Genomic DNA, 288,358 nt, shown 5'->3' with positions numbered 1-288,358 from the left:
TTTACTACAAACAAATAAAACATTATCGTAAATTACAAAAACATTTTATATTTTATCGAACTATCCCTACGTTTAATAATGTATGTAAAGGCCGGCAAAGCACCTGTAACACTTCTAGTGTTACAAGTGTTTATGGGCGGTGGTGACCACTTAACATCAGGTGGCCCACCTGCCCCTTTGCTTGCTCTGTTAAAAAAAATAATGTACTTATAGTTGATAAACGTATAAATTAATATTTTAACTTGACTTGACTTAAGTTCTTGTGTAGCTGGGGCAGACGGCTTCCAAAGTTGACATTTTAACTGTATTAATTTAATTGAGAATTCTTTCTCATTAAATTATCTTTTATTACCTATAAATAATAATTAATAAACTCGCAAATATATTTTATACTTTACGTATATACGTAACAAGGCGCTAGATACTGCAGCTGTAACGATTCCCTTGAGATTATGATGTCGGAAAGAGTACCGTTAAAAATATTACACTTTTAAACGTGACAACTAATTTCCTACATTGCTTCCGATTTATAGCGCCATAGTATAAGATACCTTTATTTTTTATAAATTAAAAATTTGCTATTTAAGTTGTTCAAGAATAAATGTTATAGCAAGGATTTTGCAAAAAGCATTTGCTTTTTATATAAAATAATGATAATAGTAAGCGACATAATAATTGTATGTCTTTATAATATTTCGCATTCGTTAAAGCTCAGCTACACTTCTAGCTACATTTAAATTAAAAGTAAATATAAAAAAATCTTTACAAAAAATTAAGCTCAGTAAATTCTTGGTTTGCACTATAATGTCACAAATATTAATGTTATAAAAAGAAGTCCAATTTCGCATCACTCTTATAGTTTAACAATCTCATAACACAGAACTTACCTCATAATTTCATCACGGACAATGTAATGAAATTCAATAGACTATAAATCTAAAACCATCAACTGAATCTTCTCGTAATCCTCGTTAGGAAATGAACATTTAGGTAAGCTTAGTAAGTTAGTGATAACAAGGTACCTGTAAGTTGGACGCTATCACGGGTTCAACTTCGACAGGCCAATTTACATACCTCCGATAGTCCACAAACTATTTATCGTTTGAGACTACTTTACAAACTTTTGTATATAAATTTTGTATGGTAAATCGTTGTCGAGATTTTGATCGGTTTTCAGAAGCGTATATACGTGTAAGTATAAACTTTGCTGTTGAACTTCCATTAAGCAGTATAATTGTATTATTGTATATGCGATTATTTAATATATTTAAAACTTGCAATGTTACGATACACAGTTGAAATTATTAGGCAAAATTCATTTAAATAGAAGAAAAAAATGTTTAACCTGCTACAATATATAAAATAAACCATCTGTTTATAGTAGGTAATAATTAAAAAGGTCGGGAAGAAACAATTATTTCAAAACACCGTAAAACAATTTACTAGTATTTTTGTAGCACATTTCGCAACTTCAAAGGAATTGTTATTTTGTAAAATAGGAACCAATTTATTTTATATTGGCTTTTAATAAACACCGACCGTCAGCGGTTAGTTAACTTCATTTAGACAGTGTGCCAAGTTCTTCGATAATAATATGAAACTGGAGCTTAGCTCACTTTAAAGGCTTTTGGTTCGTGCGCTTCAGGGGTTGGGGATGCAGTCTTATATTTAAGAAACTTTACCCTATAGATGTTTATACTGCCAATATAATAATTATACGTGATCCTTCAGTATAAGTTTATATAAGTCAGGCGTTTTTAGGACTATTTTCCAGCTACATTTTTCATTTACCTCATGTTTTTACGACAAAAATGGCCTTACTTCCTGCGTTCCTTATGCTAAGAGTCGTTGAATCGGTCGAGATGTTTGGAATGTAGCCGGAAAGGAATCATACACATTTTCATGCAAATGAAGCAAAAAAAGGAACCTATATTATTTAACTAATTTTTCCTTTTAGAAATCACACTATTAAATTCCAAAAGTAAAACTAATAAAAATATGATTTAAGAATCTAGACCTACATTTTATACATTTCTTTAACAACGGTTAAACGCTGGCCACATTCCTCTATTAAATGGTGATAATAAATCTAGAAAATATGTTCTTCTATTTGAGGACGAAGATATTTTTCTACGACGTAAAGTAAATGTTTACAGACTTACAAACACGAGTTGTTAGATAATGCTTTCAAAAGGTTCTTCTAATGGTTACTTAGCACCGCTATTTTAAAGAAGATAGATTTTAACGCTTTTACAAATTTCTACCCAATATTTAGAAGTTGAACATAAGCCAGGATTTCGGGCAGTTGTTGACATTTTTGTTAGTGTATTTTGGTAACCTTGCGTTGTATTTTTTATTAAAAGGGTTCTTTGTAATAACTGGAGGGCTTGTGTTAATAGTGAGTGTAGAAACAGTCGGTGTATTTTCTCATGTGAAATTAGTATTTACGAAAAAAATGAAATGATACTCTATATATAATAACTGCTGAAGGATAGACTATCTTTTAAAGAAATCAAAAGATTCTTCACTTTTTTGTCATTTTTTGTCACTTTTAGAAAACATAAAAAAATATTAGACAGTGCCTTATCGTGAAATATCAAAGACGCTGATCGACTTATAAATTATTCAGACCGATAAAAACTGAAAGTAAACGCTCAGCATCGATTTGGCGTCGTGCTTTAGTAACACGTTGGGTTTACGAGTTGGTCAAATAATGTCTTGGAAAGTTATTATCTTTTGACTTCCACTATATGTTATATGTTATATGGAATGTGTGATATACCTTCTGCTTTTACATGTACTATAAACAGTAGTATTAGCATACTGTATTTTACTATACTACGTACATATACATAATCTATTATTGCAAAATAATATGACACGTATATCGCAGTAATATTTATTCCTAAATGAAGTTTTTTCTTGTTGGTATTTTTATCTACAAACAACATACCATTAGCTTCGCTATATTGACAACGCGTCTAAAAATACTTGCACTAATAATAATTGCAACTCTAAATAGAGGTCAGAACTTTAAAGATCTAAGAAACAGCAAGAATGGGTAGTTAGAAAAACAAAACCACCAGTTTTCTGTGTTTTCAGCTAGTTTTTGTCCAGTATTACGTGAGAATGCAATGTTCGTGGAGCAAGTTCCGTTTCCGCTTAGTTGACAAATTATGTTCTTTGTAAACTTGCATTTTACTTACAATGTCTCTATCTAGCTTTCAGTTTCTTGTAATGCTGTTAAAGATGCTTTTTGTGAGCAACGTCGCAAGTTTCGCATTTACATAATTACCTCGGGGAAACTATAAGCATAAGATTAAAAGCGAACAAGCAAACGAGTCTTAAAAGACCTCTTATTAAAGGTCTCCAATCGGTTCATATATTTGGAAGCTATACGTAGACACACATTTACACATACACAATATATCCAAGTCTACCATTTATGTCAAAAAAAATCCAAGATAAAGTAGCAGGTAAGCATATCAAAACTTTACCACTTTAATAAAGTAGTATGATAAGCAGCCTTGCAATGAGACCGTCATATTTCCACGCCCAACTAATGCAAGTTCAAAATAAATAAAACCCACATAACCGCGCAACTATCAAAAGCTTTATTAAAAATCAAATATTCATGAAATTTATCTCGCTGTAAGTAGCGTGGACGTGTCATACATACATAAGTACTGCAGAATATACTATGAATATACTGCAATGCACCTGGTGCGAACGGTTGGTACACGGTTCCGAATTTCGAGTGTTTTATAGAAGCCAAAATGTATTGTATGCCATTGTCTTTAGTGCTATTGTATGTAATGTTATCTCTTTCTATTGAGTAGAGAATGTAGATAAAATGATGCGTGGTGCGTGGATGGATAATGCTGTGCCTCCAGTGAATAAGGGAATAACTCAAAAACAGCACTTTTCAGGAGAGACAAAAAACTATATATCAATACTAAATCTTTATTAATTCAAAATTTTAAGCTTGTATGTGTAAGATATGATGTTAGACTATATTTTTACATATGAACACAGATTGTAACAACCCCATAAATATACTTTTTTCGTGTTTTTTTGTAGTTGTGGCCTTATGAACGAGTACTTCATGGAATAACTCAATGTATTCACATAATTTTTTTTTTACTCTTTGCAATATAACGACTTATGCCCTTATGCACTATGTTCATAATCGCACAACACGACTTATATTATTGCCAGTTTTGGTTTTATAGAAATGATGTGACTTATTATGCTTGAAATTTGTGTACTTTATGATTCAATTGAGGCATTTTAGTGGAAAAACTATGCACGTAGCTTGAAAAACGAATGCAATCAACGGGTTTTTTTTATCGTTATTAGATAATAAAAACAAAGCAACATTTAGGTATTTATGCATTTAACCCTAGAAGTCCAATCTACGTAAATTTGACGTATGAACTCTTCTATATTTACCATCGAATCGCTGCAAAATCCAGAACCAACTTATTAGCCGTCGAGACCCAGCAGTACATAGTTGGCTCATCCAGGTAAATTCCGCCATTTGGTTGTAAAGAGGATGTTGTGCGTCATTTTGACGTATAATTGGGCTTTTCGTAACTTTTAAGGTTGTTTCAAATTTTTATTTTGTGATTTATTTGAATAATTTTTTTCCAAGTCACGTTTCACATGATATCTATAGTATTATACTATAGATTGAGTATAAAATGGGATCCAGACAACTTTTATACTAGGACGAAAAACCTTCAATTTTAGTAAATGACGATTATGCTCCTCCGCTGGATTTGGACTTCAAGCAAGGGGATTGGGTGGCTGAAGATGTTGTCCGGAGTAAAACCGAATATGTTATGGGGTTTTGTTACCCATGTATAATGAAAGTCGTAGATTGTAAAATAAACGTTTAATCGATCTTTCAATAATACAGTACTATGTTGTTAATGCTATACAATGTTTCACCAGTCACCACAATGAGTCTAGTCTGTACAGGTTAGCAGGAGACAATCATTGAGTATTGGTATTAAATACGTATCAACTGCGTATTGCGTTTTGCGTATTAACTATTGTCCTAGTGAAAATTAATCGTCGAATCAATTTAAAATTCGATCAAGTGCGTTCCGTTTCGTAAAATATATATAATAAGAGTAGCAACGCCACAATGTCATGGTGGTATACATTGAGGATACAAGCACTATAAAGAGATAAGAGAAGCCCGAAAACCATATTCCTGTATGTTCAGTTAATACAGGAAAAGTTATAGGTGGTCAGTGGCGATTTTTTACGGCATGATATAGAATTTTAACAATGTCTATATCATATAATATCAAAATAATGTAGATAAATAAATAAAATACAATGAGCCGCAAAGATTTTATGAAAAAATTAAGCACAGATTTGAAGGTGCCTTGGATGCAAATACGACTTGTGGCACGCACTTTGAAGAGACTCTACGTGACAATAGCCCAATTTTTTCAAAATATGTGGTACCAGAGTATCCATAAAATGTTTAGGACCAAAGAAGTATCGATATTGCGGATTTTTTTCCTATAAAAAAGGCAAATTACCAAAGCACAGTGGCTAAAACGCTATATGCGGAGAAAACAATATTCATAATTATTGTCAAGACTGGTTATGAATACTTTTTTTATGCGACTATTATAGACTATAATATTATTGTCTTGATTATTGTAGTTAGATAATTTTTTAAAAAAAAGATTAAAAACGAGTTATTTTTTACAAACTTACCCAATTATATATAATTGAAACTTATATTTTCTTCTTATAAGAAGAAATTAGAAAATATAAGTTTAACATTTTTGTTGGCTTTTTTAGATGACTCAATTATCGTTCTGTATTTATATAAACAAAGAGTTTAATATCATTAAATGCACTTAATGTGTTAACTGTATTTTTAATATCTATTGCAAAAAATAGTTAATTTCCATAGAAATATATTAGTATCCCAAGTTAACTGATAAATACCTTTTTTAAAAAATATAAAGATTTGTTGTTGGATATTTATTGAAAAAAACGATTTAAAAATAATAAGGAATAGGTATAGTGTGTTGTTTCCGTGCAGTATTCAATTAATAGACCAATAGCAACACGGCATTAATGCCAAACTGTCTCATGTCGTCACTTGAACCAATGACACTAAAAGAGTTGTTCCTTTATGCTCATGTTAGAAAAATGACACAAATGCGTTTATACTAAAATAGTGTTTAGGACTGATGGAACAAAATGAATTAAGTCTTTATTCAAAAAGTATAACTACACATACGTCTTTGTGTTCGTGGGAACTTTTGACTCGAGACGAATAGTTCCTTTGCGATTGCCTAAAATGATGGATAAGGTAACTTATACCGTTAATCACACCCTACTTATACCGTTTGGGTCATTCGAAAAAATGGGTTAGGACGCAGCTAGAGATATGACCTTTTGATATGTTGTGTATTTTGACGAGCTGAATCCAATGGTGCAATAAAAACCAAAGGGAATAACTCGTCTTACTCCCTTATTCACTGGAGGCACAGATTATGGATGCGCGTTGAATATGATTTTTGATTCGTCACGAAAATAATTTTATGTGGATCCGAAAATTTAAGGTATCATTTCTTTATTTTTAGATTATTTTAATTATTAGGTAATAGGTATATTAACCTTGCCCAAATACCCAATTTAATGTTTCTAAGTTTGTTTTAAACGCCGCGGCCGTCTTGTATTACTGCAACAAAAATTAGAATTAAATCCCAAAAAATGTACTGCTCCACCGCTCTTCTGCTTTAAATTACCCTGACAGTACCTGAAACGGAACTTTTTTACCTACGTTAATTGGTGAATTTCTCGCCTGTTGTGTAAATTAATGTTATCAACGAATAAATGCTTGCATTGTCTGTGCAAATTGAGCATTAATGCAAACCAGACGGCTTAAATGTTAATTTCGGGGTACTTTTTGCTTGTTCCGCACGCAACAATAAATTCAAGAGAGGAATTATCACGGCATCGCAGTCCCGGTATATTGAGTGCCAAATGTACATACGTCATGATTTTGAGCTCACCGTGATTCGCGGAATGGTGGATATATTTCAATTTAATGGTGAAGGGTTGTCATTTTTGTACGCACATGGGTTTGGGAAGTAGGGGATAAATGATATGTATGATAGATTTTAATAGTTGTGCCTGTTACAGTTATTAGAAATCAAATAAGTATTCATGAAATGATTTCATCGCGTGTAAACATGTACGATTGAAAAATAAAACCTCTAGGGTGCATTAAAAGTTAGAACGTTTAGTTTACTCACTTCCTATAGATACGTTTTCTACATAAAGATAAACATAAAATTATCCTTATTTTTAAAATTATTTTACCAGTTGAAAGTAACATTATTCCCTAATGATAAACCTAAGTAATATCACCGTTAATTCTGAGCGAAGTCAGGGGAATAGCTAAATACATTTGCATATTATAATAACAATGTACAAATAGTTTTGACTTAAATGACCATAGTTTCTGCTAACTTGAAAGTACATTTACAGACTATTGAGGATCGTTTCAGTTCGCCTTGCTTTATAACCCAGTTATCTCAATTTCACAGAAACCTCCTGTATTTTGTATATAATTATTATTCTGTTAATTTATACATTGAGAGCCATTTTATAAATTCTATGAAGAACTTCCACATTATATACCGCGTTAAATATGTACGGATGTAAGAAAATATAGTTATAAGTTATTTTTTATAAAATAATAGGTAATATTAGGTAATTATGAGTTTTTATAAATATTTGCAAGCACAGTAAATAATGCATTTGATCGTCATTCGTGAGCCTCAATTACAATTTAATCGACGTTTTAAATTTAAAACCCTTACAATTCCAAATCTTCTACTTACAAAGTCTAAATTTTCTATGAAATATACAAAACAACAAAGAATATAAACATTGAATTCATTTATCGAAGAAATATCATAAAAATACTTGGTATTTGGTGCTGACAGAAATGTAACGTCAATCTTCTGCAGACAGTCCTTAACACGTACGCTATGTGACGTAGCTTCGAGATGTCAAGATGAAATTGAAAATAAGCTCCACTTTTTTTATGTCGTCAATATTTTTAATAAACTGTTTGCAATTTCTTTGTAGTTGATGTGGGGAATTGAGAATGTGACATTTGTTAATTACAAACGATATGGCAATTGCGTATGCCCATAATTAATAATTCACTGTGATTGATGTTTTAAATGTCGAATTTAAAAGGAGTGATCTTATTTTTCAATTCATAAACAAAGACAGTTTATACTAGGTTTTTGTGACCTCTACTAAAATTGCAAACATATGATTCCACCTCAATATATTTCATCTTTCCTTTTATGAGTTACTAAAAAATAACTTTTACCCAAGCGTATTCCCATCAAACAGAATATGATAAATCGAGCTAGAAAGTTAAATTAATCCTTATTATAATTTAATAGTTTCAATGGTTTACTTAAGCGTTTGCAATGGAAAGCTTTGCGCCTTGAAAACAAACTTTTACCTCCCTTTGAAGGTGTTAATCGCTTCAGTGAATACTATTTATGTAACTAGAGACGTAAAGTTGACTTCATGTAATAAATTAAATCCGATCTTCATTTTCCAACGTCAATATTTAAATTTCTTACATAGAGCTGTGGACTATATTTCCGCGTATAGTCCTAGTTGGCAATCTTTCTCTTCATACATTTCTATCACCTTATTCCAACCCTTCAAATCTTCAAGATCTACATCCTTTCTAATAATCATCAATAAAAAAAAAAAATAACATCTACAAAATATAATGACAGTGTTTGCTTTGAATTGAAACTTTTTATTTCGAAAATATTTAACAAAATCTAATAAACTCCTGGAAATAATTATGATTTGAGATACTAAATTTTAATTTACGTTGGAATAAAACCGAGAAGATGAATCAAATCGCTCCTAAAACCTCATCCAATTTCGTTACTTTACAACCACGTTATCCTTAAGTGCTTTGTAATTCACGAAGAAATTATCCTTTTTATTAAAATTGTTTATGAAACATCCTTTTTTGTAGGTTAATTACAAAATATCACGTTTTTTTCGTTTAGATGATCGTGCAAATTCGTCTGTTTATAGAGGAATATTATTTTCCATATTTGCAACATTTATCATTGATGGACTATACAAGGACTAGGTAGACTTTTGATAACTTATCAGTCGTAGTATGATTTTAAATAGCCTTCCTGTACCTATTATCATATAATATACCCGTTATATTTGAACACACCGTTTCGCCTAGATTCACTTGAAGTAACCAAAGAATAAAAAAATCAACACATCTTATGATACTCGGCAAAGATGTAGATTTTGTAATTGGTCGAATAGTTTTTGAGTTAAATCGTAATAAAAAAAACATACAATCAAAGTTACCCTTCTGATCTCCTGTATAATATGAGTAAAGAGAGAAAGCAACAATAATTATTATAATGTTTAACTATACTCCACCATTACATACCATAATATTAATACATAAATAAAGGACATCTTCAAAAAATCTATCAAAAAATCCAGCCTGTAAGATTCTCAGAAATGCTCTAAGTGGCGAATTTATTTGACCGGTTTATTTTACTTCATTGAACTGACGACCTAAACTATTCCCAATCTCCATATTTATAAAGCTGTTTTCTTTTAATATTATGTTTGGTCCAACGATTTTTATTGTTGTACATAAATATTTTTCATGATAGAATAATATATTTGTTATTTGCTGCTTTTATTTGGAAATTCAAACTCAAACTCAAACATTTATTTATACAATTAGACTTCTTATAAAAGCACATTTTTGAATCGTCATAACATTTTTTTACATTTACCACCGATTAGGAAAGCAGTTTCCATGGAGTCAAGTTAGTAAAAACCTACACATATTTTCATGCTTTTTATTTTTATCAAACTATAACAATATTGATAATATATTTTTAAATAGTTACTAACACAGTGGCAACAACGTCATATACTGTTGTATGTACCTAATGATAAAAGTTGTAAAGACAAATCGTTTTGTAGTTGAAAACACAGGGCAATTGGTAGAGCGAAGTTTTTACTTTTTACCCACGTCTACAGGTGCAACCGCGTTTCACAGAAAAATATAGCATAAGACATGTACCTTTAAAGTAACCAAGTATGACGCTGAATCATCAAAATAATAATATTTATGTAATGTATGGCCCACACTGATTTCACTAAATACGTACACGCATTCACACACGCCTGAGAATTCTTATGAGTAATGTGGGATATTTATCATGGCATGACACATCTGCTTTTTTCCTTTTAGATGTCTAAATAAATCACCTACCTACCACCGAAGAGTGAACTCTCACATAAGTGGTACATGGAATAGATAAATAAAAATATGAATATAATATGCCAACCTTTATCATCATTAAGTAATAAGTAGTAAAAATTACTATACGGTCCACATATTTGTCTTCAACGGCGCCAACACTTAAACCAAAAGCGCTTATTTCTAACTTCAATTTTTCTTTTTTAATTCAGCGCTTTATAAAGACGTTATCTGTTTTTACAGTTGATAAACTTTTAACACAAAATAATTGTTATATTTTATTATGAAGATAAGTTTTAATTTGTACCAACGACGAGTTTTGAGAAATGTTAATATCTCAACATCTCTAAAGTTTTTGGAAAACATAAAGTTGAGAATTTAATATTCGCTTTGAACCACAAAGGGACTGAAATTATTTTAAACTCTTAAAATTGATCTTACTGTTGGATGCATATTTATTATAAATCCTTAAATATTAATATTCGCTAATTGTAGAATTATTATTTACCCTAAAACCGTAATTAATAATTTTAGAATATGCTAGCTATAGGATGGCTTAAACTATACGGTTACCGTTGCAAAATTATTTATTAAGTAGATAAGTGCTCTCTTGTTTATATATAATATGTGTACCTACATTTTAGGCTTTTATTTATTTGTTGATGAAAAAATATAAATACATACTTACCCTAAATAATGTTAACGGTAATTTGTAAGGTGTAAAATGTAGGTAAATAGGCGATACAAAGTTTACGAATAGCTCCTTTATAAATCAAACTTATCTTTTATGAGTGCACTCTTAAGGGGCTCTTAAAAGGTAGGTTTTGAATTGCGACAAAGATCTTTTATAGAACATAAACGTGAAGCCATTGATATATTTCTATAGAATATTGAGCACAAGCGTTGGATGTTGGGTAATATTATTACAGAAACACGGTCTTGCTAAAATAAAAGTCAGAGGAATACAAATTGTCTTTTTAACTTGGTTTTATTGCCGACACGTATATACTAAGGTGAAATTTATCACCAGTATGACAGTCCATTATGTCGGCAACAAAAGATCAGATCAAATTATATATTTTTGAAGCATTTTCCTCATTGCATGGGACATAATTGGGGTGGAATGGAATACTTAAATTGCATTAAAAAGGTTGACTAATCCAATTGTACATTTTTCCATGATATTCGAAATTTTTAACCTTTATTATTTTTATTTATTCATCTAAATTATAATTGAGAAAAACACAGGTAATAGGTATCTATAATTTTATTTAAAACTGAATAGAAGCGAAATTAGAATAAGCTTTCATTAGCCGTTTATTACCGGGAAAAAAATCTTTTATATTCATTATATTGTTATTTAATATTTTACATTCGATGATGAATCAATAAAAAAAAATCAGTAACTTCTTTGCATAAAAAATACCTACGTAATCCATATTGATTTTAGGATAACAAACTTCCAATTCCCCCTTAAAACTGCATTCCCCCTTAAAATGGCTCTGAAAATGTGATTGCATCGGTTATAAAAGTGTACCAATAAAGTGTTTTATAACTGTGAAAAAGTATTGTGTTTCAAGTTAAATATAACCATTGGGTCGTAACCGCACGAAGCGGTTCGAGGCGTCAATATCTCTGAGGCTCTCAGAATAATTGCCTTGAAAATTGCTCGTCGGATGTACGATGTATGAGCATTGGTGTCCTGTTTCACCACTAATTCACAATTCACATGCTTTGTCCTAGCACTAAATTGCTCAAATTATTATCGTATTTGTGTGACAGTTTCAGTGCTTAGTTGCGCTATGGCACAGATTAGATAAGTACTAGACTACGGTGTGAATAAACTCGGAAACGATAGCCTCGCCGCGTAGACGAATAAAAATATTTAGAATTTTAGTCTCTATTATTATGTTTAGCTTTTCGCTCGCGTAGTCATAAGAAAACCCAAATATTTTCCATTCCCATCGATTTAGTAGTATAGCCGTGAAAAAGAGACAAATATATACTTACTGACAGAGCTAATTTAGAATTTCTAATATTAAAATATAGTATTATATTAATATTGTACGGATAATAGGGAAGTATTTTTAGGATCAAAAGAAACTTCCGCATTTATCTTATCACTAGCCGCTCGCATCGTCTTCGCTCAGACGGGCAAAGGGTTGAAGAATCAACCGAGATAAGAAAGGAAAAGCCTTCATGTTTATCATGGTTGCAAATTTTGTAGCAAATTTTAAGCAAATTAACGAGCTGTCTATGAGAAATTGAGTAATAAACATTTAAATACTAGCTGTATCCCGCGGTTCTACGCGCATTACTCCGCTTCTGTTAGTCTTAGCGTGATGATATTATATAGCCTTTGCCTTCCTCAATAAATGGGTTATCTAACACCGAAATAATTTTTCAAATCGGACCAGTAGTTCCTGAGATTAGCGCGTCAATCAAACAAACAAACTCCAGATTTATAATATTAAAAGTAGGTATAGATATAATAATATCTCAGTAATAAGAAGCAACATTGAATGTAATAAATGTATACTGACCTTATTCCGAATTATTATTACGAAACTTTATCTGCCTTTTAACCCATTGACCACCGTAAGGCCCGATCGGGGCGCGACACAATAGATTTTCTATTGTGTCTGTGATTCCGAGGACTGATGGATTAATGATCGGGTCTTCGATCGTAATAATACTAAGTATTCTTTATTCGCTCGTGGATCCACAAAACTGTTACATTGTTATTTTATAGATACTACGTAGTTGACATTATTTTAATTGTAAAAAATGTTATTTATTTCTCATTGCCGATGTTGTTACTTAAAAAGAAATGGTTTTTTTCTAATTAGGATAAGATTTGTTTTGATCCTCTGTTTACCGTCTCAAGCATTATTAAACCGTAGTTTCTTCGATTTATATAAAAATAATTATTTACTTAAGGTTTCTGAGAATTCTATTTGTATGAGTGATAAAAATATAAGAAAAAATGTAGCGTATTTTTTTATTATTCTTGCCTTTTAACGTTGTTACGAAAAGTTAAAAACTCATGCTAAGACTTCGTGTTCGGAATATCTTAACTAGTTATAAAAATATATTCGGCTTTTTCTGTCTTCAAATTATTTAAATTCGGGTAATGTAAATTTTATCTTAACAGTACAGAGCAGGAATTTGGGTAATAAGTTCGTAGAGCATCATATTTAGATTAATTCAATATAATAAAATAATATAATATTATTCATCCCTAAGTTAAGTACAGCTGCATTAAAAGCTTGTTAAATTTGCAATGAAAAAAATAACGTTTGAAGGTCATTTAAATCCTTTCATATCCTTGTTTCTATTCCGAAATTAACACAATACACTTTCGCTTTAGGTATTATTTTGCTTTTACCATAAATATTTTTATCGTTGGCTAAAGCCCACCTGTTGTAAAAGTTGGGTCAGTCGTCTGAAAGCGTGGCGTAACAACTGTTGTCTTATAACAGCTGCTACCGACTTTTTATCCGTCAACTGAAGCATAGAGGCTAACTGAAATATATCTTGCGTAACTGTAGATAGTAGATAGACTAAAACATAGGTTGTTTACCGTCAGTTGTCTTCTTTATAAACGTCTTATATGGCCCAAAGTTCAAGTAATATTAGTTTAAGATCGTATCTGTTTTTTTAGGATTCACAATAAATAAAAGACAGTTAAAAATACTGTGATAATCATATTGAAAATAATATTATACCTTTTGGCTATGCAATGTCCAAATAGGTTTCTAAAGACAAAATGACTGGCTCAGCTTTGAATTTATTTACAACAAAATGTCTGCTACATATTATATAATTACAACGAGTTCAGGCTGTTTCCTCAAGCAGCATTATTGAGGTACACGCTGCCATATTACCGCCCCTTATGTCGTCAGGAAAAAGAAATATACTTGACATTCAATACAAGTATCTGTGCAAAAGCTACCCAGCAAAATCTTATATAATCAAAAGAGGTCCCATTTCTGCTGGCAATGTGTTTGACCTCAATAAGGCATCCGTTATTTACATTTTGAACTATTCTACGAGCCTTCGCCGTCAGTTTTCACATGATATAGCGGAATCGATATCTACTTTCGGAGTTTTATTTATATGATCGTAGGGCTATAGCTTTAGCAATACCTATTTATAAGGAGGTTTCGTTTGGCATTTATACGAGAAAGACAAACAAATATTGTAATGACATGCAATGATTTTGTCTAGTTTTTATTTTTACGTATTATTAATTATTTGGGGTCGATACGTTCGGGTATAATAATAATTATAATTGAACATCTGATAGAAAGGGCCATTCAGCTAAAATATTAAGTTAGCGAATTCTCTATCTCGCAGTTCGTACCAATGTCCAATATATACCTACAAAGAAAACTCACTAAATGGTCACTATAAAATATTTCTAAACTGTTTTCGTAATAAAATACAATAAAATATAAACTGTCCCATTGCACTCCTAGGAAGATTAAGTGAAGACATACAGGTAAATTTAAAACGTTATTTACACGCTCTCGCTGACCTGGTTAATACCTAAATACCAGGATAATGCAACGTAATACCACCTTACTAAGCTCAACGCGTTTATTTAAGCTTATTATGTGCACGAACACAAAAATGTCCAGTAAAATACCTACGTAAGTGTACAATGTTTCACATTTTTGTGGCGACCCTACGAGGCCCTCTTAATTACTTTAGCTGACAATTTTCCGGGGAATAATGACTTCGCCCTAACCTTTCTTATTACTCGTCTATGTTAGTCTATGTTAGTGATAATAAAGACAAATCCTGCCTTATGATGATGTAATGAAAATCGTACTTTAATAACGCATCGTTTATTTTATACCCATGCCCTTGGGACAGTTAAATTTAATTAAAAGGATTTGTAGCACGTCGCGCTCCTCTTGGATTTTATTAAATTGTCCCTGATTAATTGAATTTATCATTTCGTTCATTTAATTAAACATACATATTATGTGAACTTGTTAACTATGAAATATATTAAAAAGATTAAGGTTATCCTGGATTCGATTAAAATGGGAACAGTTAATTTATTTATAAACTTTTTAAATATATTTCTTGCTCTACTAAAATCTGCCTATGCTTTATCATCCAGTATTTTTTCTAAATTGAGTTTCCTAGAACATTTCTAGATCTTCATATCTGTTTTACAGCCATAGGGAAATTAATTACGGACTTCAACAACTTAAATTCGAGAAACAAATCGAATTATATTTTATACTGAATCACATTTATTCTTATAGTTCTCATCCAATGAACTATAAGAGTAACAAATTCTATTTTAAATTCAGTATCTAACATTAAGTGTATAAGCATTTTTGCATCATATAGTTCACGACATTGCATTTTCTTCACAAGGATACAGCGCACAACTAAACGAGATTATCTCTTTCAAGTCACACGGGAGCAATCAAGAAAAACGGTTGAACTTCCAGTATCATCTGAGAAAGCTATTTAAGAGCGCGTCATAAAAATGCAACTGTATTTATTTAGAAAAATCTCCGTGCATCGAATGAAATGAGGAACCGAAACGCTGCGCTCAATCTAGACTAGTGCTTTTGATTTACTAGATATCCTTGTCCTGTAGGTATATTGAATAAAGTTGAATGCCATGTTTACGACATGCAGAAGGAATATTGAATACTTTGCATGTATATATATCCACGGTCAAATGTTTTACTGAATAACATATTCGTGTTTACTTTTTAAAACTAGAAAGTAGATACTATAAGCTCAAAAACGTTGTTCACATAAATATAGGTATATTAAGAAGAGCTGGAACGTCAACACATTTACACATTGCACATGTTAGGCCGGGAGATACTGACACAAAATTTCGGGCCATTTGTAACAGGATGGCGGTCTAGAGGGGTCTTAGTACGCAATGACAAAAAGAAAAATGATGGTCAGAACGCCGGTACCGGCGGACTAGTCGCGTGGGCGTTAGTCACACTCGTCGGATAAATAGCGAAAGTCCAACGATTTGTAACACAAAAATTTTAGAATTTACCGATAGCCCTTAAAAAAGATGTAGGCGGTAGTGTCATGCCATACAGTTACGATGTGACTTACAGTCCGCCATACCGACGTGAATGCGTTGATTTTAAAAAAAACAATTCAACCATTTGTACCGGGCTCACTTTTGCACCATCGTCGTGCAGCCATTTACTAAAATTGCCATGCCATACTTTTCGGACGATTCCAAATGGTCGCCATACCGCGGAAAAGTCAAACGATTTGTAAATCGTTTGACTTTCGCTATTTATCCGACGAGTTCGACTAACGCCCACGCGACTAGTCCGCCGGTACCAGCGTTCTGAGATCTGACCATCATTTTTCTTTTAGTCATTGCGTAATAAGACCTCTGTAGAACCGCCATTCTGTTACAAATGACCCGAAATTTTGTGTCAGTATCTCCCGGCCTATGTATGTGTCATATTTTGCAATTGTTTATAAATACAGGGTGATGTAATTGGTGTAGTACGAATATCTAAAAATCTATGAAGAATTTTGTGATACAGTAAATGGAAGAATTATAGACTATTTTACAGTATTTAATAAAATCATTTAATTTTTTGTTCATTTTCATTAGAAATGACAATTTTTCTCACCAAGGTGGAAATTTGGATGATAAGGATCTTGTTAGAAAAATATAAATTTTGACTAAAATCGGCATTTTTTTTTTTCAAAAATCAAATAACTAATTAATAATCAGAGTTATCACATTATTAAAAAAAATAAGCCAAACTATACACAATTTTTACCTACTTGATGCAATCCTCAAAGATCTCAACCCAATAGAGTTACTATGGGGCATAATTAAAGGGAAAGTAGCATCACAAAATGTGAACTTTAACTTGAAAACTGTGGAAGAATTATTTAGAAAGGAAGCAAATGCTATTAGTCTGGATATGTTTAGTGACGTTTGGAGAAAGACGCGAGAACATGAGGAAAAATATATTCAATTAGAACCAAAAGTAGATAATTACACTGACTCATTTATAATAAGTAATAACTAATAACATTAAGAAATTCCGACAACGAAAAATCGAGTTCTTCGAGCGATGAAAGTTACAGTGAAGTAGAAGATTACGATTATGATTAAATAGATTCTTCTTCTTCTCTATAGATACTGCTTTCTGAATTGGTGGTAAATGTTAAAACTGTTAAACTGTTATGACGATTCAAAAGTGCTTCTAGAAGAAGTCTAATTGTATAAATGTTTGAGTTTGAGTTTAAAACCAAACGTGTGAAAATTATACAATAAACATGTAACACATAATATTTGTTAGCGCGTATTGGTAGGTATTACGTACTTACTACAAATATAATATTTCTTAGATATCTTTACTCAACCAAAGTCAGGAATTTAATTATTATTTGATAATTGAATGATTATTAATACTTTTATCCAATTGATTATTATTAGAATAAATAATTAAGTTCATCAATTGATTTACTTTTAAATTATAATTTTACAGGTAAATTCTGAGAGCTTTCATAAGTAATTATATTTGCATATACATATCTACAACGCACCCATTTTACAATTCAAGTCTAAAATGAAACTAGAGTCGCATTTATTTTTGAACATACTGTAAGTGAAATTGCATAAGTGTGAGTACTGTGAACATGCCAGCTTTCCCTAATTGACCGATACTACAGTTTCACTGTTTATGTACCTATTTTCATAGCATTTGTTCAAAAATAAATCGTATATAAAAACTTAAACATTAATCCGAATTTTTCACATCAATCTCGTAACGAGTTATTGATTGAGCATATCAACAGATCAAGGTAACCCGCACAATGGTGGCCACATTTCCTTTCATTCGGAGCTATAAATTTCATTTGTTTCAATTGCCCTTTCATATCATTCTTTCGTTCGGAACAACAATAGGTCGCAACGAGCTGTAATACACCATTCTTTGCTCGCTCTTGTATTTTTGACATCCGTGGCAATTTACTCTTTGCAGACCGCTTACGGAAAACCTATTGCAATTTCTGAGTGTATATTGAATGACCGTATTTTCTGAAGACGTTTGTAAATAGGTGCTAAACATAGTAATTTATTAATTCATTTGTTCATTAGGAACACAAACCATGCAGGAAAATTAATGAAAAGCCTGGTTAGCTCTCACTATCTATATTTCTTATTTATTTAAACATAAAACCGAGAGTTGCTAACTTATGCAACCATGCTCAAATGGACTTCTGTGTCCGTAATTTATGAAGATCAATATTTTCTCCACCCAATTACAAGTTATGTAATTGACTTTACAATGTAGTTGTTTAATCCACGTATACCAAATAATGGAACTTTACTGCACCAAACTGTCCGTCTAACCCAAGCAAGATCCTTTATAAGAACCGGCGTCCTAACCTAAAAGTAAATTCTTGTTAAAGACGTCGATAATCCGCCTCAAATAGACCAAGAACATTGTACTTACACGAAATAGCACTAGTGTTGCGTGATGGAAGAATTCCTATATCTTCCTATTCTATTATTTTGAAACTTTATCTTCAACTTTATCTGTAATTTAGAAATGCACATTGAAATGTATGAGAAATGAGAATACGAACAGTATTCACTGTTACTCGTTCACTACACTGTAAATTACAGATGCTTTTTGAACTTTAAAGTATTGAAAATTTGAAACTTGTTACAAAGGAATTTTGAATAGCTTGTAATTTATAAAGTTCTTATACCGTCAACAAAAAATGAAACTAAATCAAAAGAATTGTTTTAAATGAAGATTGTATTTTTACTACAGGATAACACACGAGAAGACAGTTAAGTTAGATACGACATTCACATTTATAAGTGGCATACCTACGTAGACTAAGAATGAAGGGATTAATAATCGTAGCAAATGTAACAAACCTGTGTATACCACACACTTATATTCCAGTGCTATTGCAAGTACAAAAGGAAGAGATATCAATAAGTTTAACACATATATATGCAAGACTTCAATGAATTATTTAAATAAATTACTATTATAATCCACGTCTCCTACGGTTACAAGTGTAGCATACAAATTGCAAGTGTTTTGTATATTATTAAGTCTCTATCCAAAATCTTTTTCATAAAAAATCTTTCACACTTTATTCTTTACGTTATTTAATACGTGACTCACTCACAGCCTAAACGCGCATTTTCGCATTTCCGGCAAAAATAAATTACATGCTCCAAGTTCATTATTTTCACTAGTACATATCTTCAACACACAGACGCCCGACCCTATTACAGTTTTATTATATGTATACTCGTGAAGCAAGTCACGTTTTGCAATTGACGTCTGACAGCGTCTGCATTAATCTTATTCAATTAATTGAGAAAAGTGGAGCGTATTAAGATGCAAGTGGGACGACTTATAATCCAGGCAGGGTTTAGATCTCGTGTGCCTTGTATTCAAACTAATAGATTTTATACTGTTTACTTAATACCGCTGAGATAGATTGCTTTTTAATACTGAATGTTTAATGTGTTTTCTTGGATTATGGTTACAAAGAACGACTAAAAAGGATCATGTTGTATACGAGATGGGATTTTATATTATTAATAATACGAATATTATTAAACGTAATAGTATCCGTATCTAAAGGAAACAACGGGACCCTATTACTTACGTTTCACCGTCTTTCAATTTGTCGGTTTGCATTACTAAGAGAATATACATTTACTCGAATATAATTTTGCTTAATAACATTGCACGTGTTAAAAGGATTATATTTTAATACACTTCACTCAATTATGTTAATACATTGCATAGAATAAAACATATTTCATTAAACTCATTATGAATTTTACAAACGTTTCACATTAATGAATTTATCGGAGCGCCATTAAAACTTAACGGATTGAAAATTGTGAGCCGATTAATCGGTAAATGAGTTAACAAACCGGAATTAATGTGATACTGTGGTAGTTTAGTAAAATGGATGATCGTACGTATCTCAATACAAAACGATATTTATCTTGTCTTTGTTGGTATTGTACCCGTACATTAGATTCCTACGCAAACACTGTATGTAGATCTTATTGTGACGCTTAGAGAAAATGACATTTCTTAGTATATTCTTGTACGCAAATTTAAAACGAGTTTGAACTACCTCATGAATATCCATACTAATATTATAAATGCGAAAGTAACTCTGTCTGTCTGTCTGTTACTCAATCACGCCTAAACTACTGAACCAATTTTCATGAAATTTGGTATAGAGATATTTTGATACCCGAGAAAGGACATAGGCTACTTTTTATCCCGGGAAAATGATGTAATCCCGGAAATCCCACAGGAACGGGAACTATGCGGGTTTTTCTTTGACTGCGCGGGCGAGGCCGCGGGTGGAAACCTAGTAAGTAAATAAATGAATATAATTCAGGTTTTGGGAACTTTGCGGTGGTTATATTTAATTCTAATTAATACTGGAGTACATGCCCGAATGATAATACCTGCTGGTATTTTCATTTTGTTATTACTTCAATTTCTTTGCTTATAAATATAGGTCATATCAGTAATCAGCTAAGTAACTATATCTTTTCATAATAATTTAAGGTGTGAGCAAAATTTAAAAATGCTCTGCTACTCTATGTTAAACCTACCACATTTTCTTCCCGCCCCAACACTATCCTTAATCATTTAATTATTATGAAAGCGAACGTGTGGCACGTATAAAACGACTCTCTTCAAGCCATGTACAAACAGATACTTCAAAGCAAACTGCTGTATACATCGATGTATCTTTATCACTTCTCTTTGGGTTATGTTTCGTAGAATTTTCGAGAAATACGGCGCTCCCAGCGACTGATAACTCGGATTTGAGACGCGACGTACAAATTGTGATTTTTATTTTGTAAGACGGATGCAAGAGTTTAAATAAAGGAAATGAAATACAATGTTTGCGTTTTACGCTTTTAATATATTTCTTTATGGATTCATTTCTTTTATATCCGCAATAAAAGGAATATGATGAATATCAAGTTAAACTCTTTCAAAGTAAACGCTAAAGGTCCTCTGATTATTTTATATTTGACAACGTCTCTGAACTGTTCAGCTTCTTAGATAAATTCTTCAGTTACAGACGAATAAACCATGCAAATAATAAGACGCTCACTGCATACAATATCGCGTTAACCTTTGTATTTTGTAAGAATGGTTATTTCTTTGGTTATTTCCTTACACGACTCATATGATTAAACGTACGGGATAAGTGCACCCTTGTACCCAGTTAGCATTTAAAACAGCAACCATTAAAGCGCTTGCTAGCGATGCATCGCGCATAACCGCGAATATCTCGCCACGTAGTGTGACGTCACGGGTTGAAAATTGTACCTGGAACGATTTTATTATTATAGCGTTGAGTGGAAGAGACTTTTAGGTGATAAGAAGTAGCGAATTTTTTATCTAGGCTAATTTGTTTGCATAAAAATTACAGTCTCTAATCGTATTCGTATGTAAAATACAGTGCTTAAATGTGCATACCTACATACCTATTTTGACAATAATATATCGATCATTTTGATATCTAAAGTAAAGAAAATCGTTTAAAGCTAAAACAATTTCTTCGTAAAAATATTAAAACACAAACTGAGATAACTTAATCTATTATTTTGTCATTCGATAGAGATTTTCTTATTGCTTAAAGTTAAAGTTGACAAAATATGATTAAAAAGCGATCAATGTTAAATAAATTACAAGTTAATCTATCACTTGTTATTTAAATCAAAATATTCAATCCTTGGAAAACCTTGGAAACTTTTAGGTAAATGTTAGCATGCTGATGTCATGTTGAGATGCTCGATGGCTTTAGATTTGATCGATCATTGAGAGAATCGAAACGAAAACGGAATGGTTTCAACAAATATCCTTGACAATAAATGTAATCTTTACGTATGCTGAGTCTTTTTTTCGTTCGTGTTAAAGAAAAGTGAGTGACACAAGTCACTATGTTTTTAGTATAGGTATTCATAATATACGTCTTTTGCAAGTGTTGAAAATAATATGAAACTTCGAAGACGATCTTTTAAGCAATAAATGATAAGTGTATGTTGAATATAATTATTGTTAAAGTACCTACTTGGTCCGCAAAGGCACACGTTTGCTGTATGATTAGTTGTAAAAATGAATTTTGAATTTCGAAGTTCCAATTCATAAAACTGAAATTAAAAGCTATTTAAAAACAATGTTCATTGCTGCAATTAATATAATTGAAACCTGTTTATACCTTTATTACATAAGAAATTGTATTCATAACCCTCAGAGAATTCATAATAACGCTGAAATAAAGCGTGTTGCATTTAAGGCGTTAATTAAATTATCTAGGGCCATAGAGAATAATGCTTATTCTCAGTATTGGTCTTGCAAATTCGACGCAATTTATTAGCATTATTAGCATGTTCAAAGGAAATAACAAACAGTAATCAAATGCAATTGCCGGCGATCCAACTAGACTATCTTTCAGGTAATGTTGATAGTCTAGATACACGTTGAAGATATAATTGAATTAATGAAAACGTCTTTATTATATTGCGATTATCTTCTATTGTTTGCAACACGTAATAAAGGTCGAAAATGTTATGAATTTATTTTGTTAGTGATTAAAATAATGTTTGTTAAGTTTATTAAATAGACGCAATTATTTTTATGTTCTTAATAAAAAAATAATAAATAATTTATTAATATATTTCATTTAATAACATGAGTTTAAAGTCGTTATTACGATATTCCGAAAGCAATTAAAACAGTTTAAAATTTGTCAAGTTTTATTCATTGAATTTGTAGAAACTAGCTGTAAACACTATAATATGAAACTTTAGTAAGTTATTAAAAAAGTTTTATAGCTTGCAGAAGGCTTCTCCTTGAAGCAGAGTAGCGTCAAGAATAAAATTAGGTTATCTATAATAATATATATAAAAATGAAACCCGTTTTCCTTGGTCACGGCATCACGCGTGAACGGGTGGACCGATTTCGATAATCCTTTTTTTATAATATTCCTTGAAGTACGAAGATGGTTCTTATGGAAAGAAAACATAAAACATGTACCACGGGCAAAGCCGGGGCGGACCGCTAGTATCATATATTTCCATTTAATATGAAAACATTTCCAACTGATATTTACTACATACTATGCATATCTTCTTCATTATGTAGGTGTAGGTTATAAATATATCCAGTAATAACAAGCAAAACGAAAGTAAAAATACTAATTACAAACTAAAAACTTTTTAAATTACCACTACAACTATTTTACCGACCTCGACCTATTTCGTTCTCTTACACCCGGTCTACAATTTTAACAGCTTATGAAGTGACAAGTTCTATAAAACTAAAAAAACAACTCGTCATATTAAATTTGACAAATTTTCGACACAAAACACGTCGAAATATTGTGCTCATTCTCACTAAGAAATTTGACAACGTTTGCCCAGAAAAAAAAAACACGTCGAAACACCGTTCTCCGATATAAACACACTCGCAACTGTACCAAGATTTATTTCCCCGTGTGACAAGCCTGTTTGCCATCAATATGAATCACGATGACACAAACTACAACCATCCTCAATGGTTATACAAGTGTTTTGACCCAAATTACGGCCAACTTGTACTCTTGACTAATGAACGCGTGTAAATAAAATTCTCTGTTCATTGCGATTTATTTTGCACAAAAATAACGATGCTAATTTCGCAAATATAATGTTACTTTCCGTACGTAATTGGAATTCTACGAATTAACACCGATTACAGTTTGTATTAGTTTGTAATTTTTATATAAAGTTAATTTTCCTGTTCGTGCAACAAGCGTTCAAATCCTGTGTGTTTTATCAGTGCAATCTGTACTTTATTGATCTTACCCATGTTCAAGGCTATGTTAATTTCTACTAAAAATAAGAGAAAATAATATTGAATCCAAACGTATTATTTTAATCTAAAAATTCATTATAAGATAAAATTAGGTGCGGTGTTTATTTAATTTTCATATTAAACTGTTACTCAATTCACATTCAAATAGTATAACTAAATATATTTTTATTGCGTATTCACAATTTAACTCATACTGAATTTTGTAAAGAAACAAAGACAACTTAAATTTTGGAGGTTCAAAGATACGCTTGCCACGAAAACTTAGAAGACTGAAATAACGCAAGGAATTTTGGAGAACAACTAACGCTATAATGTAAAGTGCACATTATCAAAGTCGGAAAGTAAAATATAAGGGTATAAATATTCACAGGTTATTAAGAAACTTATTGTGGGTAGAATGCAATGTAGGATACAAATGGCTACTACAATATGTAGCTATCATGAAGCTGTACAGATACGACATGCTATTCCCATTACACATATAGGTGCTTCATATAATTCTAAGAAATTCTGTTTACACGTAACAGAGATATATACTTCATATACTGAGAAATGCTGTTTATAAGTAACAGTTATATAAGAGAGAATACGACACTTGATAAACGCCTGCAGGAATAAATGTTGATTGTATAAAATTATAATTTCTCCGTTATTGTGATGCCACGGTATCGTCGCAATAATTAAATTTTATTTTCATCTGCGAGTTTTACCTGGAGGCACGAGTTTATTTCTTCGTTATGAAGAAAACCAAAGCGACTAAATTCAACGAACAATAGTTATTTGGTATAAAAACCTTAAACATTATGCTTAGTAATCAATGGTAGTACTTAATTATTTATTAAATCTAAACACATAGGGTCTCCCAGTATAAAAGCGACATAATTATTGTAATCCGTTCGCCTTAACTTTACACACAAGCGTCTTTTGACTCGGGCTAAAATAGGAAGTATTCATAGCTCGCAAGTTTTAAAGGACTCAAGTTCCATAGTTATGTGGGGTACTTTATCAAAGCGAATACAATGAACGCTAGAAGGCCATTGTTTTAACCCGGCCCGGTACAAAACTTACCATTTTGTGAAGATTGTGCGACCTAGTGAACGTAGGTATATTGTTATGATGGTTGTGTTTTTCTTAGCTTTTGTAATCTATTTGAGTTTGCGTGTTTGTTTTACTGTGTTTTACTTGTATTCCTATGTATTTGTAGATACGTTAACATTATATTTTATTGTGATAGTTTTATTTTAAATAACAGTTGTACCTACATTGTACAAGGGGATGGTGATGAAACTGAAAATTTTAACGTTGAAATGTTACATATTACATTATCTATCTACGATAATTCGAAACCAAGAAGCTTTCGAAACTAATTCCATATTATTTGCTAACTTCTGTTCTATAGTATTATTATTATTGGAAATTCAAATCAAATTAATGTCACGTCAAACCGCTAAATAAACTTATTATCGCGAGCTAAACCAAATATATTGTGGCTTGATTTGGGTATAGTTTAATAATGATATGTCAGTATTTTACCCATTGCCAACAGGGGTTTCAAAATCTAACTTTAGTTTTAATAATTTTAACTAAAATATACGAATATAACATGTTAATGTAGTACCTACATTTTAGAAATGCGTACAATGAAACAAAAGAAGAAAAGTAAGGTCAAGGATATAATATGTATTATTATGTACATAATGTTACATGTTCATGATTTTATTTCTGTTATTAGATTTGAATTATTTTCAAAAATATTATACTTCTACGTTCCATTCCATTTTATTCATAAGGTAATTTAATGCAACCAAAATATCGTCTTAAGAGCGAGCTTTTTTGTGTTCCCCTAATTTTTTAACTCCAAGCTTATTTATAAATTCGTTAAAAGTTTCATGGTCAGAGAGAATCAATGCGACCTAAAACCATTGAGCCCTATAAATGCGGTCGGCATATAAATTCGTTGGCCGTCGCCTCTAATATGTCAATACTGCCATGTCACACTTCCCGCTTTGGTTTCGGCCAAATAATAGGCGTTCGATCGAAGCGACTTACGATACGTACTTTAGATCCGACGTCCATTGCGCTCTATGTAAGAGATGTATTGACAAATAGACTGGGACATCTAAGAGATAAATCAATGTAGAAATACATTTTCGAATTAACATAACCGCGCAGTAGGATTTAATGCGTGAAAACGAAGGCTTACAAAATTAAATAGATTAGTTTTATATATATCTAAAGTCATTGTACTTAATTCATTTAATAAGGTCGATAGTCTAACAAAACATAATGTATTTAAAATTGTCACTTTGTTAAATGTAACTTTAATTCTTTATAATATTGTTTATTATTTAGTTACAAACTTTTTTGTTCGTCGACTATCTATAAATTCTAACCACAATACAGACAAAAATATAGTGAGGTTAAAATTAACTTTTTAATGCGACAAACAGAAACAGTCCAAGCTCGTTAGTCAAAGGTCTACCAAACCTTTAAGGAATGTTTAACGAAAATTTTAATTACTTGTTCACGATTCTTTAGCGGTATTCGGCGTTGAACATTGGAATTCGTATTTATTCCTTATTTTATCTCCGTAGGATACGGAGAGAAAATGAGGTTATTTTTTTAAGGCTCGATAACATTGTTTCATGTTCCATGTTTTTATTGGATACAATATCAAATGTAATAATGTATATAAATCTTCATACATATTATAATGTGAATGCATGGAAATGATAAAGATTTTTATTCGAGATAGTAAGCGAGTTTAAAAATCAGCAGTAAGAATATTGCGAGATTTAAGATTACATCTAATTTCCTTCTTTGCGTGAAGCTTTTACGTGTGAATTTAATAGGAAGTAAGGTGCATTGGGGTAATTCCGGCCACGGGGTAAATACGTATATGTTAAATTAATACGTAACTATCGATAGATTAAGCAAATATGTATGCTAATAATATCAAACCTATATATCTTCATGCCCTTCCTTCATGATACTTATGATAAAGCGATGCTCTAAAGTGGTATTCACAATTTTCTGAAATTACCCCTCATCCGAAATTCCCCCAATGCACTATAACATTTTCCCTGGAAAATGGCTGAGAATTGTTGTTCTCACGTGGAATTTTACATGACAGTAATAAAATTTATTTAAAAACGTAAACATGTGATTTTTATTAAATTGGGTATACAAAAGTAGGTATTTAAGGAGATACATACGATACGTATTTATCTAACCAGCCAACTTGAAAAAATTAATACCTTCAAACTTCATATTTCACAAATAATAAACCATCAAAATCTATCATTTTATATCGTTCTTCTCCATTTTATACGAGAAAATAAATATTATTCGTACATTTATTAACTCTCTGCGTTTAAAACCCTAATTGGAAACTGTATGTGAAACAAGCAAAGCAATGCTTTTGACATAGTATCGTTTTATTAATTTAAACTTCAATTAATATTCGCGCCAATGCTCGAAGCTTTCAGATTAACACTCTTTTACATATTTCTTAATTAAATTCATAAAACGTGTAATTGAAAATATATTAAACGTGTTAAATTTGTTTGAGTTGGACATATTATATAAATTTGAAATAACCTGACGTTATTCGAAATTATTTACTCACACTATTTAAATAAAATAATTGATGATTAATAATGAGATAAAATCGAGTGGTTTTGTTTTATTATACATATAGTATTTAGACATGAATAGATTAAAAAATGGATTAAAACATTCTAAATTAGATTAATTAAATATAATCTCCTTTTTCCGAAGCCATTTGCTACAATTTACACAAAATGTTTTAAGAATTTCACTACTAATGATCATATTCTTAGAATTTAACATAATGATACAACTTGAAACTTAATATTCTCTATACTTATAGCTACGGTATGGAAGTTATTTTGTACTTTCCCCAAGGGCGGCCATTTGCCCGCACAAGAGCAGGCAAGAAACTCGAGTAACTCTTTTAGAATTGTAAAATTTATGCAATCTTGCCCGCGTGGCCGTATTTGACTTAATAGAATTCTAGTTTTAAACTCAGTTTCTTATTTGGTCGCATTTTCTTGCAAGCGCCTCTAGCGTATAAAAATGAATGTTAAACCTTTTTAAAGGCTACTTTTTACGACTTACATACATCTTTAAATAAAGTTTTTTTATATGTAGTCAGATTACTGGGTTAATTTTTTTAAACAAAAATACCTTATTCTTGTTATTAAAAATGAAATACAAAACTTGGGATTTGAATTGATTGCAAAATATCTCTATATCAAATATTATAACGAAATATTAAAGTTTTAATTTGAATATATTCAGGATCTCAATATAATGTGTTCGTAGTGCTCACTTAGCTCTTTAAGTATATAACCATAAGGTTATTTATGATTCAGGCACGGCAAAGTATAGGAAATTATTTAACGTAATTGTCACACAATCCATACTTCTTAATCTTAATACTATTATAAAGGCGAAAGTTTGTAAGTATGGATGTATGGATGTATGGATGTATGGATGTTTGTTACTCTTTCACGTAAAAACTACTGAACCGATTACAATGAAATTTAGCACACATATAGAGGGTAACTTGGATTAACACATAGGATAGGTTTTATCCCGGAAATACCACGGGAACGGGAACTATGCGGGTTTTCCTTTGAAAACGCGGGCGAAGCCGCGGGCGGAAATCTAGTAATATTATAAATGCGAAAGTAACTCTGTCTGTCTGTTACTCAATCACGCCTGAACTACTGAACCAATTTGCACGAAATTTGGTATAGATATATTTTGATACACGAGAAAGGACATAGTAGAGCAGGCTCCAAGGAGATGTTCGTTTGCAAAAATAGCGGACCTAAATCTGACTTCTGATATACATATATTGTATAGGTCCCAGACATCCTATAGACAGATGTTGCCAACCAGTTTTGTGGTCCCCCTGCCCGCACCCCGGTAATTAAATATGGCATACAAAGAAAAAAATAAAAATTTCCAAAACATGCCGTGTGGGGTATCAAATGAAAGAGCTTATTGAGTAGATCACGAATATATAGCATACTATATACATTTCTTACACTTTCTCTAAGATTTTTTAGAAAATTTACGAAAATGGTCCATTTTTGAGTTAACTTTAAACCACTATAGATTGAAAACTCATGAATATATTTTTTAAATTATTATTTTAAATAATTAAAAATAGTCCATTGTTTATGATTCAATAGTTCGTAATATAATATAAGTGAGCTATGTGGTGGATTTGATGAAAATAACTATATACTATATGAACTTGAAAATATACTCGCCATCTTTGAATGCTCCCCCCACTCCCCCATGCAACTATTTCACTGTACGAAATATTGAATCGTAAACAATGGACTATTGTTAATTATTTAAAATAATAATTTAAAAAATATATTCATGAGTTTTCAATCTATAGTGGTTTAAAGTTAACTCAAAAATGGACCATTTTCGTAAATTTTCTAAAAAATCTTAGAGAAAGTGTAAGAAATGTATATAGTATGCTATATATTCGTGATCTACTCAATAAGTTCTTTCATTTGATACCCCACACGGCATGTTTTGGAAATTTTTATTTTTTTCTTTGTATGCCATATTTAATTACCGGGGTGCGGGCAGGGGGACCACAAAACTGGTTGGCAACATCTGTCTATAGGATGTCTGGGATCTATACAATATATATCAGAAGTCAGATTTAGGTCCGCGATTTTTGCAAACGAAACTCCACTGAGAGTCCGGTCTATAGGATAGGTTTTATCCCGGAAATCCTACGGGAACGGGTTTTTCTCTGAAAACGCGGGCGAAGCCGCGGGCGGAAAGGTAGTACTATATAAATTATTCCATTAATTATATTAAAATATATTCGTTGTGTATGTAGTACCTTTTTGTAACTTTAATAGTCTAGCAACTGCTAGATTTTATCATTAGATGCACTACATTCACGTTTAAATTATAATTATAATAGTGTACCACTAAACCACTGTAAGTTCAGCAATTTTACATGAAAAGTCTAAGTGGCAGTGAAATTACATAATTGCATTCTCGCATATTGCTACGTAGGAGGCATTTTACAAAGCATTTTATTTTCCCTTAATAATAAGTAACTAAATAAAGTTCATCATCATCATCATCACTTCATATACTTTCGCACTACTGGGACACTGACCTCCTATGAAGGTACAGGCCATAATCCACCATGCTGGCCAAGTGCGGGTTGGTAGATAAAATAAAAAACGTTAAACCAAACAAAAATAAATTTCAATGTAGCGCAAATAATACAAACAGAGCCGAAACCTAAAGTCCACTGAGTTAACCTAACCGTGAGATTGGTCTAGAACTTTATCAGAGTTTTAGTGGCCGTTTCTTATCTCACCGGAAAAGAAACTTGTGCCTGTCGGTATAGCATCGTAAAAGTCAACATTTACTGTGCTGTTAACAGTGATAATAAAAAGTATCGGAGTTGGCACCTTCGCCTGGCACGAAAGTTACTTGTTGCTTTTTTAAATGATGAGTTGCCAGTTTAAATTTTATGTATCGTTATCGTTTTAGCAGTTTTGACATTTTCCGTTCAAATACTGCAAACTTCTTTTAACTGATCATGCCTTACTTATATTTCCTATTGTGTTTAGAAATACTAAATAAAATTTAAATGCTTGTGTCTATACCATTTTAAAAAGTTTATAATATTGTGTCCACTTTGAAAAGCTGCTTACTACATATATATTTTATAGCAATTAAGTATTTCACCTCAGAATATCGTATAAAAGTTCCTTATAGTTTTTATCTTACATAATTTTATGTACAAAGCTAAAAAATAAAAAGCAGTAAGATTGTTACTAAAGTAAAGGCTTGAATTGACAGACGCTGTGCCCCAGATGTCTTGGCATCAGTGACCGCTTTCAATCATCCTGTCTATTTATATAACTTCATACATTAATCACACGCCTTTTCCAATCTGGTCTTTATTGCTAGTAAATTTAGAGAAGCTTTTAAGTGCTCAATTTATAGCATTTTAGAAAAGAAAGACTAATTTTAAAGGAGAAAAAGAATTATATTTTTTGGAACACAATTTTTTAATTTCAGCTAGTAGCTTTATTATCACACTTAAACGGACTTTACTTATATAAATGGCAAACATAAAATGGCTTTTTCTAACGAAAACCAATTTGCATAGTACGTGGAGGTGTTTTTTTATTGATAGCATCCCACTTTATAATCGTCCTTATAGCAGTTGATAATAACGAAGTGGGATGTTATTTAATTTTAGATATTATATTGAAAATTCTCAAAGAAATTAATTGATAAATTTGAACTTTTATTAACCAATGATTTAAAAGGCAATAAATAAATTTCGTAGAGTTCGCGAAACATTTCATATTTAATTTATTGATTAAATTACGGCTTACGTATTGTAATAATGTAATTCATGATGCGGATAATGTAATTGAAAATTTCACACAGCGATAATATTAAACCATGAACGCGAGAATGCAAATAGTCCACATCAATATGTCAACAATATCGAAACTTAATTAACTGCCAAGCTGAACTAATAAAACTATTGATGCTATAAAATGCCTCCGCTTAATATAAACTCTTCTCATAATAATGAAATTCTGAATAAACACGGCACAGTGCATCGACTCATCTTCGATATTGAAAAAAAATTATAAAAGTATGTGTGCTCTTTTACTTACATTATTTAAAAGTGCAACATTATTTACAACATTTTAAAGATATCGTAATATACATCGTGAAATTTAATTTCCCGTATAATATATTGTTCGTTATTCTGTTTGTTATATAGATCGTTCGTTTATTGTTAGTATATCGGTTCCAAACTATTTATAATAGCCAGCAAATAACCACGCTATCACGTAGGCACATAACATACTAAAAGATGGCCAATTTAGACGACAAACTTATAGGAAGTTGCTTCGGAGTTATTGATCTCGGTTCCGCTTGAACTAGCTATTCTAGTTTTCAGACAGTGCTATAATAGGCTACATTTTATCTTAGAATAGATGTTTATTATCTTGTTATTCAAGTTTTATTACAAGATATATAATTAAATATGTACTATATTCCTCGTTGGATTCTATGGTATCTTTCTCATGTTTATGACAAGCTAAATTGAAATAAACGTTAATAATATAGATCATTATTGTTCGTTGCTAATCAGCAAGTAACTTTTGTTAGCTATTTCTAAAGCTTTTGTCAATACAAAATGATTTGAGCACTTATTGGGCGTCGTGTATTATTCAGTCGATTGTACCCTCGTAGATAAAGGAGTGACCTTGTCTTGCGCCAGTTGGATTTGAACGTCACAATTGGGGATATAGAACGTAATGAGTCCTTATTACAAAGAGAAGTTATAGATTAATATTTGTATGAGCAATGATTATTGGTCCTACAAATGTACTTAATTATGATTTACGTTTAAACGTGTAAAGTCTTTTAATATATGTATTAGACACAAAGGTTACTGACTGACTGATAATTCAAACTATTGGAAGGATCGAGAAGATAATATATGGCATGTAGATAGCCACGAGGCATGCGCTAAGAACGGATCCAAGGGATAAAAATAGGGAATGAAAGTTATTATATATAAATTTGAATGAAATTTTTGAAGTGAAAACTTCTTTAGCGGCGTTGAGCACTTTTTCTGTAATGGGTATAAAATCTTAAACTCGCGTCAGGACACGTGACCTGATCGAAAAAGCGTAAGACGGATACCATTCCAAAATATCAAACATGCTCAACGTTAATAATCAAGTTTTCACTTCTGCCGGCACTCCCGGAGTGCAACCCGTCTTTTTTTTTTGCCAGGCAAACGATGCTGTACTCAACAGCTAGTTAAATAATGATAATTTTCATAATGTACAATCTAATATTCCTTTACGTAGATACATAAGCTTTGCAGCAACAATTTCGCCTCTATTCTTTCAGTTTATATTAAAAGTAAATATTTTGTTAGCGTGTTGAATGTAAAAGTTAGGACTCGATTCTAGGTCGCATCGATCTAACTGGTTTGGGATTAGCCTCCGATGCTCGCTCAGATTTGAGAGATCACTTCCAGCTTAGCTTACGCTTTGAGATAAACTGGTTGCCACACCCTTACATAATTCTGGATTAATTTTCATGTCAATTAATTTTCATGTCAGTTAATTTTTGATTTAGTGAAATGAACAAAATAATCATGTAAAAAAATTTCATGATTATTTTGTTCATTTCACTAAATCTTCTCGAGTAGGATTGGCAGATTCCTTTCAAATTCACACATTTTGATCACCACGCTCATGCATTAACAGTTGTAAGGATATAGTTGTGGTTGGAATTTAATTTGAATTATAAATAGGTTTTAAGCCAAAAATAAATTTTTCATAATCTTTATACGAGTGTTGTTAATATCTAACATATTTGTACACTTAAATTCCTGATAATTCATATTAATCAAAATATAAAATACATTTTCGAATATTTCTCACGTCTTGTTAATAAATAAGGAATATTGTAATTATTGAAATTGACTCAGATTTATTAGGACTCAGTAATTGGTATCCTTAGATTCCAATTACAACGTGAGAAGGCTGATAGGAAATTAGTTTCGACTCGTTTCATTCATATTGAAAATCTGGTATTGATTTGTGCTAACGAAAATTTATATCATTACTTTATTCACAATGACTACGGACTTCTTACTTATTAAATAGATCAGATGATTAATAAGAAAGTAATCCTACTTTTGTTATTTTAACAGTGTATTCTTGTTTATTTCAGTGTGTTATTCTTTCATGCAAACAGCTTATTCGTTCTGTAAGAAATATGGTACATATTTAGGTTATAGACTAGATATACTATATGAAACTTTTTGTCGTGATGATATTACGCATGTTACGCCGCGGGATCCAGCTAGTTCTCGTAATTAATATCTAATTATATCGTACCTACATCAAAGCTTTAGAGTTGTAACTCCAGCTACATTTGGTTAGAAATATTTACTAGCGTTCATGTACATCGCTGTCATACTAACTTTTAAAAGTATCTAAATGTAATTTGGCGTTAACCTTTCAATAAAACACTTTATATTTCCGTGCCAACTTCTCTGCTTGGCACACTAGTCTTTTTAGTCCAGATGTTCCTCGACATACAACTACATGTATTGAAGAGCATTGAGGCAGATTAAATAACTGTAACTGCGAAATAGTTAAAATGTAACAATTTAATCAAATACATTTTATTTTGAAGCGTTTGCAAATAAAATAGAAATAAAGTTATTATGAATACGCCGTACATTTTATTTGTTACATTTCAATGGTGTATATTTTTGATATCAGGCGTGAAAAGAAAACAAATAGTTTGAAACAACTAACCACAAATTTTCCTGCACGTTTTATTTTATTGATATAAATCATATTGTAGTACGTAACATAAGCGTATTTATTTCGATAATCGATTACACATAACTACGCTCACTCCAGCACTTTCGTACGCTAATGTCTTGAAACAAAGTCAGCAAACAAAGTTATTTAAAACATTGTAAGCCTGTTATTACTCAAGGTAGATAACTAATTCAAGAACAGTTTAATTGGCTTTCCGGTCATCAGTAGATTAGTGTGAATTTTTAAACGTAGCGGCTAGTATTTTGGATTACGAAGTTAATTCTGTGTAACGAGAGGTTCAGAATGACCCATCTGCTTTCGAGACACGCACCATACAAATTACCCTGAAAACGTTGTTACAATACTTAGTTGTTCTAATTATCCAGATATTTATTATGGTTTTTCCCTTCCTTCTTTATCTTGTGTTTTTCCGTAATCAGGATAATGAGGCTTATGTTAACGTATAACATAAAAAGAGAACATCGTTTCAGCATTTGTATGGTTTATCTAAATAATTATTATCGTTATATCAATATTATTAGCTATAGAATTTTCCAATGGTTATATTATTACATCTATTTGTATTATCAAAATATAACATCATATATAGAGTTACAGTACATTTACAAGTAATTTACATTAGAAAGATAATGTTTATCAAAAATAGTAATTTATCTAACAACTACGTACTCCTAATGGTTACAATCCTAAATTATCGAGTACATAAATTATACAAGATAAATATCCTTTGCAGTGGCTTTTAAGATCTCATATAATGTAAAGCTAAAATGGGAAGTGTTTGATGCAGATGTACAGGCCCCCGGGGAACGGAGAGAAATCCGTATAGATTCATTTTATCCCCTGCCGTATGCAGTATTAAAAGTTTCGCTTCCCAAAATAACGGTAAAACTACAATTTTGTATATAGTGTGTGTTTTGCGATAAGTATTAACGAGGTATTGAGGTATTGCTTGCGGTGTGTGCTAGCATGTTCGATATGTAATATTAAACTTATGATTGCAGGAATCTTTGATTGATTTTAATATTTGTGGCTGGTTTATTTATTTACAAATGGAAAGAAGGATAAAATCCATAGGGATAATAAAACACGCCTGTCAATCTTGTACATTATGTTATGAAGCAAATACACGATTATTATTTTTTATTTTTTTATTCTATGAAGCTTAGGACATGATATCTGATTCATTTCAGATTGTTTTTTTTATGAGCTACAGACGAAATATTAAAGGCAATATATAATATTTGTGTCGAGAACCTAGGTATATAGAGGTAAAAGTGGGAATGTGGGAAAAAATATTAGTTATATTTTTATCCAATTCGGTTTATCCATTTATTAGATTACAGCGGTAAAAGTGGGAATGAACAATAATCGAATGTGATCAAATAATATACTCAAGCGGCATATCAAAATATAAAAGAGCAACGTGTTTTATCGAAATCGGTTCATCCGTTTATTACATTTAGGGGTGACAGTTGTTAGATAAATAAACCAAATGGAGCATCAAACGACAGGATATGACGTGTACATAATACATATAGGTATAATTAGATAATATGGTGTACATCAAAATCGGTTCTGCCATTTACTAGGTGTGGAAAGAGAAGGGTTGAAAGTCTGTTAAAGAAGAGGGGGATATGGGAGCGGGAGGATAGCCACACCCTGGAAATTTTGAATTCTACTCAAAGCCACATAGGCCTGGCTCTTGGCAATTTTTTTTCCTAAAGATACCACTTCTTTTGCCACTGTGATCCATTACAATTTGTGCACGGTTACGGCCCAACTTAAAAGATGTCAAGGAGCAACAAACTTATAGATATCAATATGATGTAGGAATGTAATGTAACCGCAATCGCCGGTACAGCCTGAAAATCAGCGCTGCTTTTGTGCAGCATTTTGCTGAGGCTGTCTCCGTTTGCCTAATTGTAAGATTAATTTTATAATGTGTTTGGCTGTGTTTTTTTTTGGCTAAAAAAAACACAGCCAAACACAATAATAATAATAATTTCTTTTCTTTCTTTCTTTTTCTTTCTAATATGGAGGTAGAGGTCAAAAACTCACTTGAAAATATCACATGAAAATAAGAAACCGAAGTTAAAAATTTAAAAATTAAAAAGAAAAACCCAACGCAACGAAGGAAAAGGAATAAATAATAATTTTACAAACTTCCCGACGATCTTTAAAATTAAGTACCATTATAAAAAAAATATAATTGTATATGATATTATGATAATGATGGTATGGCAGCCCCGATGACTTTGTTTTTTTAAAGTGAAACTTTTATTACATCGTCTCAAACTTTTTGGTCTGTGTAGCGCATGTCGCGTGACGGTCGGCTGCCGAGTAGGTATAAAGCAGTGTTCGGAACCGTACGATAATTATTATCGTACAAATACGATAATTTTGTGCCTAAGTTTCACTTTTACCGTGGTTTCATAAAACCACACAACATTTTTATTTTTATAAATATTTAAAATGGTATTTATTTTTAAAGATCTTCGGGAAGTTTGTAAAATTATTTATTCCTTTTTCTATGCACTTTTCTTCGTTGCGTTAGTTTTTTTTTTAATTTAATTTTTATTGCACGGTCTAAACGGTTTAGTTACTACAGGCGTGAGACAGGAAAGATCTGAGCGCTGAGACAAACGTCAAAACGCAAAGGAATAGAATCCGCTATCGATACTAATTATTGTCATAAGCGTATGATGTTTTGCTAAGGATTTGTTCACCTTACCAACGACGACGACGACCACGAACAAAATTTTCATCCAGTCGTAATTTAACAAAATTGTGCTAAACACAATTAAAAATAAATTATTAAAATTTCCTGTCGTTCTGGTGATTGGAATTTTTATTTTTGAGATCAACGAATGAAAAAATAGATTTTTCGTAGAAACGGTGGCTCCTAGAAAACAATGTATTTGAAGTTTTTTATAGATAATTTTACCGTTTCTGTCAAAAACATCCATACAAGGAAGGAAGAAAAATAAATTTGCTCCCTTCCCTCCTGGTGCCTAAAAATAATATGACATAATTTAAAATAAATTTTACGTAGAAAATTAACTAGGCATTTATTTTTTATTTTTTAGCTCAGTTTAGTAATAAATTTTACTAACAGTTCTTTTAATTATTTATGGTAGTACGTGTTTATTCAATAAAAGTTAAGTAGTCACCTACTATGCAGTCACTATTCCACGCGGACGAAGTCGCGGGCACAGCTAGTATATAATATTTGTGTCGAGAAAAAACTTCTTGGTTAAATAAGAATGTTTGTCGGAATCCCAATGAGAACGGTTATCGCTTGATAACAGACCACGCGAAATTACTCTTGGCACAGAATTCATATAGATGTAATAAATACATGATTCGAATATAAATATTTATGCTTAACATAATAATTTCATACGTTGACCCTGGAGATGACATGTAGAATACATTTTTCCCATAGGGTTAAATTGCTGACCCGTTTTCATGAATTAATAATTCAACGCACTCGCTATTATTATACTAAAGTTTTCAAATGAAAGCTCAGCTATGTTGATGTATGTGTGTGTGAAATGAAAACAATTTTATTTTATGCCTCTATTCTACTTGGGTTTATGTTTGTGATTTATAATAAAATGTCTTGTTTTAGTGACCTTTGCCTTTTCTTTTGTATTGTGAGATTATCTTTTACATTTGCATTTTATGTTATGCAAAAAATATTGCTCGAAGTTTGAATGAATAAAAATATTATATAATTTTAATAATTATTTTATTAACCATAGAATCATAGACACCTCCACTACAGACCCCTCGACCTACGCATGTGCCTAACTAAACTATCGCATATTTATTATTTTCGCATAATTTTATATTCTTCGTAAGGAAAATATTCCATTCATAAAATCATCAGTTGAACATTTTGCCTCGAACTGAATTCTCGATAAAAATGGTTTTTATCTTGTTTTTATAGTTTGACTTTCGTGACAGGCGTTAACATTCACACATAATATCGGTATTGAAAAGGAAAAAGATATTTATTTTACCAATTTCCGAATGAATCGGCTTATAGTTTTCCTTTGAAGTTGTATTGTGATTAGAGAAATTACAAAAGATAGAGAGACCAATATGAACTCTATAACTCAGCACTTTTCATGCCGATGCTTCGCAAAAGAATTTTCCATTCGATGATCTTCAGTGAGAAAATGAAAAATTAAGCTCAGTATTAAAAAGGAATTGCCTCGTCGTATGAAAAATATTGCACATTTTGTATATTCAAATCGGAAAAAGCATATTAACGTTCCGTAATCCTCTATTAAGTTTAAAACCACGTTTCGAATGAAGTTTTTGCAAGTTAAAGTTGGTATTTAGTATACAGAATTAGGCTAAGAACTGAACGGGAATAGTCGGGTATTTGAAAGAAGTTCTCTTTAAACAAATTCACTTTTAAATAAGATCTTTGGAACTTGAATTTATGTTGCGTAATAATGTTTTATCATACTAAAGTACTTAGATAATTTGCAGCATTAATATATTATCATGGCAGAAATATAATGTTCATTTAATGTAAGTCTCGTATGAAATGGCAAAATTTTGTATAAATCTCACATTTTGATAATAGTTGGAATAGTTGCGCTGTTCTCTAATGTATCAATTATGAAGGTAATTAAACTGTTCTTTGTTATATTTTCAGGAAAATATTACTTTATTTTACACTATATTACTATATTCTTATTTTTCCTATATTACAATTGATATACGATTTACGACTTACAATGTTTGCGAAATATTTAAAAATTTATGATCGATTTTTGTGCTTCTTGTGTGATTTTTGAGAAAGAAACAGTCAAAATTTTTGCTTACAAACCATAGATTTATATTTCTCTTATTAAAATAGAATCAAAGAATCTATCAAACACTTCAAGCGCATGACGTGTGGTATCAACTTAGTCACTAAATAGTTTTCATAATCTTATACCTTCTTATACCTAGCACATTCTTGAAACTAATGACCTGTATACATACTAAATGGGCCAAAAGAAATCGTTCAGTCACGTTTGCCGTAAACACGGGTTCATTTAACAGATTTACCGTTCGATATACATTCGTACCGCCTTGTTGTTGCATGGTTAATTCTCTGCTGAGGTTTGTTGAATGTTTAATTAGATGAAATTATAATCAATGTAACTGCGTTTTAATTGAAATAAGTCCTTAATAACGCGACAATTATAAACCGGTCAAGGACATGAGTTTACTTCGTTTTGAATTAAAATTTTAATTCATGTATTTAATAATTAATGTTAGTAGGTGAAGTAAATATTATATTTTTAAACGTGTATTATATTTATTAATTAGAGTACCTATCTATGTGTACAATCTAGTCTATATAACAGGGATAATACATAATCCACCACGTTCCTTAAACGGAAAAGTTACAAAGGAGGAAAATGAGAAAATCGAAAGTAAGTAGGTACCACATAAAAACCTATTACGTTGGTCCAATAAAAGAATGTTCTTTCGCGCTTTGTTCCCGATAAATACAACGTGTACTGGGAAAATTAGTATGAAGTTGATACACAATTTTCTTATACATTAATGTGAAAGAAAGGTACAAAAGTCTTCAGTCAAAAAATCCTTGACTGTTTTATTAATCTAGTCCTTAGCGTAAACATAAATATATTAAGAATTTGAATTAATTTAAAATATATTTTGAACTGTTTTGTTGCTAAAATATGGACAGGAAATTAATATTATTTTTTTCTATTATAACGCAAATCTAACATTTTTTAAACATTAATAAGAGTGAGTCCAATTTAGTGGATTGCATCTTTGTACCAATTTTAAACTATAAAGTTTAAAGATGGCAGTAATAATCGTTTGTGGAGCCGATTCGGGAACCACTTGTTTATCGTGATGATAATATCTGAGTGGATAAGGTTTTAACTCCAATAGGAAGTTAGTACTTTTAAAGCGCGGGCTTGTGGGAAGGGATTCATTCATTGACGACGCGGTTGGCGCAGTGGTAAAGTAACTGCCTACTGAGCCGACGGTCCCGGGTTCGATCCCCGGTCAGGGCAAATATTTGAGTGATGAACTTAATTATTTTGTTCTTGGGTCTCGGTGTTATTATCTATATATGTATTTATTAAATATTATATTTATCGTCGCCTAGTACCCACAACACAAGCCTTAATTGAGCTTACTGTGGGACTAGGTCGATTTGTGTAATAATGTCCTATAATATTTATTTATTTATTTATAGTCTATCTTACTTAGTGGTTACGTTAATTTAAATGCCATTGTACATTTGATTATCAAACATTTTACTGCTTTACTCTTAACATTTAGGGGTATGAAAAATAGATGATTTAATAACAATTGGTAGAGCCGTTTTGGAGGAGAATAGGTACGAACATTGTTACACTAGAATTTTATATATTACAAGACAAGATCATTTGTTTAATGGTACCCTTGTGTAATTACATTTTTATGTTGATTACAAAGTTGATTAAAAGTTAAGGAAATTATCTATAATAGTTGAAAATTCTAAAACAATGAAATTATTAGCAATGCTTCACAACTTTGCATGGAATGCGGTAGCGTGTGTAATTTCGATCATAAACCACGAGTTATGTTATTACACATTATTTTACATACGGAATATTTTTACAAGTTTAAATTATTTAGCCTGTTTAAATGATAACTCAGTCATATATATTTTTTTTTAACTTATTTAAATATAAAAGGTTATTTTAACGTCGACATTTAATAAATAAAATGTAAGGAGCGGGAAAGGCAGTTAGTTCTGTTATACTTGTAGAAGGATTTCCATAAATTTGAACCTATTCATAATACAATTATATCCAATTTGATTAATGGTCTTGGTATTAATTAATTCATTTCAGGAAATTAACTTACACATAGCTTCTACAAACTAATGGTTATATAAATATTATGTACTAGATTTCCGCCCGCGGCTTCGCCCGCATTTTCAAAGGAAAACCCGCATAGTTCCCGTTCCCGTGGGATTTCCGGGATAAAACCTATCCTATGTGTTAATCCAAGTTACCCTCTATATGTGTGCTAAATTTCATTGTAATCGGTTCAGTAGTTTTTACGTGAAAGAGTAACAAACATCCATACATCCATACATCCAGACATCCATACATCCATACATCCATACAAACTTTCGCCTTTATAATAGTATTAAGATTAAGATTAAGATTAAGATAAGATTAAGATTAGCCTACTTTTTGATATTTACTTTACTTATAAAATAATATATTTTTTTACCAAACTAAAATTTCTCAAAGTGTAAAATGCAGTTATAAATCAGCTAAAACGAACCGTTGGTCAATATCAAACCTTTGAACGAATTAAATTCAAATTAAAGCGTTAGCTTTATCAAAGGCGGATGTCTAGTTAACCCGTTCAATGCAAACTATAAAACGAAATGAATGTTTACTTATGCGGAGTGAAATCCGCGCGGTGTTGTGACGGAGCGTACAGGTGGTAAATGATGTGGGGCGCGGCGGTGGTATCGAGCGACGGCGCGCGCAAGTTCAGTGCAAGCGGTGTCGCTAACTCGGCCGGTCGCGTCCAGTGTTAAATGCGACTTACGGCCACGCTCCAGGCGGCCGCGCGGCGGTCAACCCGCCACCGCCTCCCGATCCCTCTGGCCCTTCTGACCCCCAACTGTGCACAGGACGTTGCCAGCACGCGCTAACCCGCCGTACCGTGACAACCCGCTAATGAGGGCCTTGCGTTTTTAAATGTTCCTCCTCGTAAATCTCTAACCTATATCAAATTATTCAGTGCATAGTGTGTTAATATGTAATTACGGTCCGTACTAAGTTATTCATAAAACTTGGATCCTTTACCCTATTGGCCGATCCTTGCACGTAACCCTGTCTCGCTTCCTGACTCCGGTCTGCATTTTAATTCCTCATTAAATACCTCAATTATTTTTGGTTTTCAGTTCTTCATGCATAATTATATGACACACTTTTTTACACCTTTTAAGTTTTTAGAATATTGTGGTAAACAAAACATGTGTTAGTGATGTGAAGTGATTTTGAACACGTGACAACTATTGAATGATATATGATCTAATATATTATTATATTATGTATAATCATTATTATCTACTTAATAGATAAATAATTTATACAGTATAACATAGATATTTTAGAACACTCTTTAATTATATGAAGTATTTTAAAACAGGACGTAAAATTAGGCCGGGCGTAGTACGTTAACTTTTAAGTGCTACGAGACTACGTGATAGCAATTTTAAACGAATAATATGATAAATATAATTTATTTCTGCTACCTTATTTATGAAACATTTTACCTAAAGTAAACTAATTAAATTCACTTTACCGTTTGGCAGTTTCCCACAGCAGCGTAGCGCAATAATTCATTGATATTCAAGTCTACGTAGCGGGTCGTAGCATCTGGCCGGATGCAGGCTACGCCGTAGCTTAAGCGAAGCGATGAATAGTGCACTCGAATATTTTCTCTTTTATATTTTTGGATTACACATTTTCAATTCGTTACTTTTTATATGGCAGTCTACTAAAATTATTTTATTTAATTACTTGGTTAATATTAAATATTATAATATACTAGATTATTAAGTTTTCTATGTTCGTACTTCGTATATTTTTTCGGAAAAGTTTCCTTAGTCATTAGTTCGTTGATATACCTATCTTGTTTAATGATTAACTATGAAATGATAATATACAGTTTCGTTTTTAACGAGAAAGATAATCGTCATGAAAAAAAGCTAACGCAAATGAAGCGCATTGCAGCTTCATTTGCGGACCTCGGATTATAAAACATTTTAATACATTATCCCAAAAAAGATTCGTAAAAATAAATAAATCGATAAATGTATCTAAGTATGAAGGCCCAAACAACGCCGCCGTCTAACCCGGTTTCACAAACACCTACTTTCATGATGTTAAAAATTCATTTGGCATTCTTACATGAAACGGACTATTACAGAGGTGAAAACAGCCATACAAATACGTATATCCAGTATAACTGGTGTATTTCATACATTATTCTGTAAGACGAGATTTTTTAAACAAATTTTATACGTAACTTCATTAACAATTCAATCCTTCTGAAATAAAACTAGCGCTCTATTATTATATCGTTCTCTCATTGACATAGTGGGAAAAAATTGATCTACTACTTGCATAGAAACTTGATGGGCTAGATCTAAATAATAATGCAAAACATATTTTTCGATCTTTATCTTATTGTCATGTAGAGTAAGTTACTAGTAATTTAATACTTTATAAACACGATTAAGCTCCTTTACGTCAAAATTAATCAGTAAAAGTTATTCTTTACATAATGTAGAATTCACCCTCATCGTGGCTTTGAGATTAAATTGTCAATATTAGAGAAAGACAGCGGGATTAAAGAAGAAAGAGATAGGAACAAGGACAGATAATTTTAATAAGTTTAACTTGATTGATGACCAACTTTATAACTCACATCTGATTAGAAGGAAATTGAAAGAAAACTTCATTTCCTGAACATCGTATTCATGTCTTCTTACCTGATTCATTTCTTTATAATATATTATAATGTTTCAATAATAATTTACATTTTTCCATATTTCGCTTATAATATATTCTCGCTATCAGATGAATAATTTAAGAATTTGATTTAAGAAATGTTTCGTAATTTTAACTCAGAGTCTTCCTAAAATGAAATTACGGGCTCCGTAAATATTTCACACCTTTACTAAGTGAATTAGAAAGAGCGTCAGTTTTTTCGTAAAGAATAAGCTTCTGCGTAATGATGAGTTTTTAGATATTTTCTACATAAAAGGATTATGCAAATACTACGTTACCGTCAAATGTAAAATATTTTTGCTATCCTTATAAAAAGCAAGGAAAATTGTATCAAGTATTGGAAAAGTATTTTGTATTTAGAGCATGATCCTCTTCTTAGCATATTTTATTTTTCATAAAACTGGAGTAGAGTAACGATTGTAATTATGTTTCGATTGATATTGAAAGATCAGAGCCAACCGTAAGCACTCAGAAAACCAAAAGGGAAATTTGAGTGTATTACTGGCCTTTGAAAGAACTAAGGGATAATTTGTTAAAACTCTGGAACGTATTGTAGATGAGAATGTCTATTGAAACTTAAGACCGGCATGCTCTTGTTGGTTGATATATGATTTACGCTTATCTTAATCGGTAACACGATATATTTATTACTAGCTGTTGCCCGCAGCTTCGCTTGCGTGGAAAATATAAACAAGCTTTCTTTCCCTATTTTATCCCCTTGGGGGTAGAATTGATCAAAATTCTTTCTTAGTGGATGCCTACGTCCTAACATCTACCTGCATGCCTTTCAGCCGGATTCGTTTAGTGGTTTGGGCTGTGCGTTGATAGATCACTATGTCAGTTCGTCAGTCAATCATCTTAGAGTTTTCTATTTATTTAAATTTTATTAAATTGGACCTTTTAAAGCTTTGTCCTGAATGCGACTAACCTCTTCTTATAGAATATTTGTAGCTAATCGCAAATATAAAGACGACATTCATTTACTTTATGGACACGTCACTATGAGTCGATAAGCTTTATTAGCTTTTATTATCACTGCAGGAAGACATAAAATATCATATAAGGGTTCAAGTTTAGGTACTGTGTAGATAATTTATTTAGGAAATCTAAATTGAAAACCTCGTCTAAATTTCATCTCTTTAATTGTCGTAATAAATGAAGCCCATAAAATTATAGCCTTAAATCGACACTTAAATTTTCATATTCCCAATTCTTTGCACTCCATTAGACCAACTTGGCTTTGCTCTCATAGAAACAAACCATTTGAGATATGTCGACCTATTTCGATTTTCCTTATAGTCGTTCTTTAAACAAGATTCCAAGTGTGAAGCGTTTAGACCGTATTAAATGTCAGCTGCTAGCATATGAACACAAGTTCGCTTTTATTGTGTCACATATTATGTCGATGTACGTTAATGGTAACTCTTTATATACTTCTTTTATTGGTCGGTTGATTTCTGTATAAAACTTAACTTTTCACATAGACTCTTGGTTGATATGAAAGTAAGGTTAGAAGTTGTGAATGAATTATTTAGACATGAGCAACGTCCGTGTCGTATAAAAATAGAAAAATTCATTTCTGAAGTTAACTGAATTCAATTTAGAAACAGAGTCTGACATGAGCATCTAAATTATAAACTATAAATTTAAAAATAACCTCTTCTTTTATATATATTTTTCAAATAAAATAAAAATTCATTATAAAAAATATGTCAGCATTCATTCTTAAAATAACAAGGCTACTCCAGTTACTAGTAGTATAATATCATAACATAACTATTATTTATGAAGCTGACAAAAACAGGAATCACATCACTTCAAGATTGTCCCAAACTACACCTCATTAGGAAAGAAAACGAGCGTCCGACGCGCACAATACTTTCATGCCAACTTCCTTTTTCTGGCTTTCTTCTACGAGCCCTGCTCGAGGCGCCTGTTAATGAGAACCCGACAGACACACTTATAGACAAACGCTATATCACATCTTACTGCAAGGACATAGAACACAAAATTGAGTGCACACCAAAGTTTTTACCGCGAATTATATATCAGTTTCTTCTATAACGGGCATCCATTCAGCCGACAATGCCGTTGTACTGATTTAAACTTTCGCAATTTGAAATTTAAATGGAATGTTTTCAACTTTATCCTACATTTTCGGCTTTTATTTTTGGGCTTGTTCTGTGAACGATTTCGTTTTTCTTGATTCAGCTGGAAATAAATTGGTACAAATCATCATTTTAGTTTATTGCTGATTTCTCGATCTATAAACTCGACCTAGATCGAGACCTTCTCATATGAAGTTCAGCTCGATCGGTCAAGATGTGTTGCCTCCAACTTGCGAATTTGATATCAGCTATCGATCATATCTGTTACAAACACAGTGTGATGTCAATTAATAGTGTTTACTTAATTTAGTCTTATAAAATGAAGGCAGTATTTCTATTGTTTATTCTTTATTCCAAACCACCTCTTGTAGGTACGTAAAAGTTATACTCTAACTCACTTTATTGTAATCCGTACAAAATTAAAATATAACGTTTACAAAGTTTAAGAATTATACCCACAAGAGACCGAAAAGTTATATCCAAGAACATTTTTCGATAAATTAAAACGTAGAAAGTTAACTAAGTATAAAGTGTCCGGGTGTAGCTTGCATTAAATCCCCAGTAAGAACGCACCTTGAATAACTAATATCAAATTTAAACTTGAGCGCAATAAATAAAGGAAAATGGCTATAGAAAAAATTACTACACCGAATATTTCCTTAGCGTGCCCAACGGAACCCGAATGAGCTGAAAAAGGCGATAAATTCTTTGATGTATTTTGTAAGTTTTAAAAGCAAAGGTCGCGTGTTTATTTTAATAAGATGTTAGTTAACGTAAAACTTGTGAACACATGTCCAAAACCAAACTGATTTTCAAAAAAATACTCTCAGTCGTAGGTATATGGATTACTTCATTATAAGAAGCAATTTTTCACTCTCAGTAATGGAGTTGATCAATCATCATTATGTGACATACTCGATTGCTCATATTTTAGTAAAATAGTTTGATACTAAGTCCTCTTCAAGGACTCGTAGTGCCATTGACCTAATCGTACATCAATCTGTGTCACACTTAATACAATTTTTTGTGCGATATTTTATTCCATCACCATTTGTATAATTAACTGTCTAGGTACTTCATTTATCTTAGAAATAATGTTTAAATAAAAAATATAAAAATGAAAGTCGTTTTTATACATTGAGCTATGAGCGTTAAGTAACCATATGTTTATCGGTATAAACCGCAGTACATCATCTCAACTTGTTCATAAGATTTATAAGGTAATAAATTATTTATTTCCCTGTCACATCCCCTCATAATCCAAACATATATTCTCGGCATCTTCAAACAGTCTCATGGGATGTGATCACGTAATGGTTACAAATATTACATAGAACATAATTATTGTTGACAGCAAATGCGTTGAAAAATCATAAATTATTTGTGTTTTCTTCTGTTTCATATTGTACATGGCTTAATTTATAAAATTGCTGCGCTGGAAAACAGTCTCTCAGCCGGCGGTCGCTTGGGACAAAGGCTTTTGGGATCTTAAGAACAGTGTTAATCAAAAACAAGCTCTTTGTCAATAGGAATTACTTTGAAATTTCTGTTTCATCATATTTTCAAGCGTCTTCAACAATCCACGGAGCTTTGCTACGTGAATGTATTAATATGTATATGAGTTTGTGTTTATGTTGATCGCAGTGCGGTTTTATAAATGATGTTTGTATTAAATTTATATACAACGCAAGGCATATTTGACGAGAAGCTATTTGCTACTTACTAAAGTGTGATATTTAACGGTTGTAATCTAAAGATTAAATTGCGATTTACATTTTTTGTATATTGCATTTAAAAATAACATGACGGTTAATTGCTAAATTAATGGAAATAGTGGACTATATTTAAACCATTTGTTTAACTACAGCGCTTCATTTATTTAAATGTACTAGATTTCGTGAATGAATTTTAAAATAAACATTATAATGCTAACAAGGCCGCGTTCTATTTGCATAAAGCCAAATGAATTTTTATACGAAATTTCATTCTTTTAAGCGTACGCTCTAAATGTTTGGAAAAACTGAAATTTAATAGACTATTAAAGGAGCTTAATGACGTTTTGGTATATAAAAACAACCAGCTCTGCATTTCTGTGACTGGGACGAGCTATGAGATCGATTTCTTTGCTACTTCGTCTGTAATTAATCACGTGAATCTGGGTCCTTTGTTTTATCTTTATTAGGTTTAACAGCTTTATCTCGCTTTTTCTTGTTGGGAATATATAAAAACCGAATACTTAAAAAACAGTAAGTTGTGAATTATTAATAATTCAATGGCCATTGAATTATTTTATTCAATAACATGTGGTATACTTCATTATTCTTAATTACCTACTACATTATATCTGATTGCTGTTACTTCCTTAAATATCAGTATAATAAAATAAAACTCATACAATAAAGGAAAAAGAGTAATCCCAAATGCAAAATTCACGGAACCAACCTTAACAGTAAAAGATATTACAATAAGAAATAAGGAACAGGAAGTTATTCAGTGAAAAGATTTCTGAAATATGCAGTCTTTGGAAAATTTCGTCAGATGCTTTATGTATATTGTTGTACAAAGTTATGCATGTATTATTCTTTATTCTATACATTTTCAATCATTTGGACGTTTTTATAAATGTGATTTATTTAACGTAAAGAATAATATTTTTATAAAAGACTAGCGGTCCGCCCCGGCTTCGCCCGTGGTACATATTTCGCAATAAAAGATAGCCTATGTTCTTTCTCAGGGTCTAAAGATTATCTGTGCCAAATTTCATCAAAATCGGTCCAGTAGTTTATGCGTGAAAACCATACATACATACATACAAACCTTTCCTCTTTATAATATTAAGTATAGATATTATCATATTTTTATAAAAGAAAATAGAATAATAGGTAGACCATCTTCTCCAAATAATATCTATTGTTGATATAAAAAGGTTTATGCTTTTAAAGTAACCGATATGTTTCGCACAATATGTAAATTCAAGATTCTGGAGAGCATTATCTACAAAGGATTCCATAAAGAACGATCTAAAGGTCGGATAGGTTTACTAAGACCAATGGTTTGACATGTAGGTCGGGTCAATAGGTTTTGAGAACCGATTATTTAAGATAGACATGAATTACCTTTAAGCTAGCGTTTGCTGCTAAAATATGTACCTACCTCTATTTATTGATAATAATTTATCGAAGGTTTTTGTTTTTGATACATTAGTACACTAAATGAGAGATAAGTATAATCAGATAACAGTATATAACATAATGCTATCCAAAAGGGTAATAAATGCTTAATTACGGCAGTAAATAAATAATGGGTAAAAACCAGTATGACATGCAAAAAAAATGTTGAACTGCCATAAATTGCATTCAAAATTGTCTCTATAATTATGATTCAAAAAATATAATATTCGTAATATTCTAACATACCACATTGACTTAAATTAAATATCTTAAAGACAGGTCTCTAAGGAACTATCGAAGTTGAAAAGTATATTGAAAATTCACAGCACAGAAAAGAAAATTCAAGAACAATTCTAATAAGTTATAAGTCGTTTCTCTGAAGGCGCTGCATAGATTGTTCGTGGAAATAACGCTCTTAAGAACTACTATATGAAATAAATTTTAAATATAAGCAAACTTCTGATTTGTAAGTCACAATAACAGTTAGAATTTGTGAAATTATTTTTCAATTCAATAGCTGTAGATACATTACATTGATATGATTAGAAACAATATTTTATTTATGACAAATAGCAATTAAATATTAAAGTTAATTAAATTCAATGATGACCTATAGACTAGAGTAGATAATTTTTGAAACAAAAAAAAATCGCAGTCGGATGAAACCCATTAGAAAAGGAGGGGAAAATGATAAAAATGTAAGGAAAAATAAAATACGGTCAATCCGAGTTCGGGAAGCGAGAGGGGGGAGCTTTTAAGAGAAAAAAATGGTTTCTCTCGATTTCCGACAAAACTACAAGTCCTATAGAAAAAAGTTCAATGGCAAAGTTGTAGGTAATTAAAAGTTCTACAACTTTTGTATTCACAATTTTTTCACATAACCTAAAAATTTAGGTGAAAAATTCAAAAAACCAAGTTTTTGGTCTTTTATTTCTATCTACTTCAAAATTTATTTTTTTTTCTACGAAATTTGGTGGAAACTTACTTTATTATGTCCCAAATACACTGTAATTTATTTGATTGAAAATATTTATTTTTTCGCCTTATTTTGAATTAATACCAAAAAAACAACCTAATTTTCAATCGAAAAGTCACCCGTCAAAATATCAGCTTTTTTCAAAAACTTGGGGTGCCTTTTATTCATTGAAATCTCTACTTTCATATGGTGTAAAAAAATAAACACCACCATAGTAAATTTTCTCAGGAAATGCATACAAACAGTCTGAAAATTAGCTTTTACTAAATCAGGCACACTTCTCGAACTACCTGAAATGTTTTTATCGACATCATTTTGCTTTTGAATATGCTGTAAAATATTAAACTTAGAACAGATAATTATTTTTATTTTGAAATATTACCGAAAAGCCGATACAAGAGAAGATATAGGGTTCAAGAAGTGTGCCTGATTTAGTAAAAGCTAATTTTCAGACTGTTTGTATGCATTTCCTGAGAACATTTACTATGGTGGTGTTTATTTTTTTTTACCCCAGTCTATTATTCTATTTAAAAATACTGTAATCGAATGACATCACTTAATTAGTTATTAATGTTAAAATATGAAAGATTGAAGAAACGGGTGACGTCGTCATTTCTTTCTACTCAAATAAATTACGGTTTTATCCAGTCCTAATTATGGTTTGAAATATTGAGTGTTGGATCGCAGCTTCGTTACATAAATAATCAAATGAAATTATGTAACTCGTGTGGAACCATCTGTTAATTTATTTAAGTACCAAACTTCATCCAGATTCGATCAACCGTTTTTTCTTTCTTTTTTAATTTATTAAACTCGAAATATTTGCTCAATACTGAGATTATATTTTAATGAAGTTGATATTTTGAAAAAATAATCCCTGTTCTAAGCGTGATACAATTTATCTAAAGTTACGCAAAGGAAAGAAAAATAAACACTTTTTCGATATTAATTTGTTACTCTTTATGTATCCAATCTTATTCACATTTGAAAACAAATACGAGGTTAATGCGTGCGCGGGAAATTCAGTACAAATATGTTATGTCAGAAATAGTAGCAGTGTGGGTGAAAGGAAACCGTTGGCATGACTCGGCAGTTGTTATGTCGCTCGATAACCTTTATAGTTATCACACCTTGGGTGAAACAGTTTTGTGTTTATAATTCTGTTTTAACTATAGCGTCAGTATCAAAAATTATGGCTGCAAATGTTATTTTTGTATTAATGATGGAAAATTTTCACTCTCATTCAAATTTTAAAGACTTTGCTTATTATTTCACATGTGAACTACCTATATAGGTAATAAACATATGTTTAGTTTAAGGTTTTCTATTTGTAGACGGATTAATTTAATTTTTTCCTTTTAGATCTTTTGTGTTACGCTTAAAACAGGTTATGTTTAATTTCAAATCAATAAGTTAAAGTTAATTCAGTAAAAGCAAAACAGACATAATAACTAAGTATTAATTAGTAAAAATGAAATAACTAGAACTTATAAAATTACACGAACACGTAATTTAAACACTTTCTCCAGATTAGCTGACCTACTTTCCTTAAAGTAATGGTTCAAAATGTAAATAAAATAAAGACATTATAAATTAATTACTTTCAGTTACCTAATAACTACTTTAAAAAGCCATAAACCTGAACTGGCGAGAAAGGGGTGCGTGTAAAATCATGATTACGATTTGTCACGTGAAACTTACATTCCTCTACAAGAATTAAATATTCATATTACGTGATATTTATCGAGTTACAATGCTTTTTGATGCTTTTTCCTGTATTTCTACAATAATATTCTTAATGACTATGATTTGTTTCTTTATGTGATAGCGAAGAAAACTACGTTTTAACATTGCAGAAAATTTTCATAATACATTAAATCAAGCAATCTTCTACAATTTACGATTGAGGTTGAGATATAAATGAAATTGGAAAAAAATATTTTTCCCATATATTTCTCGTAAAGCTCATTTAAGCAAAACGATAAAATTGAAACTATATAAAAGTACTTTTTATGTATAGCTCATTGATTTCTATATTTAAGTGAACATATTTCGACTTAACTTGCTAAAAATACGATTGTAAAGGATAAATCTATTTTACTGCAAATTTTAAGTAAACGAACACTGCAAAAGATTTTCAAACGATTGGTTATAAAAGGTGCTTGGGAACGGTTGACTTTTAAAAGCTTTGCAGTAAAAATGCAGTTGTATAAAGTTGAATAATGTAAGTGAATAAACAAGTGAGTTTGAATGTGTTTCTAACATTTTTGTTGCAAATTCTCGTCCTATTTACTTTATATATATTTAAACTAGAGGTCCGCCCAAGCTTCGCCCGTGGTGTTCAGTAGTTTAGGCGTGATTGAGTAACAGACAGACAGAGTTACTTTCGCATTTATAATATTAAGTATGGATTCCATTCACGTAATTTTTGACAAATTCTATGATGGCAAATCAAACACTAGTTTAAAAAATATTATATTTAGGAACGATGCTATAACATAGTGTAGAAAATATACATTGGATGTACCGTATATTTCTATTTTCTAAGTGGGTATGTTTCAAGCTATAGGTACTATTTTTGAGTATTTAAGATAAGAGAAGAGTCCTTAGCCTATTGTTTACTTTAAATACTTCTACGATGCAAAATATCAGTATCGTTTGAAAAATTTACCTACAACACAAGCTTGATTCGATAGTTTCTTACGCCTTCAAACGCATACTAAAAAAATCCCGAAATCCCTCTATTTTCGCTTCCCAACTAGTGTCTCACAATCCCATTGTTAGTACATTCTTGAGAGACGTCGCGTCAAGCCGGTCGGGTTCATTAACCGCAGGCTGTTATGAAACAATCCAGAGGCTTCGGAGTGCAACATCTGGCTCCACATTTGAACATTTGCCAAGCGCATTTCTCTTTTCACTGCCGCTCTTGCGTAATAATCTTTCGTTTGTTCGCACGACGCGCTGCGGCCGATGTTGGCACGCGTTTACAGGCTGACATTCTGATTGGTGCTTATTGCGAAGCGATGGAATATTGGCTATGAATCTGTATTCAATAGACGCTTCCATATAAACAATGTTTTGGAGAATTGCTTGCTTGAAAGGTATGCTTCTGATTGGATGAGTTCACGAGTGCTATGTGTCGAAGATTCCTTCTATACGAGTAAAAATCATTAATATATTTTTAACCGACTTCAAAAAAAGGAGGAGGTTCTCAATTTGGCCGGTATATGTCTTTTTTTAATACTTACAGTTTACAGTATACACGTAGTAAGGTTCAATAACAATAAATAAAAGAAATCAACACAGTTTGAAACAAAATAACCCAAAGCAACTATTCATTTTTCTTTTCTAGAATAAAGAATATCAATCCCTTGTTCAAACTTGAAACTTTGCACTATCGGGCTTTGATTCCAACTATGGGCGCATACAAACAACAAAACATCTAAATTCTTCCATTCAAAGTTATCTCTGGTCGGAATAAAGGCATGAATGTTAAATAGAATAGATCAACACAACGACATCGATGTTCAATAAAACTTTCTTCTTTTTCATTGAGTCTACAAATCCAATTAGTGTAAAGCCAAACTTCCAGCTGGTTTTGGCCTGGCTCCAAGCATTTCAATCAGAGATAGCCATTCCAAGAAACTTTATATTCCTTTACCCCATTGCTACTAATTTGACTTTGCAAAGACAGACCTTCCAGGTTGGAAACTTCTTTAAATTAGATTATCGTCCCACTTCCGACAATATTCATTTGACCAAAATCGAAAGGCTAAATCGCAGATATATTGTATTAGGCAATATTTTTGATTAATTAACACCGTATAAAATGAACCAAACGTATTGTTTTGGTTTTCCTTCAGTTTAATCTCGCTCCGTTTACGTCGGCAATAAATTTTATATAATATATCGTATTTATGAATGAATTCAATACATACAATTAAAAAAAATCTATACTGAAGCTTAAAGTTATATCGATAATAATTATTATTATACAACTAGTGTTGTACCAACTTTAGAAATTATGTTTTGTTTACCACTTCTTTTGAATACCTTTGTCAAGCGAAGCGGTGGTATATCTTGGTATCCTTTCTTACCTCCCATCCATCCTTTACCGAATATGCCTTCCACCACTGAGCTATTCTCATGTGGAATCTATAAAGAACCGCTTAGCTGCCTTACACCAAAGCACATTAACTACCAAATTCGAGCAAAAATGTATACAAACTATTAGCGATCTATAGTTCTGTCCGTGTTGATTATTTTCTTCTTTGTAATCCAAATAAGAACATAAATAAAGTGTTGTCTAGTTTACTGTAATATTTAAAGGTGCGCGTTTAGATTGTACGAATATAAAAACATATCGTCAGTGACGCTGAATCAATACATTAAATAAATGCACATTTTACGAAAATTCGGAACGAATTCTATACGTAGTTAATGAGTTTTATTGAGGTATACTTCCCTTCCCCACTGATATGTACATAACAAGTTTATGCGCAAATCAGTGATGATGCTTCATGACCCTAACGACATTTTCATTTACAGAAGTGAAATAATAATATTTAACAAAATATATTTTTGATGTAAATTATCATTCCGTCGAAGTACAAAATATATATACAGTGTTAAAAAAATAAATTAGATTTAAAACAGTGTAAAAAAATAAACTAAACAATATGTGCTGAAACTTAAGTGTTACAATGATCTTAATAAAAACTGTGTGCGGCACAGGACTGTTTTGTGTGAAAAGTGTTAAGTGTAAAAAGATATGGGATGACTCATAGTGAAAGATGTTACATCCAGCCCACTTTTCGATCACAAGATGATGCACGAAATTCACGACAATGCTGGGGCAGGCGCAAGCGGCGTGATGGAGGGAAGCGAGGGCGGAGGGAGTGGGGGTGCCGTGGTCGATATGGACGATTGCGGCTCCCTCTCTCTGCCCCCTGACCTGCCCCCTTATTCAGGCGACTACATTATCAGTGATTATATGGAGAGGCTCGGTACTCGGTTGAATATCCTTGAGACAGAGCTAAAATACGCATGGAGAGCTTTAGATCTTCTGAGCCAAGAATACGTTAGAATGTGGGATCGCTTGGAGAGATTAGAATCATTACTGGCTGATCAACAGGGTGTAATATCTACTCTTCTAGATTTTTATACGTGTCGTACTGTAACATCTAGAGATCCTATGACCAGACTTGAGGTTATAAGAGAGATACTAGGAAATGGGACGATAGAAGATGGAATCGAAGAAGGTTTGGATATAGGCCGAAGTGCCATGCTTTTAGATTCACAAGAAGAAGCCATGGAATCGAATGAAGCGTTTTATCGAAGTTTAAATCAAGCATATAGAGATGATTACGTATGTGATGAAACATCCAGACCTCCTTCTCAACTGGACATGATTTGGGAAGCACCTGAGGAGAGAGAAGATATAGATACAGTACAAAACGTTTCCGGACAAATTTACAGCGCAATTGATTACAAGGATTACTGTGGCATACAAGGTGGACCCAGTATAAGCGACAGAGATTTAGTTCATATATCTACATTAAGTACAATAGATCAAATAACAGTCGATAAATTGCATGAATTAGATAGGTTGACAACTCAATTACATAAAGATTCGAGAGAGTTAAAAGACTTAAAATCTAGAATTATTAGCCCAGAGATAAAGATAAATACAGCTAAACACGAAAGAGATATTGAAGCTAAAGCGCTAGTCGAAGATGGAAATATTATCAACGAGCAATTAAAAAGTGTTTATTCTGGCGGCGATAACTGGGCTATTAATGATATGATGAAGAGTTTTGATGATTTTATGTTAACAACACCGAAAGAAAATATCGTTAAAGATAAATCTCCATCCAGATTGTCATTAGCTGAAAGTAATGCGGACAGAACCTTAGATTATTTACCTCCGACCCTTTCACCCAGACGAAAATTTGTCCCAGAAAGAACAACAACTGAACCTTATACAACTGTAACTGGTCGTTTAGCATATAGCTCAGCAGTAGCAAATGCCGAGATAAATGCTGCTAAGGCATCAAAGTCTCCAAGCGCTCTTTCGAGAGATCGATTCGAATATGGATCCGATTATACAGTGAGTGATCTTGCCAGGTCAAATTATTATCCTTCTAAAGCTCAACAAACAGTTGGCGATACTTATAAATCCATTAAAGACCAACCGCATTCACCTATGTCTATTCATGAAATATATGATGGTGGTGCAGATGACAGAATTGATGTTTCATATGATGACAGAATACGCAAATCACCAAGTCCACCACCACCAGCCCCACCTAATGGGGCAGAAATATTTTCAACTCTCGAAAATAATAACGAGTTATTAACAAAACATCAAGCCTTACTTTCTACAGGCATAAGTACAATACAAGCGGAAAGTATGAGATTAAGTCCCCGATCACCAAAATCCCCCAAGACATCTCCTAAACATTTAAAAAGAGAGAGCGCTAACATAGTGACTGCTAAGTCTGATTCTGGTTTATCATCCATGAGTGGTTGGTCAAGTCTAGAAAAGAGCCCAGGATCTCCGAAAACAGGACGTATTTCTCATACTCATGATGGTCATAAAATAAGAGTTCCATCTCCACAATCTATGCAAAAAAATTATGATGATTCAAAGCCATATTTAGAAACTTTAGTAGATTCATATGTGTATGAAGATAAACAATTAAAAAAAGAATATATTTCTCATAAAGCTGAACATTTAAAAGAATTGCAAAACATGATAGAGTTCAATAAATTACAGGAAAAAGTTGGTAGTGGCTTTCTGAAGAGTGATATCCATTTTTCGATGCCAAATCAAACTGCCCCAGGCAATGTAGGAGAGTATTATTACGGTAATGATGCTCCTTCCATATACTCAGTAGCAGGAAACAGACAACCAATTTTTACTACCGTGTATAGCACGCCTAGAGGAATGCTTTCAGAAGATAGAAGTTTTTCCGATTTAATAGATAGGAACGAAATTTTAGATACAGATTCGAAGCAAGCAATAGATTCATACCCCCCTGAACCTAGCTATCATGCACAAACAGTTGTGAATTCAGCAAATAATGTGAATAAAAAAGCACTAACACGAGCAAATACAATGACTGGATCAGATTCAAATTTTTATCAAAATGGTTATAAAGTGACAAACCACAGAGCCGGCTATCCTCCAGGTAATCTGACGGATGCTTTATCATACTATCCAACATCTAGTAGGTATGACTCACCCAAAAGGACACCATTAGAAGAGCGTATATCATGGCAAGGAGGAAGTCGCTCCCCAACAAGCTCTGTGGAAACATCTAGTCTTAAATCTCATTCGCTTAGCATAGCAGAGAGAAAACAATTTCAAAATCAACTACAACAAGAATATTTTAAACAGCAGCAATATGACCAACGTAATGGAAATGTAGTTTGTGAGGAACAAAATTACGAAAAACAAATTGCGGAGCACAGTAAAATAAGGCCTGATAAATATATGGACTCCAGTGGTATACTTGTTTCAGAGTCTGGCTATTTGTCAATTTCATCTAATTTAAAAATTAAACCACAAGACAAACAAAGTAAAAAACCAAAAAGAACTTCATCGCTAAAATCAGCTATGTCGTCAATGAGCCATTGGTTGCCAGATTTGCATTTACCTAAAAAGCATCGCTCACATTCTTTACCTTCTGGAGTTGACGCAGTAGAACAGCAACAACAACAAGAAAAAACTTTAAAAGAAAGGCTCTTATCTGCGCAACGCCGAAAGAAAAAATATCAATTGGTTGCCTCAATGTCTGGTTTGCTACAAAAGGCAAGAAGAAAACATCAAACCAGTCATCAATCGTTATCGGATCCCGAAACTTCAGAAACGGAGTGGTCTGGAGGGCGATCTAGTGCACAATCAGAAGATAGCGACAGTGTATTTTCTGACTCTATTCATGAAAACAATATGTTCACAAAAGTCCCAACAAAATTAAAACAACGTAAAGTTAATAATCAAGAAATAATACACCAACAACAAATGATACAGGATCTACAGCATCAACAAGCAATGCTGGAAGGTAATGGTAAAGAATGTATATTAGAGGAGAATGAAAGATTTCCATCTAGTAATGGTATACCCCGTGACAAAAGTGATGACATCGATTTTCATTTTGCTCGTGTTAGTCAAATGAATAAAGACAACATTTCGGAAATAGAGAAGCTAGATATCGACACCGATATATCAAACGTAGATCCGTTTGAAGATGAAAAGGAAGATAGTCAATCTCCGACGGCAATATTTGCAACAGTTGGAGACATGAAAAAGGCATCGATAGCCTCGGATGAATCCCAAAGTGAAAATAATAAATCTTATAGCGGGAGTTCTCAAGAATTCGCTGTGTCACGAGCTTTAGGTAAATATCGTCTTCGTAAATCATCATCTGTAACTGATGATTCATCGGACACATCACCGCCTAAAATCGAAACAAGCACACCAAATGAAATAATGGATGAACCAATGAAACAAAATGAGAGGAGACAAAATAGATTGAGTCCGCCTGAAGCGGCAAAGAGCACAGGTATCACAGTATCAGAAGATCATCATGTATATCCTGAGCGTAGTCCTTCGATACAGAGTGCTAGAGGAGTACAGAATAAATTCCAACCCAGACATCAACAAAGTCTTGATATTCCTAATAAACACGACGATGATGATAGTCGAAGTACACATTCTTGGAGAAGTGGATCCCGAGTATCTTCACGGAGACAGAGTACTGAAGACAGTATCGATTCTGAAGATGAATGGTACCGGTATGAACTGCGTAAATTGGAAGAAATGGAAAATCAATCACAACAAGAACTAGAAAAGGAGACTTTTCTATTAGAAGAGCCAGTTATAGAAGAGGAACCGGAAGAAGTTTTGAAAGAAAAGATGTCGTATGTATTGCGAGAACTAAAATTGAAGACCGCACCTATAAAAGTCAAATATGATGAAGCTCCAAAAGAAGAATCGTGGAAAGATATTACAACTTTTCCTGACATGGATGAAAAAATTGAAGAAACCATGTCGCACAAAGAATCTGATGATGATAAATCTTACGCTTCGTCGGGTTCTGGAGAAACTTCTGGGCCTGACAGTCCAGTACAGAGTGGTGACGAATTTGACGACGAGGAAGAAATGCCTCGAGAGCATCAAGAACCTCTACCAATGGAAACTCCACAACAGCAAGACGTTCCAGCGGGAAGTAAATGGAAACTTTTGAAGGCTCTCAAGGACAGAAAAGCAGAAGAAAAAACAACTGAAACACCAGCTGCCACAACACCGTCGACTGAAAAGGACAAAGTTAGCGCAGGTGTAAGTTATTTGATGCAAAAATTTCACGAAATTAGAGTTAAGAGTTAAAGTATTACTAGAACAATAATTTTAAGTGAAAGTTTAAGAACTCGTTTAATGTGCATTGATTAAATTCACCACGAAATATTAATGAATAGTAAAAATTGCTTCAAAGATGCTACAATTCTGTTTTATTATAGGACTATATAGGTAGTTAAAATTTGATTTCAGATACACTATTAGATGGCTTGGCTATAACTTATTTATATATTATCCTAATGCTGAAAATTTTGAATACCGAGGTTGTGAATATTTATCTCTTACCCAACCAATATATATGAGGAAGAACAAAAAGCTGTCAGTATACAATTCTTTGACACTTTTATACATTATATTATTGAATTTTATCTGTACAATTTTATTAATTGTAATCATAGAAGATAGGTGCTCTGTATGAATTAAGTCTCTACTAGACATAATGTTTAATTGACTAATGAAATAATACTGTTTCTAATATGAGGCAATAACTAGATTAACCGCCACAATATATATTGATCGAATAATTGTATTGCTAATATTTTATTGAATTTTATAATGAGTTAAGGTGTTAAATGTATTTGTATCGAGTCGGTTAATTTTGCTTGAAGTTTTTTACCGCTAAGGTTGTAAATTGAAGTTAGTTTACTTGTTAGCTTGATGGTGATTACTTAAGGAGTATATATAATTCAGTGCGAAGCGCTAGTTCTTACATATATTAGCGACATTTAAATATAATTCCAATCGTTTCAGAGGTACAAATCATTCACTACCATATCATGCCATATCGATACAAAAGTATTTACATAAAATTCGCTTCAAACAAATCCTTCAACAAAATTGAATTTAAAATTATAAAAGCGGTGTCTATTTACAATGTTTAGAGAATCGAAAATTTGTCATTCATTAATACATTGTTGAAATAATAAACATCTCATTACTTTTACGTAATTAAGCCTAGGAATTACGATGCTTAATAATGAAAATGTTACGTAGCTCTCGACACTTACGTAAATGTTAAATGTTAGCTGGCACTAAATGTAAAACATTAACTAGGAGAAATTTAGTAATTTCATACTCGATGTTATTTAATATGAATGGTGTAGCAAAATTTACTATAAACGAAGGCTTTTTATGATATGGCCTGCGATGAAATAAGGGACTCACTGTATTCGATCCCGCTTTTGCAGAATATTATGAATCTGTCAAATTCTATACTATGGCTGTTGCTTTGGAAAAAAATAATTTCAAATGTGTTAAAAATTTCGTCTGTTATATGGGTTATTAAATGCAACCTCTTAATTAGTTCATAATAGATTAATAACATCGCGAGTGTATACCAGATTAGATCGTTGTTATTATGATATTAATTCTCCATTTTTATTAATACTATTTTTAATGTTAATTAGAATATATTTCATTCTGATAAATTAATTATTTACCGATTAATACGACACATAAGATCACATTAACATTGTCCAAATCGTTTTATGTGATTAATTTTTAGATAACAAATAGATATTATTGAATTATTCAATTGCTGCCATTTTACTTTGGGAACATTAATTTATTTACTTAGTATTATAGTTGTTCAATAGTAAAAATTAATTTATCAGAATTATTATTGTTATACATTTACTTGTAATTGTATTGTTTTATATTTTATTTAAAATAAAATGTTAGCTTTAGGTTTTTTATGTATTTTTGTTTTTTTATTTATTTATTTATTTTTATTTTTAGAATGGCACCGGCGGATTCAACGAACAAGGTGGACGTGGAAATGGGTATGTCTTAAACTTTATAGCTTCTATTGCATCTCTATTATGGTTCCTATTAATTATAAAAATAACAATTTATTTCACATATTTTAGGCATCCAGGGGATAATCCGTTTTACAGCAATATTGACAGTATGCCGGACATTCGACCAAGGAGAAAATCCATCCCGCTGGTTTCAGAACTTGTGAGTAAAACCTTTTCGTTTCCCGATAACTATCTGTATACATGTCCAAAGGGATTAGTTAATGTCTTTATCTGGCCGGTTTCAATTGACTATCTTAACTCTTGTGAATCAAGTTAAATGGAATTAGGGAACATAAAGGTAGATATTTGAAACTGACCGTTGATGTATATGGCCGCATCGACGTTCGCTTCCTGATGCTTAGTAACATTTGGCGCGTAATAAATGTTTTCTTCTGACGTCATATCTTCTTCAATGTACTCTACGAAAGATTTATGGGATTACATTTCATCATTATATTCATTCTCATATTGTGTGTCATACATTTTTTTGTCACCACTATGTTGTCATACCGTTGTACTCCCATTAATGTTTCGACTCTGTTTATAATGTGTTTATTGTTTAAGACCTTTACGTTACCTTCTTTCTTTTATGTATCAATGTTACCTCTTGTGTGATTTACTGTCCCTTCTAACTCATTACCTGTGTAGGTGGACGTATGTACATGTTTTAGAGGGCCTTACGACACTAAACCCGGAACGTATAAAATGATATAGAGGTCACCTTTTATGATGATTTGTAGATGTACAACAGTGAATATTCCTGGTTAATTAATGATATTGTTGCATTTTATCCCCAACCGTGGACCCGCAGGTTCTCAAGGTATATCTCTCCCAATAAACTTTCTAATTTCTGCATGCAGTTCTGGTATTGACGGCTTTATATATGCAATTATTATTCATAATATCGACATTATGTTGCTTGCTTAACAGCGATACGCATGATGTAGTTTTAAACTGAGTGTTGTGAAATTTCCAAAACTTAATTGGCACTCAATATTATTAAGATAAACATGCACGAGTTTTATACACCTAAAATTGCCATAATATGGTTTTACTTTTTATTTAATTAAGAGTCACTACTTATATAAATTATTATGATAGTAGTAGATACCTATTATAACCTCGACTTCTTACTACAAAGTATGTTATTATAGTTTATACGCACGTTTTATACAAATATAGTATTTAGATGACAGTTATACAACACTTAATTTAATTAAAACACGTTGTTTTTATATTTATCATACTTTTAAAATACAAAATGGTTTCACAAACATTAAAGAGCTTATGAACAGCTTTAGGCATGCGTAGAATAATTGAGATATATAATTATGAGGCGGATTTTTTGTAATATTTTAACATTAATGTATAAAATAATGTGTTATTGTTTAGACCATGGCCGCTACTAAAAGGAATGCCGGTTTGACGTCTGCTGTTCATCGAGCCACATTGAACGACGAAGAGTTGGTAATTATGCTTTTTGATAAGACGACGTTAAGCTTAAAAAAGATAAGTCTTGTCTCCATATACGATGTTATGTTACGAAACTTTATTAAAAATATTTCATTAAATTTTACATTCTTTCTCATTCATGATATTAATTTTGAATTTTGTGATATCAAATGGCAAAAATAATCGAAGTTTCCCTTCGCAACAAACGCTTGGGTGCTAAGCTGCTGCAAAACGGTAGATCAAAAAATCAGCACCCTTTCAATAATATCTTTTACAGAAAATGCATGTGTACAAGAAGACGTTACAAGCGCTAATCTATCCCATATCATCGACGACGCCTCACAACTTCGTCCTCTGGACCGCCACGTCACCAACATATTGCTACGAATGCGAAGGTTTACTCTGGGGCATCGCTAGACAGGGTGTCAGGTGTACAGAATGTGGTGTCAAATGTCACGAAAAGTGTAAAGACCTACTTAACGCCGACTGCTTACAGAGTAAGTATCGCTCGACGCTTTGTATTTTTAGCATTCTAATTGCTGTTTAACTAGGTCACGGTGTAAGTATTGAAACTCGAAATTTACATGTTAAAAGAAGCCTAATTAAATTATAGTTTAATGTGAGCGGCTGATAAATTTGGATGAATAAATTGAGTAATTTAATTACGTGAGTAACGCTTTTAAAATTATAAATAATAATCATGTTTAATATTCAATTTCTTAATTTAATATAACTTTCTCTTTTGTACTTTTAATTATTATTACAGCTATATTACAAAAAAGATTTATATATAATTTTTATATTTGGATAGTTACCAAACTAATAGTCAATGTATTAACGCTTTATTAAGCTTTTTTGTAATAAAGCTACAATTGTTGTATCGATGGATGTTGTACTATTGGGTATGTATGTTGTAATTATAATTATTGATGATCGTTATCTCATTAGTAATTGAATCGTATAAAAAACCAATACATTGATGTAGATAATGTTTGTTGGGAGCTGGAAGCGCTCCCTTATTAAACTCAAGTAGTGTCAAGTCTCACTCAAAGAGGTCACGCTCTGGCTAAGATCTTTGTAGTATAGCTATAGAACATTATCATTTTTCAGACGAAAAAGTGATGACACGGATATATTTGAACGTGGATACAGTTTTAGAACTCATGATGTAAATATAGAATTAGTTATAGATTTGGATAAGATTAGCTATAGAAAGGAATTAATATCGTGTATTTTTGAATTTTAAAAGTAGTTAAATAACAGAAAAAAGGTAAAGTTAGTACTAGTCAGGTTTATCGACATAGTTAAAAAATAGGTGCATGGTAAGGTTGCATGTATGTCGCTGTTTAATGATCAAGCATTCTTCCCAACAAATATGTCATTAGTGAAGTCGTTGAGTCAACGAGAGCAGGAAGAATACGTGAATTGAATGAATTTTAATTAATTCTTGGTGTTTTTATTTTCTATAATTGTTGTGTTTTAAGTTTACTGTGGATCTCTTCCTTTCTCTTTTGTCAGACCTCATATAATAGCATGAGTTTTCCCTTTCAAAATCGGTGTTCGCTTCATCGGTATGCATGGCTATCGATCTACGGTTAACACTGTTTTCAAAATTGTATTCCCTATGATTGATTTAAACATCACATGTGCACAATCATGCAGGCGGACAGTCGGTTTAAAAGTATTCAGATTTCAATCAATCGTTAATACAATTCGACTGCACGCCACCGTCATTTTTGTCTACACTTTAAAAGCATTTACATTTTTATTACAATAGTAGCAACACTCCCCTACACTATCCTCACATTAACATGACATTATAGCTCTAACATGTACACGTGTCATTGTTATATATTATCATGTATATTAGTAATGTTTTTAAAGTGTAGATCATCACGTAGATAGGGAAACCGGCCCCATCCTCCGGGTTACCCCGCCAAGCGCCGACTAACAAAATCCTGAAACGGAGTTTATTTCTCTATACCCTACTTTACATTTCACACTGTGTAAAACACTCTAACTGAATTGGCTAGACGCTTCACACCAGAGCCCTAATAAAATGGACTAAGAACGTGAATGTTTGCAATGTGTGCACGCAATCCACACCCTCTCCACTTTATATTATATGTGGTCTTAGTTTACTTTCAATGTTTTACGTTATAGTTTTCGCGTCTATACTTTTGTTTTACTTCTCTTCTTGTATTATTTAATGTTTTAGATTCTGAAACTAAAATCTATAGCAGAAGATTGTAAATTTGCGACATAACTGATCAGACATGAAATACTTATACAGTGCGAATAAAGGGTATTAAAATTTTGAGTTATATCCTATTGCTATTTTAATTCGCTGTACTGGAAGCAGATAGAAGTGCAAATTGAAATGAAAATAGCTTTGGGATGTTTTTTAATTGAAGGCGCCGTGCTCAGGTTTGCTTCGGCTGGCGCCGCTCAAGGTTTATGACTTGATCAGATCCGACGGTTTGCTAATTGTGCGTTTAGTTTGTCGTAACAAGTTGGAGTCTGGTTGGGTCGTGTCCTGTGAGAGGTCGTTGCAGGCCTGATTGCGGGGCGGGGAGCCCCCCTGGCGCAACCCGCGGTGACGAGAACTGTGTTTGCACCGCCTGAGCAGTGTGTTTCGCAGGGGCGGCTGAGAAGTCTTCGAAACACGGCGCAGAGGATAAAGCCAACTCTATCATCACCGCTATGAAAGAAAGAATGAAACAGCGCGAACGGGACAAGCCAGAAATATTCGAACTCATAAGGTATAAAATTAAATTTCATTTCACATTCAAGAGCTAACCGATAACTATCTCTTTGTGAATTGAACTCAGTTATATAATCTTTCGTTTTATAGATTTGCATCTGCTCTGTTTGGAGAGCTTTATGGTTCGGATTATTGGTAAAATTTACAGTAACTTTTAATTAATTTAGAATTTATACAAGTGAATTCTGAATTTTATTACTGTATTGTCTACTGCCATAACGCTCTCTCGGGATGGTAAATTGACACATTTATGTATGTAACAGACGCGTGTTCAGCATCGAAACAGAGGGGCATTCGGCGCACATGAGTACAGTGAAGCAATCCGTCCTCGATGGCACGTCGAAATGGAGCGCCAAGATCGCCATCACAGGTTGGGAGATGTGTCGTGGTTAACCCTTTCCTCCCCACAGGTGCAGGGGGCGCCAGGAGCGACGATGTTCCAGAACACACACAACACAAGCACGACACTAAATTCTCTTGTCTTTCGTTTCATGTGGCGACCAGGCGGACTTTTAACGTCGATCCCGATACACACATAGACACCCTCGAACAGGCCGAGCAAATTACTATAGAAGGAACTTCGAAATGGTCCTGCAAAATCGCCATCACAGGTTTGCAGTGGTCTTTTGCGGCTGCGAACCGCGTGCTCGCAAGTTTGATCTATTAGACTGAATCTTCGCCTGATTTCTCTCTACCACTATTTATATCTGCTCAAGTTTTTACTGCAACACTCTGATGAAGAGTTGAGCTAAGAATAGCTGCATTCAATATGGATAGCTCGAAACTTTAGCAGATATCAAACACATTCTATGCAACTTTACCTTACTAAACCCATTCACGGTCAATAGTGCACAGCCAAATCACTTTATTGATAAACGTAGCTTAATCTCATTGACATGAGGAAATTCCACGAATCAACACTTCACTTGAAATACGTAACACAATTTTAACAAAATAACGAGTGAATTAACACATTTATCACCTTTTGTTCAATACGTCGATACAATTTACACCAGCAAACGTGCATGAGTCACACGATTTTATGAATTAAATCATTTTGATTAATACTCGACTGAAGTAAGTATTACCCTGTTTAAACTTTAACCTATTTACACACTGTACCAAACGTCCTTAGAAATAAAAAGGTCTATATAAATATACTTCGAATGTTGCAATATAGGTGAATGCGTTTAAAATTAGCGAAATAAAGCATGTATGAAAATGATTCCCAACTTTATAACTTCTTCTATCTTTCTCTTTAATCTACTTCAATTCTTTTTTCGATTCGTGAAAATTCCCACAAGATTAGTTTTCATCCCCGAGCATACTATTTTGACACTGAAAATTTCTCGGCAACGTTTGCATTAGCGTTTATGATGTAGTCGCTATGTTTCAAGTTGTTTTAGATTTCGAGTTTGGGCATTCATAGTTGAAAGTTTTGGTAGATTTGAAGTTTGAGTCTTCTTAACCCCGACCCATCCTTATCACGGGATCACCTGATAGTCATCAAGACAGGTTTACATTGACATTTCAGTTACAAGGTAAGTCATCATTATGTAATAAATACATCAATTGGTAAACATGAGTAAAAGATACAATCGTGTAGATTCACGAAGCGCCTTAAATAACATTGATTTGCGTTATTAAGTAATTGCTTTTATAAATTGCTGCTTACAAAAGCTGCAAAAATGTTTCGTGAAGCCTAAAAATGTCGAATATGCAAAGCTAACAACTGTATTTAAAAGATGAAATATACAATGTTTTTGCTCTTTTTAATTGTTTTTGCGAGGGTTTCTAAACGGGCCCTTTTCTGGGCAGTTATTTGTGCCCAAGGTTTGATCGCTAAGGACAAGAGTGGAACATCAGACCCGTACGTCACGGTTCAAGTCAGCAAAGTGAAGAAGAGGACACGAACTATGCCTCAAGAATTGAATCCTGTCTGGAATGAAAAGTTCTATTTGTAAGTTATAGTTATCTTATATATTTAAGTAGTTTAAATCCTCATACTACCTTGGAAATGCAATTATCCAATTAAATTTAATAACTCAATTAATTACGACTCATTACGTTGCTTAATTAATATTTTCACACCTGTCGTCGTGAATGTTACCTATGTGAATGTTATGGATATTAAAATCATATATTATATTGATCGAATTTGTGTTATCATATTCTACAATATTCAATGTTAATATAATAATGTTTAAAATAACAATAGACAACGCAATATCAAGCATTACTGATACAGATTTTGTATTGTTTTCACTAATAATCAATTACATTATTTTTCTATATATTTCGTCTCTTGTCATCTATATCCCCTTAACGAAATCCGAGAACCAATTTATTATAATTCACTTATATAAAAACAAGTCGTAAATATTATTTCGTTTTCAGCGAATGTCACAATTCTTCAGACCGAATCAAAGTTCGCGTTTGGGACGAGGACAACGACTTGAAATCAAAACTTCGTCAGAAATTGACGAGGGAATCGGATGACTTTCTTGGGCAAACAATTATCGAGGTAAATATAATTGATTAATTTGTATGCTAATGTTTGAATTTCAGATATTTTGTAAGAGGAAAATTAAATCAAGTCAAGTCGTAAATAACGATAAAAGGTTTTTTGTTGAACTTGTTTTAATTACTTGGTAAATATACGACGTGATGTAAAGCAAACTATAATTTATTTTAAACATAATTTAGGCTTATATTATGCTAAAGTTTACCTCTAAACTGGTAATTAATCTATGTAAATAGCCGCTTTACTCCTCGTCAAATTTTGTTAACCGAAGTGAAAGGGGTAGTTTGTAGTTTGCGTAAACGTAATTTTGTCCTTTAATGACTCGCCTGGTAGCTACGTGTTTAGACTACGTGTATACCGGAATATGCAAACGTTTGCAAACCGTAAATTAGGTGTATTGACAATGATGCATTAGGCCATAATTTGGGTATCGTGAGGTGAACATTAAATGGCTTAAAATGAAATAATTTTGGATTATTCCTATGGGTATTGTTAATCTCATTCATTGAATAGTAAACAACCTTAGCGTGTTTTATGATTTTCGATACTACAATATTTTTTAGTAAATTTAATAAACACTTATTTAAATTATTACAATTCGTACTACGGACAAACAATATTTAAGAGGCTGCACATAAGAATCATAAAGCGATTCTAATCAAATAATTTCACAATAGGTTCGGACGTTATCAGGCGAGATGGACGTGTGGTACAATCTGGAGAAGAGGACAGACAAATCTGCTGTCTCTGGAGCCATCAGGCTTCACATCAACGTGGAAATCAAGGGTGAAGAGAAGGTGGCACCTTACCATGTTCAAGTGAGTCGTATAGTAATGTTATTACCTACTTAGAGGCATTTTAATGGTATTAAAGGTAAAGGGGGATTGCTGCTGCGATTAAACGTCTTACATTTTTATACTTATTTATTTGATACTTGCGTAGGAAATTATACTACGTTAAAAATGAAATTGATACAAACAGAATGATTAACTATTGTAATAAAGATCTTGACCTTTTAACCTCCTGGGGCCTGCGGTCATATATATATTACATATACAATAAAAAAATATTTCAACGCCATCTTTTGCGTATATGCGGGAATAATACCTCAAATCGATGTAGTGGTATGTCATCCACTATACTAAACAGTTTTTGGTTTTATAAGTGACAGTGATTTGAAGTATTCTCATTTCGAAGTTGACGGTGGCTGTGGGACGGCAAACACGTGGTCAGTAATCTTACATTTCTAGTGGAACCATTCGTATATTGCAGTATATCTTTGTATATCTAATGATAATAGATATTATTTCTGCCACCGCAATAGTTATTTTGTAAGATAAATCTAAAACTTGTGAAAAATATGAATGTTTTCTTCTATGTCATACTGGTAAGACATTTGGTCTCAATTCTTGCCAAATTGGTATTGGTTACAAGGGCCCCATGTATTACCTATACGACATTCTTTAGTTTATGTTACAGATTTTATTATAATTTTCAAGGATTATAAGATACTGAAAACTACCAACACCCGGATGAGTCAAATATTGACCTATATGATGGACCTATGGAGTTTCTTGCCGGTTCTTCTCCATAGATACTGCTTTCCGAATCGGTGGTAAATGTTAATACTGTTGTGACGATTCCAAATTGCTTTTAGAAGAAGTCTAATTGAATATATAAATGTTTGAGATTAAGGTAATCCCCCAAATGATACAGATGAAGCCGCCCAAATACCAGAAAATGATTCTTCTTCCATTCGTCCAATGAGTATGAGTCATTTCAGAACAGAATCGTCACTATGTATGCCATCTTCAGTTGTTGGCAGACCATCTCGGGGACGCACATGACGTGGACCAAGCATAAGAGGAGGCTGACCGAGAGGATGGATAAGAAATAAGACCTAGGGGTGGACGTTACAATATAAATACACCGCCGCGCCGGTGCAAAATACTTGAACTGGTCATTTCTCACCCTTATAATTACCTATCTTTGAACCAAGGTACAAAAAATAGACACAGAACAATGGATTGAATAATAAATATTTAGATTCAAGTTTAAAAATATATAATAACTAAAAAAACATGTAGTTTTCCTTAATTTTCATAAACTTATTACACTTGGAACTGGGACCCCCTGTAATATATACATGACATAAAGAAAATCCAAGTTTTCCACGAAAGATTTTTTTTACCATTTTTTTCAATATCTATAATTGCATTAGAACAGATACAGCTAATTTTTATTAAAAAAGAAAGAGAAAAAAATCCTGGGTCTCAGGAGGTTAAAACGTTCGTAATAAATTACGTCATAAAAATATAATCCATCATGTTACGGGCAAGTATTTTAGAATAAAAAAAATAGAATTGTTGACTTACTAAAGTATTTAGAAAATGAATAATTTGTTCTTTAATATTATGAACACTTTGTTGTGTGATTATTTTCAGCGTGAGAGCTTACTCTTTGAACGTTGATTGAAATGTTAACATTTTAAATAGGTAAGTACATTGAAAAACTTCTAAAACTTTATTTACATGAAAACAATGTTACAAAACTATAACTAACTAAAACAGCCTCGCTACAATATTAAAACGTTAGCTGCTTAATAAAAATACCTATGTACAGCCAAAATGTAAATACAAGAAAAATAATATAAAGACTCTATTTAGACCATATTATGGGGAAGCAACACGTGGTTATGTTGGCACCATGCCACTGGCCTAGTGCCAACCTGCCGGTAATAACCTTCCCGCATAATTAGTAAATAACCAGCGAACAGCGTGTCTTACCTAAGCGGTGCGATAGCTTGAGTTATTGTGAAACGTCACGATTTACGTTTTTGTATGCTAGGTATGTTATTTTATTGGATAAGCTTCTCGCCTAACTTCGCTAGATAGAAGATAAACATTTATATAAGGATTTAAACTGGGATCTGGATACTGGATTACTGACTTAGGAAAGTTCCGTATAAACCGAACCAATCGTTAATTATTGATTTATAGTACTACAAATTATTATCAGCGAAACAAAACTGAATAGCAATTAAATAAATTGTGATTTTTATTATTTTCTCGTTGTTGTTGACATTATATATGTAGTTTGTATTTAGTGGAACTCAATGCCTAAGTTAATTTATAAACATATTATAATATTACTTTATTTATAAAACATCTGACCAGAACAAAGCAATTTCAAACGGAACACAGTTTGTTGTTTTCGCGCGGAAACAAATCCAATGTTATTAAAACTTACGACCAGCTTACGGCCGAGGTATTAAAAGTTTGCCATGTTAAGAACTGTGGCATACGATGGACTGAAATTCATTCAACAAATAATATCTGTTTTTGAATTAAGAATCCTTATCGATTTTAGAGTGATTTTGACTTGTTTCTGTAATTCTTTAGGAGCACGTTTAACAAGACTAAATTAGTAACAATGTGTTATAATATCTTAAATTAAAGATTCATTCAATATCTAAAATATGTTCGAGACAATTTATTGATATTCATTGTCCAGTTTGTTTAATAGCCAATAACCTGAGAGGTGTTTCAATTTTTTCCATGCGGGACGTTCGTGTTTTTGTAGTTTACACGGAATTTAAAAGAAGAAGTTTTCTTATAAAATATACGACAGTTAAGACACTGAGACATCCTAAAATATGTTCGAGGCAATTTAAGTACTTTTATTCAAAAATTCAAAGAAAATCTAAGTTAAAATAGCCTTACTTTGATGAAATTTTATGTGTATTTGGCGTCGAATTTCTAAAACATACAACAGAGTAAAAAATAAATAAAAAATACACATTAAATGATAGATTTATGCTTAAAAATTTGCAATCAAAAAAATACATATTACATATATGATTTATGAAAGTAATGGAATATTTTAAAGTTCTCTAGAATTTTCGATTATATACGGGAGCGCAAACGCTGTTATGGCAGACCGCGCTCCGCGCTTTAGGGAGTAGGACGTGTTGCGCTGCTCCGTCAGGCACAAAATTACAAAAGTACGTTTTTCCTGCGCGTAGTAGTCGGGAAGCCCACGATACTAGACTAGAATTGGTGGAGTAGACGATACAGAGATAATAAGGTCCTATAATGTTTCCACTTTGAGCGCTTTCAGCCTTTGCTACGATGATGCAAACGATGATCGCGTTCAAACGTAAAAATACTAGCTTTCGTCCAGCGCAATTTTGTATTAGGACTCTTAAAAAAAAATTTGAGTTAGTTCCGTTGTATCTTACAGATTTAATCTAATTCCATATACAATATTTATTTGAATTAAACTTGTTTTAAAAACATAAAGTAAACAACATTACTTTTAATGTAGTTCTATTCTTTAATTTTTTAAGAAAAATGGATGAAATTTAAAATTTGTATGTTTTATGCCCCAAATTACTGCAATCTTTTTAAAAAAATATTCACATACCTAAATCTCTCATTTTACTACAATTTTAATATAACACAACAGTGAATCGTTTTAATAAGTATCGTATATTACAATTTACACGAATCGTTGTTAATATAAATTCAAAGTCTTCATTAAATGTAATAAAATTATTAACTACTAGGTTTCCGCCCGCGGCTTCGCCCGCGCAGTCAAAGAAAAACCCGCATAGTTCCCGCTCCCGTGGGATTTCCGGGATTGCGTCATTTTCCCGGGATAAAAGTAGCCTATGTCCTTTCTCGGGTATCAAAATATCTCCATACCAAATTTCATGAAAATTGGTTCAGTAGTTTAGGCGTGATTGAGTAACAGACAGACAGACAGAGTTACTTTCGCATTTATAATATTAGTATGGATTAGTATATTAGTATTAGTATGGATGTACTTCTTTCTTAGTTATTTATTCCTTTAGAAATTTATAAATTCACTGAAATACGCTTCACAGATATATTTGAACAAACAAGTGAGCGAAGTATTTTAAAACTTTCTAGATTCTAAATTTCTAAGTAGCAAGTATCCAATTTGTCCCAAGGTTTCTAGTATGAGTTGAAAAGTTTCATCCATCGGACTTTACAGCTTTACGTAATGAGTGGAATTGTTAGCTAAGTTAAATAATGTTAAAGTTGTCAGTTGTAACGTACTTTGGTTATTTTCTTTTTCACAACTTATTCAGAGAATCAGCTATCGCGTATTGTATTAATAAATAAAATGTTGAAGATTATTTAATACCAGTTTTTATTATAAATCTGTAAATAAAAATTCAATAATGTTCAAGAAATTAAATTGAATACGGGATTTTGTTAGATATGCACAGATTCAATTTAATTACTGACGTTCTTGATATTATTTTATTGAATGAAGATTAATAAATTTTCTTTATTTTGCAAAAACGTAACGAGTATGTTTGAAAATAAGGTTCTTATATTCCAACGAAATAGAAGACTTAATATTGCTTTTCATTGCGTGTATATTTAGTTGAAAAAATCATTAAACTATTACATAAATGGAATCGCTTATGAGGTTAACGACACAAAACTATCAACAAAGAAAGCTGTCAAGTTAAACAAATTCCTTCGTAAATAACATATACGCTACTATGCTCCTATATATCTCATATAATCGAATTTCATTTGTTCATATAAATGAAACGTTCTTTTAACAGGCAATAAATATTATACAGTAAATTGACTGAATAAATTGTCATAAATCATACAATAAACCTATTAGCTTTATCGTAAAAATAACTCTTACCTTTAATCACAGATAACTAAGCTTTTATTAGACATAGTGATACGTAATTATTTGATTAACTATAAACTGTTTGGACAGTTTTGTGTAAATTATATAAAATCAGCTAGCGTGAATAAGAAACTATGCTATCTCGAACTTTCCGCATCCCTAAGAAAAATAGACAAATCTCGCCTCCATCAAAACTTTTCCACCAAATTCATAAACCAATGTTGTCAATATATAATACAGCATCACATCAATATCGAATGCCTCACGTAACCAATGAAAAGAAATATCTTTTGCGTATAAAGTTTTATTGGTTTGATCGAATTTGTCACCCGTCTCATAAGAATTCGTCGCAAGATGTAGAAACCGCGTGACAAATTTATTGACAATGCGCACATACTACTTCTTTCTGCGGTGTCGCTTTAGTGAGCCTCGGGGTCATATAAAAGGTTCTTGCGTGGTTACTGCTTTTAGATTTTATTGATGTACTTGAACTAATGTATACCGTATGAAAAAGACGTTTTAGCAATGCAATGTGTGATAATCGTTGCAATGTAAATTTAATAAACATTAGTTACCAATCAAGCTTGTGAGCTAAGCTTTTAAGCTTTATTTGCTTTGTTTATTAAATATTTTGCTTTTTAATATCTTGGAATTTTTGTCTATTTAATATTTTCATTATTTATACGACTATATTCCTTTTTTTTCCAAGCTTGATCGATAAATATGTAGTCTTCTATTTTCAATGTAAATATATAAATTTATATTAGTAAATTTTATCTGCAATAACAAAACCGAAAGCTGTCATTTAGTATCACAAAATAGGTTAAAGACCTGTCGATTTTCGTCAATAGCTGATCAAATATACATTGTTGGCCTCAAATCGTGTTCAAGTCAAACAAATTGACGTTAATTTATATAGAATTTTGTTTGTTCACGTAATGGTTAAATGTACGATTAAATCGAAGTTTTTCGTATTGTCATCTCATCTATAAATTCCATATTATAATTTTGGAATATCGTATTAAGTATTTCTTTAAATTATTAGCGGCGAATGTCACTTTTGTAATATTTTTTATCTGTAGCATAAAACAATCCTACGTACATATTTATCATGGTGAACATTGGACCTATTTTATAATATTATATTTTTTTAAAATGAAACACGGTAATAACAGTCATCTATATTATAAAAAAAATAATAAACATACGTGCATACATGCTTACATAATTCAAAAATAGTGTATAATAAACATAATATTTAACAATGAACAATATGCTTTAATCTATACTTATAATAAATCTGTAGAGAGGCCAATTCTGTACATGAAATATATTTAAAAAAAAACTATGAAGGGGTGATAAGGGATCGCTACTGATGCCAAAAATGCAATCAGTAAAATTTTTGTCTGTCTGTCTGTCTGTCTGTCTGTCTGTCTGTATATTCGTTATAGAAACAAAAACTACACGACGGATTTTAACGAAATTTGGCACAATTATTCTTCATACTCCTGGGCAGGTTATAGTAAAAGAATCATGTAAATCGGTGTAGAAACACCAAAGTTATACATGAAATACGCTATAAGTCATCGCGCGTGAATACAGAAAACAGAATCATGCCATAAGGATTATTTTTGTGTGTCAGTTGCCGCGTTCGACGCGCTTCGCGGCGGGAGCTATAAAAAGGCGGCGGGTCCGCACCCGTTTCGCGTTGTCACGTGTGAACGGTTGAACCGATTTCGATAATTCTTTTCTATTATATTCTTTGAAGTACGAGGATGGTTCTTATGTAGAGAAAACGTAAATATGTACCACGGGCGAAGCCGGGGCGGACCGCTAGTGTAAAATAAAAATGCATACTCAGAAACAGGCGACAACTACATATAACATTTCATTTGAATATTGCATGTTTATAGTCTCATTCACCTAATGAATTAGTTTTATAGTTTGTGCACACGTCAAAATATTATGCTGTAAAAACGTTCATGATAAATATTAATAAACGGCTTGTTATTATTTACAGAATTGTTAAAATACCTAAAAATACTAGTTTAAATTGTACCTAGTATTTGAACAAAATATGACGTGTATCGGTATGTACAAAAATGGTGTTTTTAAATACATAAATACGCTACGGGTTATATTGGTTTTTATTTCGTTTAATTAATTTTTATTTTAAGATGAATCATAAAATACTTAAGAGCGTTATTTTATGATACTTCTAGGACATTTTCCGCGACTATTTTTATTCGTAAATACAACATATTATTGCCTATAAAATCGCAAAAATAAAATAAGATAAATCGAAAAGATTAACGCATATACGTACTGTAAGCGTCTAACACTAATCTATGTAATTATCGGATTAATTATAATTCCCGCTAATACCGATATTAACAACACCTACGGGCTTACGTAATTAACAACCATGCCTCCCGGGTGTGCTTAGGTCTTACTGGAATTTACCGCAAATATTAAACTGCCATTGTTAGAATTAACCTCATAAATGTAGGGTTAATGGAGCGTAATTTGTATTGATTTAAAGCAATTATGTATTGTTTTTTATTTTTTTTATGTATTGATTTAAAGCAATTAATTATGCGTGGGGGAGAAACCGAAAACAATATTGAGTTCAGACATAGATTATGTGTAGTACTGATTATAACTTTAAAGTGACCTCTACCTGATAACCGATATTCAAAAGATATTATGTCGAAACTTTTATAAGGAGGCGAAAAATGTAACTACAATTGTAATAAAAATAAAACATTTCTTAAAAGATAGCATACGTATTTGTTAACGGAATATATCCAAAAATTTGGAAAATCCAAAAGTGCACGCCTCATAATTTTTTTTTTAATAAATATTTATTAATTATTATTTTTGTTTATTTAATAACAATTAAACCACATCGAATCAGACCCTGAAAAATGAAAGGGTTCTATTCCTGAGCATACTCAAGCGTAAGAGAAAAAAAAAGACTCGATTAGTAAAGTATTTCGGTCGCTATCGTGTTAACAAGAAAAAGGATCCGCACATACAGACACACGGACGTCCAAGACAGAACTTTTTTAAACTGTTTTTTAACTAGTTTAAATAACAAAAATGACATCAAAAATATCATGAACGTTAAAAATAGTGTTTTTTCTTAATATGTGTGTGTATGTATTATCTTACAAGTGCAATGTATGATACATAAAGACATTTTAAGTTTGAAAAATCAGATGTTTTGCGCGAAGTGACAGTAGTACCCACCTCAACGCTTCGCTTATGAGGCGTGCAATAGCTTAGCTTATTCGTACAATTTTCTACGACGTTATTGGAATTGTTCTTGCTACTTACATTTCTACTATTTCATTATTTACAGATAACATTTAATAACAACAATTAAATTAGACAAGGAATTAAAGTTCAAAATATTTTCTATGATATTACTTAATTGTTAGATTATTTACAGCATTAATTTAATAGCAGGTTTCCATAAAGACCCTTGATTAAAAACATCGCTGTCTAGTAAGTGTAAAATGCAATTAACAGTTGCTTGCGTGTGACATTCTGACCCCTTTACTGGTAATTAAGGTTATAAGAGCCTATAATATCCTCAGCAAGGGGATATACTTGGAAATTTATCGAGAATGTAGGAATAAATATTATGGAGATTATATTGCACAGGTTATTAATGAAAAGAAATAGAGTTTGATAAATTAGTTGTCACATTTCTATTTAAAATGTTTGTTTTAATCCAATTTACTACAACCCGAAATACGCCTGATAGGAATACTTTATTAGGAGTTAATATTCTATTCGTTTTGTAAAATAACGGCCAGATTAATACTAAAAAAATATGAACATTCATATTGTTACTTAGTGTTTCGCTCTAAGAAAGCTCTAAGAAAAGATAAAAGGTTATGATCGATAAACTCCAAATTAAAATAAATAAATTACACTTCATACTAAATTGAAATTTACGTTTCTGTTTCATAATTTAAAAGATGTAAAATTTTATAAAAGCGATTCAACCTAAAACTAATTCAATAGAAAATTTAGCCTTTTGTCACTGCTAGTACCAAGATAAAAAAAATACAGAATTCAAAACTCAATAGAACTCATTACACCCTTTTCCAAAAATGCGGCCTACCCTTAATTCCGAGAAGAATACATACATTAATTGGAAGCGAGACAATCGTTCATTCAGACCATGACTATTACTGTAATTACTGTGACGTCACAAACGGTCCAATATCTGCCCGGGTTAATCGAAACCAATTTATATCTCCTCTAAACTTATCCGTCTATTACACGGTAATGGCGGAGTGCACTTAGCGATTTTGCTTTTTGCCGACGGTTATAGCGTTTTAAATGGCCTTAATGTGTTGCGGTTAAAATTTTGGGGAACTAATTACGCAGTTCAAAGTATGTTATTTATAAAGTTATCCTAGTGGTTGATTAGTGGTGGTCCGATCGATCTACAACGTATTCTTTATTATTTGGATTCTGGAGCTTTAAGAAAATTTGCATTAAAATTCCTATCACATTCGTTTTGTAATTTATGTATCTATAAAGGTTTATTTTTTATTAAGTGTCTTATTAAAAATATAACAATAATTAATATAACTATAGTTAAATTATATCCCAAACTAGCTGTTCCCTGCGGTTTCACCCGCATTGCTCCGCTCCCGTTGGCCTTAGCGTGATGATATATAGCCTTCCTCGATAAATGGGCTATCTAACACCGAAAGAATCTTTCAAATTGGACCGAGTTCCCGAGATTAGCGCGTTCAAACAAACAAACTCTTCAGATTTATAATATTAGTAAAAACGCAAAATAGGTCAAAAATACAAATACTTTCCAATATTATATTTTCCGCAAAACCTTCAAGTTCGAGCAATAAAATAGGATAGGCCTCTAAAGAGCTCACTTAAACTAGACAAAAAGCCAAAAAAATATGAAAAATTACTTTTTACTATCACTTAATTTTATATGACAGCAGCTATATTGCGTGTAAGAGCAAAAACTTGAACCTCTCTTGAGATATATGGAATTTCCTTAGCTTTCACAAACTTGAAGGGAGGAAAAATATTATCTCTCTACGGCCATATAATCTCATCGTAACATGAAATATTAGCGAGATATTTTTAGCTAATGAAAAAATTTATATGTGAAAATGTAATAAAAGTAAATCAAAGCTTTCCTTTACCTAGAAAAATATCTACTAAGTTACATTCAAATCACCAGCAGGTATTTTTACCTTCGAGTACTTTTTTGTATTAGTTAATTGAAATTTATAACAACTTAAGCCAAAAAATTATCCAACAGTATAAGTAACATAGGTATAATTATATGTACCCTATAAAGGAAGAAACTTTTTAATTAAACAAACGATAAAGACATTAAAATAACCATCCATACAGATAAGAAATGGACGTAACATACAATACATACATACGATCTAAGCATACGATACGTCAATTTATCGCTAATAAATTAAATATTATTGTTACGTATTGCCAAAATGACCGCACATATTATTATTTATATAAAAATGAATCGCAAAATGTGTTGGTAAGCGCATAACTCGAGAACGGCTGAACCGATTCCGATAATTCTTTTTTTATTATATTCCTTGAAGTACGAGGATGGTTCTTATGTAGAGAGAACGTAAACATGTACCACGGGCGAAGCCGGGGCGGACGGCTAGTTATTTATATATCATACAAATATGATATACATATAAATCATGGTATAATCCGGTCTTGTTTCTAAGCTGACGTTGGCCTCATACTAAAGTATTAATAGTCAGCTTACTGTTTACTTATTCATAACTAAACGGGAACTTAAGCTTATTTGTTTCATTCAAATAACGTTAAATAAAACCATTTAATCCTCTTAAGTTTGCTCTTGGGGAAAGAAATGACTTTAAATATGCATTCTTCAGTCGTCGTTCCAATGTTATTTATTTATGTTATTTTATTTTTTTAACGACTTAACGGCTTCATAGAAATCTCACATCTTTATTGTATTCAGTCATATTTGTATAATACTGGAACAAAACTGGGTTCAAATTTATATCATTAATCTTATTAATGTCCTATATATTTTTTACGGTTAAATTTAAAACAAGTAAGTACGTAATAAAAACACTCTGTACACAACAACGGAAATTGGGTGTATTAAAGAACCTCCTACATAATCATATGAACATTTTTATGTGATAACATAAACATTATTTCAGGATTAGAAATATTTCTTCACTTTAACGTTTACAAAAGCGAAATTATACCCGTAAAATTAATTTCCTCTTGTAGTTAATTTAAGCTCACATCCATTGTATCAGACTCCTTAAATAGACTGAGACGTTGCGTGTGATTAATCAATGCATTTAAATTGAATTAATTACGCGTGCTTAGACATAGTTATTCAATTACAGTACTCATTAGTTAATAAAGTAATGTAGGGCGATTGTGTGGCTGTTGAATACAAATGTCAAATTTTAGTAGGAAACGGAAGCTACCGAGCGAATCACAGCCAATTAACATGGTAATTATTCATTGGGAGCCACGCACTAATGTTTCCCTTGCTTAATGCTTGCTGTCTGCAAAGGAAAGGTCAATTTATCTAGTCAATTAGATAGTGTTAATGTATGTAAAGTTCAACGTGATTTTAAACGTAGTTGAAGTCTACGGTTATTTTATCATTGGCTTGGCTATTTGACAGAAGATAGTTACAATTGTTGTTGTTACGACATTTGATACTATCCACTAGTATTTAGATAGTAATACAATTTTCAATTAATACTTTATAAATATAAACTCTAGACAATAGTCTCTATCTTGCCTATTTGTAAATTGAATTGAACAATTCAATCGTCGTCGTCGTTGGCCAGTTACATTTTAATTACGAAGTTAAAATTCTATTAATGCAGCAACTTAGTACATATAAGTTAATTTAATTAATTATAATATGAGTTATTTTATTATTGTTATAATTTAGGGCAGCGTCGTTCATGGCTGAAGAGCCCGATTCTGGAGCGACAAGAGCGCCCACAACTCCTGCACTTATATATATGTTGTTGATGATACGATCGTGTGCCTTACAACCCTCATGAACAAGACTACGCCAAGATGTTCGGTTTTGGGCGAGCTTTTCCCAGTCTGGGGGGTTGATCTTGAACGTAGACATGTCACGTTTCACACCGTCTTTAAATTTCAATATCATGCAAACAATAGGTAATCTACCTAAATTACAATCCTACTTAAAATCATAAATTACAAACGTTACTAGACCTAAAACTTGACAGGTATAATTAATAAACCTATATTTAGTGTTGGATCCATTAGATACGTCTCGTCGTCCAATGGATCCAACACTAAATATAGGTTAGATTAATACAATTTGCTTTGATGTTTTCTCTCGAATCGTACGCATTGAGATTAAAATCAAACTGGGTTAGTGTGTCAGTTGATATAATTTTAAAAGCCTCCCCGAGTCCGTATTACACTCCTGGGGTGACACAAAGCAATGTTTATACAAAATAAGGGACATAACTGCGCCTATGTGATTATGTGAGGAAATTATGAAAACAAATGACAGTGTTTTAAAAATCAGTGCTGTGTCAATGGCAAGAATCAAAGAACCAATAACATTACATATTTACCGAGGCTTGAGTAAATGTAAACAGAAACTAGTAAATATGTATGTCTAATTACCTAATTAGAAGTCTTTGCCCTTTTTGCCCTAAAACACTATGTTATTACATATAACCGTAACTTTGCCGTTAACCTAACCCTTTTTGTCTTAAAATACTACCTTATTATAACGGGATCATGTACGTATATATTTTATTTTTAGAATAGTCCATTCTATTTGGGTTGAATAAAACATCTATGGTACGTTTTTTATCCAGTTATACAAACAGCCTTTGGAATTTATCAATCATCCGAATATTAAATCAGAAAAAACGACATATCGGAAAAATATTTAAACCCACGTTCCAGTTGACATATTTTATCTGTGATTTAGATGCGCTGGTTTTACTACCTCCATTATTGAATAGTTCGAGAATATTTTTCGAAGTTGAAAACTGCATATTTTACTGAAGCAAAATAAAAAACTGGGACTGAAACGATACTCGGCGAAGTTTAAACAAAAATTATTACTATTTTAGTTTCGATTGCAATTATTTGAATGTTTTCATGTTTGTTCATCGTGAAATGAATATTGAACCAAGATAAGTATGCGATTTTAAGGCCATGTATGATTATTTACGTTTGTATGATATAGGTAGAGGTACCTACTAATATTAAGACGTAAAAACTTTATTTTAATTATTCCTCTAATAATTGTCATGTAAAATTAATACATTGTCGATTATATAGATTATTAAAATATTTACTTTGTATGAGACACATTAATGAGTTTTATAAAAATACATCATGATGAGAAAAAACCCGCACGTGTATGAAACATTTTTAATAAGCAACCTTTTTATATTGATTTCACAAGACCGAAAAATTCTTTATAAAGCAATATTTTTCCATTTTAGTAATGAAAATATTATCATCATCCGTCACATTAATCCTTTCTTTGTACCCTTACAAAAATTACTTAAAAAAACAGATGCGTAGAGGGAATAAAAGCCTTCCGAGAATATACGAACTTTTGGGTTGGCTCGTTAATTCTTTGACCATACGTTAAGTTAGTGGACATTCAAATTGGTCGCATATCCTCATTCTAAGGTAGGGGTGACACGTTTAAACCCATTTATCTTAGCTTGATTTATAAAGGTCGCTTTAATTAAATTAAGGTCAAAATAAAGGCACTTGTGTTGTAGGATGATAAATAAGAACCTAAAGTGTTAATCTCATGTTTATCAAAATCTTCTTTAATCCATCAGGCCCCTGAATCACAGACACAATAAAAAATTTATTGTGTTGCGGTCGGATCTGGCCTCTCGGTGGTTGAGAGGTTAAATGTCACATGCTCTAAAATATAGTAATAACTACTGGTTCCTATGATAAAAAGAATACGTGTAGTAATGTCAGTACGTAAAAAAATATTTTTGTGTTTTACTTAAAATTAACTCTAAAGTGTTTTTCTCTAAATTTTCATTACACTATCACATAAACGACTCGGCCATGTACCACGCTTTTCTTTAAGTACATAATAAATAATACAGAAATTATACACTATTATTTGGAGACCTATAACAAATTCAAAGTCCAATTTCTAAGTAAATTGGTAAGGCAACACCTTTTTTTTTTTTTTTTTTTTTAAGTGGGGAAATCTTGCATAGATACCCACGGCCTCCGGGGTAAGGCAACACCTAATCGAATTATTGAAATGAATAAATCTGAGAAAAGAAGCTTAGGCTGTTTGTCAATTATTATGAAAATGAATTACAAAATAATCTGACCAAATAAACCTTCGCAATCCTAGGGTACTAATATTATAAATGCGAAAGTTTGTGAGGATGTGTGTGTGTTTGTTACTCTTTCACGCAAATACTACTAAACCGATTACAATGAAATTTAGCATTCATAAAGAGGGTAACTTGGATTAACAGATAGGATAGGTTTTATCCCGGAAATCCCACGGGAACGGGAACTATGCGGGTTTTCCTTTGAAAACGCGGGCGAAGCCGCGGGCGGAAATCTAGTCAAATATAAACAAGCCAAAGAAACAATTAGGCATATATATATTAAAAAATATTATTTCAAAAAATAAACAACAAATTTGGCTAATTAGCCGAGCTCGAGAAAATAACAATGAACAAAATTACTTTTTCTTTATCTTTATTTAACAAGTAATAAGCTCTTATTCCTTTGTTAATATATTTGTCCCATACCGTATTAAGGAAAATTATTAATATTTTTTTTAATATAGACATAGAATTTATTGTATAAATGTGGTAAGATTTATAAGTCTTGCGTAATTATTTCTGGGAAAAGACGTTGATGAATATTATCAAATGCATAAACTACATAGATTTGATAAATTAAATAAGACTGTGACTCGGGATGTTCTTTCCAGTTTGGATCATTTGAAAATTTTTATTCTAGTTTATTTAGGTCGTACTAAAACACTTATTGCAAAACGACACTCAAAATGTGAAAATCCAAATAAAATAAAACTTTCACTTTTGAACTTTAAAATCGTCACGTACTTTTATTCCCACAGAATGCACCAATCAGGTCATCAAAAATTTTAATCAGAACACAGGCGCAATTTCCAAGTTCCCTTTTCCACAAGATAATGGTAGTTTCATTATATTCCAGAACAAAAGAGCCTTACGCAGCGTATTTTCATTTTTAGCATACATGCCATTGTTTGGAAAAAAGTTATATATATATATATATATATATATATATATATATATATATATATATATATATATATATATATATTGAAAAATGGTGATCATTTATGACTTGAAAAGATGAATTGTTGCAATAAACGATTGAACGCTTTTCATTTATGTGGAAAATAAAAGGGGCTCGTCATCCTTTGTAATTCTCGTGACACCAATTAAACAAACATGTATTATTTACGCCTTAATTATTTGTTGAATATACGTTGCTTAAAAACAATATTTCTGGTAATTATTTTATTTTTGTATTATTGTATATGAAGGTTCGTAGATCGTTATTAACAAGATCTAATTACATTAATATAGGTATTGAACATTTACATCGATCTTTTGCTTAGCTATGGCAACTTTATTGGCGGTGTCACTACGGAATAGCGAAACGCTCTATTGTAAAGAAGTGGACACTTCTTGATTTGGTAGGTTGGTTTAACACGCAAATCTCGGGAACAACGGGTTCGTTTCGAAAAATTGTTTCAGTTTAAAACAGCCTATTTATCGAGTAAGGTTTATAATATTATCATCACGCTACTTTGTATTCAATGCTCTGATTATTATAATTGAGTATTTGAATAAAAATTTTTTTTGTGCTAAATGGAAAGATTATATATTAGTTTTATAACAAAACTCTTTTTTTTAATTTTTTTTGCAATAATTCAAAAGTTATTTCAAAATAAAAATTGGTCTTTGAATCCAGTACCGAAAACACACCGACAACTCCCGAAGCGTCACCCGAACGCGTGTGACGTCATAATGTTAGTTTTCACTCATTGCAGTTGATAGAAAAACGTATACAACTATAACCACAGACTATAACATTTTGACGTCACATCTATCGTGACCAGTCATGGCGCGTTTATAGTCACGTGACTTTAATTTAAATTTCATCAATTTTTAATTGCTTATAATTAATTGAAAAATAATTTTTTTGGAGATTTTTGCATTAAATATCAATATTATTAATAATAAAGTTTTAAAATACATAAAAATAATCAATATTTTTTTATTATTCAAATACTCAATAGGCATGACGACAGTATCCATAAATGATCGTATTAGTGTTTTTAAGGGAAAATGTACCATAAATAAATTCAATATAGTGACTTAGAAATCTTAAAACCATTAAGATTAATGAGATTATCAATAAAATAAAACATTGAAATTCTGCAGTTAGCCATTTTGACTAAAACACGCGTGACGTCACGCTTAAGTAAACAACTCGCGTCAGATGTGTTTTGTTGTTATGAATATGTTGAGAATACGCATTTTTATTTATTTTCTATTGTTTCACGTATGCTTTATCGACTCAGAACAGAAATACAATTGCGAATTCACGAATACGTGGTTCGGGGTTCTCCGCACCAACTTTATACAATCATTTCTTATTATTTCTCGCTTGAAATAATTACTAACACATTTTTGAGCATTATTTTTATGTGGATTCATACTGCAATACTGCACACCACTCATAAACTTTTAAATTCGTTTCTATAACACATATTAAATACAGACTTTTTTAATTTTCTTCGCAATGCGTACAAATAATTACGTATTTACTAAAGTTTGACGTCACGCATACGCCATGACACCTGCGAGCTGTTTTGGCACAGTTAATAAATATTTTTTGAAAAATGGCTTTTATCTTCGTTAAATTTAAGTATATTACCGAAATATAGGGGTTTTCTTGTATAGTAAACGTATACACACATTATGGAAGAGGATTTCAAAATCTTTCGTCATGCCTATTACAAAACCGGTGAAATAAAGACATTTTTACGACTACGGATGCAACCGTTCCTTGTATAACACTTTAATGAGTAATCCTTAACTTTCGGTGACCCGTTATCTTTTGAATTTTTTATTACTTTTACTCAACTTGTTCATAATTAGTCCTATATTCAAATTTCAGTAATTATCCTAAAAAAGCAGTCTACTTCCTTCTTCGTTTATAGGGTATATATTTAAAGCAAAAAAACACTTCACTTTGCTCGATTTAGGTACATTCGACTGGTGATTTTTTTTAATAACAAGAATTTACCAGCGATAGTATCTATAATAAAACTCTTTTACACACATTTCTGTAAAATCTTTGCTAAACAATATTTTCATGATTATGAACACAGTTGACTTAAATTAAAAAATCCACAACTGTTTTGTAAACGACTAACGAGGCTATTCAGAGAAACATAGAGTAATTAAATATTATTAAGGGCCGATTTTTCAATGCTTGGATAAAACTTATCCGTCCAATAAAGTATTACACAATAATATTAAAATGTCATGTAAACTGTCAAATACGGGCAATTAGAATACGTTTCTAAAATGGTAGTTTTATACATTATTCGACGAATAAGTTTTAACCAAGGATTGAAAAATCAGCCCTAAAAATATTAAGTATTATATTTATACCTACATTTTAACGTATTTTTTTGATTTGATTAATTGACCTCAAACATAACATTGCTAACATAAAATGCGAGTAAACGATGCGTAATTTTATAAATTGGATTTAGTTGACAACACTTAAAGATTACTGTTAGCGGCTTACACGGGCTTCTTGTCATCCTTTTCTAAGAATTAAAACAAATTATTATTAAATGGAAAGGAAAGGAATTTCTGCGAGTGAACGCCATTTTCATTAATATCGTTATACAAAATTAGGTCAGCCTAAGTAAAGCTGGCGAAATACGAGAATTAAATTAAAAGCTGGTGGATTGGTGAAAGGCTTTTTATTGATGAAATTAGTTTAGCCATTCGATCCCGTACCCTTTGTAAAAAGTACAAGGCTAGAGCTATAATAGCAATTAAAAATGTAGGTATTAAATAGGTGTTATTCACTGTTAAAATTCAATAGAGGCAAACTACCCTAAATAATTATGATGTGATCAACTGTAAAATAATTTCGTCCCTACTCAATTACTGTTTCGTTACCGTGTAATTGATCGTGGTGTCTATTATCGATGTTTGGCACAGAGTATGCAAACAAAGGTTGTCAAATTATTTTGCAACTGTCATGCACCACGACAGTCGAGACCTTAATCTGTGGTCGACACTTGTACTTCCGCATTCGATCGAGCCGCTCCTCTGCTGTGTGCGCGCGCGGCGGCCATTAAAACACGTGTATCGCATCGGATGATTGGGCGCAAATTCATCGAGTGCTGCAGCATCTCCAAGGTACGTGGTGCATTGTTTTGCTGCTCACTATTTCCGAACATCGATTTTGTGTTAACGTAATTTTCCCTAATGTAGTAGAAGCCACCCGCTATTTCGGCTTGGTGCGATTCTACATTATTTCTGGTGCCGAAACCCGGGAATTTGCGTATCAATTATCATATTCAAAAGCTTATGGTATTACTGGTCACACGTAATTCATAATCTAAAATCAAATTCAATTCCGTTCGTATTAGGTTCTTTGTTTAACAAAGTAGGAAGTTGTTATAAGATCTATTTAAGCAAACACTTATTTTATCGGTGCTTAAATTCAAACGGCTTAAAACAATTTCATATTCTAAAACTTAATACATATTCAGAAGTACAAGTCAAAGTGTTTAATTATTGTAGGAACTAGTTAAGCAATCACATATCTCATCGGTGCTTAATTTTACACAGGCCTATAGTAATTTCACATTCCAAAACATAATTCATTCACGTTACAGTTTATCCTAACTACATAACTAATATTAAAACGTAATATTAGGTTAAATCGTAATATAAAATAATTTCATTTTATATTAATACTCGGGGGTAAATCGAAAAACATTCTAGCGGCTCGCGCAGCGCATCATCACTTTAACTTGTTATTGTAAGTTATAATCTGTATTCATTCACATTACCGTTTCACGCGATTTTCATCCTTAACTTCATACACGTAAAGGTGAAATAATAATTTCATTGTTTCATTTTATTTCATTGTTTGAAAAATTACATCGAAGATTAACTTTGTTATTTAATTGTTTGTTTATAAACGTTTTTACATTTTGTGTATTCGATATTTAAATTTAAATTTAACAAGATGTCTTTATTAACTAAACATACAACTCGGAAGTTAGGTTCTTTGAAAAAATTAAAATCTAAATCGGTGGATGAATATTATACGACTAAGGACTTATCGACATTGCGTAGAAAACGTACCATAGCGCTTAAAAGATTATCGAAGGCGTTAGAAATAGGTAATGCAGCTTTGAGTGATCGTTCACAATACGACCTATTTTTATCGTATCATCAGGAAATTAAACAAATCGTTTCAAATTTCGAAAATGCTCATTTTAATATACTCGATCTGTCGGACGACGCGGATAATGAAACCGAAATTGAGGAACAATTCGATGAATTATATTTTCAGATACAGTCTATTTATATTAGTTTAACTAAACATGATACAAATAATTCGATTAACTCGAACATCAATTCATCGAATATCCGTTTACCTAAAATTACATTGCCACATTTTTCGGGCAATATCAAGCAGTGGCCTATGTTTTATGATACGTTTAATTCTTTAATTCATAACTCAACGTCAATTTCGGACACGGAAAAGTTTCATTATTTAATTTCTTCTCTTAGCGGGGATGCGTTATCGGTGGTTAAGGCGTTCCCTATGACTCACGAATATTATCACGACGCGTATGAAGCTCTTATTAATCGCTATAAATGTAAACGAACATTAGCTTTTACTTGTTGGCGAGATATTTTAAACACTAACTTCATGCATAACAACGCAACTGAGTTTCAAAAGTCACTCGACTTATTCGATGAAAATTTAAATATTTTAAAATCTATTGAGTTACCGATAGATCGTTGGGATTTTGTTTTAGTTTACCATATTTTATCAAAATTAGACAAGAACTTACGCCGCGATTTTGAGGAGAAATATTCTAACGTGGAGTTGCCGTCTTATGATCAATTAAGGGGTTTTTTGCGTTCCAAATGCGAAGCCTTATTACGAGATACACATTTTTCTGGTGTGAACAAATCTTTAAAGCATTCGACTACTCAAAATCAATCAATGAAACGTGTCAATTCAAATGCACTTGTTGCAAAGAACAATCGAGGTAATTCGAACGATAAGTCTAAAGTTTATTCAAGTAGCTGCGCGTATTGCCATAAGTCGCATTCTATTTTTTCTTGTCAAGATTTTATTAGTAAATCGATTGACGATCGTATGGCTATTGCCACTCAAAACAATTGGTGCTTTAATTGCCTGAAGCCATCACATCAATTAAAAAATTGCAAATCTATTTTTTCGTGTCGTATGTGTAAGCGTAAACATCACACCTTACTCCATCGCGATCATAACACTAAGATCGAATCAAATCAAATCGGGTCGTCGCTGGTGTCAAGGTCACATACGAATCATACAGTGCTGTTAGCCACAGCTATCGTTCAAGTTAAGGATGCTTCAGGTAATATGCAATCGTTTCGTGCCCTGTTTGATACGGGCAGTCAGAGCAATTTCATTACGGAATCAGCAGTAAAACTTTTAAATTTAACGCCGGCTTCAACAACCGCGGCAATTAGTGGCATAGGGGAAGCGGATGCACCTGTTATTGGTGACGTCACTTGTTCTATCGGCACTAACGGTCGAATTCTATTTAACTTGGATATGCACGTCATATCTAAAATATGTGGCGATCAACCTATCGCTCAACTTAATTCATCAAGTTGGTCCCATATTAAATCGTTGCCGTTAGCGGACCCTGGTTTCGATATACCTGGTCCCATTGACATTTTGCTTGCTGCTGATGTATTCGCTGACTCTGTTCTTAATCAACATATCAAGGGAGGTGTCAACCAACCTACCGCGTTTAATTCAATCTTTGGTTGGCTACTTCTAGGTAAAACTAATATTTCATGTAGTAGTCTGTTGCAGACGTTGCCTGTAATCGATAATGATTTAAATTCATTGGTTTATCGTTTTTGGGAATTAGATTCAGTACCGCAAACTTCAATGCTAACTCCAGATGAGTTATTATGCGAACGTAAATTCGTTGAAGAACACTCACGTGATGAATCTGGGCGTTATATTGTTCGTATTCCATTTAAGAATAATTCAGAACCTACATTTGAGGGCTCTCGCGAAGTTGCTTTGCGTAGGTTCTATGCTATCGAACGTAGGTTGACACGTGACGCTTTGTTAAAATCGCAATATGTCGACTTTATGTCTGATTACATCGAAAGTGGTCACATGACAGTGGTTCCTGCAGCACAAGTTGGTACAGGAAAATACTACATACCTCATCATTGCGTTCTACGCCCTGACTCTGCGACCACACACCTCCGCGTTGTATTCGACGCTTCTGCGAAGGATATGCATTCTAAGTCACTGAATGACACACAACTTATCGGCCCAAAGCTACAACCGAATATTTTAAATCTACTTTTACGCTTTAGGGAACACAACGTTGTCTTCATGGCTGATGCTCGTCAAATGTTTAGACAGATTGTAGTAGCGCAAGAACATCGTGATTACCAACGCATTTTCTGGAGGAGTTCTCCTGATGAGCCCCTCTTAGAATATCGTTTAAATACAGTCACATATGGATTAGCTTCGTCTCCGTTTCTCGCTTGCCGTACTCTTCGACAGCTTGCTGAAGATGAGGGAGACTCTTATCCACTCGCAAAACGAGTACTACTGTCTGATGTTTATTGTGATGACGTCACAACCGGATTTTCATCGTTAGAGGTCGCTCAGGAAGCAAAGTCGCAGATTATTAAACTTTTTAAGTGTGGACAGTTTGAACTTAGGAAGTGGGCTAGTAATAAACCGCAGTTATTGTCTGATCTACCCAGTGATAGTTGTTTGACTGGATCCGTATCGTTAGACAATTCTGATAATCAAATTCTTAAGGTATTAGGTCTTAAATGGAATCCATCCACAGATACGTTCGTTTTCGAAATTGAATCTACTTATCGGCCATGTACTAAGCGTTCAATTCTTAGTGAACTCGCTAGGGTTTTCGATCCGTTAGGTTTTTTATCTCCCATCACAATTCAATCAAAATGTTTAATTCAGAAGTTATGGATTCTCGGCGTTGGATGGGACCAAACGCCGCCTAACGAGATCATCAATACATGGAACAAACATCGCACTCAACTTAATCTTTTGAGTGAACTTCTAATTCCTCGGCAACTTACCTGCACGGATGCTGTATCGTATGAGCTACATGGGTTTTGTGACAGTTCTACCCTTGCATACGGAGCTGTCATCTATTTACGTGTTACAGATGCTGTTGGTAATATTCATGTTTTCTTCGTTTGCTCTAAGGCTCGAGTTGCACCTCTTAAACATACATCGTTACCACGACTCGAGCTCTGTGCTGCAGTTCTTCTATCAGATCTTTACAAATTTGTAAAAGATACGTATCTTTCTCGTATTCATATTGATTCTGTATATTTGTGGTCTGACTCAACCATCGTTTTGTCTTGGCTGCGTTCTCATTCTTCGCGTTGGACAACATTTGTCGCGAATCGTGTCAGTCACATACAGGATATCACCCCTACAGACTGGTGGCATCCTGTATCCTCAGGTGATAATCCTGTTGATTTGTGTTCGCGAGGTTTATTTCCGAGTGAGCTTGTGCACAATGCCTTATGGTGGGCGGGACCGTGCTGGTTAACCCAAGGTAGTGATACTTGGCCTACGGATACAGCTGTTGTCACATCAAATGAGGAGAAGGTCGTTATGGAGAAGGAGCAACGTAAGGTAGCTCTTTCCGCTGAAGAGAGAGCTCCAATCGAACCAACAATAATTGACTCTTTACTTAATCGTTATTCATCATTTCAAACAATCGTTAACATTTTGGCATTTGTATATCGTTTTATCAATAACTCTAGAACCCCAGCTCAAGCTAATCGTAATAATTTCATTAATAACGTTGAAAGACATAACGCATTATTAAAAATCGTTAAACATGTACAGAGTCAAGTCTTTTCGAACGAAATTGCTAATCTTAAATCAAACAAACTTTTATCGAAACCTTTTCGAAAACTCAATCCATTTATCGATCGATTAGGTATTCTCAGGGTGGGCGGTAGAATTTCACGCGCAGGTTTAGAATACGAACAAGGCATCCAGCCTTTCTACCGTCTGATCATCCATTAACGTTTTTAACTATCGACAACATTCATCGTAACTACTTGCATCCAGGCCATTTCCTTACCTTAGAGCCTTTGACAGCTGTCCCTGATGAAGATCTATCAAATGTTAATATAAGTCGGCTTCATCGGTGGCAGTTGTTACAATCATTTCACCAGAGTTTTTGGTCCAAATGGAAACACGAGTATCTTAACTCACTAACACAACGCGCCAAATGGACTAAGGATTCTAAACCGCTTCAGATAGGCTCAATGGTGATAATTAAGGATGAAAATCGTGCGCCACTACAATGGTCTCTTGCCAGAGTAGTGGATCTTTTACCCGGTTCTGATGGTGTAGCTCGGATTGCAGTAGTTAAAACAGCGAAAAATCATATAATTCAAAGACCGTTGGTTAAGTTATGCCCTCTACCAATCGAGGACTAGCTTAAATCGTTTATCTTTCTTTAGTATCGTAAGGTATCTAGACATTAAGTTATCGTTAGCAATAAGATATCGTGTCTGTGTAACATCTATCGTGTTATACAGAATCAATTAGTTAGGTAACTAGTTTTTATCGTAATCAATAAGTATCATCAATAATTATGCGGATCATTCTTATCGTTCTCGTTCCCATTATGTTCTATTTATCGTCTGACCAGAAAATACCATAGGCATTTTGGTGGGCGGGATGTTTCGTTACCGTGTAATTGATCGTGGTGTCTATTATCGATGTTTGGCACAGAGTATGCAAACAAAGGTTGTCAAATTATTTTGCAACTGTCATGCACCACGACAGTCGAGACCTTAATCTGTGGTCGACACTTGTACTTCCGCATTCGATCGAGCCGCTCCTCTGCTGTGTGCGCGCGCGGCGGCCATTAAAACACGTGTATCGCATCGGATGATTGGGCGCAAATTCATCGAGTGCTGCAGCATCTCCAAGTACGTGGTGCATTGTTTTGCTGCTCACTATTTCCGAACATCGATTTTGTGTTAACGTAATTTTCCCTAATGTAGTAGAAGCCACCCGCTATTTCGGCTTGGTGCGATTCTACAATTACAATGATAATAAAAATCTATAACGAGTTTGAAATGTGTAATGATAATATCAAAACGAAATGTTTTTCGATCTTATAATCGTTTGTAACAGAAACTGAGTTTTTACTGAAACATTCAAACATATGATCATATACGTAAGTATTTTATTCTTGTCGCAGATTAAAGCGTAATGACAACAAGCCCAAACGAAAAAGGACAGGTAGCATCGAATTCAAACCCTTCAGTAAACACTCCACTAAGTGAAAATCAATTTATGTCCGGTCCACTCTGATTTCCCATATGAATTCTATTGTTAGGGGTACCAAATTGAAAACGCCTGAATGTTATGACAAGAATACTTTTTTTACGCAGATTTTTACTCTACAACTTTTTTCATTATAATTTTCTCTTGTTCTAAACTAGTTGTGGAAGATTCTACGGTAATTAATTTTTTTTAATGAAGAACAATTTTATGGTGAAATTATTATTACTATTAGAAATTTGTCCGAATTCATATGCGGACATAATAATACCTATAACCTTTACGACTTTTTCTGTATGTTTTCCTTTTATGTGCATAAGATAATGGGCGTTTACAATTAAGAATAAATTTCCTTGTTTCTTTCTTGGCGCGAACTTTTCTTTACGTAGAACACAACTACGATACGTAGAACGAACTTTACGTAGAACTAACTACTGTTTACTGCTTTGAGAAGCAGGGCTTCATCTCCAAGGTATAAATTGCTTTAAAAATAAGTGAATGCACTGATGAGACAAAAACTTTGACGCACAATTTATTTTTTTCATTCACGGTCCTTCGCAGAATGACGTCATGCGTCAATGGTTTTCACACTTTCATATTTCGAACGAGGGTACACAAATAATAGAAAAACATTTTCAAATACCTACGTATCAACTCAAACACTTAAATATAACAAAATAAAAATAAAAACAAATCTCGAACATTAAACAAAGTAATTATCGTTATGTTTTTCAAAAATACAAAACCGCAAACGGTTCAAAGAGACTGTTAATTGAAAATGTAAATGCAATTACATTTATTCTACAAGGCATGACACTTTCAGACCGTTCCAGAAACATCTTTGTTAAGATAGAATGATAAATGGGCAGTTGGTTTCAAGCTCGGACTTACGTTTGCATTGTATATCTGTTACAGCATTAGAATACTATGTCTTACGTGAAATGTTCTTGAAATTCTCTTGGAAAGTCTAAATGCAATGATAAGGTAGAAACTGAATGTATATAGTGTAAATAATAATAAAAAGGCCTTTAAAAGTACTTTAAATATAATATAAAAAAACAGTGAAGAGATATTATGTTAATAAAGGCGACTTATATTTCTGACTGACTTCGTATTAGCAGTGGTATGGACATTTTGTAATAACGTTTGAATTCCAACTTTTCTAATCTTCGACGTGTCGATTTTCTCGCGGTGTATTCTTTACCGTTGTAGCAGCGGTGATGTTATCAGCATGAGCAGATAAATTAAAAATCAATTTATTCCTGGACTGACTTCTCGATTTGAAGTTTGAGATCCTCACCGTGGTGTCACCACTGGCACTGCTACCAAAAAACATTTTTTTAATTATTTTTCACTCGAAAAGTTTTTTTTTTAAGCAAAGCAATTTCAAGTCAATTTACACCTGTCTGACAATCTAGAAACCGACCTTCACCATACACTACATGTTACTTATTTACTTATTTCTTCCACAGTACACGTGCCTCCACGAGAACCTGTTCCACTACCTTTGCGAAGAGAACGGTGGTGCGGTCACGCTACCAGCGGCTCGAGGTGATGACGCTTGGAAGATCTACTTCAACGAGAACCCTGAAGAGATTGTTGACGAATTCGCTATGAGATACGGCATTGAAGCTATTTATCAGGCTATGACGTAAGTTGAATTTGTAATGGAAATTAGCTGGTTAATGATGACACTTTTTAAGTGGGGAAATCGATGATGATGACCCTAAATACATTCATGCGTTAATAGTATTTTTAGTGATATTGATTATTCCGCTATGTGACTTTCTAATGTATGGGAACGCTAGAGAAAAAATGTCTAAGACCCTTTAATCTACATATAAAACAAACCTCGACATATAACTGTATTGTAATATTTTGTATATACTTAATCTATTTTTCGTTTGTTCTTGTTCCTATATCTGTTGTATCATAATATTATATTGACACCGTTCATCTTTTCCAGGCATTTCCACTGTTTATCAACAAAGTACTTATGCGCGGGAGTTCCAGCTGTCATGTCAACTCTATTAGCCAACATCAACGCATACTATGCGCATACTACGGCTTCGTCCGCTGTGTCTGCGTCTGATCGTTTCGCCGCTTCTAACTTTGGAGTAAGTCTAAATTATAAGTGAATGAATAAGCTGGAAATAAGAGTTTGTACCCTTATGAAGAATGAATTTTATATAATTACGCACTTAAGTGTGTGAAATATTTAACTAATTTTGAAAATGTTTCAATAATTAATTGTAATTTCTTAGGCACTTCAATGTTTATCTAAAATTCTCTTGATCATTAATTATAATTAACAACGTTATTACAATAAATTAAACATTAAACATATTTAGTCGCTATGTATATTCAAAAGTTAATTAAACAAGACGTTGTTCAATATTAATTGCATAATGAAAGGAAGCACAAAATGTAATAAAATTCGCAATACGAATGATTAATTATATTAAATAACAGTCTACCCTTTCCCTTTCATTACCCAAGTTATTTCAAGATTTTCCCAAGAACAGACCTTAGCTTTGCCAATGCTCAAGTATACATAAAATAAAATATGAATTTCTAGCGGGCATTATAGGCCTATCGCTAAACCAACCCAGAGATAAAACGGCTAATTACCTTTTCCTTGACTCTGGGCAATAACCCATTTAATTTTATTGCTTAATAAGCAATTTCACTGCGTATTTCAGACCATGATGAAATATCGGCCGTGCTGATAATTAATTTCAATTGGACTCTGAATAGATTAAATATATTACCTGTGTTTTATTTCAGCTTAACATACCCTTAATATACCTAAATGGACTACAGATTAGTTTTATAAATTATGACACACTAAAAATAGTAGCAATAAAACTGAAATTGGGCAAACTCTGTGTCGTTTTAACACAAAATACGATGTAACATTTTCTTTTCATAGTTACGACAACGTATAGAGTTTTTGTTTGAATAAAATATTGTTGATTCTATCGATTTTACGCGATGAGTGACCGATTTTAACGACACGCCACCCGAAAAGAAACAAAATGGTGGAAGTATAATTATGACGTCATCATAAATTCAACACGCCACATATTTTGACATATTATACCTACCTGGTTATGAATAAGTTCTGTTATGGGTATGATAAGATGCTTCATTATGTGAGGTTAATTGTATAAAATGTTATCAATTTCATTGAAAAATACGAAAATAGTTAATAGTTTTAACAATATTTTAATGATAGTATCAATATGAATAACCTCAGTATGTAAGAAATAATTATTACCACGTCGCGTTTTTCATGCAGAAAGCTTTGAGACTTTCCACTCAAAGCGGTTTAAATATTAATGATATTGATCCGAAACTAGGCATTAGACTAGTATTCACCCTTTAGAGAATCATAAATAATATGGAAACTAGATTAATTATTGAAAAGTTGTACCAAAACATGTAATAATCAAAAGAATATAACAATATTAACACTCTACTGCGTCAAACGCATAGTCAATAGTTGCCCTTCACGATTTCACGGAAAACATTCCTTTGTCATTCCATTAACTGAACAAATTACTTTTTCCTTTCAGTCATTGTTATAATTATGAGTCGATAATCCACTCACACCTTTCTTAATTCGATAACAGAAAGAAAAGTTCGTGAAACTACTCGACCAACTTCATAACTCACTTCGGATAGACCTTTCAATGTACAGAAATAATTTCCCGGCTTCGAGTGCGGAGAAACTTATGGATCTCAAGTCCACAGTCGACCTTCTTACGAGTATCACATTCTTTAGGATGAAGGTAAGTTTCTTATGAGTTTACGGCTTATATTAGTCAAGTTTGGAGCGAGAGATACTTAATGCAAAGAGATGGAGAAATAACTAAATATAATAATGAAATTAAACGTATTCTTGATAGACAAATCAACTTAAATTTTACCTATATTAATAAACAAATATACTTTTTACCCAAATTTTCCATTCAACATTAAGCTATTTACCTAATAAATCATTTGTATTTATATGGCTTTAATTATTTTGCGATAAGTGCTAGACTTGGCTCTAGACTATAATTTAATTTTAAGTGTAGTTGTTACCAAATTAAAAAAATAATAATTATTTCATTTTTATTTATTTGGCGTTTAAGGATTTTAAAATAATATAAATTTTTAGGTACAAGAACTTAGCAGTCCGCCTCGAGCTAGCACCGTAGTCAAAGACTGTGTTAAGGCGTGTCTAAGATCAACGTATCAATTTCTATTCGAAAACTGCTACGAACTTTACAATAGAGAATTCCAGGTAAGTGTTTAAATGTCTTTGTCTTTTTTTTTTCTTTTATTCAACCTTCTTGAACTGGCAATATATTGTCTATGCTCATTTGTCATAACATAGAAAAAAAGCTAAGCATTCGAAATTCGAATTACATAACATTTGACGTTTGTTCTGGCGGTAAATGAAATAAAATTTATTTTCAAGTAAATTAGTGTTAACCACTGTATCAATTAATTAAGTTAATGTTTTATGAAACATAAAGAAAAATCCATATATTTTCAGGTAGACCCGAACGAAGCTAAAAGGGATCCATCGGACCACGGACCTCAATTGGATTCAGTTGATTTTTGGCACAAGCTCATTGCTCTTATAGTATCTGTGATAGAAGAAGATAGAAACAGTTATGCGCCTGTTTTGAATCAGTTCCCACAAGAATTGAATATTGGTCAGGTAATAAGATATTTTTTTAATATTTTTTGCTGAATATTTAACTATGAGGAGATGTAATTAATAAATGTGTCGATAAGATGACGTGGCCTTGATTAGGCGTTGGTGTTAATTTTTACTCTGGAGAATTAACACTAACGCCTATGCATAGTCTACACAATATTGTTTTTTTAGCATAAAAACCTGAAATTCATATATTTTGTTTAACGTCCTTTGCGACTCCTTTATAATTAAAATTCTTTATCATAGTCATTTCTTAGTATAAAAGTGAAAAACATACGAAAGATGCAAATAATAAACATAGAATACAGTTAATATAAAATACCTTTCTTTGTATTTTCAGTTATCAGCAGCGACAATGTGGTCGCTTTTCGCAGTGGACATGAAGTACGCTTTAGAAGAACACGAACAGCATAGACTTTGCAAGTCATCCGCATACATGAATTTACATTTCAAGGTATGCTTCTATATTGTTACTGAACATATTACGTAAACTAGTAACTAAATAAGTATAGGGATATTCGGATTTAACAATTGTGAAGGTAGATGACAATACACTGTTATTATAGAAAATCATAGATCGACGGTAAGCTATTGTATCAATAATTATAAAATCTAATTCGGTAGCCCAAACTCTTTGTAATTAAATAATAGTTATTCATAGAGCGGATTTTTTTTTAAATATCGTTCTAATATCAAGCAGTTACCGAACGGAATATGCATGAAAATATTTTTACATTACTAGACATTACTAGAAAATAACGAATAAAATAAAATTAATACATATTTTCCTTCAACCAGGTGAAATGGCTGCACACAAACTACGTGAAAGACGTGCCTCCATACTGCGGCGCGGTTCCCGAATATCCAGCGTGGTTCGAACCCTTCGTGATGCAGTGGCTCAACGAGAATGATGATGTTTCGTTGGAATATCTAAACGGAGCTTTTAATAGAGATAAACGTGATGGGGTTAGTATGAATTGCTATGTTATTTTTGATGATTTACCTCAAATGTTTCAAGATTTTTTTCAATTTTATTTATTTTGTGTTAGTTATAGTTAAACATCATCATTAATATAATATTTTTAATGATTTGGAGAGCACACAAGAAACAAGTATCTATATAAAAAAAAAAATAATAAACACTAATATAAACTGACTCGACATATTATTACGTTGTTCACCTGCTAACAGGTTGTCATAACCTTTTATCTCTCGTAATCGTCATTTCTGAAATTAAAGTCATTATCACCTAACAGATGATCAAATTAAATAAAGCTCCATCATATATTGATAATAATTATTGTTTTTTAATAAAATAAACCCTTCCACAGTTCCAAAAATCAAGCGAACACGCGCTATTCAGCAACTCAGTAGTGGACGTATTTACCCAACTAACCCAATGCTTCGACGTGGTCTCCAAACTGGAGTGTCCAGATCCAGAGATTTGGAAACGGTATATGAAGAGATTTGCTAAGACCATTGTTAAAGTGCTGGTCGCGTACGCGGATATCGTGAAGAAGGAATTCCCGGAACATCTGAAGGAGGAGAGAGTGGTAAGTGGATAAAATAAAAAAGTGGGAATAGGTATTAATTATTTGAAACAAAGTCAAGATTAGTAAATGCGTGTAATTAAAAAAAATATGTTTGAACTACTAGAATATTAATTATTGCCGTACGTTGAGAAACTTATAAAAAATACTTTACAGTACTGGAAAGTTTCCAGTACTGTAAAGTATTTTTTATAAGTTTCCAGTGGAAACTCAAAAGTATATTTATTCAAGTAGACTTCGTTTAGAAGTGCTTTTGAATCGTTAACATAGAGAAAAATAATAATTTACACCTACTAGCTCAAAAATCAGTATATTATGTAAACAGCTTGCAAAATTATGATAATGTTAATAGTATAGTAAAACTTTTTAAAAGGGAAGAAACTTTCGTCGACTTGATTATCTCGGCAGATTTTCAGCGACTCGCCTCAAATAGATACTAGTGCCAAATTCCACGTTCAACATGTCTCATACAACCAAATCCCATTCAATGTCACAGGCTTGCATCTTAATGAACAACATACAACAACTGCGGGTACAATTAGAGAAGATGTTCGAAGCGATGGGCGGCAACAAGCTGGAGCGGGACGCGGCCGACATTCTGAACGATCTGCAGCAGAGCCTTAACAGCACGCTGGACGAACTGGCCTCTATGTTCGCTAATAGGTATGGTTTGTGCTGTTTAAAGGTGCTGATAAGATTAAGCTTACCATACAAATTTTGGACATAAACATTATCTGACTTGGAAAACGAAAAAAAATATATCTGATATCTGCAATTTCAATGATAAAATTCCTAAAAGAAGTTTCAGTTAATAATAGCTTCGAACGCCGTATCGTGCTTTGTATATAATGTTTCCCCTCTCGTCAGAAAAACTTGACTATACTTACGCACTAATTATTTCATTGTTAAACCGAAAACGTTTATGACCAATATTTGAAATTTCCAGTAAAATGATTTATATTTTCTTTTTTTTTACACAATTCAAACCCTTAAATTAATCCTCCACAGCCTAGAAACCCGAATCACGGCGAGTGTCAAAGAGCTGGGTGAGCTACTGCAGAAGGTTGGCGGTGGAGCGGCGCCGGGACAACCACAACCACCCGCACATCATGAAGCGGATGAAGTGCTGAGACCGCTTATGGATATATTGGTAAGACTTTTTTGTTGTTCTTGTTTTCTTTTTGCAGAGAGTACATCAAAATGGAACTCGACTGCTGATGGATTTGGTCATATTGGTGTGGTAAGGTGTTTGTTTTCATTTTAATAACTCAGGCCCCGGAATCACAGACACAATAGAAAATCTATTGTGTCGTGGACCGATCGGGCCGTTTGGGGCTCAATGGGTTAAATGATAGGTTATAGGGGAAGAGGTGTCAGGTGGAAAGTTATCAGAATTACTCAAATGCAAGTATCATATTGGAGCTGCAGAACTTTGCAAGGAGGCAGCTTTTTATTTTAAAGGATCTACCAATCAACTATATAGGAGTTATCGAAACTAGCAAGGGGTCATATTTATGTTTTCAATTTTTATTTGTGAATCACATATTTTAGCCAAGGCAACTGCTTAATTTATATTTTTACAATTTTCAGGATGGTTCGTTGACGATGTATGCTGAATCCTGCGAAAAGACAGTACTAAAACGGTTGCTAAAGGAATTATGGAAGATAGTTATGAAGATCCTAGAAAAAACAGTCGTCCTTCCACCGATGACAGATAAGACGGTAATATAACTATCAATTACGAATCTTAATACCCAAAAAAAAGTCCACGCCTATCTAGATAGAATGTTTATTATCTCTTATTTATAATATAGAATGATTAAATATCCTATTTTATAGGATTTTAGGGTATAAATTAAGGAATGTGAAATCATAAAATTTTAGATTAATTTTAACTTCTTTTTAATAGTAAAATTAAAATTAAGCTTTTTTTAGCCCAGAATTGTTTTATCCAAAATCTTTTTCTTCAAAATTAATTAAAAAGTCACCACAAACCTACACCATTTTACGTCTCTAAAATATATCAACACACTGAACACGACATCACAGAGTGATTCACAAATCACGTCAACATACATAACATACATTGATATGAAATAAAACAAATAAATCAGCTCACAAACAACATTGCATCAATCCAACAGATGATGTTGAAGAATCTGACGAACAACGCCAAGAACTTGGCAGCGAACGCTAAGATCGAAGATATGACGCAACTGTTCAAGAGTACAGTTGGCAAACAGGACGTCAAGCACGCTCTGTCCGGTGTTATGGATATATCTAAAGAGGTATGTTTGTTTTTAAATTATTGTATAGATATATAGAAGTTTATAGTGATTTTACTTATTTGATTGATATCAAATGAAATTCAGTTTTGAAACAGAGATTTTAATGCCTAATATGAAACTTGTTGAAATTGTAAACGAAAAATTAGGTATGTTTTAAATTTTACGATTCTATTTTATCCATCTGCGAAAAAGAAAAAAAAAGAAATATACTTATTTATAAATTTCAAAATGCGTTTTTTTCTTAAGTATGTAGAATGTTGACGCGTGTATAATTATGCGGGTTGACACAGTGCAAGGAAAATGGCAACACACGCCCATAATGCTCCGCTGACCCACGTCCACACAGACAAAGCTGCTATACGCAGCAATAGTTTCACGTTTGCTTTGTACGGATCCATCTATTGTTATAAAATAGTTGTGTCGTCGTATTTTATTTGAAAACATACATTTAACGTTTATCCTTTACCCATATTATCACCACTTAACCTAACCTTATTTCCACAGCATCTCTCAGCAGAAAAGAGTCTTACACCAAAGCAATGCGCAGTTTTAGACGCAGCATTAGATACAATCAAGCAATACTTCCACGCGGGAGGAAACGGACTCAAGAAGACATTCCTAGAGAAGAGTCCCGAGTTACAGTCACTGCGATATGCTCTCAGCCTCTACACACAGACCACGGATACGCTTATAAGGACCTTTGTTACGAGTCAGCAGAATCAAGGTGCGTGTCTATAGAAAAATGTTTATTTCAGCTCTATTTATAGAGACGTTCATTTTACACGGAAATTGTTGGAATCGGTACTGAATACACTAAAAAAGTACTTTCAAAGATTTTTGAAGTTAAACTTCTTTATGCGCGTGGAGAGTAAAATTTCAAGGTCGCGTCATGGCGATACCGTCACGTCATGGAGTAAGAATCTTGCCATAGAAGTTTCACTTCTGGCACGTGTCAGCAGAATCAGGGTGCATTATAATAACAACAAAATAAAATTATAATTGTTTCTCTCTGACTAATTAGCCTCTCATTACTGACGATCGACTCCTTCCACCAGGACCGTTATTAAATCGTCGTCATCGAGTCTTGTCTGTTGCTAAATCTAAAACGTATTCAAATATGATCGGCGATTTGATTCGACCGACGCTTGGGACTCTTTCTAGCTAGCTAGGCACTTATAAAATCATGTGTTTATCATTAAAACAAATCATTGTTACACTAACAACTAAAGTCTAGTTACTTACCAGTTTTTCGATTAGAGAATTGATGTGAGGGGTCTTAGGTATAAATTACTTTTATTTTATTTAAATGTACTGGTGTGGTGGAGGAAGGAAGGTGGAATTGCTGATGTCTTCTAAAATTTTATTGTCACATTATTTTCTAACTCTCTATCTATAAAATAACTACTGTTGGACACTACCATAATTTCATAATATGAACATTGTCATCTTCGTAATCGTTAATTAAAAAAAAAGACGTGTGGCACTCGGGGACTGCCGCGGTAAAGCTATTGCATGCTATGCCTTCAAGCCACACCTCCGTGTCCGTCGGAGTGGGGAGAGTGAGGTTTTTTCGTTACGGAATTTCTCGATTCGGTCCCCGCGCTCAAGGCCCGCGATAGAAGCTATGCAATAGCTTAACTTTTATTTTCTTTAAATTTACTCGTGTGTTGTGGAGGAAGGCGTGTAATTGCTGATTTCTTCTAAAATTTTATTGTCACATTATTTTCTAACTCTCTATCTACTCATAAAATAACTACTGTTGGACACTTGGTATTGAAATTATGGTTAATTTCATATGAACATTGTCATCTTCGTAATCGTTAATTAAAAATATTGTAAATTTACTTCACATACCACCATGTACAGACAACATACACACAATTGTCTTTATTACATTGACTCGAATGAAATGTTAAGATGCTGCAGTGGCGGAGGAGGGGAGTGTGGGAGAAATATCGCTTCAAGTGGACCTGTTCACGCACCCTGGTACTGGCGAACACAAGATTACTGTTAAGGGTAAGAAATTTATAATTTACTAGCTGTGCCGCGCGGTTTCACCCGCATTGCTCCGCTCTTATTGGTCTTAGCGTGATGATACATAGCCTATAGCCTTCCTCGATAAATGGGCTAACACCGAAAGTATTTTTCAAATCGGACCAGTAGTTCCCGAGATTAGCGCGTTCAAACAAACAAACAAACAAACTCTTCAGCTTTATAATATTAGTACTATAGATTAAAAAAAGAAACATTTCTGGCATAATTGCTCTATCTGATACGATATCTTCAGTCTCCTAATGATTACCTTATTTATTACGATTCAAAATATTCAATAATATTGTTTTATTATCGTATGTATTATTTCACTTTTGCTCTTTCATTGTATAGAAAACAATTTCCACAACTTTATTTTGTGAAATAATGTACTCCTGTCGTAAACATTTTTAGCTCTCTTTTCGTTCCTGCCATCAACTCTTCCGAGAATTCTTTTTGAGTATTTTTTTTTATAATAACTTAATTATAAAATTCTTTGTGTTTAAATTCTAATATCTTATTATTTTATAGTTGTGGCAGCAAACGATCTAAAATGGGTGATAGCGAGCGGTATGTTCCGGCCGTTTATTGAAGTGAACCTCATCGGGCCACACCTCGCTGATAAGAAGAGGAAATTCGCGACCAAATCGAAAAGCAATAATTGGAGTCCAAAGTTCAATGAGACGTTTCATTTGTAAGTTTTTATATAATTATAATCGTCCTTAAATTTTTCATACTATCCAACGTAATGTAAAGTATCAAATTTCCAAAATATATATATTATGTTGAGCGCAATAGACAAACTGGAACTTTTCATTATTACATTATTCGGGAACATTCCAGAATAACTTGTACATATTCAAAATTTCATTGGAGAACGTTCTAGAACATCTCCATACAAATATTCCTCACACACAAGTAATTTTTTTTTTCTCATCACAAAATGGTATACCATTGTTACACATACATTGTTAATCTATATTATATCTTTTAACCAACATTTGTGAGAGACTGGTGCTCGCGATAAGTATAAAATACTTGTGTTACGGTTTAACAAACAAGTTAGCACAATCCACAAAAGTTGTTCATTATTGGAATATTCGAGAACAATCTAGAACACTGTTGAAATTGATATTTTTAGTTTTATGGCATTCAAATGCTTTTACATAAAACTAAAAATATCAATTTCAACAAAAAAAGGTCGTGTTCCATCGTTACAATATTGTATTTATTCACTGAAAAGTGTTTCATATTGGTTGAGATGGTTGTTAATCATCTCAATAGATGGCGCGCGGTGTGTCCCTTAGACACATAAAACTGAAAGAATAGAATGGATTCGATTGCTCTGGCGGGTCATGAGTGGCTGAGTTGGTCAGGCATCCGCCCCGGAATGGCGCGAAAGGATGCGAGTTCGAGTCCTGCCTCGTGATCGAATTCTGACGTGATAACGTTTTTAAAATCGTTTTAGTCGGGTGACATGTTCAGAAACTTGTGTCACACCAAAACCTCACGAGCGCGATCGCAGGTATAACGAGAGAGAGACGGACCGATCTCCCGTCTCATCTCGAGCGCTGCCACCAATAAGACGTCATCACGTAAACATCTCGATCGTAAACCTACTTTATAAACAACCAATTTTTTTCTATTCTTTGTAAATTTATAATCTAGAACACTCCAATACAAATCCGCAGTATGGTGAGCGCAACGGAGCAGCTAGAGCTGTTCGAGCTGCACGTGTGTGTGCGCGACTACTGCTTCGCGCGCGAGGACCGCCTCGTCGGCGTCGCCGTCATGCGCCTCGCCGACATCGCCGAGCAGGTGCGTGTGTAACCGCCCTTTAACTACCCCTAGTTCAAGAAGCTTATATCTAATACACTGGAGATTTCAGTATGAACATTAACTTGTAACAAGAAAATATGACCTTGAATGACGCCTGTATGTTCACACCTAACTTGCCAAGTGTGTGTGAAAGGGATAAAAAAACATACAGGCGTCATTCAAGGTCATATTTTCTTGTTACAAGTTAATGTTCATACTGAAATCTCCAGTGTATTAGATATAAGCTTCTTGCCCTAGTTATATAGGTGCATACAAACTTTGGAAAAGCGGACATACAGTAACTTCACTTTCTGCTATGAGCTAGCTTTACTTCCTGACACTTTAGAGCATAAAGCTGTATAGTTTCAGGAATTAGGGTGCTTTTTCACCAGAGATGTGCGAAGATGCGTACGAGGGATGTGTTTGTAAAGAACCAATCATTTAGCGAAACGATACTATTGGTTCCTTACAAACACATCCGTCTGGTGGAAACGCAGCCTTAATGTGATCATATTATGATAGTTGATTTAAGTTTTGGGTAGGATTTATGTGTCATTACAAATTCTTGTTATCAACAGTTTCAGAAATCATTAATTCATTAGATTTTTCAATTCATGTTCAATGTAGAGTTCACTTTATATTTGCTCAATACATTTCAATAATTTATTTGATATAGTTGCATTAATTGATCAAGTCCATTACTTATACATTTTTCATAAGAATGTCCGCTTTTCGTTATAGCAATTTTATGAGCGAATTGTCAAAATTACTGTGTGTTATGAAACTATTTATAATATTAATTAATGATTGGCTGTAAATTAGTTATCTAACACAGGGTGTATCGAAAAATGGCTCTCGACAAAGATACTTATGAAAATCCAAGTTCAAGTTTGTATGTACCATCCATTATAATAATTTACGAACAATATAATCAACTAATTCTTTTGTTACTAGAAGACCGAAAATATTAACCGATTGGTAACACGCATTCCGGATCAGTGTCGGCCAAACAATATGACTGACTCTGTAAGTGCAACATGTCACCGAAATGTTAAACTGTATCTATGTTTTTAGTTATTTCTGTGGAGAGTACCTCTTCTGTATGAATGCGCAACCTGTCAGTAGATATGGTATTATTTAGCAGTTATCTATGTTCTCCTGTTCAGTTTGCCTTCCTTCGATGTTCCTTCGATGACGATGCATTACTTTCATAGTGCGGCTTTTTGATACCTCTTGGTAGAATGTATTTAGCGGCTGTCTGTATCGTTCTATATATCCTTCCTTCAATGTGCCTCCGCTGTCGGAGATTGGTGTTCCCGCTTCATTCGAGCTCTAGGGTCTAACTGTGGGTCTTGTCCCTAGGGATCCTGCGCGTGTTGGCTTCCACTCGGTACGAGAGTCAAAATGGACGAAACGGGTTGGACGATATTGAGGATTCTGTCTCAGAGGCACAGCGACGAAGTGGCTCGCGAGTTTGTCAAACTGAAGTCCGAGATGCGAGCGGAAGCGCCGGCGGGAAGTCAAGGCCCCTCGTGAACTTTGTAAGATGTGATCTAGTGTTAGTCGATCGATCGGGATCAGATCTTCCAAATTGCGACTGGAAATACCGGTTGTGATAAGTTAACGATAGTACTAAATACGTACGTTTAAACGTGGTTTAATTAATGGACGATTACGAACGCTCGAGATCCAAGCGGCATTCGGCGCGCCGGCCCTTCCCGGTCAGTGCTCATCGTTTCGTTCGACGCCGTCTCGTTCTCGAGGCGGGTTTTTGTAAATAAATTTACGGTGTTTAGTTGACGCGACTAGTAGAAATATTTTGCACAAACTCGTAAACATTAGCGAAAAAGACTGACCGTAGGCGGCCGGGCGCTTCGTCCATCGATCTTTAGGAATCCAGCGAAAGACTCCATCGAACATTTTTCGCTATAGAGAATGACATCTGTGGAACGTTTAATGCAGTTATTCGTGTAGATATTTAACCGTTTCTTCGAATAAATCATTCAAGCTAACATAATATTGTTATCCAAATAAAATTTAAATACGAGTTTCATAGACGTTATTTGAAGATTTTGCTGGACACCTAAACGTTTTGATGGACACACTCGATTTATCTACTAATCTGTTTATGGACCAAACTGTCGTTAATACAAACGCATTACCTTATCCTTAAATCGTAATATTAAATCGAACATTATTTATCTAATTAATCATCTAATCGTTATACGTGTACAGTAAATATGATATGGCCTTATGTACATTATTTCCTTTGTTGAGTTGAAGCTTTCGGTGAGAAAATGTATGAGTAATATAAAGTGAGGATGCGAGTTCGGAAGCGAATGTATAAATTGAATATAGACGTTCTTTTAGATGAATGTTCTGGAATTTTTTTAATAGAGGTTATTATTTGTTGAACGTCTTCATCTTTTATAACCTTCGTCCTGTTTAAATTCGCATTGTAACGTGATCAAATTGTGTGTAAATAGAAAATTAAAAAATGTTAACGCGTATTCACATATTTGCTATTACTTTATGCTTAACCTGTTTAACGATGTTATCTAAAATATTCCCTACGTCCTTTTGTATATTATTGAAAATTGTGATATTGTTATGAGATATCTAAAGTAACTGTCGTGGTTATTTACCTATAAACCTGTTTCATAGTTCGTGAGTGTTTACTGTTATATTTCGCTTCTAATTCATTTGTCCTTCGGGGCATCGATTAGTTTACCCATAATATATTATAGTATAAAATGTTTAAAAAATATTTAATGTAATATTTACTATTAGACATTCAGTGCTCAAATTAATTTTTGTTAATAAATATTAGTACGATTATTGTGAGTTATTGAATCACTGTCCAGTTAGAATGGTTACTAAGGAACACGGTGTTTGGTCTTATCACATACATAAACGCATATATTTTCAAAATCGCAAAACTGAAATACCTCAAGTTGTATACGATTTTTATTTTGATAGTTGACGTTTTGTAATCATTCAGATTTCGAAGTTTTACAATCGCTGAGTCGAAATTTTAATCACGATTCCCAATTTCATATACCTACCAACATTAATTTAGTCGACCACGTAATACTGGGTACATTCCACACGACAAGGCTAAATTTAATACGTGAACCGAACAAATTTTAGTTTAATTTGCCGGATGCATAAAAGTGAAACGTCATTAGAAGGAGAATTATTTTCGTTTGGTACACACAAGCGGTACAGTACAAACATTGCTAGTGTGTGAGTTATAAGTAACTTCAAAGCGCAGTTTGCGCAATTAGTTGTGATTGATGGTTATGAGCGTGCATAATTGGATATAATCATTTATTATTCCATTTAAAAACCTAGATAATCTTAAATCGTAATAACGTGCCACCATAAGACTTTTTGAACTCGACAATAAAGTTTTCATAATTAGAGGTTTTGTTCATTCTACAAATTATTAGTGTACAACATGTCATTCTATAGATGTTTTGTAATAAATTGAAAGCGGTAATGAAAATATATGTGAAAAGCACATCACTTATCCGACACGGAAATTAGATTTCAAATAATTATAGTGTTTATCATGGATTACATATCTGTAGATAGAGAATGTGGTTTGTCTAGTCCAAATCTCGATTATATTTAAAATATATTTACGTATCTTAAATTACTAATAAATCTTTTTTATTGATATTGTTTTGTATCTGTCGGCAGACGATCGTATAATTAGATTTTATACTTGAGTTACTTTGAAAAATTTTTATTAAAAATTAGGAAATAAAAACAATATTATCCATCTCATTAGTACCGTATTGATACTTTTTATTAAATTTCTTACCGTTTCTATCGATTTAATTATACGATATGAACTGCTGAATCTCCAATTCGACTGAATTTGTTCTAGAAATGTAATAGAGAGAATTATAATTTCAATATTTTCTTATTTGTTTTTTCTAAGCACACTTCTATAATAGTAGATTTTACGTTCTGTTAATCTCTTAAAGATAATAATTAAAGCAAGAGAATCTTCCGTGTGCTATAAATATTGTTGTTTAGTGAAATTACATATAGTGAAGGTATTTAATGAGTGGTTAGAATTGCTGTCAGGTAGATTATTTAACCAATTTTTTACCCTCGTTTTTTTAGTCGTTTAAAATAACAGAATTGGCGCCGTAAATATGTTTTTGTTACTTAACGATGTACATTTTTATTATAACAGTCATATAAATAAAATGGAAATATATTTTTACACAACACAAGGGTTGATTTTTGTTCTCATAATGTATATTGTATACCGAACGTAGGTTCATTCGTCCATCACAGTGGGTAAGGTAAAAGGGGCTGGATTCATAGGAACTATAGTATGAAAACTTCAAAGTTGTATGCATTCATATTTTTTGAATAACATAGATTATTTATGTATAATTTATTTTATTTTCATAGTTTATTTTGAATTCAAATGCGCACAGTATTCATGGATTGTCATTATATACGTCGCTACATACCTTTACCAATTGACAATACCTGGTAAATATTATTTTTAAGAGTAAAATGTGATGTCCCATGCATCAGCATCATTGTAAGTCGGTTACGCTCCAATTCTAGTATTAAATATCACTAAACATTGCATATATCTTTGTATAAACGCATATATGTAAATGTTACATGTTTAAACACATTATTGAATTTAGAATTTTTATGAAAAAAAAATAAATATCCGTATTTCAAATATATATTTTTGTTTAATTTCCCCCGTCCTTTTCTCAATAAAATCAATTTTGCTTGGGTATTTTTTCATTGCTTTGATAGATTATATGCAAACAAATTAATTATAGAAAAAGATGGTAAGTATTTATCTTTAGAAACAAGACAATTGAAAAATCAGATACACGAATCACATAAAACATTCTGTTTTTGTCTCGTCTTAAAAATAACTAGCTACTGAAACAAACTAGAGCTGAAAGAAATAAAATATTTTATTGACCTAATTTTACCAACCATAATGATCTCTTATACTTTACTAATCTTATAAAATTTTGCATTTCTGGTTATAAAGTCTTGAACGAGGAACACGACTGAAGATTTGAATGTTAATTTTACCTTTTTTTAGGTAGATCCTTTTATATCCTCTACTGAACATGGCTACGTGCTTTATAAGATCAACGGTAAGATACTAGGTCAAAATTATGGTATACAAAATTTGGATTGTCCACATAAAACTGTAAAGTAATATCTGTGTAGTATGGCTACAGTTTACAGATGTAATATGTCAGAATGTACAAAATTTTCCTAAATAACTTTGGTAAATTCCTAACCAACAGAAAACCATGAATTGAATTGGCAAAATGTTATATGTATTTACTCCAACGCGTGTTTACTCCTATCTCCAGAACGGATCTCCGGCCGTGGACGTAACTTTCCACGAAATTCGCATAGCTGATTCACAATAACCCTTAACGAAATTCCAACACAGCTGATCAAACAATCTATTTCAATAACTATATGTTTGGAACGTAGACACTCCTACGTTTCACGTAGCGTCACGATCGTCGAGCAGGGTCAGGCGGGCTATTTAAAAACGTCATTCATTCATAAAACCGGTACAGCATTGCAAGAGTAACCGCTTTGCAGTGAACACGTCCGTTCATATTTTCAGTGACTTAAGTGATTTCAAAATGAGTGGGAATTTCCTCACGATACCCAACGATGAGTCGATCCAGCGGCGCTCCAGGGTAAGGCTTCGATTACATAAACTAATCGTATTATTTGATTATCTGTGGTTCGTGCATGTGATTTAAAGTGGTTAAAAACAATACAAGTGCGGTAATAAACAGTGTACGTAAATTTAAATTAAATTGTGTGGTCAGTTAAAATAGTATTGGTAGATATCGACAAGGGGTGGACAGTAATTGTGGTTTGCTACAAAATTAATATTATTGTATTTTTTGTATTTAATTTACTTCCAATAGATGACAGTTAACTGTATCTGAAATATTTTGCTGCAAAAGTATAATTATCAGAGGGAACCCATCAATCTACCCTTAACATCCAAATGGTAAAGGTGTGATATCAAATACGTATATCAAGTCTCGAATATTAAAAATTCTATTTACATAACTTCTTAATAATCGCAGTAAACAAAACAAAATATATGATAAAATTGGATCATATAAAAACTTCAACCTTCAAATATTTTTCAGCGTCTCCGCTAGACGGATATTCATGATAAGTGGGACATGTGAATAAAGTCTTACAATGTAAAAACCAATAGTTTTACGATTTGAAATTCGGATGTACATTCTTTAACCAAGGTCTCTAGACATTTATTTTGACATGCGTTAATGTACTCGTAATTATTATATTTCGATTGTACGTTGAACTGAATTTCAATGTTTAATTTAATTTATTAACAATACAAACGAATATTCAATATATTTAATTATTTTCGATTTAGTATTGCAAATCAATCGCAAATAAAAAATGATAGAACACACGTGCCAATGTTTATTTGAAAAAATTGCATTGTTTTTCAAACAAAGATAAAATGATAGTTTATGTAATATTTGCTATCTGTTTTATAATGTATTTATAATGTTAACAAGTTTTCGTAATAATGTTGTTAGGCAGCTTATTATATTATATCATTAACGGTAATCGTATCGTGGGTTAAGTCAACCGATTATATCTAACTGGAAGTTGTAAGCAAATATACTATTATGCTATATACATATTATGTAAATTAGAATACAAAATTAAAAATAGCAGCAATAAAATATAGATTTCTTTTGAAAAAATATGTAGTAAAATTTCCATTGTTATAATTTTTTAAACTGAAATTGAAAAAAGTTTACACAATTTGTTTCAATTTCAGTTTCAAAATTATTGTCCAACCGATACTAATATAATAGCTGTCTTTGCCGAAATTGGAAATTAATATTCCTATTTTCTTTCATCACTCCATTCATACACAGTATTTACGGTATAAGTTATCTTTATTTTTAATAAGCTTATAAGAATTACTTTTATATTATTTAAGGCATAATTTCTCTGTTAGCTAAAATTACGATATCTCTCCACAATTGATAGTGTGTGATTCTTTCGCAAAAAATTTGACATAAAAGTAGGTTGAGCAGGAAAACCTTAAAAAGTTCAAGGTATCAATAACCCAAAATCTTATAAGGCTCTAATATCATCGGCTTAAACACCACAGGCGCTAAGTGGTACAAAACAGAATAATCGGATAAAGATACCTATAGAGATTCGGTGTTTTTATGATAGGGCTAGCCTTGTTTGCGATAAACACTTCTCGTTTTATTTTTAGGTTTAATGTTTATTTTGTACTAGGTGAAATTCCTAAATTCGTTGGCAAAACGGAATTTGTTTATCTAGGATACTCGTATAAACTCAATATTCTTCTTTCTAATATTAGGTTCAGCTGCCTAAGCAAATCCGAAGTACCCCTGAAATGAAACCCTGAATGCGTATATACCTAAATACACGTCTCCAACACAGAATTCTCACTTCGAAAAAAGTTGATATGAGAATAATAGTTAATACTAAAACCGTATTATATTATTTGTTGAGATATGACTCAGAGTAAAAAGTAAACAAAAGATTGTGACAAAGAAGAGAAGGCTTTGATCATCAAATATGAATTAATTATCATTATCATATATTATATAGATATATAAGTCACAAATATCGCAGCTTTTGCAATTATTAATTAGGGTTTAATACCAGTATTACTAAGCGTTTAAAATTACCAGTATTATTTTGGTATGCAGGTGAACTGAATTTGTCGAATTTTGGCTACATATTTGACTAATAGAGCGACTGAAATGTTTGCTTATTATACAAAACGGTATTTGATAATCAAGTACTTTGTAGCAGTAGGTACATTATTGATTTATATACAGATATATGTTTAATATGTATATAAGTAAAGTGTACATACTACTTATGTATATATTTAATCGTGTTTAGACAACTTCCGGTTAGCGCAAAGAAAACTCGTTCATGATCTCATAAAAAGTGATTTATGTGTTTATATTCCGAAACCATTTAGATGTTTACGTGGTTTTAGTAAACTGCGTAGAATAATACAGCTCTTTTTGGTTGCATATTTAAAGTACAATTTAAATCTGTGTATTTTGAGACAACAACCTTTATACTTAAATAGCTATTCCCTGCGGTTTTACCCGATTTGCTCCGCTCCTGTTAGTCTTAGCGTGATGATATCTTAGCCTTATAGCCTTCCTCGATACATGGGCTATCTAACACCGAAAGAATTTTTCAAATCGGACCAGGACTAAACTCAGGGACTATCCTGAGATTAGCGTGTTCAAACAAAGAAACAAACTCTTCAGTTTTATAATATTAGTATAGATAAAAAAACCTTTATTTTACTTACTCAGTATTTATAGACTCAAAGATCTCATTCCCCTTCAGCTGCTGAAAGTAATTATATTAAATTTTAATCAAACTTGTTACCCGCTAACAACTTCATTATTTTGTTTAGGGAAAATTTCCTTCAAACTGTTATAATGAAACTCATTGTTCCTACTTAATTATATAACCATTAGATATTACTACGCATTTATATCTTTTATAAATTACCTTTAAACGAATGTTTGATATAAAATGATAATTGATTGCAATTTGAGAACATAAAACACATTTGCTAATGGATTGCAATGAATAATAAATAACACATATTTGGGCAACGACCTTGCTTCAAAGTGCATAAAAAGCATACAATTAGTCGCTTTGCAAATGAATATTAATTAGTTATAATAAGACAATACATGAAGGCGACGATAAAGAATTTGTAACAATGTCAAGAACAGAGCTGGCGGATCGCCAACACGTTTTTATTACACAAAAGAAATGTCTAATGCTGTTTGAAGCTGAACCGTTGTTCTAGCTTCAATGCCTCTTAAAACAGCTTTAAATTAACATAAAAAATTTAACATTTAACAGACACGGGGCAAATATTTTGTTTAAAATTCAATATTAATTTCATTAATTTTAGATTATCGGAAAAATTCATAACAACTCTACAATTCTGAAAAAACAATATAATTTAACAAGGAAAGCTTCTCAGCAACGAAAAAAAAATATTTATATAGGTTTACCTAGAACACGTATTTCTCTACCTACTCACAACTATTACGTAAATAGTTATAGACACTAATAAATAATTTTTCGCACTATTGCGTCTTTCAAAATTTAAAGGCGAACCCAGACACGTTTTTACAGTTACTCGTCACGGTCATCCAGAGTTCGATGACTGAAAAGTAAACGAATGCCATGTTCATAACCCATCCAATTACTTGAAATAATTCAAATCGAAGGAATACAGAAATAAACGCGTAATTTGCGTGAATTCCTTTAAATGTTTTCAGTCGGAAGTGACTCATAGCAATCTTTCAAACTGAAGCGAGAGGTCGTAAAGATGAATCATTGTCATTACCACATTGGACATGAAGACGTCTTCGTCTAATTATAACTTTTGAGCTCACACATATCAATGGCTTGTAAAATAAATATATTGGTTGTTTATGAAATAATCTTTTCAATATTACCTAGATTTGAATAACATTCTTCAAATATATTTACCGTAAAATTACTTATTACGGTTACATTTTTATGTTATAATATACTGATATTATAAAGCTGAAGAGTTCTTTTTTATTATTTGCTTGAACGCGCTTATATCAGAAACCACGTGCCTAATTGGAAAAAATATTTCACTGTTAGATAGTCCATTTATCGAGGAAGGCCTATAGGCGCTATAATCACGCTTAGTCTAATGGAAGCGGAGCAAAGCGGATAAAACCGCGGGACACAGCCAGTATTACAGGTATATGTCTAACATTTTACTAAAGGCGCCGTTACGCAACTGCATTATATCTAATTTTAGTTTAAATACTAATCTAAAGTAGGTATTAATCCGCGTTGTGAAATGTAGAAATATAATATCGTTATATCTATACATAATATATCTCTTGTGTAGGTATGTTTCCTAATAGCAATTTCTTTACTTGTTTGCAAATAAATAATGTAAATTTTATGTATTAGCAATAAAGCATTTTGTTTCATAATATTATAGTATTCTATAAAGAAAGCGGACACTAATAAGTTAATAACACTATACAAATACGACAAATAGAGCAAGTTCATGAGTGGCGTAAAACTTAATAGACATAAACAATCCTTATAATTCATAGTTTTACAAAATACATAATATGTTAAACCGGCTACTCACCTACCTGCCGCAGGGGCAATCTCGGTTGCACGGCCGCGGCGGTCGAAGCAATTTCAGCTATTCTCTATATTGCCCCTGCTTGCCTATACACATCACAATGTAAACATATTAAGCGTGCAATTCCAATATTGCCCCTACTTCAGGCATGTGAGTAGCCCGTATTAAGAAAGAAAATGCTTATAAACGAGTTAGGTATATGTAATTTAAAAAATATATTTCAGAATGTTCCTATAGCTGACATACTTGAGAAACATAAGGCGACTGATAGAAAGACAATAATTGCAGCTTTAACAACTTACAAGTGTACTTATAAAGCAGTAGTATATATTTTCTCCACGTAGTTCAAACAGCATTTTACCAATTCCCATGAATAATTTCCGTTACTTAAAGACCCCTTTTAAATTCTACTTCCGTACTTTTAACCTACATTACTTAATGCTTTATTTGACGAATAACTTTTTCATTAACTATTCATATCTATATCAGTGAAAATAATATTATTATGCGCTCAGTGTCACAAAGGGAAAACTCTTTTGTTGACAAATTATATATCTATCACAGATATCTATTATAAGTATTTGTACTTGTTTCTTCAGTTCATAATAAAATTTTATTGATTTTAATTTTATTTGACAAACATTTGAATTAGAAGAGTCAAATTGTACCGGAGATAATTCGATCTCGATCTCTGGTGAGCGATAAATACTAATTAAGGAGATTTAGGAAGTGGAATAATTAACCTGAATGTTGCGTATTATCTTGAATTAGTAAAGGGTTTTCTCCACAGACGTGTATCAAGGTTTTCTCTTATCTGTGCCAATTAAGCTCTTAGAGCGATGTATTACTTTCAGCCGGCTAAAGATAGGCGTAGGAATTGAATATAAATTATCAGATTTACTTATAGAGCATTAATTGCTAAAAGAGATTGAATTGTAAATATTTGGAAGTCTAATTTTGTTTTACAAGAACAATCTGTACCTATATAAAATATTTAATAGGCGGAATGGGCGGTATTTTACAATATTATCAAACCTTAGTAAATATAAAGGTTTTTAACGACACTTTTTCAAGGATGTGATTTTTTTTTCATTTGGATTTATTGATATCCATTACAATCATTGAAATAAGTTTTATAAAATAATTTTGATTTATAAATAATTGATAATAATTTTGAGTTATAAATTATTATTTACTTATAAATAATTTATAACAGTTTCATAACTATTTCGTCATAGGTCATTTCCAGTGAGTAATGATATAATAAATATTTCAGTTTTTCCCGATCTATTTTAAAACCCACGTCATTATAAACCGCTTTATTTTTGGTCATTCTATTTAGATCCTGTTTGTTCGATAAATATTGAGTTTTCATTTCTCAATCATCGATTACAACAAATCGCCACAGTTGCCAATACATTATTGTGTGTGCAAACATAATTAGGTATAAAAATATTTTATTCGTTAGATTCGATTTTGAATCATTTCAATACTTACTACTTAGTCAATAAGTAGTATTTAATATATAGATGTAGATAATAATCTATACTTATATTACAAAGCTGAAGAGTTTGTATGAACGCGCTAATCTCAGGAACTACTGGTCCGATTTGAAAAATTCTTTCGGTGTTAGATAACCCATTTATCGAGGAAGGATATAGGCTATATATCATCACGCTCAGACCAACAGGAGCGGAGCAATGCGGGTGAAACCGCGGGCAACAGCTAGTAATAGATACTATCAGTAAGTGAAATTTATAGACACTCAGAAATAATAAAAATTTCGACAGTTATTCCTCATTTTTTTGCCTTTCAAAAATACCAACATTGAAAAAAGGACTTAAAATCATGATTTAGATGACGTATCCTCTATGTAATAAATACTAGTGTAAAAGCGTATTCTGCAGATACATTATATGGTTCCTTACTTGTGAACATTGAATAGTAGGTACCTACTACCTAGATGCTGAATGTAGTAGTTACATATTAGTATGGCTTTTGATTTGAAATTCTATCATAATTAGCTAGAATTGTATGAGCTTTGGTGTATCATATTCACACCCTGACACCCACGTGCAAATTTACTTGCAAGAATATAATATTTAGAGCAGGTACACCTATTTAATACCTACCTAACTTTTGTATGACATTTTATTTATGAAATGGTTGTAAAATACTTTTCTTTTACACGAAGAAGAATTGTCCTAAATAGCAAATCATTAATTAACATTTGATCCAAATAATAAACATATTTATATAATACATAACTTGAGATGTTAATCATAGAAAATGATACCACAAATGTATTTTATTGACCAAATCTTCACAAATACAAAGCAGTGAGTAATGTTATGATATAAACCAGAGTTGGCGCCAATCGTTTATTGTTTTACTTGCATATAGACGTACAACGTATAATAGACGTACAACGATTAATATTGTACAGTTTACTTCGATACATATATTAACAAAACATTTGTCTTGCTATCAATAATTTAAAATAACATTAAGCGCGTCACACACGGTGAAGATACTATAATATTTTATCTTAAGATGCTGTTATATTTTATATCACAGTATCTTAACGCATCCGGTATCAGCGTTCGGACCATCATTTTTCTTTTTGTCATTGCGTACTAAGACCCCTGTAGAACCGCCATCCTGTTACAAATGACGCGAAATTTTGTGGGTCATTTGTAACAGGATGGCGGTTCTACAGGGGTCTTAGTACGCAATGACAAAAATAAAAAATGATGGTCCGAACGCTGATACTGGATGCGTTAAGATACTGTGATATAAAGTAGAACAGTATCTTAAGATAAAATGTTAAAGTATCTTCACCGTGTGTGACGCGCTTTACTGTTATCCCAAAGACAGTTAACAATTAATCATACAATTCGGACTTAACTAGAATGATAATAATTATATATGTATTATATAGGTATGCACTTCTGCCCACCACTTTAGAATATAATATAAGGAATGTATGATATTCTTAGCTATGCCATTTGCAAGTAATAAGTATACCTATCTAAAGAGATAATCATTCCATATTTGCGTTATCATTCACAAAATTATTTCTTCGCTTTTATTTGGAAAACCAAATATATATTTGTAGATAAACTTATTCAGTCATATCCATTCATGAAAGTAACAATTCATTGTAAATAATATCTTCGCATGTACGAAATCAACATTTCATCGTACATAATAGAATACGTGGAAACCACACGATTTTATATTATTACCTACTGAAAATACGTTTCATACTTTTTTCATATTTTTATTTATTTGCGTGGTCGGATTATTATGGAAGCCTTGAAGTACATAGTGATTTCTCGAGTTATTCAAGAATAATTTTAATACACAGAATATGTCAAACCATGGTCAAACCCTTTATAGTCTTTATTGGAATTCCAAATACAAAGATAATAATTCAAATTCTATATTATTGTACAAAAAACCTTTCTGAAAAGTTACACGTGTATCTAACGTGTAACTCGAACATTACTAATTAATAATAATTATTATAGTACCTATTTTATCCCACTTTCTTCTAACATTACTGATGAAATAGCCACCTAAATTTAAAGTAACTGGTAAAATTAGAATTATTAAAAACATTGATTAAATTTATCCAGTTATTATTTTGAAACATTGATAAAATTTATCCATTGTATCTAACCTACCTACATATTTTTAAGTAATATTAGTTTTCTGGGTGGTCAAAGACACTGGAATCTAAAAACGATTCACCTAAGTCTTGTACTTAATTTACGTAGGTTTCCGAAGTTAAATTTATATTGAACTTTTATTAGTTTATCCTTAATGCCTACACGTGGAGGTGTATTTTCAGCTGAGGGCCGAATTTGCAAGTATATTTGGTGGCATTATAAGCTTTAATGACATTGTTCGTTGTACCAGAAAGCCTGTCACTTCATCCGTGGCTTTACTCGTTTGCACATCATGTGTATGCGTGTTTAATAAATAATAATTAAATTAATTACAATCGTAATTTAGACGGCTATCTTATTCAATCAAGAGTTGTTTCCTTGTCAAAAGTAACTGTATCTTATCATAATATGTACTTTATTGGTATTAAATGTAAATTAATGTAAATTTTGTCTTCGTTATAGTTTCAAATTCTTCATTTTTAAACAGATAACGAAAAGCATCGACCATAACAATATAAATAAAATAAATTAATTTGAAACACGTAAAGCAGCTTTCTTTAAAATAAACCTACCAACATAACAATGATTGCATAAGATAGTCATAGTCCATAGATAGTAGTAAGCGTATAACGATGGATTGAAATACCTACTAATATTCTAACATCAAGAAAATATGTGAATGGTTGAGATAAACAAATATTCATAACACTCTTCCTTTGATACTATTTTTGGTATACGCAATTACGCACGTTATCTTATTCGCAAAAGATTGCAGTGGGTTTATATTTTATCATTTTCATTTTTCCTCATTTAATATCTCGTTCTTTGTCACCTTGAACATTTTAGGTATTATATTTATAAATATAATAATTGAAAAACACAATACAAAGATTTTCGGATAGAAATATTACGTTTGATATTTTCTTTTATATTTTCCAGGGTCGGCACCTAATTATAATATTATATCGATTATAAGAAAAATACACATCATGCTGATATATTATAACTGCGTAGGTTTATAGAAAGTAATATAAGTGCGTAATATACACATGCGTAGTTTGCACATGTGTTTGTGTATATTAATAAGTTTATTGTAGCATGCATGAACTTCGATCAAATTTTACATATTGAATAGAAAATATTATGTGAAATACTAATAAACTTAGTTTACGAGCCACCCACATAAATCAATTATTATACCTAATATTATTGTTGGAATAAAAACTTGGACAGTGGGCGAACTAGGGGTATACCGTAGGCTTTCTACCATCTACGGATTAGTTGTACCTATATTCTGATCTTTTAGAAGCTATAATATGCCGAATATATTGTTCGTGACCCCTGGATGCTATATACCACGGGTGAAGCTGGCCCTGTCCGCTAAATAAAGACAAAGTTAGACATCTAAAGTGACAGTTCTAAACTCACTAAAAAGGGAAATACACGTATTTGGCACAAACAATACAACATGAAAGTTAAAATAAATCAGAAGCAACCCAGATTTAAGGCAAAGCGCGTTAGGTTTGATGATAATCCGTGATGCCAATTAATCTACTAGAATTAGGAGCGCTTATCCGGGCACGAATTATTCATTTCTGCCCTGTGTGATTGATTCGGGGTAATTTATCATTATTTTGATATTGTGTAGTTGACATAGCTACTTTGGAATTTAGTTTGCTTTCCAACTGTTTATTTATATGTTCTAGGCAAGTTCTAGCATTTGGTCAGACTATAAAATAAGGACTCACAAGGGAAATAATATATTTATTAATTTAATACAAAGGAACTTGTTTCCTATTCTATGTCTATTGTCTCCATCGTAATTGTTTTGGCACGAGACAGAAGTTCGTCAACCATCTAAATATTGAGTACCTACCTAATTATTTATTTGTAAGAGAATGAATTATCTTCTTTTGCTATATTTCTTAATAAAAGTTTAATCAATTTAAACATTTAATTTGCAGGCAATAAAGATTTATTACATTCATATTTCTACGAAATTTTGGATTAAAAACTTTAGACAAAGACCTTTTATGAATAATCCCTGGTTATTTATGGAGACGTGGGACGGGATAATAACACAGTTTTTCAAAAATGAGTTTATTATTATCAGATATGTAATTACATACTTCTTACTTTAAAATATATTTAATGTTATTTTAAGTAATTTTCTAGAAATGCACGGATTTACTCAGAAGATTTTCTTGTTTACACGCTGATGTAAGAATTATAAGTGTCATTCATATTTTCTTGAAAAGAGAAAAATCCTTCTATACTCACATACCTTGCTATTTAAGACGACTAGATCAAAACTACCTACTACATATAATTGTGTGAAACTTAATACTGTATTTCCTTGAGAAATAGACGATATATTATATACTTACTGAAATATTTTTTTACCATCGTCACACTCATGTAGAAAATAACACAAATAGGTGACGCTTACGTGGGCCTCTAAGTACTTGAACAAAAGCATTTTTCATTGTACATATAATTAGCAGCGAATTGGCAAGTACGGGAAGATCCATCAACAAAATGAGCGTCACTGAGTAGGAAGGGTAATATTACTATATAAATAATATAAGTATTCGAAGCAAGTCCAAATAACACCAGGTGTTGGCAAAACAGCATGACATAAATCATGATTCAGTGGGTACTAATTTTTTACCCTTACACCCTTTTATTATATAGGTACCCAATGTTGCTTTTAATAGTACTTTTGAGTGCTAGATAATGTTTTGGAACCGAAGCCGTACTTAGTCAAATGACCCCCTGGAGTGGGGAAAGAGAGGGGATTGCATCTCTCGATTTTTTCCCCTTGTCCCCATGATTTTTGTACGGCGTTGCGGAATAATGGATTAAAAGCAGTATAGCAATAGTATGACACAGATGCCGTACATGGTCAAATGACCAAATTTACCCCCGGTAACTCTCGGAAATTAAATAAAAATTCCGACTTGGTGGACCCACATTTTTGTACGGCACTGAGCGGTTTCTTATTATTTTTAATGGATCTATCGATGGTTAAGAATGCCGTACAAAAATATATGACCAAAATTTACCGAGTCTACCTGTACTTTTCAATTCTCATCTGCACTCAGTTGGACAGCTTACAAGTGACGGCATAGTGATGAATCTTATTATTTTTTGCTCTGCTATCGTTCTAGATATGTCCCATGGTGGTTCATTTGACCCATATTTTTGTCCTATGCGGGCTTGTAGTCTATTAGAATAATACGTTTTCATTGTGTGTTTTTTCTTCTATTTCATTGTTGTTGTGCTTGATTGAATTTAACTTAGAATTAAGAGTAGTTATTTAAAAAAATACCTAGGTACATTTTCAACGTTTTCAACGTTTTCAGTACATTTAGATAATTAAAAAAAATGCAGTCTATGGCTAATGAATGTATGAAAATATTTAGATCTTGTTTATAGCGTAAACACATTAAAATGTTTACGAAATAGTTGCCAAGTTTTGGTAAATATTCATATGCTAATTTAGCATGAAATTGCTTAAAATTATCATTAAATAATTTGAATTTAAAAATATTATTATGAACATTGGAAAGTTTTAATCATTTTAACTAGATACCTACATATTTCTACATAAACGATACATAAGTATTTAATAAATAGTGAAGCATTGTAAATATACCTACATTCACCCCATTATCGTCTGGAAAAATGTCTTCTGAACTAAAAGGTAACCATTTTCATTTCCGTATACATATAATTTAGTATTAATTATTGTGTATAGTCAAATAATTAATTTGAATATCTTATATTATTGTATTGTTATGTAAATAGCGGTAAAGCGTTTGACCCCTGAATTGGTTCGTGTAACGAAATAACAAACAAAAGTAGCTTAATAATCAAGGCTAATTGTTGTTTTTGGCTGATATATTGTTTCCGTATAACAAAAGACAAAGAATAGGGTGTTGATTCGAAATGCTTAGGTGGCTTATTTACAAGAATCTACTTAATAAATAATTGTAATATTCAAAGGAAAATAGCTACATAACAATCAAATGTATATTTACCTATTTCATTTATTAGTTTCCTGAGTTATTTAGAGCTTTAAATAGTGTTTTAATACAATTCTTTAAAATGCGTATGGTATTTCTATTGCGTTACTACAACTTAAGTCCCGATGTGTGAATAATGTAATTCATCCAATTTAAGACCATGTTGGATTTGAGAAATATTAAACGACTGTTAACTTACCGGTCTTCTTAAAATAAATTTATTACAATCAAAAAAGTATTTCCGAAAACGAAAATTGACGAATAAGCGACGCAACGTGACATAATTTAAGTGACATATCACACTAGCGGATTGCGAGCGGTTTCAAAGCGGAGCGGGTGCGCAACGAATACGTTGCGGGCGCGCAACGAACACGCCGCGGTTGCGCAGCGAATTCGTTGCGGACGCGTCATTTTGTATACTCTCGCACAAAAGCCAGCCCTTCCGCCTTGCCTAACTTCCATTCAATATTTCCATCGTTTCTGTAGCACTCAATTTTTTAACCGTACTGTGGAAATGCACTTACTTAACAGTTAACTAAAGATGTAATAACAACTGGAGTTGTTAAAAAAAGGTGCTATAAAATTGAATTACTAGGACTTTTAGAATGTACCATACATTCCAAAAGTATGTAACGACTGACCAGTATAATCTCTCCCATAGCAACGTATGTTATAAAGAGATTTTGTGAACCTAATTATGAGCAAAGTGATAGTGAGTTGCTGGTTGCTTGATAAAATTTTCTATTCACTGCTATTTATCTAATAATAAGATAGCCCTGTTTTAGTTAAGGAGCTTTAACATTTATTTCACTAATGAACTTTCTTAATGAGCAATTAAGTTATCTGATTGCATTTCGACCAAGATTTAATAGATAAAACAATACCCTAAACATTAACATGTTATGAAACTCGTAAAAAATAATGATCTCATAATTATTATACTATCACAAGTTATAAGTAACAACCAGCACGGATTCCATTTTGTTAATGAGTGTACATGACTGCGACGTAAACGTTGCGCATCTGCCACGCGTCCGCAACGAATTCGCTGCGCAACCGCAACGTATTCGTTGCGCACCCGCTCCGCTTTGAAACCGCTCGCAATCCGCTAGTGTGATATGTCACTTTGAAATTCTTCGGCCTGACAGCTGGCAATGAAGAGGGCGTTGACACATTTCAGCCTGGAGAAACTTTTAACACCGACAAATATTTTTGTCGCAAATATGAATTCCATACAATTTCGTTAACAATGGCTCTGTGATAAATAGCTTGTAGAATCTTCGAGGACTGAGAACTAAAAATAGATTTTTGCTACGGCATAAAACTTAATTTTCTACAAATATTAAAGATAATCCGTGACGTGAAGTGGTTGATACTTAACTTTACATGAGTCTTAAGATCGATGCCCTCTGGAGAATAACAAGAGTCAGTCTGGCTGTCCTTTAAACACTCTTCAATGAAATAAAACATGTGTACTCATGTTTCCGTAGAATAAATACAAAGTCCTGTCTAATATATTTAGCTTTTAAAGCTACCTACTTATGATAATATCATAGGAATAAGACCAAAGAAAATTATTTTTTTAATTCAATTTTTTCATGCAAATTATCAGATGATATTTAAAATTTGATTTTTATAGCATTCAAATACCGTATAAAATAGAAATTTTGAAGAATAGAAAAAAATAGTTCACAATGGAATTCTGCCTCGTGATCATCGTGCCTCGTTTTTTTCTATTCTTTATACTTAATTTACCATCTATTTATTGTTAATTTGTTTATACAAAGATTTTTTTTTTCAAGATACAGGTGTTAATTTAATTGTCTAGAATTCACCAAATCAAGCTTAAATTACACGAATTGATAGCACTTAATGGAAGTACGGAATTTGATTGAAATATATCGGAATGTATTTGAGGCTAAAATTTCACATTCTGGTAATATTTGCTTCAGGTAAATGACCTAGGTAACCTTAGTCTAGTAATCTAGTAGCATGTGCCATTGTAAGGTAATTGATATCTATTTAATTCATTATAATTTGATACTTAATAATAAAATAAATAATTGTTGCCAAATGATTCAAATTCAGTCATGTTATTATTTTGTTCCACTGCACGTATTGTCATGAAAGAATGTTTTCAATACATATGAGAAATTTGGAATATCTGCATTGTTATTTGTTACATTACTAAAAACCACAAATTATTCAGATTCAGTAATTTCATATCTACCAATATTAATTTAAACTTGATTTAAACGAACCTTTTTTACCATCGGTGATTACATCCCAGATTTATTTTACCACAGATAAGTCAAAGACAAATGTCTCTCATGACATTTGTCTTATATACCTACTATAGTATAGTGAAAGAAGCTTATATCTAATACACTGGAGATTTCAGTATGAACATTAACTTGTAACAAGAAAATATGACCTTGAATGACGCCTGTATGTTTTTTTATCCCTTTCGCACATAACTTGCCAAGTTAGGTGTGAAAGGGATAAAAAAACATACAGGCGTCATTCAAGGTGTATTAGATATAAGCTTCTTGGTATAGTGCATTAGGGTAATTCCGGTTGACAGGTAATTGCAATAATGTTAAATTAATACGTAACTAAACAACTATGAATGCTTTTTTTACCAAACCCGTTTTTTTCATACGATACCTTCACGATACTCACAATAAAACGATGCTCTGAAGTGGTATTCACAATTTTCCGAATTACTCGACTTCCGGAATTCCTCGAACTTATGTCTTCTATACAAAAAAAAATGTTCCATGTTTTTAATTGCATGTAAGATTATGAACATTGTTTTACAGAGTTCATCGCTCACAGACCTTATTTCGGCGTTCGACACAAAGGCTCAGGCTCACAGCGATTTACAGAAAATAACGGCTTTCAGTGGACAATTTGACAAGAACCACAAACCCACATTCTCAAAGGACGAGTATGGCAAGTGAGTTTTTTTATATGGCTTTGTTCTAAGCTGCTGTTAAACTGTACTAATTGCCTGGTATTTTCAACCACGAACATTTTGCCAATATTTGTCGTATAAACTCTTGTGAGTTTTCTGTGACGTCATAAACCCTAAAAAAGTAATGACGTCCGCGTCGTATTTACTCATGACCTTAGATTTTACCCACACAATTCCAATTCTGTACAACATAATATGAGTCCTTAAAAAATAAGCTCTACTTACAAAAGCTCCTACGGTATCTTATTTGTATCTCCCTTTTAGTGGGGTCAGCCTTCGCGAACAATATTGAATAACGCCTTTTACCTAAATAAATATCCGTGGCCTTAACACTTAAACTTTTATGCGATCTTTGAGTGGAGAGTCATGGAAAGATAATATTGAGTACGGGCACGGCCTACATTTATAAAGAGGTCAATGGCTACATTATTGAATAGCTTTTTACCTTGCTAAGGATGTGTGGCACTAAATTTATTTTTTACGTTCTAGAGATATTATAAGATATTACTTTTTAAAGCTTTTGAATTTGATACTATTCTATTCCGTTCTAGTTCAAAATATATACTTAGTCTCAGTAAATTATTCAGTCTCACGTTCTTGCCGCTTATGTAGATTACCTACGCACTGGATATAAGTATATAACACTCCAATCTCCATTAGTGCAAATAAATTATTTGATTTGTATGCATTAAATTAAACTAAATAGGTAATCAAAAAACAGAAAAACATATGTACTTATTTAAAAATTGTGATTTTAAGTATCTTCTCTGTAATATAGAGCTTTAAATAAACAAACGATTAATTCTTGTTAGTCATGAAAATACATATTATAATTAAGACTTTTTATAGAGAAGTGGCCAATAAAATGCCCTGACTACTAGATTATTGACATGTCCTTAAAAATTGTGGTTGAACACTTCACGAGCGAAGCCGCGGTCGAAATGCTAGTGGTACTGAAATAAATAAGTAAAAACGTGATTGAATTAACAAACGTGATCGAATTATTATATCTTAGCATTGTATTTAAATTGTAGACAACTTTCCAAGAAATCTCCAACGATTGTTTTGATCTTTTAACACCAGTTAAAAGTTTTTCAGTTGTCATCAGCGACGCCATCGTAAAATTTATTACAAACCACATATTGTTCAGACGTTTGTATAGCACAGCTGTTCGCGCCAATCTTGAACAAAGATCCAAATAAACATTCCTAAGAATTTGACTAAATACCTTCCTACTAAATGTTTACTGTTTGAAACAATTTCTTTGATAAGTATTCAAAACACGCTAAAGATAATTTTGTCCACAGTATCTGTGATATAGCATTAAATAAAGATTTTCTTACGATAAAATATGAAGACTGTGTGAATTTTTACATTTCACATTCTAGGGAAATACACAACTTATTTTACGAAGAATTTAAACGGATGTGACATGAGAATGTCCAGTGTCCACGCATGGAATTTTAATAAAACATTCTGTTCATACTACCTTATTAAAAATTGAATATAATGCAAATATATTTATTTTTAATTTTAAATTTTCATCTTTATATTAATTTCTTATTCAATGTCTCAACTAACTCAGTGTTTGATCAATATTTTATCCATTCATAACTCATAAGCACGAGTTAAACATAACAATGTAGTAGGTACTAATCACAACAATCTAGGTATTAATTTATTAAAACCTGTAATCATTAACTATGTAAAACCTGTTACGGAGGTAAACTCACTGTTTGATCAATAATTTATCGATAATTTAGCCATATTCAAACAATGTAGCATCAAAATTAATGCCTATAAATACCAATACAAATAAATGCCTATGCCTAGATATAAACTTAAAACCGAGAGCCAGATTACGCTAACTTGCATATACCTAACCTAAAACTACCTTTCTTTCTCAGACCAATACCAGGATCAAAAACAGAATTCCGAGGAGCAGAAGCCCAGGCAAGAGTATGCACAGAGATGAAGGAACTATGTGAAATCATCAACGAATACGGAAAATCTCCCTGCAAGAGTCTGTTACCCCCTGAACTACAGGGTTCTACAAAAGTAATATCCTTCGGAGAACTGTTCACGGTATGTAAATAGAATAAAAAGTTTTAATTTAACTTCTCAGCTTTGCGCTGTGTCGTATTATATAGTGAATTATAGAAATTGTCATTTACTAGGAATTTTTATTTCTTTGACAGATTTTATATTTTACGACTTTAATTTTTATGTAGGACATTAACTCATAACTGATAGTTTCCCGTTTTTCGAAAACGATGATTGCAGTAATAAGCTTAGCTAGTTTTCGAATAAAATTCAGCAGTTAATATTAAGATATAATTAAAAAATTAATCAAATTCTTCATAAGTTTTTCGTATTCTCTATTGACTATATGTAGGAGGTAAATTATTATTATAAGGTAGAAACAAACCCAAATTCTATGAACGGAGCGTGGGCACAGTATAATAATGTAATTATATTACTAAATTGTTTCTAATATGCATCTTATTAGGTACTTTTTAAATATTAAAATGCATAAATCTCAAAATTCGTGTTAATACCTTATTTGTCGAGTTCAACAGAGGTTACGTATATAAACAAAAATATATTGAATATATCTAATGTATTGAGTATATCCAGGCGTTCACACGGATCTATAACGACGTAAGAATTTGTACAAAATTGTTCAGTCAACATAATATAGTTAGACCCCATCCTTGGTTTAGTGGTTAACGCGTGAGCGTAGATCGATGTGCCCTGGTTTCGATCCCGGTAGAGACTAAGAAAAAAAACTCTCGGTCTGGCAGGATAGAAAGCTGATCACAGACACTTGTCCCTAAAAGAAAATCGATTAGTGAAACACAAGTGTATGTATAATTCATCTGCCTGCCTGCCGCCTTCTCGAGGACACGGGACTTCACAATATATTGATAAATTCTTCATTGAAACATCCAATATTATTCTGAGAAACTGTCATAGAATAAACACTAGTTGCTCTTATAATCTCTACACGTCTACAGACAACATAAAATTTAGATAAGACAAACAAAATATTTTAAAACTTCGCCTAATGTCTGCGAGACATTCATTAGTCTATTTATAAATATTCATTGTTATGTCACAGAACACAAGGCTCGCAAAATTTTCTGGCACATTTAAATAATCAGAGAGAAAAGAAATAACTGAATTACGGGCGTGTCAATTTAATATGGATTTCTTACGATTTCGCATAGTTTTTCAAAATAATGACAAATGTTTTCAAATAGATTTCAACGTAATATTATTTCCATCTCTACATACTTTGAAAGTTTTCATTTGAAACAACTATTAAACATAATATTATAGGTAACAGAAAAACATAGTGGGCATTTATATTTGAATGAAATTATCCACAAAATGATAGGTAATTCTTAGAAATCTGTGGTAAAAGCCGTAATCAGAATTTTATATTAAATGTCACAGTGTTTCTTTATAATTGGTAATACGAGGAACTTAATTTGGATACACGTTATTTAATCTGGATTAATTTTTACAAGTCAGTTACGAAAAAAACCTACTTAGTAATTATTCAAAAGTATCTTTATTTTCATGTAGATCTATTCTATAGGTAATAAATATTGCATTGATTTCATTGTTTGAGAAACTAAGACTTCATTGAAAGTCGATGTTATTGATGTGATTGTGAAGAAACACTACAAAACATAAAAACATACTTCTTAAGATCTTAACAACAATTTTAACATTAAATAAGATACAAATACGTGATATTATATTGAATTATGAAGGATATTAACAGCAAGATAACTATGTGAGGTGATTGAAAGTTTACGATCAATCTGAAAACTTTTCATACTTTGCAAAGTTAAATAGCATCCTATTTAAATATCACGCTTCCTACAAAGTTACAATTTTATATTTCCCAATTTTATGTTAAAGCATTTATTATTGCTGTTATGAAACAACTTTAGGTAGGAGTTGGAATTAACGCGTAGGTAAAATAAAATTCACTAACTTATAGGCTCTGGTGATTTCGAAAAACAGGGCTTCAAAGACGAGTGCTTTTAAGCTAATACAAAAATATTCATAACTTTTTGATGCGTTTATGCAATCAAGCTGATACTGTTTCATTTCAAAGAATAGTAGATATATTCGTACCATAGAAACCTACGTATATGGATTTTCATATTGTTAGCTTATGTCAGAATAAAGATACTTTAGAAAGTCAAATGGATTTTCTATTTTCGGCCTTTTCCGGTATATTTACGCACAAAACGTTTGAATATACAAACATTTTCAAATTTAGAAGTGGCAAGAGTGATTCAATTTATTCGACAGCATGTTTATTTGTTTGTCACTTCTAAATGGGAATCCATATTGACGTTAAAACAACTTCGCTTTATGTATTTTCTATTGAAAGCCTGTATTTCTGCGAACTAAATTTTGCCGATATTTTTTGGTGGAAATTCACAGATTATTATTTATATAGAAAATTGAAATGCTAGTTACGTAATAGATCCTAAAAGAAACTAGAAAGAAAATGCCTCTGTATGTTTATGTTTTCAAGCAATACATGAATTTTAATTTGTTTTTTCATCGACACCGCGACGAAAAAACTTATCTTGCATTTCATTGCTTCACCTTTTTCCATTTAATTTACTTTGTTTGTTTTGTTCTCTGAAATTCCAAAAGGCAAGAGAAATGTTTAAATACATTGAACTGTTTCCTTTGGTCAACAATCACTCACACAGTGCATATATTAAAATAAAACAAAAAAACATTTCCAATGTTGTTTGTATTGCAATGATGTTGATTGAAAATACAATACCTATGCATTGAGATAATATTAATATGGAGACGACACCGCCTACATCACTTATGTTCCACTCAACATACGTCATGTGACGTATGTTGAGCGGTATTTTTTAATGGTTTTAAAGTGAAACGCATCAAACATGCTTTCGTGTGTGTTACGATATTGCACAAATAATACAAATAATACGGAAAAGTGCAAAGGAATAACTTTCATCGTTAAGTACCTAACTAGATAATAATTTTTAAAACTTAGTTAGAGCAAAAAAATGGTGCACAGATTTTGTTCGTGGTGTCTCCTCCATACGTAGTAATATTATCTCAATGTACCTATGTAAAGATTTTGCTGATGTGTAGTTGCTTCTCAATACAGCGTGCAAGTTTTTGAACTACAACAAATAGGTAGGTACTAAGGAATGTATCTTTTTAGTGGCTAACCACTTGTCCACTACCTGGTAAAAAGTACAAGCCCCACACTCCCAAATAATGTGATTTTCATCATCTCCAACAAACTCGTTATTTTTTATAATATTAGTACCAATAGCATAGTTACACCCTTTAGTTTCTGTGATCTGTGGTTAACACAGTCTATTGTTAAGCATTCCTCTTAATAATATTTTCAGTATTTCTTCTTTGAAACACCAATTTTCCATATAATTAGCCATACAACTTTCGATATTCAGATAGATACTATTATAATACAGCGACAAATTTAACACCTGACTAAACATCTAACAATGAGATCTGTGTTTTACGAGCCTTTGTCTGGTTTAAAATAAACAGCAGAAATCAATGCGACGAGACAATAATGATTTTGGCACGTAATTCTATTACACATGTGAGAAATATTTCAAGACCAACAACGATTTTCTTGAAATTGTTGTAATTCAAATAATATATAGAAATCAATTCAGGATAATCGTACCTACAGGGTTTACTTTAGTTTAGACAATTTTTAATAGCTTTCCGAGTTCCTTATTTTCAAATTCCTACAGTTAACTTCCTAATCCAAGTAGAGACAAATCTATTTAACCAAAATCCATTTCGCCATGAGGAATGGATAACCAGTGGTATAAGTAACTCAACTTTATTTTATTCTTAACAACAATGTCATTTAAGCATCAGCTTCTAAACTTTATATTAGCTCTGTGGGTGTCGTCACTTGAAAAGTTGAAACGTTCTCGTCAGTTCAAAACAAAAGAATTGATAACTAACTACTTGTACTTAGTTTTAGAATAGCGAAAAATAACATAGTAGGTACCTATTATTATACACTTTAAAGCTACTTAAGAGTTATTTTAATGTTATTCAGTTCTCAATATTGACAAAAATAACATTTATTTTAAACATTTTTCGTGTTGTTTTAACACTATATTATATGAAGTGAATGAGAGTGAAACACTATAAAGTATTTATTATTATGTAGTTAGGTTTATTAATATTACGTAGGAAAATCTCGGTCTATTTAGAGTGGATGAAAATTATTACAATTTAGACAACAATCTTCAGACTCAGTGAGGAACGTGCTATGTCCTAGAATATTCCTAGATATTCTATCTAGTCTCGAGACACAAACTGTGTGTCTGAATAGTGACTATTTCCCGTTAGTTATAACTTAGTTGTCTAGTTACAATTGAAAACTTAATCTTAAGTACAAGTTTAGTTACTATTTCTTAAATGGTAATTTTTTTTACCATTTACATAGGTAATTGATAATTATAGTATTTTCGAATACTTATATAATTGTATGAATATATAAACATCCAATTTCATGCTATTCATAATACAAACATAAATATTTAATTATTGCAAATCGTTCTTATAAATTAAAATTAAAATATTGAGACCGATTGAATTAAACTTTAACTCTTATTTTTTGGTGAAATGAAATTTAATTTATAGGTATTTCAATTTAAAATATTCTTTAAGTAAGTATTATGCACTTCTACTGCTTAAATGAATTTTTATAAATCATTTAAAAATAAGCATTTAATAATTTAATACAAAACATTTAAGAAGTTTTTAAATTATAGTCATAGAGCATCTAATATCAAATTTTAAATTCTTATATTAGGTTGCATTCAATATAAATTCATTCTAGCGAGACAAGACTTTTTGCAATACATTTTAATTCATCTCAGTGGTGAACGATCTTTGAAGATTTATAATTCAATTAAATGGAATCTTAGAAGGGTACCTTATGTGAATGACTCCTGAAAGCAAGAGACACCATGATAGTATAAAACCTTCGTTGAGAAATATTGTTAGTGAATAAAAGTTAGAGGCGTAGGACGTTTTATTATTTTATTATTTTTTTATGGTACGCGCTTCCCTAGTAGGTACCCGTTCACTCTCCACTCGAAAACCCCCATATTAAACTCGTTGGGAAACAGTAGTCAATAGGAATCAAACGAAAATAATGACTTAGGGAAAGTAAATAATTATTGTTTCATTAAGGATTTTTTATACCTACTTACAAAAAATATTATTAAAGTGTGGCTGTGGCACCTATTGATTTTTTATTCTTCGAATTATTTGAGGGATTCTAGAATTTCTGCAACAATTTCAGTTATAGAGATAGGGACGTTCTAATTAACTTTAAACAATTATTTCCGATATAGTTTTACGTTTTACTAATATTTTCATTACCTATTTTTTCTATATTAAACTTTCTAATTTTTGTATTAAGGCATATCGCAACTGAGCTTTTCCAACATTTCTATCCATCTCATAAATCCATGCCACAACATCTGCCTACAAATCCCCATCAAAACATACAAACACAAATAATAAACCATCAGGAACAATGGTTAAAACGGAATCAGTCATGACGTCACACATTCCACCCGCCACGGCCGCTCGTCGACGCCAACATTTGAACTTGGCATACATTTCAACGATAATTCGTAATTAGCAACACCGCTCCAAACCGAATAAGGAAGCGACCTCAGCACTCTGAAAATAGCTCGGAAAGTGCGTTTTCAGTTGTTTTATGCTTTGAAATAATTAAGGATGAGGATGCGAAACAAAAGAAAAATGGCATTCATATCAACCTTCTATTTGATTAATACAATATTTTTTTTACTAATAATTATTTATGTAAATTTATAAAGCATTTGAATGCCATAAAACCAAAAATATAAATTACTAATTATTTTATAATAATAATTCAGCTATAACTCAAACTCAAACATTTATTTATTCAATTAGGAATCGTCGTAACATATTTTTAACATCGACTACTTAATTAAACAATTGTTTAGTAAACAGAAAAATTTCAAATTTAAAGTGTATGTTATTAAAAGAAATCATTCTTTCGATTACGTGACTTAAAGTCGAGTAAAATATTGCTTTAACAAAAATATCGTAAATGTATTTTACAAACTAACATTGACCTGTCCGGGCGTTGTTTACCCGGAATGAGACTAACCCAATTCAAACGAAAACATTCTTAGAATGGCTCTTTCAATTACTATTACGATTTTGATTGGTTGTTAACATTAATTTACTTAACAAAATCAATAAAACATTTGGCCATTACAGCCTTTATAATGTTATTTAAAGTTTCGGAATTCTAATAATAATAAATATTATGTTACTTTACCACAATATATGACATGGCATTTAAACATATCTAGATGTGTGATATATCATAAAATATCCACAAAAAAAATCGGGAACTTTTCTATAGCAATGCTTTTTGCTAGTTAGTTATAGGTACATTAATGACTCCTTCAGGCATAGTAAATGCAATCAATTTTTTATGAAACATGTCAAAATTGCACATTATACAGGTATCTAAAGAAACCTCATGTGCCTTTTTATTTCTCAAAATAGACGTTTAATGAAACAAAAACGATATGATTTCTAAATCATGTCATGTCCGAAAATTAGTCGCGTTTGGAATCTCTGAAAAGCTGTAATTATAAATGGACGCTAACTCAGAAGCCAATGTTTTCCCCATTGTAACCTTCACAATGTCGTTTGTTATACGTGTAGTCTTTGTCTTTAATAGAATGTTGTCAAAATCACATGAGAACTTAGATAAGGTATTGATGAGGTTAAAAAATCGTTTAAAATATAATAGCAGAGAAAATTGCAAGAAGATTGAAAAACAAAATTATTATAATGGTCTATATGACCATTAGAATAATTTTGTTTTTGGGCTGTCGATTACAGTGTTAGCCTAAGAATATGACTAAATTTGGGTTATGTTTATGTATTCGTGTAGTATAGGCACTTGTAACTTGTAGAAATCAAGAAAAAAATTCATAAACATTGCTATTTAGGTCATAAAAACAATCAACCTTATGTTGATCGTACCTGAATAAAACTCGAAGAAATGATTAATAATATTACAATCCTGCTTATACTTACTATGACAATAGGTATTTTGTATGTTAATAACAGAGTTTTATTAAATAGATAAATAATCCTGTACTAGGGCTAATCGTAATTTATTTATCCCTCTTAACTTTGAATAAAGCCGGGATAAGCTTCAATCTACAGTATTTTATTTATTTATTTAATTTAAAACAAAAACCTTTTTAATTCAATAATCTAGGATTTCCTTGCTTTATGGCCAGGTTCAAGTTTTACTGAAAAAGTCACTGATTAGGCTAGTCTTTTTTTATACGTATATTTTAAAACTTGCCATTTTAACTTACAAAGTACAAATAAGCTATACATAATATATCCAAGAGTTGTGAAACTGGGTATTAACAACATTTTAGTTACTAAAATACCGAGAGAAAATTTACACAAACTCGTATAAACCCATTCCAGTCTTGTTATGACGATATCTTTATATCATAAATATTTGCGATAAATATTGGAATAATTTTAGATATTATGTCACGTAATACGATGATCTATAATCACTGAAATAAGATTTATGTAAATATTATGAATACTGTAATCGATTGCAAAATATGCGAAGCATGCGGAACTGTAGAGATTAATAAAAACTTCAGTACAGCTGTTGTTAATGTATGTTTCTTGTTTACTATCTGAATTTAGATTGATGATTTCTTTATCTTTTTACTCAAGGTATATTTTCATCTTAATTTTGTTACGTAATCAAATTGCTAACACATGCTTTGCGAGAGTGGATTTTGGTCTAACGCTAACATCAGAAGGCCTACGTCCTTGAGGTGGGAACAAGCGTGTCGAATTATGGCCTAAAGCTAAAATCATAACAGCAGCATGTGTCCTTGCTATGGGAACAATATAGCCTAATGATGTTTATGTACCTAGTTGAGTACCTAACAGTTTTGTTTACGGATACTGAATAATGACCTATATTCGACTAATATATCAGCCACATTGCTTATCATCCATCGAATATTTATTACCCTATAGATATATTAGATACCAATATAAGATGTAATGGCAGTTGCAGACTCCTGTGCCATAAATCAAACCCTTTACTGCCATTATCGAGTTCTAATAGAAATTGAACGAACGTCTATTATTGAGTTATTGAAGACTAGATTTCCGCCCGCGGCTTCGCCCGCGTTTGCAAAGGAAAACCCGCATAGTTCCCGTTCCCGTGGGATTTCCGGGATAAAAACTATCCTATGTGTTAATCCAAGTTACCCTCTATATGTGTGCTAAATTTCACTGTAATCGGTTCAGTAGTTTTTACGTGAAAGAGTAGCAAACATCCATACATCCATACATCTAGGTATTAGATATAAGATAAAGCGATTGTTTAGTTCGTTCATTCTTTATAGATAAAATAAATACCAAAAAGCTTTTTACTCTCGTTAACGTAGTTTCAGTTAAGCTGATTTTAATCCTTCCATATTAGCTTAACCGTACTTTCGCATTAATGTTAGATGAAAATCCGCTTTTGAACGTGATAAATTCTGTAAAAAAAGGGCGTTAGTAGAGAAATTAAACATAAAAGAATCATTTAAAACTACATTATTTATCATAATCGGACAACCAAATAACCAGAAAGAATACAAAAAAAGATAAACCAAAACTTTTATATTCCGTACATAATATGTATAACCAAGATCGGATATTACTTCACATGTGAAAAATTAATTGCCTCACATAATATAAATGAAATAAAAATAATATGATGCTGCACATACGATGAGAGCCGATCATAATGAAGACGTGACTAGAAAATAAATTATATTCGATACAGAATTGTGATACCGATAATGTAAACAAACCTTGTTTTTTATCCGGGAAATGAATTATTGCTGATAAAAAAAACAGATCCGATTTTAATGGCGTTTATAGAATATTATTATCCGCTCGTGGAAGTTATTAATCTTCTATTTAATAAATCTAATAATATCTTATACTGATTCCTCAAACCTTGCGGATTTTAATTAAAAAGGGATTAATTTAAAAAAAATATATCTTCTTGGGAAAATATAATTAATATGTTGTTTTATTGTTTCAGATATACACAGTTATATCAGATAAATTAGTTGGCCTGTTACTGAGAACGCGAAAACATCATTTAACGTATTTTGAAGGAGAGGTTTTATTCCAAGTAAGTAATAAAGTAAAATGAATAGTCATTTTACTACAAATCCATTGATTCAATGATATTTTTCAAGTTATAAAATTCTTATAAAGAAATTTTTTGAACTCTCCACAATAATTTAATGGGGTAGATACTTCTCAAATCTGTGAGATTCTATTAATCAATATTAGTAATACACAATGCATTCTACCTACATTTAATAATTTATTATGAAATTACCACTTAATAATAATTAATTGAACGAACGCCCTAATTGAATTCGGCAAATAGACTCTACAATGATCATGAATTTAACATTATTTCTAGTAAATGCATGTATAGAAAACTGTAAAATAAATATTATTTTGTTTTTTTTTTAGAAACGTGATGATGACGTTCCCATCTTCCTCATGCAACCCATCGCGGACATCAGAGCGTACTGTGACAACAAGGCATTACAGGCGCGACGATCAGTGTCGCCCATGCCTAACTAACTCGTCTAGACGCACCTTTACAATGCACACAAGGGCCAATGTATATACCCCCTTTATATTGTACTGCAATAGATTTCTACAAAATAGGTAGTGGATTGTACGTTGGTCGGTAAATTGTGAATGAGCAATCTATTATGCGATTAATCAAAATTAATCGCATTCTGACATAGGTGCAATATATTTTTTAGCTACCTGAAATTACAATCTTTTGCCATGTCTTGTATGACGTGTAACGAATTTACCGCCTATTTTGTAGGACTTTTATTAATTTATTAAAATATTATGTTTTAACATTAAAAACCGACTAATAATCTTAAAATTGTGCAAATAAGATGATATTTGTGTATGACGCTCAAATATCATTTTATTTGTGAGTAGGTAGGTATTTTTAGCTATAGTTAATTATTTTCTAGAAACGTTTATACATTTTTAGTAATTATAGAAATCAAAATGAAACAAGCTTTGTTGATAAAGCATCAAATAATCTTTTTCGTTAAATAAGATTTAAAAGAGAAAGTTAATCCTTTTTGAAATACTGAAAAAATATTTATAATTAGACGCCAAAATACTGAAAAATATTTTGGCGTCTAATTATTAAAGTTAAGTGATGAAGCACTTCAAAATGATTAAATTGTATCGCAAAGTAACTTTATCTTCAACTTGATGGTAAATTTATTATTTATTAAATTTGTTTCGTTTAACGCCTGTTATTTAAATCACAGTAATGAATATACTTACAATCTTACTTGAGATAATAAAATTGTAACAAACATGTTTGTGTCGAAAGTAAAATTAATATTGTGCTCAGTAGCGATGTCAAAAATATTTATTTTTCGGCAGGAAACTTCGCTTCAAAACACAAAGTACGTTTAATATAATATGTATATGTATAACTAATAACTTGTATGTACTCTAAAATTGAAATTTCCTGAGTGTATAAAGACGGCACGGTAAAGATTGTACAAATTCTCGAGATCATTGTTATATTATATTGACAATATTGCAATATTATCCTATAGAGGAACTGAAATCATTGGGTATGTTCATTAAATGATAACCCTCAATTTACATTGAGAAAATTGAAACATGTTTTTCATCACTCATTAGTTAGTGGGTGTATTATTTTTCTTTAAATATGCCAAACGATAATTGTTGTGTCAAATACTACTATGTCCTATGTATTTAATGTGTTGTCAATAGAAATACAATTGACATGACTTTATATTATATTATGTATCTTTATAAATATAAGACAATATATCACTCCAGTATTGTTCTGCTTTTATCTATTAATTTCTTACGAAACAATACTTAATTGCAAAAGTTAAATAGTTATTGTTAATGTATTAATAAAGACAAATAGTCAGAAACAAGTAAGAATACATTTGCTGTAATAAAAATCAGATTTGGTTTGGGTTCAGTAATAAGAATCAGTTTTGGTACTAAAAACTGTAATTATCTCGACGCGTTATTTCATTAAATTTCAATAAAATATAATAAAGGATTGTTATGAATATAAGTTTTCCATAACATAAATGAAATTGTTAGCAAGTTAAGAAGGAGTCTTAATAATTTCTTATTTTTCAGACGAAAATGAAATTTTGAAAGTTACCTACGTATATTATTGATATTGATAATGTAAAACAAAGGCATACAAATAGCATAGTAAAATAGTTTTGTTTAAGAATCTAGTCAATTAAAATAATTAGACTATTTACTGTATAAGTGTAAATGTATGCGAGAATGTTTGTATGGTTTATGTGTAAGTAATAAAATATTAATAAGAGAATGATGTGTTTTATTGATATTCCTTTCTCTGATTTTTGTTTAATTAATGTTTTAGTAAAGCAAGTACCCAATATTAGTAAAGAAAATTAAATATATTTTTTGGAAGAAAACATAAAATAATTAAATTGGCTACGTCTGTGGAGTAAAATATAATTTAATTATACATTATAGCCTGTTAAAGCTTACTTGATTTTTACTCGTGTAAAGTTCGTAATTAATTAATCTTTTTCATAAAATAACGAAGTCTTATAAAGGAAATATTGCGCACAGTATATTGTAATACTGTGTATTGCGGACTTATTTTTGACTAGCGGTCCGCCCCGGCTTCGCCCGTGGTACATATTTCGCAATAAAAAGTAGCCTATGTCCTTTCTCGGGTATCAAAATAACTCCATACCAAATTTCATACAAATTGGTTCAGTAGTTTAGGCGTGATTGAGTAACAGACAGACAGACAGAGTTACTTTCACATTATTTTATAATATTAGTAAGTATGGATTTTGGAGTGAACTAACAACATTTGAAAAATTTAATAGTTTTTCCGATTTTGTGACAATTGCAAGGAAAATGGCATTGTTTTGAAAATGCCTGACCTACAATTACATATTTCATTTAGGCAAAAGCCATTTGATTCCAGCATTTGGAATAAATTGAATAACATTAATACCATCCGATATTTACCTACATATGAAATACTCTTTTACATATAAATGACAAAATAATATTATTCTATGTATATTAACGTGTATTGGCAGCTAAACAATTTTCCCTTTTCGAACAGTCGTCAATATTTAAAGCTCCCAACAGTATTCAACACGTGCCATGAGATCCATTTTCGTAACCATAATACCGTAACAGAAGAACGACGTAATAGAAGCTTCTTTTCACGAAAAAGCGGTTTTAAAAGCATGATACGAAATTGTATCATACATTTGTGGGCTGTTTATGTTACAGTTAGAATTCATTGTCGGTCAAAATCACTTTTGACTATAAAGATCGGTCAAAAACATTTTTTTACTAAGGGACCGATTCCCTTTTAGTAAAACAATTTTTAGTAAAGTTTAACCATTGAAAAAAAATATTTGTTTATCAATAGTTACATTTGACATCAGATGATACATAATTAAAATGCAAGCAAGTAGTAATGTAACAATTATACTTAGATGATTTTGTGGACAAAATTGAGGCGCAATGTGGGATCCGATTACCATTCATTCCTTTTTAGGCCAAGGTCTCGACGAAACGTTGTAAGGATAGCAATTAGCCGCATCAACGCCTTTGAGGGCAAAAGCTATGTGTTTGCGGATTACAGTAGAAATACAAAGGATGCATTAGGATACGTTACGTCTATCTTAAGAAACAGAGATATCCTGTTATCATTTATTACCTACTACGTATAAAGGTATAAATGGTATATATTGTCAACTGGCAAAATTTTAGAGTTTCGGTCATATAATATGTCAAATATTGTATTCATGATTATAATTAAATTCATGTTATAATTAGAAATGGATCATTAATAAAATTAAGTTAGACCATTAATATATTGTGTGATGTATTCCTAGTAAAACAGATTTCAGTGCACATCTAATTTATTACAATTGCAATATATTAAAATAAAAGCTATTGGACAGATTGATATGTACTATGATTTTATGCGCTCAACGAATTTGATTGAATTTTGATGGTTATATAGAAAAAATAGAACTACTAACGAACACTACCTGTTAAAAATTACATACCTATTTGAATATATTTTTGAGTTTTAGATGGATCGTTGAAGAATATTAAAACTTAAAAAGAGTAAAACGTAGATTGATTCTAGCAGAACAAATGAAAATTCCATTTGGTAAAAATGAAAAATACATAAGCAAGATACATTATATTGTGTAAATGTGAACGATGAAACTTTCATGGTGTACCGTGTAATTATCCTAATTACAATGTTGGGGCTTTTAAATAAAATAAAATGTGTGAGTAAAAAATTTATTTTACATCCAAAACATTTATAAACTCATTTTAAATACTAACTTACTTAGGTACATTTCAATTTTCAATCGTATACATACATCACAACAATTTATACATCGATTTATTAATTATTGATAGAACAATTCATTGAATCTTATATATTATTATTTATAATGTTAAGTATAAAATAAATTATTATTAGAAACATATTATTTGTTGTAAAAAGTTATGAAATTTCAGCTATATAAATTACGTCTGCTATTCTGTAGAAAGATCTGATTGTGTTTTTCACTTGTTTCCCATATAATTGAGTAATAAATTATATTAGTATAATGCATTTTTTGATCAAACTGAAATAATAACGATTTTTTAAATATCAACAACACATTGAATCTTTTAACAACATCTACATTAAACATCATCTTGACTGAGTTTCATTCACAACAAAATAATATTTATATAATACTAGCGGTCCGCCCCGGCTTCGCCCGTGGTACCTACATGTTTAAACTATCCTATCTCTCAAGTTGGATCGAACTGCACATGGTGTGCGAATTTTATTATAATCGGTTAAGTGGTTTAGGAGTCCATTGGGGACAAACATTGTGACACGAGATTTATATATATTAAGACTAGCGGTCCATCCCGGCTTACGTACGGCGGTACATGTTTACGTTTTCTCCCCATTAAAACCATCCTCGTACTTCGAGGAATATTATAAAAAAGATGTTCAGTTCAGCCGTTCTCAAAATTTGCGCTTAGCAACAAGTTAAGTGTTTCATTTAAATTATAGATATTGATATAATATTATTGTATCCAAATGATTACTATGGCTTAGACGATATGAGTTTCATGAGCAATTGCAATCAAAATAATATTATTTTCCCAAGTAGCAATTTAGTTGCATTTTCAACTGATAATAATTTACACTTATAATTAACCTTAGTATAATAAACTTTACAAAATTACAACATTATCACAATTAAGTAACATCAATATTAACTAACATCTTACTGAAGAATTTAATTCTCTCCTAACCAAACTCTTCTTTCGTAATATCATTTGGAACTAAATGTATCTATCTATATTTACATTATTTCCACAATTATTTATATTTATTCAGTGTTTTTTTTAATCTATTAAGAACAAAAAATAGAGTACAATATCATCAAGAAGACTTTGTACAAACACATCAGAAAAAGTATAGCTTTTTTGGCACATCATTATTAACAGCTAACACATTTTTTGATAAACATTTGATTTGTAGGGGGTTATCTCGATGGGAAGAACATATATTATGATTTAACTTAGGTCATATGTACAAACGACTTCAATCCGTCGAAACAACAGTCAATTCAAGACCACAGCACTTAAAACTGGTATATAACTCTAAGGGCCGATTTTTCAATGCTTGGATAAAACTTATCCGTCCAATAAAGTATTACACGGTAATATTGAAATGTCACGTAAACTGTCAAATACGGGCAATAAGAATACGTTTTTAAAATGGTAGTTTTATACATTATTCGATGAATAAGTTTTATCCAAGCATTGAAAAATCGGCCCTAAGTAAAATACAAACAAATGTCTAAGAGCATTTGAAAAAACTAATATAATAATATACACGTCTATGTATTACTATTCTATTACACTATTCTCCAACAAAGTAATTACTTAGCAATCCGATTAGTCTGTAAAGTGAATATTTCGTACGCTTTCGTCTTGTACTCCTCAAACTGTCGTTCACTCCAACACGGGAGGGGCTCCGTACTCCCGCTCGGTACCACTAGGGAGGTCTCTTGGTACCCAACGTACCGGGACTTTATGTTCTGAAAGAAAAGTGGTAATTAGTATGTGGAGTAATGGTTATACATATTTAACTGACTTCAAAAAAATGAGGAGGTTCTCAGGGCCGGTATTGTTTGGTAAATATTATTTGAGAACACATTTATCAAAGATTAAAAATATTACTTTTAATACGCAAATATTTTCATTTATCTTTGCTCTACATTAATATCATAAAAACCTTGTTCCATAATATCTTTGTTAATATTATAATACGTAGAAATCTAGAGCAACCAAACGTTGTTGTGATGGAAACAAAAGAGGAATCAATCAGCCAGTGAATTTGATTGATTGTACGCATAGAAATCTAAATAACAAGGAAATTGTACGGATTTGTTAACGTCTCTCATAATGTAAGTAATATATAGGTAATTGAATAAATTATCGAACAAAATGGTTTTGAATTACGTTGATTAATAGTGAATGTTTGTGATTTAAGTAGGATTTATCTTACCCAACACGCTGTGCAATGTACATACCTACTATTATTAAATTAAACCTAATTCATGTCAGCACAAACACTAGCATATATTTTAACCTTAAATAATTTTGTTCAACATATTATAGAAGCCATATAATGAGCCAAAATGTTAATTATGTCACGACTTTAAGTGGCACCCACATAACCTTAAATTGTAACCCGCTAATCAATTACGTATGTGTACAGTATTTTATTAAATCTGGGTACTATAAGGTAATGAGAAAATGTGTCGAAGACAAAAATGTTTCTTTTATCTTTAAAATTTTTACTTTACTTTAGTTTATAAACAAATCTTTTTAAAAGCTTAAAACCAAAATCCTTAGGAAAAAAAAAACACCCTAATCCTTAGGAAAGGAGAGCAAATAAATGCAATTAGAAGAATATTATTCATATATTTTTTAATAACATTACAACGACGGGTAAAGCTTAAAGGCACATCTAGGCTATAATAATGGGACCACAGTCGACAACCGAAAGTTATATGCAAATTCTGGTAGATAATAATCAGCATAGCTTGCTGTTCGGATTTACCGGATGCTATATCGATGAATTCCTATTTTGATCAGCATTTGATTAACTAGATAGAGAGATATTGCGGTATTATTCGAATACAAGCTATTTATAGAAAATGACAATAATTATTTACAGCGACAAGTGTTACTAATTTACTTTCAAACGGAAATAGCAATCTGTGTTAATGAAAAGTCAAGAAAAGGTTCTTCGTTAACCATTGAATTCATTATAACAATATCAAATTCGTAAATGTAGTCAATATTACACTGAATACTCAAAAGAATGTGAAAATTGTATTTTATGTACTATGCCATCAGATTTTACTTGAAACTTTTTCAAATTTAAACACTCAAACATAATTCATTAACTTGAAAACTTCCATTAAAAGCCTTTTTGAATCATTAGAATACATTCAACCGCAAGGTTGTTAAGAAAAAATAGTTTGTAAATTGATTTGAATTTTGTGATAAAAATATGTTTTAACTTTCTCAACTCATAACACCTCCCGCGAACTATAGTTGTTTCTCATACCCAATACTCATTCGCACAGTCTTCAATGTCATTGATTAATCTAACCATCTCAAACATGGCATCTACAACAAGGCAACTATTACAATTATTCACAGAAGAAGGTCAAGGAACCTGGGTCTAATGAGGTAATTAAGAAGATTTAGTAGAGATTTACCTACTATTCCAGCTTGACTTATCCTAGTATAAATTACTCCCTACACGGTAATGCAAACATGACATGTTTTTATGTGAATTGTCAAGCTGCATGAACATCTAAAAATATGAAATTATAGATTGCCTCCCGAGTCCCGCTTCACCCGCATTTAGAAAAACCCGCATAGTTCCCGTTCCTGCTTGATTTCCGGGATAAATAGTAGTCCGTGTTTTATTTTGGGTATTTAACTACCTACATACCAAATGTCATGCCAATCGGCTCAGTAGTATTTGCGTGAAAGAGTAATTAATAAACATCATTTCAAATTTATAATATTAATTAGGATGTATTTTTATTAAGTTCGCGTCCAATCTGATTATAGTGCATGAAACACTAAGCTTTTAAGACAGCAACTAAACTAAACAATCATGTCAGACTCTTGCATTTTATAAAATAGAACGCTTCATCAATCAGCTGCCAGCACGTAGTTCGCATGACATTCATTTCCATCATCGATCTAAACCAAACGATCATTTCATGCATGACACTACGTAACATATGTCATGCTGCAATATCGTCTATGGATGACTTAAGAAAATTTTTCAAACATATTATAAATCAATATATTATATCCTTCCACATTTACACGTGTTACAAGCGTTATAGTCCATTACGAAATCGACGACTATTATACGACGCTTGTGAAGTTTTCTGTACTGAAATATTCTACAGTTGGATAAACTCCTTCGAGATTTGCTAACAAGGTCGACATGTGACAGATTTTAAACTTTGTAAGTATATGTTTTTAAATTCGTAGATAATTATGATAGTTAGATTTTTTTTTAATTTTATATACTTAAAAAAACGGGAGGGTTACTGTATTTTTTATGGTCACCGATTTTCACTCAACTCTAGGCCTATTATAAAAACCATATTTTAATGCAAGACTTATACCAATACGGGCATACACAAAAAAGTTTTAAAACGATACAAACCTCGGAAATAAAACAGAACATGAACTCGGATGAGACATTTGATGAGATATTTGAGTTTCACGACTCGACACTAACGAACAGCGTGTAGATAAATATTAATGCATTAAGCTTAGAACTTTACTTTCTTCAAGTCAATATTACCACATCCAAAGTAAGCCATGCATGAAACAACATGTCGCATGATAAAGGAGATTGCCCAAGTGACTATGGCACTTGGTACCGCAATCAAACTTATTGTGTCAAGATGAAATATAGCTCAATTAAAAGCTTGATGTTAGTACTTTTAGAAACGATTAAAGTTTTTATGTAAATAAGCCGCAGTTCGCGAAAATAAAAATAAAACAATAGTTTTATTTAGCACTATCATATATTGCTAGTAAATATTTTTAGTTTAGTTTAGTTTCTTGTTGATAAAGATATTTTTTTTTCTTTTCTTACACGTGTATTCGCGTAGGAAAATAATATAGGATGTTATTATTTTGTCCGTGAATTTACCATCACTAATTAAATTAGTAAATAATAATATTATGGGAGGAAATTCTAGGAATTTATTTTGTTACAGTGTATTCATAATAGAATGAAATATTATGAGATAAAAAGAGTCTTTGTAAAGATATACCGAATTATTATATTACTATACAGCCTAATATTGTAATGTGTACAAAGAGATGTTAATAATTTAATACGAAGATTTATAATATTACTTATAGCTGTACCCCGCGGTTTCACCCGCGTGGCTCCGCTCCTGTTGGTCTTAGCGTGATGATATATTATAGCCTTCCTCGGCTGTCAAACAACGAATTTTTTTTTCAAATCGGACCAGTAGTTCCTGAGATTAGCGCGTTCAAAAAACAAACAAACTATTCAGCTCTATAATATTAGCATTTAGCTATTATTATGTATTCTGTGATATTAGTATAGATTTACTATTATTTATTATATTAAATTAGAAGTTAGTATTATAGATTTAGCTAGGTACTAGTTTAATTTAATTTTACCAACGACCATTATTTGCATTCGTCCATTTTGGGCTGGAAATTTCCTTTCCCAGTTTAAATGGCGAAAGTTCTCTCTAACTGGCTTTGTTTGCATTTTATAGGGGTGACAGACGTACGAGTAAGTACGCGAACTTGTGGCTCGACGACCTTTTTCGCTCGTGTGTCACCCCAAGTACGCGTACTTAAAAACCGTCGAGTAAGTTCGTTGACGATCCAACATGTTTGAAATTTTACTCGTAGCCCGCCTTCGCTCGCACGTCTGTCACCGCCGCGAGCCGCGAGCCTAGCCTGTCTAGCTATAATAGGTGTTACTAAGTGCAAAAGTTCAATTAATTTCGTCTTCTTCTTTTAGTTTTATGAAAATAATTTATTATAATTAATATGAATGAATATAATATAATTGAATATTGGCGAAGGTATTTTTGAATCCCGCCAAGGAAGTTTCACTCCTGACGCGTAGGCTCGGCGCACACGCTCTTTTTTTGTAAAGTACCCTCTAAATATAATAGTAAAAACGAAAATATATCCTTCAATTTTTGAACATTTATTTTGTTAGAATGCTATTTACTTAAAAGTAGGTGCTGGTTATTAAATTAAAAATGTCTATATTTAATTCCTGAATAACATAAAATTCCCTCTGTTGATGACATAGAGACATTCGATATCGGTGACGCGCGAGAAGCTACTGACCAAGCTCTTGCGTGTGTCACCGACGTCGAGCCGAGTAAGTACGCGAACTTTAAAACCGCGGTTTTAAAGTTCCTACGTCTATCAGCCCTTTTAGACGTTGCGGCTGCGAAGTAGGAAGTCTGGTGAACTACCCTTATATTTTAGTTAAATTAACTTTTCCTATTTCAATTCAAATTATTCTCGGTGCACAGTTTTATTCAAAAATAGTATCAAAATGTATATAATATTATATAATTATCATAATATGTGTCATACGTTTATTTAAATATATTATGTTTTAAAAGGTAGTTTTGCTTACAAGCAATAAAAACTACATTTCAAAAGAGTGAAATTTTATTTTCTCTGTGACATATTTTTTTACTTAATTATTAAAAAAATCACACTTCGACATGTAAAACTCGTAAGCCGATTTTATTAATTAAATACATTGTTTAAAGTTTTCAATAGCTTTACAATATTTTACATAGAACAGACATTGAAATTGACCTAAATGTAAAGATAAAAATATTTAATGGTCCTTTAATTTTGGTTTTTTAACATTTATTTGTATGTAATAAGTATGGGGATAATTTAATTACATTATAAAAAAAATGTAAACTAGCAAAGCTTTATTTTAAAATAACTTAGTGAGAAACCCGAAAATTGTTTCTCAATTTATCCAAAACCTTTTTGCACAATTTATTAATTTTAGGCTGTTACGCGTTATCCGATACTCAATAAAAATTTGATGGATTGTCTTTATTTATATTAGGGAGTTTCACGTCGCCATTATATATAAAATACTACGAAAAGCTGTTTTATGTAAGGCTGTTGCTAATCTCCCTTTCACGTCATAATATAAGTTATTTTTTGCAATCTTTCAATACATTTCATGCATAATGTGTGTCCCTACACTCAATAATTATTTTGTGGTAAAGTCTAAAGATGTATTTTTATTTTTAGAGTATTTATGTATGTATATTTCAGAATTTTCTACATAGACTTAGTCTAGTATTGTTACAATTTTCTAAAATTGTCGAAATTACATCGGCGAGGTTAAATTGTAGCATCATTATAATATAATGATGAATGTTATTTTATTACATTTTCCCTAACAATTTTCACAGAAAGCTTAGCATGAAAGATAAAAAGGTCATCTTTGATAGCAGGTTACATTTCTTTTTATAAGTCAGAAATTCGGCAATCACGCAATTTCAGATCCAATTTAGTCAAAAAGGTTCTATAATGTGGCTCATCTTTATATTCCTTATATAACATACACCCTAAAATCTCTAGAGGACATTAACACTACATCAAAAAACTGAAGAAGGTAATTTTCACTTGGGGTTTTTGTACAAATTGATTCCTCCACTTAGACAAAAAAATTCACATTTCGCAAAGGAATCGTGTAAACCTTTAGACAACAATTTCATTAGACCTCAAAAATCTATTTATTCAAGCGAATAGACGTTTATTTGAAACTTGCGTGTAACATGAAATTGGTGAAACTTTTCGATTGAAGGTTGTATGGCATATTAAATGATGATGAGAATATTTATTAGAAAATATTAACGTATAGAAAGAAAGATGAATGAAAATTAATTATTATTTACTCTATTTTAGAAATATGATATTAATATTAAAGGTAATTTTGTACATCACATATTACTCCACTGATAGAGTCAAGTAAATGTGCATAGCGTATACCTAACAAATCAAAGGTGAGATTTGTGTGCTTTAGTTTTGTAAAGACTTAATTTGAAACTTACAGTATGACTTTTACCCTTTATAGGTATATACTATAAAGCTGAAGAGTTTGTTTGTTTGAACGCGCTAACCTCAGAAACTACTGCAACTGGTCCAATTTGAAAAATTCTTTTGGTGTTAGAAAGACCATTTATCTAGGAAGGCTATAATTGGATATATATAATCACGCTAAGACCGAATAGGAGCCGAGCAATACGGGGAAAACCGGGGGGAACAGTTAGTCATACTTACATAGTTACTTACTGCCGTTGGGGCAGAAAGGTTCTAGAATGGAGACCACGTACAGGACGACGCAGCGTAGGACGGCCTCAAACAAGATGGACAGACGACCTGATCAAGGTGGCGGGGAGCCGCTGGATGCAGGCCGCTGGTGATCGGCCGTTCTGGAAGTGTTTGGGGGAGGCCTATGTCCAACAGTGGACGTCCAATGGCTGACGACGACGACATAGTTAGTCATACTTACATTATTGGTTTGAACGACAGCTTGTTGTTTGCCAATATATTTGCCTGGTTCCGCCATTATTCCTGTACGGACAAAGAAATTAAGTATATTATTTCTATAGCAAATAACGTTATTGTAGGATAAATTTATTATGGACATTTGTTGGTTTTAGCAGATACACGTGACGTTTTCTAAAGAAAAATACGTTAAGTAAATATTTCGTTTGGTTTTATTTTTTGATCCACTTTATTTTTACTTTGATAATAGCGTCCCGTTTTTCCTCTTTATAATTAAAAAAAATATACTTATAATGTTGTTTTTAATATAACAACAGGGATGACGTGGCCAAAACTAACATACCAACGCTAGATTAAACACAAATATTTATAGTATAATAATTATTATAAATTACTCTATCTGTCTGTCTCTTTTTCACGCCTGAACCACTAAACGGATTTGGATGAAATTTTGGTACAAAGATAGTATCACACCTAAGAAAGGACATAGGGTGCTTAAAATCACGAAATCAGTTGATTATGTTTATAGCACGACTCATGATGCGAAGCATCAGAGAGTGCTTTACGATCGAAAAATTTTTTTCGCCTCATTTTCCTTTAACAACAGAAGCCGCGGGCAAATAGCTAGTAGAATATACCTTGAACTTTTCAAATAAATCCAATATATTCCAATATGCATGAAAATAAACACGGTCCTAAATCTACTTAAGAGCTTAATTCTATGACCTTAAACCATTTTGTAATAATTAGTATTCAATTCACAGTCACGGAGAGATTTACATATTATAGACAAAGTTCAGTTATTGTATGTCATGTATAATCTTCACCTACTTATTGCTTAAATAGAAATGGAGAATGAACATAAAATACTGGACGGATTTGAAAAATTATTTCAGTGTCAGATAGCCACAGCAGATAGCCCATTTATCGAGAAAGGCTATAGTGGAGCAATGCGGGTGAAACCGCGGTACGCGTGAGCGTAGAACCGAGGGGTCCTGGGTTCAATTTCCGGTGGAGACGAAGAAAAAAAAATGTCTCGGACTGGAAGGACACAGAAGTAGAATCACCTACTTGTCCCTAAAGGAAATGGAGCAGTGAAAAAGATGTATGCATAATGCATCTGCCCCTTACCCCACTAGAGGACACGGGACTTTAATTTAATACTCTTAAATTAACTTATTGTAGCAGATACAATATTACTTAACAATCACAATCAAAGAAGTTATCGAGGCAATTATACAAATAAACAACTCGGTACTATTATTATTTTGGTATATCTCGATTTGTTCAACCATCCTTGTGTCCTTCATTTCAAGAAGAATTAAAAAAAATAGGTGCTAGGTACATTATTAAAAATGTTTGATCTTGCCAGCGTGATATTGTTTTCAAAATTATCATATGCATATTTTATCTCAAACATTCATTATATTTGATATTTATAAATTTCAAAATTTAAATCAAAATTCAAAACAAGCAAGCAAACATACTACATACGTTATAAAATTTTATGAAACCGTGTAAGGCTTGTATAAGCAGCGTAGGCGATTGAACTATAATACTGTTTGCATAAGAAAGTTTGTATTCATCTTGCATTTTCCAATAAAGATATGTTTTCTTACCGCGAAGTAGTTTTAGCTGCTACCAGCAAACAATATACATTTAAAAAATGGTAATTCTAATTGAAAAAGGGTGTAAAATCCCACTTGATAAGAATAAAGATAATACATCCATACTAATATTATAAATGCGAAAGTAACTCTGTCTATCTGTCTGTTACTCAATCACGCCTAAACTACTGAACCAATTTGCATGAAATTTGGTATGGAGATATTTTGATACCCGAGAAAGGACATAGGCTACCTTTTATTGCGAAATAATATGTACCACGGGCGAAGCCGGGGCGGACCTCTAGTAATATATAGTTTTAAATTGCCGCCAAAACGTCGGCTTATTTTTGATGTAGATATCTTTTTATCCCACCCATCTTATCACCCCATATCACCTCATAAATCTATAAGCCGTTTACACAAAGCGTGTCATAATTATTAAACATAAAGGTCCTTCTTGCGCAGTCGGCGCAGTAAAAAAATATTGAAAAAGGAAAAAAGTTTTAATTGCTCTAGATGTAAAGAAATTTGACTGATAAACGCACACAATAGTGTTCAAAATTAAAGGTCATATGTTATGTCCGTAAGCAGATAAATATTTTGTTGGTCATTCGAAATTCATTACTTGTATTCGTATTTCGTGTCATGCTTTTTACAGGTTGTGGGCGTAATTGTATTTGAGATATCTTTTGCTCTTCGTATACGTCATAAAATGATTTTTCACTTTTTGAATGTATTTCCATATCATCGTGGTACCTACGTCATACTAACTAAAATTATATTACAAATGCGCAAAAAAAGCTTTCCGTCTATCTTTTTTAAGGCCACATCAAAACTTTTATCTTTTAAGGCATTTGGATTGAAAATAGTTGTCTTCAACTACTCTCAAGTTTAATATCGCATTATATTATCCGCAGCAAAAACCTTGGTGAGAAAGAAAAATCTTTGATGTGGATATGTCCACGGGTGAAACAGTAGGGCACAGCTAGTCTATATCGCAGAGAAAGTAATTAACAAAATCGGTTAATGAAAAATACTATGAATGTGCGTACACAATTCTTATCAATTCAGTTTAATATTTCAATAAACATTAAACATCAAACAAAATTTAAATACATATTAAAAACTACAACCAAAATTAAAACCAATCAAATTACAATACTTACTGTGTCCATTCAAGTTTTCGCTATGGATGCAAAAGATTTTCCTAAACGTTCTGTTAATAATGTTCATGTCCAAAGTATATGATCCATACACCAGAGGATCCATACAGGAGTTGGAGACCGCCATGATGAAGAACAGGTCCTGGACCCGCGCAGACACCAGCATCGCGGACTCCCGGTCGAACATGTACCTTAGGAGAAAGATTAATTACTATAAAATCTATAAAGTTTTTCAGAGTAGCCACTATAGTCAACCAATAATTCATACAATATTTAGAAACAGAAGTATAAACAAAACTTTCAGTTTCTCCGGGGTAGTTTAACGGCGGAAAATGTTAAAAATGTTACTCTCACTGTATAACGTTCGCAAAGCGACAATGTTAAATATTCAACTATGTGTATATGTTTTCAACTATGTATTAAAGGACGTAGTCTGGGACGTGACTTAGTTATAAATTAGAATATTAACTACATCTACAAGCTACAATAAGCTACAGCTGCGCCGTCTGTCCTCCACTAATGTGACAAGACAGAAATCTGCCTCAACTGAAACCTTATCAAATGAAAGCCTAACTTTGCATACTGAGAACTACGTGGGATTCACAAAAGGACCAGATAAAAACCACTTGAACTAGTATAAAGGGCTAGGGTACATTAAAACAAAAAACATAATATGATAAATCGTAAAAATCACGATATTTATAATAACCAAATGTTCAAGTAAACAATTATTTCCCTTGATCTTAAAATAAAAGAAATTATTTACCCTTTCTAAATCGTTATAAGAGAAAGTCAAACAACTCTATAAGTTAGATAAGCAGGATATGAAAAGAAACCTCAAAGAAATCTGTTAAAAAGTAGTAAAGGGTTTTCTTTGCCTTAAATAATGGGCTCTTGGGTTCAATGATACTTAAAGGATGAGTTAGTGAACCTTTGAAAAAATAATTTAATGTATATTGTATTCTTCCTTCCTTGTGATGATTTAATAACGTACATAAACTTTTTATATATGTAAGAAGTTTAAATTCTAAACTGTTAGAAAAATCATGTTCTTTTTATATTATCTTCATGATTATTCATTGTAATTCTTTCTCTTCCACACATATTAGGTGAGTTTATCTTCTATTAAAAGATGAAACACACAAACATCACAAATATGTGCTAGGCGAATTTCCGTTGGTTTACGTAGCATAAATTAACCTCGAATGCAATGCTATAAAATTTAATTAAGGCTACGCTTACTCGTCCCATATATTAATGTAATAAATTTTCAGTAGGTATAGGAACCGTAGTAAATAAAGGAGATCGTTAACAATATTTATTTATTTACTGTAACACTAGTACGTTACAGTACGGTGGTCTAGGTAAGGAAAAACTAAAATAATATAAGTAGCAACTTTTCAACTGTCTCGTTTCGGAGATTATGCGGTTGTATGAGAACGTTTTTATCACAATAAGACGTATTATCGATTACCTAGTGGGAAAATACTTCTAAGTGTTTATGGTGTTTACAAAGAAAAAATCTTCGACATTATATGTATACCTCAAAATTTGATGTTCGATATCATTCAGTCCTCATTTCATATTAATTAGGTAATTGATTTACGTTTAATTTACGTCATCATCTTTACGTCATCACTAACAAATTTATCCTAGATTGTAATTAATATTACAATTGTGGTTATAATATTAGCGTTCAGGTTTGGAAATATTATATGGGGATATTAAAGGCAAAGCAATCTTTGATATATTTTGTCGTTATTATTTTAAATATTAAGTGAAATCCTCTTGCAGTTTATAGGCTACTAGCTTTCGCCCACGGCTTCGTCCGCGTTTTCAAAGAAAAACCCGTTCCCGTAGGATTTCGCGGATAAAACCTATCCTATGTCCTTTCTCGGGTATCAAAGTATCTCTATACCAAATTTCATGCAAATTGGTTCAGTAGTTAAGGCGTGATTGAGTAACAGACAGACAGAGTTACTTTCGCATTTATAATATTATTAGTATGGATTTTACATATTTTTCATACAATAGAAAATTGATATTTTTTTTCCTCGAAATGGAATTCAACAAAGGACTTTAAAAATAATATCATTTTTTAATGTACTACCTTTGTGTAATATTAAAAAATCTTATAATTTGATCATATTTCAAAGTTTATTAAATATTGTTTTATTAAATAAACTGCTAAGGTAAAATTTTAAACATTTTCCTTCCATCGAATTTCCCTTTCATTCCACAGAAACTACGATGATAAATAAGATAGGTATACATGGAAAAGTAATTAATTCAAGCTTGAAAGTTTAAATTAATTAAGAAACCCACAAGAAACTATCACTTCAAGTAATTTGTTAATCAAACCAAATCGATTTCTAATCTATATATAGAACCTAGCGAGAATGCAAGGTTACTATCATCTATAAACTAATACCTAGTTTCTTGAAGTCAATAGTCTGTTTCTGTTTCTGTTTATTTTGTATCAATATTGATACTGAAGAAAATCTAAATACGAACAAGTTCTTTTCTATTTTAAATAAAAAAACGTTTGTGAGACTTCTTAATTTTTATATGAGATTCGAATTTATTTTCATTTTATTCAATAAATGTAGCAATATATCGCTAAGTATCGTAAGAAATACAGTTTATTGCACGCCTCATAATGGTCCGGGAGCCAGCAGCAGATTTTATGACCAAGTTCCTCTCAAGCGGTAATTAGTAAAATGCATCAAAGTATAGTATTATGAAGCCTCGTGAACGTCAGCTGGAGCTCGCTTGGGGGGAAGAGCGGTTGTAGCCTCCCGTATCAGCTGACGGTTTTTCCACCAAGATACAGCCAGCTGACATATATATTTATCCACAGTTACATATAAGCTATCATCAGGTAAATTTTTGTTTGAGAGGAAATAACGGAAAATAATTTTTTCTTTAAATTTAACTTTCATGTTCGAGACACCAGCTGACGTATAATATACCATGTTGTAACCAGTTGACTATTTTTTTTCGTTGAGATATTGGGTTAGCTACAATTTGACAAATTTTTAGCTGAGAGGAAATGAATGAATGAATGTATTTTTTTTCCTATGTGCGTGGGAGGCTACAACCGCTCACCCCCCAACCGAGCGCCAGCTGACGTTCACGAGGCTTTATAATACTATACTCTCATGCGTCTGACGAATTATCTCTTGAGAGGAAATAGTTAACCAAATTTGCACCTGGCTCCCTAACCATAAGCGAAGCGTTGAGGTGGGTACTACTGTCACTTCGCGCAAAACATCTGATTTTTCAAACTTAAAATGTCTTTATGTATCATACATTGCACTTGTAAGATAATACATAGACACACATATTAAGAAAAAACACTATTTTTAACGTTCATGATATTTTTGATGTCATTTTTGTTATTTAAACTAGTTAAAAAACAGTTTAAAAAAGTTCTGTCTTGGACGTCCGTGTGTCTGTATGTGCGGATCCTTTTTCTTGTTAACACGATAGCGACCGAAATACTTTACTAATCGAGTCTTTTTTTTTCTCTTACGCTTGAGTATGCTCAGGAATAGAACCCTTTCATTTTTCAGGGTCTGATTCGATGTGGTTTAATTGTTATTAAATAAACAAAAATAATAATTAATAAATATTTATTAAAAAAAAATTATGAGGCGTGCACTTTTGGATTTTTTTATTTTGCATTAAATGGCCTTACTTACCACAGCGTCATAGTGGCATAGGGCATCCAACAGCAGGCGAAGGCAGTAACTATCGTAACTGTCATCCTGAGGGTCCTTCTCCTAGCCCGTGCTAGTGGCCTCTGATCAGACCTCCGCAGGTGAATCCTGCCATGTTCTGATTGCTGACATTTACCTGCCAAAAATTGAGAAAAAATATATCAAAGGTGCTCTTCATAATGGGCAGCGTTGGGCGAATAGAGGCAATCATGATAGTGTTGAGGACCTAAATGTCTATGATCGGCCGTCATTATAGATCGTATCTGCGGCAAACATTGACGATCATAATATTATGTGCGGCCAAAGCTCTCGATTGTGAAGAGGGCCCATTAAAACATGAAAAATAACTAATAGCAGTCCGACATTCCGGGAAACAAGGTTAATACACAGTCAAAGTGTAAGCTACTTTTCAAGAATGGGCCAGTATTATGCTATTAGCTGCTAAGTATGATCTGAAAACTGATCGAGGAGTTAAGTCAAGAATTAAGGTAAAAGTAATTTCAATTAAATAAGATTCAATACCTGTATTAATTTTTTTGTGTTTGTTATTGTAATTTACCTGCTATATCAAATTTGTTTTCTCAAATTCTAGAGTGTTCCTGACAATTTCTAAACTCAACTCAAACATTTATTTATTCAATTAGACTTCTTCTAGAAGCACTTTTGAAACGTCATTAAGTACATATTTTTAACATTTACCACCGATTCGGAAAGCAGTATCTACGGAGAAGAATCGGCAAGAAACTCCATAGTTGCTCTTTTTAAGATAAATTAATTTAAATTTTTTAATTAAGATTCTGTTAAGATAAACTCATATAGCCTAAATTAAACGTGACAATGTCGGGTCAAAAGTCAAGCCTCTTTCATATTCATTGTTTTAATTACGAACTTTACACGAATATATTATATTTGAAGTATATTTTTAAGTATAAGCAAAGGCCTTAATTGATATGCGAAAGTTACCCGGGGTAAAAAGGTTAATGAATATTTTAATTAAAGCCTTAATGAACGTTTAATGGGAATTAATTTACGTTAGTTTGTATAGTATTAAGTATCTTTACTTATTGTAATTTTTTGACGTCTTATAATTCGATAGAGCCGGTTGCACGCACGAAAAAACATGACTCATGCGGCGTTACCTCGCTCTGAGGCGTTCCGTGTAAGGCTTGAAGTGCAAGCGAGAGCGCGGAACGAGCGACAAAGAAGCACAATCGGACGTTGTCACGTTCAACTATCGTCAGTAACGCCGTTAGTACACCGACGCATTCGCGTGCGGCAGCGAATCTCTGCGAAACTACTGCGTAGCGAAATATCTGCGGAACCTTAGTAAACAGCAATGTTTTCGCAACTTTTTCGCAATGCGTCTGTGTAATGGCCATTTCGCAGTTCCTTGCGAAACAATACTGACAAGGACGCAACTATTTCATCTATCTATGTACTAGAGTGAGACATATCATATGCGAAAACCTGCCGTACTACTGACAGATTTTTCGTTGTTTCGCTGCCGCACGCGAATGCGTCGGTGTACTAACGCCGTTAGTACACCGACGCATTCGCGTGCGTCAGCGAATCTCTGCGAAACTACTGCGTAGCGAAATATCTGCGGAACCTTAGTAAACAGCAATGTTTTCGCAACTTTTTCGCAATGCGTCTGTGTAATGGCCATTTCGCAGTTCCTTGCGAAACAATACTGACAAGGACGCAACTATTTCATCTATCTATGTGCTAGAGTGAGACATATCATATGCGAAAACCTGCCATACTACTGACAGATTTTTCGTTGTTTCGCTGCCGCACGCGAATGCGTCGGTGTACTAACGGCGTAACGGCGTAAACCGACTTTACAGACAACCAATTTTTTAATTTGTTCCTCTAATCTCTGGCTCTAATGATTTTATTTCTTGGTATGTCCACGTTCGATTTTAAAGATATATTTCATTTAAACAATATGCTAGAGGACATTTCTTTTAACTATATTTATTTTCGCAATCAAGATTTCACGTTCCCGTCGCGGTCGGTACAATGACTTACTTTCATTAATAAATTTTTTTGGATTATTGATATAGCAAACATATTAATGTAAACAGGTTCAGATTATTACTGTGCCAAAGTCATTTTCATTTGTTATCATTGTTAACAAGATGATACCGCTTTGAAAAACTCGAATAAAAACATTTCCACGAAAAAATATAATAGATAGGTAGATCATATGTGTTTTGCCCTCATACCTACCTTTTATGCAGGTAATTTTAATTTCTCCTTGTATAAATTATATTCTAAATTGTTAACATAAACGTAAAGTCTAATCATTGAAAGGTAACAAATAGTGGTGTGTAATTTAATAAATATCATGACCCGAAATATTATAGCAGAATCATCTTATACACAAATATTATTTTGCTGAAAATTGGATTCAATACAATAAATTATTAATGGATGTATTATTTTCATTCATTCATAACGATGATTTGTCTATACCCGTAACTACTAAATATAGACTCTTTTATATCAAATACAAATCAGTTCCAAATTATTTTTAACTCTAATAAAGAATGATAACGTTCTCCAAAAACTATAGATATAAAAAAGCAATAGTACGTTAAATTAAGACCAACCTACATTTTCTTCTACCAAATTGATAAAAATACTTAAGTTAATTATAAGTCTATCATAATCTCAACAAACAAAACAACTAAAATTTGGGTAATTCAGTATTTGAAGACGATGGAACAAAAAAGTCAAATTTAATCTATCTCAAGTTGTCTGACTCGTGACAGACAGCAGGCGTCCCTAGTCCCTAATACATTCCGATTTATTTGTCCTTAGAAAATATAGTAGATACTTATAGTATGGAAAATTAGGATTTTTGGATATATAAACATTATTCATTTTTGCCTAGGTAGGTATATACTGTTCCATTTTCGTATAAATGCAATTAAATAGAAATTAAAATGTTCACTTTGGCGGTTCTGACGCAGTAAAAGCGACAACACTGCATGCATTAAAGCTTGATCACAATAGTTAATTATACCCGATTCATTTAACATTCATTTTGCAGCTGCAGTCAAATAGAGAAGTTTAATAAAAAAATAGTTTTTAAGTATTTACACTTTAAGTATTTACGTTGGAAATAAGAACATAATTTATCTTATAGGTATAGTGAGTAGTTTCATAAAGTGCTTATACTTCCATCTGTATTCTGTGCTAATACGCTGCCTTGAATAATTAAATCAGAGTTTAGTTTCCTACGTACTTAATGGAGTTTCAAGTGCGAAAACTTATATTTCTAGAACAGAAACTGCTTTCGTACAAATTGTAATTTAAATCATTTATGAATGTATTTTGAGTACAAAACTAGGTGATTGTGAAAATAGAGTATGAAAACTTTTATGAAGTACGATTATGTTACAATAACATGAATATCAAACAGAGCCGCGAACCAATTATTACTCAATTATTAGTTCATTAAGTAATGATTTCACTTTATTTGTAAACAAAATAAAGTGAAATCATAAAGTGAAACAAATTATGAATAAGATATCGTGGTGTTTATTACTAATTCACTAGGGACCAACTATAATTGGAGGCCTTTTGATATTTGAAGGTCATTGCTCTTTTAGTTTCTCTCTAGTGGTATACCGGTGACCTCCCAGATCTCTGTAGTTATTAGGCTGTGTAATTCAGAAATAAATCGTTTATGTTACTTGATATTTTAATCTATAATTTTTATGTTGTTAATTTGGATAATATCTAATTTGAAATGATCAAAGTGGTATAAAAAGCTTATGAAACTTTTGCTTTATTACCTAAAACCTTTATTAGATAAGTAACTTGAGTTAGATAGATAGATAGATAGTTTAATCTAGAGTTAAATTTAAGTTAATATTATGTATACTTCTGACCATAAATACCTATGTAAATTCATGTTATATTACTGATCATGTAGTAATTTTGGCCCCTATACACTATTTTCCATTATAAGCGAGCTAAAGCTAAGCTTCAACTTCTAGGTAAGTATGTTAAAAGTTTCAACACTTGAAGGTTGTATGCACGATTCGAGCCCAAAGTTTAAGACAAATAATCTACATCTGCTGTATGAAAGTCCTTAAACTAGGACAAGACAATCGGTTTTAAACCTCCATTGAAATTTCACATCTGCTACCGTAGACAGGCTTAAAATTAGGTCGGGACTTAAGGCATCCTTTAAGAAATATACCTATACCTTATAAGTGACAAATATTTTATATATAATACCTATTAAATAAATCTGTGAATTGTCACTGAAATAATCTTTCAAGCGCATTTATCATCAAAAGAAGGGCAATAGAAAGATTCGCCTATTAGAAGCTTGACCAACGTAGTGGAAATACCAAAGCCATTATTTAGTCTCACTGTCGAGATTGGATACAAAAATAGCTTATTAAAAATAACCCACACTAAAGTTCGAAGGATAACATATAAAAATGTTTATAAGCTTAAAAGAATGGCAATTTATCTTGTGAAAGTGGATTAATACCGTCCATACATCACTGTTGAGCTCAAATGGTTACTTCAATAAAATAGCATTTAACGTACATTCCCTTTATTATAAATTCATTCTTAATCGTTACACGTCTTATAATGTCGGATTAAACTGCAAAATATCTTGTACAAACAGATATACATTAAGATATCAAATATATAAGATTATCGTGTCGCGGTGTTTGAAAACTCCTCCGAAACGGCTTGATCGATTCTCATGAAATTTTGTGTGCATATCGGGTAAGTCCGAGAATTGGACCACATCTATTATTCATACCCATAAGTGATAAGTGTGGCAGAACAATGTTTGCCGGGACAGCTAATTCATTAATAAAATACTAGCCGCTCATCCAGGCTCCGCCCGGGTGGACCCGGGATAAATACATCATAAAATATAGCCTATGTTCATAAGGGATAATGTAGAATTCTAATGGTAAAATATTTTTTTTAATCGGTATAGTAGTTTCCGAGCCTATTCCATTCACAGAAAAAAAAATCTTTCCTCTCTATAATATTACTGTAGATAGTTTTTCAATCTGAACCTTTCTTTTGTAATTTCCTAGAATGCCTAGACTTCTTAGAAGTAAGTTATTGAACAAATAATATTAGTTATTATTTTTGAAATATACTCGCAGAATTTTTCCACGGTAATAGATTTGATTCTATGTCAGTTACATTATTGATCACGTCTCTCTGTTACGTGTCCCTGTCTCGTGTTAAAAGAAATATTGTCATGTGACGACTTATAAGATAAAAATTATGTACAAATTACCTGTTTAGATATGTCTGTAACGTATAATTCAGGTCAGTTAACTCTTATAAATAAATTACAACGAAAGCGAAATCGTTGAAAACAGAATGACGTTGATTAAGTTTCAATTCAATTAGGCACAATTCGAAAGACCCATATTCTGAAGAAGTAGGTTTACTTTACCATTAAATAGCGACGAAATATAAAATGCTTAAAAGGTTGCGGTCGCCGCTCAGAAATTTCTACGTGTAGGCATTTTGTATAAATGAATTTTACACATTGTTCAGCACTTAAACAGACTTTGCACATAATACCATAACATTCTTGTCATTGTGTTTGTTCTTTATTTTAAGGGACTTTGAACGTTAAAAACAGTAGGTATTAACCCCGCTGTTTTGTGACTAAACTAATATAAGTAAGGCACAGTTTTATTCATTGATTAACAATCAATGAATAAACCTGAAAATTGGATATATTGCGGCCAAAAAAAATATGAAAATATGGACCTTCAAATATCATAAGTTGCTTATTAACTATTTTGGAGAATCCTTTGTATACATGTCAGATATTATGATAACAATTTAGTACAAAGTTATTGAATCAGAAATGATGAAAATCTATTCCGTCACATGTGGATACAATACATACGGAATCTCTGTTAAATGTTGTCAAATTTTACTCTGTTACTCTATAGGTTTAGATGATATTTGGCAGTAATGTACTGAATTTCCCTTATGCTACTTGCAAGAAATACTTGTTTTAATGCGTAGGTTTGTATGGCATGCATAAATATTTATTGAACCAAAATATTATGAATTATATTTAATAATCATAGCTATTCCCACAATAGGGTTGATATAATATGTCGCCAATTTAATAAATTACGAAACACATTTCTCAGTTTGTAGCTATCTTTTTTGTGAACTCGAAAGTGTGTAGGAAGCTGTAGTCCGAGCTCTTTCATCTAATCCTTATGAAACATGTCACGGGTGACGGGACTAATGCTACGAGATTAAATGAAAATCCGTCGTCTAATATGTACTTGCCTTGATATTTATTTTACTATAGTGACTGAAATATTTTCAACGTCTAGCTTAGAAAATATCTGTAAGTTTACTGTCTCTGGTTTGAATAAATACTTGTTTATATTGAGAATATATTTGTGTTTTATTTATTCGTTTTAAGGCAGTAGCTTAAAATTACTTACTACCTTTAATGCTTGTAATTATTGCATTAAATCCTTAATTATACTTTGAAATTATTATGTATAGGTACTTCCGTGTCATATTATGCGAATTATTTATTACACAAAAATATTCAATTCTTTATTTTGTATTCTTATAATTTAGTACCTTACTAGTTGTCTTAAGCTTATGTATTTGTTTTTGATGTAATTTGAGGAACATTTATACATAATATAGAGATCAGAGTATATTTATTATATGGATCATTAAACATTAAACAATCACACAAGACTAGTTACTATATTATGTGCAATTAAAGTGGATTGTTTCTTACAAAGTGCCAAGTGAACCTTATGGTTGTATCGGACAACATGAACACAATGGAGAGCCTTTCAAGTCTAGTAAACCTTAAAAGCATGCTAATATATAAGTCATAGTTTAATATCTAATATAAATAAATTACTAATAAATTATTTTTCTGCTACAAAAACGTAATAATCATATGAATTGTAGCGTGTAAACATTTTCTTTTAGTTAATTTAACTATATTGTCAGAAACAACGTTACCAAAATCTATTGACACAAAAAATACCCCCATATTTACCACAGTTGGTGGCATTTTATCACACTTATAATACTGTATATTGTTAATAACAAGTTCTATATACTGATTTCCGAATCAGTGGTAAATGGTTAAACTTTGTCATGACGATTCAAAAGTACTTTTAGACGAAGTGTAATTGAATAAATAAATGTTTGAGTTGGAATTTGATCCGTCATAAATACAACAAAATAATTAATCACATGAGATTTGATAACATTTGTGTTTGAAGCATCCCCGGAAATACATTCCCGTATCTGCAAAATGATACCTTTGTATTAAAACAACGTACCAATTCCACGAACCTAGAATTGATGAAGCTTTGTGGCACACACTATACGCTTGAAAATCCCATTCATGATTAAAAATATACTTTTTCAACACGCAACTTCAAAAGGAATTTTTTCAACATTTTTCCATAGGTACTGCTTCCTATTGGTCGTTGCGTAGAATATAGGCTATATTCTATTCAACACAATAGTCTTCTTCTATGAATAGAATATCAAAAACAAAAAGCTTAAAAAATAGAACGAATCCTTTCACAAAATAAATACTCTTCAGCAATATTGATCTTTTGAGACTCAATAATTTTTATTTTCAACAACAATGACAGTGCTTCTAAACCGATTTCGAATACACCAAATTATCGCACCAGATATTCAATTGATCGTAAATTTAGTCTCTTTGGCATAACTTAATACAATAATTTCAATTAATAATCCTGCCTGGGATATTCCGAACTAATAAAAAGAAAATAGCTAAGGTTGGAGTATTGTCGCTATCTACTGCTGAAATAATTTTCAAAATAGCATCAGTAATTTTGAAAATATGTACTTATTCACTAAAATGTTACACTAGATAAATAATCTGAACTCGTATTTTTTTGTTTATGACTTGAATAAAAATTCTTTATATCCGACACACGACAGTCACAATATGTTTACATAATATATCTTTTTGCTTTATACTGGCTATTTTACACGTGTCCGGAACGAAACGTGTAAATCCCAGAAGAATAATATCTGACGCACTTGCTTTCCCTTTAATGGATATCTGGAATTATCGGCTTTTACAATTTTATTTATTGTCTTTGAGGAATTTGAATTGATGTTCTGAAATTGATTGTAAGAGTAGTATTTTATCCGATTAAGTATTAAAATTGTATATTATTAGAATAAAGCTATCTATCTGTTATATAAAAATTTCATTGAAATCAGCCCGTCGTCGTTTAGGCGTGTTAGAGCAATAAGATAAAATTTATTAATAAATTCAACAATTTCAAACCACCTTTCTAGAAATCCTTTCTATTTGACTTAATTTAAATTTGAAATAGTACTTATCTTTAAATTAATTTAACTTTAGTGCTTGTTTAAATTTCAAATTACTGTAATAGTTATTTCAGTCGTTTATTGTGGTTCGGTTATTAAATTTAGTACAATCAAAAAGCTGACATTGGGTGACGAGTTAAAAATGCACTTAACAATACAAATGGCCAGTTGACAACCCATTTAATATTTTCATTCTTTCTAAGGACCCCTTTTACTTTTTATTGAAAAATTTCTTAACTGAACCAACCAGTGAACAATACGTTCACTGATTACTGTAACATAAAAAAATACCTATTGAAATATATCGAGTCTCCCTTTTTTCTGTTTTATACTATTAAGGGACGACGCACATATTGAATGAAGGAGCATTTTCCACTCTCAATCAAAATTGTGCAATTGTTCTTATTGAAATTATATTGAAAATCAATAAAACAATTAATTCATACATATTCAAGCGACTACATGGTTAAGGTATAGCGCACATAGTGGAAAAGGCAAAGCGCTCCTCTCTGCATTATATGTGCGCTGACCCTTAAATAATACATATCTAGTATGCTAATATGTCATGGAACTCAAGGAGAGCGAGTTTCAGCTTTACGTCCCACAAACGACTAATTACAAGCACACACAACACTTAAACTGTTGGATAAACATTGGCCGTAATTTCAACCTGGCTTAAACTGTTGACTTGATTTAATTAAGCTAAGAACACATGGTAATACAAACAGGCAAACAAATATCAAATCATCGGTATTGCAAGATCCCCTTTTTCAAAAATGTCTTGTTTTATCAAAATACAGTAAGGTACATTATTTATGCATGCCTTTATACAGCAGCTTTTTTCTATTTTCAACTATCCTTTTTAATAAAAAGGATATTGCTGTACAAACGAAATCTCACATACCTTTATTACATCAGCAATGAATTGCTACTCAAAACCAAACAATTCTGTTAGATTAATGGAAAAGGCCCAAAAAATATGTTGACAGACAGCCGAGGTCAATCGGAGGTCCAATCTTTTGATCCGTTTTTATACTGATGCAATGAAATAAACATAAATATATTGTCATTCGGGACACAGTTCAACCTGTATATAAGTAGAAACGAAAATATAACAGAGTAAAGGTCAAATTTAATTAAAAGGAAAATTGAAAACTTATACCTATATTCCGGGCAAGACGATGTATGACTTCAATAGGTACTAAAATGGAAGAATCAGATATTTTAATACGATATTGAAATTTATTCAGTGGGCTGAATCTGGAACGTAATCTTAGGACTACAATAAAATCTTTCTCGTACACCGTTGATATATTTTACGAAATATCTTTTTAAAATGTAGACCAAATACATGTCATATTTTTTGAAATAGTTCAACACAAAACAATTTTCAATTATTCCTTTAACTGAATGTGAAACATTTCGGACTTTGACACCCGGAAATTTCTGGAAGTGAATTGTACCTACAATGTGTAGCTTAGAGCTATCAAAGGTTTTTAATTAAGCACTCTATGCTCTATACATACGATTTGGAAATTATCCTAACATAAAGGAAAGAATAGGAGTGTAATCTATACTAATATTGTAAAGCTGAAGAGTTTGTTTGTTTGTTTGAGCGCGCTAATCTCACGTACTACTGGTCCGATTTGAAAAATTATTTCGGTGTTAGATAGCCCATTTATCGAGGAAGGCTATAGGCTATATACCTATCATATCGCTAAGACTAACAGGAGCTGGTAAAACCGCGGAGCACAGCTAGCCAATGATATATTGGTAAGGTTTGTAATTTTACTATTTCTGTTAGCTTCAATATGCACATAAAACTAAGGAATAGAAGAAGAAGCTTTTCAATGCTCTTAAACTCTTAAAATATATCAACAATCCATAAATGATGATTTTACATACTTTAACAATTAATTCAAGATATTATTGCTTACAATAACATATTCTACACTTAAAGGCTTTAAAAATACAACTTCAAAAGGGTTCATTGCGAACTTAGGAGAAATATTTCAAAATCTTTATTTCAATTATTTATTTTTAAATCTATTTTATACTAAAATTAATTAAACATAATCAGGTCAATGTCTCACGCGCAGAGTAATAAAAATCTCGACACGCTTTTGACCAAGTCTAGTATAGTATATAGTAGTATATAGTATTTTATTATGTTTGACTAAGTTAATATTATACTTGTTAAACATTGAACCATAAAAGACGAAGCAAACAGAAACTCTACGTTTATTGTTTCATTCACCTAGAATTCAAGATAGAATTTTCTATCAAATAAAAGACGTATTAACAATAAAATATGTACAAACAGTAAACATTGTCATAATAGTATTAAAAAAATAAATATAAAGTCGTTTCAATTCCCGTAGAGTCCTGAGTAGAGTAATATGTTAAAGGTACAAAATATAATATACGTTCTGAACAATTTTCTGTAAAAGAAAGGGATTACAATGGTTTAAATGCAAGGAAAAATATCCTCCTGTAAAACTGAAAAACTATTGTTCAAATCATTTCAGAAAAATAAAATGTTGTTTTGCCAAATAAAGATGTATTTATGAGTTATGACCTTTATGATCGATCTTAATAATCTCTCTTTAACATTGTAACAACTATATTTTTCCGGGCGTTTCTCTAGCAGTCATATAAAAATAAATTTCATACAAAAGTAAATAAACAGCTTTGTGAATAGAGCTTCACACTTGATAATAAAAGGCTTAAAATAAAATAGTATTAAATCTAAACGATGGTACTATACTTGTCGTAAGACGCTTATGTGATTTGCTAGAGCTGAATGGGTTTTAGCCATTTACTTTGAATAGATTAAACTTTATTTTATTTGTGAAGTCGTCGTGCTTTTATGCAATTATTTAAGCTTAAATCAAAAGTCCCGTTTTGTTTTAAAAGCGACTAAAGTGATTATTCAATATAATGTGCTCTTTATTAGATTTAAATTGCGTTATAAACGATCTTTTCATCTTATGTGAATTCTGCTATTTTTCGTGAAATTAAACATTGTGAGGACATAGACAATATGACGGAGAATCAAAAAGTTCTTTGACATTTGTCGCGTTAATGAAATTTGTTTAAAAACAGTCCAACAACAGAGAGCAACTTGTACAAATTAAAAAACCCTAATCTATCCTAATCCCGACTTAATGAATCCTGCCGTTTCATAGATTAATTTTGAATAACGAACGAATAGACAAAAGCCCTTAAAAGTTACGATTTACGGAGGTAAATTTCATGCACGACGCACTAGTAAATTTATTCTTATAGATTCAATACAACTTTTGTCCTGGCCAGGTCCTACAGTCGTTTCTACTGTAATACCTACTGTTATCCCACACTAATAGCCGTTAAAACCTTAATCTCCTGATCTGCAACCTCATCCCGATCCTTAAGCACTCCTTCATTATTCAGAAGTCATTATCGCCCGTAAGACGTTTGACCTCAAGTCGTGATAATTGCCTCTGTCCTAAGAGAATAGCACGACTCCACACAATTACTGTAGAATTAGGAAAAGCAAACAATATCGGTCTGGTTCTACCTACTTTTAATTACTTGTATTTAGCTTATAAAATACTGGAAAATGTTGTATTTTTGTTCATTTTAACGGTATATTTTTAATGCAAAATACTCAATTACAAAGTATTCAATAGAATATTTGTGCAATATAAAAAAATGTAAATAAAAAAGATAGTACAGTACAAAAATAACTTATATAATGCTCTTAAAATTAAATTTAATGAGGAACTAAATCTGATAATACAAAGCCTATGCGCCGTGATTATAAATAAACTATTTCTCTTGATCGTGAAATATTTCAAAGCGCACTCAAAACTCCTACAATATAATTAAACGCAAACAATATCATGTTCATTTCTTAAAATAGTCACAAATCATCATAATTTAGCCTCTAAATTCCCATTATTTCTGCCTAAATGAAAGGTTAACATTCAGAACACGTGCATAATATTCACGCTTAGGAAAGCATGCTATTGTTTAAGGCATTTGTGGTTGGTTATAGCTTGTGCAGACATCGTACATTGCTGGCTATATAACATTATGTATGTGAGGTATTAAACCTGGCGTTCAATGTAAAACACATTGGTTAACCGGGCTCTAAAGTACCTACGCATGCACGACTATTTCAGTTTATGTAAATTAAATGTACGTATAGTTTCGGATAGCAATATTCGAAGTTAACTTAGCCGCAGACGTTTAAAACTAATACTAGTAGTAAACAGGTCTGCGTAAATATCAAAAGACTAAACATAAATCATAATCATATTTTGTTTTGTATGAGTACTACGACATCTAAATTAAATTGTAAATTGGCTTGACAGTTTTTTGGTTAATGGATAATTAATTAAAATAATAAGCCAATTGTGAAAACTCTTTGTCTCAGTAGAAATTATTATTTATTTTTGGATCAATCTACATAGAGATATAAAACAAATACAAAAATAGAGCTGATAGATTCTTCTTTTAAAATTATATCAATATTAAATACACTCGCAGCATTTCGCAACGCACACACACACACAATAAACATCTCAAAGTAAAAAGTCGTTCAAACCATTATAATCGATCGCTATAAACAGTATAATCTAAAGTTAGGTCAAGCACTCACCAGACATTTCAGTGGAATTCTTGGATATTTCGCAGAATATACACGCGTAGCAAACCGTAATTATCACTAACGGTAGAAAGTACATAGCCAGCAGGCATGTGACGTTGTACGCCAGCTCTTGGTGTTGGTTCGAGAAAGCCTCGAAGGATACACACTGCTCGAACTCCGGGACCGTCGGATGTCGCATCACGCGGAACACGAGGCTCTATAACAAAGAATAAACGATTTAAATACAAAAAAAAACCGGCCAAGTGCGAGTCGGACTCGCGCACCGAGGGTTCCGTACAAACCTGCAAGGTTTACAAAGTACAATTTATGGTTTTCGTAATTTTTCCTTTATCAATGCTATAAGACGTTGCTTCGTACCAAATTTCAAGATTCTAAGTTCACGGGAAGCACCCTGTAGGTTTTGATTCCCTTGCAAGTGTCAAAATTTGCGGCATAAACGGCTGTATCTTTTGATTGCGTTGGCTTAGAAGTTTGATTTTTTCACAGCTTCAAGGGACAGTAGACCTGAGTAATTGATATAAATTTCAGTTTCATACCTCCACGCGTTCCTGAGAAAAAGGGTCTTGACAGACGGACGGACGGACGGACGGACAGACGGACAACAAAGTGATCCTATAAGGGTTCCGTTTTTTCCTTTTGAGGTACGGAACCCTAAAAAACAATAAAATTTTGAAAAGTTACAATGTATATTTTTTTATTAAAATGCATGTGTTATAGAGGATTGAATAAATGCTCTAAGTTTTTGTGAGTGACACAATAATCGATGAATTTCTACAACAAAAAAAAAAACACAGAAAATAATTATTTTTAGGGTATGATTAATCACCTCTGCTCTAACGCTGTCACACTGATAACGTCATTTATAAATATTACGAGTTTATAATAGGAACCAAGGATTAAACGTGATAAAACCTTAGTAAACCTTCTAGTCGTTTCAATTAAATTCCATATTTTCTATCTCACTTAGTTCATAAACGAAGAAATAACATATTTCACAGATATTAAAATAATCAAAGACTAAAACCTTCAAGTCGTTTCAATAAAATGATGGCGTATTTTCCATTTGACTTCGTCCATTTTCCCCTCAAGCTACCCCTAATAGGATCTAATTGCCTGTCTTTGTAAATGCTAAGCTGTAAACTTGACTTTACAAGATATGTGCGTTATATTTTATTTTGCTGAACTAATTGTTTTTTTGTAGAAATTTGAAGTAGCTTTTGCTGGGTCTAAATTCATTTATAATATTATGAATGAGATCAAATGGTAATATGCTTTATTGGTTATTTATACTTTCCCATTTCTGTAGTTTTAGGTAAGTTAGTTTTGAATGCTTTAAATTATTTGTCGTCATATTATTTTTACATAACTACAGCGAATTCATAATAAAACTTACTCGTTATTTAGTTTCACGCCTAATTCAATTTATTATTTCAAATTTAAGTATATGTATGTAAATTATACAACAAAAATATTTGCGTATTTGGACAAGCTAATTTTACGGACTACTGGTTTGAATTCAAAAAATATTTTCGTGAAACAATATTTTTATTCGTTCCCTTAAGCCTGTTGACATGGTTACGACAAAGCTGATGAAACATAATATAATTTATTTTAATGAATTTGGTTTAACTAGCTGTAATTTAATTTTGAATAATGAGATTTTACAGTTGGCATTTAGTTAATATCGCTGTAAGTTTACACTAATAATAAATATTTTAATAATAAATATTTCAGGCCAATTTTCACACACGGCACGATCTGATCCCATACTAAGCTTTCGCTTGTGTTAAGGAAACCAGATGGCTGATAAACATACATATATAATTTTAAATAAATACTTATATATAGATAATTAACACCCAGACACAGAGCAAACATCTATGTTCATCACACAAATATTTGCCCCGGGTGGGGATCGAACCCACGACCTCTGGCTTGGAAGGCAGGGCTACCAACCAAGCCAACCGGCCAGTCGTAAATACAGTATCTATGTAGCTGTTTTAATGGTTAGGGAGCCAGGTGCAAATTTGGTTAACTATTTCCTCTCAAGAGATAATTCGTCAGACGCATGAGAGTATAGTATTATAAAGCCTCGTGAACGTCAGCTGGCGCTCTGTTGGGGGGGTGAGCGGTTGTAGCCTCCCACGCACATAGGAAAAAAAATACATTCATTCATTCATTTCCTCTCAGCTAAAAATTTGTCAAATTGTAGCTAACCCAATATCTCAACGAAAAAAAATAGTCAGCTGGTTACAACATGGTGTATTATACGTCAGCTGGTGCTTGAACATGAAAGTTAAATTTAAAGAAAAATTTATTTTCCGTTATTTCCTCTCAAACAAAAATTTACCTGATGATAGCTTATATGTAACTGTGGATAAATATATATGTCAGCTGGCTGTATCTTGGTGGAAAAACCGTCAGCTGATACGGGAGGCTACAACCGCTCTTCCCCCCAACCGAGCTCCAGCTGACGTTCACGAGGCTTCATAATACTATACTTTGATGCATTTTACTAATTATCGCTTGAGAGGAACTTGGTCATAAAATCTGCTGCTGGCTCCCGGACCATAAAATTTGAAATTACCTACAGTTTCATTTGTATGTATTGTAAACAGATTAAATTTCTAGTTGACAGCAAAGACATTATTACAATTTTTACATATATTTTATTAAAAGTTTGATGACTTTAAAACATTCCCAGTTAATTTAGCTATTCGGAATTCTGAGAAACATCAATTAACTAATATGTATTTGAGAACCCTTGGAGCAAATAGTATACCTAACATCAAAGTCTATATCGGAATTACTTTTAAAGCTTGTAACTAGCATGTACATATTATATATTTTTTTTCATTTATCGACATGTGATTAAAGAAACTCGTTTCAAATAAAATTTTATTTCTCTGCTTTTGTGCGGGGACGGACAGTAATCAAAACTTGTGATTGAATTTGACCCACTTTTCCTTTGATTTTTACTGGAATTTTTCAAACGCATTTTTGTATTTACTATTTTCTAAATCTGGAAAATAGTTCAATTTAAGTAATAAATATTCTGTAATACTAATATCCTGTGCGGTGTAATTGTATCCCATTTAGTTGATATAAAGGAATAAAAAAAATATTTTATTCGTGTTGTTTATTCCATAATTTATTTTAAATTTTACATTAACGGGAGTAAAGTCCCAAACTCAAACTAGTTAAAAATTTAAAATAGGCATACAAATTAATTAGTCTCTCATATTGGTTTTAGTTTGTTTGTTTGTCAGCCGTTGTTACAGTTATACGAACTAATCAATATCCGCCTACGCTTTTATTTATTCCAAAACTATATTGGATTTTCACAAAATAACACCGAATTTATTGAGATTGTATTTCATAAAATATAAAGCCATTATTCAACTTAATTAATACCCCAAAAATGTGGTTTTGGTACTCTTATATTATTTCGTATTTTACCTGTAGACTATATTAAGTTAGACTATAGAGTTAGATATTAGAGTAAGACTATATTACTTTGCGTCGAAATGTATTAAAAAGCCTCCCCAAAACGACTTTGACATAAAATATTGTGTAGATATTACGTATTCAAATTCATGTATGGTCCAAGATCCCAAAGCCGTAAGACATATTTTTTTTTTCTAAAGCATATAAGTTTCGGTTCACAGTAGTCTCTAGTGTACTTTACTACTACTTACATACTACTACTACTTTACTTGGTACTTTTTAATATCTGAATGTTTGTGGAGCTCTACCAGTGACACCTGCACCACCTGAGCCAAAACTTTTATCAGACGCTTCAAAGCTCAAATAAATGAACTTAATTTATTTTTAAATGTCTGATTATTTGATATGTTATTAAGGGCTGATTTTTCAATCCTTGGATAAAACTTACTCGTGGAATAATGTATAAAACTACCATTTTTAAAACGTATTCTAATTGTCCGTATTTGACAGTTTACGTGGCATTTTAATATTATCGTGTAATACTTTATTGGACGGATAACTTTTAACCAAGCATTTAAAAATCGGCCCTAAGATAACTATTACAATGTTATATTTAATCAGTCAGACAAATTACAATGACCAAATTTAATAATCTTAGCTATTCCTGACGTATAACTTTGTTCATATAATTGTTCTATATATTACACAGATGACTTCATATGAAATACTCACAGGGATTTTAATAAGCAATGTTACTTACTTGAGGTACACTACATAAGAGAGCGACGACCCACGCCACCGACAGCATTGTTTTACTTCTCTTTCTTGCTATGGCCAAGCGGAGTGGGTATAAAACTGCGAAAAACCTGCAAACAAAAACAACCATTTCATAACTATATTTTTATTTTGAAATACGATCAAAAAACGTCTAAAGATATTTTTATAAACATTGATTGACTACTAACTGCTTATTTTATATCTGAATTTTATAAGGTCAACAAAAAATACTTAAACATTATAAGCTTATATTTATTACGTAGCAACAAAGAGCAAAAATACAATATTAAGAATTTATGTTAATATTTTAATCTTGTAACACAATTCATCAAAAGATTTTCCACTTTATTTCCCTAAGAGACAAAAGATAAATATTTAAGATTATGAGGATGAAAGGAGATGAATGAGGTAAGTTATTTAATATTATTTTAATATATCCTAGTACGATAATATTACATTGCCTAAATTACTAAACTAACAAATAGATTAGTATATACCTAATATAAATAATAACATCGAAATTTCTGAGGAAACAAATTATGAACTTGACGCATGTACAATACATATTTCCCGCTTTTTTTCACAAAGAAATTAAAATTTTTCGAATCCGGTTTTCTAAATAATATTTATCTAAATTATACGTTTATTTCTATGATAATAAATTAAATGAAAAACGAGTTTGAGACGCATCTTTAACGTCAATGTAGCGTGACCGTGACCAATGACTTCGTAGAATCTACTACTCCAGTGTCAATAAACCGAACAATCTTTAACAAAGCATTAAATAACGTTACAAACTCATCCAAAGACGACATTCAGTTCATGTCTGTTGGATTTAGCGACACTTCTATTAATTTCAACTTAAATTTAAAAGCTTTTAAGTCTAGATATTTAATTACTAACTTCATTAACGTAATTCCGACGAAATCACAATCATCAAACCATTTTTGCAGTTTATAACAACCACTTTAACAATTAGCTTTTATTTTAACAAAGGCGTTTAACAAAGCGAAGCCTAATTAATTGGGTTTTGAATGCCTCCAAAAATATTACAATAATAATGCTGCTTTAATAGACTCGTCTTGGTTGTAAACAACGCCCACGCTATATTTGTTTTGGTGTTAATATGGTACAATAAATAACAGAGCTTAACACATTTATTTATACGTGATTCTCATATATCTTAGTCTTACTAGTATATTATATTATTATCTGCTTAGATTAAGGATTGGTCTCCGCGCGCGCGCTACGACTAGATACCGCCGGCCGCGGCGTACTTGAAAAATGCGGCAACTTATAGTACGCCGAATTCGGCGTACCCAAGCCAGTCGTGTCACAAGCATTGTGTGGAGAGGGTGAACCGATAATTTATAAAGATTTTGAACAAAATCTGAAGTAAAATGCCTATTTGTGTCATAAAACTATTTAAAAATAATACAACAAAAAATAAGAAAGACACTGGGATCACGTACCATCACTAAGTATCGTATTATTCGAAATTTCTCCTTTACTTCGAAAAATTTTATCTACGAAAATACGACGCCATTCAGTGTTGCCGTATTGCATATCCAAAAAAATACACGTGGTTGAGGAAATATTTTAGCAATAATTTGAACTTTTTTTGTCAATACCATTACTAACACATGTATAAAAAAAGTATAATACAATAATTTATTTCTGTTAACCATGTTTAACTGACTCATATAATATGTTTTTTTTTTATTTCCGCTTTTTTACTTTTAAACAACCTTTGTGACTATAGTATAGTAGCGTCGCAAGTGGATTTGAGTCACATGTTCATGGATTCGATTCCCGGCCAGGTCAGGATGAAAAAAATATTTTTCAAACTTCTTTCCAAGATGCCAGATTTCCCATTTATGAGGTAAAATTTATGTAGCTGGCAGCCCAATTCTTCACACACACTAGCGTCTTTACAAATTGCCTAACACACACTACAGAAATGAGTTGCCGCACTCACAGAGCTATAATTGTTTTTAGGTGGGGCGGTATCTAGTCGTAGCGCGCGCGCGGAGACCAATCCATAATCTAAGATTATCTGATTATACGTAGTAGTAAATAGTAATAAAATCACACAACTCTACGATTCGTTGGTAAAATAATGATTTCCATCGAGTAACTTGCTTGTTAGTTGTACAGTTAGTTCAATGGTATGAAAAAGGATTTAGATAATATTATATAATAGATAATTCATATCTTTTCAATATCGTGTTTTTTCTAACTATAACTTTATCAAAAACAACCCTTTCATAATAGGATATTACCAAAAAATAAATAAACAGATACTCAAAGACCTATCAAAATTATTCTCTACATTTGAGAGCGCTAAAATTATACATGTCTATCTTCCCCTTTATCCCCTTTATCGTGATCGTTCTAATAAGCTTGTTTATAATAAAAAACGTTTATGTAAATTAACATTAACTGTATATAAGGAGGATTACATAATAAGAGATTAACGACAAGGCTATATCTCAGAAAACCTCAAACAAACAAAATGTTTCAATATAATACGATCTCTCAAATGAGCTAACTTATGCCTTCTGCTAATACTATAGATTACCGAGAGTTTCAGAGAAAACATAACAGTTTTAATATTTATATTTTAATTACAGTTACTGGAAATATTATGCATCATACCAGACTGTTCTTCTATAATCTATGTGATATGTTTTTAAAACTAACACTATACTACATTAAAACAAACTTCAAAGTACCAACCAATAATTTCACTGTAATATCCTTAAAACTACGTAATTATAATAAAGGTAATCGTTTAAAATCTACAGTAACGCTACAATTAATGTAATTATTACTTTGTCCCTTTGTAAAAGACTTAATTGAGGATTTTGTTAAAATGTTAACTACAACTGGGGACCATTAAAGATTTAATTTTAAAAGATAATTGGCATTTATCGTAGTGATTGTGTAAACTGTATCACTGTTATCATTCTATATTATTTTAGCCCGTTATCCTGGCCCAACCCTGGTTTAATTAATAAAAAATATGGCCTGTGTCGCTGAAAAATAATCTTATTTCCACCGATGAAATTGTGAAAATGGCTTCACTAATATTTTTTATTAGACTATGAAAATATACCTAACTATTTTGAATAGGTATTATTTGGAAATGAGGATTACAGTCTGTGAGCTCGGAAAAATCTATGCGAATTTTTACAATTTAAGAAAAAGCTTAGTTACCTGATTTGAAATGCTTTCGATTCAATTAGCAACATCACAACAACAAGAAAATTACTTAGTATTTTCTGATGTTTGATTTTACGCGAGTATTATACATTTAGAAATTAAAGACTTTTTAACGGATTTTAAACGCGATTTATTCATTCTATTATTTTCCCGACGTTTCGAACACTTTACAGCGAGCGTGGTCACGTGGAGACGGGGAGTCTAAAAAAAAAGTCTTTAATTTCTAAAAGAAAATTACTTATGAAATTAAAAAAAACACATTATAATCCCCGAGAATGCAACATGTGAAATTAACTTGGTTAAATTTAGTTCAAAATAATGTTAAGGGTGGTAAATGTTAAAAATACTTATGTATGTAATGACGATTCGAAAGTGCTACTAAATAGTAGTCTAATTGAATAAATGAATGTTTGAGTTTGAGTTTGAGTTTAACTAGGTACACTAAGTATATTGATCTAAGAAAGCTAGTATTAACTTAGCCGTAATTACTTTACTACTTGACTTTATGAATGACTGGTTTCAACTAAATTAGAGGGAGTTGTAAGAAGATTCCCAATATAAATGATTTTAAACTAAAAAAGATGTTATTTTTTTTAATATAAAGACTGGATCAGATCAACCCACTTTATTTTTGGGTTCAATATCATGAATGCACTTATTTTTGATTCACAAATATAATATGATGACGACGCGGTTGGCGCAGTGGTAAGGTAACTGCCTACTGAGCCGACGGTCCCGGGTTCGATCCCCGGTCAGGGCAAATATTTGTGTGATGAGCTCAATTATTTGTTCTTGGGTCTGGGTGTTATTATCTATATATGTATTTATTAAATATTATATTTATCGTCGCCTAGTACCCACAACACAAGCCTTAATTGAGCTTACTGTGGGACTAGGTCGATTTGTGTAATAATGTCCTATAATATTTATTTATTTATTTATTTATAATAAATAATGATGCCTTACAGCCAAATTAAAATTAAAGATAATATTAATATATCGTTCCAAAAATAAACTCTCGGTTTACAATATTTTAACGTAGGTAGATATTATGATCCATCGTAACTGACCGAATGGTTAATTAAGAAAATTACAGATTTTGATGTAAATACTACCTTTATAGAATTGTTATAGAATACATGTTTCCCTATTAGAATTAAAATGTATATGTTTTTTTTTTATTATTAACTAGGTTTCCGCCCCCGGCTTCGCCCGCGCAGTCAAAGAAAAACCCGCATAGTTCCCGTTCCCGTGGGATTTCCGGGATTGCGTCATTTTCCCGGGATAAAAAGTAGCCTATGTCCTTTCTCGGGTATCAAAATATCTCCATAGCAAATTTCATGAAAATTGGTTCAGTAGTTTAGGCGTGATTGAGTAACAGACAGACAGACAGAGTTACTTTCGCATTTATAATATTAGTATGGATTGCGCTTTAGTAATTTGTATTTACTCAATGACCTAAATACCATACCATAGTAGTATAATATAAAGAGTACCATACTACCATAGTATAAAAAGGAGTAGAGATAAACTACGATAACATGGCGCGCCCCTCCAAATTACTGTTTCAATGTGTGTAGTGACATCCTTACGAAGGAGTTTGTATGTAGTTGTACGTATTCGTCTTTAGTACTTTACGTCCAGATTTGTTGGTCAACTAATCATAAGTTGCTGAGCGCCCAAGACAACGCACGTGTCGTTTTCATAGAATACGTCAGTGCAGCGCCATTACTAATAGTAATGAGCGATTAGAGCGTGACTAGTCGAGCAACAAATCCGTGGATTTGTTTTTGTTTGACGGCCGTCTCATTACGCACACATGCGTTGTGAATCTTGGTGGTGCATTGTAAATACTTTCACAAATACTTTCAAATGTTTTGAATTTTGGAGGGGCGCGCCATGTTATCGTAGTTTATCTCTACGTACTGTTGCAAAGATAATGCTAACTAAATAACGAGTTTCGACAAACCGATGCATAATAAAGTTGCTTTACCAGCGTTTTCACAACTCCTTTCTTATTGCAGACGTGTCATTCCACCTTAGTAAGCGTAATAAAAGACGTTATCTTTTTCTGAAAAGGCATTTTTAATAAACCGTTCGTTGCTTTCCTCCCACGCAAAAAGATACTAATCCCAAAACTTCGAGCCGGCGTTAAATTTTAAAAACTCTAAACAATTTGTAAAGTCTTTTCTTACAAAGAAGGTAAGTTCTTAAATTTACCTTCTTTGTAAGTAAGCCTGAAACTCGATCTATGAGCGTTCATAAATATATTATTTATACAGGGTGTCCCAAAACTCAACGTCAAGCCAAAACAGGGCGATAGGATTGATTGTAACCATCATGAGAAAAATCTGAAAAAAAATCTATTCCATGCAGTTTGAAAAATATGGGCATTTAAGAAAAACCTAAAAATTTGGTCAACCTGTAACTATTTTTCGGTTATTTTGGTTAATTTTTATTATTTTTGTTCATTTAAACTTTGGAACCGTAACCCTAAATAACATTTCTAGAACCACAGTCAAAAATAATGACACAATTGCCCCAAGTTTCCTTGAATTGAAGACTATTTGTTAAACTATGAATTTAAAATTTTCAAAATTTGTCGACTTTGACGGCCCCTCCTTTAAAAAAAATGTACTAGAGTATCTTGGCAAGTGCCATTAAAAGTTGGCGCATTTAATCAGGATTGTAAAAAAGTACAATACTTGTTAGTTTCATACTAAAAAAAATGAATGAAAAAATAAAAACCTCAAGTAACCCGATTTTTGCTAACCCATTTTATTCAGTTAAAATGTTTTTTATTCGCACAAACTCTTGGTAGGTTCTTAGTTTTACGGCAAAATGATAAGAGAGATGGATAGTGGACATGTTTGCCATGAGTGAGCGAGACAGATAGTGACGCCACTTTTACCAAAGTCAACAAAAGTAAGTAAAATTAAAAAAATAATTAAAAATCTTGACCTAGTTTACTTTAGGTTTATTGAAATAAAAGTCAGATAGGGAAATAACATTTTTTATTACAATAAATGTTCAAATTGTTTACCATCAGCCTCAATACACGCCCTACATCTTCTTAAAAAAGATTTACTTATTAGCCGGGCATATCCTCGAGAGTTGGTGTCCTCAGCAGCTTGAGAAATTCGTTCACGCAGCTCGGCTACTCGCTCAATGGGCTTTGAATAAACTTTTTCTTGGAGAACGCCCCAATAAAAAAATCCAGGGGATTTAAATCTGGGGAACGGGCTGGCCACGAGATAGTGCCTGAACGTCCAATCCACCTTCCCGGATATTCCTGGTCAAGGAAATCTCTTACTTGCACTAAACACGATCGGAACGAAACGGCGTCACTATCTGTCTCGCTCACTCATGGCAAACATGTCCACTATCCATCTCTCTCATCATTTTGCCGTAAAACTAAGAACCTACAAAGAGTTTGTGCGAATGAAAAACATTTTAACTAAATAAAATGGGTTAGCAAAAATCGGGTTACTTGAGGTTTTTATTTTTTCATTCATTTTTTTTAGTATGAAACTAACAAGTATTGTACTATTTTACAATCCTGATTAAATGCGCCAACTTTTAATGGCACTTGCCAAGATACTCTAGTACATTTTTTTTAAAGGAGGGGCCGTCAAAGTCGACAAATTTTGAAAATTTTAAATTCATAGTTTAACAAATAGTCTTCAATTCAAGGAAACTTGGGGCAATTGTGTCATTATTTTTGACTGTGGTTCTAGAAATGTTATTTAGGGTTACGGTTCCAAAGTTTCAATGAACAAAAATAATAAAAATTAACCAAAATAACCGAAAAATAGTTACAGGTTGACCAAATTTTTAGGTTTTTCTTAAATGCCCATATTTTTCAAACTGCATGGAATAGATTTTTTTTCAGATTTTTCTCATGATGGTTACAATCAATCCTATCGCCCTGTTTTGGCTTGACGTTGAGTTTTGGGACACCCTGTATATACGTATTAACTCTTCCATTTAATTCTTACAATTATAACACATTATGTAGGACCAATTTTCTTACGAAACATATTATTATGAACTTTTAAAAAAAGAATTATAAGCCTATTGTCTAACAAACTTATATTCAAATTTTCACGAGGAGTTACGACGGTATTAAGCATGATCTACGCTACACCGTTTCGCGACCGGGCCGTGCCCCGTCCGGGGCTCGATCAAACATTATTGTATACTTTTTGTATGAAGAGATTCATGCCTGACCGTGACTCGATATTGTTTCATTTGTATCCCGGCTCCCACACGGCACGGCCCCGGCACTGTGTAGCGTGAATCATGCTTTATAGAAATAAACCTAATTTGAATACTTGAAGCAGACAACAAATGTTGTCATTGTTAAATTACTTACCTTCTTATCTTATAGTTCAACTAGCGACCCGCCCCGGCTTCGCACGGGTGCAATGCTGATACTAAATACACTACAGAAAAACTGTGAACGTTGTATATAAAAACATAGCGGCCCGGCCGGCCGGTACCGCCGCAAACGCTACGTCCCGCAATTTTTAAATCTGTAATATCTTCGAAAATATTCACTTAAATCATACGGTGTAAAGGGCCATATAGATCTATATTAAATGAACAATGTATTCAAGGTATTTAATTGGTTAAGGATTAATGCTGTATTGGTGAAAATCGCTTCGAAAATTAGCTATTATTTGTCGTAAGAAGTAAATGACAAAAAAATGTTATTGTGGGTTATCCATAAGAGATAGACATATACCATCGCGGACTTTTCTGTAGACCTTTTCAATGTGTATAATACTTAGTACATTATTTTGATAAAACTCGTAGGGTTCAGCCTGCGTTTGCAATATAAGCGGAAACAATGTAATTTTTTACGACATCACATTAGAAACCTCAAAAATAACAGTACTTCTCCACTATTTAATGGATGTTATTATACATATAAACCTTCCTCTTGAATCACTCTATCTATTAAAAAAAACCGCATCAAAATCCGTTGCGTAGTTTCAAAGATTTAAGCGTACAAAGGGACATAGGGACATAGGGACAGGGAAAGCGACTTTGTTTTATACTATGTAGTGATCAGAGTTATATTCAAAATATTATGCTGGATTGAGTTGCACTAGAATTTCACTTGTCATCATCATTACATAGTATAAAACAAAGTCGCTATTTCTGTCCCTATGTCCCTTTGTATGCTTAAATCTGCAAAACTACGCAACGGATTTTGATGCGGTTTTTTAATAAGATAGAGTAAGTAGTTCAAGAGGAAGGTTTTAGTATATAACTTATTAAGTTTTAGATATAGCGGCCGAAGCCGCGGGCGGAAAGCTAGTGCTTTAAAAATACAAAATTGTGTACCTACTTTAACAATCCCCATATGCGATATAATATCACAATTTTGTATCAGATATTATGCTCCTCTTGCAAAAATATTAATATTGGTGATAAAATTCTTTTATAATATAAAATGTTCGTAGATACTTAGATCGAATATTGCTTTTTGAGCTTCATATATGTATTTGGAACGTATGAAAATATAACTAATATATACCATTATTTTACAAAGCAACTAGCTCCGCTCCGCGGTTTCACCCGCGTGGCTCTGTTTTTGTTGGTCTTAGCGTGATTATATATTGCGGTGCCCATAGCCTTCCTCGATAAATGTGCTATCCAAAACCGAAAAATTTCTTCAAATCGGACCAATCGGAGTAGTTCTTGAGATTAGCGCGTACAAACAAACAAACAAACTCTTCAGCTTTATAATATTATTAGATTTAATAATTCAATTCTATGGATGTTTACGAAAACAGGCAATAACGTGACTATTACAATGCTTTATAAATTATAATTATTATAATATAAACATATTACTTCGCGCCGACGTCAACATAATTAAATTCTGGCTCAACTACCAAGAACTAATGGATCTTAGGAAACTACTTACACTCTTATTATCTTCCTTCATAAATTTAGGATGATATTAGAAATTAATTTCGTGAAAGTAAATTGGAAAAAGATGGAAAATAACCATGAACGTTTTTTAAAATTGCTCAAAACTAATAGATATCTATTATGTATATTCGTTTTCAGTTAATTTTCCAATCATAATAGAAAGTTACTTAAATCTTATTTTTAACAAGTAGATAATTTGCGTAAAACTAGTTTTGACATACAGCCATACAGAAATTAACGCAAGTCATACAACCAAGAAGCTTATACGAGTATCTAAAACACCATACAACTCATCATAGGTACGTGTTACCTATAATTTTTATCGTCACGACCTAGATTGTTTTAAAAACGAAATATTAATTCGACTAATGCTAAACAATACGCCAAATATGAATAATCAAATTATATACCTACATTAATTTACCGAATTATATAAACTTAGCAATTTAGTAGAAATTCATTCATTCATTAATTAATTTCAATCTGAAATAAATGTAAAAAATCAACCCCTTTTTATAAAAATGCTTTTACATTTGGCAACTTCAAACAAAGAATAAGACGCTTTTAATTAATTACATTCATTGCGAAACTTTTACGGATATTTAATGGTACATTTATTACAAAAGGTACAAAATACAAAACTCATCCAGGATGTCACTTAGATATTTATAAGACCGTATAAATTAATGTCACTCGCCGTACTATGAAATGGAACCCTTTACCTTGATTTATTGTAGCATTATGATATTCCCAAAAAGTGACACAATATGTTTATCAGATATATCAATGTTCCGCGTTGTGTCCTAATATAGAGCAGGCTCCAAGGAGATGTTCGTTTGCAAAAATAGCGGACCTAAATCTGACTTCTGATATATATTGTATAGATCCCAGACATCCTATAGACAGATGTTGCCAACCAGTTTTGTGGTCCCCCTCCCCGCACCCCGGTAATTAAATATTGCATACAAAGAAAAAAATAAAAATTTCCAAAACATGCCCTGTGGGGTATCAAATGTAAGAGCTTATTGAGTCGATCACGAATATATAGCATACTATAACATTTCTTACACTTTCTCTAAGATTTTTTAGAAAATTTACGAAAATGCTCCATTTTTGAGTTAACTTTAAACCACTATAGATTGAAAACTCATGAATATATTTTTTAAATTATTATTTTAAATAATTAACAATAGTCCATTGTTTACGATTCAATAGTTTCTAATTAGTTATCTTGTGTCTATTTAAAATATAATGGTTACGTATAATTTACAATATAATATGAGCGAAAATAATATATATTTCTTAGAACATACTTTTTCTAGTTTATAGATCAAAATAGATCTTTGCTCCTTTTTAACGTAAACGTTGTAAAGATAAATCCCCACGTTCAATCCTTATAAAAGTTTCACTTCCCACTAAGTGCGATTAACTTTAATCTTCTGTACTAACGTCACATTCGTTCTAACTTCAAATTTTATCGTGAGAATTCATACAAATCGTGGATGCATTACGTTAAAACCCAAGGGACTTTTCAACTACTAATCTAAATCGAAATATTCTAGTGTCACTGTTGAAATAAACTCCGAAATGGCTTTACCGATTTTTATGAACTGTTCAACCGATTCAAAAAAGGAGGAGGTTCGACTGTATATATTTTTTGTATTTGTTACCTATGAACTTTGGACTTTGATAATTCTTTTTTGATTTGGAAGCTGGTGCCTGCCATTTAAATGCCATAAAAAATTTGTGTAGTTCTGACTATTCAAGGCAGTTGTATATTTTTCATAAAATGTGCTTGATTACTTCATTAAACAAATTATGAAAGCCTTATTCCACTCTTATAAATTCTTTTCAACGATTAAATTAAATGTTATTAAGAGATTGTATTGTAATTAAGAGAAAACTGAACGACAACGTTTTCTGTTTAATTGATGAGATATTGTAGGAACAAAGAGGAACGTTTGTTTTCTGTATGCAAAGAAAAACAAAAGAATTATTGCACATGGCCGATTTAAATAACAATTGGAACGATTAATGAAGTTTTTAAGGTGAATAACGTGGACTGAAATGTGATTTTAATTTATTATTCATTGTATGTTTGATTCCTTAATAAATTAATAATATCTTGTGTAGGTATATTTTTAAATTTCGTATTCAACATATTTTACAATCATTGTTTACTTGTATTTCTTCGATTGCAAGGTAACCATTTCATGGTTACGAAATAATTTATTTTTAGTTCTTGGTATTTCTTGTGGATGCACACGTCATCTAACCACTTCAAATTCGGGAAAATAAAAAACTATTCTTGAAATAATTCGCTAGGTAGGTAGGTACTTACATTGCTATACTAACACTAGGATAAGATTTTACTAACACTATATGGGCTATGTGGCCTGAATTAAATGAATTTTATTTATTTTATTTATTATTATTTATTTATTTATTGCATAAGTCACATTTTATTCATGTTTCTATCAATATCGTACATATTTCAATATCTCGAAGTTCATTGTATAAGAGTAACAAGTAACAATATACTGCCATATTGATTCTGCTACGTAACATACTTGAGCAGAAATCTCAATCAAACTCTCAATGCATGGTCAGACATTATCCGTAATAACTTCAACACGTGGTCGAGACACGTGAGGAAACAATAGCGTTGCATTTAGTATAGTTCATGGAAAATCATTATGAAAAAGCTGTTATTCAATTGCTGATAGCTACGAAGTACGAACAACTTTACGAAAATGCGTCGAATAAATAAACAAATAAACAAATCGTTTATTTTACACCATGTTACATACATTTAATAACCCAGGTTCCTAATATGTGGTCGCGGAAGAATTCCAACAAATACCCGCGGCCCCATCATTAAAGCGGCTCGACGGAACACAGTGGGGTTTTAGTCGGTAAGAATCCGACATAACCCACGGCTCCTTCCCCGGGGGCCGTGGGTATCTTTGGAAGATTTCCCCACTATAAAAAAAAAGGTTCCTAATATGTATAGTTATAAACTGTTTTTCGGGAGCTTGGAGGAGGTTAGACATAATTTAGTAGATATTATCTATTCTGAAGAGATGACATAACCGAATTTTAAAAATCTACATAAACAACCATAGACACCTGTTAACATAAAGCTTTTAAATTAGGGCTTATAAAGTGTCCTAACGTTATTAAATAAGTTCAAATCGCTCAAAATGCTCTTAATTTTCCATTTTTTTTTTGTATACAATTACTACATATTAGTATGTGTGTAAACAGTATGAAAAAAATAAAGTCCTTGAATATCTGTTATGTACATTACTTCAATAATTCTTATAATAAGGGACACGTGGATCAAATTACATACTAGACTCATAACATTACGTATTATCTTGATACAATGTAGTACTTACTACTTGTTTATCTCAAATACATCAAAGAAGATTATCCTCATGTCCATTAGACGTCTTTCCAAATAAAATTATTTAATAAATGTAATAATCTCTTCATTCATTGAATAAAATCTTAAAAATGGTTCAAGTTATTTGAATAATACGATATTGTTCTGGCCTCAATACCACAAAGAATTAAATGTTACATATTTTATTATATTAAAATCGAGCTTATTAATTTTGAATATTTTTTCGCTTCCATTCATTTTTACCTAAGGCTTTACCAGCTTATTATATAATTGTGTGGAAGATTTCTTACAAAAAAACTTATTTAAATTAATTTCCGATCTAAAAGAATACTTTATTTTTTTTACCGAAATGATTTTAAATTGGATTTTATGATATTACTAGCTTACTGCCCGCGGCTTCACCCGCTTTGTCTAAATACTAATAAATTATATACCTTCCTCTTGAATCACTTTATCCATTCAAAAAAATCGCATCAAAATCCGTTTCGTAGTTTTAAAGATTTAAGCATACAAAGGGACATAAGGACATAGGGACAGAGAAAGCGACTTTGTTTTATACTATGTAGTGATTTAAGTTATAATATACCTATCCTTAAATAACATTAAAATATTGATGTATTTAATATTTATGTGTATCTACTATAACTTTTTTTAATTTTTCTCCTGACAATACAACAAAAATTGAATTAACAATATCTATCTAACCTTTCGCGTGTGATGCCGTGACCATACGAAATAGGGATTAATATCTATAAATATTCAATTATATACTTATTATTACCTATATTATTTATATTTATACACTTTTATACACATCTTACCTGTCTAATGATATGCAAACAAGAACATTTGAAGACAAATAGAGTCCAAACGCTCTCAATACTAGGAAAAACTTGCATGCCCAGTTGCCAGCTAACCAGGCGTTGGTTGTTCGCCAACCAATCTGAAAAAAAAATTATATTTTTACAAGGAAAGATCTTTTTTCTTTAGCATGTTTATTACTGTAAAAAGGCGATAAGAGCAAACCTTACTCAACAAAAGTTATAGATTGCAGCGGTATAATATCACGAATAAAATTTAACACCGATTGGCGCGAAAACACAAAGAGTGACAGATTCCAAATTCAAATGTAACATTTACAATTCATTTTTTCTTTGTTTTTTTTTTTTGGTTATGTGTTTATGGCCAGAGTCAAAGACAACATAGCTATAATATATTTACAAAAATACTTAAGTAGATAATGTATTAAATTTTAATATTTAAAAACATTGTTTTTCTACGGCAAAGTCAAATAAATACAGATATCATACTTTTATAGTTTTGACATACGATAATATTCATAAACTGAAAGTACCTTACATCTAACTTTAAAGCCGCGGATGCCATAAAAATGTATAAAGCTTATATTTTCATAACATTGCCAACAATTCTTGCTCAATTTTAATTCTTAAAACTTCCATAATGCTAGTCTTTGTCAGAAGAAATTGAAATTTGAAAGTTACTATGCTCGTTCTTTTCATTTTTCAACATGGTTAATAATTAAGTTTGGGTTGAGAATTCGCTAGTTCTTTTCATCCCGACTCTCCATTTTAATTTTTGAACATAATACCAGTAGGAAAATTTACTAACGACTTTGCGACCGGAAAAAGAATAAAAGGAGACTAAATTTTTACCCAAGGAATAAACTCAACAATAATTCTATAAATATTAATTAAATTGGGATGTAAGTTGAAATCTCAAACAATGTAAAAAATTTCATGATACAAAATGAACATGAAATAAAAAGAAAAATTGTATCGAAAAGCTTTCTAGGTAACTTCAATAAAAAATTTTACATTTTAAAGATATTTTATTTAAATTTATTTTATGTTTATAAAAAAAAGATGAATGAATAGACATCTCAACATCTTGATAACTTTTCATTCATCCAAAATAACTAAACCTTAGGGTGACAAATCAACATCGAGCTATGCTGCGCTGTACTGCGCTGTGCTGTGTTTGGTCAACTCGCTCGTCTAATATTTTAATGAGGATACAAACAAACCATGCTGTGCTGCGCTGTGTGAGGCTACGCTCTGTTTAAAAACGCAGCAGTCTCGAGCGAGGCGCGCTACCCGCCTTGCTGAGCCGCGCTGTGCCGAACTGTGCTATGTTTTTATGGAGCTCTGCCATGCTGCGCTGTGTCGAGCTTATCACTACATAATATAAAACAAAGTCGCTTTCTCTGTCCCTATGTCCCTTTGTACGCTTAAATCTTTGTAACTACGCAACGGATGCAGTTTTTTTTTAATAGATAGAGTGATTCAAGATCAAGGTTTATATGTATAATAATATCCATTAAATAGTGGAGAAGTACTGTTATTTTTGAGGTTTCTAATGTGATGTCGTAAAAAAATACATTTATTCCGCTTACATTGCAAACGCAGGCTGAACCCTTCGAGTTTTATCAAAATAATGTACTAAGTATTTATACACATTGAAAAGGTCTACAGAAAAGTCCGCGATGGTATATGTCTATCTCTTATGAATAACCCACAATAACTTATTTTTGTCATTTACTTTTTACGACAAATAATGGCTAATTTTCGAAGCGATTTTAACCAATACAGCATTAATCCTTAACCAATTAAATACCTTGAATACATTGTTCATTTAATATAGATCTATATGGCCCGTAAATTATACACCGTATAATTTAAGTGAATATTTTCGAAGATATTACAGATTTAAAAATTGCGGGACGTAGCGTTTGCGGCGGTACCGGCCGGCTGCCCGGCTATATATTTTATACCCGTGCGAAGCCGGAGCGGGCCGCTATGTTTTTATATTGTACAACGTTCACAGTTTTTCTGTAGTGTATTTAGTATCAGCTTTGCACCCGTGCGAAGCCGGGGCGGGTCGCTAGTTAATAATAATTAAAATGATTTTTAGTCATTCGCAAATATTAAAAAAAAATCGTCTTCAGTGGCAATACTCTTTAGAAAATTCTCCGTATATTTCACGTATGGTGTGAGGTAACAAGCTACCGTGACTGGACTCTTTTAACGACAAAATAACACATAAAATATCCATATCCGCTTCTTCTTCACTTTCATCTTCATCGGATTCAACTATGTCGTAATGCTTACGTTTTTTTGAAAATAGGGTCATATTTGACGAGATAAACGACTACACGAGCTGCTGATTACTTTATACTGAGCTAGATTGTTTAGGATGTACTGAAACAAAATAGTATTGATCATACTTAGTTTATTAATTATTTTACTGACTTATAGTCTATCACAAATCAGTCCTCGAATTTGAGATGTTTTTCTTAAGTACTAGGGAAAACTAAATTAAAAACAGAACTTCTTTTTCAAAACAAACTTCTAAATAATAATAATAAACATATCAAAGCACATAATATTTATCTATGTTTGGCTTAGTTTTGAGCCTTGTCTGTCCATCTTTTCCCAAGTAAAAATCACTGGAACTTTCACTGTGTTTTTCCTCAGATATCTCTTCATTGTCATCGTCTTGCTCGGTTTCGTATGTCTCTTCTTGTACCTCCACGTTGTCTTCCACCTCACTGTCATTTTCGTCTTCATAGCAGAACCAGAACTTGATTCTTCCAGCAACAATCTGATTTGATCATCGTTCATTTTGACATGAAGTATGGCCTAAAAAATTGGTCAAAATATAATTTAGAGCAACATTCATACATATATTTTACTATACATACTTCATAAAGAATTCAAAGTCTGTAAAAATATATAAATGTACAAAATATATAATATTAATACTTACACAAAAAGTTGTACCTATAATCGCGTCGGTCTCATGGACCGATTGGCGCCAAATGCTATGACGTGAACTTCTGCCGACCACGTGACGTGCACTAAAATGAAGTTAGCCCCAAATCCGGAAACTAGCAAGGAACTCGACTTCACAGGATTTACCTGCATAAAAATAATTACGAAAATATGTTTCGTCGGTCTCACAGACCAACGCGCGAGTATAGGAAGGTTAAAAAACGTAGCTTAAGAAACACAGCACATCACAGCGCAGTACAGCGCAGCATCGTTTAATTGTTAAAAAAACGTAGCTTAAGAAACACAGCACAGCACAACGCAGTACAGCGCAGCATAGCTCGATGTTGATTTGTCACCCTTAGAGCACGACGCGGACGTAACAAAATTCTTGCGTCAAAAATGGTGTCTCGAAAGAATTTGATTTGACATAGAGCCAAAGAGAAATGTACACATTTAATTCTAGCAAAATACAGCGATTAATATAATACATGAAAAGCTTCGTCTAGAAACGAATGTTAACCTAATAATTTTAGTACTAGGAATAGTAGGTAAACTGGCCGATTACGAAGAGCTGGAACATAAACACATTCACACATTGCACATGTGTAGTGTCTGTGAAGACGCGCGCGGCGTGACGTCATACTGCATACGCATCATGAAAAGTCTGCCCGTCTCTCTCGCGCGCAGATTAGCTTATGAGAGTGAAGGGGACAATTAATGTTTTTTACTAGATTTCCGCGCGCGGCTTCGCCCACGTTTGCAAAGGAAAACCCGCATAGTTCCCGTTCCCGTGAGATTTCCGGGATAAAAACTATCCTATGTGTTAATCCAAGTTACCCTCTATTATTGTGCTAAATTTCATTGTAATCGGTTCAGTAGTTTTTACGTGAAAGAGTAACAAACATCCATACATCCATACATCCATACATCCTTACAAACTTTCGCCTTTATAATATATATTAGATATTAGATATTAGATATTAGATATTAGATTTTGCAATTGTTTATAAATACAGGATGATGTAATTTAAACAAAGACGTTAGGTATACTACTAACTATAATCGACGAGATAACTACTTCGCGGCACGCGGATTAGAATTTTTTTTTACTATACCTAGGTTAAATTATGTAACAATTTTAATAAGTTTTGTAATCTAAATGTAAAAGCAGTAAGTTAACATTTTCATACATAGCTGAACAATACAGCTTTTATTGTAATGTAGCCTTATCTCTTACGTGCTAGGGTTTCGCTTGTATTGTATGCGCATGTGTTATTTGTATTGTTTATATCGTTATTTTGCATTAGACATTAAATTTAATTATTATTTGATAATTGAATGATTATCAATACCTACTATATTACAATAAAATTGATTAGGTATAAGAATAAATAATTAAGTTCATCGATTGAGTTACTTTTAAATTGTTATTTTACATATAAGTTATGAGAGCTTTCATATTATCTTCAACACACCCATTTTACAATATTGAAGTCTACACTAGAATCGCATTTATTTTTGAGTAAAATTGCATACTGCATACTGTATAGTAAAATTGCATAATTGTGAGTACTGTGAACATGCCAGCTTTCCTTAATCGACCAGTAACTGTTTGTGACACTTGATGAAATGTTACTAGCTATAAATAAAGAATATAAAAGGACCACGTGCGTCCTATTCGTCTTATAACTGGCAACTTTATGAATTTTAAGTAGTCTATATTCATAAAAATATAAGTAAAACAATTCAACTTTCCAAAAGATAAATCTATTATTGCAGTAACTACTATATTATTAACTATATTTTGTCGATCTATTGAGTTTATATCATAGGCCATAGCCAAAGGTCACAAATTTTAAATGTTGATACCCTTATTGATACCTGTATTTGCAACCACGTTTAACATTGAGGTTAGATGTTTACGGCAGTGCAAGCTAGTGTCACTTGCAAGTGTAAGCTCCTTCGTACACTGGACTACTCAAATCTCCAATAGTGGACGATTTTAGTCTCCAAGCGACTACCGCCACACAAATCCATTGAGGTTCGTGCACTTGTCGCGTCGCCGACGCTGAAAATCGTGGAATCTTGCATACAATGCGGCTTACTTTTGTATGTTTCATGACTTTTCATATTATGTAGATTCCAAGTCGCTTTTATATAAAAGTATACAGGTTTAAATAGTCCAGTCCATATTATTCCACACAAAACATTCTAAAAATACTTATGCCAATAGGTATATTGTGGAGTATCTGCGGCACACATCTTTTCAGAAAATATCAGTTTGAGAATCTACAAGAACGAGATGAATAGGTCCCTCTATACGTAACGTCAATGTTGCCAATCTTGATATGCGATGATTACAGTTTGGATATATTACATTTACATTTTTATATAAATATACATTACAATACAATGCAATAAACAGAAGCTTTGTTAGAAAATACCTATAGTTCATAAATGTGTTAATATCTAAAATTGAATCTTTCCTACGCATGTGTTTATGAAACAAAATTATAGGACAGAAACGATTGAATTAGAATTTTGGCCAAAAATGATAGCGCCTAAATAAAATTTTCCTCAATACAAAAATCGATATCTAGAGCAGTTTTGATGCTTATTATTAGGTCATTAAGTAAAATGAAAGTTAAATAATTAATTGGTTCAGTAAAACACCTATATTAAGATCACGATGAAAGCACCTGTGATCTTCATACAGTCCGTAAATTTTCATTTGAAAATTGTACTACTATTTTAACGAAAAAAATATTTAAGAGCGCTTAAGCAAGCCCAAGCAATTTATTATATAAAATGTGTCTTACAAGAAACTAGAAGAATCCTCCTTAAGATAAATCTTCCAAGCACTGTGTCAAAGTAAGTTGATGTTATCTGTATAAATAAGAATTTCACTGAGAAGAGAACTTCTTATTTACGTATATGATTTATTCATAATCTTATTTAACCCGACGTTCCGAATACTTTACTGCTCTTATTTTTATATGTACCCGCTACTTCGCTCACGTACTATTATGCAAATTTAATAGGTGTAGTCACAGACTAATAATAATATACTACGTATACAAGTGTAGTACAAGAGCGAGCAGCCTCGCGAATTAATTACCGCGCGAATCCGAATCGTACAGAGCGGCATAAACTCAAACATTTATTTATCCCATTAGACTTCTTTTAGAAGCACTTTTCGTTCTAATAAGGTTTTACCATTTACGGATTACCACCGATTCGGAAAGCGAGAAACTACCGTAGAAACTACAAAGAAGAACCTGCGAGAAACTGCGTAGTTACTCTTTTAGAAAAATGTCAATTTTAAATAACATGCACATAAATAATATAATAATGATACCAAAGAACTGTCCAGTGTCGTGTGGTTGTTAAGCGACTACGTTCCATGATTTTTCATGCCTCGGTCTATATAATATTATGATCGTGGCTCTACCGTCTTTCCTCGGCCAAAGCCAAGGCCAGAGCCACGGAAAAAGGTTCGCGAGGCTGCTCGCTCTATGTGGACCGCTTATTGAATAACAGTTGTCGGGCTATGAGTGATGAGCCAGATTTATCACACTTTTGATAAATGATAAATTACAATGTTTTTCATTAAAACGACAAAGATTTGTCACACAAAGTCCCATTTATTATTTCATTCTCAAGTTTAGTTTCCTTGACACAATTTAGCTTATATCCTACGCCAAGGTTCCGGCAATATTACAATTGAGATTAAACTCTAAAGTTTCAGTCGTGATGTTAATTGTCCTAGACAGAAATGCAGAATTGCCTTCGCATTAATAATGTGAAATTCCGAATCTTTAGTCCAGTATGTAGTTCGTATGATAGAAGAACCAAGTTCGATTACCGGTGGATAAAAACAAAAAGTTCATTCTCTAGCAAGGCAAGAGGCTGATCACGAACAAGCTCGTTAAGAAAATCGATTTTGAAAACAAACGTGAAATGCATCCACGGCAACAAAAGCTTTACTGGAATAGAAACAAATTCAAAAGTATTTTACTTGTTCCTCTTAAATACTAGCTAAAAATAACTTCTTATTTTGTAGCAACAATGATTTATTTCTAGTGTATTCTTGGTTTAGACGTCTGTTTTATACTTAATGGTTCTGTCAAAATTTAACAATCTATAAAGGAAGCGAGTTCAATTAAAATCATATTATTTCTTGCAAGAAAGCTCTGATAACATCTTAGTTATATAAAACTTAGATGCGAACTTTTTGCAGTAAATATAAAGTAGGATTCGTCAAAAACTCATATTTTATTACTATAATTCACAATTTCTATATAAGCAATGCGATCAATTATTTCTTGAACAATCAGAGTAGGTATACAAAAAAATTGCACATCAAAGTCGTTACCAATTTACAACAATGTCGAATAAATAACAAATACACCATAATATAAGGTATCTAACTATTCAATGGAGTGTTTTTTGGATCATTACGTATTCAATGAACACATTGATGAGGTTTTGATATCGCTAGATGATATACTGTATTGGCTAGAGATTTTCACGAAACATCACAAGTTCATTCTTTCATAACATAATCTATTTTAAGTAAACATCTTAGTATGGAAATTTAAAAACTAAAATACTTAGTAGAAAAGTTTTAATAGATCGTAATAAAGTAATCTAGGAATAAAAAAATTTTTAGGGTTCCGTACTCAAAGGGTAAACGGGACCCTATTTAAACTAAGCCTCCGCTGTCAGTCTGTCTCCAAGCTATATCTTATAAACCGTGATAGCTAGAAAGCTGAAATTTTCACAAATGATGTATTTTTGTTGCCGCTATAATAACAAAAACTAAAAATAAAAGAAAATATTAAGGTGGGTCCCCGTACAATAACGTTTTCGTATTTTTTTTGCTTGATAGCTCGGAACCCTTCGTGCGCGAGTCCGTCTCGCAATTCGCCGGTTTTTGTATATATTGTATGTGAGTCTTATCGGAATTCATACAGTGACATGCACGTAAGAGATTTTAAGAATTAAATAAATAAGATTATGGTATAACTGTACATTATAGGGCGTGGAGTTGAGAGTCGTAAATTTTTTTATGGTTAGCTTTTGTCCTATGGAACCTAAATCTGATATTTCACACTGAGGAAACTTTTAGTTTTTGAGTTAAAAATGATCGGGAAATTACTATAGAAAGTTACTCCATCTTGTTTTTAAAAAGTTTAAACGTTTCCTCAGTGTGAAATTTCAGATTTAGGTTCCATAGGACTATAGCTAACCACAAAAAAATTTACGACTCTCAACTCCACGCCCTATAATGTACAGTTTAGCCAAGATTATAAATAAATATCCAATAAATCATAATCATCTCTTTACCGCCTACATTGAAACCGCATGGTCGAATTATTCAATGAATACTAAATGGAAATTAACAATGAATACAGTTGGTGATGAAAATCCATTACTTAAGCTCAACGGTTCTTCAAATTTAGGAATTGATAACAGACGATCAATTCAATATTGTAAATTATTTATTAGCTTTTTATTACCTGTGGCTTGATTTGGCGAATACAATTTTTGTGAATACAATCCGAGAAATACCTGTTTTTGATACATTAGATGTATTATGTAAGAGTACCTATTATCATTCAAAGGCTTTTCCGTTTGTAATTTCTGAATGAACATGTTTTAGATACGAATAAATTTTTATATGAATAGGTATATACCAGTTGTATTGTGCTGTATATGTTGTTGTGTTATTTTCCTCGAAGTGAAGTTCTTTTAGTCGTTATCACATAAATATATTAGATTTAAAAGATAATAACGTCAAATGAGAGCGAATATAAAATATTAAAATTGGTGAATAAAAGTATCATAAGTTATTAGTAATAAGTTATTTTACTACCTAACTTTAATGAGTTAATTTTATATAGAGCAAAAATTATTATCTGTTCAGTATAACATTACGTAATTAATTTAATACAGTAACTCCTAATTTAATATATTATTTATAATAGAGACACTTAAAATTGTTAACAAATAAACTTATTTTTATAACAATTTTAAGCACTTACAATGAATTTAATATCGAAGGATAATTGTGAAATTTTTAAGTGTTGTTGAAAAGCACTTTCAATCTGAATAGAGTCATCGTGTCCATTGTTAATTTCCATTATCAATATAATAAATTAAATTCTAGATATTTCTGAGACCTAGTAAGAAGTTAGAAGTATTAGAATTTAATAATTTATTTCCCTATAAAACTCTATTCTATTTACCGCGAAGAAGCCAAAAAATATCACTACGAATCGCGAAAGACAGTTTCCAGAATATTCCACATGGTTCTTTATAGGTAATGATATAATTACATAGACTTTTGGAATAAATCGAATTTAATGGTGACTGAACTTGTTATCTAGCTGTGCCCCGCGGTTTTACCCGCATTGCTCCGCTCCTATTGGTCTTACCGTGATGATTTGATGATGATTCTACGAAAAAATATTTTTTCAAGTCGGATCCGTATTTCCTGAGATTAGCGCGTTATATCAAATAAAGAAACAAGCTTTTCAGCTTATAATATTAGTAGAGATTACATTAAAACAGTACTAGCGAATATATATTCACTACCAACATTAACAACCAGAGAACAATATCCTTCTAAACTAGATCTAACTTTGCAGAATACAGAAGGGTATCCAGCTATATGCATCACGTAGACCAATTACTTTGCTCAAAGTCGAGTTACATTGAGAAGTCACAACTTCGCTAACTAGACTGCAAACAAATCCAAAGAAAAACTAGCCGTACTTGAAATTATAAACCAGAGAAATAGGTTTTAAAGTTAGGTATCGATATCGAACTCTCAATTCTTCTTGTGTAGTCGTCCTTGTCGGAAAAAGAACAGAATTACCTGTTTTATTTAAAAAAAATGGTCGAGAAAATAAGCAGCCTTTTGTAAATAGTCTGATTTTTGAAGTAAAACTTCTTTAGGCGCGACTAGGGAGTAACTCAGATTTTTTTTCTGACGGAAGTAACGCTGTGTAGTTTCCGCCATTTAAAAATAATAATTCTGATTGGTTGTAAGTATATGTCATATACTACACGCTTCTTGACTTATACGCCAGCTAGTGGCAAATATCATAATCAATTAGGATTATTTATTTTCAAATTTTCAAACGGATCAATTGTGAATAGCAAAGTGAAAATTCAACAGTTTTAAAAACATTATTTTAAATTGCAAAATTTTTTGAAAATCTCTAAATATACTTGTTTATTTATTACTTTTAAAATAAGTAAATTAAAAATAAATTTTCTGACAATTGTGACATTTTATAATATTCAATAACAAGGTTATACTATTGACATGTGCGTTTTTTGGCGTTTTACTTCAATCGCGCGTAAAGGTTACACGCACACACTTTTTTTTTTGTGTCTGGTTTACTCGAGAATTATATTGACCGACCCGCGAATGCGCAAAAAAAAACGAAATTTACTTATTAATAATTTATTGTAAAAAAATTACATTATAAATTATTCCTAACTTAAACTACGTCCCTCCCGTTCAATGTTGGAACAAAGAGTACTCGTCGTCCTCGGCGGGGCAGCTGCAGCGTCGCGGTGGTGGTGATTGCCGCAACACTCTCTGGAATCGCAGGTGTGCGCGATGTCGCAATCGCTATCAAGTACAAGTCCTTCTTGGGTGGCCCAATGCATCCTCTAATAATTATTAAGGCGTGTTATATGTAGGTACATAAGACGAGTATAAGGTACTGATTTAGAAATATGCAATAAATAAATAAAAATACAAATACATACTTTGTATTATCTAGTCTCCCTGTGAAACAAAATTTGAATTGTTCAAAATATGTTGGTTCAAATCGTCGATATGTAATGTGTAGCAGCATCAGCATACCTACGCTTTTAAATTTCGTTAAAATATAGGTATTTAATTTAATATAGGTAAGATGCGTTGGATAACTTATAAACGCATGTTAATTTTAGAAATATGTATTATTTCTATGACTTTATGGAAGTCATAGAAATTCAATGATTTGTGCGAGACTAAGAGTTTTTCAAAGTTACCCAAATAGACAAATACAAATGGAAAACTTGGAATGAATGCTAATTTTAGAAAACATAATAAATCTATGTATTATTTACCTACGGAAATCCAATACTTTATGAAGTTTGACATATACAGTAGCACCTCTATAAGTCGAATATCAAGGGAGACGCCAAAAAATTCGAGTTATAGAGTTTTCAACTTATGGAGGATTTCGACTTAGGCGGATTTTGATTCGACATAAAGAGTTTGAGGTTTATTCTTATAAATTTTGAGTTACAGAGGTAAAGTACATTAAAATTCAACTTGCAGAGGTTACAAACATGTTTTTATTTATTACAAATCAACATTATTTCAAATCAGTTTAAAAAAATGGCATTAAAAAAGTCAGTATTTTTTTTTTGCTTTAGATAATTTGGTTGTTCTCTAGCATTGTCTTATCTATAAAGAGCAGAAAATTCTTCTTCTGATGGATAAATTAAATTTTATTTTAGGAAAAATTTTAGGAGTATACGATAATAAATTTTATTATCGTATACTCCTAAAATTTTTTCTAAGAAACAATAGTGTACAATATGCACTGGCGGCAATTTGTTAAAGTCGGTAACTTATTTTTGTTGGAACAATAGAGGTAATAAATTCCAAATGATCAAGTTATAAAGGTTGTAAAATAAAACGTGCCTATGTTCGAGATACAGAGGTCAAATTTAATTTTTCGAGTTATAGAGTGAAAATTTGTACCAAAATGGCTTGAAGGGACTTGGTGATATTTTCGACTAACAGAGGGTCAAGATTTCAAGTAACGGAGGTTTTCGGGTTTGAAGGGAAGGGAACACAACATTTTTTCGAGATTTGGAGGTTTTTGACTTATCGAGGTTCGACTTAACGAGGTGCTACTGTATTTTAATCAGAACATCTATAATATAAAAATGAATCCCAAAATGTGTTGGTAAGCGCATAACTTGAGAACGGCTGAACCGATTTCGATAATTCTTTTTTTATTATATTCCTTGAAGTACGAGGATGATTCTTATGTAGAGAAAACGTAAACATGTACCACGGGCGAAGCCGGGGCGGACCGCTAGTATAAAATAATTTTACATGAGTTTACGATAACCTAGTTTTCTTACTACTTAAACAATATATTGAGTAGAGCTATTCTTGAGATTATACATCGCGAAGGTCATTTTCTAAAGGCCCCTATAAAATTACTATGTAACCCAATATTCATAATAAGCTATTGTTGTATTTTAATTTGAACCTTATTCATCCCAAGAAGAAAATTTGTTATTTATGTGATCCAATTTTTTAATAAGCACTGTCTAATGTCTATATCGATATTTTCCTCAATATCTCTTCGAAAGAAATATATGAGAAATATTTTTATTTTAAAAGTTTCATAAAAGGCTTTCGCAAAAGCATTTTATATAAGTAATTTTATGAATACTTGAGATTTCCTGTTTCATTTGTGATTCAGCAATCCTTTAGCGAAAATATTTTAAATACCAGTCTTTTCATATAAATTTCAAGCTTTCTTCTTGATACATAAATAAATAAAAAATTTAATAAATGAGATAAATACGCAATCAACCCAAATTTTTCCTGCAAAAAAAACTATAAAACCACGATACATAAATTATTGTAGCAATCTTCAGAGTCGAGAGTCCGAAAGTAATTGTAAAATAATACCTATAATCTCCTTCATGTTTTCGCTCCAACCATTAACAACTTAATATTATTAAATTGAAGTCTTCCAGCAATTAACCTGTTTTAACTGATAGATTGTGGTTTGATTTCGACAGCGCTGGATAAAATCGGTTTCTAATAATATTTATCCAATTATCAATAACTCAAGATGAAATATTTGATTATATTGTAATAATTTAGTACAAGTAATTGTTATTACACCCAAATATGTTTGGATAAAATGTTGTAGATAATATTATTTAAGTGGAGTGGCAGTGATAGCTCAGTGGTGAGGACTTCGGACTTCAAATCGATGAGTAAGTATTCGAGACCAGACGACCGTGTAGGAAATAAATTGAATTTTACAATTTATCTGCGCATGTTGTTAACATAACAACTGCTCGAACGGTGAAGGAAAACATCGTGAGGAAACTGACATGTCGAAGAACCAAAGGTTCAACGATATGTGACATCCCCCAACCCGCACTTGGCCATCGTGGTGGATTATGGCGTGTACCCTCATAGGTGTCCCGTGTCCCAGCTGTGGAAACGTCTTCAAGTGTAGAGTGGTATGAACCTTCTAGGGAAGCGCGTACCATCTTAGTCCACATCTCAGCTTAGCATCAAGCGAGATTGTGGTCAAGCGCTTCTATTCTCAATAAAAAAAAGAAAAAAAGTATATTGGCTGATAATGATGATAAGCATTTTTCTCGACCCGGGAGAAGCAAAACAATATATAAGTGGTAAATTACATAATCAAATTTTCTATCTATCTAATATCACAATAATATCGAATAGACATGATATAACAATACAAGCAAAAATGTCAGGTGGAAAAATGAGTCCTATTATAAGAAAAAGCGTGGGTCTCCAATACTGCTTATACGTTATTGAATGGCACAAAGCATTGCTAGCTCATTGACTGTACGTTAGAGTGAAAAAAAGATATATTTTTGTGAGAGTGAAAGATTCCGCGAACTTGTTTAGTTAAATGTTTTGGTAACTAGAGGAAATGTTACGTAAACATATCTATCAACTATCACTAGTCATGCAAAAACTTTTATTTGACAATTTCTGTACCAGCGTCATTAGTAAACTCGATTTTGCTTGATTTTTAAAAGTTCACTTTGTTACGTTTATGTACACTAATATAATATACTTACTTTGTAATTTACCAAAAAGAAATAAAAAACACAATTTGGACATAAAAAATATATTTCATCTTAGATTAACCAGCCTTTTCGCTTTTTCCTTATATATAATAACAAACATATTTCCATAAATATCATTCGTTTGCGATCTAATAATCCTATGAATTTAATGCTCATACAAGTATGTTCAAACATGTCAGAGAGCTTGAAACTCACGCAATAAATGTTTGCTACATATTGTATAACAAATTGATTCCCTTCTTTGACTGTGAAAGTGATTCTCAGATGTATTTATAGATCAATAAGAGCATTTAGCCGCCTCAACTGATTCCTTCTATTTAAAAGGTCAGAATGAAACAAATGAAACAAAACGCTATGTATAAAATTTTATTAAGTTATTCAAAATTACTGTAGATACACGTGTAAGACTGTACGTGATTTATTCATTTTTATTATATAGACCGCAAATACACAATTACTAGCATGTTCGTTGTGTATATTATGTTAAAAAATACGTGGTATACCACAAAATTTTTTAATGTCCTCATTGCATTGGTTGCTTGGAAAAAATTGCTTGTAAGCAATAAAGCCGCCCTTTGCATCAAATGTCCATTTTAAGTAAAATTTTCTTTTTTTGCATGCAATAAAGTTTTTAAATAAATAATATTCAAACACGCTCGTTACGTTAAACTTCTCAAAAACTACTTATCTATTCCATAATGATATAATTTTTATACAATGTTCTAGGTATAAATCCTACATACACAATCATATGAACACGATAATCGACATGTTTTATGCATAACTTTACCTAAAACGATTCAAATGTTACACGTGTAAAAGGCTAAAATAACACTTGGAATAAAATTTAATATTAAAAAGCACTCTATCTTCTCTGTTCTGTGTTTAAATTGTATTTAATATTTAATCAGAAACGTTTTCTTTAAGGTTTATTGAAGTAACACATATTATTAAAACAAAAAGATGAGGCACAGCTAGTGATATAATAAATAGGATGAAAATTAGAAGTTAGTCTGAAAAACATTTATTTTTTAAATTAAATAACATTATCTATTATGAATTTGAATGGCGGATTTTGTTTGTACCCGATTTTCGTTATATTATATAAATATTAATTACCTATATATTAACATAGCTTATTATAGGTATCCATCCAAAATACCTACATGATCAACTCAAGTCATTTTAGATTAAAACTATTTAATTCATTATTTTATAAAATAACATTATTAGCAAGCTCACATAGCTCATTTTAACCATAAATTGTCAGCTTATTATTTCTGTGTTATTACCGTCCCTTATACTCAAGACAACCCAATTTACATAATCAAATAATGTCACAGTCTTATAACTACTAGCTTCATACTACTGCTTTCCACGTGTTTCCACTAATAATACCAGGACAAAAATAACCTATGTGTTATTTTTATCCTTTATATTATAGTCTATCTGTGTTCCAAATTTCATTCAAATCCGAATCTGCATAATGGAGAAAGTTCACATTCTAACTATCGCGTATATAATATAGTCATACCTTGTTTCGGCTTCACTCGCTTGGTATTCTGATTATAATCATCCAGTTCCAGACAATATTACTCTATGTACCAAATTCCATACAAATCTGATCAGCTGTTTTGGCGAAGATGACTAGCAAACATACATCCATATATCCTCACAGACTCTCTTTTTAATTTAGTAGGAAAAGGAAACATGTCTATAGTTATACGATAAATGATAATATATTTATTTAAAGTATTCAGTCATACGTCACTCAGTTCACTTAAGTAGAGATTTCGCTACAAAACGTTTGCTTTTATTTAACTTTATATAACAAGCAACTTGCTTAACTTCATGAAAGAAATGATGAACTTTCGAGATTTAAAAATTCATTTCATACTTTTTAGATTATCTTGCTCTGAAGATTGTCTTAAGTTTTTCAAACAATTAAACTTATGAAATGTTTTTGTATTTTCTTTTGTACGCACAGTAAATAATGTTTTTGCATTAAACTTTGGTTTCGTTTATATTTAAGACTATAAGAAATAACTGGAATCAAATTATTCAAGTCGATAATTATGATATTTGATCAAACATTAATAACTCAGGCCTCGGAATCACAGACACAATAGAAAATCTATTGTGTCGTGGACCGATCGCGCCGTTCGGGGCTCAATGGGTTAAACAAAAAGATCTTAATCAAACTTTTACCCGTGAAAATATCTTTAACATCTGAGGATATTTGTATTAAAAAAAAACTGTGTCAAGATAAAGTATTTTTAAAAGCTGTCACATTCTTTCTTTTGTTTTGGAACATTCTCATACATATAGTATTTTATATTAAAGCTTTTATATTAAACATTACGTTGAAATAAACCCCAAGTGACTGATACGACACACGCTCTCGACCTTGAAGCGAAGTAAGAGTAGATTAAAATATTCTTGTACTTCTTAATATTAAATTATTAATATATATTAAACGGTAAAAATACAATCGATAAGTATTATTAAATTGCGTGTGCTTTTAGTTATTATAAACAGAAATAATAGTAGAATTTCGATTGTTGTCGTGGGCTCATGAATAGACTTGAGCTTTTAGGAAAGCTACTATAAGAAGAAAACACATAAAAAATATACAATTATTCAATTTAAACTTAACTATAATAAAGCAGAATAAATATATATAATTAAATTAAATAATAATAATTTGTTTCCGCTTTAGTGTGAATGATACAAATTACGTAACTACTAATCTAATTTAGGAAACGTCAAGCTACAATTAAAGTGTACGTCAAGCGATAACTTAAGTGCTCCAACTTAAGACCCAATTTCACCAATATTTTCTAAATCAGACATTTATTAATCGAGCTTCAAATTAAACATTTATTTTAACATCGTTGTCAACTCTACAGGTCCCAAGAAGGAAATCTAACAGCCGATTATCAAATCGACCATTAACTGAGCGACTCACGAATCATTCATTCGTATTTTAAACCGCCCGAAACAAAATGTCATAGTTGACAATGCCATAGTTTCACACGTTGGGGCTATTTGTTCTAGTTGTATAATAACTGTCATGTTTGGTAATTCGACTAAATTGAAATGTTCTAACACAGTATACAATTTAATAATCATGTAGAAACTTTTACGTTTGCTGGTTTATATGTCAAACGATTTGGTCGTTACCATGGTTACAAATGTTTGATGTTATTTGGAGATTGTTTTGTTGTGATTTTTCTTGTGTTATTTTAATTTTATTTTGAGTTGAATAAATACAATAATGTTGAAGAAAAATCGCGGTTCAATTTCACTTGGTCGAAGGTAAACTGGATCTGGTTGAAATTACGAAAAAAAATTCGGAGTCCGAAGGAAAGTGCGAGAAATCTCATACTAGAAGAGCAATTAAAACAAGAAAAATAAAGACAAAGCAGCAAGATACATTTAAAGTAAATTAATAGTAAATTATTGTTTGTAATAACCTAGTATCTAGTTGTTATAACCTATTTATTGAATGATGTTGATAGGTACAATCTAAGGGTACAATAAAAATGTTTTATAAAAACACAAGTTTTATTTATTTAGGTAACATGAAAAATTACATATTTCTATAACAATGTCACATTTAAATTAAATTAGGATCATCATCATCGTCAGCCTATATACTTTCTCACTGCTGGGACATGGGATTGGTAGTGCTAACTTAAACTTAAACACGGTAAGGGATCAGGTCATTATCCACCACGCTATCTTATGATATGTCGGTTTCCTCACAATGCTTTTCACCACTGAGCCATCACTGCACTGCACTACAATAAGCAGTTGGTCTGTAGGTGAAACTGATAGATTCCTAAAACAGAATTTAAAATTAAGATAAGTACATTTCATAATCATGAGGAGGCCTGAGCCTTACCTGAGTAGTGGTGAAGTTTATATTTTAAGTACCTATTGGTATTCAATACTGGATTTGACATGACTCACAGGATTATTATGGTTTAATTGAAAATAATACAGTATGTAGGAAGGAACCTTTTATGCACATAAATATAAATATTACCTCACGAGATAGTTTTACTTACAGATCCGACGGTTATTCGAGTTTATCTTCAATTAATTGCAATACTTCCAAAACCGATTGTTTTGATAAACGAAATCTTGTACTAAAATCAACATCATCATATTCTTCGAAACAATGACGACGTCTTTATAAATTCTGGGCCGTCGCGGTCGCACTATATAATCCAAATTATACAAATCATCCAACACATCTTCATTTTCAAAAATAAAATAGTATGCAGAGTCCATCTTGACAGCAAGAAAACTTCAAATCATTTTTTCTAATCGCTTGTTAAAAATTTAAAGAGCCTCTATGCCACGGGTTAAATATAATGCCGTGTTAAGGAAACTAATCCTCGATTAGGTCATGGTGGGACACTCCCTTACATTGATGTCCCGTTAAAAGAGTTAACAGCCTGTTAAACTAACTAACAGAGCTTGATGAAACTGGGCCTAAGTCTAACTTTTTGTCCCAGCGCGGGTTATTACCCTTCAAGAACGTAAACTAATTTATTTTTTCCGGAAGTCGCTCAATGCTTTCTATTGTATCATTTTTAGTTTACCTTGTTTTAAGAAGATCTTATACAATTTGTATTTACAGTGCATATAAAACAGATCATGTAGGGTCGTCAATTAGTACATATTTAATAAATATCTATACTAATATTATCAAGCTGAAGAGTTTGTTTGTTTGAACGCGCTAATTTCGGGAAATACTGGACCGATTTGAAAAATTATTACGGTGTTAGATAGCACATTTATCGAGGAAGGCTATACGCCAGGTATATATCATCTCACAGCACACTCTCAACAGCTAGTAATTGATAAGTTTGTCTGCCTGTTTTGTTGAACATACCGTACGTGTGTCGTGTACCGATTTGAATGCGGTTTCTCTTTAGAAAATGTCTTTACATTCTCGTAAATAAAATAATAAAGTTTTTTAAATTTAATTAGGAAAGTTTGTAAAATCTATTCTAGCCATTAAATTCGTTAAAAATAATAAATTTACTAAATATGTGAATAAGCGCTTACATGTCTAGTAAACCTAAGACATAAGTAAACCTAATTTTTATTTAGGTAATTAAAAAAAATTAAAACCAACCTCCAACGGTATCACAATGAAGGTCACTATCAGGTCTGCGATGACCAAATGTGTCATCAACAAGTTGACCCTTGACTTCCTGCGCCTCGACCGGATTAGGGCTATGAACACAGCTATGTTACCAGCAGCTCCAACCAAAAACAATGCACTATATATCCCCACCACAAAACCCTGGTCTGAAGTTAGAACCGTCTCTTGCTCAGGGTCCGTAGCATTCATTATAAAATCCATGTTAAAATATTCCCAAAATTTATGATCTGCGTCCCACGTCTTATTCATCTTAACACTATTGTTCGGTCTGACATTCCTTCACTGCAACCCTCGTAGAACTTCATTGATAGTGTTTGCAAACAGGTTAATTGTACGCACACAATTGCGAAATTATATTGCATTAAATCACTAAAACACTGTCACATAAATATCCGAAATTTCTTTATTCTATTTTATTGAATTACTTTTTTATTTAAAAAATAATTGCTGTGATAACACTTCGTAAAGTAAATCACGCGTAGCGGGCCTACGACGCGGCCGTACTTCGTAGCAGCGTAGCGGACTATGCCGCCTACGGCTACGAAATACGTATGAACTTCGTAGCGACAATACACTTCAAAGCTAATCAAAGCTCAATTGTTACGATTTCTGTTAACAATGCAATTATTTACAATTGTGTAAAAATTATTAATGCAAATTTGATTGAATAAATTATTTATGAGAGGGTTTAAAAGTAGGTAATTGGACAAATAAAATAATTATGTAAATTTTAATGATTATGAAAAATATAACCAGCATAAAGTTGAGTCAAGAACCTTCACGAAAATGAAAACATATTATGTATTTATCACAGCAGTCAACGCTGATTCCATATTTCCCGTTTCCGTATTCATTATATGCCTGTTGCTGTTATAATCTTCTTATTATAACCACATATAAACTTCAAATGATTTAATATTGAACCTGTGACTTTCCTTACCAGATAAAATATATATAAACATAGTCAGTACTTCAAATGAGTGTATTCACAAACAAGTATTAATATTTTAATTTATACCACGAAATGGTTTTAACGTATGTTGGTATTATATAGGATTAAACCTTATAAATGCAACAGGTCTGAAACAAGTTCGAATCCTTAACACGTAAATGGTTAATAGATCGCTTTTCCAATTTTCTGTCGCTATTTAATCAATTTGATTTTAAACAAATTCCCATATATTTTGAAATTTAACGTTTAGTTGTATGTTATTTTAAAACAAATTCGTAAATAAACAGATTATTAACAAAATTAAATACTTCGGGGAAATAATAAATTAAACACTATCCCTGGAAATAGTATATTTAAATTCCATGATAAATAACGAACATTTTAATCGTAGTATGTTGCTAAGCCATCATTTATTGCCTCTAGTTAAGAGTTATTCACTTTGCATATTTTACACTGACGATAATAAAAAATACCAAAATCATAATAAAAATATTTTTATAAACAAAAGGGCTCCAAATTCGGGAAGCTTTCATTTGCTTTGACATTACTATAAAATAACGGACTGAGGAAAATTTCTCATTAGCGTGTATAACATACAAATCAAAGGGTCTATTATATTACGAGTTATTATATCTAATATTTATCCATAAATAAGGGTTTTAAGAACCAAATTCTGTTTCGAACTCAATGTACTTAGTTAATTTTGAAATTACAGCGTATGGACACATTTTGAATTTGAAGAAATAATGACCGTTTTACAAGGGCAAAATACTAAGTGCTTAGTGCTTATAACACAACTGAGTCCCAATATTGATAAGTGAAAAGTAACCGTTTACACGTAGACGGTATTAGTGACCAGACATTCGCAGTTGTTGTTGTTTTCACTTGCCGGTACATCTTGTCACGAACTAACGTGCTACTAAGCGGTAAGTGCTCCTGTAAACTGGCCATGTAGGAGAGAAAGTATCAGAACGTACTTATTTGAAAAAATATCTTACCATCTATTCTATATTCTATACATATAATAAAATCGTAGGAAAGTCAAAACTGTACATTGAATATTTTTTTAAAAGAATACTTGATCCATGATCTATAATCGATATAGAAGCCAAAAATATAGTTTTTAGAATTTTTGTCTGTTTGTCGGTTTGTCTGTTTGTCTGTTTGTCTGTATGTATTTCCGGGCTAATCTCAGAAAGTACTGCATAGATTTACTTCAAATTTTGCATGAATATTCCTAAGAGGTCGGGTGAGGATAGTTTAAACATATTATCATGATATCACCTTCGCGGGAGGAGCTGTGAACCTTTATTTTTCTTACATATTCCGTGTACTACGACAGCGTACAATCTAAAGACTCATGTTTAAATGTTGGTTTCGAGTAAGCCATGCTATTATCTAGCTTTACAAAATAAAAACTATGTCATTTACGTAATTTGGGCAGAGAAACAGTTTAATGAATTTAGTAGTATAAAGACAAATTTGAAACAGCGCCATCTATGAGATTTCGTAAAAATCAAATCAATTTACATGTTATCACTACTGAACAACTGTTGAAAATTAATAATTTAAATATAATCATGTTATTTATTTAACTCTTTAACCCATATCTTCCCTTCCCTATAAGGTGCGCTTATATTTCGTGTGAATATACTACATTTTTAAAAGTGAGGGTAGATGTTTATTATTTTAAGTCAAACTAGACACCATTACAATTAATCTAATATTGGACTTTGACATTTGGCGTGATTTCTGTCACACGTGTTTGGGTTATTAATTTAGTGTTTTGGCTATTTTAACAATAATATATTCACTTTGAGCTGTTTTGTGTTCGTCTTTAAGTGTTTAGTCTGTGGTTATAGTGGTAAGTGTACTAACAATTCACTAATATGGGCCCTGATCCACCCGATCCTAAACCCCCGGACGTCCAGGAAAGAAGCATGGAATTGGACATCTCTCAGAATAAGAGGCAAAGGTGTCCGTCACCTGAGTCTACAGATGAATCTCCAACCAAACGCTTTGTTCCATCTGATCCCATTTCACTTGTTAATCCGTCTATATTTGTTGATCCTATTTTAAATAATCCTATAAGATATAGTGGTGATGAAGTTGGACCATACATTGTCCACGTATCTCGCATAGAAAACGATCCTTCTGCCGGCCTGTCCATCCGTCCGATCAAATTTGGATCTTTCTTATATAGCCAAAAAGTACCTAATATTTTAAGAGACGGAGTAAAATCTGTTGGCCGCAACAGGATATCGGTTGAGTTTGCATCAGCTGAGGATGCTAATAATTTTTTATCTTTACCTGCTTTGGCTGAAGCTAAATTTAAGGCATTCATTCCTACCTATCATATCACCCGCATGGGTATTGTAAAAGGAATACCGATAGAATGGACCATGGATGATTTGGTGGAGTGTGCAGAATTCCCTAACAGGCACGGTCGCATACTTAAAGCACGTAGACTTAACAAAAAAGCTAGCCTTGATGGAATTACAACTTGGGTTCCATCCCAAACGGTGGTTCTAACTTTCTTAGGTCAAGCAATGCCATCAAAAATCTATTGTAGATACACTTCACTTCCTGTAGAAATTTACCATTACCCTACCATCCAGTGCCACAAGTGCTGTCGCTTTGGGCATATCCGCGACCAGTGCCGCTCAAAAGAGAGGTGCTACAAATGTACACAAAACCACTCGGGTGACTCCTGTCCCATTCTTGAATCTCAAGCACTATGTGTCCATTGCAATGGCACTCACTTTGCCATTGACAAAAATTGCCCGGAACACAGCCGGCAAAAGTCAATTAAACTTTTGATGGCCACAGAAGGTATCTCATTCGAGGAAGCCTCTAAGCTTACCCCTTCAGTGTACAGACCCTTTTCGGAAACAGCCAGCTTCGTTTTTGCGCCTAGATCACAACAATCACCTGTTTTCCCCACCCCTTCTATGAAACAATCCAATAGTGTTCGTCAAACTCGTCCTCTTAATAAAACTTCATACAAAAAGACCTATTCGATACCCCCTCGCACTCATGCACCACTAGGTAAAACATATGATGTAGCTGCACACCGCCAAATAACTCAGGAATTACCCTCTACTCAACCGAATGGTTGCGCTTTATCCCAAAACCCAGACCCCCCAGTGGTACTTAGCTCTAATGTTGAGCTTTATGTTTCAGCCTTAGAAACTTTTCTTAAAAAAACAGATTCAATACCGACCAACGTTGCCCATAGACTTATAAATCTCATCTCCCTATTTAACAGTAATGGCCCTCACAATCCTCCAGTGGAACGCTCAAAGCATTCGTCCGAAATGTCATGAAGTACTTGACCTTATTTCAACCCACAACCCTATAGCTTTTGCCATCTCGGAGACATGGCTAGTTCCCGGAAGTCACTTTCGGATTCCTGGCTTTTTCTGTCTGCGAGATGACAGAGCCGATGGGTATGCTGGAACAGCACTTTTACTTAAACATTGTTTAAATTTCTCTCGTATTCTATTGCCTATGCATGATCAGCGTATTAACGCTGTGGCTGCAAGATGCAATAATGTCTCTATTATTTCTGTCTACATTTCTCATCCTCATCCTTCTATTATACCTGATCTTTCACTTATATTTTCCTCCGTACCGTCTCCTCTTTTAGTATTGGGCGATTTTAATGCTCAGCACACTTCTTGGGGATCTTCTGTTTGCAATACATTTGGGCACCTGCTAATGGATCTGCTTGATGACCTTGACCTCTGTGTAATTAACGATGGATCTCCCACTAGGAGAGTCCTTCCTAATCAGAGTCTCTCCTCTGTAGTTGATCTATGTATTTGTTCTTCCTCCTTGGCTCCATCCCTCACCAATTTAACTCTTTCTAGTACTCATGGTAGCGACCACTTTCCTCTTCTCTCTTCCCTTTCCCAGTCTGTTATCCCATTGACTTCCCCTTTCCCACCCCTACTCATGTATAGACTGTGTAAAGCAAACTGGCAGGATTATGCTACTGGTCTTGACAATCTGGTTGAGTCCCTTCCTTCCGTTTCTCTTCATAACAATTTATGTACTTATTCTGACTTTGTGGATTGTATTAAAAACGCAGCAGCGAATAACATCCCTCTTAAATCCGTTTCCAACTCTGGTTCTCGCAAAGTCTCTCCGCCATGGTGGGACGATGAATGCTCAACTTCTGTCAACTCAAGGAGAGAGGCCGAAATTCAGTACAATGCTTCCATGTCCGTTGAAAATTTTATACATTATAAAAGAATAGCCGCGCGTACCAAGCTTTTTCTTAAAAATAAAAAGAAAGCAGGCTGGCTATCATTTTGCGAGAGTCTGTCGCCTAGAACACCTGCATCAGTTATTTGGAAGAACATACGTAAATTTCGTGGCTCTCTTTCTTGTAACGACATAGATTCCAATGACTCCTCAGTGTGGCTTGAAGAGTTTGCTGATAAGTTCTCCCCTCCCTTTGTTCCTTCTTTAGATTCTTTTCCTATGGCCACTGGTCCGCTCGTCTCATCTCATGACAACAATATGGAAGCCATATTCTCCCTGGAAGAGCTAAATGTATCCCTTAGCGGCCTTTTAGACTCTTCTCCCGGATTAGATGGCATTCCTTATTCTTTCATACGCCAATCCGGTCCCATAGCCAAGCAGTACTTTTTAAACTTAGTAAACTCCTTTTATGAATTCGGTTACATCCCTGACTCTTGGAAATCACATCTCATAATTCCTTTACTAAAACCAGGTAAACAAGCCTGTTGTGCCGACTCATATCGACCAATCGCTCTTTCTTCGTGTCTGTCTAAGATAGCTGAACATATGGTTAAAAATAGACTCGAGTGGCTTGTAGAAAATAGGAGACTGTTATCCGGGTCTCAATTTGGATTTAGAAAGGGTATGAGCGTACTGGATTGTTTAGGCATTTTATCCACTGACATTCGATCGGCCTTTGAAAGAAAGCAGTATTTGGTAGGCGTTTTTTTAGATATAGCGTCAGCCTACGACAGTGTACTTCTTCCGGTACTCAGAAACAAACTGTTACAGCTGAGTATCCCAGTGAGGATGATACGATTTATCTGCAATCTTTTAATGTCAAGATCCATTCAAGTGCGTCATAACTCTCATATTTCTTCCACTAGGCTTACCTGGAAGGGGCTCCCTCAAGGATCGGTATTAAGTCCTCTCCTATATGCTATCTACACTTTCAACTTGGACACGACGGTCACATCATTCTGTGACATACTTCAATATGCAGACGACATAACCTTATTTGCTCAGTCCCATGACATGGATGAAATCACCTCGCGCCTTAATTCAGCTTTGTCGTATCTTCGTGATTGGCTGTCGGATCATGGTATGACTGTATCTGTACCAAAATGTTGTGTTGTAGTTTTCACTAAAAAGCGCCACATTCCCGCACCAACCTTAATACTGGGCGATGAACCAATTCCAGTCACTAATAAAGTTAAGTATCTAGGCGTTATATTGGATTCAAGGTTATCTGGTTCCCCACATGTTAACTACATTAGTCAGAAATGCGAAAAAGGGATTAATATATTACGATCTCTGGCAGGAGTATGGTGGGGGGCCCACCCATACTGTCAGAAACTTATTTATAATGCTGTGGTGCGTAGTCACTTAGACTATGCTTCTTTCATACTCGATCCATGCAATAAGACGGCACTGAATAAACTAGACAAAGTGCAATCTCGTTGTCTACGCTTGATTACCGGTGCAATGAAATCTACCCCGGTTAACGCCCTGCAGGTTGAGTGTGTTGACCCTCCCCTAGCTCTCCGCAGACAGTATCTGTGTGATAAATATTTTTTTAAATCCATCTATAACTCTTCCCATATCCTTTGGCCCAAACTCCATAATCTCCTTCAAATCTCCACTAATCAAAATCTCCGACCCTCTGCTAATTTTTCTTGTTTACTAAAAAGCTTCATAAGATTCACCCGTCTGCCTGATCCTACTGTTCAGTTTGAACTTTATCCTCTCTTCTCCGTTAACTTCCAGTCACTTACGTACAATCCACCCATACTTTTAAATTGTGGCATAACTAAAGATACAATTAACGCTAATGCTACATTTAATGAAATTGTAGCCAATAAATGGCCCAATTGGCACCTCTTTTTTACCGATGCCTCAAAAATGTCCGATATGTCATGTGTGGGAGTCGCTGTTTGGTACCCTCAATCCAGCATTATTCTCCAGTTTAAGTGCCCCCCTTTATCCACTGTTTACACTGGTGAAGCTACAGGCATTCTCGAAGCCCTCAATTTCATTAACTCTCACAACCTTGATAAAGCGGTTATATTTTCCGACTCATTAAGCTGCCTCCAAGCCCTTCTATCTAATCCTTTTCGATCTAAATCCTGTCACCCCTTGATTTTAAGAATACGTGTGGTGCTTCTAAATTGCCTCAATAAGGGTCTCCACATTCAAATCACTTACATACCAGGTCATACTGGTATAGGCGGTAATGAGATGGCTGACTCTTTGGCTAAGTCTGCTACGCAAGTGGGTTGCAATACTCACTTCAGTAATTATAGTCAAGACCTTGTTCCACTATCAAAATTGCGTTTGGATGGGAAGTGGTTGAATCTTTGGCAAGAGTCCAGCCGCACTAAAGGTAAATTCTATTGGGATATTCAGCCTACTATTCCACACAAACCGTGGTTTTTCCGTTTTCGCAAATTTGACAAACTAGTAACATCCACTATCTGTCGACTCCGCTTCGGCCATGCGTGTACTCCTGTCCACCTGGCGAAAATTAGAGTACGTGATCACTCTATTTGTGAGTGTGGTTTGGATGAAGGTACTACTGACCACCTATTCTTTGAATGTACCAAGCTTCGTTCTTCATTACTGGATGTCCTCCCTCCTGAAATCCCTCGTCCCACAAATTTTAAATGTTTGTTGACATTAGTGCCTTCCAAATTTGTTGAAATTCTATCTAAATTTATTTCCTTTAACAAACTAAAGTATTAACCCCTTATTATATTTATAAACTATATTAGTGAATCCTGTAGTCTGTAATATATATAACCTGTATTGTCTTATGTGTTTGTTCTAGCCGCTCCAAGTTGATCAAAATTTCTGCATTTTCCCACTCAGTTCCAAATGTTAAATGTCACAACCGAACAAGTCTAACTGGCTGAAATTTGAGTCCTGTCTCTCCCATATATACTGGACATTGGCGAAGTCCCTTTTTATTGGGTGGAGCCATTAATTAAGAGAAGAAGAAGTAATCTAATATTGATTGTGTTCATTGGTTACATTTTTAATCTTCGTGTTTTATAAATTTATAAAGAATAGAAAAAATTCGATCACGAGGCGGGACTCGAACCCACATAATTTCGTGATCGAATGTTTCTATTCTTTATAAATTTATTATTAATTTCGTGATCGAATGTTTCTATTCTTTATAAATTTATTATTTATAAATTTATATTTATAAAGCATTTGAATAAATAAATAAATAAAATTAAAATAAATGTCATAAAACCAAAAATATCAAATTCAATCTTCGTGTTTTGTGAATTTTCACCATGCGTTCCCACAAAAGGTAAGTTGTTACTTTTATAGGTATTTATTTTTATAATGATAGCAATTCATGTTTTTTATTGGTTTTATAATGGTTTTATATTACACTTTTAGAATGAAATAATAAAATGATGAATTCTTTTTGACTTTTACAAGATTTTGAGGTGCGTTGGGAACAGTAGTTTGTTGATAAAATTTTATATGTAAGTAGCTTTTTTTATTGATTTACTAGCTGTTGCCCGCGACTTCGTCCGCGATTACGTCGTTTTAGGTCATTCGTCGTTTAAAAAAAATACGTGACACTTTATTTTTGAATGTTCTTAATTGTCTCTTATAAAATTTAACTACATTAAAATTGAACACTCTGAAAATCTTAAAATCGGAGAAAATTGAAAATCTGAGGAAAACATGAAGGAATGTGATTTAAATTCTACATTACTTAGTATTTCAAATAATAATCTAAATTAAATGTAGATTAACAGTTTGAGCGCAACGTTATAGAATATGTACCTAAGTATTAAATTACGTTAGTTTACATAGTAACAAAACAAAAACACGATGACTTTCTTTCGCGCTCGGTACCACAAACTAAGCATGTTAATGGTACGTGGCCCGCGTCACTTGACCCCCCGCGAGTTCCCCTCCTTTGCTATGCGAAAATACATTCGTCGCCCTGCTGTAGGAAAAATTGTAATACTGTGGCCTGGGCGTTATACACGCCCAGGGAGTTCCTGAGTGCCGATAGACATTTATAACAATCTTATATTACTATCACCATCTTGAGGAAAAGCTTCTAATGTCGATTTAAAACTGCATACATACGAATTAACCTGATGAAACATGTTCTAAAATTGTGAAATGAGTTCAGTTTTAAATTCGAGAAATATTGATAATTCTTGTATTCGACTATTCGTTGTAGTCGAATACAAAATATATTTAAAGAAACTTAGGTTGGCCTTCAGGCAAAAGGGATCCTATCAAATGGTAAACTTGACCTTGTATCTTAAAAGTAAGCATGAAAGGACCTTCTGATAATTGTTGAGCACCAAAGGATCATTTGAAACGCACTACTATAAGAGCGAATATTGTCTAAGAACTGTTTAGATTGCACGTCATGTTCCTCTAAAAGTAGTGATTTCAAAGGTTCCGGTGTATCTTCAAACGAAAGCCGACTCCTTACTCCACTTTAAAGCATTACAAAAATAACATACTACGTTAATATCGCCTATACAGAAGATGATCTGTAATCAATTGTGAGGTTATAAGAAAACCCACTTTTATATTTGTCGGACCCCACCACCGAATTCGTAGATTGATCTTCTATGTTTACCTCTAAGTCATTAAGACTATGCGAAACCTGTCTGCAGTAAGAGGGGCCTCTCGCTATTCGTCCGTTTCCAGAGACCGAATAGTTTCAATTCTTAATCTTTCATTAAACAAACTTACCTAATAATCGTTTTTGTCTCAATTAATTGTAATATTCGCGTCCCTACTCTAGTCATTGCTTATGCTCATGTTCATCTTCAAGAGATCGAATAATATTATGGTGCACCCTATCATTTGTCAAACGGTCTTCATATTGAGTAAAAGTTTCAGATTCTCGAGATAAAATGTGACGGCCGTGATCAGCTGTGAGACGTTATACCCTCTCAGTGAAGGTTTCGGTCTCACGGGATAGTACATGCCGTTCGCGGTCAGCTGTGAGCCGCAATTCTCGTTGTGAAGCGGTTTCAGGTTCTCGGCATAACACGTGTTGTTTTCGGCCTAGAGTATACCTCTAACGATTCTTGAGAACTCTTATTTCTCATTTTCTTAGCTTTGCTCGAATTTCGAGATAAAGATTTTTTAGGTGGCACTGATGCATGAAAATAAAAATTGAGTTAAAACGGACTGAGAGTGTTATAGACAAATATAATCAGAAAGCTTCGAACTCCTAAGCTATCGGAAGTTACACGTGTTATTGTGAGTCAACCATAAAAGATAGACATTTATGATGTCGGGAGATATTTTTTATATAATAAGGAGAACATTTCTTTCTGAATACATGATTTCTGTGTAGCTTTAACCATTAAGGTTGCACACGCGACGAAAGCTTAAAAATGGAGTTACTGCTCTGCTCAGGAATATGAAAAATAATTGTACCAAGTTTCGTTTAAATCCGTCGAGTAGTTTTTGTTTCTATACCGGTTATACGGACAAAAATTTTACTGTTTGCTTCTTTGGCATCAGTGTCGATCCCTAATCACCCCGTGATAGTTATTTAGGAAATATATTTCATGTACAGATTTAATATACCTAAGTATACATAATATATTTAGATTCCAATTTCTATGTAACGTTAAATTCGACTATACAATAACTAACAGACAACGCAGGTTACTCTCGTTTCCGTAAGTTGAGGCGGCTACATATTCGGTCCTCATAACATCACTTTTAGTGAACGAAACGACAGCGCGGTTTAATTCGATGCCAACACCATCAGAAAAAAGGAAATATTTTTAATTGTGAAAAAATATTATGATTTACACTATTTTAATATATGGCTGTGAGTGTGTAAAAATAAATCCAGCTAGTTTCACATCACACTTATGTTTATAATTAGCTATACGACATGAAAATATACATATTAATTACCAAGCAAAAATCATACAGGTAAATACTGAACAAAAGTATTAACAGTCAAAGTTTATTTTTACTAACATTTAACAACACCCATGTCAATGATGAAGAAATGATAATTATCAACGAACTAACCTTTTCTATAATACTTAACACAGCACATTTTTTAAATTATCTTGCTCAACTCTGCTCAAAAATTTGAGGGTTTTGTTGGAACTGTAATGTGTCAAAACTATGATATATCTAAACTACGATACAACTTGCATGCGGAAATGCTCATTACAATCAGTGAATTTAAAGAATAACTAACAACAACTATTCAATTTTATTGAGCTGATGAATATCTTTTGCCTGGAAGAGATCACCGCCGCCTAATAAATATACTGTGTTTTCTTATAAAATCGTAACATAATTTCTTTTATCTACTAAATTTTAATAAATAAGTTCTTTTTGTTATTTTTATCTAAAAATGATCTTGAGCTTATATTAGGCAAAAGTATACATTAACTTTTTATAATTTCAGGACCGCACCTTAAATGGGGTGCTCGGAAAATATGCCTACGGATTATTAATAGAGAAATGATACCTACGTAACAAAGTTATGTTGGTTCCATTTTATTTATAAAATATAATGAAAATGGGCAAATATAAAACATATTATGTAAAATATGTAAATATAAAACATATTATGTAAAATATGTAAAATGATTAAAAATAAATAAATGAAGCAACTACGATTCAAAGAAAACATCTTTTTCAGTGTGAAAATGCTCTAAGCAATCCTGGATGATGAGTAGGTATAATATCATGTACTCTCATCCCAGTACGGTCGGTACCTCGATAGCCATAACGATAAATATTATAATCAGATAACAGCAAAGTCAGAATAAAAATCATAACTTGTACAGTTGTGAGTGCAAAATTTATGTTTCATTTGGCAATAACATTTTTTTCGGTACTAAAACGTAGTAGTTTGATATGTGGTTGGCTGCCCCTCCTCTCCTTCCTGAAAAATATCCTCCAAAATTACCCGAGATACTTCCAATGATTGAACCATACGTTGGACATTAACTTCAGTCAAAAATTGACGAAGCGGATGATTACTAATTTCCACTTAATCCTTGCTGCCACTATCTTCATCATCAAATCATCAATTTTCAAGTGTTGTTGTAAAATTGTCAGCAGAAATAGTCTTCCAAAGGCGATATAATTTTATGAACATTGAATCTGTAAATAAAAAATCAAACGTTAATAATTGTCTATACATATAATAAAATCGTAGGAAAGTCAAAACTGTACATTGAATATTTTTTTAAAAGAATACTTGATCCATGATCTATAATCGATATAGAAGCCAAAAATATAGTTTTTAGAATTTTTGTCTGTTTGTCGGTTTGTCTGTTTGTCTGTTTGTCTGTATGTATTTCCGGGCTAATCTCAGAAAGTACTGCATAGATTTACTTCAAATTTTGCATGAATATTCCTAAGAGGTCGGGTGAGGATAGTTTAAACATATTATCATGATATCACCTTCGCGGGAGGAGCTGTGAACCTTTATTTTTCTTACATATTCCGTGTACTACGACAGCGTACAATCTAAAGACTCATGTTTAAATGTTGGTTTCGAGTAAGCCATGCTATTATCTAGCTTTACAAAATAAAAACTATGTCATTTACGTAATTTGGGCAGAGAAACAGTTTAATGAATTTAGTAGTATAAAGACAAATTTGAAACAGCGCCATCTATGAGATTTCGTAAAAATCAAATCAATTTACATGTTATCACTACTGAACAACTGTTGAAAATTAATAATTTAAATATAATCATGTTATTTATTTAACTCTTTAACCCATATCTTCCCTTCCCTATAAGGTGCGCTTATATTTCGTGTGAATATACTACATTTTTAAAAGTGAGGGTAGATGTTTATTATTTTAAGTCAAACTAGACACCATTACAATTAATCTAATATTGATTGTGTTCATTGGTTACATTTTTAATCTTCGTGTTTTATAAATTTATAAAGAATAGAAAAAATTCGATCACGAGGCGGGACTCGAACCCACATAATTTCGTGATCAAATGTTTCTATTCTTTATAAATTTATTATTAATTTCGTGATCGAATGTTTCTATTCTTTATAAATTTATTATTTATAAATTTATATTTATAAAGCATTTGAATAAATAAATAAATAAAATTAAAATAAATGTCATAAAACCAAAAATATCAAATTCAATCTTCGTGTTTTGTGAATTTTCACCATGCGTTCCCACAAAAGGTAAGTTGTTACTTTTATAGGTATTTATTTTTATAATGATAGCAATTCATGTTTTTTATTGGTTTTATAATGGTTTTATATTACACTTTTAGAATGAAATAATAAAATGATGAATTCTTTTTGACTTTTACAAGATTTTGAGGTGCGTTGGGAACAGTAGTTTGTTGATAAAATTTTATATGTAAGTAGCTTTTTTTATTGATTTACAATTATTAACGTTTGATTTTTTATTTACAGATTCAATGTTCATAAAATTATATCGCCTTTGGAAGACTATTTCTGCTGACAATTTTACAACAACACTTGAAAATTGATGATTTGATGATGAAGATAGTGGCAGCAAGGATTAAGTGGAAATTAGTAATCATCCGCTTCGTCAATTTTTGACTGAAGTTAATGTCCAACGTATGGTTCAATCATTGGAAGTATCTCGGGTAATTTTGGAGGATATTTTTCAGGAAGGAGAGGAGGGGCAGCCAACCACATATCAAACTACTACGTTTTAGTACCGAAAAAAATGTTATTGCCAAATGAAACATAAATTTTGCACTCACAACTGTACAAGTTATGATTTTTATTCTGACTTTGCTGTTATCTGATTATAATATTTATCGTTATGGCTATCGAGGTACCGACCGTACTGGGATGAGAGTACATGATATTATACCTACTCATCATCCAGGATTGCTTAGAGCATTTTCACACTGAAAAAGATGTTTTCTTTGAATCGTAGTTGCTTCATTTATTTATTTTTAATCATTTTACATATTTTACATAATATGTTTTATATTTACATATTTTACATAATATGTTTTATATTTGCCCATTTTCATTATATTTTATAAATAAAATGGAACCAACATAACTTTGTTACGTAGGTATCATTTCTCTATTAATAATCCGTAGGCATATTTTCCGAGCACCCCATTTAAGGTGCGGTCCTGAAATTATAAAAAGTTAATGTATACTTTTGCCTAATATAAGCTCAAGATCATTTTTAGATAAAAATAACAAAAAGAACTTATTTATTAAAATTTAGTAGATAAAAGAAATTATGTTACGATTTTATAAGAAAACACAGTATATTTATTAGGCGGCGGTGATCTCTTCCAGGCAAAAGATATTCATCAGCTCAATAAAATTGAATAGTTGTTGTTAGTTATTCTTTAAATTCACTGATTGTAATGAGCATTTCCGCATGCAAGTTGTATCGTAGTTTAGATATATCATAGTTTTGACACATTACAGTTCCAACAAAACCCTCAAATTTTTGAGCAGAGTTGAGCAAGATAATTTAAAAAATGTGCTGTGTTAAGTATTATAGAAAAGGTTAGTTCGTTGATAATTATCATTTCTTCATCATTGACATGGGTGTTGTTAAATGTTAGTAAAAATAAACTTTGACTGTTAATACTTTTGTTCAGTATTTACCTGTATGATTTTTGCTTGGTAATTAATATGTATATTTTCATGTCGTATAGCTAATTATAAACATAAGTGTGATGTGAAACTAGCTGGATTTATTTTTACACACTCACAGCCATATATTAAAATAGTGTAAATCATAATATTTTTTCACAATTAAAAATATTTCCTTTTTTCTGATGGTGTTGGCATCGAATTAAACCGCGCTGTCGTTTCGTTCACTAAAAGTGATGTTATGAGGACCGAATATGTAGCCGCCTCAACTTACGGAAACGAGAGTAACCTGCGTTGTCTGTTAGTTATTGTATAGTCGAATTTAACGTTACATAGAAATTGGAATCTAAATATATTATGTATACTTAGGTATATTAAATCTGTACATGAAATATATTTCCTAAATAACTATCACGGGGTGATTAGGGATCGACACTGATGCCAAAGAAGCAAACAGTAAAATTTTTGTCCGTATAACCGGTATAGAAACAAAAACTACTCGACGGATTTAAACGAAACTTGGTACAATTATTTTTCATATTCCTGAGCAGAGCAGTAACTCCATTTTTAAGCTTTCGTCGCGTGTGCAACCTTAATGGTTAAAGCTACACAGAAATCATGTATTCAGAAAGAAATGTTCTCCTTATTATATAAAAAATATCTCCCGACATCATAAATGTCTATCTTTTATGGTTGACTCACAATAACACGTGTAACTTCCGATAGCTTAGGAGTTCGAAGCTTTCTGATTATATTTGTCTATAACACTCTCAGTCCGTTTTAACTCAATTTTTATTTTCATGCATCAGTGCCACCTAAAAAATCTTTATCTCGAAATTCGAGCAAAGCTAAGAAAATGAGAAATAAGAGTTCTCAAGAATCGTTAGAGGTATACTCTAGGCCGAAAACAACACGTGTTATGCCGAGAACCTGAAACCGCTTCACAACGAGAATTGCGGCTCACAGCTGACCGCGAACGGCATGTACTATCCCGTGAGACCGAAACCTTCACTGAGAGGGTATAACGTCTCACAGCTGATCACGGCCGTCACATTTTATCTCGAGAATCTGAAACTTTTACTCAATATGAAGACCGTTTGACAAATGATAGGGTGCACCATAATATTATTCGATCTCTTGAAGATGAACATGAGCATAAGCAATGACTAGAGTAGGGACGCGAATATTACAATTAATTGAGACAAAAACGATTATTAGGTAAGTTTGTTTAATGAAAGATTAAGAATTGAAACTATTCGGTCTCTGGAAACGGACGAATAGCGAGAGGCCCCTCTTACTGCAGACAGGTTTCGCATAGTCTTAATGACTTAGAGGTAAACATAGAAGATCAATCTACGAATTCGGTGGTGGGGTCCGACAAATATAAAAGTGGGTTTTCTTATAACCTCACAATTGATTACAGATCATCTTCTGTATAGGCGATATTAACGTAGTATGTTATTTTTGTAATGCTTTAAAGTGGAGTAAGGAGTCGGCTTTCGTTTGAAGATACACCGGAACCTTTGAAATCACTACTTTTAGAGGAACATGACGTGCAATCTAAACAGTTCTTAGACAATATTCGCTCTTATAGTAGTGCGTTTCAAATGATCCTTTGGTGCTCAACAATTATCAGAAGGTCCTTTCATGCTTACTTTTAAGATACAAGGTCAAGTTTACCATTTGATAGGATCCCTTTTGCCTGAAGGCCAACCTAAGTTTCTTTAAATATATTTTGTATTCGACTACAACGAATAGTCGAATACAAGAATTATCAATATTTCTCGAATTTAAAACTGAACTCATTTCACAATTTTAGAACATGTTTCATCAGGTTAATTCGTATGTATGCAGTTTTAAATCGACATTAGAAGCTTTTCCTCAAGATGGTGATAGTAATATAAGATTGTTATAAATGTCTATCGGCACTCAGGAACTCCCTGGGCGTGTATAACGCCCAGGCCACAGTATTACAATTTTTCCTACAGCAGGGCGACGAATGTATTTTCGCATAGCAAAGGAGGGGAACTCGCGGGGGGTCAAGTGACGCGGGCCACGTACCATTAACATGCTTAGTTTGTGGTACCGAGCGCGAAAGAAAGTCATCGTGTTTTTGTTTTGTTACTATGTAAACTAACGTAATTTAATACTTAGGTACATATTCTATAACGTTGCGCTCAAACTGTTAATCTACATTTAATTTAGATTATTATTTGAAATACTAAGTAATGTAGAATTTAAATCACATTCCTTCATGTTTTCCTCAGATTTTCAATTTTCTCCGATTTTAAGATTTTCAGAGTGTTCAATTTTAATGTAGTTAAATTTTATAAGAGACAATTAAGAACATTCAAAAATAAAGTGTCACGTATTTTTTTTAAACGACGAATGACCTAAAACGACGTAATCGCGGACGAAGTCGCGGGCAACAGCTAGTTAAAGATTAAAATTTAAATTGCCACGACTGACGGTTATCATATGATAAAAATGCAAAAGATTAACCTCATACAAAAGAACTAACAAATGTTTACGTAAAGTGCAATAAAAATTTAATTTTGCTTTTATGAATATTAGTCCACCAGGAATAATATTCATTATCTGCATTTAAGAGAAACGCACTGTATTTATACAAAGCGGAATTAATATTTATGCAAGCATTTCTTCTATTTTAATAATAAGATCATGATCATAATTTTTTCTTTAACAAAAATTCTCTTTAAAATGTTAGTATACATATAACATAATGCATAATATACGAAAAGTACAAGTGCCTAACATTAGCGTTATAGACTACAGGCCCATGTTGAAAAAATTATGGGTCATTTGACCCACCACCTGACCTATCTAGAATGATATAAGAGCATAAAATAATAAGATTCAGCACTATGACGTCACTTGTAAGCTGTCCACCTGAGTGCAGATGAGAATTCGAAGGTTCAGGTAGAGATTTTCTCCCCTTGTCTCCATGATTTTTGTACGGCGTTGCGGAATAATTGATTAAAAGTAGTATAGAAATAGTATGACACAGATGCCGTACAAAATCAAATGACCAAATTTACCCCGGCAACTGTCGAAAAATAAAAATAAATTCCGACTTTGTGGACCACCATTTTTGTACGGCATCTGTGTCATACTATTTCTATACTGCTTTTAAGCCATTATTCCGCAACGCCGTACAAAAATCATGGAGACAAGGGGAGAAAATCTCTACCTGAACCTTCGAATTCTCATCTGCACTCAGGTGGACAGCTTACAAGTGACGTCATAGTGCTGAATCTTATTATTTTATGCTCTTATATCATTCTAGATAGGTCAGGTGGTGGGTCAAATGACCCATATTTTTTTCAACATGGGCCTGTAGTCTATTAACACAAGAACCGTTTCCAATCCACCACCTTACATTATTATTATAATCGAATACGAGGAGAGATTTCCTAACTCCAAGTTAATATTTATATATTTGAAACGACCTTCAACCTCCTGATTGGTAATTGATCATTCTAATTACCGTCGTCCAGTCGACCGCGATTTCCACCATATTCATAACATAATATTCAACCTTGACCTCAATATTATAATACTAGCGGTCCGCCCCGGCTTCGCCCGTGGTACATATTTACGTTTTCTCTACATAAGAACTATCCTCGTACTTCAAGGAATATAATAAAAAAAGAATTATCGAAATCGGTTCAGCCGTTCTCAAGTTATTCGCTTACCAACACATTTTGGGATTCATTTTTATATTATAGATGTATTATCATTACCGTTACGATATAAGTCTGGTATATTCTTAATATGTTATTCAATAGCTTTTCGAAAGGACGATGTCTTTTGTTACAAGCAGATTCAAAAGAAGGTGTGTATTGGTGTAACATTTTAAACTTGAGTAAAAGCACAAAAGCGGACACGACGCTTTATAATACTTAACTAGTGCTTCAACAAAATATTCATTTTCTGTCCTTTTATATTTCTATTTTTCAAACAAAATTGAATGTGAGATACAACGAAGTCTTACCACAGGTTACTTAATAATTACGTACGTTACGGGTAGAGAGGGCGTCAAGAATTCGCAGGATTTACATTAAATAGGTACATGGAAATACTGTTTATAATTTGGGCCTTTAGTTTTGTAATATTATTATAAAGCTGAAAATTTGTTTGTTTACTTGAAGGCGCTAATCTCAGGAACCACGAGTCCGATTTGAAAAAAAAATCGAGGAGTAGCAGAGCAATGCGGGTAAAACCGCGGGGCACAGCTAGTTATATATTAAATGTTCGAGAAAATGCTTAAGTTTTTCCCACCCCTTACGTTTAATAAAAATCTGGTATACGCTTTATTTTCATTATGAATTGAAAATTTAAATTGTAATCAAACTAATTGTAGTTAATCTTTCCAAATCTATCAGACTTGGAGATTTTAATAAAGATAAAATTTTGTTCTAAAACAAATCAGAATAGATTCAAATTAAAACAATAAAAAAAGTTGTGTGGTTTTATGAAACCACGGTAAAAGTGAAACTGTTCGAACGGTTCCGAACACTGCTTTGTGTAGCGCATGTCTCGTGACGGTCGGCTGCCGAGTAGGTATACCTACTCGGCAGCCGCGATACACGCGCTACACAGACCAAAAAGTTTGAGACGATGTAATAAAAGTTTCACTTTAAAAAAATATTATCATCATTTTCACAATGGATTATCGTCTAAACTCCTTCGAGGCTCTTAGCCTCAGATGGGCGTTGTCAGTTTGATATCGTGAACTCATTAATGTTACATGCTTTTCAGCCATAACGTTTCCAGGATGTACCACTTTATTAAGATCAAATCTTTTTTTCACTCGCCTTGAATCCTCAATTGAATTGTGTATGTGTTGATGTTTTATCTCGTAAGTCAATTGAAAATAAATTAACAAAATTGTATACCCCAGTTACATTTATATACATAGTTTCTGTTCGTAAACAGTAAATAAAAAGTATTAAGATTACAGATTCCCGCAACATCATTTCATGGATCGATAGAAAAAGATATTAAACGCAAACCAAACTAACATTTGATTAAATCCCAAAACATGTTTATTTCTTCAATTTGACTGAGTAACATCTCAACTACATCCTTTTCTATGAATCTATTGCTTTCAAGTCTTATGGATACAGAACGAATAGATACATTTTTGTAATTATTGAAGTGAAACTTCTTCAGGCGCGTTGAGAGTAACATTTCAAGGTCGCGTCATGGTAGTACCGTTACGTCATGGAGTATGACGACGAATTTGGTATCTTTGAATATATTACCAAAGAAGTTTCACTTCTCACACCTGTGCTCGGCACACACGCTCATTTTACAGCTCATAAGAATCTCATATATCCATTAAACTGTAAAATTTTCCTAGTTAAATTAGATTTCTCAATTTCCCAACACTGTCATTTGATCTAATTAACGAACAAACACCTTTTAATTTTTACTGCTAGTTTTTTTCAAATTAAATTGACTACCTACTTTTTTTCTGTGATAACAACAACGTTCATAAATGATCATACTTATTTCTATAATTTCTTATAGGTCATTACACATTTAACGTTGAAGAAATGTAAAATAATAAAATAAAATGTGAAAAGATATATTTTTTTTTTGAATTTACCAAATTAATTTGTATGATGTTCAAGAGATAATTGAGCAATTGAAGCGAAAAATTCGAAATAACAGCATACGATGATAAAATTAACCAAGCAAAAAATAACTTTGTAAAAAAAATAAAAATGCACGATCCTTAGGAATCTACTGTAATTTTACTTAATGAGATCTGGAAATATCTAATGAGGCAGAAACCGAATTTTCAACTCAATTTACATATTCTTCATAAGACAGGGAGATGATTGGAATTCAAAGTGGAAACTTTCGGATAAGAATTTAAAATACACGATTTTATCAAACTCTTAGATCAGCAAATCAATACTACATAGTATAAAACAAAGTCGCTGTCACCGTCTATCTGCCTATGTATGCTTGTGTTCAAAACTACGCAACGAATTTTGATGCAATTATGTTTGATTGATAGAGTGATAGAGTTTATAGATAAGTAGGTGTTTGATGTTTTATATTTGTATAGGCAGATTTATTTACAATTTTGTTTGAACTTTGCGTTTCAATATTGGTTTGTTAATCACTTGTTTTAATGACTTTCTATTATCAGTCAGTTTGACATTCAATTAGATTATAATATATTTGTACTTCATATACAGGGTATAGTGCTTATATTAATTACTAGCGGTCCGCCCCGGCTTCGCCCGTGGTACATGTTTACGTTTTCTCTACATAAGAACCATCCTCGTACTTCAAGGAATATAATAAAAAAAGAATTATCGAAATCGGTTCAGCCGTTCTCGAGTTATGCGCTTACCAACACATTTTGCGATTCATTTTTATATATAAGATTAAGCGCTAATGTAAAAGGCCTATTCGGCTTATATACCTATACTAAGTGTACACATTTGTTGCTGCTGTATATTATGAGGCTTCAAACATAATCCCAAAAAATATAATATAAAATACATTAAAAATCAAATACATCACAAAATAGAGAAATATATTTATAGTACTCAATTCAATTTTTTTTATGTTAGGCAGTACTGCGTTGCCACTATTTTGTCAAAGTTTAACACCGCAAAGATTTATAAGTTTATACTAATTTCTAACAGCCTACAAATTATCATTCGTGTGTCCTTAATATTATACACCAATCTATCTGATAGACCTTAATGTCAGCAGTCTGTAAATCTCAGCACTGTCTGGAAGTATTATATCGCTACCTTGGCTTGGATTTAAAGTACCTATACCTATTACAGTAAAGACTACATTGAAATAAAAGAAAGTTACTACATTTTAAGAGTAAGGAACTATGCGTGCTTCTCAAACAATGCCGTCGTATTCTGTAATCATATTATCATAAATGCAACAGGTATTCTATCCAGGTCGCCGGATCCTTTATTTAAATATACTTTTCTCTAGGGGAGGCATAATATCTAGTAAAGGAGACTGAGATGACGAATATTCAAATGTGTGATTATTCAAATTTTCATAGGCGTATTAATTGCTAGAGTTAATTGAATAAATAATGTTATCCAAATATGCAACTACGCACGTTCATTTAATCTCCTATCTATGTATTGAATGCATTAACAACGTCAACGTTGCAGCTATTTAATACCTACAATTAATACCTATTATCAATCTAATAAATTTGTGAAAAGCGGCGTTTATTACAAAGAAACAGTTGATAAATATAATCTTTAGCATTATTTTTCATTCCACTATCGGCGTTATCAACAAAATCAGTTTAATATTATCAATTATTGGTATTGTCTTGAACGTCGCAGTGGTTTGAATATTTCGCATAATTTATTTATTTTTATATGTTAATTCAAAATAATAAAAGATTTGTGAGTGCTTTCTTTGTTATCGGACTATTATAAAGTCAAGGGTAAGTTATTATTGTCGATAAGTGATGCAATTGTGTGATGATCGAAGTAATCGAATCTGGTGTGCATAACTTAATAAATTATAATGAGATAATAACACTATTTGCATAAATAATGGGCGTGAATGTTAACTAATAGCATTTGAATAGTTAAATGTATTATTGTGTTGAATACACCGTTGTTTACACATTTATTTATGCAGTTATGGATATATCACTTGACCTTTAATAATACTCATTGTTGAGATAAGTATTAGTTTAAATTGCTGACTTCCGTTTCTATGACAATAATATTCTAATAGCTTTGCCGACCGCCTCCTTGGTACAGTGGTTACTGCGTGAGCGTAGAGCCGAAGGGACCTGGGTTCGATTCCCGGTGGATACGAAGAAAAAAATGTCTCAGTCTGGCAGGACACAGAAGGCTAATCGCCTACTTGTCGTTAAATAAAAACGATCATTGAAACAAATGAATGAATAACAATGCATATGCCCCATATCAATAGAGGACACGGGACTTCACTAATGCTAAATTTTTAAGACTTTAATATACATATTTTCAAACTTTCAAAGCACCTCGTAATGGAGATAGAACAAAATAAAATACAAACCTGCAGTATTTTTGATTCAATAAAAGTGGGCCTTTTTATTACAAAATTATTCAGATTTGCAAGTTAATTATGTAGCAGGAAACAACATTCGCGGCCTAATTAAGTAATTTATGAAACCTCTTACTTGTTGCCTCGTGTTTTAATTTCAGAATCATGAAGTGGTGCCAAGTTATATTATATAATAAAGGATAAATATAAAAATATATAGAAATGATACCGAGGATCGATGATTCTAAAAGTGAAGACAGTAATGATAATCAAAAATTCTCTTATGATGCCATCAAACGTGAGTATTAAAAAAACACTATAATATTATATATAATATTATATTTTATCTATTTGTGATGTCTCATTCAAATACGGAATTAAAAGCAGTTTGCATGTTTATTTGTACATTTTAAAGAATTATCAAACCGTCAATATTTTGTTAATAGAAGTAAAAATAATTGGAAACATTTCGAGTAGATTTTTACATTATTCCTAAGTTTCATAGAAGGGACTGCCACGTGTAGCTCGCAATTATCTTAAATAAGATTTGAAACTGTATTAAAACAGTACTAAGAAACTAAAGGGCCTAATCCTAATCTGCGGCTACAAAATCAAAGTCGAAACTTCAAAGGGCCAAACCGTGTTCCCACTAAGTTTTAGAAGGAGTAGAAGATCAGAAAAGGATAATCTTTATAGAAAATCAGTAAATCAATTAGTTAAACAAACGGAACGACACTTAATCTAAAATCCTTATTTATCACTACGTTATAGTATAAAACAAAATCACCTTCCGTCTGTGTGTCTGTATGCTTAGATCTTTAAAACTACACAACGGATTTTGATGTCGTTTTTATTAATAGATAGATTGATTTTCGATGAAGGAAGGTATGTAACTTATTAGGTTATGGACAAAGCGGGTGAAGCCGCGGGCTGAAAGCTACTTATATACATATAAGTCGAATGAGGCCACGAACAAAGGTCAATGAATTGTCTTTACTACGTTGCTACGAAGTTAGGTGTCGTTAACAATTATCATAAAAGTTTTCTTTTACAATACAATCACGTTTTATTCAAAGCACTTGTGAACTTTGGAAGTACTGGTTACATCTTTGAATATTAATGTGTTAAAATTGTATTATTTAAGGTAGGCAATAACGCCCTTATGGGCGGGCCATAGATGTATAATATTATCCTTCCTTACGCATTAAATATTATAAATGTGAAAATGTGTTCGTTTGTTTGTCTTTCAGTTCGATTTTTTGGTATGTTTTTATTTGTCTGGAGTTAGGAGATCTCTTTCCATTTCTTTTGATTAAGCTAACGAAAGCACGCGCGGAAAAAGATGAAAAGGTTTTTGAATCCATTCTAATTTTCTTACGATTAAAATACGGATTGCATTATAGATGTAGTTAATTTGTAGTGAAATTACTTAGAACACTTAAATACGCAATATAGTGTTTGTTTTATTGTTATTTAAATTATAACGAGCGATAATATTTGACCTTCCTCCCACCTTATTAAGGTACTTATATCATTAAGAGTACTTCAATAAGACGTTGTTCGGAATAATATGTAACCTTTTACAAATCTTTTTTCTCAAGTGGCTTGTATTTTCTTTTATAATGAGAGAAAAAATTAATATATCAGAGTTGACCTTCTAACATAATAAAAACAACGCATTAAGAATTATTATCGATATTATAATTTAACGTGCCAGAGAAATTGACTTTATTTTCGTAATTTGCTTATGAGTAAAATTCTTTCATACCCTTACTATTTGATTAAAATATAGAAATGTGCTCTGTCCTTGTATGATAATACATATATTAAAACCAATATAATATTATATCATTTGAAATAACCTGTACATGTAGAGAAGAAATTTAATAAAGAACTTTTGTTACAGACGTAAAATGGTACGAACCCATACTTCTAAACCGACCGCTAAAAGTGTTGACAACACTTTTTCTATTAGCTGTAATCATTCCCCTATTACTATACCAGTTCTACTTTATTCCCAGTGGAGACTTCCAGCTTTCTATTGGATCATGTCTTATAGCAGAAACGTCTAGACTTCCGTGTGGACCTGGCATCGTGCCAGAAAACGAATGCCACCCAGAATGTTGTTACGATCCCACAACTAACTTCTGTTTCCACCGCCTTCCCTCAAGATTCTCATATCTCATGGACAGACCTTGGTCCGAATACCAGGTCTTATATCCCAGAGTATCTACGGTGCCCTACAATTCCATGAATAGCCTAACCAACATCAGGCTATCTATCAGCGAAGAAACCGCCACGCATTTATCTATTACATTGTACAACGCAAGGGACGCCTTGAAAGTTGGCAGGAGGCTATTTAATAAAAATTACTTCTACACAGTTTCGTCCCCAGAATTGAATGTAGTAGTAAAAGGCCCTCAGGGAACTATATTTGATACTATGCGAGGGCCATTAATAGCATCGGAGGGGGTTTGGGAAATAACATTTAAATTGACAGATGCAGGCATGTACGGCTTAGGCGAATTGCCTTTGAAGCCAGGAACTACTAAAATCATGTATAACAACATCAAAGGATTCAGTTCAGTTCCTTTGATATTCGCACACATAAACGGCTCTTACCATGGGTTATTGATAGATACAAACGCACCAACAGAAATTATGATTAGAAGAGGAAATCAAATAGTCGTTAGGAGCTTAACGGACTTTGAACTGAAGTTTCATTTGTTCGTGGGACCTACACCAAAGGATGTGATGAAAGATTCAATGAAAATAATGAGGGGTAGTAAAAAACTGGAATATTGGATGCTGGGAGCTCACATTTGGTATGTAAAATATATTGACCTACTTACAATAATTAAAATGTGTTACACACGAATATTGAACGTATATTCCATTGGAAAGTTAATTACGATATTGTTTATTGACACGTATAAAATAAAATATTATATAAAAGTATAAGCCCAAGCTTCGAACGTCTGAACAACAAATTCATAATTTTATGAACTTCATTAATCAATGCAAAAGTCTAATTATATTTAATTTTAAACTTATAACAACACCTTGCTTAATAAGGGTGAATGCACTTTATATTTATTCAAAGAAACAAAGTAACGAAATCAAGTTATTTGTATAACTAAATCATTAATTATACAAATAACTTGATTTCGTTCCTCTAATATGAATATTATGAACTGTCTGAATTTCAGTGAAAGGTAGAGCTTCAGTTGCAAAATGCATACCAAAATTATTTTTCAAAATAAAACAAACATAGACTTTTAATCCGCTTTCTATTATCCTAGCCATTAAATAATTACAGGATTCAGTAGGAAAAATATTTAAAAAAATATATTTTTTTCAGCGGTACAGCCGGCAAAGAACTAAGTGAGTTTATCTCAACCCTAACATCAAATCGTGTCCCGTTTGAAAGCCACTGCGGTCATAGACCTATTGTGCTAGCGAGCAACCGCTGTGAAAGTATAGAAGAGAAGAATATCCAGGATGTTGCTGATGGAGCTAATGTTATAAGACGGGCGAATAGACGCTTTGTACCTCATTTATCACCTTATGTAAGTGTTTATCAATACATAGTTGCAAAGTCGCTTCCCGCGTCTGTCCTAATGTCTGTATGTATGCTTAGATCTTTAAAACTACTTAAAGGATTTTTTAAATAGATAGAGCGATTCGTACTTGTGGACTTATGAATTAAAAAATAATCAACCAAAAAATAATTTATCTACTAGTTTTATGAGTATGCGATGTAATAATTATTTTTTAACAAAAAACTAAACCGCCCAGAACTTTTCAGAACAAGACAAAATTTTATTGGCCCCAGTCAATATAGGCACCCACTCTTTAAATAAAGAAAGAATTATCAAAATCGGTTAAGGTACTTACTCAGTCGAAAGTCGGTTTACCCATTCTTAATTCGTCTGTATTTTGAAGTCGGTTGAAAAAGTTAAACAAACTTTGTTTTCACATAAGTTAATTGCATTTTTATGCATGAAATATAATATGTGCATTAAAGCATCTCTTCAATTTAGTCAGGTTTCACGAACTCCGGTTATTGAACTTTTTATCAATGAAAATATAATTATAATACGACCAATTTAAAGGGTGCCTGGTGTAGTATTGCTTTTGACAGTTTAATAATAGTATTTTAATAGGGTGGATATCAAGGCATTTAGGGATAAATATTTAAGGAGTTTGCTGAAAAACTATAAGGTTATTCCTATAGAAAAAAATATATACACATAACAGAGTAGTGGCAATAATGATCTCTGTGAGATTTATATGAAACTTCTTCTCTTACACAAATATAGTTATTAAAAAATCAACGGCAAAAAGTAATCATTTGTAGCATTGCTATTACGCAATACTTTAATACGAGTACACGTGAACTTGAACGTGTATTTCAGCATTCTTCAATACAAATTGAAACACGTTCGCACCAGACTTTAACAGTAAACATAGGTACTTAATACTCAAAATTCATACGTCGACCTACTGTTAGGTTGGATGATTTTGATAACATATCAATTTATATAGAGACATGATAATAGAAGATTGAAGAGACTAAAATTTCTACATGAATTTGTACGTTTTACTATTTAAAACTATCAAAAGCAATTAAAGAAGGACATGCCTTATAATCTAGTTCAATTATATACTACAATAATTATAAAAATGTCGTCTTTTAAGAACTTGTAGTAGCATTAAAAGGATGTTCGACATAGTGATATAGTTTCTCCAATTTCTTTTTCCAGATACGCTATAATGAAAACAACAATACACCAGCAATTCCTGCCTGTTCTATTTTGCCGGAATTTCAATTATTCATGTACCATGAGCCTCATAGTTTTGAAATGTATAAAGGTAAAATTGGAAACGATTCAGTATTATATCCTGCATATGACGTCGCCACAACTCATTTCCTGTCAAGGGTATGGCCTCATTCTATCAAATTTGACGGAGTAGTGATGGAAAATAATTGGCCTTTGGATAACAGTAATAAGTCTAAACATGATCCATCTCCGTATTTACCATATTTCAATCAGGTATTTTTTTTTTGTATTAACTTATAATTATTCTTGACTATTTATGTAGTCATTTGTATTGTTAATGTATGTATTTTGTTTGTCTTGCAGAATTTCAGAGAAGTGCTCACACACACTCCCAAATGGAATATCACCTTACTAGATAGAACAAAAGATTATTTTTTCAAGCATAATACGTATGGACAAGAATCCATAAACGCCTTCAGGGAAATAATTGGTAACGAAACATATACATCAGCTAGCAGTCACTGGATGGATGGATCAGTGGTTGTAAATAGACAGAATATAGATGCTCTATGGTCAATTCTTCATAAGGAACTAGTAGCTGCTGCTCTAGGAGGAATATCAGGACATTGGCTGTGGTCTACACCAATTTGTGGAGACACTGATAAATATTTCCCTACAAACCAGACGGATCTCTGCGTCAAATGGTACATGGCTGCCACGTACTTTCCAATGATTAAAATAGATTCTACCTCCGTTCCAAGAGACCCTACCTCTGTAAATGGAACGTACAGAAACAGAATGATAAAAGCATTGAATACGAGACTGTCGCTTCTCCCATATTTTTATACAGTGCTGCAAGATGGTCCACTGCTCAGACCTATGTTTTACCAGTTTCCAGAAGCAGATTATCTCCGAGAAATAGATAGCCAATTTGCTGTGGGAGACGATTTGTTAATCGTTCCTAATCTACAACCATTTCAAAGTCATGTGCATATAACCATGCCACCTGGGACTTGGTACGAACTATGGGGAGGTGAAAAAATAATATCTATAGAAGGAGAAGTTATTACAATGCCAACTTTAGAATCTGATTTTCTCACTTTAATACGTGGTGGGTCGATAATATTACTTCAGAACGTAAGTTTGTATATTTTTTCTATTCAATTACGTTTATTATCAAAAAATATGGTAAACATTGTTAATTATGTTATGTTTACGATTTCTAATATTCTTAATAACAAATTAATATGTACAAGAATAGATTTAATTATACATATTCTACGCGAAACGATTCCACAGGGTAAATAAAGTTAATTTAATTGGTACCCCAGACAAAGTTAGTACCTACCTACCTAGGTACTTCATAACAGACTAATTTAAGGTTATGGAAATAATTAAAATTGTCTAGGTATTTATTATCTTTGTCTGTGAATGTGAACCTAAAGGAAAATTATTCAAACAAATAAATCTATTTTAAAAATTAACTAGTAAATTACTTCAGATATACCAATTGTTTCAATTTGTTTTTAATACCCAGGTATTACATATTTAATATGGTAGTTAGCTCTTAACTTACAACATTATCTTTTCAGGATGTCAGTCAAACGGCAGAAGATACTCGTGTAGACTCGTCTTTTTCCCTTATCATCGCCTTGGATTGTAACAATTCTACAAACTGTTCAGCATCGGGAGATCTTTATTTGCTGCCAACAATCTCATTTCACTTTGAGGCTACGCAAGAGAAGCTATACGTCACAGCTATAGGGAACGATTTCAATCCATTATGTGATTGGAATAATGCGATCATCAGAGACGATATTAAAGATATCAAAATATTCGGACTCGACACTCAGTTTAACAACTTCGATACGCACAGACACATCGAAGACTGGATTATATTTTGTGATTTGGAATACGATGATGTTATTGAATATGACCTTATTTAAGATATTATTAAAGTATACTTCAATGTTTGTGTGTTATTTTAATGTTACCATTAATGGTGTGTCGGTGATATAAATATCAACGAAAAAGACGTAGAAAAAAGATATAGTTTGTGCAATTTTCATCGTTCAGTTTACTTAAATACCCGCAGCTAAGTAACCGTATGTAAAAGACAAAAGTTGAATTTTAAATTTGAAACTAAGTAACTAAACTAATCTAATTTAAAAAAAAATACACATATTTTGAAACTATCGAAATCTAACATTAGTTATTTCTAAAAATATCTAGTTAAGTACCAATAAAATAATGTTCTGGTAAAATTATCTCTACTTGACGTAAACCTACTTATAAAATGCACAGAGCTAAACAACCTGGATCCTCCTCTCTAAAAATAATAAAAGATAATTCCAACACAATTATCCATAATACCATCAAAAAAATAAGTAATTATAGAAATTATATTGGAATGGACAGAAAATTAATATTAATTTTAGATTGACCTACAACTTCGGTATTCCTTATGAATTTTTTATTGCTTCCAAATAAGGTTAAGCGTGGGAAAATAGGCCAAATTTATACCGATTATGGAATTATCTGAACCTGTTTTAATACTAAGAACTTATATGAGGCGGCCTTTAAAATAAAATATTTTTTAAATAATAAATCGGTTGAAGAAATGGTTTATAGTAGCCATAAGGCCGCCCATTATCCCACTTCACTCGTATATACAATAAATTACTTATAAATAAATATTTCTTTCACAATGTACACAAAGGATTTTAATTAAAGACTTATAATTCTACTACATAGATACATTTATAAAAGGGAAGGGAAGAAAAAAAGCTTGTTTGTAAACATTATTCTTAGTTAAGATGAGGTACATAAATCTATCAGATGTAATCATTGGATGTAATACAAACATAACAAAGTATCAACAGATTCACGTCAGTATCATTATTGACGTCATTCGATAGACGAGAAACACAATAATACCTAATTAATTAATCTCTTTCATAGATTTTTTTTTCAAATAATTTGTAGATGTGCTAAACTTTAGTTTGATCCGTAGCGACCGTAGCTAATGAATTAGTTAATTGAATCAAGTAATCTATATAGTTTATTTATTTATTTATTTATTTAGGTTTACCAGTAATTGTTACACAAATGAGCAAGTATACAAAAAAATAATCTTAAAACTAAGTGCACAATTTAAGTAGGTAAACACCACATGCGTACAATTAAACTATAAAAGGTGTTATTATACAGTGAGAAAAAAAAATGGTTATACTTAAATCTAAACAACAAATCAACATCCATTAGTCTAAGTGATTAACCAGGTATTTGTATTTATTTAGACTAAGGGAAAACATATCACAATCTTTAGCATATTTATTGTAAAGTCTACATAGTCTGGGAATCGGAGAGTTGGAACCAAGGACAGTCTTGCGTAATGGAGGAGATAAAAGGTTAACGGGATTTCTGGGATATGTAAAAGGAACTCTAAATTTGAATTTTGATAGCAACGCCGAACAGTTTATATGACCGTTTAAAATTTTAAATAAATACATTAAGTCTAATGCGTTCCTTCTATTATCTAACTTTTTAATTTTGAAGTGGGTTAGACGGTCATTATAGCCTTTTAATTCTTTTGCTTTGCCTACAGAAAACGCAAGATGATTTAAAAATCTCTTTTGAATACGCTCTATCCTGAGACTGTGCACTGCATAGTGAGGTCTCCACACAACAACACAGTACTCCAGTATACTGCGCACCAGCGTATTGTATAGCATTATTTTGGTTTCAGCATTTTGGAACGATTTAGTGTTTCTTATAATAAAACCCAAAGATTTTGAAGCCTTATTAATCGCTGCGTCAATATGAGGAACAAATGTTAACTTTTTGTCCATAATTACCCCTAAGTCTCGGATAGATGATTCAACTTGTAAGTGTGACCCATTCAATGTATAATTATGGATGATTGGATTGGTCTTGCGTGTGAATGTAATGCACGAACATTTTTTAATATTGAGCTCCATGCAATTGCTTTTGCACCAGGTGAACAAATTGTTGACATCATCTTGTAGTAACAAAGCATCATCAATGCTACCTATAGTCATGGTTAACTTAAGGTCATCGGCAAACATGTAAGGAATAGAGTTAAGAAAACAATTCGGCAGATCATTTATAAAAATGTTAAACAGGATGGGCCCTAGGTGTGAACCTTGCGGCACGCCTGAGGTTATATCAAATATGTTAGATTTATAGCCATCAACAACAACATAAAAATACCTCTTTTCTAAATAAGAGTTAAGCCATTTAAGAAATTGTCCTGTGAACCCATAAAGAGATAGTTTATTAATTAGTACACTGTGTGAGACTTTATCAAACGCTTTGCAGAAGTCTGTATAGACGACATCAACTTGCCCATTAGCATCCACAGACTCAATAGTATTTTCTACAAATAGAACCAGGTTAGTACAAGTAGACCTCGCAGTAGTGAAACCGTGTTGGTAGTCGGATACGTATTTTTTAAAGTAACTTTGGATATTCGGACAAACTAAACTTTCGAAAACTTTTGCCAGAGTTGAAAGAATTGCAATAGGCCTATAATTGCATACATTATCTTTTGAATTAGATTTGTGAATGGGAACAACCTTTGCTAGCTTCCACTTATCTGGGAATATTCCAGTGCTAAGCGAAATATTAAAAATGATGTAAAGAGGAATAGCTAATTGATCAGCACAGTTTATCAGAAAAATAGGGGGTATGTTATCAGCTCCTGACCCTTTAGAGATATCTAGTTTTTTAAGCTTGGTAATAATAGCATCTTTGTGAATATATAAAGAAGAGAAACAGTCAGAATTATTTTTTATAATATTTAAGTTGGCGGATGACGTATTTCCTTCGGAAGACTTTCTAACTGGGCAGTATACAGAGTGGAAATATGAGCCAAACAAATTGCAAATATCCTGTCCAGTAGATGCTGAATTCACTCCATTTGACATACATTTTGGATACGTACTCGATCCGTTTCGCTTAGCTTTTATATACGACCAAAAATACTTTGGTTGTTCCTTAATTTTATGTTCCATTTGACTTATATACCATTTATAACATTGCTTGGATAACTTCTCACAACGCTTACTGCATAAACGAAGAGCTATTTTATCGAGGGGGTTTCCATAAAGGTTAATTTTTTTTATGTACTTGTTTTTCTCCCGAATACATCTCTCAAGTTTTTTATTAAACCAAGGTGGCTTATTACGTTTTTTATTAGATATTGTAGGAACAAATTTTTTAATTAGATCATTGACATGATCATACAGAATATCAACCATCAAATTTGGATCCCTAAGGTCATTAAATAGTTCATGCCAGTTAATCAATCCTAGCTCCGTATTGATATTCGTATAGTCTGCTTTATTAAAGTCAAATCTGACAGATTTGTTCGGTTCCAAATTGCTATCTAAACTCAAATTCAATGTTATATCAAGTGGGGGATGATAAGGATCAATTTTACACAAACAATCTGTAGCTTCTGTTACAAGACAACCAAGTACATCCACAAAAATCAAGTCCAACAATTTGTTATTAAAATTACGGACATAATTACACTGTTTTAAATTATTTAAATGTGTAAAATCTATAAAATCTTGATATAATTTAGGATACGCGTTGGAGCGAGAAATATTTACGTGAGACCAGTCCAAACAGCTCATATTGAAATCCCCAATGAGTATTATATTATGCTCGTCATTTAATCTTTCAGTAACAGAATTAAAATTATCCATAAAATGATCTAGAATTGGTTTTTGTACAGGTGGTGGTAAATATACCACACAAAATGTAATTTTAAGTCTAACACCAATATTGATTGAAACCCATAGGTCCTCACAGTCACTTTTAAAATTTACGAGTTCACTAACAGCGAAAAGTTAGTAGTAGCGAGTAGTTAGTTCCTATTATTATGTTTCAGTTGAAAAAAAATAACCTAGCTGTAAATAAATTTAATTTAAATTTTAATAATTATTCACGTATTGCATTACGTTTGAATGTCATCTTATTTTAAAACTTGATAATTTTAATATAGGTAATACCTAACTATCTAGATGTGTTAAAAAAATGGGAAAGAATATACAAGTGATAAATCTATTAATATAAACGAGATAAAAAAAATTATAAACTCGATAAGGTAATAATAATAGGAACTTATTTATAGACTATTTATTCTGACACACAAAATTTCTATATTATTTCGTAAATATTCATACCTATAACAATCTCTAAACCTAGCGTTTAATTGAGATCAAACCATAATTTATCTGAGTATATATATACAGGGTGTCCCACTATTAGTATACTAAGCGCGAAGGGACTTGTGGTTTTGCATACACTGATCATACGTAAAAAATACTTAAACAACAAAATTACATCAAAAATTTTTGCTAAATCTTTCCTAAAAATCCATGTTTTCTTATCTAGCTTCGCGCAGCCGGCATATACCGCTTCGCTAATTTGAGCATTTTGTCTATGAAAACATAATCTTAAACGATAGGTCACGTGCTGGTAGCAAAGCTTGGCGGGTTGCTTGTTATAAGTTTTAAGAATTCATCTATTTGAAAAAAAAACTACGTTTGGAATTTTATAAGTATATTTTACGTACTCAGCGTATGCAAAACTATAGGTAACCTCCTTTGAGCTTAGTATACCAACAGTGGGACACCCTGTATAGTCAATTAATTATATAACCGTATCTCTCATGTTGACATGATGAAATCGTGCTTGTTTATTTAGTTATTTAAACGTGATTTGGTGACAAACAATGTGCTTCTATTACGGTTGCGATATGAATCGAGCTGACCCCGACTTGAACTTTGATAAATCTGCCATTTTATGTACATAACATTTCATTTCACTATCAGTAACCGTAAAGTGAAGATTCTTCACTTGCGTCAGTCAGTCTCATGAAACCAACTGGTGACCACGAACCTACCACCGAACAGAATAAAAATAAAGCCAAAGAAGAACCAAGGATGCCAAACATTAAAGTATTCTCTGGAAGCTCTCATCCAGATATCGCAAAAAGGATAGTCGCTCGCCTCGGCCTCGATTTAGGTCGAGCGACGACAAAAAAGTTCAGCAATAAGGAAACTAATGTCGAAATTGGGGAATCCGTCCGTGGGGACGATGTGTATATCGTACAGAGTGGCTGCGGCGAGATTAACGACAATCTCATGGAACTCTTAATCATGATTAACGCTTGCAAAATCGCATCCGCCTCTCGAGTCACAGCAGTAATTCCGAGCTTTCCGTATTCCCGACAAGATAAAAAGGACAAGAGCCGTGCTCCTATCACCGCCAAGTTACTCGCTAATCTCATATCAGTTGCCGGTGCCGATCATGTTATAACAATTGATTTACACTCATCCCAAATTCAAGGTTTCTTTAACATCCCCGTCGACAATCTTTACGCTGAGCCAGCGATCACAAAGTGGATAAAAGATAATATACCCGAGTGGGAAAGTAGTGTTATGGTGTCGCCTGATGCGGGCGGTGTAAAACGAATGACATCTATCGCTGATAGACTCGACATTGATTTTGCGATCATACACAAGGAAAGGCAGCGAGCGAACCACGAAGACTCGACCGTATTAGTAGGGGACGTAAGGAACAGAACCGCTATCATGGTAGATGATTTAGCTGACACCTGTGACACTATTGTAAAAGGTGCTGAGAAATTACGCGAAGCTGGAGCTAACAAGATCTACGCTATTCTTACACACGGAGTTCTCGCTGGAAATGCTATTGATAAAATCAACAATTCTTGTCTAGAGGCGATGGTTGTTACGAACACTATTCCGCAAGATAAACATATGAAGTTGTGTCCTAAATTGCAAACTATGGATATATCTGTGATGCTCGCTGAAGCGATAAGAAGAATCCATTACGCCGAGTCAGTTTCGTATCTCTACACTACCGTGCCATATTAAAACGTATCTTGTATACTGTAGAATATTACCTACCTTTACTTATATTTGTAAGACTAATCTAAAATAAATAATCTATAACTATTATAGACATAAACTATATACCATAGCTATGTACCTACTGTTAATCCATATTTGGTTTGAGGTTGTTTAATTTAGCTACCAAGGCTGCAATCCATATTAATGAGATATGCATATAAAGTAATTGTATAATATTATCATCCTCAGAACATTATTACGTGTTATCTTAATAATAACTAAACAATATAAACTTAATTATGTTTTATTGTCAGGCAATAATTGCGTCATCTTCTTGGTTATCGGTATAAAATTGAAAGTGTAAAAATATTTCACGAAGGTTTGAGTTCGAACGCTGAAATTTTAAAAAATTATTTTATTCAAAAGAAACATAAGAAATAATAATAGTTAGTAGGTACCTAACATAATCTGTTTTTATTTTCCGACGTTCTTTTTTGTTTCTGTGCGAACCAAGTGTAGCTTGTTTATAATAATATAATGTTTACTGGGATATACTATTTTCACCATACAAATCGTAATTCTAGCTGACACTCTGATTAATTACAGTGAGCGTCAAAACCATGGCTAAAAGGGGAATGTGGTGTAATGTGATTTATCGTTTCTAAGTAACATTCAAGAACGTAGTTAGCAAAGAAAAGTAATTCAGATGAATTGCAATTAAATCCAAGGCACTCGGGACTTCGAATTTGAGGTTTTTGTTTAACGTAATTTCATTAAAATATTGGTATCATGGAATTAATTATGTAGTCGTTGGAAAGGCTATAAAGGCGTAGGTATAAAATATTAATACTTGATATTAAATATTTATACCATATAATAGTTAACTACTTAGGTACCTACTTCAATTAGTTATGTGTAATTTTTCAAAAAATTGTAGGTAGTTAAGTATGCGATACCGAGTCGTAAAAAAAGATAAGACATTTTCGAAATGAAATACACTATTATCATATTAATTACATAATATATTAATATGGTATCTGGATAATGAGATCATTTATTAGATGACTCGTGTGACTAACATAAGATGTTATGCTACGGCATTGAGGTATTATTACTACGTATAGAGAGGACACCACGAACAAAATCTGTGCAACAATCGCGGCGGTGCGGGGCGCGCGCGGGGCGGCTAGTTAGTCAGAGATATAAGCGATGTTTAAGACGCTTGGCTCTAACTCGTGTTACAAATAGTGTAGTAGCGATGCCCTCTCTAGTACGTAGTACATAGTAACTCAATGTGCTAAGGTGTTTCACTTGCTCATTTTCGTATGAATAAAATTAAAAGTATCTAACCTTGATATTACAATTTACAGTTCATTCAAAGTATCATAATTTTCCTTGAATTTTCGAAAATGAAGTTCTATTTATTTTTAAAAACAGGAATCTGGAATTTTTCCTTTCAGAAAATTTTGTTATTTCCAGTATTTCACGTTGGTACTTTCCCTCCGGCCCATCGAAAATTTCCACACTGTAGGTAGGTATAATTGAATATTTTGCAACCCATATATGCAGGAGTACGTAGTTAAAGATTTATTAAATTCACTTCAATAACGTCAATAACGAATCACAAAGTAAATATTGTGCTGATGTTAAATGATCGCATCGATTAAATTGTATTTTGAACTTTGATTTTTGAACGATAACGTCACAATGTCACAATCCCCGTTTTCCAATTACAGCACTAGAGTGCATTATGCGGCATAATGCTTAACGTTGAATGTTCCAACTACAGCAACGCTTCGCACAATCGAGCACTAGAAAAAGTAATGCGCGTGAATTGATGCGTGCAATCGATATATCGTTAGTAATTATTAATTGTTGGAAACAATTTTAAAGCTTTCGTTTCATTGTAGTTTTTTCGAAATAATCAAAGTTAATTCAAATTGTGTTAAAAAAATAAATATAAGTATGGATGAAGGTACAAACATTGAAAAAAATGTTAATGAAATAATCAAAATCCAAATTACTTAAAATAACCGTAAATATTTTTCAACCAATTATTATGTATACCACTTTATTTACACATAAAATGAGGTTATTGCTAACTCTATGAATATTTTTTTTTCAACACTGAACTTAGCGCAACCTTCTGTTGCGTTTCATGTTCCAATTAAGCATCAGCATAATTCGGCATTGTGCGGCACTGAGTCGCATTATGCTCTGTGATTGGAAAACAGCCAATATGATTAAGTTTGACGTGTATGTCAATGTATAGCAATAATAAAATAACATGTAAAAACTCAAATAAAATTGAATTATTATATTACAATATATAATACAAAAGTCTGCAGTCTACATGTCCAAAGCTAAGGTTAGTAATTTTTAAGGTTTTACCAAAATTTATAGATAAAATAGGTAATTAAACCTACATATTTATGATCTTATCATAATATTGTTATCAGAAAATGAAAAAGTAAAAACAACACTTTTAATCTAAACATTGGGAATTTAATAACTTGGCAATTATTGAAACATAAATAGAGGCTACCAGTTAATAATAAAATGTATACTTACAGATTCTTATAGGATATTTATGGAAAGAACGAATAAAATCCTTTCAAAGGTTGACCTGTAATAATTTATCAAATACAGTGAAAATGGCGAAGTTTTACAAGATAGATGGCAGTCCCCCAGCTCGAGCAGTGATGATGCTTACAGACATCCTTAAAATTCCTTATGAAGAAGTAATAATTAATCCATTCCTTAGAGAGCAAGATACACCAGAATTGACCAAGGTAAAGTAACACAGTAAGAAAAAGTTGTTAGGTATATGAAATTAAAGAAGATGGTGATTGATGGTCATGAATTTCTATCTTACTAGCTGTGCCCCGCATTTTCACCTGCATTTCTCTGCTCCTGTTGGTCTTAGGGTGATGATAAATAGCCTTCCTCTATAAATGGACTATCTAACACCGAAATAATTTTTTTAATCGGACCAGTAGTTCCTGAGATTAACACATTCAAACAAACAAACTCTTCAGCTTTATAATATTAAGTATAGATTTTACTTTGCTACAGATATAGCAATTTATTGATAGGTACTAGCTTAAAAATAATATACACCCTATGGAGAGAATCGATCAAGCTGTTTTGAGAAATTTGATAATTCTGACACAAGAATTTTATTTAAATAGAGATAAAATTACAGATTTGTTTAAGTTATCATATATAATTAAGTTATACAATTAATCCTTACAGAAAAACCCGATGAGAACTATTCCACTATGGGAAGAAGATAATTTTAACTTAGCTGACAGGTGAAATTGATTTTTTAGCACTTAAAAACAATTTAAGGCTCATCAAATTAATTTTTATTGATAAGTTCTAACCGTCTGAAGGAGGAAAATGTATTAAATAAATTAATAGTCTAGTAAAATTCTAAATCATAAGCTTTGAATGGATCTGCAGGATGTTGTTGATGTAATGTAATAAACAACAAAAAATATACATAAAATTTTTATATTGCTTTAGACAAAATATGGTAGACATATTATCAACACTTTTTAGTTTGAGTATACTTACCTCTTATCATCTTGATAATTTATTATTTATTTCAGTCATGCCATAATGTTGTACTTATTTGACAAACATGCAAAACCAGAGCACTGTTATCTATATCCAGAAGATAGAAGGAAAAGGGCTATAATTAACCAAAGACTATTCTTTGATTGTGGAATTTTGTTTCCTAGATTAAGATCAATTATGGTAAGTTTTTTTTTGTCCGTCTTTTGTTAAGTACTTAGTGTCGCTTGAATATGAACTTATTCAAAAATTGGAATCGGAACACTGATTTAATTTGAATTAATTCACACATCATTATAATTATAAATATATTAACCTTAATATATTAAGGTTTTTTTTCAATGAAAAAACCGGTAGCAGAAGTCCTCCTAACCAATATTCATTTAAACTTTAAAATTATACATCTTCTCATTTAATTAATAATACAAATTATAATACTTACGATTTACTTTTACTTATAAATTACAGGCTGGTACTTACACAGGTAGAATGACTGAGATATCAAAGTCAACGATAAGAAATGTTGAAGACTCATACAGTATACTCGAAGCTTACCTTTCCGAAAATGTTTATTTGGCTGATGATGTGGTCACACTTGCAGATTTAAGTGTGATGACAACAATGTCATCACTACATGGATTGATTCCTATAGATCAAAATAGGTGATTCTATTTCTCATGTTTCTCCTAGTATTATAAACGGCGAAAGTTTGTAAGAATTTTTGTATGTTTGTTACCAACTAATCACTGAATGGTTTTTAATAATACATGGCAGTGATTTGGCTTATGTACAAGAATAGCATATAAGCTATAGAAATATTTGCTTTTGCATGCAGGTAAAACCGCACAGCACAGCTAGTAAATTATAATAGTACTTATATTTTTTTTAATAAATGAAGATCTGCTATAGCTTGCATATATGAAGCTAAAATGAAAGTGATAAAAATAGTAGGTCCAGTTGTATTCACAGTATGTTTTAATAAAAAATAGCAATAAGCATTTAGTTTTAAAAGCTTGCATATTTTAATTTCTTTAAAATAATTAATTTATACATATCTTAAAATAAAAAATAATTACACATCATTTCTTTTAGATTTACGAAATTAATGCAATGGTATAATACTATGAAGGAAAAAGATTATTGCAAGAGAGTGAATGAGCCTGGTGCAATACAGCATGTGATGGGGTTGAAAAGATTCATGGAACATAATAAGGAAAATGCCAAAGCAAAACTATGAAAAGTAAATTCTATAGAAATAGGGTGGTTCAGTTTGTATTATGTAGAAATAAGTAATTTTGTAAGTTTTATATGGTATGTGGTGACTGTTAAGCTATTTATGAAAAGATAATAATATATACGTTTTTACATAATCATTTCTATTTTATTTATCATGCTTCTTATTAACATTTAAGTATAGTGATGGCAAGTATAATAAAAAACATTATTTTGTTGTCTGTTGAGAGATACTGGTTCTGCAGTGTTTTTAAATGGGTGCCACTGGTAAAATTGTCCATTTTTATTTGCAATAAAATCATCATTCATTTCATTCCAATGAATTTGGCTTTGAATTAAAAAATATTGCAAAATATTTAGACCGGGAGATACTGACACAAAATTTCGAGTCATTTGTAACAAGGATGGCGGTTCTACAGGGGTCTTAGTACGCAATGACAAAAAGAAAAATGATGGTGTGAACGCTGGTACCGGTGGCTTAGTCGCGTGGGCGTTTGTCGAACTCGTCGGAAAAATAGCGAAAGTCAAACGATTTGTAACACAAAAATTTTAGAATTTGCCGATAGCCCATAAAAAAGTAGTAGGCGGTAGTGTCATGCCATACTTTTCCGGTGTGACTTACAGCCCGCCATACCGACGCGAATGTGTTGATTTAAATAAAACAATCATTCAACCATTTGTACCAGGCTAACTTTTGCACAGGTAACTATCGTCGTGCAGCCATTTACGAAAATCGCCATGCCATACTTTTCGGACGATTCCAAATGGTCGCCATACCGCCGAAAATCTGCAAAAAATTTTTATTTCGCCAAACTTTTTGTACCAGTATTGCATTTGGATTTTTGGAGAGTATTTGATAAAATGTGACCATTATTATATTTGCCATACTTCTAGTAGGGGGAAAAAGTGCTGTCATATTTGAAAACTTAATTTATTATTAATTTATATAAGTGAAGATTTCCAACACATAGGCTCTTTGAAATTTTGTATTTATATTTGTTGATCCTCAAACTTACAGGAAAAATAAGTGCCATACTGTTACAAATCGTTTGATTTTCGCTATTTTCCGACGAGTTCGACTAACGCCCACGCGACTAAGCCGCCGGTACCAGCGTTCACGCCATCGTTTTTCTTTTTGTCATTGCGTACTAAGACCCCTGTAGAACCGCCATCCTGTTACAAATGACTCGAAATTTTGTGTCAGTATCTCCCGGTCTATTATAAAGCTAGTGTAAAAGGGAAAGTTTGTAGTTTACAATAATCAAGTAAATATGAATATATTTTTATTGTTTTTACGCCGACAACTAAGAATATTTACAAGTTCTGGTTTTAGGTACAATGTTATTATTTTTTTTTATTCTGTCTCAGAATAACCTTACATCAACTTAATTTATTTAGGCACAAGATGAATGAGTACATTGTTTTGCTGTTCATATAAAATTGTAAGTTATTTCAAACTATTATATAAGCCTTACCTTTAAGATGGTAGCATATAACATTGTACAAAAGTGATACATACAAGATCCTTGTTTGATATGAAATATATCTTGATCTCTACAGTGAATAGTTACGTCTAAATCCATCCAAGTGTTCTATAATCATCTTTCTTAATCTTCATATGCCTTATTCATTTTCATTCATTATTTCTAGAAGTTTCCTTCATATAGCATGTTTTCTGTACATTCAAATGTGTCAATCAACTATGCTAATCTCAAATCCCAGGTCGGATTGAAAAGCTGCACTTCTATGACTACTCGTATTTCACTAAATATATATGGAAGTACTAAAATACCCAATAATAAGAGGATCAACAAAAAACTGTTTACGAATCACAGGTTCTTTTATTCCGATAACTAAAAAGAAATGCAAAGAGTTTTTCACTTTACACTCCGTTAACGTCTAGGTCTACACATATGGATAACTTTACGAGAAAAAATTAATGATTACAAAAAACGTTACACATTAAACATTTCCTATAAGTCTTATGAGTCTCTCGTTACCACTTGCATTCAGAACAATAATAGCACTTATCAATACACATACAATATGAATACGTTCCACAGTCATACACGACACAGTATTATACAAACTGCGCTCAATAAAACGTAATGGAATCGAATACTATTCGTCACTTTCCGATTGAGTGTAGAGTTCATGGGCGATAGTAACACGTTAGTCTTATGTGCTGTGCGACGGCTACGCTTAGCCGTCCTCCTTTGGCGGTGTGAACCATCCTGGAATAACAAACGCTATGTTAATTATATCATTTAATTTTTGAATTGGTAAATTATATGAGTTGATAATAAGCAAAAAAACTATAAAAGTAGTCGTAGTAACAATCGATAATATGAGATTTAGGAAGTGACAAACTCGTAACAAAACCTTTGTTTTTATCTGATGCGCGCGGGCGAGGCTGTTCTGCGACTGCGACACGACTTTAGTCGCGCCTGTTGACTTCAGTCGCAATTGTAACTCACCGTTCTTCTCGTGTATCTGCACTAGGCACTTGAAGCTCTGCTGCGCGCGGGCGAGGCTGTACTGCGACTGCGACACGACTTTAGTCGCGCCGAACTGGATCCGCGCCTTGCCCTTGACTAAAGTAGCGGCTATCTGCATGATAACCGCCTCCACGGTGTACGCGGACGACCAGCCCTGTTTCGTTAACAGCTCCATGCATATCGCGCCGCCGACTAGCACGTAGCCTCCTGGAATTATAAAAAATAAATAAGTATTTTGACGTGACAACGTCTTATAGTTCGATAGCGCCGGCTGCACGCACGAAAAAACATGACTCATGCGGCGTTACCTCGCTCTGAGGCGTTCCATGTAAGGCTTGAAGTGCCAGCGAGAGCGCGGAACGAGTGAAAAGAAGCACAATCGGACGTTGTCACGTTCAACTATCGTCAGTAAACCGACTTTACAGACAATCAATTTTTTTAATACATATATGTAATTCTTAGCTAAAATAATGTATTAATGAACTCTTTCAACGGTTTTTTGGTAACTAATGTGTAGTGTTGATATGAACAAACACGTAGCGGTAAGCTATCAGAGCATCAGTATCAAATACATGTAGGCCAAAGTAACATGTTTAAATTTATTTTAATCAATCCACACAACTCATCCCACAACTATCTATACGTAAATATTTGTTAATTAACAGTTCCATCCTAAGTAAACATTCATTCATTCATAAAGTTTGACCTTAAAACGAAATCTTACCAGATATAATCGGGTACACGACCCTTACAAAGGGTGGCTCAAACGGATATGTCTCCTTGAACATGATATTGAGTAATATCGAGTCCTTTCCCTCCTTCTCCTTGAGAACTAGCAGATCATTGTGTAATGGACTATCCGGATCCACCGACCTTAGTCTAATATTCCATTCGTATAGTGAATCGTTTACCAACTCTGGAAATTTTAAACAGTCAAAAAATTAATAAACTAGGTGATTAGATATTTTGCTTAAGTTTTATAGCATAAGTTGACACAAATATTTTTCTATAAATAATTTTTATTTATCTTTTATGAACAATAATTACTAATATTCAACATTCTCACAGGTTATGGATAAATTACAATTTTAATTATATCAGCTCTGGTATATGAATATGGTTTATATTTATCAAATGTTTATTTATCCAATGTGTATGTGCTTAAAACACATAAACAGTTCCCACCAAAACAGTAAGAAATTAATAACATTAAATGCAAACCCATCTCACCTATAGAGTACATATTATTCTTAAACGAGTGTGAACGGTATATATCCCTGAGCTCCTTCATCAGCCGATCAGTCGCTTGTAAGCTCCCCGACACGCTCCCCGATAGATAGTCCTGCCGTTGGTTCTGTCTGAGCCGCTCGAGTGTCGCCAAGTGTTCTGTTTCCATGTCATCCTGGAAAATATCAAGTTTTTATTAATATTTTAGTTATTGATTAAAAATATGAAAAATTTATTCAAGAAATATTGAAGTATTCATCCCAGAAATCTGTTATTCTATTATCTGCCTTTTACAATTAAAGTAAAAAAATAACATCAAATTTCAAATTCAAATTTATTTATTAAACATACATACTTAAATACAATTACAATTTATTACAATATACAATTAATATTCATGTAAAAGTATATAAATAAAAAAGGCTACTAAAACAATTTATACAAGCCAATGTTTCCCTAGCTAGGTTACTGGGCAACCTGTGTCTAAATCTATATATGTATTTATATAAAAGAAAGTCGTGTTAGTTACACTCTTATGTATAACTCAAGCTTAGAACCCAATTAATCCCTCAGTCCCGGAATCACAGACACAATAGAAAATCTATTGTGTCGCGGCCCGATCGGGCCGCTCGGTGGTCAATGGGTTAAAACAAATTTATTCTATCTAATACCTACTTATGACTTAAATAAACATTCTTAATTACCTATTACAATTCTACATAAAAATAAATACATAGTTGAAAACATTTCACAACCACTACCAACCTTATTGCTTCTACCAGCATCGTCAACCATCTCTAGTGGCAAGTCATCCTCCCCCTCCGATTCGTCCTCCTCGGCGGCCATTTCCTCGTCCTCCTCCGTGCCAGACTCCGCCCCATTTGATGTTACACTTGGTACTCTGCAATTTTTTATTAATTATGTACTTGTAAATATTTTAGAAAAAAAGACGGATTTTAAACGCGATTTATTCATTATACACTGCTATACTGCTTTCCGAATCGGTGGTAAATGTTAAAAATACTTATGTAATGACGATTCGAAAGTGCTACTGGTAACGCCAATATAATTAAAATAGTAAATGTAGAAATTAAACGTTTATTGTTTGTGGTGTGTTCCTTCATCCTTCCCTACATACGAGCACAACCAATCATCGCGTGGTCACTAACCACGTGACACGTCCAATAAGACGTGAACGCGACGTTCGTGTCGCTGCAGGCAGTCGAGTTCGCTCCGTTCCTTCGCGAGGTTCGGGACTCAACCACCGCCGGAGAGCTTCTACGAGGCTCTCTAGATCTCAGGCATTGTGCTTTTGTAACACCACTGGGGTATCCCGTGCCCCGGCCCTTGGTCGCGCTCACCGCCGCGTGTGTGTTTGTGTGGAGTGTGGGACTGGACGCCGTTCTTGCCCGCCGCGAGCTGGAGGACCCTGACCGCGTGGCGGCGCGTGTGTTCTGGACGCTACTCCCTCCGACGAGGTATGTGCTGTATGATCCTGTCTATCCCTCTTTGCTAACACCACGTAGATCTGAATACAGTCCACTTTCATATCGAGAAATATATTTACGTATATTTTTATATTGGCGCGACCATTGAGTGGTCCTTCGAGCCGGATAATACCTGATGATTCCACCGCCCTTATTAGGATACTCATTGTGTAGGACCTAATAAGCGATTAGTAGTATCTTCAATGTGAAATACTATTTAATATACCGCATATAATAGAACGACAATGCGTCTTCTACTATTCATATAAAATATATTTTAAACCCGCCCTTATTAGGATACTCATTGTAGGCCCTAATAAGCGATTTAATAGTACATTCATTGTAAAATAACAGACTGTAATATACCGCATAGATCGACATTGCGTCATCTATTATTTTTTGCTTAAAATATATTTTATTCCGCCCATAACATTAAGTTACGCGTATATTATTATTAAAATAGTTAATTAAAACTATATTCATATCGTTTATCCGCAGTTATAACGCTAAAATCATTATAAATCGAACATATTTCATCATATTTATTTACCCGCTACCCGCGCTCGAAATTTATAACGTTATCTAGGTCATTCCGCGATCCGCTGTTATAATCCGACCATATTGAAAATTCATACTCGGTTCATATTACGCTTGCGTCGCTGACCTACTTTATTTAGTCGTATTACTTGTTATTGTAACTTGTATTGTAACATTCTCTGTTTGAATATATACTTTTGTTATAAAAAATGCCGCCTAAGAAAATGACTAAGTTACCTGATAGTGACGCTTCGGATGTTAATGATTCGGAAGATATAAATGATTCGCAGTTATCCATGTTATTAGCTAAACGCGAAGTTATATTCGAAATGGTGCAACAAATGTATGATTTGTCTTTAAACGTTCATAACAACGCCTCGCTTATGGAAAGTTTCCTTGACGAGTCCGCGCAGATAGAATCATTACGTGAAAGATTTGAAAAGTGTTTAGACGAATACAATACTCGCTTATTATTATTAACACCTACCGCGAAACCTGATTATAAAAGCCTCGTTGCATTCGAGTCTTTATATAGCAGAGTTATAAGAATTAAATCGCAATATTCGCAACCAAGTCCGTCACACGGAGATATTAATAATTTGCATAAAAATAGGCCTAAATTACCGCCTATCGAATTAGTACCATTTTCGGGTGATATTCGCTCATTTCCGCTGTTTCTTTCGAATTTTGAATCAGTTGTTCATAACAATCCCGGCCTTACAGATGCCGAGCGTTTATATTATTTACTAGGTAAATTAACGGGGAAGGCCACAACTGTTATAGCTGGTATAACCCCCTCCGCTGAAAATTATAATTTAATTTTACAAACTTTAAAAAATAAATATGATGATAAACGTATGTTGGTTTCCGCGTATTTAAATCAAATGTTTGATTTTAAACCTTTGCATTCTCCATCCGCAACAAACTTTGATTTATTTACTGATAACTTTATCAGCGCAGTGCGCGCCTTACAAAATATAAAGTTAGATAATATTACAGATTTAATGATTGTTCATATCGCGTTGAAGAAGTTAGACTCAGATACTGTTCGCGCTTTCGAGACTAAGTTTGGTAGTGAAATGCCTACTTTTGATAATTTAGTTCAATTTATTCAAACTCGTGCGAAGGTATTAGAACGCATTCATCCTTCCACAAATTCGGGAATAAATAAACCGCCTCGAAAGTATAATAATTATAACCGCAGTTCAAATAATATCTCGTCTGCTCCGCCTAAGTATCAGTCTTGCGTAACAACCGCTGATTCCGCATATAGTTGTCTTTGTACAAATATTACGCATCAACATTTATTTAAATGTTCGAGTTTTCATAAAATGAGTCCGCAGGAACGTTTGAAATACGTAAAGGATAGAAACGCGTGTATAAATTGTCTCAGTATAAAACATCGCGTTTCTAGTTGTTCGTCTAATTTTAATTGCCGCATTTGTAAATTAAAACATCATACAATGTTACATTTGAAACGCGAATCTTCTATTCCCGCGCCTGCGTCTCACCCCCCGCCGCGCAGCACACCGCCGTTGCCTGCGCCGTCACCGCCGTCGGGCGAGTGCGTCCGCTCCGACATTGCGCTATGTACCGCTAGCTATACAGCTGATACTGATAACGCATTTCAATGCAACGCGCCCGCGAATAAACAATGTACTATTTTATTATCAACCGCTGAAGTCGTAGCTTATAATTGTAAAGGCGAACGGCTTGTTATTCGCGCGCTTTTAGATTCCGCTTCGCAAAGTCACTTCATTACGAATGAATGTTGTGAACGTTTAGGTATTAAACCGCAGAAAACCGAACGTACTATTATTAAGGGGTTCGGTGGTTCAGAAAAAATTATAAATAGTAATTCCGTAAATATACAATTTTATTCGCGTCTTGACAACAACATATCTTTTAATATTTCTCCGCTAGTTGTTGATCATGTTACGGATTTACTACCTACCGCTGTTATAGACACTTCTGTCTTATCGCATATTTCGCATTTACCGCTCGCAGATGAGAGTTTTGGTACGCCAAATAAAATCGATTTATTAATCGGTGCTTCTCTGTTCCCTCATCTGCTTCTCCCCGACGTAGTTCATGCATCTCGTGACTCGTCGGCGCCCGCTGCATTGCGCACGGTGTTAGGCTATGTAATAATGGGTTCAGTACCCACCATACCTAACATACATAAACCGCCCTTGACGTGTTGTCACGTTCAAGAGACCGCCGCTATTGACTCATTAGTCAGGCGTTTCTGGGAGCTCGAGGAGCTTCCTACCGCACCGCCCGTTCAACATCCCGATGATGTTGAATGTGAAGAATATTATAAATTAACTACAACCCGCGATCCCGTGAGTGGCAGATATATTGTTTCGCTTCCATTTAAGGATGATTTCTACACTCTCGGTGACTCATTTAATATTGCCCGCAAGCGTTTCATGTGCCTCGAAAGAAAGCTACAGGCTTCACCTAAATTAAGGTTGGCATATGATGACGTCATAAAAGATTATCTAACGAAAAATTATATTTCACCCGCGCCTCCGTATGATCCGCGTGACCTTACACCTATTTACATTATACCGCATCACGCTGTTCTGCGCGAGGATAAATCGTCGACTAAGCTGCGCATGGTTTTAGATGCTAGCATGCCAACTTCTGGAAGCCAGCGTTCGTTGAATGACCTTCTGCATGTTGGGCCGAATTTACAAGGCAATTTGTTTACAATAATTTTAGGTTTTCGTCTCCACGCGATTGCCATGGCCGCCGATTGCCGCCAACAGTTTCTGCAGATATTCGTGCGTGAGTTTGATCGTCGTTTTCAATGTTTTTTATATCGTTTCAGCCCGCAGGATCCGCTGCTTCTTTATCAATTTAACCAAGTTTGCTTCGGCATCAAGTCTAGTCCTTATCATGCACTGCGCACGGTAAGACAGCTCGTAGAAGATGACGGCGCGAAATATCCGCTCGCGAGTGGCATTGCGTCTTCCTCGTTGTATATGGATGATATCGCCTTCTCTATTCCCACGGAATGTGAAGCAGTTTCCGCGTCGCAGCAGCTCATCGATTTGTTTAAGGGAGCTCAGTGGGATCTAGTAAAGTGGAACAGTAATAGTAAAAATGTGTTAGATAATCTTCCCGCTTCGCACAAACTTTTACCCTCCGCGGTGGAGTTTGATAAGACCGTGAAATTACTTGGTCTGCATTGGTCTACTGTTCATAATTGTTTTTATTTTAAAATTACCGCATCCGCCGATGTGATGTGCACTAAGCACTCCATCTTGTCAATTGCCGCCCGCCTGTGGGACATGATGGGCTTCGTTGCTCCCACAGTCGTGTATAACATCCCATCAGATAGTTTCTACCATGTTTCTGGTATTGAAAATCCCGCTGTCATTTTTTCGCGTGGCATTACGCCACAAAATCTCGTACCGCACCCTCTGTGGTTCCACGGACCCCAGTGAGCTCGTTCGGACCCATCTGATTGGCCTCTTAGGAGTCTCGATGGTGAGTCTATTGCAGACATTCCCGAACGAAAATTATTAGCGCACACTGTGTGCCCGCCTATAAAGCATTGCGCTTTATACGATACCGCCCTTCGCGTCTCGGCGCGTCGTGTATTTTATATTTATAGGTTCCTTATATTATTACCCCGCCGCGGTGTTATGATGACCGTAGAGGAACCTAATTTCGCTGAGAATAAAATTATTCCCGCCCTGCAAAATAAATATTTTGCAGAGGAGTATTATAATATACTCTTTTATAAATTTTATTCGCAGGCTTTCAACCGCTTGAGGCCTTTTATTCGCAACAGACTTATCCTCATCGGACGTCTAAGCGATTCCGCCCTGGAATATGCACATAAGCATCCAGTGATACTACCGCGCAATGATCAAATAATTATCATGATCATTGATTATTATCAGATTAAATATTTTATGAATATTATAACGCATTTGTTTCGTGTTATTTTAATTACCGCGCTTTTATTAGCTTTACCCGCGCCGCAAGTCAAATCTGATCACGTCAGTTTACTTGATAGGCATTCGCTACTGGACAAGTTAGTCCAGTCGTTTTGGAAACGTTGGAGATTGCAATACTTACACGGTTTGCAGGTTAGGCAGATATGGAATATGCCTTCCACACCTAATACTCCTGGAACGGTCGTGGTTGTGATAAATTATAATACACCGCCCCTAACCTGGCGTTTAGCCATCGTAGAGAAAGTACATCCTTCAAAGGACGACGTCGCGCGCGTTTGTACAGTTAGAACCGCCAAGGGAACTTACCTTCGCCCGGTCGTTCGTTTATGTCCGCTTCCAAGACAATAGTTATATCGCATTAGTATATTACCGCAGTTAGTTAAGTTTAATTTTAAGTTTGCACCGCTTTCGTTTATAATTTCTTAGTTATAATACCGCCGTGACTTTAGGAATTTTTTATACCCCGCTCGCTTTACGCGATCCTAGAGTCATAGAATTTGTTAGTTATATTTCCGCCGTGACTTTTAGGATTTTTTATTATCCCGCTCGCATTTTGCGCTCCTAGAGCTATAGAACTTGTTATTTATATTACCGCCGTGGCTCTTAGGACTTTTATCAACCCGCGCGCATTATGCGATCCTAGAGTCATTAGTTTTTCGCTGTATCTTATGATTGGTTTTAAATGGTGACCCATTTAGGGCGGGTGGATATGGTAACGCCAATATAATTAAAATAGTAAATGTAGAAATTAAACGTTTATTGTTTGTGGTGTGTTCCTTCATCCTTCCCTACATACGAGCACAACCAATCATCGCGTGGTCACTAACCACGTGACACGTCCAATAAGACGTGAACGCGACGTTCGTGTCGCTGCAGGCAGTCGAGTTCGCTCCGTTCCTTCGCGAGGTTCGGGACTCAACCACCGCCGGAGAGCTTCTACGAGGCTCTCTAGATCTCAGGCATTGTGCTTTTGTAACACCACTGGGGTATCCCGTGCCCCGGCCCTTGGTCGCGCTCACCGCCGCGTGTGTGTTTGTGTGGAGTGTGGGACTGGACGCCGTTCTTGCCCGCCGCGAGCTGGAGGACCCTGACCGCGTGGCGGCGCGTGTGTTCTGGACGCTACTCCCTCCGACGAGGTATGTGCTGTATGATCCTGTCTATCCCTCTTTGCTAACACCACGTAGATCTGAATACAGTCCACTTTCATATCGAGAAATATATTTACGTATATTTTTATATTGGCGCGACCAGCTACTAAATAGTAGTCTAATTGAATAAATGAATGTTTGAGTTTGAGTTTGAGTTTATATTATTAACCCTTAAATCAAACACCAGAAAATACTGAAACTTAACTTATTTGATAACTTATAAAAAACTACAATATCAATAAAGTTCGAAAGCATAAACTAATAAAATTAAATTTTGCAGCATGTGAATAGTCACAGGAAACTTGTATAATTTTGATATCAAATTTATTGTTCTTCAATCTTTTAATGAGTAAAGATAGAGAATAAAGACAATCCATATTATACATATAAAATACAATTAAATAAACTAAACATAAATGTTTTAGTTTTTCTCTTCAAAAACAGCAATATCATTCTGCCCCCCTAGTCAAGTGGCTTTCTGTTAGCGTAGCGTTCAATAGAATAGACTACGAATGTATGAGATTGACGTAGGCTGTAGATACGTTTATCTACAGCCTACGTCAATCTCAGATGTTATTTACACAAATAGTTAAAACGCGAGTGAATGAATTCGAATAAAATGAAACATAATACAATAACAGAGGTTATAGCAAATAGGTATATGTTTTTTAATAGCATTATTAACAAAACCTACAACTATTTATTCACTAAAAATAAATCTTACTACAATTCTTACAGTACAGTACAAACGGAAGGAATTACCGATCAATGAATATTAATATTTAATGTAAACACGATCAACGTACGGAAATAAAATTGCGCAGTGCACTATCGATTATCGGGTGTTATGTGGCGAGCGAACAATAGTTATTTACGCTCGATAAAAAGGTGAAAAAACGCGTTTATCCATGTAAACTGAAGTTGCAGAACTTTTTTGCATACTACAATGGCTATTCTAATGACTGAGGCCAAGCGCGCACCACGATTTTAATTTTTGCGACACGATTTCAAAATCGCGCTGTAGAAAATCGCAGAGAGTACGGTGCGCGCACAGCGATAATTTAATAGTGATCATTACTCACTTTCATCATGGATTTTGTACAAGTTGCTTGTCTTTATTTACGACTTCGGAGGATAAGAAGAAAAAAAAAAAGAAAATTCGTCAATATTGGACTCATCCTTTTACAGCAGATAGAATTGTCCAAGGTTTCTTTTATCAGAAATACAATGAACTTCCATGTATGGATATCCATATTCATTGTATTTCTGATATGGATGTATCCCAAAAAATTCTTTGGCTATTATAGAATGAAAATTCCGCCAAAAGGCTGCCCTTTGTGCTTTTTTATTATTTTTTATTATTGTAAGATTTATGTATATTTTGTTTCTTGCACAATAAAGTGTTAAATAAATAAATAAATAAATAAATAAATAAATAAATAAATAAATAAATAAATAGAAACTTTTGACAGATTACTGAGTTTATGTTTACCAAACAGTACCTATACCACTACGATGTTTACTGTTGGACAGACGAAACACAAGTGAAGTGCCGGCCGGGCCCGAGTGTGCGATTTTATTATCGCAGTGCGCGCGGTACCATACAATTTCATATTCTGCATTTCATTTTCGCGACAATCGCGTCGCGAGCAGTCGCAGCAAAATGTGACAAAACACAATTTTAAAATCGCTGCGATTATCTAATCGCATGTGCGCGCATTGTCATAGTAACTCATACGTTGTATTTCTCGCTCTAGCTAGCTCTAAGAGCTAGCGCGCACCACGACTTTATGCAGCGTGATTATTTTATCGCAGAAATACAACGTATGAGTTACTATGACAATGCGCGCACATGCGAATAAATAATCGCAGCGATTTTAAAATTGTGATTTGTCACATTTTGCTGCGACTGCTCGCGACGCGATTGTCGCGAAAATGAAATGCAGGATATGAAATTGTATGGTACCGCGCGCACTGCGATCATAAAATCGCACACTCTGGCCCGGCCGGCACTTCACTTGTGTTTCGTCTGTCCAACAGTAAACATCATAGTGTTATAGGTATTGTTTGGTAAACATAAACTCAGTAATCTGTCAAAAGTTTGAATTTATTTATTTAACACTTTATTGTGCAAGAAACAAAATATACATAAAGGTTACAATAATAAAAAAAAATAATAAAAAAGCAAAAAGGGTGGCCTTTTGGCGGAATTTTCATTCTATAATAGCCAAAGAATTTTTTGGGATACATCCATATCGGAAATATACAGGGTGTCCCAAAAAGTAGTGATGAACGGAAGCTGGGAGGTAGAGGACCTAGAGAGCTATCCGAATCACCCCCATGTATGTTATGCGATTTTTCGTATTTTCGGAGTTATGACATTTTTTTCAATTTTTCATCTATCGCTGAGTACGATGAGATTTTTATTTATGGTGACGTGACTTATTGCGCTAGATGCTTGATTTTTTTTTGTGTGGTAAGCTGAAAGATAGGCCAATTCAGTATGGTAACATTTACTATCGTTAGATCTTCGAATGGAATAAAAAAAGAATTAAATGCCAAGAAAGATAAAATTACCCAGTATGTTCACAACTTCAAGGGCCCATAAAAAAATAAAATCACATAAAAAAAGTTTTCCATTTGGCTTTTAAAAACTCGCTCTATCTATCAGGTAGCTACCCTAAAAATTTCATTTTATTATTCAGAAGGCTTCAATCGAAAAATTGAAATCTAAATGTGGTAAGTGCAAAAATTTTATTAACATGATGATCATTAAAACCAAATTAAAACCCATAAATAGGTGTTTAATTACCAGAAATTTTTAAAATAACCCCGCTGTTGCTCAATGCAAGTGCGACATCACCGTAAAAAGTTGTCTTTTAAATGTCTGAATGCCCTTTTATCATTTTTAATGGTTTCTTCTGCTACTATGAATTTCCGGGTTATTTCGTCCAAATTGTAGCATTCTCTCAAGTAGCCGAGGTCTTTTTAGTATCCCCATTGAAACAAATCAATGGGGTTTAGGTCGAGGGACCGTGCAGGCCAGGCTTTAAGGCAGGCGTCACCAGCGCATGCGCAGGCTGCAACGACCAATCCATCTTTCAGGGTATCTTTGCCCTTTAGCCTGGCCTCGACGGTCCCCGGACATAAACCCTATTGATTTTTTTCCGTGGGGATACTACAAAGACGAGAGACTGCCACAATTTGAACGAAATAACCTGGAAATTCATAGTAGCAGAAGAAACCATTAAAAATGATAAAAGGGCATTCAGACATTTAAAAGACAACTTTTTACGGTGATGTCGCACTTGCACTGAGCAATAGCGGGGTCATTTTAAAAATTTCTGGTAATTAAACACCTTGTTATTGGTTTTAATTTGTTTTTATTAATCATCATGTTAATTCAATTTTTGCACTTACCTCATTTAGATTTCAATTTTTCGATTGAAGCCTTCTGAATAATAAAATGAAATTTTCAGGGTAGCTACCTGATAGATAAAGCAAGTTTTTAAAAGCCAAATGGAAAACTTTTTTTATGTGATTTTATTTTTTTACGGGCCCTTGAAGTGGAGAACATACTGGGTAATTTTATCTTTCTTGGCATTTTAATTCTTTTTTTTATTCCATTCAAAGATCTAACGATAGTAAATGTTACCATACTGAATTGGCCTATCTTTCAGCTTAGCACACAAAAAAAATCAAGCACCTTCCGCAATAATTGACGTCACCATGAGTGAAAATATCACCGTACTCGGCGATAGGTGAAAAATTGAAAAAAACGTCATAACTCCGAAAATACGAAAAATCGCATAACATACATGGGGGTGATTCGGATAGCCCTTTAGGTCCTCTACCTCCCAGCTTCCGTTCATCACTACTTTTTGGGACACCCTGTATACCATACATGGAAGTTCATTGTATTTCTGATAAAAGAAACCTTTGACAATTTTATCTGCTGTAAAAGGATGAGTCTAATATTGACGAATTTTCTTTTTTTTTTCTTCTTATCCTCCGAAGTAGTAAATAAAGACAAGCAACTTGTACGAAATCCATGATGAAAGTGAGCAATGATCACTATTAAATTATCGCTGTGCGCGCACCGTACTCTCTGCGATTTTCTACAGCGCGATATTGAAATCGTGTCGCAAAAATTAAAATCGTGGTGCGCGCTTGGCCTAACTGAAAGTGCCAATTGAATAATGTATGGCTAATTTTGCACATTTTTTTTAACATGTTTGTAGGTACAATAGAGGGATTAAGAGAGATAGCCAGCATTCATTACCTATGTTTACAACGAGAAAATTATTTTATATAGAAACAAAATATTAAAATTGATTTAACATCTTGTAAAATGTAGTGCTTGTTTCTTATGTTTCCATTTTTATAATTGTTAACTTAACATAAGTATTTTAATCTCCGCATGTCTGCTATTTGTTATAAAAACCCCAAAGTTAAGAAGGTTAAAATTAGTTTACAAGCATGGCATAAGATGAGACATTAAAAAAATTTGAAGTGAAATCTGTAGGACCAATAAGCACTACATGCAACTAATATTTATCTGTGCACCAATAAAATTGTTATTAATATTATTAAAGTTATTTACATTTCAATTTCTCATTTTATAATTCACGAAAGTGTTATTTGCATTTAAATTTCATATTGTTTGACAAACCTCTGATGGGGCGCAGGGTGGAGGGGCAGAGAGAGCGAGTCCAAATCTGGAGGCTCCGGCACACCGTGTAACTTGCATAGCTCTCTCAATAATATACCCACCTATAAATTATTTCATCTTGTTTATTATTTAGCGTAATTTGCTAAGTTAACTATAAAAAAATTATATACAATGAGGAATGCTATAAAATATTGTGTGCATAAATAAATGTACATATTTGGAAATGTCGTAATAAAATAATAGTTGTATTTACATTGTTTTCTTTTTTTATAAAATATTTTATACTCCTCACTGACTTATAATCATTTATAAAACAATTATTCGTATAATATATTATTTTCAGCAACTACACTAAGGGCCGATTTTTCAATGCCCAGATAAACAGCTAGATAGACTTTATTCTTCAGTTAACAAAATATTCAATTTTTCAATAGACGAATAGGACTTATCTATCGAATAACTACGTTATTTGAGGAATAAATCTATTTGCCGCTCCAACGGCCAGATAGCGCGCTATTCGACTGTTAGGCGTTTGAGTTGACAACTGACGCGTCAAATTTGAGATATTTTCGTATGTCATAACATAGAGCGTAGAATTATTAACAATTAAACCTCTTTCTATATAATTATTATCAATTAAAATCATATTGAAATTGATGTTTTTGATAGTACTGATGACCATGCCATTGAAAATTTGCCGAACGCTGCCTTTAAGTATGTCGTTTCCATCGTAAAATATATAAATTGAAACACAAATTTAACCAAACTCTTTACTCGAATCAAAACAACAATCAACAATCATAGAAGACAAGTGCACTCCTGACGTGAGTCATAATGACGGTTGTGGACAAATTTCAAGATTTGACTCTATCCCGCTCTAACCTGACTAATTTAATATGTTTGTTTCGCCACTCCGAGAGCAGTGCTGCCAATATGGAAATATTTGGTCAGATAGTTATTCATCAAATAAATCACGATTGAAAAATAGGCGAGCCGTAATGAGTTAGATAAATAATTGAATAAATCTATTCGAGGGGTAGTTATTAGACTGTTTATCTCGCGATTGAAAAATCGGCCCTAAAACAAATAAGCCATTTAACTTTAATGTTAAAAACTTCAATTTTAAATTTATACAGTACCTTCATAAGGACCTGAATTAACCATCTTACCTGATTTATAACATGATTATCTCTCCCCTGTGTGTTACTCAGAATCTGCACAGCGTTTGTCACTATTGGATCTTCACTGTCCGCGAACCATACTGGTGGAGTATTTGGGTATGTCTCCTGAAAAAAGAATAATTACAATAGTATAGAGAGAATAATTATATGTAATAGTAATATTTAATCATAATACTGCATAACTCAGGCCCTGGAATCACAGAAACAATAGAAAATCTATTGTGTCGTGGACCAATCGGGCCGTTCGGGGCCCAATGGGTTAAAATTTTCAACTTCAAGTAAAAATTGTCAAGTAAAAAGTCTCTGTAAAAATTGATCTTACAAATTTACTAAAGATATTATTAGCGCTGTAAAAAAATCATCTTTCAATTGATTTGAGACTGAACAATTTATTCTTTGTTGAATGGAAAATATTATAAAAATTGGGATAGATTTAATTTACTTCACACACTGTTCATTAACATTATAATACTATTGTATTATAATACTGTTTGCATGAAAATGTACTGTGACTCAAATTAAAGATTTCAAGCTTCATTTGATTTAAATTTGGATGAGTAATGTTTATATACACATTGATTATAATATATGTATTGAGATTTGAAATTGTGGCTATGTAATGTTTTGTCAATAAATAAGTATGAAAATGTACAGTATGACATATATTAATTATTGATTATTGTATAATGAAGAATTTTTGTCATAAATGGTTATATTTGTTATTGTAAGTAACTTTTCAAGTTTATTAAAATATACCTACTACATAAACACTAACAAACTAACTAGGTACATGTTGAAAGTTCAACACTTCATATTTTGTTTTGAGATACCTACATAATAAAACTTTTTAACTATTCAATTAATTAATTGTTGATGTATAGTTTATGTTTCTAAAATACAATATGGTCATTATAATGAAAATATTTCCACATTCATATTAAATATATTTCTTTATAATAAAATAATCATTAAATACACATTTTTTTACAGAAACAAAATTAAGAAAAGGTATTTTTTTAAACTATTTAAAATATACATAACAACATGTAATAAAACAAAATTTTATATTCTATAGAATATACAATACTTAACTTTCTATACCCTTAGTTCACAGATTCTTTCAATCTGAACAATACAAAAAGAATTAGGTACAATGCTGACAAAAAACAGGTAGAAAACATGACTAAGTTGCTTTGTCCCAAAATTCTCGCATCAATACCGTTATTCAAACCAAATAGTGCTTACCCTCAATAAACGTAGCTGTAACTAGTTACAAACACTAAGACCAGCGCACTGAAACCTGAATGATCGATACAATGATTCGTCATGGGCTCGTAAATCTCTATCATGTTGAAATGTGTTGCGATCGAAACCTGCGCGCACTGCACCAAACTAATTGCATCACTAATCTTGAATAAACATACACGATTGAAACTACTTGTTAAACACACGTGAATAAACGTTTTAAATAATCACTTCCGTAAATCTTTTGTTGACAGCCCTGCCCTCATAAACAACGACCCTTTGTCACAAAGGTAATCAATAAACCTGTTCATCAATAATAAAATATGAAGTGCGTACATTCTAAGACAAAATAAAACTGATACAACTAATACTTACTGTGATATTTGCGTGTATCTCATATTTCTTTCCATTTCTGCCAACGAATCTGCAGGTCAGTTCGTCGACACTAGCTGACATTATCTGAAACCGCTCATGATTTTTTGGAAACACTTGTTCTAGAGTCTTAATTTCTAACTTAAGTGTATTTAAGCAAGCCATTAGTGTATTGAAACACTAATTGTATTAAAATAAATAACTAAACACCACTTTAGAATACATAGGAGCTGTTTTACGTTCTCTCCTGAACAAGCAAAATGGCGGAACGCAATGGCGGATTCAAACTAAAAATCATAATATCGACGATAGAGGGCATTGATGCGGTATAAATTATAAAGACGCGTTTTAACTGTATGACAGCACAGAAAAACTTTATTTAAAAATGTATATAGAATAACTAGGTATATTTTAATTTTTAATAAACTAAGATGATACTAATTAAAACATTGAACTTGTTAACTAGAACTCATTAGTAAAATATGCGAAAGGGGAATTTTAACATACAATTATTTATGATAATATGAATAAATTTCTAAAACTTGAACAGTGCTCTAACTTGAGCTACTCCCCGTTTTCCAATTACAGCACTAGAGCGCATTATGCGGCATAATGCTTAACGTTGAATGTTCCAACTACAGCAACGCTTCGCACAATCGAGCACTAGAAAAAGTAATGCGCGTGAATTGATGCGTGCAATCGATTTATCGTTTGTAATGATTAATTGTTGGAAACAATTTTAAAGCTTTCGTTTCATTGTAGTTTTTTCGAAATAATCAAAGTTAATTCAAATTGTGTTAAAAAAATAAATATAAGTATGGATGAAGGCACTAACATTGAAAAAAATGTTAATGAAATAATCAAAATCCAAATTACTTAAAATAACCGTAAATATTTTTCAACCAATTATTATGTATACCACTTTATTTTCACATTAATGAGGTTATTGCTAACTCTATGAATATATTTTTTTTTTTCAACACTGAACTTAGCGCAACCTGCTGGTGCGTTTCATGTTCCAATTAAGCATCAGCATAATTCGGCATTGTGCGGCACTGAGTCGCATTATGCTTTGTAATTGGAAAACGGGGACTGCCTACTGGAAGGCTGCAGGTTGTGTTGTTTACCATTATGTACCACTTTACATTTTTAGTGTATTGGAATGTGCTTTATAGGAGTAATTTAGTACTAATTAAAGCAAAATATATTTAAATCATATACTTGGTACAAAATACTAGAATCAATATATACTCAAATTCGCTGATGTTGAACAAAAAAACCATTTCTAATGTATAATAATCTTCGTTATGGTGTTTATGATAAGAGAACATCTTAGTAGGTGTTAGTTATTTATGTTAGTTAAATAAAAAAATGTATATTTTGATACATATTATGGAGAATAATGTGCCGACTACCGAGGCACCCTATTTTCCTTCTGTATCTCCTGTATAGTCTCTGTCCTTATTTTATCTGTGTCTGTCATTCCACCACGAGTTTCTCAAGTTATTGTCAATGTCAAATCCTAAAAGTCAAAATTCAAAATAAAAACATCAAAACATGTCAATTTAATAAAATATAAATACACCTCAGAAATACACAGTTGAAAAATACGAAAATGATATTTTATTTCTTAAATAAATAAATAGGCAACATAGTATTATTTTTATTTAAAAATTGCATAGCAAAGTAAAAGTCATGGATAGAAAATCTAGAGATCAGAGATATTTTTCAAAACGAAGACGATCTCGCTCTCGGAGCAGCGAGCGTCGAGACAGAGTTAAAATAAGAAAAAGATCACCATCTCCGACGACTAGTGCTGATATTATTAAAGAAACTGAAGATTTTAGTTTCTTAAATTATAAGCGAAACTTAAATAAAATAATACAATACAGTAACGATACAAATACGGTTGCAAATAGTATTGACGACTTTTGGATTTTTGTTAAAAAGTATGAAGCTACTTTGAGAAAAGCTGGAAAGCCAATCATACCTATAGAAACTCATGATACAAACACAAACAATTCTGAAATAAAGCAATCGTTTTCAAAAACTGACTGTATTAATTTTAAAGTAAAAATAAAATATATGGACACAGTGTATGATGATAGAAGCAGAAGAAGATTGGACGAAGGGAAATTTAAAGTGTTCCTTAACATTATTTCCATATATATTGACTTTAAAAACAAGGAAAAATTTGAGAAACTAAAAAAATTAAGGAAAGCACAAAAGGAACTGCCTGTTGCTAAATATAGGTACATGCAAAAGATGTTATTATAATACTATCTCATTATGATATTAATTTTATAACTACCTACAATCTACATTATACGAAATTTGACCAATTTCTTATATTGTTGATCTATAGAAAGATGAAAAATTAAAATTATTTTGAGAAACTAATTTTAGGGACGAAATTGTATCAGCTGTGCAGAATGAGAAAGTAGTAGTTGTGGCTGGTGACACAGGATGTGGAAAGTCTACTCAGGTTCCTCAATATCTTCATGAAGCTGGTTTTCAAAATATTGGTAAGCAAATGTAGAAATCATTGATATATCTCCAATTCCCAAAAACACTGGATGTTATCAACTTGTGGTATATTTAGTAAAGTAATTTAAATGTTTCATAAAATACATAATTTATTATACATTATTTGAAAACCTTATTACTGAATATCAAGATTTTTTCTGACACTGTGGGATATGCATTTGGCATTTGGTTACTCAATTGTAGTTATTCTACCCTCACTAGAAAAATAATAAAAAGGAGCTTAACCAACTATTTATCACAATTGACAACAAATTCTTTATAAATTCTATAACTCCTGTTTTTATTATCTAACATTTATATATAACATAAAATTTCAGCTTGTACACAACCAAGGAGAATAGCATGTGTTTCATTATCAAAACGTGTAGCGTTTGAAATGCTGTCACAATTTGAAACTAAAGTTGGATATCAGATCCGGTTTGAGAAGAGCAAAACTGCAGATACAAGTATTTGTTTTATTACTGAAGGACTGTTATTGAGACAGGTAATGGAATTTATATTTCTTTATTATTGTACATTGATAATTATTTATTATTTCATATTTAATTTTTCATGAATACGTCCATCATGCATTAAAACACAAAAAAAAACTTTAATATTTAATATTACTTTTGAGGTTGACATTTTAGTCATGACGATTCAAAAGTGCTTTTATAAGAAGACTAATTGAATAAATAAATGTTTGATCTTGAGTCTGAATTATTTTTGTGAGCTTATGCTAAATTGGAAAATTTGCTTCTGGTACTTAACAGCTCTGCATCATATCAGTAGTGATTTCTTATACAGTGATAGTATAAAATTGTCTTTATATATGTATAGTTATATGTACCAAACATTATAACTTGTAATAATTAAATTTTGTATGCATAATTTCAGATGTCCTCAGAAAACTTACCAAATTATGATGTCATTATATTAGATGAGATTCATGAGAGGCATTTAATGGGTGATTTCTTGTTGGGAGTATTAAAATGCCTTATTCATACAAGAAGTGATATTAAACTAGTTTTGATGTCAGCAACAATTAATATACAATTGTTTGAAGATTATTTTAGCGCTGAATCTGCTGTTGTTATTCAAGTAAGTTAATTAAAATGAGATACACATATAAATACTTGTAAAAGTTTACACAAATAAAAAAGATTTTGAGTTTGAGCATGAATACCTTCATAATTTTTTTATGAGGAATGTATGCATGTCTTTAAATATTAAACAACTCATAAATCAATATTTTTGCATGATTTTTTAAACAGTATATTAAGAAATTTCTACAATATTAAATGAATCAATCAATAAAAATTAAATAAAATAACATTTCAGGTGCCTGGTAGACTGTTTCCTATAGAACTACACTACAAGCCAGTATTAATTGACGAGAAGCCTACAAGAGATGATCGACTGGATCCACAGCCTTATGTGCAAATTATGAGCTTGATTGATAATAAATATCCAAGTGAGTGCTAAATCAATTTAATTCACCTGAATAAACCTTTCTGCAATATTGAGTAGAGGAAATATTTGTATTTTTGTATGTAACATTACATTTTACAGCTCGAAAAATATCTCCAAATTAAGCCAGCTAGCAAGTGGCTAGTGTATGTGATGGAAAATCTGTAAATTTACTTTACTGTCTTTGAGAATTCTGGCGCATAATTTTTTTTTGTTTTATAAACCTTTTACAACGTGGGTAGATCTTGGACGAGTGGATATTAAAATAAATAGGCAAATTCAATCAGTTGATATTATAAATTATATTGAAATAACAAATAAACTTGAGAACCATTAAGACATCGATGAATACATCAATTTTATACGTTACTAGCGGTACGCCCCGACTTCGCCCGTGATATATGTTTACGTTTTCTCTCCATTCTCGTACTTCAAGGAATATTATAAAAAAGATTTAACGAAATCGGTTCAGCCGTTCTCGAGTTTTGCGCTAAGCAACACATTTGGCGATTTATTTTTATTATGTAGATAATTTTACATTTCAGGTGACGAAAGAGGTGACCTCCTAATATTTATGTCTGGAGTTCAAGAAATAACTGCTATTTGTGACGCTGCACAGCAATATGCTGAGAAAAATAAGTCTTGGATTGTCCTTCCGTTACATAGTGGACTCTCATTGGTTGAACAGGATAAGGTAAGATATATTATTAACCGAAGATTAAGCACACATTGAAGAAATACAATACACGTATTAAGTATTTACAATCTAATGTCAAATCAAAATAATTTATATACTTGTGAGTTGTGTTTTTAAATAAATAACCTGTCTCAATCGCTTTGTTTAAAACTTATCAAAAAGCTTCCTCTATCCATTAAAAAATCCCGCATCAGAATCCGTTGCATAAAATTGCAATATTTTTCAGGTATTCGATTATCCACCAGAGGGCGTTAGGAAGTGCATTGTATCCACAAACATAGCTGAAACATCGGTTACAATAGATGGCATACGGTTTGTGGTAGATTCGGGGAAGGTAAGTAATATATTATTTTAGGATCTATTTATAATCAATAATAATGTAATAAACTAGCTATTTGCCCGCCGGTTCGCCTGCGTAATCAAAAACAATATCCGTGAAGATGAAACGTTACAACACGGCAAGATTTCGTGATTATTTGATCAGATTTGGATATATTATTCATAATTGGTATAAAATAATTTTCGATTTTGTTACGAAATTCAGAGATAAATAACAAAACATGTTGTGTCATATAAAGATCGGTCATGCATGTTAAGGTGATTGCAACGATCTGTTCCCAGCCAATATCCCGCTAGATGGCGCTGAATTCTACATTTCTAGTTTATTTGAGTTTTTGCGTAATTGGAATAGTCATCAAACCTAGGAATAGTCATGGCGGTTACTGAATATTATATTTTATTGAAATATGTTATATCATTGCCTTAAAATCCACCCAATTCGGTAAAATTATGCGTTTTAACATCTGTCATTGCATACAGGGTCGTTTACACACACAGACGTATACAAAAATGATAAAGATTTAACTCTAGATGGCGTGAATGTAAAGCGCGTCACACACGGTGAAGATACTACCTATAATATTTTATCTAATCTAGTAATATTTTATATTACAGTATCTTAAGGTATCCGGTATCAGCGTTCTGACCATCATTTTTCTTTTTTCGCTGTAGAACCGCCATCCTGTTACAAATGACCCACAAAGGAGAATGACCACGGGTGGTATCGGTAAAATTTTAGTTGTGCCACGTATTCGTTATATTGTTAATTCCTATTTGTATTTATAATGATCATATGTATCAATATTAAGTCTTAATTAAACCGGATAAATTGAAATAATAGTAAAAGCACAGACTAATAATAATATACTACGTATGTAAAAGTAAAAGTTTTTCTTTTGAAACATGTATGAACTTTCGCATTAGTAGGAAGTAGGATTGTTATAAAAATAAAAGTTATATTTGTTGGCGTAAACTATTTTATTGTAATTTTGGGAAATAAATAATGTCAAAATTGATTACCTACAATAAAACGCAGTTTTATTTTATTACCTACATTACACTATTGTTTTTTTTTTATCAAAACATGTATTTGAAGTAGCAAATATGATATTATGCTGATCCAAGCATTTTCACTCAAAACTAATATCACTAATGATTTGTAAAAGTAAATTATTTCAAAATACATTTCATAACCAACAAGTAAGAATAATTATTCATACAACAACAAATCAAAAACACTATTTACTATGGAAAAAAAACCAGGAAGGTGAAAAACATATTTATGATTTCGATGCACTCGACTTTTAGTAAAATAATAGGTAAAAATATTATTATGGTTTTGATCACAGACATATCTGTGGTTTTGATTTTAGCTACTAGTATCAGAAAGCTGCGTGTTCAATGCACGTCGGGGTCCCACAACTGTGGAGGAAGGAAGGTAGAATACCTCCATCGAATAAGTGAAGTTTCTCGACATACTCGATTTGCCGGCCGGCCTCAATGAAGATTGTCCGAAAGTTGTATATGTGCTCTGTAACGAAAAAATTTCGCTAGCGCGATTCAGAGTGAGGTGTCGTACAATATACCTAATGAAGTTTTTCATCTTTTTATTTTACTGCAAATACAAAATAAAAATTAAACAATGGTAATGTAAATTCTAAACAAACTACTACCAAAATACAATTAGAACAAAAATCATTTGACTTGTTTATTTCACCCAGAGGCCAGAGGCGGCTCGTGACAAAATTGTATAGGTGTTCACTTGAAATAAAACATCGAAAATACAATAGCGTTCGGGATGATTTATTACAAAAAAAATGAGCACCACATTTTATAAATGTCTATAACACTAAAAATTACAAAGTACAGGCTATTTCAAAACGAATTCAATGACTAGGTATCAATAATTAGTAAATCACCGAATTTGCATTCGCGAGCGTAGGTATCCATAGTGTTTGTCACTGACGGTCACTGACCTCTATAACTTATAGTTATAGAGGTCAGTGGTGTTTGTTGTGTAAACATGTATAGGTAAACCAGAATCTGATGGCAAATTGGGAAATCAAAATTTTGAGTGTGCAACCCTAGGGAAAATGGACTGAACGATCTTGATACTGCTTATTTTTTATTTTGTCCTCAACATCATTAGTCACATTACATAAGTGAACAATACTGTACTTAATAATGAGATATCCACTTAATATTATGTAGGCACATACTTATATGTATAATATACATAATACATAAATTACTATACTATAATACATATTATTTACACATACCTATATTTGTATATTCATTATCATTATGCCATGTAAAAATATGGATGTAATGATAATGCAGATCAAAACTAGATTGCTAATAATTTTTTATAAAATAAAATAAAAATAAAATAAAACTATGTTTATTTTCGTAAGTATTAAAGATACACACATTATAAAATTGACTTGGACAGCTTGGACTTGACGAATAGCCGTATTGGAAACTCCTGTAATAAATTTTCATAAAATTATATTGTAATCAACAAACAATATTATAGTTACCTACTTATTATAATATTTTTTATTTTAAGTATCAAAACGGGTAAGTCCAATTTACCAATAAAATATTCAAAATTGAAAATTGTGATGTGTTTGACCCTTCTTCATCGAATGTTTTTCTATACACATTATAAACAACACCTCTTGCTTGTGATCGCAGCGGCTTTTTCGACATTTTCGAAGACTTTTTAGACAAAATCCTAAAAATTATTCATCAATTGCAAAGAAGACAAATAATTTGACAACCAATTTGATAGTTGTCAAATAAAATTGCCATATGAAAATCTTTTATTTCGTAAATATAAATATGCCATCAGATTCTGGTAGACCTATATGTATTTGAGTAGTTAGTAGCATATTATATTCTGAATTTCTGATCCATGCCTATTCACTCAAAACTAATAACACTAATGATTTGTAACAGTAAATTATTTCAATAGGTAGGTATTTGAACATTTCCCAACAAGACGTAAGAATAATTATTCGTAGGTATACAAGATACAATAACAAATCTAATACACTATTTATTATTTTATTATTTACTAGCGGTCCGCCCCGGCTTCGCCCGTGGTACATGTTTACGTTTTCTCTCCATAAGAAGTAATAGCTAGAGAGCTAGCGCAAAGCTACCTGTATGTATTTGACCAGACCTGGATTTTTGTGTGTTGATTCCCCTATACCTACTATACATGAGATGAGGAGTCACTAAGCCCAGAGTGGTGGACGGGGCGCGCGCTTAGGTAAGACAGGTGGAAATTTTTGGCGAACTTTGAAACCATTTGACCACGTCTGCCATTTTGATATTTGAAAATAGATTATTATTACTATCGGAAAATAACAATGGCAGACCATTATCACGCGGATAACATTCTGGCAGACACTTATGAAAGTGCTGAAAAAAATACAATTTTGAAAGTATTTGACCAGATCTGCCATTCATATATTTTATTTATTAGGGTCTTAAAAACTTATTTTCGAAACGGCAGACATTTTCATTGCGTACAGACTTCAGCAGACAACAAAACTTTACAGACTTCAGCAGTCAACAAGACTTAGCTTCTACATGGTCAGATGTATATATGTATTACGTTCCCTGACCTTACATCAATGATTTACTTTATTAATGTTTTTATGGTCATTTACATTTAATTTTGAAAACTATGGAATAAAATTTATAAATTTGATGATACAAAACTAAATATACATTTGTAAAGAATCTCAAATATAAAGTTGTGTTGCAAATAACAAATCATCATTTAAATATTTAGTTTATTTCTTTATTTAAGAAACAATTAACAATTACAAAACAACATAAAAAAACACGCATGCATTTATTGAAATGTTCATTCATCATCACTATCGTATGGCGTTGTGTGACTCGTCTTCATAATCCATTGAATCGGATTCTGTAAAAGTAAAACGTAAATTATATAATAAAAGAAATGAGTCATTATAAACTTACCTAGTAAGGCAATGCCTTTGATGTCGCACGATGCCGCCGCGCCGCCAGTGTAGGTACTTCTGCTGCTACATGAAAATATGCTAGGGTTGCAACAAATGGGAAATAAAACAATTGTGATTATTACTATTATGATGTAATCATTTATTCATATTATGTACATTCAAAACAATTGCTATTATTAAATCTGATGTAATTATTTTTTCATAAATATATAATTATTATTAATTACATAATATATTGCACTGTGAAATATTTACGTATCACTTTATTTTTGATGTTCTTAATTGTCTTTTATAAAATTTAAGTGACGCATTCGCATTGGGATCAACAATCCGATAAGAAAAGAATGGAGACAACATATACATAGCTTTGATTTCAATTCTACAGATACAAAATATACAATCTATCTAAAATGATACAACGGATGTTTCCTGCGTTTTCTCGTCAAAATACTGAAACAACGTAATTATTGTATAGTAGTTGGGCGTGAAAGTAAAAAAACAAATGAAAAGTGTTTTCCATATGATTATTTATTAAATTTACGCGATTAAGAATAATTTCAACGATACAATTTAGTAACCGAGAATTCAGAGGATTAAAGAAAATACCTGCCTGATCATTTTATCAAACTCTAAAAGAATTATGGTTATTTCGCATCACTCGGTTTATTAGTTTGGTAATAATTATTAAAGGTAGTTACAACCCTAGCCATTGAGTCGAACGGTAGGCAACACAATATCGACTTTGTGCGGGTACATATGGTACATTTCTTCTTGCTGTGAAGCGTAATTATTATTATTAAGATTTTTTAGGCTATTTTGAATCAGCTGTTCTAATTTAATTCTAGAAATTTATTAAAACGTGATTTTTTTAAAAGTATATTATGAGTTTATAAATACCTCAACCAATAGTTATTGTGTCCTATCCTCATTTCTTTATATCTTGGTAGTTAACTAAAGTGTTAAATTTACATAACCTCAACAACAACATTTACACTGCCACTGCACTAAAACTAAACTAACTAGCTCTCTAGCTATAAGAACCATCCTCGTACTTCAAGGGATATAATAAAAAAAGAATTATCGAAATCGGTTCAGCCGTTCTCGAGTTATGCGCTTACCAACACATTTTGCGATTCATTTTTATATATAAGACTAGCGGTCCGCCCCGGCTTCGCCCGTGGTACATGTTTACGTTTTCTCTACATAAGAACCATCCTCGTACTTCAAGGAATATAATAAAAAAAGAATTATCGAAATCGGTTCAGCCGTTCTCGAGTTATGCGCTTACCAACACATTTTGCGATTCATTTTTATATATAAGACTAGCGGTCCGCCCCGGCTTCGCCCGTGGTACATAATATTTACGTTTTCTCTACATAAAAACCATCCTCGTACTTCAAGGAATATAATAAAAAAAGAATGATCGAAATCGGTTCAGCCGTTCTCGAGTTATGCGCTTACCAACACATTTTGCGATTCATTTTTATATATAAGAAGATAAGATTATGTGAAAATAACCAGGAAGGTGAAAAACATATTTACGAAAACATAGTAACATAATATGGCTGTCGCTACAATAATTATATTTCAATTTTATCTTTTTATACCTAGTAGAACTGGCCGACGAATAAAAAAAATCGTATTAGAATAAATACAATAAATTACGGAACAAAAAAAGGATTGTAACTGAATTAGGTATGTTTGTTTCTGGGCGCACCGTTTTCGACGACGCGACGCGCGACGTAAGCGTATAGGTATAGGTACCTACTTTGCTAAAACAAACTAATAAAATTGTGTGTCTGTCTGAAAATTCGGAAAAGCATATTTTGCAAGTTTGTAATTACTTTGATAGTTTACCGATTTATAATAATTGTAATTGTAATTGTATAATATATAATTTGCAATGTGGTGAAATTTCATAAAAATCACGGGCCAATTTTTTGTTTTGAATCCCACCGAAAATATAATTGCGTTATTAGAATAATTAATCACTATACCTACCCACGATCAATTATTACAATATAGTCTCAAATGCATACTAGAGAAATATTGCAATTTGATTCAATTAAAATGCATAGCATACAAAAATAAATTCACAACACAAGAAATTCCGCGCGCAAATCATAGCGCGTGTCAATGAAATCAAGAATGTTTTATATCAAGCCGACGCGACGCGACGCGGACGACGACGCGACGCCGAACAAAAGTACCTACGACGGACGACCACGCTTCGAGTTGCCAAACAACATGAGTAATAAATTGTTTACAAAAAAAACAAGTTTTCCATTTTTCTGTATGAGTAGACAGAACTTCAAAACGCCACCTGCTACGGTTTATATTATGAACGATTGTTATAAAAATAAAAGTTATATTTGTTGGTGTAAACTATTTTATTGATCAATAATTTTGGAATTTAAAATTGTCAACATTGATTACAATAAAACGCAGTTTTATTTTATTACACTATTGTTTTTTTTATCAAAACATGTATTTGAAGTACCATATAATATTATGCTGATCCAAGCATTTTCACTCAAAACTTATATCACTAATGATTTGTAAAAGTAAATTATTTCAATATACATTTCATAACCAACATGTAAGAATAATTATTATTATTCCTACCTACAACAACAAACCTAAAACACTATTTACTATGGGAAAATAACCAGGAAGGTGAAAAACATATTATTATTTACGATTTCGACGCACTCGACTTTTAGTAAAATATAGTAGGGAAACATAATATTATGGTTTTGATTTTTGCTACTAGTATAAGAAAACTGCGTGTTCAAACTACTTGTTTGTCTGTCTGAAAATTCGGAAGTACTTTGGTAGTTTACCGATTTATAATAATATTGTATATATCGTTGTTTAAAAAATATTCAATCACAATAAAATATGATATATGTACTGATTTATCACTGGTTTCAGTGATGAACTGATGAGTCAATTATAGCCACTATACTTTCGTCATACGTGTGTATGATTGATGTGATTTGCAACGTGGTGATATTTCAGAAAAATCACGGGTCAAATTGTCCCACCGAAAATATAACTGCGTTATAAGAATAACTATACCTACGATAAATTATACATAATACAATATAGTATGATATAGTCTCAAATGCATACTAGTGAAATATTTTATTTGAATCAATAAAATAAAAAAATAAATAAAAAATAATAATAATACAAAAATAAATTCACAACACAAGAAAATCCGCGCGCAAATCATAGCGCGTGACAATGAAATCAAGAACTTTCGAGCCGACGCGGACGACGAAGGAGCCTAACAAAAGTACCTACAATCATAGGCGGCTCGTGACAAAATTGTATGGCCGTGTTCACTTGAAATAAAACAACGAAAATAGGTACCTACAATAGCGTTAGCAGTACAAAAAAAATGAGCACCACATTATAAATGTCTATTTATACACTAAAAATTATAGAGTATTTCAAAACGAATTCAATTATTATTTAGCAATAATTAGAAAATCCCCGAATTTGCATTCGTGATCGTATTCATAGTGTTTGTCTACACTAATATTATAAAGAGGAAAACTTTGTTTGTTTGTTTGATTGTAATGAATAGGCTCATAAACTACTGGACATTTTACCAATGTTTGCAAGTTTGTGATTACTTTGATAGTTTACCGATTTATAATAATTGTATACTTATATCATTGTTTAAAAATATTCAAACACAATATGATATAGGTACTGATTTATCACTGGTTTCAGTGATGAACTGATGAGTCAATGTTAGCCACAATACTAATCACTTTCGTCATACATGTGTATGAACTATGATTGATGTGATTTGCAATGTGGTGAAATTTCATAAAAATCACGGGCCAATTTTTTGTTTTGAATCCCACCGAAAATACATATATTACTAATTGCGTTATTAGAATAATTAATTACTATACCCACGATCAATTATTACAATTTACAATATAGTCTCAAATGCATACTAGAGAAACATTGCAATTTGAATCAATTAAAATGCATAGCATACAAAAATAAATTCACAACACAAGAAATTCCGCGCGCAAATCATAGCGCGTGTCAATGAAATCAAGAATGTAATTTTATATCAAGCCGACGAGCGACGACGCCGAACTAAAGTACCTACAGTACCATTTACCTTCAGTGTACAATACAGTTTACAGACCTACGACGGACGAACAATAATGAGTAATAAATAAAAAAAACATAGTTTATAAGGTCATTAGTTTTATTTTATTTTATTGTTATTTTCTTTGAACGATTGGAAATGAAATTACTCAATTTTTACACAGAACTTTGATTTATTAGAATTATGCTCATTATGCATAAGATAACGAACGCGAATGCACGACATCTAGCGCGTCAATGTCTAAACATCGCCTTTCGTTTAGACATTGACGCGCTAGATCTGTAATAAGTATATAGTCTATGCGCTAGATGTCGTGCTTTATGTCGTGTTTCGCTTGGCAAAAGTCACGCACACTACTGTAGAAGTGTCAAATTTTTCCGGTATTTTACTGTTGTTTTTCTAAGTAAATATTGTAAATTATTGATTAAAAAGGTCGAACGCGCACACATTTCATTATAGAGAAGTGATAAAATGATTAGTTTTAAAGAAATAGTGTCTGTGTTAAGTGTTTAGAGGTAATCAAAAATGTATGGAGGGACGGTCGGAACATCAACCTTAAATGTACATGCATGCATAAGCAGAAAGTTAGCATAAAGTGTGAATTCAACAAAATAAACATATTTAGATTTAAGTACAAAAAATTAAAAAATATTAACTCTTTTGTATAATTTTGTTTTTAATAAGGCAACAGTATCCAAAACTTATTTATAGGTAAAAGAAATGAGTTACGACGCATCTACAAAGATGCAAAGGCTCAAAGAATTTTGGATATCGAAAGCAAGCGCTGATCAGAGGAAAGGCAGAGCAGGAAGAACGGGTAATTTATTTTTAATGTGTATATAGATACCATAATAATTCAGATTATTATGGTATCTATATATTTATTATTCTGTAATCTGACTGACCGGTTGGCTTGGTTGGTAGTGGCCCTGCCTTCCAAGTCAGAGGTTGTGGGTTCGATTCCCACCCGGGGCAAATATTTGTGTGATGAACATAGATGTTTGCTCTGTGTCTGGGCGTTAATTATCTATATAAGTATTTATTTAAAAATTATATATGTATGTTTATCAGCCATCTGGTTTCCATAACACAAGCGAAAGCTTAGTATGGGATCAGATCGTGCCGTGTGTGAAAATTGTCCTGATAAATATTTATTTATTTATTCTAAATTAATAATATTTAATAAGATTGAAACTAGAACTGATGGCATTTTCAGCTGCTTCTTTAAATAGAAATAAAAAATTGGCCACGTGTGAATTATACTCCCTCGCTTACATCCGTGCGTTCGGCAAAAAAAATTTCATCCTTCCGATTTATGACCGCTGCCAAACTTTGCTTTACATTATTTTTTGTTATAGCGGCCATACAAATACATCATCTGTGATATATATTCAATATCTAATTAATAATTATCACTATTCATAAGACACACTCATGGGCAGATAGAAAGGCGACTTCCTGTCTCAGATAACTGATCTATAAAGATTACCTGTTTTCCTTAGGGTTCTAAGTAAAAATTGTAATATAACATAAAAAATTATTTCCAGGTCCCGGCGTATGTTACCGCATATACTCCGAAAACCAATACACCGATATGGATGCATTTAGCACTCCAGAAGTGTCAAGGGTACCACTAGCTTCACTATTATTGCTCATGAGTTCTCTGGGAGTGAACGATGTTAGACGATTTCCGTTTATAGATGCACCCCCGGAAGATGCTATTGAAGAAGCACTATTGGAATTGAAACAACATGTAAGTAGTATAATTTTGACATTCGAATTAGTATTGTGGTGGAAGTTTATAATTTTTTAAATATGTAATAGAATAAATTGATTACGAGGCGGGATTTTTACCTGCATCTTTCGCCTTGCTGGGAAAGATTTTTTTTTCAAATGGTTTAATTTTTATAACTATTTATAAAACATTTGAATGCTATTAAACTAAATATGAAATAGTCTTTTGGTGATTATTCTTTGCGATATTTATTAATTGATTAAGGAATTGAAAAAGGGGCGTATACTTAAACTCGAAACTTATTTGTAAAGCTTTAAGTTGACACATAATTATTAATTAGTAAACATTATTTTCACGGTTTCAGTACATTAAATAATGTTTATTTGTGGGATGACTTATGAAATAATTCACTGAAATTGTCATATGTCTTATTGTGTTGTGTGATACATAGTCGGTATTATGTATAATTCGATATTTATGCGAATAAAACCACAGGATGCACCAATTATTATAAAGGAGTTATTAAACATAATAAAAGTCCCAACAAAATCCTTAATATCTAAAATCTACTTTTCAGGGAGCATTAACATCAAATGAGAAATTAACAGCTCTAGGCAAGGCATTAGCCAACCTTCCCGTAGAAGTGTCTCTAGCTAAAGCCCTGGTGGTAGGATCTGCGACTTTACCTCCTCATAAGTTGGATTCAGCTTTGGCCTTAACTGCCGCTTTGGGTATAAGGTCCATTTATACTACGAGAGCGCATAGAGATTTTGATTGCGAGGTAAGTTTTTATGGTAAGGAATATAAAATTTGGATAAGCTTGTGTATATATTATTGTTTTGATAAAGAAATGTGAGTGTTTCTATATAACTATAATTCAAATATCATTTCATAAATTATGTTAATAACTTTTAGAAGGAAGGATCAAACAACAATTTTCATCAATATTCTCTACCTAATCAAATTACAAATTGCTCTTCTGTATATTATTTTTAGGGCGGCTTAAGGCGGGCAAGCATGTCTGTATAATCTATACATACAAAAAATATACCGTACGTAAGCAAAGTAAACATAACTATATTTTTCAAAATGTACTTTATTTTATACTTTTATTTCAGAATGCCAGAAAACCAGATGAATCAGATCACGGTGATCCAATAACCCTAGTATCTTTATACTGCGCTTGGTTAAAGGAAAAAAGTAAAGGAGGGGGGAGAGCGTGGTGTAGACGACGAGGGATAGAGGAACAGAGGTTGTATGAGTTGACAAAACTGGCTGCGCAATTGAAGAACTTATTACAGGTGAATAAGGTTCTTTTTTAAACTCATAGTGCTTGCCGTATGTTGCACAAAAAAAAAAGAATTTAAGGGAAAGTTAAGGTGAACGAATTTGATGCGCAATTGAAGATCTTATAGCAGAGGAAGAAGCCGCGTTTTTTTTTAAATTTTAATATCTATATAGTGCGTGGCAGGAGAAGAATTTGGATTCGCAATTTAAAACCTTATTGCAGGTATATAATTCATTGTAAAAATTGTCGTATCTTTTCATATATTTTGCGTGGTAGGGGAAAAAGAGCGTTTTGTTCTAATTGCAGGAACACAGTCTTCCATGAGTGTTTTGGCCAAAATCCTTATCCCTATTTATAAACAAAGTTACGAACAAGTTGTATTTTATGTAGAATTTATAAATAAATAAAAAAAAGTTGAATTAAAAAAATCCAAAACGTCTGTTTATAGGACAATAATTTGATGGAAGCTCCCGAAGCAGAATCGATGTCTTCGGCGGAAAGATCACTCCGACATGGACAAATGAAACAACTGAAAGATATGAGAAGGTAATTTAATTAAATTACAACACATATGTATCAAAGTATAGAGTAAATATTACTTCGATTGATTAATGTTCTCAAAATCTTAAACTTTCCAGACAGTACAAACAAAAAGCGGCGGAAGATTCGAAAAAGCGGAAACGTCTAAAAGTGGATTCTTGGGAGATTGTCGACGAAAAGGGGGATGATGATAATATTATGGATATTCGTGATATCGAGTTCCGTCTGACGAACGACGCCAGCAGGATACAGGCGCTCATCAGCGGGGCCAGTGCTAATAGTGGCCGGGATCTCGTCATGTTGAAAGTATATCTATATTATACAGCAGAAGAGTTTGTTTGTTTGAACGCGCTAATCTCTGGAACTACTAGTCCGATTTGAATTTCTTTCGGTGTTAGACAGGCCATTTATCGAGGAAGGCTATAGGCTATACCTATGTCATCACGCTAAGACCAGCAGGAGCTGAGATACTTGGGTGAAACCGCGGAGCACAGCTAGTCTATATATAATATTCCCGAACAACTACGACATTGGGGCCTTCAAGAAAAGAGCTTATTTGTCCATAAAAGGCCGGCAAAGCACCTGTAACACTTCTAGTTTTACAAGTGTTTATGGGCGGTGGTGACCACTTAACATCAGGTGGCCCACCTGCTCCTTTGCTTGCTCTGAAATAAAAAAAATTAAAATGAAACCCGTTTGGCGTTGTCACGGCATCACGCGTGAACGGCTGAACCAATTTCGAGAATTTTTTTTTTATTATATTCCTTGAAGTACGAGGATGGTTCTTATGTAGAGAAAACGTAAAAATATACCACGGGCGAAGCCGGGGCGGACCGCTATTAAGTAATAAGTAAAGAAATAAAGGAAAAACATTTATTTATAAACGTGACAATTTTTAAATACACAATAGCTTAAAAAAACTAAACAATGCATAAAATGGAAGGAACATAATAGTACTTATACATCGATAAAAGTATTCCTTATTAAACACCCTTTAATCCGTCAGTCCTCGGATCACAGACACAATAGAAAATCTATTGTGTCTCGGCCCGATCGGGCCGCTCGGTGGTCAATGGGTTAAGTAAATAGTACCACTTTTTTCTGTGCATTACTACTTCTAACTACTTTTTCTAAGGAATCCACAAGTATATTCAGGCGTCTTACTAACTTACAATACTTTTTATATTTTACAGATAGTGCTATGTCGCGCGTTATATCCTCAAATCGCGGTTGCTGATGATTTTAACCACTGCAAGGTAAATAATACAGTTTATACTTAGAATTTACCAAAAATTTGGTTTAGATATCTGATCGAATGGAAGCTAATGTTGCCAGATAATTTAGGTTTTAGGAGAATTGATTAGCAAAACTAATCGAAATGATCAGTTTTTACAAAAAAAAAACCACCAAAAATCGACGTGCTTTTGTACAAAATACGCTATTTTTATCCTCAAATATGCATCATATTTTCTTCATTCTGTAGACACATATTATGCATTTAAATATATTACTGGTACTTATTTTTAAACTGCCTTTTTTATTTCTCGCATTCAAATCAAGATTCAGATATTTTCCCTCAATAAATAGCGGCTTCGTCTGGGTTAAAAGCACCAAGCAAAAATATTTTCTCTACATAAGTTATACAACAGCTTAAAAACAATAATGTGAATCTTATTTTAAATAATATATTTAATTATTTATAAAAAAAAATATTATTTTTCCCTTACAGACGGTAACAGACCAACTTTACCACACTTGGAGCAAACCCTTCGTGTTTTTACACCCCACGTCATATTTCGGCAAACAACCCCGCACGCTACAACTGACAGAGAGTGACATACAGACAGACGGGCCTCCGGGGTTTAAGAGTAAACTTGCATTATCATCGAGACACCAGATTCTGTGCTATTTGTGGGTAGCTTTAGTTTTTATATGCGGGTAGATTTAATTTTTTTCAGTTTAAATGTTATTTTTGTATTTTTTTAAATTTTACCATTAAATAATGTCGATGCATGCCACGGATTGCCAAATTATTTAAAGCTATTTTTATTTCTCATTGTATCAAATTAAATTTAGCCAAAATTATTACATAGAAAATGTTTTTTTTTGCTTACTAGTAAGCAACTTAAACTAATTGTCATTTAAGAAATTAAAAGTCGCCCCAGATAAGATTCATATAAATTCATATAAATAATACATATTATTTAAATTATTTTCAGATCGCTATTGGAAACAACAAAACCGTATATAGTGAATTCTATGAGGATGCCCGCTGCTCAAACGTTGCTTTTATTGGCACATTCTATTGATACTAATTATGGATTTACAAGGTAATTATAGTTGTAGAATGATAAATATTTATGATAGATAAACATTTAATTTTATACAATTACTTAAAAAAAAGATAATTATTATAATACTAGTTTTCCGCCCGCGGCTTCGCCCGCGCAGTCAAAGAAAAACCCGCATAGTTCCCGTGCCCGTGGGATTTCCGGGATTGCGTCATTTTCCCGGGATAAAAAGTATTCTATGTCCTTTCTCGGGTATCAAAATATCTCCATACCAAATTTCATGAAAATTGATTCAGTAGTTTAGGCGTGATTGAGTAACAGACAGACAGACAGAGTTACTTTCGCATTTATAATATTAGTATGGATTGTTAAAAAAGGGAATATAGGTAAAGGTAAAAAAAGTTTTAAGTTCTATTTTCCGTAAATAAATCAAGTATACTTTGCTTTATAATATACTGATTTCAAATTAAATTAATTGATTATTATGCTACGTATATAACTTCTACTTATATTTTTGTTTCAGTCAAACATTCATAAAAGACAATAAAACGGTATAAATGTATTTTTTTCCAGGTTAATCTGTGATTCGTGGCTATTATTGGAATTTCCATATCCAGAAACTGGATTGAATTTATTGTTCAAAGCTTCCAAATTGCGGCACCGATGGGATGCTCTTATTAATAGAAGGCTTTTAGGTATTGGCTTATATTATAATCATAGAAATCTAAATAACAAGACACTAGAAGTCGTAAGCGCGCGTGACCTTGTCGCCACTCAGGTGACTTTCACAACACCAGCGTGTTCGTCACTGTTCAGTTGCTCTGGAGACGTATGTGTATAAACATTGTGTGTTTCAGCATATCCCATTGCGGAAATTCTTCCACAAGTTGTAATTATACTAATAAAGGAATAATATTTCATCGGTAAATATTTCTTTTTTAGAAATAATGCCGTTTTTCCTTAAAATTATAGAATACATATTTACAAGTATTACGAGTGTCACCATAGTAATCGAAATAACAATGAATGACACAGTCTACCATTCTTATTATCACGTTTAACACAAATTTCAACCTTATTTCTATGAGTTTATGTTCAAAGTTATATCTATTGAAAATTGACAACTTCTGTTGTAGAAAAGCCGAATTTTTTCGTATTGGAACAAAAAGAAACAAAACGTCTCATATACTTAGGGATGTTATTCTAAAATAAACCGTAAATTCGTGCGTTAGGATACATAATAAAAAGCTTAATTTAATATTTAAGTTAGTTTTCACTAAAATCAAGCTGTCCAATAAAAGGCATAGTTTACTTGTGTGTACTGTTTAGCTATCTGTTTAAATGTGTTGATTTTGGCGACAGCGGTTTTCATATGAATTATGACATTATAGCACTTCTATGTGTCTTGTTATGTAGATTTCTATGATTATAATATTTGCTAAAAGATATACATATTATATACTAGATTCTCGTGAATCAAAATATAATTGTGATATTTGATTAATAACAACTCAACTACATAGATATTATACAAAAATTTCAATAAAACCATCCATGATGAAGCTTTCAAAATAAAATATCCTAAAAACTCATATAATTACCATTATTTTAGATGCAAGCCCAAACAAATCAGTGGAGACCGAACTAACAAAAAATAAATCAAAAGTACCCTACGAAGAATTACAATACGAATTATCCAAAGATATGAGTGCATATATGAATAGTGATGTGTATTATACGATAAAACGGTTATTACCAGCGGATTTGAAGATTTTATATACTATCGATGAATGTCCTACTGTTGTGCCTAATCCGTTCTGTAGCGATTTTGAAGGAAGACCGCATGAGAAGAAGGGAGGTGTTTATGTGACTGATAATATTGTTTTTAATTGGTATGTATTTATTTATGTTTCCTGGTAATAATTATAATATTATAACGTTTAAATCAAATCGAAATCAAAAGTAAATCAACGTAAAAAACTAAATTAATCTTTGAAATACGAGAATTTAGTCTATCTATAAACCTATAAACTTACCAATAAAGTGTTGATCTAAGATCCGAACATAAGGCGAAATTCAACGGCGTGATAATAGAATGAGACCAATTTTATAATTAATTTAGTCTATTAAAAAATGTATTAAAAATGGGTTGACTGGGAAAATCGTGGACAGGACATTTTTAATGAATTTAAAAAAAAACATTTTTTTTTTATTAATTGCAGTATCAAGATAATAAAAAAAAAAATATAATAGACTTAAAGTATGAAACCTACAGAATGTGCAGTCATAGTTTTCTAATATTTACCGGGACAAACGGCTAGGTTGGCAGGTATAAACAGGTATGTCGGTACCAGTTACTTTCACTTGATAGGATGATGAAAAAAAAAATTATGTCAGCACTGTTTTATTACAAAATTGTTTTATTATCTCGAAACTGCAATTAATAAAAAATAAAAATAAATAAAAAAAATTTAATTCATTAAAAATGTCCTGTCCAGGATTTTCCCAGTCAACCCATTTTTAATACATTTTTTAATAGACTAAATTAATTATAAAATTGGTCTCATTCTATTATCACGCCGTTGAATTTCGCCTTATGTTCGGATCTTAGACCATGTATAGATATTTTTAAGTCCTGTATGACTTTTTAATCCATAATAATTATACTCATTATTTAGTAACAATCAAAATACAGTGAAAGTATTTAAAAAATTGTTAGTTTACTACTAAATATCTAAGTGAATGTTTTATATATTATTTTTCAGTGTAGTCGATTCAGATTGGAGTTACAACAGCTATCAAGAATCATACTCCATACCGTGGAAGTGTCCGAACTGTGAAATTACTGTATGTTTGTCACCTTTAGAAAAACTACAGCACAAGGAATTTATATGTTCTTCTAGAAAAATCGAGAAGGAAGAAAAACCACCGCCAAGGGAAAATAGACCTAATGCTAAGGAATATAAGTGCGAAGTTTGTAACGAAACGTTGTATATGACGCCGGTCGAAATATTAAGGCATAAAAAGAGTTGTAAATAAATTGTATATAAAAGTTTTATGGTTTTATTTAAATTCTTAAAAGCAATCATGCTCATTCCAATTTGATGTACTTGACATGAGTAAAAAGAGTAATTTTCTAAAAGCCCTTTTGCCCTATGATTATTATTACCTAATACTTAATTAAAAGGCATAATATTATGTGAACTAAAAAAAATCTCGACAAGGCACTTATAGATTTTTTACCTAGGTAATCAAAGTTAATCTATAAACATAATTACACCAACATTGATTAACAGAAATAAAC

At 32.3% G+C, this 288,358-nt stretch overlaps 9 protein-coding genes across 9 annotated transcripts; 7 read left to right on the top strand and 2 right to left on the bottom strand.

Annotated features, from left to right (window-relative positions):
- Window positions 1-55,171: 55,171 nt before the first annotated feature.
- On the top strand, window positions 55,172-110,941 carry unc-13 (protein unc13 homolog). Its single transcript, XM_090113437.1, has 28 exons — window positions 55,172-59,840; window positions 61,596-61,639; window positions 61,727-61,817; window positions 63,050-63,124; window positions 63,387-63,606; window positions 65,751-65,871; window positions 66,137-66,243; window positions 67,692-67,833; window positions 68,271-68,397; window positions 69,075-69,215; window positions 95,289-95,467; window positions 95,783-95,933; window positions 97,452-97,610; window positions 97,982-98,107; window positions 98,363-98,530; window positions 98,871-98,984; window positions 99,329-99,496; window positions 99,862-100,083; window positions 100,577-100,743; window positions 101,089-101,230; window positions 101,671-101,802; window positions 102,225-102,368; window positions 102,873-103,092; window positions 104,286-104,384; window positions 104,931-105,093; window positions 106,091-106,217; window positions 107,175-107,243; window positions 107,580-110,941. The coding sequence occupies exons 1-28, from the start codon at window positions 55,323-55,325 to the stop codon at window positions 107,751-107,753; spliced, it is 8,310 nt and encodes a 2,769-aa protein (XP_089969563.1). The 5' UTR covers window positions 55,172-55,322; the 3' UTR covers window positions 107,754-110,941.
- An 855-nt stretch (window positions 110,942-111,796) lies between these two features.
- LOC149900110 (actin-binding Rho-activating protein-like) lies at window positions 111,797-139,073 on the top strand. Its single transcript, XM_090113053.1, has 5 exons — window positions 111,797-111,940; window positions 126,997-127,133; window positions 129,059-129,236; window positions 138,382-138,474; window positions 138,828-139,073. Exons 1-5 carry the CDS (start codon window positions 111,884-111,886, stop codon window positions 138,939-138,941), a joined length of 579 nt encoding a protein of 192 aa, XP_089969179.1. The 5' UTR covers window positions 111,797-111,883; the 3' UTR covers window positions 138,942-139,073.
- Window positions 139,074-144,370: 5,297 nt separating this feature from the next.
- LOC149900109 (adipokinetic hormone/corazonin-related peptide receptor variant I-like) lies at window positions 144,371-207,541 on the bottom strand. The gene is made up of 8 exons (XM_090113392.1): window positions 207,263-207,541; window positions 188,248-188,369; window positions 174,830-174,935; window positions 170,614-170,818; window positions 157,566-157,719; window positions 153,865-154,052; window positions 151,096-151,157; window positions 144,371-144,529 (listed from the first exon to the last, which is right to left on the bottom strand). Exons 1-8 carry the CDS (start codon window positions 207,539-207,541, stop codon window positions 144,371-144,373), a joined length of 1,275 nt encoding a protein of 424 aa, XP_089969518.1.
- Window positions 207,542-210,133: 2,592 nt separating this feature from the next.
- LOC149900108 (uncharacterized) lies at window positions 210,134-211,706 on the top strand. The gene has a single exon (XM_090113187.1). It carries the CDS (start codon window positions 210,134-210,136, stop codon window positions 211,568-211,570), a length of 1,437 nt encoding a protein of 478 aa, XP_089969313.1. The 3' UTR covers window positions 211,571-211,706.
- An 18,656-nt stretch (window positions 211,707-230,362) lies between these two features.
- LOC149900107 (sucrase-isomaltase, intestinal-like) lies at window positions 230,363-236,906 on the top strand. Its single transcript, XM_090113108.1, has 6 exons — window positions 230,363-230,474; window positions 232,083-233,001; window positions 233,538-233,745; window positions 234,943-235,233; window positions 235,324-236,097; window positions 236,553-236,906. Exons 1-6 carry the CDS (start codon window positions 230,399-230,401, stop codon window positions 236,904-236,906), a joined length of 2,622 nt encoding a protein of 873 aa, XP_089969234.1. The 5' UTR covers window positions 230,363-230,398.
- Window positions 236,907-241,808: 4,902 nt separating this feature from the next.
- LOC149900106 (ribose-phosphate pyrophosphokinase 2-like) lies at window positions 241,809-242,991 on the top strand. The gene has a single exon (XM_090113032.1). The coding sequence runs from the start codon at window positions 241,869-241,871 to the stop codon at window positions 242,892-242,894; it is 1,026 nt and encodes a 341-aa protein (XP_089969158.1). The 5' UTR covers window positions 241,809-241,868; the 3' UTR covers window positions 242,895-242,991.
- A 2,117-nt stretch (window positions 242,992-245,108) lies between these two features.
- On the top strand, window positions 245,109-247,799 carry LOC149900105 (glutathione S-transferase 1-like). The gene is made up of 6 exons (XM_090113095.1): window positions 245,109-245,238; window positions 245,444-245,662; window positions 246,126-246,184; window positions 246,485-246,632; window positions 246,918-247,111; window positions 247,542-247,799. The coding sequence occupies exons 1-6, from the start codon at window positions 245,224-245,226 to the stop codon at window positions 247,684-247,686; spliced, it is 780 nt and encodes a 259-aa protein (XP_089969221.1). The 5' UTR covers window positions 245,109-245,223; the 3' UTR covers window positions 247,687-247,799.
- Window positions 247,800-249,503: 1,704 nt separating this feature from the next.
- LOC149900104 (ubiquitin-conjugating enzyme E2 Q2) lies at window positions 249,504-266,297 on the bottom strand. Its single transcript, XM_090113408.1, has 8 exons — window positions 266,027-266,297; window positions 264,395-264,511; window positions 263,226-263,326; window positions 252,173-252,308; window positions 251,411-251,582; window positions 250,905-251,096; window positions 250,160-250,387; window positions 249,504-249,916 (listed from the first exon to the last, which is right to left on the bottom strand). The coding sequence occupies exons 1-8, from the start codon at window positions 266,186-266,188 to the stop codon at window positions 249,885-249,887; spliced, it is 1,140 nt and encodes a 379-aa protein (XP_089969534.1). The 5' UTR covers window positions 266,189-266,297; the 3' UTR covers window positions 249,504-249,884.
- A 1,322-nt stretch (window positions 266,298-267,619) lies between these two features.
- Window positions 267,620-288,106, top strand: LOC149900103 (putative ATP-dependent RNA helicase DHX34). The gene is made up of 19 exons (XM_090112915.1): window positions 267,620-268,275; window positions 268,430-268,548; window positions 268,888-269,054; window positions 269,447-269,650; window positions 269,891-270,023; window positions 270,565-270,713; window positions 270,943-271,050; window positions 279,912-280,017; window positions 280,748-280,953; window positions 281,513-281,716; window positions 282,054-282,236; window positions 282,672-282,769; window positions 282,862-283,069; window positions 283,957-284,019; window positions 284,493-284,674; window positions 284,983-285,093; window positions 285,628-285,749; window positions 286,667-286,946; window positions 287,820-288,106. Exons 1-19 carry the CDS (start codon window positions 267,719-267,721, stop codon window positions 288,091-288,093), a joined length of 3,474 nt encoding a protein of 1,157 aa, XP_089969041.1. The 5' UTR covers window positions 267,620-267,718; the 3' UTR covers window positions 288,094-288,106.
- Window positions 288,107-288,358: the final 252 nt, after the last annotated feature.

The sequence above is a fragment of the Colias eurytheme genome, chromosome 19 (assembly GCF_061535395.1).
Source record: "Colias eurytheme isolate Ceu_HAF_F1 chromosome 19, ilColEury1 Martin Lab GWU primary, whole genome shotgun sequence".
In the NCBI taxonomy this organism is placed as follows: Eukaryota; Metazoa; Arthropoda; class Insecta; order Lepidoptera; family Pieridae; genus Colias; species Colias eurytheme.
The sequence above is the reverse complement of the archived record's forward strand: the minus strand, read 5'-3'. Positions and strand labels throughout refer to the sequence as shown.

Excerpts from the sequence above, each read along its gene's own strand:
- LOC149900103 (XM_090112915.1), top strand. The coding sequence starts at position 267,719 with ATGGATAGAAAATCTAGAGATCAGAGATATTTTTCAAAACGAAGACGA. Across the intron at positions 269,055-269,446 it reads AAGGACTGTTATTGAGACAG|ATGTCCTCAGAAAACTTACC; the intron begins GTAATGGAATTT and ends GCATAATTTCAG. Across the intron at positions 284,675-284,982 it reads CACCAGATTCTGTGCTATTT|ATCGCTATTGGAAACAACAA; the intron begins GTGGGTAGCTTT and ends AATTATTTTCAG.
- LOC149900109 (XM_090113392.1), bottom strand. The coding sequence starts at position 207,541 with ATGAATAAGACGTGGGACGCAGATCATAAATTTTGGGAATATTTTAAC. Across the intron at positions 170,819-174,829 it reads TCTTATGTAGTGTACCTCAA|AGCCTCGTGTTCCGCGTGAT; the intron begins GTAAGTAACATT and ends TCTTTGTTATAG. Across the intron at positions 157,720-170,613 it reads GAATTCCACTGAAATGTCTG|GTAAATGTCAGCAATCAGAA; the intron begins GTGAGTGCTTGA and ends AATTTTTGGCAG.
- LOC149900107 (XM_090113108.1), top strand. The coding sequence starts at position 230,399 with ATGATACCGAGGATCGATGATTCTAAAAGTGAAGACAGTAATGATAAT. Across the intron at positions 230,475-232,082 it reads CTCTTATGATGCCATCAAAC|ACGTAAAATGGTACGAACCC; the intron begins GTGAGTATTAAA and ends CTTTTGTTACAG. Across the intron at positions 236,098-236,552 it reads CGATAATATTACTTCAGAAC|GATGTCAGTCAAACGGCAGA; the intron begins GTAAGTTTGTAT and ends TTATCTTTTCAG.
- LOC149900108 (XM_090113187.1), top strand. The coding sequence starts at position 210,134 with ATGGGCCCTGATCCACCCGATCCTAAACCCCCGGACGTCCAGGAAAGA.
- LOC149900106 (XM_090113032.1), top strand. The coding sequence starts at position 241,869 with ATGAAACCAACTGGTGACCACGAACCTACCACCGAACAGAATAAAAAT.
- LOC149900105 (XM_090113095.1), top strand. Across the intron at positions 245,663-246,125 it reads ATACACCAGAATTGACCAAG|AAAAACCCGATGAGAACTAT; the intron begins GTAAAGTAACAC and ends TAATCCTTACAG. Across the intron at positions 246,185-246,484 it reads AATTTTAACTTAGCTGACAG|TCATGCCATAATGTTGTACT; the intron begins GTGAAATTGATT and ends TATTTATTTCAG.
- LOC149900110 (XM_090113053.1), top strand. The coding sequence starts at position 111,884 with ATGAGTGGGAATTTCCTCACGATACCCAACGATGAGTCGATCCAGCGG. Across the intron at positions 127,134-129,058 it reads TCAAAGGACGAGTATGGCAA|ACCAATACCAGGATCAAAAA; the intron begins GTGAGTTTTTTT and ends TTTCTTTCTCAG. Across the intron at positions 138,475-138,827 it reads AAGGAGAGGTTTTATTCCAA|AAACGTGATGATGACGTTCC; the intron begins GTAAGTAATAAA and ends TTTTTTTTTTAG.
- LOC149900104 (XM_090113408.1), bottom strand. The coding sequence starts at position 266,188 with ATGGCTTGCTTAAATACACTTAAGTTAGAAATTAAGACTCTAGAACAA. Across the intron at positions 264,512-266,026 it reads AGATACACGCAAATATCACA|GAGACATACCCAAATACTCC; the intron begins GTAAGTATTAGT and ends TTCTTTTTTCAG. Across the intron at positions 252,309-263,225 it reads CACCCTGCGCCCCATCAGAG|AGTACCAAGTGTAACATCAA; the intron begins GTTTGTCAAACA and ends AAAAAATTGCAG.
- unc-13 (XM_090113437.1), top strand. The coding sequence starts at position 55,323 with ATGATGCACGAAATTCACGACAATGCTGGGGCAGGCGCAAGCGGCGTG. Across the intron at positions 61,818-63,049 it reads TCCCGCTGGTTTCAGAACTT|ACCATGGCCGCTACTAAAAG; the intron begins GTGAGTAAAACC and ends GTTATTGTTTAG. Across the intron at positions 97,611-97,981 it reads TCACATTCTTTAGGATGAAG|GTACAAGAACTTAGCAGTCC; the intron begins GTAAGTTTCTTA and ends ATAAATTTTTAG.